The sequence below is a fragment of the Panthera leo genome, chromosome C1 (genome assembly GCF_018350215.1).
Source record: "Panthera leo isolate Ple1 chromosome C1, P.leo_Ple1_pat1.1, whole genome shotgun sequence".
NCBI lineage: Eukaryota > Metazoa > Chordata > Mammalia > Carnivora > Felidae > Panthera > Panthera leo.
In genome coordinates this window covers 30,978,901-31,255,170 of record NC_056686.1, presented here as the reverse complement: position 1 = coordinate 31,255,170, position 276,270 = coordinate 30,978,901, and the positions used below count along the sequence as shown (strand labels likewise).

General features: G+C 42.6%; 8 protein-coding genes and 2 pseudogenes across 20 annotated transcripts; 1 reads left to right on the top strand and 9 right to left on the bottom strand.

Annotated features, from left to right (window-relative positions):
• Window positions 1-7,348: 7,348 nt before the first annotated feature.
• Window positions 7,349-18,404, bottom strand: LOC122227248 (annotated as a pseudogene).
• A 6,505-nt stretch (window positions 18,405-24,909) lies between these two features.
• On the bottom strand, window positions 24,910-54,516 carry ZNF684 (zinc finger protein 684). 4 transcript variants are annotated; one of them, XM_042951603.1, is made up of 6 exons: window positions 54,427-54,516; window positions 38,231-38,336; window positions 37,864-37,902; window positions 32,319-32,445; window positions 31,893-31,988; window positions 24,910-26,377 (listed from the first exon to the last, which is right to left on the bottom strand). In XM_042951603.1, the coding sequence occupies exons 3-6, from the start codon at window positions 37,876-37,878 to the stop codon at window positions 25,473-25,475; spliced, it is 1,143 nt and encodes a 380-aa protein (XP_042807537.1). In that variant the 5' UTR covers window positions 37,879-37,902; window positions 38,231-38,336; window positions 54,427-54,516; the 3' UTR covers window positions 24,910-25,472. The 4 variants fall into 4 exon arrangements, with proteins under 4 accessions (XP_042807537.1, XP_042807539.1, XP_042807541.1 ...); XM_042951605.1 differs by lacking the exon at window positions 54,427-54,516 and adding an exon at window positions 39,627-39,755; XM_042951607.1 differs by lacking the exons at window positions 38,231-38,336; window positions 54,427-54,516 and adding an exon at window positions 47,293-47,379.
• EXO5 (exonuclease 5) lies at window positions 49,491-54,595 on the bottom strand. Of its 3 annotated transcripts, none has more exons than XM_042951610.1 (2): window positions 54,516-54,595; window positions 49,491-50,999 (listed from the first exon to the last, which is right to left on the bottom strand). In XM_042951610.1, exon 2 carries the CDS (start codon window positions 50,986-50,988, stop codon window positions 49,867-49,869), a length of 1,122 nt encoding a protein of 373 aa, XP_042807544.1. In that variant the 5' UTR covers window positions 50,989-50,999; window positions 54,516-54,595; the 3' UTR covers window positions 49,491-49,866. The 3 variants fall into 3 exon arrangements, with proteins under 3 accessions (XP_042807544.1, XP_042807542.1, XP_042807543.1); XM_042951608.1 differs by lacking the exon at window positions 54,516-54,595 and adding an exon at window positions 54,427-54,508; XM_042951609.1 differs by lacking the exon at window positions 54,516-54,595 and adding an exon at window positions 54,292-54,428.
• Window positions 54,596-62,626: 8,031 nt separating this feature from the next.
• ZFP69 (ZFP69 zinc finger protein) lies at window positions 62,627-79,791 on the bottom strand. 4 transcript variants are annotated; one of them, XM_042952182.1, is made up of 6 exons: window positions 79,236-79,791; window positions 77,756-78,238; window positions 76,360-76,445; window positions 70,671-70,797; window positions 70,249-70,347; window positions 62,627-65,267 (listed from the first exon to the last, which is right to left on the bottom strand). In XM_042952182.1, exons 2-6 carry the CDS (start codon window positions 77,880-77,882, stop codon window positions 64,135-64,137), a joined length of 1,572 nt encoding a protein of 523 aa, XP_042808116.1. In that variant the 5' UTR covers window positions 77,883-78,238; window positions 79,236-79,791; the 3' UTR covers window positions 62,627-64,134. The 4 variants fall into 4 exon arrangements, with proteins under 4 accessions (XP_042808116.1, XP_042808115.1, XP_042808117.1 ...); XM_042952181.1 differs by having other exon boundaries at window positions 79,344-79,791; XM_042952183.1 differs by having other exon boundaries at window positions 70,249-70,344; window positions 79,344-79,791.
• Window positions 79,792-86,394: 6,603 nt separating this feature from the next.
• ZFP69B (ZFP69 zinc finger protein B) lies at window positions 86,395-99,149 on the bottom strand. Its single transcript, XM_042952400.1, has 6 exons — window positions 99,047-99,149; window positions 98,106-98,532; window positions 95,070-95,155; window positions 93,224-93,350; window positions 92,874-92,969; window positions 86,395-88,555 (listed from the first exon to the last, which is right to left on the bottom strand). Exons 2-6 carry the CDS (start codon window positions 98,230-98,232, stop codon window positions 87,390-87,392), a joined length of 1,602 nt encoding a protein of 533 aa, XP_042808334.1. The 5' UTR covers window positions 98,233-98,532; window positions 99,047-99,149; the 3' UTR covers window positions 86,395-87,389.
• A 20,778-nt stretch (window positions 99,150-119,927) lies between these two features.
• SMAP2 (small ArfGAP2) lies at window positions 119,928-174,551 on the bottom strand. Of its 2 annotated transcripts, none has more exons than XM_042949468.1 (10): window positions 174,475-174,551; window positions 136,424-136,557; window positions 135,073-135,158; window positions 134,021-134,099; window positions 130,514-130,600; window positions 129,396-129,477; window positions 128,041-128,150; window positions 127,072-127,237; window positions 126,297-126,613; window positions 119,928-121,305 (listed from the first exon to the last, which is right to left on the bottom strand). In XM_042949468.1, the coding sequence occupies exons 1-10, from the start codon at window positions 174,479-174,481 to the stop codon at window positions 121,180-121,182; spliced, it is 1,194 nt and encodes a 397-aa protein (XP_042805402.1). In that variant the 5' UTR covers window positions 174,482-174,551; the 3' UTR covers window positions 119,928-121,179. The 2 variants fall into 2 exon arrangements, with proteins under 2 accessions (XP_042805402.1, XP_042805401.1); XM_042949467.1 differs by lacking the exon at window positions 174,475-174,551 and adding an exon at window positions 167,532-168,043.
• Window positions 174,552-198,940: 24,389 nt separating this feature from the next.
• On the top strand, window positions 198,941-214,310 carry COL9A2 (collagen type IX alpha 2 chain). Its single transcript, XM_042951376.1, has 32 exons — window positions 198,941-199,012; window positions 200,211-200,285; window positions 201,512-201,547; window positions 201,634-201,696; window positions 202,724-202,777; window positions 202,890-202,925; window positions 203,028-203,051; window positions 203,374-203,427; window positions 203,779-203,832; window positions 203,939-203,986; window positions 204,172-204,228; window positions 204,311-204,364; window positions 204,668-204,721; window positions 205,060-205,113; window positions 205,211-205,264; window positions 205,386-205,439; window positions 207,026-207,079; window positions 207,496-207,549; window positions 207,783-207,836; window positions 208,813-208,857; window positions 209,218-209,271; window positions 209,877-209,930; window positions 210,244-210,297; window positions 210,387-210,458; window positions 210,711-210,746; window positions 210,852-210,896; window positions 211,006-211,038; window positions 211,254-211,400; window positions 211,639-211,693; window positions 212,016-212,204; window positions 213,007-213,084; window positions 213,537-214,310. The coding sequence occupies exons 1-32, from the start codon at window positions 198,941-198,943 to the stop codon at window positions 213,734-213,736; spliced, it is 2,067 nt and encodes a 688-aa protein (XP_042807310.1). The 3' UTR covers window positions 213,737-214,310.
• A 5,118-nt stretch (window positions 214,311-219,428) lies between these two features.
• ZMPSTE24 (zinc metallopeptidase STE24) lies at window positions 219,429-259,657 on the bottom strand. Of its 4 annotated transcripts, none has more exons than XM_042951682.1 (10): window positions 259,290-259,538; window positions 256,751-256,897; window positions 249,853-249,939; window positions 248,093-248,209; window positions 247,127-247,279; window positions 245,472-245,613; window positions 239,256-239,440; window positions 227,859-227,963; window positions 224,829-224,972; window positions 219,429-220,259 (listed from the first exon to the last, which is right to left on the bottom strand). In XM_042951682.1, exons 1-10 carry the CDS (start codon window positions 259,410-259,412, stop codon window positions 220,086-220,088), a joined length of 1,377 nt encoding a protein of 458 aa, XP_042807616.1. In that variant the 5' UTR covers window positions 259,413-259,538; the 3' UTR covers window positions 219,429-220,085. The 4 variants fall into 4 exon arrangements, with proteins under 4 accessions (XP_042807616.1, XP_042807618.1, XP_042807615.1 ...); XM_042951684.1 differs by lacking the exons at window positions 219,429-220,259; window positions 259,290-259,538 and adding exons at window positions 220,841-221,171; window positions 259,550-259,657; XM_042951681.1 differs by lacking the exon at window positions 219,429-220,259 and adding an exon at window positions 220,841-221,171.
• Window positions 243,640-243,944, bottom strand: LOC122227712 (annotated as a pseudogene).
• A 6,648-nt stretch (window positions 259,658-266,305) lies between the features above and the next one.
• Window positions 266,306-270,102, bottom strand: TMCO2 (transmembrane and coiled-coil domains 2). The gene is made up of 2 exons (XM_042951692.1): window positions 269,758-270,102; window positions 266,306-266,709 (listed from the first exon to the last, which is right to left on the bottom strand). Exons 1-2 carry the CDS (start codon window positions 269,998-270,000, stop codon window positions 266,395-266,397), a joined length of 558 nt encoding a protein of 185 aa, XP_042807626.1. The 5' UTR covers window positions 270,001-270,102; the 3' UTR covers window positions 266,306-266,394.
• Between the last annotated feature and the right edge of the window lie 6,168 nt (window positions 270,103-276,270).

The window sequence follows — 276,270 nt, the reverse complement described above, 5'->3', positions numbered from 1 at the left end:
TGAACTCTGTGGGGCCTCTTTTCTAAGGGCACTAATCCCAACCATGAAGTCGCTGCCCTAATGACCTAATCATCTTCCCAAGGCCTCACCTCCTAATACCATCACCGTGGGCATGAGGTTTTCAACAGAGGAATTTTGAGAGGACACAAAAACCCAGACCATAGCAATGATCCAGACTGACAATGGCTCTACCCTCTTCAACACGTTGCTTCCAAGGTTGCTCTGGCTGACACGGTCCAGCCCCCCCAGAGGAGCATCTCCACTCCCAACACCCTAGTCCAAAACACCATCATCTACTGTCTGGGCAATTGCCTCTTACCTGGTCTCCCTATTTGCCCTCTTGCCATCCCTACTGTCTATTCCCCACACACAGCCAGGGAAAAGTTTTCAAAAGTAAATCAGACTATACCACTCTTCTCGAAATCTTCAAAACCTTCCCATCACATTTAGAGTGAAATCTCACATAGTCTGGCACCTATCTAATGCACAGAACTCATCTCCACATCTTTCCTCCAGCCACACTGAACTTGCTGATTTGCAACAGGCTAGACTCAATCTTGCCTCAGGAGCCTTGCAGGATCTTTCCAAGGCTCTTCCTTCATTGCATTCAGGTCTCTGTTTAAAGGTTCCTTCTTCTCAGAGGACTTCCTTAGTCACTCCAAATTAGTTTCCTATCATCTTCAATCTCCTTACAGGTTTTAAAAAGTGTTTTGCTTATCGTTACCTAAGATGATCATTTATTTGTTCACTGTTGGGTCGCATGCTGGTATCTTGCCTTTTTTGCTCACTGCTGTATTATCAGTATACAAGAGAACAGGGGTCAGCAATCTACATCAGATCTGGTTTTATGCCTGTTTTTGGAAATAGTTTTATTAGAATACAGTCACACTCATTTGTGTACACGTCTTCAGCTGCTTTCATGCTACAGCAACAGAGTAGTTGTACCAGACTGAATTGCCCACAAAGCCCAAGATAATTAATATCTAGCCCTTTACAGGAAAAGTTTAGCAACCCCTGATCTATAGCAATTATTGATATATCAGCTTTCTATTATTTGCTGAGTGGATCTTGTACCATTCCTTTATTTTCTAACCTTTCTGAATGATTTGGTTTCAATCTTGTATGCAGCTTATATTTGGATTTTAAAACACAATCTGATAGTCTCTGCTTTGGAAAAATATGGATTTTCAGGCCTTTCTTTTGCTAAGACAAAAGATGGAGGAATAAAAAGTATCTCCTTCTCCCTCTTGATTAAAATGGAACAAACTGGGGCGCCTGGGCGACTCAGTCGGTTAAACAACCGACTTCGGCTCAGGTCATGATCTCACAGTGTGTGAATTCAAGCCCTGCATTGGGCTCTGTGCTGACAGCTCAGAGCCTGGAGCCTGCTTCAGATTCTGTGTCTCCCTCTCTCTCTACCCCTCCCACTCCCCTGCTCATGCTCTGTCTGTCTCTCTCTCAAAAATAAATAAACATTAAAAAAATTTTTTTTTTAATGCAGCAAAGATGGAGAACCTGATGTAAAGAAAACAGTAATTCCTACCTTAAAGACATTTGTACTGCTGCTGTGTGAAGGGCCTAGCTCAAAAATCAGACTACATTAATCCTTTCTCTGCCCAACATAAAGATAACTCTTAAACTAATTAAACGTGCTTACTGCTTTATTAGCTATAACTAATTTCTAGAATTGAAAAAAATTATTTGAATAAAACATTTCGTGTTACAAGAGATAGTATTAGTTCATGAAATAAATCAATCACATCACCAATTTACCTTCTTTCTTCCTTTTCTCCAAAAAGGTATCAGCTTGATTGATTGATTGGGGTTTTTTGTTGCTTTTTTTTAGTTAATTTTTTTTTTTTTTTTGCTTTTTTAATATGAAATTTATTGTCAAATTTGTTTCCATACAACACCCAGTGCGCATCCCAGCAGGTGCCCTCCTCAATGCCCATCACCCACCTTCCCCTCCCTCCCACCCCCCATCAACCCTCAGTTTATTCTCAGTTTTTAAGAGTCTCTTATGGTTTGGCTCCCTCCCTCTCTTTTTTTTTTTCTTCCCCTCCCCCATGGTCTTCTGTTAAGTTTCTCAGGATCCACATAAGAGTGAAAACATATGGTATCTGTCTTTCTCCGTATGACTTATTTCACTTAGCATCACACTCTCCAGTTCCATCCACGTTGCTACAAAAGGCCATATTTAATTCTTTCTCATTGCCACATAGTATTCCATTGTGTATATAAACCACAATTTCTTTATCCATTCATCAGTTGATGGACATTTAGTCTCTTTCCATAATTTGGCTATTTTTGAAAGTGCTGCTATAAACATTGGGGTACAAGTGCCCTTGTGCATCAGCACTCCAGTATCCCTTGGGTAAATTCCTAGCGGTGCTATTGCTGGGTCATAGGGTAGATTTATTTATTTAGTTAGTTAGTTGTTATTTTTTGGAGAGCACCTAATTATCTCCCTTTTGCAACATAAGTTTTAAGGTGTTTCTGACGTGTTAAAAAACTAACCCTAAAATATAACAGACTTTATTATTCCTCAGGATAAGTGATTCAATCCATTTGCCTTTCTTGTGATTAGTGATATACTTGGACACATCCCTGAGTTCTGCCTTCTATTCACTGTGCCTTTCCTTTGTTGCTTTAGTTTTCCTTTCCTGTGTTCTACTGCATTTATAGTTCTCTTTATTCCCTTTCCTCTCCCTAGTGACTTGTGACATAGTCTGTTTCTTTTAGTGGGTAGCCTTCAGTTTTTGTCATGCATCTTCAGTAAGGTATGAATTTAATATCTATCCCAGAACACGGACTTTAAAAGACTTTAACCCTGATTCCTCCCACTTTTCTAATGTTATTATGTATAATATTCATTTCACCTTATTTCTAGCCCTCTCCCAAATTAATACTTATTTAAATTACTCAGACCCGACATAAATTCAGATTTAGCAACATGTTTACAATTTGTTTGTTCACCAGTGCCCCTTGCATTCTATTCCCCCCAGTGGCCTGGTGTTAATGAAGGTTTTCTCAGAAAAATGAGATTCCAGGTGGTATTTTATTAAATAATTTTTTTGTATTTTATATATATATTTTTTAAACGTCTATTTTTGAGAGAGAGAGAGAGAGAGAGAGAGAGAGAGAGAGAGAGAGAGGCACAGAGTGTGAACAGGGGAGGGGCAAAGAGAGAGGGAGCCAGAATCCAAAGCAGGCTCCAGGCTCTGAGCTGTCAGCACAGAGCCCAATGCAGGGCTCGAACTCACGAGCTGTGAGATCATGACCTGAGCCAAAGTCAGACACCCAACCAACTGAGCCACCCAGGCACCCCTGTATTTTATATATATATATATATATATATATATATATATATATATATATTTTTTTTTTTTTTTTTTTTTTTTTTTTTTTTTTTTTCTAATGAGGTACATCTGGGTGGCTCAGTTAAGCATCCGACTTCAGCTCAGGTCATGATCTCACAGTTCATGAATTCAAGCCCCGTATCAGGCTCTGTGCTGACAGCTCAGGGCCTGGAGCCTGCTTTGGATTCTGTGTGTCCCTCTCTCTCTGCCCCTCCTCCACTTGCTCTCTGTCTCCCTTTCTCTCAAAAATAAAAGTAAACATTAAAAAAATATTTTTTAATAAGCAGGTACTATATAAGTATAAAAAAATAAATCTATCTTCATACTGGAAAAAAAAAAATAAGCCTAACATCTGCGTGTAAATGCTAAGCAAGGAAAAAAGTAGCATATCTAAGTGTTCTTGTCAAAGGGGGAAAAAAGTAAAAGTAAACATATCTCCACGTGTAACATTCTGGAGGGAAGGTGAGTGTGAAAAAGGATATTCTGCTAACATTATACATGACCATTTCAGAAATAGTTGACAACCAGGTAAAGGTGCAGACTTCAAATAAAGAAAAAATGGGCTTCTGGGGCATCTAAGATCATGTTTGAGTGGAGTGTAAATAGCATTTTGGTTTTCTTCTTGCCAAAATCATGTTCTGGGATTGAGGTTATAAAGGAAAAGAATGAGGGGCACCTGGTGGCTTGGTTGGTTGAGTGTGTCTGACTCTTGGTTATGGCTCAGGTCACGATCTCGTGGTTTATGAGTTCGAGCTTTGCGTCAGTTCTGTGCTGACGGCGTGGAGCCTGCTTGGGATTCTCTCCCCGCCCCCCCCTCTACCCCTCCCCCACTGGGACGCTGTCCCTATCTCTCTAAAAATAAATAAAAAAACTTAAAAAAAAATTTTTTAAAAGGAAAACAATGAGGTCAATGGTACAAAGCTCCCCATATAGCAACATGTATGTGTCTAGTACTCGAATACGAGGTATCAAAGAAGTCTGGAAATGTGGGGAAGTGATTTTTTTTTCAGGTTAATGGTCTACTTATAACTTTAAATATAGAAGTACTTTGCCCACAAATGTGTCTGAGATTGAAAGAAAACACATTAAACATATCACTTGAAAATACAACTAGTTACCATGTGAAACTTTTCTTGCAGCATGATTTATAATAACCATGACACAGAAGCAGCCCAAGTGTTCATTGGTGGATAAGTGCACAAAGAAGATGCCATGCACACACACATACAGTGGAACTGTTATTCAGCAAGAAAGAAATCTTGCCATTTGCAACAACATGGATGGAACTTGAGGGCATTATGCTAAATAAAATAAGTCGGACAGAGAAAGACAAACACCATACGAAGCTAGTTCTTTGCAGAATCTAAAAAAGACCCTGAACTCATAAAGAGGACAGACTGGTGTCTTCCAGAGGCACGGGTCAGGAGGTGGGGAAAACGGGTGAAGGGGGTCAAAAGGTACAAAGTTCCAGCTATAAAATAAGTAAGTCCTAGAGATGTAACGTAGAGCATGGTGACTATAGTTAACAATACTGTGTTGTATATTTGAAAGTTGCTGAGAGACCAATCTTAAAAGTTCCCATCACAAGAAAAAAATGTTTACCTATGTGTGGTGATGGATATTCACTAGGCTTATTGTGGTGAACAGTTCACAGCATATATGAGTATCAAATCATGTTGTACATCTGGAACGTAATGTTGTATGTCAGTTCTTTTTTTTTTTTAACATTTATTTTTTATATTATTGAGAGAGAAAGAGACAGAACATGAGTGCGGGAGGGGCAGAGAAAGACGGAGACACAGAATCCAAAGCAGGCTCCAGGCTTCGAGCTGTCAGCACAGAGCCCGACGCGGGGCTCGAACTCACAAACTGGGAGATCGTGACCTGAGCTGAAGTCAGATGCTTAACCGACTGAGCCACCCAGGCGCCCGTGTTATATGTCAGTTCTATATCTCAATTTTTTTAAAAAGATAAATTTAGCAACATATATTTTTAAAAACATATTCAAGAAAGTAAACACTACAATAACACGTGATCACACAAATCATTAACAACAGTCTTGTCTTAGATGAGAGTCTTCCAATTCAGTATAAATACCTAGTGCTCCTTGTAACCCTAAACATGATGCTTTAAAAAAGAACCTTAAGTTCGCTCCATTTTACTTAAACATAGTTTGCATACTTGATTAATGGACATGACGTTCTGCAGGCCTCACAATTAATCTCAAAATGTTGCTAATTTATGCACTTACCTATTTGTACCACAGTGGGACCCAGTTTCCCCTTCTCAACATGAGCTCTGGCCCCATGAAATGCGTCAGAAATAGCGGGATTCATGACTTTTAGTGCCTGACAATGACTTGGTTTAAATAGGAAAAAAAAAATTTTTTTTTCTTTGTTTCAACTTTTCAAACACCTCTTTGATTTTGGTTCATACCTAGCTAATTCTTTCACTCTATTAATTCCAGCATTTAAGGAAGGGAGCAAACAGTTTAGTTCATGGAGCTCAGGCGGTAACGTCAAATAACACTCCCAGGCTCCTTGTCCTCAGTTGGCCACGCTGATGCGCAAGACGGACTCTTAGGGGTCTCACATCCTTCTAGAGGCAATGACACACTCCACACCCCTAAGGGAGTCTTCTTGCTGTCTTAAAGTTTGGGTTTGTTCAGATGCTATTACTGCTAAGGACAGGAGCTGAAAAAGAACTAGGAGGGGAAGAGTAATGTTAAATAAAGCGAAGTGACAGCTTTAAAGAGGAAATGAGAGACAAGGCAGGGGAACTTGAGAAAAACTCCCTGAGTTTATAACTAGTTTACATATACACCTTTGTGGTTTGCCAAGAGGTCTGGAGTGGCTGCCTGTTTAACTAGCATGGAGTCTTAGTATTGGAAACTTTGCGAGACACGGCTTAACTTTAGATCTGATGGATATTCAGAAAATCACTCAGGTATAGTAAGTCTTCACCCATCGTCACCCTGCAAAAATGCTCGTGACATGAAAACAATTCCAAGTTCACACATTTAATCCAACAACTTTGCTTGCAAGAGAAAACCTGATTTGGTGAATTTAGGTTCAAGTTCAATGCTGTCTGTACCTAAGCCTCACAACCACTGAAAGGCTTGAAGACTTTTTTACATTATCAAGTAACACTTAAACTGAAATAAAAAATTTCCACTTAAATCACTGTTGGTTCACGTGTTTCTAAAAGGAAAACACAAAATTTACATAATGTCAAATTATACAAGAGCTGGTAAGCAGCTCAAGAAAGCAGAAAAGCTTTTCAAAGAGCTGGATTTGACACCTGTGCTAGTCACCTGGAAACTTCCAAACAGGCCTGAGAGACCTCTGAATCAATTTCCACAACAAAAAAGTACTAATTTTCTTCCAGAAGTTTCTGCAAAGTATCACGATGCCTAATTTTTCCAAACAAAGTACCCCAGTTACATGCTGCTTGAGCTAGGTTCTGTCCTACTAAGGTAGCCGTGCCAGTTAAATAGGATGGCTTTTATTTACATGACTATTTACCTGAAGAAATGCCTCTCTTCCCGTACTAAGTGCTCAGAGTATTACAAAACACAGCTGATTTCTTTCTTCAGTATCCAGTTAATCAGGATTAAATACACACATACACACACGCTTTGGTGTTCTGCACAGACAAGAAAACATATTACCCAATGTCTTCAGCTCAGCAGAGGCAGTGCAAGATTTCATCACTGTCCCTGACTTCTATTATTTAAAAGGAGGCTCCAGAAGGCTCAGTAAAAACCTCCACTACTATTCACAGGTGCCAAGAAATGGTCAGAGATAAAATTCATAGTACTGAACTTCATTCTACATAATAAGGCACTGATTTCACTTATAATTAGCAATTCTGCATATGGTGATTTTAGATTTGAAGAGACAATGACGGTGTTTACCAGACATTTTACCAGACATAATTTTGGTTTTAAGTTTTATTTATATGTTTTTTCTTGCAATAAAATATACGCACCATAAAATGTACTATTTTAACCATTTTAAGTAATTCATGGCATTAAGTACAATCACAATGCTGTGCAACCATCGTCATAACAGATATAATTTCGTGTAATGTGCGTAGCACATATTTCAAACCTATGGTTATACAAATTTCTTAAGCAATGCACTTGTATAACTTGTATAAAAATCATAAATTGGGGCAATACATATATGTAATTATAGTCAGCTTGATGCCTTGATTTTGAAATTGTTTACAACTTCTTCAGTTTTATGCTATGCAGTAAAATTCTCAACTTGTAAACTCAAAATCTTCTGTTATCTTCTCAATAAAATTAGCAGTACCACTTACAGAATATGAATTTCAGAACATGCTTTTCCACATTCATCCAATTGGTGGGTTTTTTTTTCTCATTATTAATTCTTTGCTGCTTTATTAAAAGGCTAACTGCACGTTCTCCCACATTCACAAAGCTCCCATGTGTTTATGAGTTCTTTGATGGACAGTGAGATGTGTCTTCCGGTTAAAACATCTCCCACACGCGCCACATTTGTTTTGTTGCCCTGCTGTAGGAGTTAAGTAATGTTTAAGGAGATGTGACTTCTTGATGAGGGCTTTTCCACAGTTCGTACACCCGTGGGGTCTCTCGCCTGTATGAATCCTCTGATGCGTGACAAGCACTGAGGCTTTGCCACATTCTCTACATCTGTAGGACTTCTCTCCTATATGAAATCTAGAACGTTTATAAAGGGATAAACTGTACTCAAAGGTTTTCTCGCATTCCTTACATTCAAACGAGTTCTCGAGTGCATGAGATTTCACATGTTGGGTAAAGGAGGAGTTGTGAGTGAACAACTTCCCGCACGGATGGCATTCATAAGGCTTCTCTCTAGTGTGAAGTCTCTGGGGGACCGACCACCAGTTGTGCTTCGTGCACAAATGCTTTCCCACAATCACTGCACGCAAAGGATCTCTCTCCACTATGAATTTTTTGATGGGCTATAAGGTGCCCCTTACTGTTAAAGGCTTTCCCACAGTCACTGAATTCAAAGGGTTTTTTTCTCTTGTATGCTTTTTTTCATGTCTAACAAGATGAGACCTCTTTTGGAAGGCTTTCCCACATTCAGTGCAGCCAAAGCTTTTTTTCCTTCTGTGCTTTTTTCTCATGTCTAATAAGACAAAACTTGTTTTTGAAGGCTTTTCCACAGTCCTTGTATTCATAAGAATTTTCTCCGGTATAACTTTTATTATAACTAAGCCAGTGTGAATTAGGTTGCAGACTCTTTCCATTTGACTCACATTTATGTTGTGTTTGTCTTGAATAAATACATTTTATACTCAGGTTACAATTTTGGACTCTCTTCATGGTCAGTGTTTCCTTGAAGGTGAACATATCTTGATTCAAAAAATTGTCTTTGCTTCCCTCCTGTCTCTCTAGTGCATCATCAAGTAAGCAGATAACTTCTAAAAAGGTATAAAATTAAACATTCCCAGTTACTCTTTCCAATCTCATGTTAGGAAAAGAAAAATTTTAAAGTCTATAATATCAACAAGGATGCCTATTCTGACCACTTCTATTCAACATAGTCCTAAAGCCCTAGCTAGACCAATTAGGTAAGAAAAAGAAATAAAGGCACCCAAACTGGAAAGGGAGGCATAAAGTATCTCTGTTCACAGATGACATGATCTTATATGTAGAAAACCCTAAAGAACACACACACACACACACACACACACACACACCTATTTAGAACTAATACACAAATTTGGCAAAGTTGCAGGATGCAAAGTCAATATACAAAAATCAGTTGTGTTTCCATACACTAAAACAAATAATCCAAAAAGGAAATTGAGAAAACGATCCTATAACAGCATCAGAAAGAATTAATTAGGAATAAACTTAACCAAGGAAGTGAAAGACTTGTATATGGACAACTACAAAATACTGCTGAAACTAAAGACAAGTAAACTGACTTCACAGACTAGAAGACTTAATATTGTTAAAAATGTCCATACTTCCCGAAGCAATCTACAGATTCAATACAATTCCAGGGGTATTTTTTTGCAGAAATACAAAAAAACAATTCTAGAATTCATATGGAACCACAAAGGACTCAAATCGTTAAAACATTCTTAAGAAAGGGAACAAAGCAGGAGACTTCATACTTCCTGACTTGAAACCATTACTTCAAAATTACATTAATCAAAATAGTATAGTACTGGCATAAAGACAGGCAGGCACCTAGACCAATGGAACAGAAGAGAGAGCCCAGAAACAAACGCACGCATATATGGTCTTCAACAAGGGAGCCAAGACTACACAATGGGGAAAGGATGGTCTCTTCAACAAAGAGTGCTAGGAAAACCAGATATCCACATGTAAAAGAGTGAAATTGGACCCTAATCTTACACCACACGCAAAAATCAACTCAAAATGTATTAGAGACTTAAATGTGAGACCTGAAACTGTAAAACTCCTAGAAGAAAACACAGGGGGAAAGCTTTGTAAGGTTGGTCTTGGCAAGAGTTGTTGAATGACTCCAAAAGCGTTGGCAACAAAAGCAAACAGACAACTGGAACCACATCAAATCCAAAGGCTTCTGTGCAGCAAAGGAGACAACCAACAAAGTGAAAAGGCAACCTACAGAATGGGAGAAAAAAATGTTTAAAAAACACTTGCCAGGTAAGAGGTTAGTATCTCAAATCTGTAAGGAACCCCCACAACTCAATAGCAAAAAATGGGCAAAGGACGTTAATAGACCTGTCTCCAAAGAAGACATACAAATAAATGGTCAACAAGTACATGAAAAGATGCTCAACATCATTAATCATCAGGGAAATGCAAGTCAAAACCACAATAAGAGAACACCTCACATCTGTTAGGATGTCTATTATAAACAACAACAACAACAACAGAAAATAACCAGTATTGGCACAAACACATGGAGATAATGGGACCTTGTGCACTGTTTGTGGGAATGTAAAATGGTACAACCACTGTGGGAAACACTATGGAGTTTCCTCAAAATACCAAAAAGGGAACCAACATATGATCCAGAAATCCCACTTCTGGACATTTATCAAAACAAGTGAAAACAGGATTTCTAGAGATGTTTACACTCCCGTGTTCACTGCAGCATTGTTCACAATAGCCAAGAGTTAGAAACAATCTAATGTCAATTAAAAGGTAAAGGGATATGGGGCACCTGGGTGGCTCAGTAGGTTAAGCGGCTGACTTCGGCTCAGGTGATCTATCTCATAGTTTGTGGGTTTGAGCCCCGCGTCGGACTCTGTGCTGACAGCTCAGAGCCTAGAGCCTGCTTCACATTCTGTGTCTCCCTCACTCTCTGTCCTTCCCTGTCTCGCGCTCTGTCTCTCTCTCAAAAATGAATAAACATTAAAAAAAAATTTTTTTAAGGTAAAGGGATAAAGAAAATGTAGTATCTACATACATACTATTTAAAAAAAGAAGGAAATTGTATCATAAGCTACAACATGGATGAACCCTGAGGGCATTAGGCCAAGTGAAATAAACCAGTCACAGAAGGATAAATACCGCAAGATTCCACTCATATGAGGAATTTAAAATAGTCAAACACGTAGATATGGAAGGTAGAACGGTGGTTGCCAGGGGCTGGGAGGGGTGGGGAGATGGGGAGTTGTCATTCAGGAGGTACAAAGTTTCAGTCACGAAAGATGAAAAGGCTCTAGAGATCTGCTGTTCAACGATGTGCGAACAGTTAACAAAATTGTACTGTACACATAAAAATCTGTCCAGAGGGTAGATCTCATATTCTGTGTTTTTTTACCACACACACACACACAAATCTCTCTTGGAGTCTACTTCCCCATTCTGGACAGCAAAACAAAAGAAATTTGTATTTGCCCTGCCCCTGGGCTTTAAGAACAAATTGCTGAAATGGGGTCTTGTGGAAAACAATAATGACAAATAGCTTTTTCTTTTTTTTTTTTATTTTTTTAATTTTTTTTTTTTAACGTTTATTTATTTTTGAGACAGAGAGAGACAGAGCATGAATGGGGGAGGGGCAGACAGAGGGAGACACAGAATCGGAAGCAGGCTCCAGGCTCTGAGCCATCAGCCCAGAGCCCGATGCGGGGCTCGAACTCGCGGACCGCGAGATCGTGACCTGAGCTGAAGTCGGACGCCCAACCGACTGAGCCACCCAGGCGCCCCGACAAATAGCTTTTTCTATTTATAAACAAGACTTTCCAACCTGTGGAAGACGGTGAAACGGGAACAAGGTAAAGTTATAATGACAAAGGATGATGTTAGAAAGCACTCTTAACAAGGACACAAAGTTTTAAGCTCTGAGAACAGAAGAGCCATGTCAGAGAAATTAAAGGGTAATCAGAGGAGCAAGGCATAAAAGTAGCATGGGGAAATGAGAAGATGTGGATTGGTTTGGAGAAGCTTAATAAGAGTCAAGGCCAACGACATCTAAAAACTAGATTATCCTGGGGGCCCCTGGGTGACTCAGTCGGTTAAGCGACTGACTTCAGCTCAGGTCATGATCTCGCAGTTCGTGAGTTTGAACCCTGTGTCTGGCTCTTATGCTGACAGCTCAGAGCCTGGAGCCTGCTTTGGATTCTGTGTCTCCCTCTTTGCCCCTCCCCCATGCTCTCTCTCTCTTTCTCTCTGTCAATAATAAATAAACATTAAATTAAAAGAAACAAGATTATTGTAGGATCTTCTTAATTTCCTTCATATAACTCTCTTTCTCCTTCCCCTGCACACAACCACCAAATGACTATGAAACCATTAACTCCCTTTTATCCGTAAGCACACTCCTATATCCTCTCAAATCATCCAAATCATGGCTGAGGCCTCTGTGTATAAAACTGTCCAACTCCCACTTCCAGCTAGGATCAACCCCCAAAGCCTGCATATACCCAGGAACACAAGGAGGGGCCCAGAGGAACATTTGAGAGACCAGCCATAAATTTTTGTTTGTGTCTATCATCAGCTATTTCTACCACTTTTCATGACTTTGTCCTGAAAATTAACTGCTTTTTACAACCTCTTTCAATTTCCTAGATACCACACTCTCCAGAACCCTGCTTTGCCCATGACACCACACCCTTCAACTCAAAGTTTCCATTTTGGTTTCCACACTTATGATTTCTATTAACTTTGGGGACCTGAAACACAAGGCTTCTAGTTTATAGCAACACTTGCCTTTATATATTTTGAGGTCAAGGTCAATTCTGATGGTTACCATGAAGTCAATGTAACCTTGTCCGATGTAACAAAATCAATGCCAAGCTCAAATCCCTACAAGGCTAAGTCAGCTGATAATAATACTGTTAGGGAAATGGGGAGAAGATGGTTCTTCACTATTTCTGAGATTTGATTCCCTTCCATCAAGATTAGTGCAACACTCTACACTCTCACCTCATTCCTTGTTTCTGAAAACCACACAATCTGACTACACTGTAAGAGCCAGATACACAGAAAATATCTGCGATCACATTTAGGAAGGAAGAAGAATGAGGATTTGGGGAATTAAGAGAACAAAGCAAGGACCTACATAAAACAGGCAGCGTAGGAGCCCGGGCAGAGAGGAGAGGAGGGAGGTGGAAGCATAAACACACATTCTCTGTTTATGCTTCATCTCAAAGGGGATCAAGAGTCTGTGACCACTGACATTCAGGGCCAAACTCCGTAATGCTTTAGAATGTCCACACGTCCCACAGGAAGGGCACTATGAGTACATGCTCAGTTACAGTGAAGAGTTAGTTACCACCCACTGTCCTTACCCACTGCGGTGAGGTTTCTAAAGTTCTCCAGCATCACATCCCAATACAAGGTTCTCTGATCACAGTCCAGCAGCTGCCACTCTTCTGGGGTGAAGTCCACAGCCACATCCTGGAATGTCACCGATCCCTGTAACGGCACATTTGTCTTTTACCTGTAGTGGGTACCGCTGGGGGAAGTGGAGGGGATTCAGAGCAGTTGCTCTGATTCTGTTCATTGTTCTCAGTCTGCAATAAGTTATACAGGGTAACTAAAAACTACTATGTACTAGACTCAGAATTAAAATTTGTGAGACAACAAAATCATATTCGAATTGCCCCACTACATACACATATACACACATGTATATACACACACACATATATATACATTCATATATAATGGGGAGGTACAGAGGAAGAGAAGGAAAAAGAGAAAATATTAAGTTCACTGAGCATGGCCTTGGCCTCATGTATGTTTAGATAAAAAGGACACCAAAAATGGTCATATGAAAACCTCTACCGCATTTATAACAAATCTCCTACATAATAAACACTTATCAAATTTTTTCTTTCATAGTACATGCGAGGCAAACCTTATCTATGGAATTGTTATGCCTTATTCTCTAGGACAAGGCCAATAATTCATTGATTGGCTATGTTTTTTCTGACTGATTAATCACACATTTGCATTCAACATTAGTGTGCAGACCCTATGACCTTCATATCAGCTTTCTAAGTGTGTGTTCAATTTAAATTTCTATCTATATTTTTCCTGTTTCTTATATATTTATACTTTCCCATTGCAGTATATGGATTCTTGTAAGTCACTGCAAATTCACTAGGAAACAAAGTGAAATTTGAATGAATAAATGGATGAACAGGTGGACGGATGGATAAGTGTCTTGCCTAGAAATTGGTCATTTTCTGATGCTCATGGGAAAGGACGCAGATCTATGAAAACAAGACTAGGGGGATTTCTCTGCTTTTCCAGCCTAGAAATAAGTACAGTACTCATATGCCTGCTAGAATAGGCTACTGAAGAATGAAATGAATGATTATTCAAACAAGTAACACAAGTCCACATTCTGGAAGCACCAACTTGTCCACTTTTTTTTTTTTTTAATTTTTTAATGTTTATTTATTTTTGAGACAATGCGAGAGACAGAGTGCAAGCAGTGGAGGGGCAGACAGAGGGAGACACAGAATCCGAAGCAGGCTCCAGGCTCTGAGTTGTCAGCCCAGAGCCCGACGCGGGGCTCAAACTCACGAGCCGTGAGACCATGACCTGAGCCGAAGTCGGACGCTTAACTGACTGAGCCACTCAGGCGCCCCACCAACTTGTCCACTTTTAATTCTGCTATGATCATAGGAAAGTTGGACAAGGATGTGCTCTCTTGGGTAGATGTATACATTTCTTCCCATTGATATATTACAACTTATTGTTAATTTCTTATCTAAGGATTTCTTTTCACCCAGAAATTTATCCTAAAGAAATAAAAACGGACGGATACCAAGATTAAAGTTTGGGCTCTGGAGCCAGGCAGCCTGGGTTCAAATTCAGCTACTCCTCTTACTAGCAGTGTGACCCTGATAGAGTTACCTTAACCACTCTGTATCTCACTTCTCTTATCTGCAAAATGCTGGTAACAATAATACACGTCACAGGATTTTTATGACGATTAACTAAGTCAATACATGTAAAGCATTAAGAACAATATATGGCACATGGTAAGCACTCAATAAAATTGTAATTATTTTTAAAAATAAAAAAGGCAAGGAGAGATAAAAAGTAATGTTTTCACATCATTGCTTACAATATGAAAACACTGACAACAGCTTAAATGTCCGTTAATATGGTGTTGATTTTTCTAAAAATGCTATAGAAAGATATTGTTATGGAAAGAGTTTCCATTTATATTTGTAGGTGAAAAAAGTACATTAAAGGACATAATATGATCCTTCCCTGTGTTTTTTTTTTTTTTAAATATGCACCCAGAGACACACAATCTTGGCGGTCCTATATCAAAATGTAAATAATTATTATTTATGGTTGTAAAGACAGCAGGATCATAACTTTTATACTTGTACTTTCTAAATTTTTTATGAAGCATTACTTTTTCAGATACACGTACATATATACACATACACATAAGAAATAGATATGCATATACAATTTACAAATATACATATAAACTTTAAGCCAAGGTCTATAAGTCCCTACACCATTTTGGTTCCACCTCTTCTAATCTCATCTACTTTAAAAAAATTAATTAGGGGCACCTGGGTGGCTCAGTCGGTTGGGCGTCCGACTTCGGCTCAGGTCACGATCTCGCGGTCCATGAGTTCGAGCCCCACGTCGGGCTCTGGGCTGATGGCTCAGAGCCTGGAGCCTGCTTCCGATTCTGTGTCTCCCTCTCTCTCTGCCCCTCCCCCATTCATGCTCTGTCTCTCTCTGTCTCAAAAATAAATTAAAAAAAATTTTTTTTTAAAAATTAATTAATTAATTTTTTATTTTAGAGAGAGAGTGAGTGAGCAAGCCTGGGAGAGGGGCAGAGAGAGAATCTTAAGCAGGCTCCACACTCAGCGTGGAGCCCGACGCAGGGCTCGATCCACAACCCTGGGATCATGACCTGAGCAGAAATCAAGAGTCAGATGCTCAACCAACTAAGCCATCCAGGTGCCCCTAATCTCTTTTACTTTAATCTTTCAATCACTCTCTGACAGGTCATCCTATCAGACTTTACGTTTTCTTGCTGTTCCTCCAAAATACCAAGGTTGATTACTCACGATCTCTGTACATTTCTTCTACTTGGACTGTTCTTTCCCTGGAAAAACTTGGATACTGCACAGCTCACTCTCTAAATTCTTAAATTATTATTTTTTTAAATGTTTTTTTTTAATTTTTTTTTTAACGTTTATTTATTTTTGAGACAGAGAGAGACAGAGCACGAACGGGGGAGGGTCAGAGAGAGGGAGACACAGAATCTGAAACAGGCTCCAGGCTCCGAGCTGTCAGCACAGAGCCCGATGTGGGGCTCAAACTCACGGACCACGAGATCATGATCTGAGCCAAAGTCGGCCGCTTAACCGACTGAGCCACCCAGGCGCCCCAAATTATTTATTTTTTAATGTTTACTGTAGTGTGTTGTTTTGAGAGACAGAGTATGAGTGGGGGAGGAGCAGAGAGACACAGAATCCGAAGCAGGCTCCAGGCTCTGAGCTGTCAGCACAGAGCTCGACGCTGGGCTCGAACTTGTGAACTGCGAGATCATGACCTGAGCCAAAGTCAGATGCTTGAACTGCGAGATCATGACCTGGGCCGAAGTCAGATGCTTAACCGACTGAGCCACTTAGGCATCCCTCACTCTCTAAATTCTTTTAGGTCCCTGCCTACATGTCACTTAGCAGTGAAGCTTTTCTTGACCCCCTCATATAACACAGCTTCTCTCACTGTCACCATCAGGCCATACACCCTTACTCCTTTTCCTCATACCACTTGCCACCAGGTGACAGGTTATTTGGTTTTTGCTTATTTCCTTCCACGAAAAGAGACTCTGTTTTGCTCACCAAGCAACAGAACGGTGTCCGGCTCACATCAGATACTTAGCAAATGTTTGCCGAATGCATTAATGGATGAACCGCTTTTAGTGCTGGTTCTCTCCTTGCTACGCATTTTCAAAAGAAACTTATTAAGCAACTTTGGCCCAAATGAACTGTGGGGCAGGAAAAAGTCAATGATCTGGGAATCAGAGACTGGACTGGCACCTGACTTAGCCACTAACAAGCCGTTTAGTTCCAGGCACTCAATTGCGATCTCCGGGCTAGTTTCATTCCTCCTTAAAATGAGGAAGCAGAACTAGAAGTTGCCTAAAAAATCTTCTGGCGCTACCAGTCTGTGATTACTCCGTAAACTCTTTCTGCATTTAGGCAAGGGGACAGAGGGAATCAGTACACCAAAAGGCAAATGTAACAACTCCAACAGTATGGAACCAGCCTTGAAAGAACCAGTGGACCAATAGGAAATGAAAGGGATGCACTGGTGCTAATGTGTGTTTGTGAGAGCCCAGAGAGGGGGAAAGAAGGAGAGAAAGGACAGGCTGGGGCAGGCAGATGGGGAGGGGAGGAGAGGAGGTGTTTAGGAAAGAAACAATTTCTTCTGTAGCAGTTCTTGATTCTTCCTTCCCTTGATCATACCCTCAATTTCCTCCTGTGAGTTTCCTTCTCCTGTGGAGCCTGACCACATACACCCAACTCTCCATTTTTCTGTAATTCTCAGCTCTCTCCTCAAACACTTAGGACAACACCTCTGAAGGCACTCACTTATAATGCGATGAGTCAAGCTCTACTCTCACCAGGTAGGTGGAATGAAAGATGATTCCTGTCTCTCCTGAAATGGGATAAAAAGTCACAGGTCAGGAGAGTCTTCCCAGAATTAATCTTTCTTCTTTCCTTCTAGAAAAGATAGACTGGAGGACAGAGAAGCAACTGGAACCTTCACCCTGGGCCCCAAGACTGTAAACTCACAATCATCTGTGGCCCTAGGTTGGCCTTGTGTAGATTTTAACCAGGGCTGCTGGAAACTGAAACAGGCAGGTACATGCAAGAAGGACCCACAGGTTCAATTACAGTCTTCCTGCAGAGACACTAAGGGTTCTCTCAAAAACAAACAAACAAACAAACAAACAAAAAACAATGATCACAGGTTGAAATTCACTTAACATTCACTCCTCTGAAAGAATACAAACTAACTTTATTGTTTCAGAGTATTATGTTGCAAAAAGGAATGAAATTTCAGGTAAAACTGCTCTGGGTTTGAACACCATCTCCTCCACTTACTACTAGCTGTGTGCTTTGAAGCAGGTAACTCCACATCTCTCTGTGAAATGATGAGGACACTTAACGCTGAGTAACCACGATAAATAAATGCACTTTGAAAAGTGTTTAACAGTGTTTGGCTCTCGATGTGTTGGCTCTCGTCTCCGCCACCTTGAGGGGGTTCACTGCAGTTTGAGAGTCAAAAGGCTCCTAGAATGAGGTGAGGGGCAGTTCAACGCCCAGGCGTGGGCTCCCTACGCAGTGCACAGCACCTACAACACGGCGACCGACGCAAACAGATCCGCCGCACCCCAGCCAGACCTGGACTCCACCCCAGGGCAGCGGGAGCCTCGTCCTTCCTCGGCTTTCTGAGTCACATGCTACCGTGCAGCGGGGTTACCTACAGTTTTTATTTCCTTTGCATGAACCAACACGCCGGTCTTTGCCCTTCAACTGTCCCTGCAGCCCTTCACGATCACTAGCAGCTCAGCACCCAAGCACGCCGAGGAACATAGACCAATTCCGGAGGGCCCTCCTGCGCGTGCGCGGGAATAACAACCCGCCGAGATTTCGCAGGGTCTTCCCGGCAAAGCCACCTGAGACTACATTTCCCACAAGGCTCGTGGAATTTATGTCGGCAAAGCCTTAGGGATTTCCCCTTCACCTGGTGGAAATCTCTAGTTTGGTGGCACTTGAGCTTCATGGAGCGCTCTGGTTATATTGAAGAGAAACGTGTATGTAATTTTGAGTTATTTATATAGAGATGACATATGGAAAATATATAGCATATCGACATGGCAAAGAGGAAACAGTAATTTATTGAAAGGAAAATGTATCATGGCCAAATGTGATTTCTTCTTTCATTTTCTTTTTAAAAACAAACTTATTTTAGCAACACAGGAATAACATAAATATGTTTTTATTTTAAATAATTTTTAAATATTAACTGTTTAATGTATTAGAGCCCTGCTAAAAAGGTTCTTTACTTTAGACAGCCTAATTATGAGTAAGTTTCAGTCTTTTTTATTACGGTCTTGCTGTAAAGTAACATTGGCAGGAGTCCAATTTCAAGTTTCACTCAGGGAAAAGACTTTATAAAAGGAAAAGAGAAGGATTACCTAATCATTTTTGGCTAGCTACAAAGAGGAGAGTGTATCTCTCAGGAATCAAGGTGGGGAAATAACTAGTTTCTAGACCAAGTCTTTTTAATTTTTAATTTTTAATTTTTTAACATTTATTTATTTTTGAGACAGAGAGAAACACAGCATGAACAGGGGAGGGTCAGAGAGAGGGAGACACAGAATCGGAAACAGGCTCCAGGCTCTGAGCTGTCAGCACGGAGCCCGACGCAGGACGCGGGGCTCGAACTCACAGACCACGAGATCATGACCGGAGCCAAAGTCGGCCGCTTAACTGACTGAGCCACCCAGGCGCCCCTCTAGACCAAGTTTTAATCAATGAAAGCCATTTTAAAATTTCTTATTAGGAATGATAGTTTCTCCCAGAATTGTACCAGAATGATAATTTTCCCCATGAATTATAGTGTGCAAAACAAAAACAAAACCCTTTTGCCCAGAGTGGGTTTGAGACACTTTCTCTTTTACATGGTTTTTTATTTGTTTGTTTTTTGTTTTTTGCAGATCTTTTTACCTCAAGCCTCTGCCCCCACCCTTTAAAATAAAATGTGTGGAGGCACCTGGGTGGCTCAGTGCATTAAGCCTCCAACTTTGGCTCAGGTCATGATCTCACTGTTCATGAGGTTGAGCCCTGAGTGAGACTGCACACTGACATCACGGAGCCTGCTTGGGATTCTCCCTCTCTCTCTCTCTCTCTCTCTGCCCCTCCCCCATTCATACTCTCTCAAAAATAAATAAACATAAAATAAAATGTGTGTATACTATCAGGCCTTATTGTAAGCATATATCTAATATTCATTCAACAAAAACATGTTGATCAAGCTCATGTTATGTACCAGGCATTGATTTAGGTGTGTACTAATGAACAAAACAGATGAAAATACCAGCCCTCATGGAGCACTTGTTGTATTTTATTTGATACTAATAAATTTTTGATGAAAAACAGGATATTTCTCCTACAAATTACTTAATTACAAAGGAAAAAAAATGGTAATTTTGCAATTGAGAAACCTGGTAGATGCCACCTTAACCAAGTGATCAAAGTTAAAATTACCAGTAATGAAACAAGTCAACATTGTGCCTCCTGTCCTGAAATGTTGAGAATATCACTTATGTGATATACTTGCCAAAAATGCATTCCTTGAATCTAATTATGAGAAAACATCAGACCAACTGAACACGAGGGACATTCAACAAAATAACTGGCTTGTACTTTCCAAAAATAACAAAGTCATGAAAGATGTTGAAAGGATGAGGAATTATTTCAGATTAAGGGAATCTAAAGAAATGCAGTGGGAAAAGACCCTGAATAGCCAAAGTAATGTTGAAAAAGAAAATCAAAGTTGGAGGCATCACAATCCTGGACTTTAGCCTGTACTACAAAGCCGTAATCATCAAGACAGTATGGTATTGGCACAGAAACAGACACATAGACCAATCGAACAGAATAGAGAACCCAGAATGGGACCAAAAAATGTATGGCCAACTAATCTTTCATAGCAGGAAAGAGTATCCAATGGAAAAAAGACAGTCTCTTTAGCAAATGGTGCTGGGAAAACTGGACAGCAACATGCAAAGGAATGAAACTGGACCACTTTCTTATACCAGACACAAAAATAAACTCAAAATAGATGAAAGACCTAAATATGAGACAGGAAACCATCAAAATGCTATAGGGGAAAACAGTCAACAACCTCTGACCTCAGCTGCAGCAACTTCTTACTCAACGCGTCTCCAGAGGCAAGAGAAATAAAAGCAAAAATGAACTATTGGGAATTCATCAAGATAAAAAGCTTCTGCACAGCAAGGGAAACAATGAAACTAAAAGGCAACCAACGGAATGGGAGACGATATTTGCAAATGACGTATTGGATAAAGGGTTATAATCCAAAATCTATAAAGAATTTATCAAACTCAACACCTGAAAAACAAATAATCCAATGAAGAAATAGGCAGGAGACATGAATAGACGCTTTTCAAAAGAAGAACATCCAGATGGCTAACAGACACATGAAAAGACGTTCAACATCGCTCATCATCAAGGAAATACAAATCAAAACCACATTGAGATACCACTGCACCCGTCAGAGTGGCTAAAATGAACAACTCAGGCAATAATAGATGTTGGCAAGGATGTGGAGAAAGGGGAACCCTCTTGCACTGTTGGTGGGAATGCAAACTGGTGCAGCCACTCTGAAAAACTGTGGAGGCTCCTCAAAAAATTGAAAATAGAACCGCCCTATGACCCAGCAGTAACACTACTAGGAATACACTACTAGGAATGTATCCAAAGGATACAGGAGTGCTGATTCATAGCCCCAATGTTTATAGCAGGGCTATCAACAATAGCCAAAGTATGGAAAGAGCCCAGATGTCCATCAACTGATGAATGGATCAAGATGATGTGGTATATATATATACAATGGAATACTACTTGGCAATGAAAAAAAAATAAAATCTTCACATTTGCAACAATGTGGATGGAACTGAAGGGTATTATGCTAAGTGAAATAAGTCAATCAGAGAAAGATCTATGTTCTCACTAATACGTGGAATTTGAGAAACTTAATAGAAGACCATGGCGGAAGGGAAAGAAAAAAAATAGTCTGAGAGGAAAAAAAACTGAGAGGGAGTCAAATCACAAGACTCTTAAATACAGAGAACAAATTGAGGGTTGACGGCGGGGCCGGGAGGGAAAATGGTAATGAGCATTGAGGAGGGCACTTGTTGGGATAAGGACTGAGTGTTATATATATAAGTGATGAATCATGGGAATCTACTCCCGAAGCTAAGAGCACACTGTATACTCTGTGTGTTAGCTAACTTGACAATAAATTATATTTAAAAAAAATTTAAAAAAAGTTATGCTACTAAAGAAATAAATTAAATAAATCCATAAATCCATATGGTCTTTGTGAGAGAAAGAAAGAAGAAAGAAAGAAAGAAAGAAAGAAAGAAAGAAAGAAAGAAAGAAAGAAAAAGAAAAGAAAGAAAAGGAAAAAAGACATGCAATGGTAATCCTGGTTTGGATCCTGGACTGGAAAAAAAAAATTTGTTAAAAAGAACATTGTTGGTTTAAATACAATGTGGTATCTTGGATTGGATCGTAGAACAGAAAAAGGACATTTGTGGGGAAAGTAGTGAAATATGAATAAAGTGTAGAGTTTTTCTGCACTTTTCACTTTCCCTGATCTCTGTTGGATATATTAAGTTCTCATTATTCCTCTCTTCAGATTTGTAAGTTACATATTCTATTTCTATGCTTTTCTACTCTTAATTTTTTACATCTTAGAAGGCCTAAATGTTCTCCTTTTTTCTAGAACATGAGGACTCCTAAACTCAGATTTCCCTTTCCATTTTTTGTTTTTGTTTTTGTTTCCATTTGTTGTTTTTGTTTTTGTTTTCATTACATTTTTCATATTTGATTCTTAAAAATTACCATATATAATCAGAAAAATGAACAGTTTCATTGGGGGGGAAATGCCAATACACCACCTATGTATAAATAAAAGAGAGAAAAGGCATTTTGAATTATCTTTTTATAGAGTAAAACAAACAAACAACAAACCCCCGGAAAATCTCAAGGTATGACAAACTGTAAAGAGGTGGTAAAAATCAAGGGATTTCTCACCTAAATTGTGCGTGGCTGTCTCAGCCACAGAGCACAAATAGACTAGGGAGTTCTGGGAATCCAAGATGTTTAGATGAGTCCAAGCATATTTCTGTTTTTCTTCTTGCCAAAATTTTGTACAGCCTGACAATGAGGTCAGTGGCAAAAGCTGTCTAGGAGGCAGTTTATATCTGTCCAGTACTGGAAATATTTTTTTCTACTAGTGCATTCCTACTTCCACTTACAGAAGGGAGCAAAATAATTTATGAACCCCAGATTACATGCTTCCTGATATATTACAATTAAAACTCCCTTGTTTTATTCCCTTATCCCCAGAGCAGATCACCGCACACTTCTTGCCACGTTGACCCACACAGCTGCTCTTTCAAGGGGCCTCACATCATGCTGGCAACAGTAGAGCCCCCTACCGCCTCTCTCCCTAACTACTACCTTTAAGTAGTTTGGAGTTTCTCAGATGAGAGATAAGGGCTTGGGAAAGGGAGACAGGATGGGAATGGTAAAACTAAGTAGGACAAAATGAGGATCTCATGTAGGAAGTGAGAAAAACGTTGAGCTGAAAAAAAGGCAAGTCCTGTGACTATAAATACCTAAAGAATTTCCGGCATGGCTACCAAACTGATTCTGAAAGACAATTCCAAAAGAAAGGGGTTCCAGACATTTTTGGAACTACGAGAGTAAAACCAGCCTGTAGCCTCCTGAAACACTTGGGGTGTATGAAAGAAAGAAGATATTCGGGGCATCTGGGTGGCTCAGTCGGTTGAGGGTCCGACTTCAGCTCAGGTCATGATCTCGCGGTTCGTGAGTTTGAGCCCCGCATCGGGCTCTGTGCTGACAGTTCGGAGCCTGGAGCCTGCTTTGAATTGTGTCTCCGTCTCTCTGCCCCTCCCCCACTTGCGCTTTCTCGAAAATAAAAATTAAAAAAAGAAAGAAGATATTCAAAGTCACTTGTTAAAGATGGCAAGACAGGACCATTGCAATAGGTATAAGGACCACTGTATTGAGATTTCAATTGGGTAGAGAGATTGGTCTTAACTCTGAATACAGCATGGGCAAGTGGGAATTTATAGCAAAGGAGCAAGGTGGGAATCAATGGGTGGAAAATCAGAGGTAAGGAGGATTCTGGCTAAATCGACCTAACAAACGCGACTGTTGCTGAAGACAGGCCAGGGTGATGGATGGTAGAGGATGAGGAATCTGATCAAATACCAAGGGTAGGGAGTTCTGGTTAAACTGACTCCATGAGATTCTTGCTAAAACCATTTTACAAGGAAGTGCACAGAAGAGAAGGCCTAGAAGGTGCAGGCGACTGATAAAAGTTTGGTCAAGCGAAGAATTCTTGTCAGGAGACAAGATTTAACTTAGTTCCATAAGTTCTTGTGTGCTTGTTCAAAAAAGTACTATCTCTCACAATCATTACTCAATGTTACTCTTCAAAAAATGGCTAATGAAAGAAAAACAATGCAACAGTTATAACTCAGCTTAAGCTTGAAAAGGCTTGATTTCCAAATTTAGGTTCAGGTTGTTTTGTCACTACTCAGGAAAAGGCATAAAGTTTTTTTGACATTATCAAGGAACACTGTGGACAGCAATTAAAAACTCCAGCTTAAATAATGGGTGGTTCATCCTTTTAAGGGACTATGCATAACTTACATAATATCACATTCCAAAGTGCAGTTGCTAAGGAGGGACATGCTCTCTGCAACTTAACGCCGCCTATGCTGTCACAAGGACAACTCCAGGCACCCATAAGAGCTAAGCCTGTCTCAATTTCTTACAAGAAAACAAAAACAGACACAAAAACTCACTCCCCCAAAGTTGCAAAGTATCAGGACACCCTAGTCTATTAAAATCAAATACAGATGGTACCTCAGTTAAACATTACTTGAGCTGTGCTTACACCTTATGTAGATACACCAGTGAAAAAGAACAGGAATGTGTGAAGGGCAAATGTTTTATTTACAAACTTATTTTCAACTGAATGCTTACCGTAATACAGAATACAAATGCTTTTCCCTCTCAATTGGTATATTGTTTTGCTGCTTACATACACAGGAAAACATCTTTTTAACAAGTTTTATAATTAAAATTTTTTTTTAACGTTTATTTATTTTTGAGACAGAGAGAGACAGAGCATGAACAGGAGAGGAGCAGAGAGAGAGGGAGACACAGAATCCGAAACAGGCTCCAGGCTCTGAGCTGTCAGCACAGAGCCCGACGCGGGGCTCGAACTCACAGACCGTGAGATCATGACCTGAGCCGAAGTCGGACGCCCAACCGACGAGCCACCCAGGCGCCCCAACAAGTTTTATAATTAAAGAGGAGACTGAGACTCAGTAACACTGCCTTGCCCATTAAAAGTGCCAAATGGATGAAAATTTACTGAAATTCATACTTCGTATTAAACCACATTTTTTCACTTGCAGGTTTTTAGGATTGGAAGAAAAAATGATATGTGCTTCACTCTTAACATATAATTTAATACGTAAACATTTTATACTCACACTTGCATATTTGATAATTTGTTATAAAAATAAAAATCAGAGACGGTAAATGTAGTTTTCACTAATTCCTTCATTAATTTATGCTACTTTTTAAGCTCCATGCTCTATTATTTATAAATCAATGTTTTCTGTGATCTTTTTAACACTTTATTATCACTTTCAGAACATGACTGGCATTATTTTTTTATGGGAATCTACTTTGCCAAATCCAAATTGGTGGATTTCTCTTCACCATGAATTTTCGATTTAATAAGATTTATCTAATATTTAAGGCTTTGTCATATTCACAGCATGAATATTATGTATGAGTTTTCTGGTGTACAATAAGATTTGACTTCTGGGAAAAAGCTTTCCCACATTTGTTACATTGATAGGGCTTTTCTCCTGTGTGAGTTATCTGATGTCTAAGGAGATGTGACTTCTTGATGAAGGCTTTGCCACATTCAATACACCCATATGGTTTCTCTCCTGTATGAATTCTTTGATGCGTAACAAGCACAGATGTGTTACCAAAGGCTTTGCCACATATGATACATCGGTAGGGTTTCTCTCCTGTATGAAATCTAGAATGTTTATAAAGGGATGAGCTATACCTGAAGGTTTTCCCACATTCTTTACATTCAAACGAGTTTTCGAGTGTATGAGATTTCACATGTTGGGTAAAGGAAGAGTTCCAAGTGAATGACTTCCCACACTGATGGCATTCATAAGGCTTCTCTCCAGTGTGAAGTCTCTGGTGGACCACCAGTTGTGCTCTGTACATAAATGCTTTCCCACAATCACTGCACACAAAGGCTCCCTCTCCATTATGGATTTTCTGATGAGATGTAAGGTGAGACTTCCTGCTATAGGCTTTCCCACAGTCGTTGCATTCAAAGGGCTTTTTCCTCGTATGATTTTTTTCATGTCTAATGAAATGAAACTTCTTTTTGAAGGTTTTCCCACATTGAGTGCATTCATAAGAGTTTTCTCCAGTATAGTATGTATTATAATTAAGTAAATCTAAAGTAGACTGCAAACTCTTCCCATATGATTTACATTCATATGGTTTTTTTCTTGTAGGATTAAGGCTTGTGCTCATGTTATAACCATGGTGTCTCTCCGTAGTCAGAATTTTATTGAAGGTGAACAAAACTGAATTCAAAAAATTGTCTTTGCTTTCTTGGTTCTTCTCTGATTCATCAACAAGCAGCCAATCAGCTTCTAAAAAGGAGTACAGTAAGACATGCCTCGTTAATTTTTTCCATCAACAGTTATTGAAAGAAACATGATTTCAAATCTAGTATCTAATTCTGAAATAAATCCTGTATTTGCCTTGCTCTTGAGCTTTAAGAATAAAACTGAAGAGGAAATGGGAGATGAATGACAATGAGAACAGATGGCTTATCTTGTGACCTATGGAAGACAGTTAAATAGGCACAAGTTACAGTGAGTAGGGCACAAAGGAAGTCAAAAGGTTGCTCAACATTGATGCATGGTTATCTCACAGAATGGAGACCTATTGCAGGGATCTACCCATGGATGAGTGACCAGAGGAACAAGAGACTCTGGAGTTAAGGGAAAATATCAGAGGAAAAACCAGATCTGGAGGCAGCAGATCAGAATCAGAGTCCCCACCACCCCGGTCCTAGATTACCCTGGTAGGACAGCCCCCCGTTTCCCTCATTCACATCTCTTTCTCCTCTTAATCACCTGGCACAATGGCAGTTACCTTCAAGAACATTCTTACATCTCCAGTCCTCTGACTCCATCCAAATCACAGGTGAGACACGTCTGCAGAGGGCACCAATCTACAACAGCTGGGATTCATTCTCCTGTGTCCTTGGAAGCCCAGGCACAGATTCTGTCTGCTTGCTATTGCTTTTATTCTGGTTGGGTTTCTATATACGACAACTATTTGTTGTATTTGTATTTGACAAGTACAGTTTTTACATTTTCTTTCAATCTACCCAACAACCTAGTCCTTAGAAAGCTGAAGTCACATTTTTTCATTCCTATCCTCAAGACACTACAAATCTCCAGTCGATCTCTCCACTAAAAGGGGGGGGAGGGTGCCTGACTGGCTCAGTCGGAGGAGCACATGGCTCTTGATCTCGGGGTCATGAGTTTGAGCCTCATATTGTGTGTAGAAACTGCTTAAAAAAATAAACTAAAAAAAAGAGGGAGAAGGGGTTAAAACCCCCTCCTGAATTTCTCTCCTTGTGGAGTGTTAGTACAACACCCCAGCTTCTAACCTCATGCCTTCTTCTCTGTGGAGCTGCTCCAAGCAGTGGGCTATAGCCACCGGTACACATTTTTTTTTTAAATTTTCTTAACATTTATTCATTTTTGAGAGACAGAGAGAGACAGAGTGTGAGCGGGGGAGGGGCAGAGAGAGAGGGAGACAGAATCCGAAGCAGGCTCCGGGCTCCGAGCTGTCAGCACAGAGCCCGATGTGAGGCTCGAACTCACCAGCAGAGAGATCATGACCTGAGCTGAAGTCGGACACTCAACCGACTAAGCCACCCAGGCACCCCTTCGGTACAGATTTCTTTATGCAGAGTGAAGTTCCTGTCTTCTTTCCTCGCTGCTTCAACTAATGGGAAGCAGCAGCGTCCTGGGTTCCCTCAACTAATAGTAACCAACTGAAATATCCAGGGCAATCAGCCTGGTGAACAAAACTATACATTATAATGAATTCATTCATGGTATCTAAGCACGCATTTTTCTAGTCCTGAACAAATACCTTCTGTTCCAAGAATTCTAGACTCTAAATAATTACAATATTTTGCTCATGTTCCTTTCCCATCTTAACTTGCTCTACCTCATCACCTCTCACCCTATTTAGTACTTACATATTCTTTAGGGAGGAACCATTGTTCCATAATCTCAAAAAATGACTCCTCTCATCTTTGCATACTTTAACTTTAAGCTCCATTTTCTCTGAACTTCCAGGACAGTCCCACTGCTGCCCGAAACCACTCATTCTGACAATTAGCTAGAAAAAAACTGCAATGTTATTGTACATCCAACAAATCTTCCACACTCATAAAATTTTTAAATATCTGATATGGCTGTTTTGCCTCTCAACCACAATTTTCACACCTTGGAAAATGGTAATGGGTTTTTTTGCTTTCTTTGAATCCTCCTCAGGAAACGTAACAAAAGCTTCACTGAAAGAATAAGAAGCATCCCACAGTGCCTGACTTTACAACAGTAAATTAATGAAATGTTCGTTAAATATCCAGTGTGTGCTCAGCAATGGTATAAAAACAAAAAATGATATAGGACTTTCTCTTCAGGGCATTATCATGAGAAAAGATGCCTTAAAAGCACACAGGGTTTTAAAAAAAAAATGTTTTTTAACATTTATTTATTGTTGAGAGACAGAGAGAGAGCACGAGCAGGAAAAGGGCAAAAGAGAGAGGGAGACACAGAATCCAAAGCAGGCTCCAGGCTCTGAGCTGTCAGCACAGAGCCCAACGCAGGGCTTGAACCCACGAACCATGAGATCATGACCTGAGCCGAAGTTGGACACATAACCAATTGAGCCACCCAGGTGCCCCATGAGCATACAGGGTTTTAAACTGGTGCAGACACCCTGGAAAATAGTATGGAGGTTCTTTAAAAAATTAAAAATAGAACTACCCTACGACCCAGCAGTTACACTACTAAGTACTTAGCCAAAGGATACAGGTGTACTGTTTCAAAGGGGGCACATACACCCCAATGTTTACAGCAGTGCTATTGACAATAGCCAAAGTATGGAAAAGGCCCAAATGTCCATGGACAGATGAATGGATAAAGATGTGGTATATATATATACAATGAAGTATTACTCAGCAATCAAAAAGAATGAAATCTTGCCATTTGCAACTATGTGGATGGAACTAGAGGGTATTATGCTAAGCGAAATTAGTCAGAGAAAGACAAGTATCATATGACTTCACTCATATGAGGACTTTAAGACACAGAACAGATGAACATAAGGGAAGGGAAGCAAAAATAATATAAAAACAGGGAGGGGTCAAAACATAAGAGACTCTTAAATACAGAGAACAAACTGAGGGCTGCTGGAGGGGTTGTAGGTGGGGGAATGGGCTAAATGGGCAAAGGGCATTAAGGCACACACTTGTTGGGATGAGCACTGGGTGTTATACACAGGGGATGAATCACTGGAATCTACTCCTGAAATCATTATTGCACTATATGCTAACTTGGATGTAAATTTTAAAAAATAATAATAAATAAATAAATAAAGTTTTAAAAAAATCTAAAAGAATATATGTCAAGTTTTCATGAAAGAGCCATAGTAGAGCTGGGACGGAGCTTCAAATAGGTAGAGATTAACATAGGCTGGAGTTATCATGAAAGAGGAGAACACTGAATTCAGACTTAGTAGCATGCTGGTTTTAGAGCACACCAGTATCAAAAGAACTGACACACAGAAGAAAATCGTGTACAAAGTTCACTAAAGAGCCCAACTGCCATGGAATAGGGAAAAGATGGACCGTTCCAGATAAACAGAATGGGATCACATTAAAGAGACCTTAAAAGCCATTTAAGTATCACTTAATAAATGTTATAAAGGAATAACTCCTGCTAATTTGTCAGAAGAGTGACTCAGAAAATGAAATGATTTGGATAAATCTTGCACGAACATCTAATATAAAACAGAAAATAGAACAGAATTGGCAACATAGAATCATGAATGGCCTAGACACCATAGCAGGAGTTAAAATTCACTTGGTTTGTATTAGAAGTTGGGGTCCCAGGAATGTAAAATACACTTAATTGGTGTCTTAATCATTTGAAACATACTTCTTTTACGGGCTCTGTGGAAAAAGAAAATTTTATTTTAAATCAGTCTTGGATAACCTAATAATTGAAATCACCAGTAATAAGTCTAACAGTATTTAAGGAAACACTCGTGACACAGAAAAGCTAAGTTGCTTACCACAGTGATTCAGAGACTGCAAAGCAGCAGGCCAGTCATTATCCTTGATTATAATTTAAAGAGAAAGGTGAAGGTTGAAGCATATTAAATATTGGTTACTATGAATAAACGGAGATTAAAGCCAGGTGGGGAAAATTACAGGAATGGGAAGTTGGAGAGGCACAGAGAGCACAAAGAAAATCATGCAAGTTCTTCAGAGGGATGCAGTTTCTGAAGGAGTTACTGTGGGAGAAGTTCTGGAGAGAGACACGAAGGCAAGAAACAAAGGTGGATAAGCAGGAAGTGAGGGTGAGGGCAGATTAGCGAGGAACCAACTCAAATGAAGCTGGAGAATTTCCAAATGACATCAGTATCACCAAGTGAAGCGGACAGATGCACTATAAGGTAGATACCCCAAGTCAGCAGTGAGATGAAAGATGAGCAAGGTGGGGTACAGAGATGGGGTATATGCTATAAGAAAAGGTTTTTTGGGTTTTTTTTTTTTGAAAAGAGGAATAATTAGAGCATAAAGTTCCTGTAAGTTTTAAAATAAAAATCTCTTTAAAAAGTTAAACAAAAAAAATAAAAATAAAAATAGCCAACATATACTGAACTCTTACTATCTGCCAACTACTTGAACGGGTTTGCATGTAGTAACTCACATAATCTTTAAAAGAAACCTGAAGTGAGGATTAATATTATCCCTGTTTTATAAATAAAGTTGTGCTACAAAATAATTAGGTTAGACAGTGACTGGTGGAGTAAGACTTCAAATCTACATGATCTGACTACAGTGTAAGAATTAGACGTATAGGGGCGCCTGGTTGGCTCAGTCAGCTGAGCTTCTGACCTCAGCTCAGGTCATGATCTCACAGCTCATGAGTTCGAGCTCCGTGTTGGGCTCTATGCTGACAGCTCAGAGCCTGGAGCCTGCTTCAGATTCTGTGTCTCCCTCTCTCTCTGCCCCTTCCCCGCTCATGCTCTGCCTCTCTCTGTCTCTCAAAAATGAATAAACGTGGGGCACCTGGGTGGCTCAGTCGGTTAAGCGTCCGACTTCGGCTCAGGTCATGATCTCGCGGTCCGTGAGGTCGAGCCCCATGTCAGGCTCTGTGCTGACAACTCAGAGCCTGGAGCCTGTTTTGGATTCTGTGTCTCCCTCTCTCTGACCCTCCCCCATTCATGCTCTGTTTCTCTCTGTCTCAAAAATAAATAAACGTTAAAAAAAAATTTAAAAAAAAATGAATAAACGTTAAAAAAACAAAAAACTAAAAAAAAAAAAAAAAAAAAAAAAAAGAATTAGATGTATAAAAAAAGATCTGGGATCATTTTTTAGTTTTGTTTTGTTTTACAAAGTAGGCTCCATGCCCAGTGTGGAGCCCAATGCGAGGCTTGAACTCACGACCCTGAGATCAAGACCTGACCTGAGATCAAGAATCGGTTGGTTAACTAAGCCACCCAGGCACCCCTATCTATGATCATGATGAGGAAAAAAGAAGAATGAGGACTTGGGGAATTAAGAGAACAAAGCAAGGACCTACATAAAACAGGAAGCATAGGGAGCCTGGGCAGAGAGGAAAGGGACATTCCTCCATATAAGAGCTGAGCAAAGACAAAAAACAGCTACGTGGGCCGAGTGAGTGAAGGTGTCATCTGCGGATCTGACAATGAATTGGTAGGTCAAGCATACCCAGTCACTTCCAAAGGTGTGGTTTTTAAGAGGTGCTTCAAAGGTACCTGTCCCTCACTGACCAACTGGAATCTCAATTCCAAAGACTCCCATCTGCCTAGCTTTCTCTCACTCACCTGGATAGCGCCAACATGGGTTCTCCCCCTCCACCATCCATGACTCCTGTCCTTGCTCCTCCTTGAAGATCACTTTTGTTTTGGTAACTGGACCCCCTGTTCGTGGGAAACAACACAGAACTGGAGACAAAGTGCGAGACACAAACAACTACCTCACAATTCAGGTCTGCCTCCTTGAATCTCAGAGCCTGGAAAGGATGACAGACTTTAGAACAAAAAAGACCTTTCTCCGCCATTTGGAAGGTGGAAGCATAAACACACATTCTCTGTTTATGCTTCATCTCAAAGGGGATCAAGAGTCTGTGACCACTGACATTCAGGGCCAAACTCCGTAATGCTTTAGAATGTCCACACGTCCCACAGGAAGGGCACTATGAGTACATGCTCAGTTACAGTGAAGAGTTAGTTACCACCCACTGTCCTTACCCACTGCGGTGAGGTTTCTAAAGTTCTCCAGCATCACATCCCAATACAAGGTTCTCTGATCACAGTCCAGCAGCTGCCACTCTTCTGGGGTGAAGTCCACAGCCACATCCTGGAATGTCACCGATCCCTGTAACGGAACATTCATCTTCAAACTAAAGTGTGCATTATCTGTTGGTGGGAATGCAAACTAGTGCAGCTGCTCTGGAAAACAGTGTGGAGGTTCCTCAAAAAATTAAAAATAGAACTACCTTATGACCCAGCAATAGCGCCATTAGGAATTTACCCAAGGGATACAGGAGTGCTGATACATAGGGGCACATGTAACCCAATGTTTATAGCAGCGCTTTCAACAGTAGCCAAATTATGGAAAGAGCCTAAGTGTCCATCAACTGATGAATGGATAAAGAAGCTATGGTTTATATATACAATGGAATACTACTCGGCAATGAGAAAGAATGAAATCATGCCATTTGCAGCAATGTGGACGGAACTGGAAGGTATTAAGCTAAGTAAAATAAGTCAGTCAGAAAAGGAAGATATCATGTTTTCACTCATATGTAGATCTTGAGAAACTTAACAGAAGACCATGAGGGAAGGGAAGGGGAAAAAATAGTTACAAACAGAGAGGGAGGAAGGCAAACCACAAGAGACTCTTATACACAGAGAACAAACTGAGGGTGGATGGGGGCATTGGGGAGAGGGGAAAATGGGTGATGGGCATTGAGGAGGGCACTTGTTGGGATGAGAACTGGGTATTGTATGTAAGCCAATTTGACAATAAGTTATGTTAAAAAAAAATAAAACAAAGTGTACATTATTTGGGAACTTGCAGGAGAATCATGGGAGCCTCTTATGATCATATATTCATTGTTAAGTTTTCATAAAGTTATATATGATAACTACCGTATGCTTGACTCAGAAATATACTTTGTGTGAGAAACAAAAATCACATTAAAAATATTCACTAGTGTCGGGACAATTAAATCGAGTAAAGATCAGTCTCTTTAATAAGTGGTGTTGGGACTAGATATCCACATGCAAAAGAATGAAGCTGGACCGCCTTAAACGCACATAAACACCTCACATCATATATAAAAATGAACTAAAAATGGGGGCGCCTGGGTGGCTCAGTCGTTGAGTGTCTGACTTCGGCTCAGGTCATGATCTCACAGTCTGTGAGTTCGAGCCCCGCGTCAGGCTCTGTGCTGACAGCTCAGAGCCTGGAGCCTGCTTCGGATTCTGTGTCTCCCTCTTTCTCTGCCCCTCCCCAGCTCACGCTCCGTCCCTCTGTCAAAAATAAATAAACATTTAAAAAAAAAATTTAAAAATGAACTAAAAATGGATCAAAGACGTAAATGTAAGAACTAAAATTATAAAATTCTTAGAAGAAAACATTGGAGTAAATCTTCATGAGCTTGGATTAGGCCATGGTTTCTTAGATATGAAAGGAAAAGTGTAAGTGACAAAAGATAAAAATAGATAAAATGGAAATCACTAAAATTTAAAATATGTGCTTCAAAGGACACCATCAAGAAAGTGAAAAGACAACCCACAGAATGGGATGAAATACATGTAAATCATATATTTTGGTAAGAAATTTGTGCCTAGGATATAAAAAGAACTCTTACAATACAACAGTGAAAAGACAACCCAATTTAAAAATGGACAAAGGATTTGAACAGATTTTCTCCAAAGACACAGACACTCATATGAGCATGAAGCACATGAAAAGATGCTCAACATCATTAGTAAATAGAAATCAAAGCCACAATGAGATATTGCCTCACACCCACAAGGGTTGTTAAAATCAAAGACAAACAATGACAAGTTGTGACAAGGATGTAGAGAAACTGGAACTGTCATACACTGCTGGTGGGGTTGTAAAATGGTGCAACAACTATGGAAAATAGTTTTATAGTTCCTCAAAATGTTAAACATTGAATTAACCATATTACCCAGCAATCCCTCCTAAATATATACCTAAGAGAACTAAAAATATAAAACCTGTAGACAAATGTTCATAGAGAAGTATTCATTAATAGCCAAAAGTGAAAACAATATGGGTATCCGTCATCTGATGAATAGATGGAATAACAAAATGAGGTATATCCATATAATGCAATATTATTTGACATACGTGTAACATTGATGACCCTTGAAAATAGTGTTACTAGGTGAAAGAAGCTAGTCAAAAAAGATCACATATTATATTGTCTTAGTTACATAAAGTGTTCAGAAAAGGCAAATCCATAGAAACAGAAAATAAATTAGAGCTGGGGATAGGACAAATAGGGAATGACTGCCAATATGGGGTTTCTTTTGAGGGTAATGAAAATATTCTAAAATTAGATTGTAGAGATGGTTTTACAATTCATGGACAGACTAAAAACCACGGAGTTGTATATATCTTAAATGGGTCAATCTGTAATATGTGATTATGTCTCAATAAAATTATTTAAAATACTGCTTATATGTTCTTCATTCATTCATTCAGACAATGTCTAATGAGGACCTACCAGACACTGTATTAGTGATACAAAAAAGAATAAAAATGTTACTGGTCTCAGAGATCTTACAATCTATTACATACTACAAAGTAAATATATATAAGTTAGAAGGGCTATAAGGTTAACACGTCAGATTCACCTGACCATAATAAAATAGAATATAAGACCTTTTTTTACATAATAAAATATATCCTCTCAACCGTAATGTTAAAATCATGTTTAACTAACTTAAGCTGAAATTAAAAAGGCATGTGGCTACATGTCTACCACAAAGACATAGTTAAAACCATATAGAACAGGGGTCAGCAAACTACAACCCATACCCCGGCCTGATGTTTCTGTAAATAAAGTGTTACTGGAATATTTATACCCACTCATTTGCTTCAGATGCAAAGTTAAAATTGAGTAGCTGCCACAGAGGCTGTATGGCCTTCAAGCCTAAAATATTTACCATCTGGCCCTTTAAAAAGTTAGAAGACTAGGTAGGATTTATCCCATGAATGCACAGATAGTTCAATATTGAGAAATATATTAGAAATTCTCTCAATTCCTATATTAAAGATAAAACATTATTTTACCAACAGGTATTTTATTTACTTATCTATTTTTTTTATTTTTTAAATGTTTTATTTATTTTTGAGAGAGTGCAAGCAGGGGCGGGGCAGAGGATCTGACAGCAGTGAGCCTGATGTGGGGCTTGAACTCAGGAACCATGAGATCATGACCTGAGCCGAAGTTGGACACTCAACTGAATGAGCTATCCAGGTGCCCCAACCAACACATATTTTTAAAAAAACATATAAGAAAAAAGGTTTCCACTTGATGAAAACAATGTTCACAAGCTAAAAATCTTTAACTTGATTAAAAACAAGAAAACAAAAAACAAAACAAAACTATTTACCAAAATACAAGAGGAAACAATGAAACACTGGAAACATTCCCATTAAAATTGGAACAGAAAGATACTCGCTAGCAATTTATAGTTCCTGGGGCACCTGGGTGGCTCAGTCAGTTGAGCATCCAACTCGATTTCAGTTCAGGTCATGATCTCACAGTTTGTGAGATTGAGTCCCAGGTTGGGCTCTGTGATGGAGGCACTGAGCCCGCCTGGAATTCTCTCTCTTCCTCTCTCTCTCTCTGGCCCTCCCCTGCTCACACATGTACACTCTCTCAAAACAAATAAACATTTTTAAAAAATTATAGTTCCCAAAAAACCCTGTCCATTGCAATAAGACAAGAAAAAACATGAAGACATACATATTGAGCAGTAAGGAACAAACTCCATTTGAAGAGTGTATGATTGTCTACCTAGAAAACCTAATAATCAACTAAAAAAATCTTGAACTCAATAAGAGTTCTGCAACATTAAAAAAAATTTTTTTTTTAATTTTTAAAGAAGAAACAGGGGGAACCCGGGTGGCTCAGTTGGTTGAGTGTCTGACTTTCGGCTCAGGTCATGATCTCACAGTTTGTGAGTTCGAGCCCCGCATCAAGCTCTATGTGGACAGCTCAGAGCCTGGACCCTGCTTCGGATTCTGTGTCTCCCTCTCTCTCTGCCCCTCCCTTGCTTGCACTCTGTCTCTCAAAAGTAAATCAACATTTAAAAAAATTTTTTTTTAATTAAAAAAAATTAGTTCTGTAAGTTGACATAAAGTCAAATAGATAAATGCATACTTTCCTATACACCAAAATAACCAATTAGAAAATACAATGAAAAAAGATCCATCCCATTCTCAACAGCAACTTAAACCATATGTAAGAATAAATATTACAAGAAATTCTTATACGAGAAATGTATAAGAATTATAATAACAAACCTATAAAAATGTAAAGAAGGACCTATATGAAACATTAGAGAATACATTATTGAAAACTAATGAATTTTCTACAAATTAATGGAAACATATATTGCAATCACAATAAAAATACCTAAAATACTCCTTTATAGACCCTGACAAGCTAATTCTAAAGTCCACATGGAACAGGGCCCATGGGTGGCTCAGTTGGTTGGGCATCTGACTTTGGCTCAAGTCATGATCTTCCGGTTCTTGAATTCAAGCCCTGAATCGGGCGCGCTGCTGTCAGCACAGAGCCTGCTTTGGATCTTCTGCCCTCCTCTCTCTCTGCCCCTCCCCTGCTCACTCTCTCTTTCAAAAATAAATAACATTTTAAAAAATACTAAAATAAAATAAAATTCACATAGAAGAGAAAATGCTCAAGAATACTAGCAGACGCTGGAAAAGATATAAGATTTACTTATGGTTCCAGAAGAATATTAAAAAAGATATGTACCTGAACTTACAAACTGAGTTCGCATAGTGCTGCTTATTGGCACTAAGCTCTTTGCTTACTCTAGGAAACATTTTAAGAAATACAGCATGCTATATAAAATGTGATGTTATATTTATCACAGGGTTGTTGCTATGAATGTTATTTCTCTTTTTTTTAAACTTTTTTCCCCAAGTTTATTTATGAGAGAGAGAGAGAGAGAGAGAACAAACACGAACAGGAGAGGGGCAGATTAAGGGAGAGACAGAATCCCAAGCAGGCTCCACAGTGGAGTGTCAGCAGTGCAGAGCCCAACACAAGGCTCAAACCCACAAACCACAACATCACGACCTGAGCTGAAATCAAGAGTCAGAGCTTAACCAACTGAGCCACCTAGGCACCCCTGTGAATATTATTTCTACCATTATCTCCATGAAAACCCATTATAAGATATTTTCTTCAGAGAACTGCATCAGGAAAATCTTTACTTCTCTAAGGGATTGTTTCCTTTATCTTTGTGGACAATACCAATACGTTAACTGGTTGACTATCCATTTTCTGTGATTGCTATAAAGACTGGGTACACATATGCAGCTCAAATTTATTCCAACTATGTACAGACCCTGTGACGTGGATATCAACTGATCAATTTTCTAAATTTTCTTTTGCACCTGATCTATTCAATCTATATTTTCCCTATACATGTCTATACATGTCCTTTTTATATAGATTTTTGAGAGTTTTAAATGACTCAATAAATGGATACCTACCTGGAAGTTGATCATTTTCTGGAGCTCTTACACACAGATCTATGAAAGTAAAAATAGGAAAAAGAATAGAAAGACATGAAAAACCAAAACGCAATGTAGAAAAGAAAAGAGGCACTATTAGAAAAGAACTCTTGGGGTGCTTGGGTGGCTCAGTTAGCCAAGCGTCTGAATCTTAATTTCGGCTCAGGTCATGATCGCAGGGTTGTGAGATTGAGCCCTACATCAGGCTCTGTGCTGAGCATGGAACCTGCTTAAGATATTCTCTCTCTCTCTCTCTCTCTCTCTCCCCCTATCCCTCTCCCTGCACCTCCCCCCATGTTCTCTCTCTCATGCAAAAAAAAAAAAAAGTTAGAAAAGAAAGACTCACATTGCAGCTTCAGTAAATGTCACCTAGTGAGAGAATGACGATTCTAGATGTCAGGAAAGTCCATATTTTATAAGTGCCGAACTCTACTGGTGGATCTGTTATGAATCTATGAAATTTAGGTAAGTATGTTGTACATTTTTGTCCTACTGATCTAATGGCAAGTTGTTAATCTTAGAACTAGTGACATTTTTTTCTTCCCCAAATTTTATCCTAAGAAAAAAAATAATAAATAAGTCTAAAAACTAACTAAAACCCTGGTTTCTGAAACTCTGAAACTCAGTATATCTCTGGAGTCAGTCCTTCCTGTGACTCTCTGGTCTCTGCTCTGAAGCTGGGAGAAGAGAGCTCAAATTAGGTTGGGTTTTCTTGAGAAGGCTGGATTGAGGGATCCAGGAATTTTTTTTTTTTTTTTTTTTTTTTTTAAAGACAGAGCCTTCAGTTTAAATTCTAAATCTGTCTCTCTCTCTTTCTTTGGAAATTCACCATCTTCTATGAGCCAGTATAGTTTTTTAAGAATTTAAACCAGCAAAGTTGGGGCCATAGAAAGGCTAAAATATGCAAGAGGGACAGCTTTATTTACACAGTCTTCACTGGAAGATCTGCAAATTCACCAAAGACTATTAACAACACCAACAAAAGACTACAAATCAAAATTTATTCTGCATTCATTGCTCAAATATTTCAAAAGGAGAATAAATACAACTCTTTTTTTTGCAGGGTCCTAACTACACTTGTGGCGATCATAGCACAAGGTAAAACTTGTCAAATCACTAAGTTGTACAGCAGAAACTAATGTAAGATTGCGTGTCAACTATACTCAAAAACAAACAAACAAAACGCCAGAATAAAATTCGGTAAAACTCGTCTGGTTCGACTCTCAGCTCTTCCACTTATTGTCAGTATAAGCAAGTAACTTAACCTCTCTCTCAGCTTCAGTTAATTCATATGCAAAATGGAGAGAACACTTACTTCAGACAATTGTGAGAATATACTGAGAACATGGCAAGTTTCTCTAGAAATACTTCCTAGATCCCTTGGAATGGTTTAATATTGCCTTTTGCGGGCTCTGGTAGGGCCAGCGATGTTCTTGTAACCAGGAAAGGTAAAGCCTGAAGCACATATTCCTGCACTGTGATCTCTACCTACAAGGGCAGGAATACAAACTGAGCCTGCCCCATCCCTACTCGGGATCCGGGAACCCACTTGAGTGGCAGTTAGCCCCTTCTCTTGCTTTCTCTGAACTCCAGAATTGGACAGGACCCACACATCCAAACACTAAATCGCTGCACGTGGGGGTTGTGAAGTTTTACCTTCCTTTGGGTACGCCAATAAACTGGTGCCTATCTTTCTCCCCGCCCTTCCCTTACGTCCCCAAGCTCCGCAGAGTCATACCTACCAGTCTTTCACCACCACACTCCCATCTTTGGTTCTAAAAGATCAGATTACAGAGATCTCCCACAGGCTCTCGGGGAGAAAACCCCGTTCCCCCTTCACGCGGCGCAGGTTGGAAGATTACTGAACACCGGCTACCGCCCCACTGCGCGTGTGCGGAAGTAACTGCCGCCCAGGTTCCCAGGTCCCCCCGCGGTGCAGGCTATTCTTAGGGGACTACATTTCCCATAGGCCTGTGGAGCTCGTTTCCGGAAGGCTTCAGAGGCCTCTGCCTCTTTGTAGGGAGAGTCCTGGGTTGGTATCTCTGGGACTTCCATGAGAGCCAAGCTCATTTATAAGAGGGAAGTGTATATATCATTTTCGTTTAAAAATACAAGACACCAGAATTTTTAAATACTAGAAAATCTAAATCAGCACTATAAGATAATAATCTACCCTTAGTTCAGTTTCTTTTAGCAATGCACTAGCTTAGGTCCCAAAAAGGTGAAGCGGAGGACCCAACAAAGAAGACTGAGAAGGGATAAGGTGTGAGACAGATGTAAAAGTAGAAGAGTTTGGTTCTGCAAAATCAAGGGAAGAAAATGTTTCAAGAAGTGGGGAATAATCCAGCAGTATTAAATGCTGCTAATTAGTCAAGTAGGATGATCACTAAGAATTGACCATTGGATTTAACATTGTGGAGGCTGTAGAAATATCCCATTTTGGCGTAGTGGTAGAATTTCAATAAAATCTGATAAGAATTTGATAAGAGTGGAATGAGTGGAATTTGATAAGAGTGGGAAGAGAGGAAGTGTGAAAAGCAAGTACAGGCAGTACCTTTAAGAAGTTTGGCTTTTTTAAGATGAGTAGAAAAAGAAAGCTGTCGTTGCATATAGATTTGGGGTCCAGAATTTTTTTTAAGATGGAAGAAATTATAGTATGCATGCTAATTAAAATTATACAGTAGAGGGAGAATACAGGAGAAATGGGATAGTTGCAGGAAGAAAAGTCCTTCTGGAGAAAAGGGATGGGATTCAGTACACTGTGGAAGGATCAGTTGTGAATGTGGACCATTCATCCATTAAAATAAAAAGGGAGACAGAATTTACAGGTACAGGTGAGATACAGATTTAGTGGTGGGAGAATGAGCCTATCTTCTTCTGAATGCTTGTATTTTCTTAGTTAAATAGGAAGCTGAAAGTGAAGGAAGGGAGAAGGTATTGGAGATTTGAGGAGAGAAAAGTAATACTGTATGACATTGATTCTAATATACACTTTTTTCATATTTGAACATCTGCAAAACTGGTATTTTACAAATGATGGCATGCTATAGTTTAACTGGCAGCATGTTTTTTCTCTTTGAAAGTATGTGAAATAATTATGCATCTTATAATCAATGGCATCTGAGATTCTAATGTTATTTAGGAATGTGTAAGAGTGGGGGCACCTGGGTGGCTCATCGGTTGGTGTCTGACTTTGGCTCAGGTCATGATCTCATGGTTCATGGGTTTGAGTCCCCTGTTGAGCTCTGTGCTGACAGCTCGGAGCTTGGAGCCTGCTTCTGTGTCTCCCTCTCTCTGCACCTCCTGTTCCACACTTGTGAGCCCTCTCTCTCTCAAAAATAAACGTTAAGGGGGGGGGGGGGGGGGAAGAATGTGGAAGAGTGAATGGATTAAGGAAATACAGTACTATTGCTTGGTAGCATTAACAGCCCACTTGATATTAGTAGCAACTGTATTCATTGGCATTTTCAATGTCATAAAAATGTTTTTTTATATCTTAAAAAAAAAAAAAATCCTTTCTTGGAGCGCCTGGCTGGCTCAGTCGGTTAAGCGTCCAACTTCGGCTCAGGTCATGATCTCGCGGTCCGTGAGTTCAAGCCCCGTGTGGGGCTCTGTGCTGACTGCTCAGAGCCTGGAGCCTGTTTCAGATTCTGTGTGTGTCTCTCTCTCTGCCCCTCCCCCGTTCATGCTCTGTCTCTCTCTGTCTCAAAAATAAATAAACGTTAAAAAAAAAATTAAAAAAAAAATCCTTTCTTAACCTGTAGCCCATTTGAACAACTGCACCATTTCCTAACTTTCCTTCATAGAAAAATCTTTCTAAAGAGCTGCCTCTTGTTGCTGTCTACATCTTCACACCTCCAATTCTCTCTGCAGTCCACTCTAATAGCTTCTTTACTCTACTCTCCTAAAACTGATCTTGTCAAGTTACCAATTAAATTCCAATTCTGTCCTCATTACATCTGACCTCAACAGCATTCAACACAATTAAAATACTTCCTTATCGGGGCGCCTGGGTGGCGCAGTCGGTTAAGCGTCCGACTTCAGCCAGGTCACGATCTCGCGGTCCGTGAGTTCGAGCCCCGCGTCAGGCTCTGGGCTGATGGCTCGGAGCCTGGAGCCTGTTTCCGATTCTGTGTCTCCCTCTCTCTCTGCCCCTCCCCCGTTCATGCTCTGTCTCTCTCTGTCCCAAAAATAAATAAAAAACGTTGAAAAAATAAATAAATAAAAATAAAATAAAATACTTCCTTACCTTGGTTTCTAGGACATCTCATAAAAGCTAGTTTCTCCCACTTCACTCAGACTACTTCTGTATTTCCTTTACTAAAACTCTGTTCCTCTGTTCCTCCTCCAAATGTTGGAACACTCAAGGGTTTGACCTTCGGCCTTTGCTTTCTGAAATTGTCCTCTAAATGATCTCATTCAGTCCCATGGCTTGAAATACCATTTATGTGATGATGAGTGAGTGATGACTGAAAAATCTGTATTTCCATCTTTCATTTCTCCCCTGAACAGCAGACCCCTAATTCCTTATGCCTACCTGAAATCTCCCCTTAAAAATCTAAACGTCGCCTCCAACTTCACACTTCCAAGCCAATTAATCCCTGCCTTCTCCCACCCCCAATCTAGCACTTCTAGTTCAATAAATGCACCATCACCACCTCATTACTCAAGCAAAAATTTAGGAGCCATCCTTGATTTCTCTTATTCCTTTTCTTTTTCTCATAGTATATATGTTTATGAAAGCACATATTTTTGTTTGGCAATACTGTGATTTATAATAAGAAATATGTATTTGATCTTCATCCCTGTTTTTGGTTCAGAGCTCCTAAAAGTCTTGGAATTTCCTAAGTGATGAGAGCAATAGCGGTGTCTTTTGTTATATTACTGAAGTGATTTTGTACTGTACCTAAGCATGGGGGCTGGCTGCCAGGAGAACCAATCATATGATTGGAGATTAGAGAGTTGAAACTTTCAGTCCCAACTCCCTGGCTTCTGGGGAGGGGAAGAGAGGCTGGAGGTTGAATCAATGGCCAGTCGCCAATAACTTAATCAATTGTGCCTATGTAATGAAGCCTCCATAAAAACTCAAAGGACGGGGCTCACAGACTTTGTAGGTTGGTGAACACACGTAGGTACAGAGAGAGTGTTGGCCCAGAAAGGGCATGGAAACTCTTTTCCCTTTCCCCATACCTTGCCCTATGCATCTCTTCCATATGGCTGTCCCTGAGTTATATATCCTTTTATAATAAACTGGTAATCTAGAAAATAAAAATGTTTCTCCAAGCTTTGTGAGCTGCCTAGCAAATTAGTCAAACCTAAGGAAGGGGTTGTTGGAACCTCCATTCTATAGCTAGCAAGTCAAAAGCACAGATGACAATCTGGACTCGTGATGGGCATCTGAAGTGGGGGGAAAAGGGTAAGCTTGCAGGACTGAACCCTCAACCTGTGGGATCTAACACTATCATCAAGTAGTATCAGAGGATTGTTTGGTGGTGGGGGAAAGCCCACACATTGGAATTTGTGTGAGTAGAACCCGGCACATAATAGGTGCTAAATAAATATTTGCAATACTGAATATACAATTGTCCATAGTGTTATCTCCATTAAATGTGTCATAGAACTTGTTTCCCATATCTATGAGTCTATTTCTGTTGTTCTATTTGTTCATTTGTTTTGTTTTCCAGATTCCACATATAGGTGAAGTTATATGATATTTGTCTTTATCTGATTGATTTCACGTAGCACAATATTGTCTAGGTCCATTCATGTTGTCACAAATGGTAAGATTTCATTCTTTTACGGCTGAATAATATTCCCTATTCCTGTGTGTGTGTGTGTGTGTGTGTATGTGTGTGTACACATATCACATTTTCTTTACCCATTCATCTATTGATGGGCACTAAGGTTACTTCCATATCTTGACTATTGTAAATAATGCTGCAGTGAATATGGTGGTGCATATATCTCTTCAAATTGGTGTTTGTGTTTTGGCTTTTTTGTTTTGGATAAATACCTGGATGTGGTATTGCTAGATCACCTGGCAGTTCTATTCTTAATTTTTTGAGGAATTTCCATATGTTTTTCCATTGTGGTTGCACCACTTTACATTCCCACCAATGGTGTATAAGGAAGGGTTCCCTTTTCTCCACATCCTTGCCAACACCAACACTTGTTCTTTCTTTCTTTTCTTTTTCTTTTTTTTTTTTTTTTGGTAATAGCCAATCTGACAGGTGTAAGGCGATCTCATTGTGGTTTTGATTTGCATTTTCCCTGTTGATAGCTGACGTTGAGCATCTATTCGTGCATCTGTTTGCCTCATGAGTGTATAAGCGTTCCTTCCTCTTCAATGGTTTGGAATAACTTGAAAAGAAGAAGTACTAACTCATCATTAAATGTTTGGCAGATTTCACCTATGAAGCTGTCTGGTCCTAGGCTTTTTGTTTTTGGAGTTTTTAAAAATATTAATTCAATTTCATCGCTTGTATTGGTCTATTCAGATTTTTTTAATGTTTTTTATTTTGAGAGACAGAGAGAGCGAGAGAGAGAGAGAGAGAGAGAGCAAGCAAGCAAGGGAGGGGAGAGAGGGGGGGAGAGAGAATCCCAACCAGGCTCCGTGCCATCAGTACAGATTGAGCAGGGGCTCAACTCATGAAGTGTGAGATCATGACCTGAGCCAAAATCAAGAGTCAGACAGGTAACCAACTGAGCCAACCAGGCACCCTGGTCTATCGAATTTTCTATTTCTTTATAAATCAGTTTCGGAAAGTTATATGTTCCTAGGAATCTATCCATTTCTTCTAGGTTTTCCAATTTGTTGGCATATAATTGTTCTTTGTGGTTTCTTATGATCCTTTGTATTTCTGTAGTGTCAGTTATAACTTCTCCTTTTTCATTCCTGGTTTTATTTAGGCCCCCTCTCTTTTTGTCTTGATGAGTGGGCCTAGAGTTTATCAATTATGTTTATCTTTTCAAAGAACTGATTTTTCATTTCATTGATCTTTGCTATGGTTATTTATTATTTTAAAAGTTTATTTGAGAGGGAGGGAGAGAGAGAGTTCAAGTGGGGAAGGAGCAGAGAGAGAGAGAGAGAGAGAGAGAGAGAGAGAATTGCAAGCAGGCTCTGCGCTGTCAGTGCAGAGCCTAAAGCAGGGCTCAATCTCACAAACCGTGAGATCATGACCTGACCTGAGATCAAGAGTCAGATGCTTAACCAACTGAGTCAACCAGGCACCCCTTTGCTATTGTTTTTAAAATCTCTATTTCACCTATTTCTGCTCTTATCTCCTTTGTTCTACTAACTTTGGGCTTTGCTTACTCTTCTGTTTCTAGTTCCTTTAGGTATAAACGTATTTATTTTGGATTTTTCTTGTTTCTTGAGGTAGGTAGGCCTATATCAATATAAACTTCCCTCTTAGAACTGCTTTTGCTACATCCCATAGATTTTGGAATGTTGTATGCCCATTTTCGTTTGCCTCAACGTGATTTTAACTTCATCTTTGATTTATTCATTGCCCCATTAGCTGTTTAGCAGCAGGTGTTTAGTCTCCATGTGTTTGTGTTTTTTTTCCAGTTTTATTCTTGTAATTGATTTCTAATTTCATACCACAGTAGTTGCAAAAGATGCTTGATAGGATTTCAATCTTGAATTTAGAGACTCATCTTGTGGCCTAACCTGTGATGTATCCTACGGGATGTCCCATGTGCTCTTAAATGAAAGTAATATAATAGTATGGGGCTTTAATACCCCACTTACCTCAATGGATAGATCATCTAGACAGAAAGTCAATAAGGATACATTGGCCTTATGACACCTATCAGATGGATTTAATAGGTGTCATAAGGCCAATGTATCCTTATTGACTTTCTGTCTAGATGATCTATCCATTGAGGTAAATGGGGTATTAAAGCCCCATACTATTTTATATTACTTTCATTTTTATGGACTCTCTCTCCTATATGTCCTGTGCAATGAATGTGAATACCTGTGCTGTGACTGAAAACGTTGGTACATTCTTGACTTTCATGGGTCCCTATGTGTGAAAAGATTATTTTGATCATCTAAGCTTTGACCAAAGCTCCTTAAACTCCTCTGCGATGTACTTTCTGATGAATATGAAGACTTGAGCTCTGAAGGCCTCAGCACAATTACCACAAAGTTTTTCTCCGGTGTGGACTGTGATGTACATGAAGAAATATTTGCATTTTGGCTGAAGCTCTTACCACGCACAACACACTTCTTTGGTTCCTCTCCTACTATACTCTAATAGATGTTATGTTTTGAGCTATCACTAAAACCTTTATCTCTCTTCACACCTTTATGGGGCCTTTCCCTCATATAATCTCTCTGAAGAACTTGAAGGCCTATATTCTACCTGTGGCTCTTGTCACACTCACCACACCAGCAGGGTTTCTAAACATATGGATTCTCTGATGAATATCAGAGAATCAAAACAAAACAAAACAGAGAAGCAATAACCAAAGCAATAGTTGAAAAATTTTAAAGGAAGTAACTTATTCCTTACATTTTAATGTACTTTTATAATAAGCATGTATTATTTAATCAGAAAATTCCACCATGGGGGAGCCTGGGTGGCTCAGTTGGTTAAACGTCTGACTTCGGCTCAGGTCATGATCTCATGGTCCGTGAGTTCGAGCCCTGCATCGGGCCCTGTGCTGACAGCTCAGACCCTGGAACCGGCTTCATATTCTGTGTCTCCCTCTCTCTCTGCCCACCCCCCTCCCTTGTGCTCTGTTTCTCTCTCAAAAACTAAACAGTGAAAAATTTTTTAAAAATTAAAAAAAAAAAAAAAAAGAATGTGGTGCTTGGGTGGCTCAGTTGGTTACGCGTCCAACTTCAGCTCAGGTCATGATCTCGCAGTTTGAGGGTTCGAGCCCTGTGTTGGGCTCTGTGCTGACAGCTCAGAGCCCCTCCCCTGCTTCGGATTCTGTCTGTCTGTCTCTCTCTGCCCCTCCCCTGCTCATGCTCTGTCTCTCTCTGCCTCTCAAAAATAAATAAATGTTAAAAAAAAAAAAAAGAAAAAAGAAAATCCACCATGGAGAAAATTAAAAGACATGCAACAAACTGGCCTTTAAGAATAATTTTAAAAGATTAAACTCCTCATTAAAAATAAGCAGAGGGATGCAAATTTAATAAGATTAAATTATTTACTAAAGGAAGCAAATTTTAAAAAACCAAGAAATAGCTTTGTTATGATATCTCTTTTCATTTAACTGCTCACTGAATATTCAAGAGGTCCATAATTTTGAGTTCAGATACCTTTAGGCAGAATTTGCAAGGAAAAGATGACATTATTAGCTATGTGGAGGCTGCAAACCCGGGAAGCATTTGTTGTAGAGAACAGCGTCAATGATCCTGGGGTGACCCCAACTACAGATGTCTCAACTTACCTTGTGAGAAACCATAAAGTGATGACTAGGAGATGTTAACTTAAAATAAAGATCTGTGGGGCTCCTGGGTGGCTCAGTCGAATGGGCATCTGACTTCAACTCGGTCACGATCTTGCGGTCTGTGAGTTCAAGTCCCGCATGGGGCCCTGTGCTGACAGCTCAGAACCCGGAGCCTGCTTCAGATTCTGTCTCCCACTCTCTGCTCCTCCCCTGCTCATGCTCTGTCTCTCTCTCAAAAATAAATAAACATTAAAAAATAATAAGGATTTGAGAGCTCAGGGTATTACTGAATTACAGAACTACTGAATTCTGACAATGTCACTGTCTGAAACCAACTTATTTTTCTTTTCCCTCTTTTTAAACCTTCTAGCATATCCAACATGATGCCATCAGAACCCTGACAAGCTGTTTTCTTGAAGACTGTTAGCTTAATACTCTTGATCCTATAAAGTCCAGTTTATTTACTATGCCCCCAATTTGATTCCAAACTTCCTAGGGCCTAGAATAAGATACCATGTAGGGGGCTTAACAACAGCAAGAAATACTTTACAGCATAATGGTTAAGAACATAAGCACTGCAGTCAGACATATCTAGGCTGGAGTCTACCACTTTCAAACTGTGTTTTATAACCCTTCTAAGCCTCAATTCCCTCATCAGGGATAATTAATGGATATATAGATTTAATCATCAAAGTGCTAAGCATGATGCCTGGCACATAATATTTATTCAGTAAATGAGAGTTATTACCCCAAGATTCCCATTGTCCATAAGAAACGTTGTGTGTAGCTCAAAACACCTCCACAGGTAATCTACTGTAACTCCAAAAATGTCCAGGTTTTACCAGTTCACAAAGAACATGGAGTCACATTGGGGCACCTGGGTGGCTCAGTTGGTTAAGCGTCCAACTTTGGCTCAGGTCATGATCTCGCAGTTCATGAGTTCAAGCCCTGCATTGGGCTCTGTGCTGACACTTCAGAGCCTGCAGCCTGCTTCAGATTCTGTGTCTTCCTCACTCTCTGCCCCTCCCTCGTTCATGCTCTGTCTCTCACTCTCTCTCAAAAATAAAGATTTAAAAAATTAAATTAAAAAAAAAAAAAGAACATGGGAGTCACATTAACAATATTCACCATGTTCTGCTGCCTCTTGACCTTCTAGTTCATATAGAAACTCCACTCCCGGGGGCGCCTGGGTGGCACAGTCGGTTAAGCGTCCGACTTCAGCCAGGTCACGATCTCGTGGTCCGTGAGTTCGAGCCCCGCGACGATCTCGCGGTCCGTGAGTTCGAGCCCCGCGTCAGGCTCTGGGCTGATGGCTCGGAGCCTGGAGCCTGTTTCCGATTCTGTGTCTCCCTCTCTCTCTGACCCTCCCCCGTTCATGCTCTGTCTCTCTCTGTCCCAAAAATAAAAAAAAAAAAAAAAAAAAAAAAAGAAACTCCACTCCCGGGGCACCTAGATGGCTCAGTCGGTTATGCGTCCAACTCTTGATTTCAGCTCAGGTCATGATCTCGGAGTTGTGAGATCAAGCCCCACGTTACGCTCCACACTGAGCATGGAGTCTGCTTAAGATCCTCTCTCTCTGCCCCTCCCTGCTCACACACTCTTTCTAAAATTAAAAAAAAAAAAAAAAATGTAAATAATAAGAATAAAATAAAGAATAAACAAATAAAAAATAAACTCAACCCCTGCCAACTCTTCTCCCCCTTCCACCTATATATGCAAATTCTCCAGTAGTGACTGCATAAACAAGCCTTTTCCTTCCAGGTGATGTCCATATCGTTCTTTCCTCTGGCCTCTTTGGTGATGTTCACAATCAAGAGCTCCACTATCTTCTAAAATGCACTGAGATTCCTCTTCACTATCTTCACAATTTCCTTAAAATGTGTTTAATTTTTTGGTTCTCCCTTTATAAAAAGGGCACCATACTGTATGTAACCTTTGGGGACTTTTCACTTAACTGTGCTAACCACACTGTTGTGTGTCATTGTGGCTCGTTTCTTTTGGTTGCTGTACACCGTCCACACTCTTCTGATGATGGGGACCTGGACAGTTTCTAGGGTTAGGTTTTGCTATTGTGAAAGTACTATGAAGCATATGCTTGTTCATATTTTCTGTTTTACACATGTAAGACACAACTATTTATTGTGGTCATTTTTGAAGGATTGAGATTATGAAAAAAAATCAGTTCGACTGACTTGGACAGCATTTCATTCTATTTTATTATATAAAATGTAGAAAGTGTTAACTAAGAAAAAACAGGGAAGGGACTTAACAGAAAGTTTAGGATCTTCTTAGGAAAGCAATGATTGCTGAAGGATGCCCTTTGCTCCAGCCATGATGAGCAACTGTCTTCTTGGCAATTCACAGCAAAGTTCCAGGGACCTATAACCTCAGATTCCTCCCACTCACCCCTGAAACTTGGTCTTGACTTGAGTGGTTAGAGTTCGAGAAAATATGAAAAGAACCAAAATAAGAATATTCTCCATGAAAGCTAAGTTCAAAAATTGGTCCTCTTTTCCTCTGCTGAGTACATTAGAAGCAGGGAGGCTGAAAGTTCCTGAAGGCATGCCCTTCTGTTCATTTCACTTTTTTGGCTAGGGGCTCTAGAATGGAGCTGGGCACCCCACCACCCTTCCTCCATTCACAGATATCTGCATAGTTGCATGTCCGGCACTTCCAAGCCTCCTCCACATCAACCCCTTGAGGCTCTCGGTGGCCCATCCAGTAGGCCATATAGTGCTGCACCTTGCCTCTCACCTCCTTCTCTTCAAAGGCCACAATCTCTGTACCCAGCACTGTGGCAGTCTCTTGGTGGATGTACTCAATCTTTAGGATATCAATAACTGGGAGGTCAGACAGTGTTAGAGACAAGAAGACTAGCTCCATGAGGTCACCCAAGGACTTTACAGAGAAGCCTCCCTGCCGGGCATGCCTCAGCACTGAAGGTCCCAGTGGCTTGTCTGGACACAATTTTGTGTGGTGGATTAGGCTAGCACTGGTCACTTTCCCTTGAACCATGGCATCAAAGATATATTTGTATAGGCTGATTTGAAAACAGTCTTTTTTCTTCTGAGCTTCCAAAGGGAGCATAGGGCGCCTGCGTGTCTTAAGTTCAGCCAGTTCCAGTTCCCCCTTGGCGGTATAGTGCAGCTCATCAATTACTCCAACAAGCAGCACACCCTCCACTTCTCCAAACACTGGAAACTCTCTGATGCGTCCTTCTGACTGCAGGACAGGAATCATTGATAATATATTCAAAAACTTAACTGCCCAAGCATCTTCTTTAGTGGTGGTGGGGATAGTCACAAGATCATGAACTTCTAGTTCTCTAGCTAGGTGGATGCTGGCACCGGTGTCCAAAACAGCTGCCTTCTCAGGAGCCAAGAAACCAGGAAGCTCCTTCCCATATACCATTTGCTGTTCACACCAGTCTTGAGTAGACAAGTCAGTGACATACAAATGTTTAAGGTGGAATCGCTCCATAGGTGATGAGACATCCAATCCTCTTTTCCATTTTGGTAAGCTTGTGAGCTTGTCATCCTTCCCAGGGAGTTCAGAAGAAGGACCAGGCTTGCTAAGTGATGCACTTGACTCCTGAGTATCTTCCAGGTCCAGATACTCTAGCAACTCTGAGTCACTCAAGTCTGAGAACCCTGAGGCCTCTACTGACCCCGTCTCCTCTTCCCCATTCTCTGCCATGGCACAAGGCCCTGCAATATCATGTTAAAGAAATGTATTACCCAAATAACAAATTTATCCAAAGCACTTTCAAATTCTAATAAGGTAAAAGGAATCACGACTATTTATTTACATTCTTTAAGAAGCCTAGCTATTTACGACCAACTAGTAACGCAACAGAATTGCATTGGCCTCGATTTCTTCATTTAAAAGGAGATTTGAGGTTTGCTTTTTCTGCTTCAAAGTTCTACTGACTTGGAATATTATTTCATTATTTAGAAATGTATAGGTCTTTGTAAATGTTGGAGCAATGTTGGTAAAAACATGGCCACTTTTATGATTCTTCTAATACAAAATCCTTGACTAAGAAAATGAAACTCAATTACAAACTATTCCTTGAGAAAAATCAGCTCTACGATGACTGTTTTACAATGTAGTTTTCAGGAACATAGTATAGCAAAATTCAAAGACTAACTATAGACAAATACCAATAGATCTGCTCATACACAAAGTAATAGCATACAGCGTGCCCAGGTAGCTTGGTCAGTTGGGCACCTGGCTCTTGGTTTCAGCTCAGGTCATGATCTTACGGTTTGTGGGTTCGGGCCCCATGTCAGGCTCCGCACGGAGCCTACTTGGAATTCTCTCTCTCCCTTTCTCTCTCTGCCCCTCCCCTGCTATCACTTTCCCAAAATAAATAAACTTATAAAAAAAAGGTAATAGCATGAAGTCATGAGAGTGGACGTTCACAGCAACATGTGGAAATCAGTTGCTTTCAAGATTTGAAATATACTAAGGAAATGGCAAGGAGGAAAAGCTCTTGGTGGGTTTTACTTTATCCTTACTGACTTTATAAATTATCCTAACAGAAATTGGTGTTTCCCACTAAGTTTATTTTTTCTCTCCACAAGAAATTAGCTTATGATGGAAAATATCTGTCAATAAGCACTAATAAAATACTACAGTATTTGCTATAATATTGAATATTGTGCAGTTATTGAGTGCTAGACATTGAGCCAAGTGCTTCACATCCAATATCTCACTACTCTACTGTGGGACAGGTACTCTTTTTTTTTTTTAATTTTTACTACAAAAAAAATTCACACAAAGAAATAGAACAATGAACATCTATATATATACACAACACCTAGATAAACAACTGTTGACATGCTGCTGTATTTGCATTTTTCATGTGTGCATTTTTGGCTATTTTAAAGTAAACTATAGATCTAACACTTCAGATATAAATGCTTCAGCATTCATTTCCAGATAAAGACATTCTCCTACATTAACTACATTACTGTTATCACAACTAACAAAATCAATAATTCCCTAATACTCCCCTCCTTATTCAAATTTCCCCAGCGGCCCTAAAATGTCTTAAATAGCTTTTCTTTAAATCAGGAAACAAAGACCACACGTTATGTTTGATTTGTTTTGTCTCTCAAACATTTTTAATCCTAAGAAACTAGGCAAACTATTTTGTAAAGATACTCTTTTTAAGCCTTCTTCCTAATCTCACATATCTAACCTAGCATAGGTTAGAAACAAAACAAAACAAGGTATGACCAGTCCACCAGTATTGGACTTTGGGTGCCAGGAAAATAATCTGACACAGAATTTAAACTGATTGAGATAACTATGAACTAAATTTCCTCTTTGCTATTAAGCAATGAAGAAACTGAATGCACCAAATTCCATATTAAAAACTTAAGAACTGATATATTGAAAATGGTATTAATATTTGCTATGGTTGTACTTAACTCATTTTTAAATAGTCTAAATGTCCCTAATGAAAGAAAACACATACAGCTGGCAGAGAAGTTATTTGCAATGAACAAAAGTAATGCAATGCTAAGATTTCTGCTTATATCCTATAAAGTTATTGTTTTAGAGGATACTTCAATAGTAATAAAACACAGAAGACGCACATTTACCTAAGTGTCTCAAATTATAAATGTGCCTTGGATGATGACAGTTTCAAAATGAGTAATGTTATTTGGACCATGAAGTCCCTGAAAGTTGGAAAGAATCTTCATCTTCTGTCAAGAAAATGAAGTTAAATGGCAATTAACATGTACACTTTGGGTGTTTTTCCCCGCTGGGGGAGGGCACTAAATCTAAATCTAAATCAACTGACCTTGAAAACATTTTATTTCAAATATATAGATCTGGGCTGGCCAATATGTAGCCACCAGCCACATACAGTTACTTAAATTTAAATTAACTAAAATAAAATAAAATTTAAAACTCAATTTCTCTGCTGCATTAGGCACATTTCCAGTAATTAGTAGCTATATGTGGCTAGGGGGTATCACATTATAAGGCAAAGACATAGAACATTCCTCTGACTATAGAAATGTTCTTTTTGGACAGTAGTGATTTAGATTATTCTATGTGTCTGTACTAACTCCCTGGGGTGGGGGTGGGGGGGGGAGAGAAGGAGAGGCAGAGAGAGAGTAAGCTCCTGAAAGTTATGAACTTTGTTACTCGTTTTACATACTGAGAATAGGGTAGCCCTGAACAGGTTAAGCAAAATGTTCTGTAGAGAAGAAACAAAAAGGAGGCATTCTCTGTGAAACTGTTCATCTAAAGGAAGAAAACAATACACTGGGGATGAGCAATTTAGACTCAGATGTGTTGCCTGGACTTTCCTGCACAGAAAAATTCCAGCCAAGGGCATAATACAGCACATTGTCTCCGAATGCAGTTTGTATTTTTCTGACATGAGATGATTTCACATGGTTCACATGAGATGATTTCAAATGATTTCAACATTTTTAGACACATCTTAGCATATAAAGCTATATTCAAATGCATAAATCCAATGCATCATTTCATGGAGAGTGTTTCTTAGGACAAGTGTGGTCTTTAAATAAATGAAATTAAAAAATTTTAAACATGCAAATAACAATACAGGTAGTACACAGGAATGGCAACAATTCTCAGGTGGTAAATGAATGTAATGTTTGGGAAATACCAGCATAGTGTCAAGAGTCTGGGGGTCGTGGGGATCTAGATTCTAAACCTAATCCTGACTAGGTCAGTAGTATTCAGTAATATGCCACTTGCCTTATGAGTGCTCTTGAGCAAGTTCTTTGTTTTCCTGACGCTACTGACACAGTATCCCCTCCAACTGTCCTCAGCTACTCAAAACAGTGATAAAACAAAACAAACATACTAGCATTCAACAAATGTGGATCTCCTTCCCCTACCCAAGGAAGAGACGGGATAGCATTTCTATTCCTTTTGACAAATTGAGTTTAAACTTTAGGAGAGAAGAAACTTCTATTCCCCTGGGACTTGGCTGATCTTTCCCCTTACCAGGAAGTGCAGAATGCTGAAATGACAGGGGTCGGGGAGGAGAAAGGAGCTCTGAAAAACCAGGTCTGCACTGAAGAATCCAGATTAGCAACTCTGTGCCTTGCTGTGGTAGAATGGGGACTTTTCCTTTCTCACCTGTCCAGTCCCTCACATTGTGGCATTTCCTCCTCTCTGATCCACACTGCACAGGCTGTTGCCCATCCCAGAAGCTAGGTAACGCTTGCCTCTCTCCTGGATCAAATCCTCCAAGACTTCTTCGTTTTCTCCACACCCCGGATGTAGTTACTTAATTCAATCCTCGCTCCCTGCAAACAAGAGAATCAAAAATAGCCAAAGTCCCCCAGGAGCTCCAAGGCCAGTTCCCTCTTCCAGCCCCAAACCTCGGCCCAGGTGCTGAGCAAAGACCCCAGGTGAGAGGTTTTTCTTCTCTGATGGGTTCCTGCTGCCTGTGGCACTGCCACTACCTTCACCCTCTACGTTCTGACTTGTTCGGCGCAGCCCGGACTTGTGGGCTCCGACAGCGCTTGCCTTCAGCCAGGACCTTTCCACCGGCCCCAGACCACTGTCGCCCCAGCAATTCCAAGCCCGTCCTCAAGTTTACTGAGCACTCCCTACAATGTCTTGGAGGAGCCGGAAATGACAGCAAGGGGTCGCCGGCCTCGGGAAGAGGTCCCAGCGGACCTCCACGAAAGGGCCAGAACCCACAGGAGTCCGGCCTGCGAAGGCAGACACGACAAGCCGCTGCCCGGGGGCCGCTCCCGCCCGGGGATCGCGGCAACCGCGGGAACAGACCCCAGGGCTCCACACCGCAGCCGCTCAGCCACCCATTCGCCGGCCTGATCCTAACCTTGGCTACTCCTCCGAAACCCGGGCTCTCCCCGGCTCCGCCGCGGCCTCGTTACTGCTCCCGGGCTCCACCGCGGACCTGCAGGGGGAGCTTGAGCACAAAGCTCTCCGCTACGGGGTGGTGCGCACTGACGCGGCTGGAGCGCTGGCCCAGAATGCCCAGCGGCCGTCCGAGGCCCGCCCCCTCCCAGAGGCCGCGGCGGCGCAGCACGCTTCTCGAGTCCACTGCGGGGCGGACTCCCTCTAGCGGCGGGGCGAGCAGGGCGCTAAAGGCGAGCGGCAGCCTTTGGGCGGGCTGTCCCCGCGGACGGCTGGCTGTGCGTGTGGCTTATCTCCGGACGGAACTGCGCTGTCACCTGTCCCAGAAGCTCTCACTGCGGCCCCTCCAAGCGGGGGTCCGGGAGCGTCGTGGGCGCGTCCCTGTCCCCGGTGCACCCGCTGCGTCTTGGCTTTGCCTCTTTTGGACTCCGCACCCGCTCTGCCCCTCGCGCCAGCTTTCCCAGCTGAGAACAACCACAAACTCCCTTTGCAAAGATGCTGGCGCCCGTCTTAGCCTTTTTATTGGGAAGTATAACAGCTCTATTCTGAAATAGGAAACAAAGGCAAATAAAAGTATTGAAAAGATAGGTCACCGTTAGATCAAAAGCAGAAAAGTGACAAGCCCTTTTCAAATACACTCCCATGCCTCCTTCCCGAGGAAACTACTAGCCTGATTTTTATGACAGTCACTTCCTTGCTTTTCTTTACGTTTTTATCACATACGAGACACTTGATTTACGATTAAGGTAGCATCGCATAGCAACGGAGAAAAGATGGTCTTTCAATGAAGGTTCTGTGACCGCAGGGTATCCTTATGAAAAAAATCTATAAAATGATACCTCTTATCTCACTTCCTCACAAAAATCAATTCCAGGAGTATTAAAGTCCTAAATGTGAAAAGCTAAACTATAAAGCTTTTAGAATATAATACAGTATTGTTTGGACTTCAAAATAGGGAAAAGATTTCTTTTTTTTAATTTTTTGAATGTTTTATTTTTATTTTGAGACAGAGCGCAAGTTGGGGAGGAGCAGAGAGAGAGAGAGAGAGGGAGACACAGAATCCAAAGCATGTTCCAGGCTCTGAGCTGTCAACACAAAGCTGGACTTGGGACTGGAACCCACTAACCACAAGATCATGACCTGAGCCAAAGTCCCACACAACCAACTGAGCCACCCAGGCTCCCCAGGATCTCTTAAAAGTAAAATAGAAAATACTAGAAAGGATAATTAGGGAAATTAAATGTGACTTGTATATTAGATAATAGTATCTATCAATTATAAGTATCTTGGTATGATAGTGATTTTGTGGTTGGGTAGGAAAACATCCTTGATCTAAGAAATATGAAAGTTGAGAGAAATCTTTTTAATTAAGTGAAATGAGTAGGTGTTGCTGGACTGAGGCTGGAGGTTTCTGCCTCCTCCCCACTATAACCTTCTGTAGCCAAAATGTAACTTCCAATGCCAGGCAAGCCTTTTTGCAACCCTTTCCCACATGCACCTATCTTCAAATGAAGTTTGGGGGAGGGGTGATGCAGAGGGGAGTGAAACGGAAGAGATTCCCAAGACAGTAGGACCATGTTACCCAAAGCTTTCGTTCTCAACACTGAGGGACTCAAATTTAACAATGCCATGCCCTTTCCCCAAAAGGCTACCCTAAGAAGTGCGGGCATGTCATTACATATACATTGTATACACTGTATACAATGTATACGCTGTGTATACATTGTGTTCCTCACTGGTGCTAGAAGAGGCAAAATTTGTACCTCCCAACATAGCCCTGATTACAGTCTACCATGTAAGAGTCTATAGGATAAAAGTGTTTATCTGTATGATTACTCTCTAGAGCTGCACTGGCCAATGAAGTAACCACCAATCACATGCGGCTCTTGAGAGCTGGTAATGTGGCTAGTCCAAAATGAGATGACTTAATACCAGATTTTGAAAACTTAGTACCCCCCCCAAATGAAAATAACACATTAATTTTTTATATTGGTTACATGTTGAACTTGTAATATTCTGGAAATATTGGGTTAAATGAATATGTTATAAAATTAATTTTCCTTATTGCCTTTTATTGTATTACTGTGGCTGCCCAGAAAATTTTAAATTGCATATATGGATCACATTTGTGTTGTGGCTCACATTATATTTCTCTTGGACAGCACTCCTCTAGGGCATCAGAGTCTAAAGGCAGGGAATTTATTTTGCTCAAGTTTGTGTTCCTCACAGGTGCTAGAACAATAATTGACAGAATTTTTATATGTTCAAGAGAAGCCCACTGGAAATATTCTGTATTTGAGAATCTTTTCTTCCACATATTAAGATCAGCCTCTCAAAAAACAAAACAAAACAAAAAAGATCAGCCTCTCTTCAGCCAAACACCTATTTCTGATCATTGAAAAGGGCATTGCTTACTTGGAGAAAGCCAGAGGAGATAGCCCTAAGGAAGTTGAGGGAGTTGGAAATGAGCCAAGGATATAAGACTGAGGCCTTTTTCTAAACACAGGCAGCTTCAGATGTAGGACATTTGAAGCCTTCAATCAATTAGAGTTTATTCATTTTTAAGAGATTCAAAAACCAGGGGCTCTACCTTCAGGTGAGGCTTGATCCAGGGTCAAATAGTGTGATGGGATTTAAATTTTCTGTTCATTTCTTGGATCAGTTTCCTCTGTGTTTGCTCATTTCTAAGCAACCTCCCTCCTTTTATACTGCCGGTAGCTTCCAGGGATATAGCCTTCCAGATTTGTATCTAGTGGGGAAAAAGGAAGTCTATTTCCCTAATACCTCAAAAACAAATCCAAAAATTCTCCCTTCTTCCTGATTAATCAAACTGGGGTTATAAGCTTGTCTTAGCCAGAGTCTTCCAAAAAACAGAGCCTAAAGCAAAGATTAGATGTTTTTTTTTTTTCTTTTTCTTTTTGAAAGTGCAAACCCATGGTAGCAAGGATAAGAAAAGAAAGTTAAGCAAGCAACAACTTGAAGCAAATTGAAGTGGTGCAGTATTGTATGGATATTGTTTCATGTTGACCCCATAGTCTTACACACTGATTCCAGAATAATATTATAAACTTAAAACCCCATGGTGTCATTCTCTGATTAAAAAAAAAAAAATCCTTGAATATAAAGCCTATCACTTTATTTAGTAAATTCAGCCAAGAATTCCAAGTGCTCCTCCAAGAAGACATAATTTTGTATAGTAGTCCCTGATGACGTGACACAAGTTACATCTGGGAGGATGGGGAGCTAACTGAACAAAGAAATTAGGCAGAAAGAAGAAAAATAGCACAGCTGAGGACCAGAAACCATGCAATAGTATGGAACATTTGCAGGACCATGAGATCCTTATGGCTAGAGCAAAGTATGCTTGAGGGGAAATTTGGAAGACGCTGCCAGAAAAATAGGCACTGCTCTATACCAAGTGTTCTGTATTAAGAAGAATACAGAAGATGAAGTTTATCTTCAAGTCATGAGAACCCATTGGGGGATTTTAAGCCATGTAATTAGATTAATTTCGACTGAATACGTTTTAGAATGATCATGTTAGCAGCAGTGGGGAATATAGAAAGATGAGTCCAAGTCTGGAGGGGAGGCAGAACTCCGGGAAGGTTATCACTTCTTGGATCTGCTCTGAGATGGTTGCCAACAAATCAGAAAGCTTACTGCCTGCTGGCTGCCGGCATGGAGAGGCTGTAACCAAGAGTTTGTTCCAACTTCAGAACTGTGTGGACCATCTCCTCATGTTTTTGCACATCTCTCTCAATCTCTTTACTGATCTTCAGGCACTCTGCCACAGGACCGGTAAGCAGTGAGTCAAATGTTTGCACATATGGAGCACGGTCTCCATAGCCACAGTGCATGTCAGAGGCATGAGATACTGCCTCCAGGCGGCCCACTGCCCTCTCCAATCTTTCTACCAGATTTTGCATGTCAGCCGTAACGGACGACCTGCTGAGAGAAACCAAATGTCACTTAAAAAAAGTTTTTTTAATTTGTTTTGAGAGTGTGTGCAGCACGAGTGGGGGAGGGGCAGAGAGAGAGGGAGAAACAAAATCCCAAGCAGGCTCCGTACTGTCAGCACATGAAGCCGAGGCAGGGCTCAATCTCATGTACTGTGAGATCATGACCTGAACTGAAATTAAGAGTTGGATGCTTAACCAACTGAGCCACCCAGGGGCCCCCAAATGTCACTTGTTTTAATAGCACATAGCTCTAATAGTTTAGTGGAAGCAAGCATTGAGAGAAAAGTGTAAGATTTAATCCCAGCTTCTTTTGGAGCTTGGATTAATACCATTTTTTTTTTTTTCCCCAGAATGAATTCCCAGTCCCTGAGCAGTTCAAGACCCTATGGAACGGGCAGAAGTTGGTCACCACAGTGACAGAAATTGCTGGATAAGCGAAGTGCCACTGGGTTCTTTGCCCTCTCCCTTACACCGTGGGATAAATCTGTATCAAGACGGTTCTTTTCTAGATTTCCTCACCTTTCTGCTCTTAAACCGCTTCTCTGCTCTGAGAAGCACAGCTACCTGCCTTCACTGAAATATACCTCAGGCTGAGATTTGGGTGGGAGAGCAGGTCAGTTGATCTTCTGCGGGAAGGTGCAGCTTTTCCCTGTCAGCTCAACCACACCACCAGTCCATTCTTAAGGAACTGCACACCAGGACTGCTGTGTTTTAGCTTTCAGCCTTTGGGGGTTATTTGACCAACAAACAGTCATTGGGGAAGAATAAAGCGGTCCCCAGGAAGCAACAGATCAGAATGTTCACACAAGTTCATCTTTTTCTAACAATGCCCACGAAGGTAGCAGAGGCTGGTGTGATTCTAGCTGGTTCTTCTAACCAAACTAACTTTTCACTGTTGACAGGCGAGGCAGGGGTCGCGCTGGACCAAAGGCTGAAGCCTGGCCATCTAGCATTCCGAGCAAAATTGATTCCTGTAGGCATTCCTTTTATTCTGCATTCCATCCTGGGTCTGCCTGAACCTGAGAGAGTAGGTTGTCCTGTATCGGCCGCTGGGCAGAGCCCTGCACCCAGGCCAGTTAAAGGAGTCTTGGACCCTTTCTCTCACTGGGATCCCTGCCCAGCACCTTCCTACAGAGACGACTTAAACAAAAACAAAACAAGACAAAACAAACAAACAAGGAAACTACACCATTCCAAGGAATCTGGAATTCCTTCCTTCTTCCAAGCTAGGTGCCTGCCCTCCGTCTTCACTGCCGCCTTTGCCCTGTCATGCCCAACTGCTTTTGGTTTCTGTCCAGGCACCTGAACAAAGGACTAAAATCTCCACTGCAGCCTGGTTTTAGGTCTTGTGTAAGAATCTTGCACAGCATTGCTAATGTAAATTACAGTTTTTCTCTCTAGGACACTTACCAAAATATGCAACTTTTTTTGGTGGGAAGAGAGATTGTCCTGTGACTTCTACCCATTTCCTGAGGCCCGTGGAAATAAACCTTTATGCACTTAAAGTTATGCAGAAAATAGAATAAAATTAATACCAAACTTGAAAAAAAAAAAAAAAAAAGAGTCCAGATTAGATATAGAAATACCAGTTGGAACCCTATTTAGGACGTGCTAACAGTCTAATTAGAGAGCTGACGAAGGAAATACAGAGGAAGATACAGAGTGAACAGATCCCAAATAGGATATATAGGACTTGGTGACTGGGGGAAGGTGATGGATGAGAAGAGGAAGTCTAAACTGGAGAATTGGGTGGAGGGTGGTACTATTTACTGTATTAAGGACACAGATTTTATTGAAAAGATTGAGTTGGGTTTTGGACATACTTTGAGAGGACTGTAGTATATGCAAATAGAGATATTAAGCACAATGTTGAATATAATGTTCTAGAGCTCAAGAGAGACTCCTAAGATATAGATGCAGATTTAAAAAGTGTTGAGAGGTTAACAAGATCAGTTAAACAAACTGTGTAGCTTGAGAAAACAACATGGCTAAGGACACAGTCCTGAGGCACAGCATTTACGTGATTAGCAGAGGAAGTGCCAGTAAGATAACCAGAATGAAGGAACAGGCAATGATAATAGGCAAAACCAATGGGTAAGCTCGAAAATCACAAAGGCCTTCTGAAGCAGTAGCAGATCTAAGAAGAAAAACTTGAAAAGAACAGCTTTGTGTAGCCATTAACGGCAGGTGCTTGGAAAACTAGGCTAAACCTGGAGAAAAAATGCTCAGAAACAACTCAAGTGAAGGACAGGAATAATCATAGAAGGGGACTCTCCATTTCTTCATCTACAAAGTGGAGAGTTCTAAATAGATGGATTCCTAGACCCTTTCCAGTTCTAAAATTCTGATCCTATGAGCTGGTGTTGAAGATTGAGCAGGATCTGGGGTGCCTGGGTGGCTCAGTCAGTCAAGCATCTGACTTCAGCTCAGGTCATAATCTCACAGCTCGTGAGTTTGAGCCCCACGTGGGGCTCTGTGCCGACAACCCAAAGCCTGGAGCCTGCTTCAGATTCTGTCTCTCCCTCTCTCTCTGCCCCTCCTCCCTTTGATCTCTCTCAAAAATAAACATTAAAAAATGTTTTTAAAAAAGAGTGGGTAGGATCTGGAGTTTCAAGAATAGTAACCCTTTCTGCTCTCTTGCCCCTCCAGCCACACAGCACCCCGCCCCCCCCGCATTCACACCAACCACATGGTTCCCACAGTTCTCTTTCTACAATTGACTTTAGAGGTGCGCACCTCACTGGACTGGGCCAATGAGACCTTTCCCAGGATTTAAAGATTGGAAGTGAGAAAGACATTTGTCTTTTTATGTTTTTATTAGAGAGAGAGAGAGAGAGAGAGAGAGGAGGGGAGGGGCAGAGAGAGGGGGAGACAGAATCTGAAGCAGGCTCCAGGCTCCGAGATGTCAGCACAGAGCCTGATGTGGGGCTTGAACCCACGAACCGTGAGATCATGACCTGAGCTGAAGTCGGACGCCCAACCGACTGAGCCACCCAGCCAGGCGCCCCAGGAAAGTCATTTTTTTTCCTTTTTTCTGGGTGACGGAAAGAATATATGTGAAATCTGGAGCTGATGGTAACTGATTTGTAATGAGGTGCTAAAAAACAAACAAACAAACAAACAAAAAACAACAACGAAGACACAAGCAAAGGTGAGAGATGGAGAGAAAGCTGCCTGGGTTTTCTAAAGTGCTTCAGGTCCTAAGCCGAGTCTGCTGTTTGAATGTATTGCAACCCATGAATTACAGGATACCCCAATATCCCTCTAATAACACCCCCACATTGAGGCTTAAAAAGCCCCAACTGATTTGTTATTTGACCAAAGAGTCTCAACTAATCTACTGTGTTTAGACAGAGCCCATATAGGAAGGAGGAAAATGGGACATGGAACTATAAAGTAGCAATAGCTATAATGGAAAATCTAAGTGCCAGGCTTTGGTTTATAACCTTAGTGGATGGAGGTGAGGGTAAATCGATTAACATTTCACAGAATTACTCACTAAAACTTTAATAAACATTTACCAGATTGAAAAATGAGCATGTACAAAACCATGTGGCCCCGATCGTGGTGCTCAGCTTTCACAACATAAGCAATGCTAATTTTTTCATTGATCAATGCTTATTAGACAGTCATGCCCTACCTCTTTTCTCTCTTCCTCCATGTATTAACTATAACTTGCTAACTTAACCATCCGGTAAAATGCTGTGGTTGATCATCCATAGTACACCCTGCCATCTTAAGTCTCCTGACTCAATTATCAGTGTTCCTCCATTCCATCAGAGGGGTTGCGGCCAAGATTTGACTTACTAAGATAGGTGGGTTGGTCTCTTTAAAGGGACTCTCATTGATCAGGCAGCTCCAGCCTAGAGGTCAAGGACTGGAGCAGCTGGTGGAAAGAGGGCTTCTCCTTTTCCAGCTGAGATTTTGGTAGGCTTGGCTATTGTTCAGTAAGATGCAGACTCCTCTCTGGCTCCAGGAATGGCAAGCAGCGCTCCTTCTGGGGATGCAGCTCAGCTGGTACTTCCACACTAGTTATTGAGACAAATGGATACTTCTTTGATGACTAACAGGGCTGTGGGTCCAGGACATGCTTCAGCGTCAGGTGGCTCCTAGTCCTCTTGCTGGTGGGAAAGTAAATTGGCCCAACCTCTATGAAGGCCAGTTTGGCACTATCCATCATACAAGTGCACATACCCTCTAGTATAGAGACTCCAGTTCTTGGAATTTACCCTACACAAACACATGTGTAAGAAAGAAAAATGCGTAAGACTATTCATTGCAACAAAAGATTAGAAATCCAAAAGTCCATCATAGTGAACTGGCTAAATAAATTAAAGTACATTCAAACCACAGGATACCATGCAGTTATAAAAAAGAATGAGTAGGCACTTTATCTACTAATATGGAATGACCTCCATGATATATGGTTAAGTAATAAAAGTAATGTGCAGATGTGTTTACATAGGAAGCTGCCATTTATGCTTAAAAAGAACTCTGCATATTCTCTTGGATACAAATAAAAAAGATCTCTTGAAGGGTGCATAGAAAGTTATAAAAATGGTTGCCTCTAAGGTAGAATTTGGTGGTGGATGTAGGAAAAGGATTTTCACTTATACAACTGTCTATGCCATTTGAATTTTATCAGATTTGTAAGTTTCCTCATTTAAAAAAAGTAAGTTACTTAAAAAACAGGGGTGATTTTTTTCAACAGTACTTCCCAAATGTTAGTCTATAAATCAGAGAATGCCCATGGAGAATAATTCACCCTCCATGAAATCAGGTAACAATTATGTGTGCATCACAATCCTGAATTTAATTTAATCCTTATTCTTAAGTACTTTGTATGGAGGTGTTAGTAGATAATAGTTATCAATGTACTATTTACACAACAGGCAATATTAAAGGCTGGTATCATTATATCAATTCCTCAAATTTGGAATCCTGGAATTTAAAAGCACTGATTTAGTTAGCTTTTGTTCTCATGTTGAATAATCTATTTTTACACATTATTTCGAAAGGCATTCCTCCTGTGTATTTCATGATGTCGACTAAGTGATGAATTATAGCTGAAGGCTTTTCCACATTCATTACATTCATAAGGCTTTTCTCCAGTATGGTGTCTCTGATGTTTCTTAAAGGATGAATCATGCCTGTAGGCTTTTCCACAGCGGTTGCATTCATATGCTTTCACTCCTGTATGAACAGTTTTATGGTTGCTAAGGTGTATCCTCTGTCTAAAGGCTTTCCCACATTCCTTACATTTGTAGGGTCTCTCCCCAGTATGGATTCTCTGGTGATGCGTTAGATACGCTCTATGACTAAAGGTTTTACAACACGCAGTGCACGCATAGGGCTTCTCCCCAGTGTGAATTCTTATATGTTCACTAAGGTGTCTAATCTGTCGGAAGGTTTTCCCACATTCATTGCACGTAAAGGGTTTCTCTCCAGAATGAGTTCTCAAATGCTGGATCAAGCTAATGTTCTGGCTGAAAGCTTTCTGACATTTATCACATACATAGGGTTTCTCTCCAGTGTGAGTTCTATGATGCTGATTAAGAGATGAGCGATGCCTAAAGGCTTTGCCACATTCTTCACATTCAAAGGGTTTCTCGCCAGTATGGATCCTCTGGTGTGTAGTAAGGGATGCACTTTGGCTAAACGCTCTTCCACATTCCTTACATCTGAAAGGTTTTTCACCAGTATGAATTCTCATGTGTTCAGTAAGATGAATGGGTTGTTTGAAGTTTTTTTCACATATATTACATTCATAGGTTTTTGTTCTTATGTAACTCGGATGATTTATCAAGTCTAATTTGTATTTATTCCTCTTTCTAGGTGTATCACATTTACGGTGCCTCTGTTCTATCGTAACATTTGAACTGACAATATTTTCCCCGAATTTGTTAGTTTCCTGGTCACTCTTCTTGTGGGTCAGGATGGCGTGTCTTATATCTCTTCCATGGGATTCCTGGTGCTCTTCTAACTCGCCATCATATTTAGAGACTTTTCTCAATGTGGAATAAATGACATCATCTCTCAGGAACCCTTCCATCATAATGCCATGATATAAGTGTTCCTGTAAAATCTCATTCTTTGAAGCTGATGTACTGGTTTCTGTTTTATTTTTCAAGTCTGAAAGAAATGGAAAAAATGCACATAACTCACATTCATTATGCTTCAAAAAATCAATTACTATAGTGGATATGGAATAGAGATTTAGACAACTACACATATAAAACACATGAGACTTTGATTACATTTGACCCTTGCACAACATGGGGGTTGGGATATCAACCTCAACACAGTAAAAAAAATCCATGTATAACTTCTGATTCCCACCGAAACTTAACTACTAATAGCTTACTGTTGACTAGAAGCCTCACCAGTAAATCAATTAACACTTACTTTTTATGTTATGTGTATCATATACTAGATTCTTACAATAAAGAGAAAAGAAAATGCACTGTAAAAAATCCACATATGGGGTGCCTGCGTAGCTCAGTTGGTTAAATGTTTGACTCTCGATTTTGGCTCATATCATGATCTCACAGTTCAAGAGATCGAGTCCTGTGTCGGGCTCTGCACTGACAGCATGGAGCTTGCTTGGAAGTCTCTCTCTCCCTCTGTCCCCACACACCCCCCCACCCCCACTTGTGTTCTCTCTCTCTCAAAATAAATAAACATTTAAAAAAGTTGACAAATCATTTCATTAAAAAGAAAAACTCCAGGGGTGCCTAAGTGGCTCAGTCTGTTGAGCGTCCAACTTTGGCTCAGGTCATGATCTCATGATTGATGGGTTTGAGCCCCACATCAGGCTCTGCACTGACAGCATGGAGCCTGCTTCGGATTTTCTGTCTCCCTTGCTCTCTGCCCCTCCCCCACTCACCCCCTCCCTTTCTAAAATAAACATTAAAAAAAATCCACGTATAATAGGTGGACGCATGCAGTTCAAACCAGTGTTGTTCAAGGTCAATTGCACATGTAAAAATGGTTATGCAACATGGGGAGGTAATGGGAAGTTAAGAAACAGTAAATAAGGTAAATGTGTGATTTTATACAGAGAGTAAAATTTGAGCACTTCAGACATGCTCTAATACTAAATAATGAAATTTCAGAGCTATGTCTTAAGAATATCTTTTCTTGACAACTACTTTTAGAAAACAATCTCAGAAAGATAAAAAGATGTCCCTCTCCCCACACCAGCAGGAGATGCTCATTCAAAAACTAAGGTCTGAACTAAGAACTTTCATGAAAACATTAAGCTGTCTTTTATCGAAACTTGTATTAACATTTGCTTTGTTCTATTTCCTGTGGTTATTAATCTGTCCCTAGAAATGTTATTTATACAAAGGAGACTTGTAAGAAACCCAAACTGCTGTATTACTATTATTGCTATGTTCTCTGAAAATATCTTTTAATCTCTACAGTTTTGACTGGGTTTTTTGATAATCTGTTATACCCATTACTAATATTTCAACTGATACATCTTCTTTCTTGAAAAGTATAACTTTTTGTAAGATTTTTCGGTCAACACAAAAGGATCAATAATACTTCCAAATTCTTAATGAGTTAAAGGCAATAATAGAGTCTATGTTGTGTAGGCTTCTGATTCTGGTCCTGAAAATGGGAGGTGGAAGAAAAGAAGACAGAGCAAGAGAGAAGAAGCCTTCTATGTCATGTCCCCTTTCCCAATTCAATATCCAGGCCTGAAGGACCAAACTACAGAAGAAGAGATTTTTAACATTTTTTTAAAAACGTTTATTTCTTTAAAAAAATTTTTTTAACTTTTATTTATTCTTGAGAGGAGACAGAGTACAAGCCAGGGAGGGGGAGAGAGAGAGAGGGAGACACAGAATCTGAAGCAGGCTCCAGGCTCTGAGCTGACAGCACAGAGTCTGATGCGGGGCTCAAACTCATGAATTGTGAGATCATGACCTGAGCCGAAGTTAGACGCTTAACTGAGTGAGCCACCCAGGTGCCCCAAAATGTTGATTTACTTTGAGAGAGAAAACACACGCATGATGGGGGAGTGTCAGAGAGAGAGACGGAGAGAGAATCTCAAACGGCCTCTGCGTGGACAGGGCTCAATCTCACAAACTATGAGATCATGAACTGAGCGGAAATCAAAAAGTCCAATGGATAACCAACTGAACCAGCCAGGCGTTCCAAGAATTTAACTTTGAATGAAGTTGTGAGTTTTTGTTATTGCAGTAAACTAAAATGTTTTAGTAAAATCAAACTGTTCTTATTATTTAAAGCGACTGGAAAATCTAAATGAAATTCATGGTAGCTCTTATTTTCATTATTATAAGCTGAAAAAGAGAAAACCCAAGAGAATATATAAACAAATTATTGGAATTAACAATGGAATGAAACAAGATGGCTAGCTATAGGATCAATATACAAATCCAACTGTTCTATTATTATACACCAGCAACAAACAGAAAACATAATTTAAAAATATATACCATCAAAATAGCAAAATAAAAGGTCTTCAAGATGAATCTAACAAAAGAGATGCAATAGGGACAAGACCTTTATACGGAAAATTCTGAAACTTTATTAAAAAAAAAAAGTTAGGAAATACTAATGAATGCAGCAATATACCCTGTTTCTAGATAGTAACACTCAATATCATAACATTAATTCTCCCTAAAGTTGATCTATAAATTCAATTCTCTTCCAATCAAAACACCACCAGAGTATTTGCATGTGTGTGGGTGTGTGTGAAATTTCATGCATTCATTATATAATTTGCATGGAAGAGCAAGGGGCTAATAATGAGGACAATTTTGAAGAACAAAGTGGGAGAACTACCTTGACCACATATGAGTTTCACTATGAAATACAGTGATTACAACAGCTTGGCATTACAGTAGGGCTAGAAGAGAAAAATGGAACAGAATACAGTGCCCAGAACAGACACAAGTATATAAGGAAACTTGATAGGTAACAGAGTGGTATTAATTATTAAATAAATGGTTCCTGGACTGATTATCCATGTGGAAAAGGCACCTCACACTACACATAAAATAATTCTAGGTGAATTAACTCTAAATATGAAAAGCCAAACTTAAGAATATAAGATGATATATACATCCTTTCTATAGATCAAGAAAAAAAAACAGAACTGGCAAAGTAATTTACGTAAGAGAAATCTAGATGGTCAATAGCCATGAAAAGTATGCTCCTCTTGCTGATAATGAGGAAAATGAAAGAAACGGTAAGATACCATATTCACCCACAAATTTACAATAATTTTAAAGTTTGACAAAGCCAAGTGTTGACAAAGATGCTGCACTCTGGAAAGTCTTAAGGCTTGCCGAGGGGAGGTACATATTGGTGCAACTGCTTTGAAGAGCAAGTTGGTAATATCAAGCAAAAGGAAGGTGCATACACTCCATGACCCAACAGTTTTGCTTCCACATCGCAGAGAAATACTTGCATGTGTACACAAGAAGACACGTACAGGAAGACTTACTGCATCTTGGTAACCCCCAAATTTAGAAACAATATGTCTATTAACAGGAAAATAGATAAATAAATTTATTTATTTATTAGTTCAACAGAAATAACTAGAAGAAGATGGATAAATATCAATTGTGTTGACTGAGAAAAGCAAGTAGAAGTATATACACCATTTATTTAAAGAATAAAAACATGAAGGGGCACCTGGGTGGCTCAGTCGGTTGGGCGTCTGACTTCAGCTCAGGTCACGATCTCATAGTTCATGGATTCGAGCCCCACACTAGACTCTGTGCTGACAGCTCAGAGCCTGGAGCCTGCTTCAGATTCTGTGCCTCCTTCTCTGTCTTTGCCCCTCTCCTGCTTGTGCTCTCTCTCTCTCTCAAAAATAAATAAATAAACTTAAAAAAAAAAACCCATGCAAAATAATACCAAATATTGTTCCAGGATATACACACGCAGTGAAAGTATGAAGACATATAGGAGAATGACAATATTTAAACTCTGAAAAGTTGGTTATTTAAAAAAAAATTTTTTAATCTTTGTTTATTAAAAAAAAATTTTTTTTTAACGTTTTATTTATTTTTGAGACAGAGAGAGACAGAGCATGAACGGGGGACGGGCAGAGAGAGACGGAGACACAGAATCGGAAGCAGGCTCCAGGCTCTGAGCCATCAGCCCAGAGCCTGACGCGGGGCTCGAACTCACAGACCGCGAGATCGTGACCTGAGCTGAAGTCAGACGCTTAACCGACTGAGCCACCCAGGCGCTCCAATCTTTATTTATTTTTGAGAGAGAGAGAGACAGAGCACGAGCAGGGAAGAAATAGAGACAGGGATAAACAGAATCCGAAGTAGGTTCCAGCTTCTGAGCTGTCAGCACAGAGCCCAACATGGAGCTCAAACTCATGAACTGTGAGATCATGACCTGAGCCAAAGTTGGATGCTCAACTGACTGAGTCACCTAGTTGTCCCCGAAAAATTGGTTATTTTAAAAGGTAAAGGGGGAATAGCAGGACTTCAACTCTTTTTTCTTAACCTAGGTGGAAGCTACATAGAAATTTGTTATAATGTTCTCTATGCCTTTCTGAACACCTAAAATATTTCATAATAAAGCAAAGTTTAAGGAGATGGTTAAAGACCACTTAATTGTCCTGTGGCAATTTCTCTTGCAAGAATTTTCATACAGTTGTTACAAAAAATACAAAAGGTAGATAAGTAAGTTAAAAAGAGAGTGAGAATCAAAGCTGAAATTGTAAAATGAAAATTGGTGGAAAGTGGAAACAGAATGTAAGAGAGAAAATTAAAGATCTGTCGAATGCAGTGAGCCCTGAAAAAGAGATGTGTTTTCCGTGAAGAGAGACCATGTACATCCGACTGCTCAGAGAAAGGCGCTTTCGATTTGCAGAGTTCAGGATACTGAAGAAAAGAGGAAAAGTCGAGTTCAACCTAAATTAAGACAAGACTCCCTGCCCTCCAACTCCAGAGAGACTTTTGCAAGGTGAGGTGAAGGAAAGGGATGATGGAGGGAGGGGTGACGTCAGGTTTAGTGCATGCCCTGTCCACTGACTTCAGCCTTCCCCACAGCCTGGGGAGACTTCGGGGACTCTGGCCTACATATTAAAAGGTACTATCTGACTTGGTCTCACCTGATCTGGGATCTCCTGGGCCTTCTTTCTCTGTCATCCATGGCTCCTGTCCTTTCTCCAACTGGGATATCACACTAGGTTTAGAAAGTTGATATCCTGCTTATAAAGTAAAAAAAACAAAAACAAAAACCAAACAAACAAAAAAAAAACCAGAGTATGAATGTTTACACTGAGTTCTAAGAACATCCCCAGAATTCTTTCTAGTCCTCTGGCAGTCAGGGTCTCTGAAGATGGAAAGGGACACCACAGAATGTCTTTCTATTCTCGCTCTAACAAGTAAAGCGGTTCCCCCAAGGAATGAGACATCTCTAATACAGAACTCAAGGCCAAGCTCGAAGGCATCCACAACATTTGATAATTTGGAATTAATGACTTTCCTGTAACAGACAGGTTTTCTGGGTGAATGTTCCGCCCATCCTTACCCACTGACAGCAGGTTCCCATAGTTCTCCAGCATCACCTCCCGGTATAGATTCCGGTGAGCAAGGGGCAGTTGTCCCCACTCCTCCTGGGTAAAGTCCACAGATATGTCCTTGAAAGTCAGCAGTTCCTAGAATATCAAATATATTCCTTTTCAGACAAAGACCACCTCCATCAAGGTCCAAGGAGTTCTGACAGTATTCTAAGTTCTGAGAGATTTTAAACTAGTTTTACTGGCTGCCTCCTCTGGATGTGTCTGAAGACCCTCCGGAGATTACCATAAATACATAGAAAAACAGAAGGTCATATGGGCCTTAGAAAAAATGAAGCAGGATAAGGAGGAAACAGGGAGAACCACATGAAGGTAGCGGAGGATCTTTTATGCAAGGTGGTTGGGGAAGGTCTCTCTAAAAGGGTGAGATTTGACCACAGACATGAATTCAGTGAGGGAGACCTATGTGGAAATCTGAGGGAAGAGCATTCCAGGCAGGTACAAAGGACCTAAAGTGAGAGCATCCTTGGCTTATCTGAGGAACAGGAGAGTGAACAGCATCACTGGTGGCAGGTTGGTGAAGGGAACAGGAGGAGAGGAGGACAGAGGGGCCAGAGGGAGAGACAGAGAGGCTTTCAGCAATTATTGTCACAAAGCCAATGTATTGCTACTGAGCTTAAATCCTGGGGCTCATTGAACTGGAGTTCAATGCAAAGATGAACAAAACTGGAACTGTAGTCTAACCCCATCCTAGCTCAAATACTTGAAGAGATAATAAAGATCAGCCCCCCAGCAGTGGTGGCATGGGTGTTTGTAGTTGGGTTAGTCAGAAGTGAACTCAATCAAATAAAAGCTGTGTCTCAGCCAGAGCTCAGCCACAGCTCTAGGGAGAATATGAATAATCAGTCCCTCACTTTAACCACCAGACAGAGGAAAGGACTTAGTCTTTTGTAAATAAACAAACAACACACATATGTGTATACACACACACACACACACACGTGTATGTATACATATATATGTGTGTACATATGGATGTGCGCACATATATAGTTCCTCCCCCACTATTTTTTTTTTTTAAGTTTATTTTGAGAGAGAGTGCGTGTGTGTATGAACAGGGGCGGGGAAGAGAGAGGAGAGAGAGAATCCAAAGCAGGTTTTGTGTGCACTGTCAGCACAGAGCCTGATGTGGGACTCAACCTCATGAACTGTGAGATCATGACCTGAGCTGAAATCAAGTGTCCCTCCCACACCTGACTGACTGAGCCACCCAGGTACCCCTCCCCACTGTTCTTCAATACCCAATATCTCAACTACTAGAAAAAACTGTTACACATGTGAAGAAGGAGGAAAATGTGACCTATAATTAAGAAAATAAAAAGGCACCTGGGTGGCTCAGTCGGTTAAGCGTCCGACTTCAGCTCAGGTCATGATCTCACGGTTTGTGAGTTCGAGCCCCGCGTCAGGCTCTGTGCTGACAGCTCAGAGCCTGGAGCCTCCTTCGGATTCTGTGTCTCCTTCTCTCTCTGCCCCTCCCCCCTCACACTCTGTCTCTCTCTCAAGAATAAATAAACATTAAAAAAATTAAAAAAAAAAAAAAGAAAAGAAAAATCAATAGAAGCAAGCCCACAGGTGACTAAGTCTTTGGAATTAGCAGACAAGAAGTTTAAAGAAATTATTAAAATGTTAAAAAATTTACAATAAAATATGAATACAGTAAGTGAAAACATGAGGGTAACTAAGAGGAGAGAGTGAGAGAAATACTAAAGAACTATATGAAAATTCTACAAATGAAAAATACAGTATCAGAAAAATCCACTAAATGGACTTAATGGCAGCAGAATGGCCTGAATGGCCCGATGAAGACAAGATCCGTGAAACTTAAGATAGGTCAATAGATATTATTCAAATTGAAGCACCAAGAGGGAAAAAAACCAAACCTGGGATAATACCAAGTGGTTTAATAATATATATAATTAGAATCTCAGAAGAAGATAAAAGAATGGGCAGAAAAAATATTTGGAGAAATAAAGGCTGAAAATTTTCCAAATTTGATGGAAAAAAATCAAGCCACAGACCTAAGCTCAGCAAACCCCCAAAATACTAAATTCAAAAAAAAACCAGCCCTACACACATCACAGTAAAACTGCTGAAGAGCAACGACAAAAGATCATGAAGGTAGCCAAAAGAAGGTAGGAAAGGAGGAACAAAAAAACCCACAAGTTGGTATAAAACAAACAGAAAGGCAGGTCGCCTATAGGGAAATAATAGTAACAGCTGACTTCTCATTCCAAACGATACAAGCTAAAAGATCATGGAACACTTGTAAAGTGCTTCAAAGAAAAAAGTCACCCTAGAGCTCTCTATCCAGTAAAAGATCCTCAAATAGAAGACAACAGAAAGACATCTTTAGATCAGCAAAAGCTGTGAGAATTCGTCAGAACACCCACACTACAAGAAACGTTGAACGACTTTCTTCTGGTTGAAGGGAAATGATGCCAGGCAGAAACTTGGAATTAAAAGAAGGAATGAAGACTGCAAATTGGTAATTATGTGATGGTTATGAAAAGAACTTTTTTTTTTCGTTTTCTTAATTGCTTAAAAACTATTTACTGCTAAAAACAAAAATAAGAACAGGGGCACCTAGGTGGCTCAGTTGGTTAAGCATCTGACTCTTGATTTCAGCTCAGGTCAGGATCTCTCGGTTTATGAGTTCGAGCCCCAAGTCAGGCTCCTCACTGAGTGTGGAGCCTGCCTGGGATATTCTCTCTCTCTCTCTCTCTCTCTCTCTCTCTCTCTCTCTCTCTTTCTTCTTTTCTCTCTCTCTCTCTCTCTCCCTCCCTCCCTCTCTCCCTCTCTCTGCCCCTCCCCTGCTCATGCTTGCTTTCTCTCACAAAATAAGTGAACTTTTAAAAAACAAAAATAGGAACAATGTACTGTGGGGTTTTAATGTGTAAAGTGAAATATATGATGACAATATACAAACAATGGGGAAGAGTAAATGGAAATACGGGGCTTCCATGCCACATGGGAAACAGTATAATATTAATTCAACTGTGATATGTTAAAAACACATATTATAACGGTCAGAGCAACCACCACAAGCAAATAAAACAAGTATAGCTAAAAAGTCATTAGAGGGCATAAAGTAGAATACTAAAACACCATGCAATCCAAGAGGAAGCAGAAGAGGAACAAAGAAACAAAAATGTGTGAACAGCAAAGAGTAAGAATATACATTTAAATCCCACTGTATCGATGATTATGGTAACTGTAAATGCACTAAACAAGCAAGACACAGCTATATCTAAGGCCATACTTTAAATATAAAGATACAGATAGGTCAAAAGTAAAAGAACTGAAAAAGCTATACCATACAAATAATAACTTAAACAATAGTGGAGGAACTATAATAAATCAGACAAAAGTGGGCTTAGGAGAAGGAATATTACTTGCCATAAAGAAGAGACATCTCATGATGATAAAGTGTCAGTTCATCAAGAAGACAACAATACTACTTGTTAATGTATCTCATAACAGAACTCGAAATAGAGCAGAACTGACAGAACTGAAGGAAGATACAGACAAAACCACAACAGATTTCAACATTCCTTTCTCAGTAACTGATACAAGCGGACAATAATGCATCAAGGATACAGATTTGAACCATCTATCTGTCAACTTAATGGACATTTATAGAACACTATACCTATCAACTGCAGAATATACATTCTGTTTTAAACTTTTTATTTTGAGGTCATTATAGATTCCCGTGCACTTATAAGAAATAACAAAGAGAGGCGCCTGGGTGGTTCAGTCGGATAAGCATCTGACTTCAGCCCAGGTCATGATTTCACGGTTCCTGGGTTCGGATTCTGTGTCTCCCTCTCTCTCTGCCCCTCCCCGGCTTGCTCGTGTGTGCTCTCTCTCGCTCTCTCTCTCTCTCTCTCAAAAGTAAATAAACATTAAAAGAAAGAAAGAAAAAAAGAACGGCTTGCTCGTGTGTGCTCTCTCTCGCTCTCTCTCTCTCTCAAAAGTAAATAAACATTAAAAGAAAGAAAGAAAAAAAGAAAGAAAGAAAGAAAAGAAAAGAAAAGAAAAGAAAAGAAAAGAAAAGAAAAGAAAAGAAAAATAACAAAGAGAAGCCATGTACCCTCTACTGGGAGCAAAGCAAAGTTCTGATTGGAAAGGAGCCGGAGGGAACTTTCTGAGATGGTGGAAATGGTGTATATTTTGGTTACATGGTATATACACATGTCAAAATAGAACTACACATTTTCGGGGTGCCCAGGTGGCTCAGTTGGTTGAGTGTCTGACTCTTGATCTGAGCTCATGTCATTATCTCACGGTTCTTGGATTGAATCCCACATCGGGTTCTATGCTGACAGCACAGAACTGGTCCCTGCTTGGGATTCTCTCTCTGCCCCTCCCCCACTCATGCTCGCTTGCTTGCTCTCTCTCTCAAGATAAATAAAAAAACTTAAAAAAAAAAAAAAAACTATACAGGGGTGCCTGGGTGGCTCAGTTGGTTAAGCATCCGTCTTCGGTTCAGGACATGACCTCACAGTTCATTGGTTTGAGCCTCATGTCGGGCTCTGTGCTGACAGCTCTGAGCCTGGAGCCTGCTTTCGATTCTGTGTCTCCCTCTCTCTCTGCCCCTCTCCCGCTCACACACTCTCTCTCTCAAAAATAAACATTAAAAATTAAAAAAAAAATTTAATTTCTTTTCCCAGCAGTAAGAATACCATCAGTTTTTGATACATGTCAAGAAATGAGGAATTCCAGATAAGTGGAATATAGAGAGAACTCTTTAAATAGACTATTACTCCTTATTCTTATTGCTTCTTCCTTATTACTGTAAATAACTTTGAAAAGCATTCAATCCTAGAAAAATATTAGCATCTGAATCAGCGGAGGAAACTGGGATTGTAAACAGCTGAAAAAAATTGCCCCATTACCAAGCAAGTAAATACTTAGAGATAATTTCAGATCCTGTACCATCTAATTACAGAACCCAAGTCCTTTTCACTTAAAACTCTCCTGCCGTCGGATAATATTTCATTTTGAATAGTCTTCCTTTCTCACTCATTCTACAATTTTTCTCCTGTCTTCCCTATGCTTCCAGTCGACAGTGAGGACACCCTGTAATAACTGTCCATTTGTCTAACGTGTGTGTGCTATGTGGCCACACCATTTCTTCCCCACTCACTTCTCCTTTGGTTTGATCTCTACTCCTAATACTATACGAAGGGTTACCACATGAAGTCCACCAGCGAAATGGGTACATCGCCTAAGAATGTCAGAAGGTTCTTGTCACTTTACGAAGTTTGTTTTTGAGTAAAAATACTCAAAAAAGAAAGTTGACGTGTATCTGAGACCCCAAGTGGCATCTATTTGTTTTTAGGGGCTGGAATTCTAGCATTCATTTCTCTTTCTCTACAGAAATTAGCATAATGTTAAATCAAGATGTTGGCCACAAACAAGAGTTACAAGGAGGGAAGCCACCATGAGTAGGGGAATCGCCACCACTACAGCCCAGTTTTCTGTACAAGAGCAACTTGCACAGTTCCCTATGTTGAATCTGTTAGCCCCACACTAACAAACACCTCCAAACTCCTCACACTCAAAAAAAAAAAGGCGAGTTATAGCCTTGAAAACCAAGCAGCAGGTCCAAGAAAATGAAAGGAAAACCCAACCCACCTGGGATTCTGCTGCTGGAGGTCCAGAGGTGACTTCAGCCTTCAAACTTTCTCCCTGGGTCTCCTCAGCATCCTGAGAGAGCAGAGCTAAAGAAGGAAAAGAGCCATGAGGTTTATATCTCCCCAAATCCCCCAAATAGAAAAACTGCCTGCAGACCTGCTGAACAGGCTCCTCTCTCAAAACATTCACAGAGAGGGACATTTCGAGCAACTCAGAGCAGAGTGGGGGGCCTCCTTAATAAGCAGGGTCTGCAGTGCACTGCTTTGAGCACTAATACTTCCCAAAGGGCAACACTGGTCCAAAAGCTCAGACCAGGCCACTCCTCTGTTCAAATGTTTCTGGTTAAGAAAGAAAATCCAAACCTTTCCCATGGACATCAGGCCCTCTACAACTCGCCTAAAACACATTTCCCCAAGTGTTCGTTTTCGCTAGCCACCATCCTTTATCCATTGTACACATACACTGACCACATTCTTAGCCCTCAGACTCGACTGGTTCCCATTCTCTGAACCACTCTTCGAGGCACTCATTTCTGTATCCTTTTCCCAAATCTTCTACAAAAAAATGGAAGACCTCTTTCAAGGCCCAATTCAGTGCTATCTGCTTTGTGAAAATTTCTCCAATAAATGTAATCAGAAGAATGTTTCCAGTCTTTTGGCTTCCCAAAGAAATTTACCATAGCACTTTCTTAGGCTACCTTCTATTATTTTGCTCGGGGTATGCGTCTGTCTCCATCAATTAATAATAAGCACTGGAGACCATTATTCATTTTTCCATCGGTCAAGACGCTTTAGCAAAATCCCTGCCTCACGCCGCTAGCTTACATACCGGCTGAACTTGAAATGTTAAAGGGGTGACCTACGAGATCATGTGAGACACGCGAATTCCTCTGTCCATCTATCTATCTGTCCCAACCAGACCACTAGATAGTGTATAATCTTGGACGTTTCCCCCTGACCTCCTGGAAATCGAGAGTCATCAAGTAGGTCATTCCTTCCCCTCAGAACTACTTGTGGAAAACACTGGCTTTGGGCCAAAACGCCCAAAACTTATGAAGGAAAACCTTGGGGGGGCTTTAAGGAGTAGAAGCCTTTGACCCCACTGTCTGTGACAATCACAATACCTGGGAGCCGCTGGTGGGGAACACTGTATTGTCCTCCTGTTTCGTGCTTTATCCGGGAACTGGAGATGGGGGCAGCACGGAGCACATGGCACAAGGAGCTGAGAACCCAACATCTGCCCTCATAGCTATCCTCGTCCCAAAAGCCACAAGCACGAACCCCAGAGACCTGCTTTCCTCCAATTTTCTCCCCAAGAGACACCTCAATGAAATGGGTACCTATCCTTTCACACACGAATTGAGAATTCTGCTTTCCCTGCATCAGTCTACTCTCACCTCCTCCTTCAAACATCTTCGTTACATCCTCCCACAGGGGTGCCCCCTCCTTGGCCTTCTTTGGATGGCGCAACTTCACCCAGGTGCTGGCCTCCGTGGGCAGGGTGATCAGGAGCTGCTGTAGCATGACGATGCCCACCCAACCGGGCGTGTCCACTTCTGGTGACGAAAGTGCCAGAATCTCTGCTGAGAGGCTTCACAGGTACACGGTCTCCTCTGACCACAATCTCCCGCCCCCAGATCTTTGGTGTGTCCCTGCAGCACCAGAACCCGGGGGTTCCTAGAGGCTGATGTGACCTTAACAACTCTGAAAAACTGACTTCTCTCTTAAATTAAGGAGTGCCTTCTTGGGAGGCAGCCAGTTGAGCAGTTTGGAGTGCATGCCTCTATAGTCTTCTAGAGGAGCAAAAGACAGAAGAGGAGGGATCCAGAAGCACCGACCACACATCCAGAACTCCACAACTTGAGGAAATATATTTTAAACTGCAAAAGATCCGAAAATAAAGATTTGGCATCAACGTGGGAATAAGTATAATCAGTCTTCTTGGATGTGGCTGTCTCCCAGTTCCATACACACATCCATAAACAGCCAAAAAGGTATAAAAACAAGCATAGACCCTCTCTTGACTTCCCTCCCAGTAAGCTGCACCCATCTTCTGCCTGGATACAGACTTAGTGGAGTTAAGAGGGCAAGCTTTGAATTCAGTTTAGGTGAGAATCCTGACACTTGTACTTAAAAGCTCTAAGACACTTCAACTCTCTGGAGCTTCAGTTTCTTCATCTATAAAATGGGAATAACAATTGTACTTTATAGGGCTGTAACATTAATTGAAACAATGTCAAGCATACAGAAAACCCTTAGTAATAAATATTGCTATACAATTTTTACTTTACCACAGCATTACCTTTTCCAGCTACTTTTAAAAACAATTAGAGATCTACATTTAAAGTTCATCTCAAGTGTCAGAAGTGATGGAATAATCACACAGCTGCATTTTCACCTGACCAAACAGCAGCAGGTACATTCCCCAACCACGCAGATGCCCAGCAGCGGGCAAGTCCTTTTGGCCTGTGAAGATGCCTCCTGGTTTCAGAAATGTTAAAACTGGGGGAGGGGGAGGGGTTCAGATGGAGGAAATACAGCACTTCGAGTATCATGAGGACTACTGCACAAGTGTTTGCAACAGGGAAATCCGGAAACAACTCAAATCTATCATCTCATCCAAAGCCCCCCGCATCTGAGCAGGTGCCTCCACAGCCACCTGGTCCAGCGTAACTGGGGCCCCGCGCACAGACCGAGCTCCGTATAAAGGGAGCTGGCCCAACTTTTTGAAGTTTGCAAGGGAGGGTATGTAGCTTACGGGCTCCCCCCACCGGGCCCCAAGCTGTGCCCGCTGCAGAGAAAGGAGCTGCATCCTGCAGGATGGAGCATGTGGAAATATCCTGCCCCCGGAATACATAAAAGTAAACGTCTAGTTACCAAAGTGGGGAAACTTTCGAAGCAGCATTTGGAAGCTGCCGCTCCTCACCGCTCCCGGCCGTGCCTTCCCGGGACGGAGGCTGCACACCCGCGCATCCTCCCACTCACCAGCTCGGCCCCGGACGCTGCTGGGACCAAGGACGCGGCCGCGAGAGCGCTCGCTCCCGAGGCTTTCGGCGCCACAGGGTGTCTCTTCAGAGGACCGGGCGGTAGCGGATTTTGTTCTTCCCCCGCCTTCGTAGACCGCATGCCCCGCTCACCGACGATTCTCCAAAGCACGCCCAGCGTTCCCGCAGGCTTCCTTCGGGAGCCCGCGGACCTCGGCCTCCGCCCCGGATGCGGGGCTTTTCCCGGTCCCCCCGGGGAGCCTGTCTAGGGCCGGCCGCCGCACCGCATCTCACCGCCGCCCTCCCAGGCGGCCTTCCTCGGCCGCGCTCCGGGGCGCGGGGCTCCGCGGGCCGCAGTGGGAGGGCTGTCCTGACCCCGCTTCCCGCAGACGCGCGCGAGGATACACCTCGCGGGCACTCGCTCTGACGCCGGCCCGGCGGCGGCGGCAGCCGGCTCCACCCGCCGCCCCGCCTCGTGGGCCGCAGCCCGGCGTAGCCCGGGGCCTCCGTCCTCCCGCCGCGCCCCGCCGTCGCCCACGCCTCAGGTCGCCCCCCGCGCCGCCGGGCCCGCCCCGGGTCCGGCCACCCCACGCGGCCGCGCAGCCCCCCGCCCAGCGCGCGCGCCTTCCGGCGGCCCGCACGCCCAGCTGCCGACTCCGCCCACGAGGGGCCGCCCCGTGCCCGCCCCCTCCCGGGAAGCCGGCGCACCCGAAAACCCGGCGCTGGAGCGGCGGAGCGCGCGCGGGCGCCCAGACCCCGGGGGCAGCCGCCAACCGGCCCACCGCGTGCGGGGCCAGGCGGCCTCTGGAGAGACCACTTGGCCCTCCAACTCTTCCGTGGGGAAACCCCTTGTCATTCAGTCATTCATTCCTTCAGCAAGTATCTTGAGTGCGTGTCGTCCGTCCTACATTGTTACAGGCTCTAAGCATATGGCAGTTATCAGAATGGTCCCTGCTTTTTTGGATCTTAATGCATGGGGAATTAAATAGATAATGTTACACAACAAAAATTCAACCCAGTACAGTTGAAGATCTAATTCGCTTTATTGATTCACGGAATGGGGTAGCATCCCCATCTGGCAAGTGGAAGGGAGCACTAGGTAGTTGTATAAAATAGGTTTTTATAGGAGGGAGGGTGGGACAAGGAAGTTATTAGCAAAAGAAAAGAAAGGATTGGTCCCGGTAAGGTCACCTTACCTTAGGGACTAGGGCCCAGGGTCTAACTGGGGGGATTAACTCATTTTCCTTTGGGGGTTGGGGAGGGCCCATGTGACATACTAGCTCATTTGTGCTAGATCAGGAATCTCCTGATTGACTTGTTAAGACTACATTTCTGGGGGTGGTTGGAACTACAATTAGCTTAGGTATTAAGCCCCGGTATAACGGGTCCATTTGGAGCCTGTGGTTTTTCTTTTTAACAGTAATAAATTTACAAAACAGGTAGCACCCCAGATGATGATGAGGGCTATGAGGAAAGGGAAAGCAGTGTGTGAAAATGGGATAATGACTGGAGTTTCTCTTCTTGGAATAGTGGAGCTAAGATATTTATATCAAGCCACCTCAGAAAACAAGAAACACTAAAGCCTGGAATATTTATTTTTAATGTTCTTAGAGGAGTGCATTAGTTTGCTAGGGCTGCCGCAATAAAATACCACAGACTGGGTGGCTTAAACAACAGTAATTTATTTTCTCACGGGTCTGGAGGCTAGAAGTCCAGGATCCAGGTCTCAGCAGAGTTAGGGAAACTGAATGGACTCTATTTTAGACAGGCTTCATCTCTGCTATTTCTCTGCCAGGCCCCATTTACTTCTGTTCTGTATTTCACCTTGCATCTGAGTAAACCAAGGAAGGTATGTTCCCACTCCAAGGGGGGAAGCAAGAAAGTTATTCATTCTCTGAGTTTCATCCTAGGCCCCCATGTACCTGATAACATCTAAGAAGAACCAGATCCCGAGCTCCAGGACATTAGGTTTGAACAAACTTCCATTGACACTGGCACCCATAATCCCTATCTTCAGTGACTTATAGAATAACAGCTATTGTCCACCTGACAGTCCTTTGATCAGACCTAGATTCCTAAAAGAACACATACCCTGGACCACTTACCCCCAGCAACAGGCAGACTCACTTCTCCCTTTACGAGTCTCTCAGATACTCTGCCTACTATGCTCTATCACTTACGCTACTCAGTAAACTCTGCTCTCACTTCCTCCTGGCTTGAGTTTCATTTCTATCCTGTGCAAAGCCAAGGACCCTCTTGGCTGGTCCTGCAGTAACCCCTCCATCCCCTGCCCTCTGCCCTGATCCTCAGACCAGGCCTGCCTATGTCAGCAGAGTTGGTTTCTCCCGAAGCTCTACTTACTCCTTGGCTTACTAATGGCTGCCTTCACTCTATGTCCTCATATGGTCTTTCCTCTGTGTGCTTGCAGGCCCCTGGTATCTCTCTGTGTGCAAATTTCCTCTTCTTATAAGGACACTGGTCAGGTTGGGTTAGAGCATACCCCAATGACTCATTTATCTTAATCGCTTCTTTAAAGTAATTAATAAATGTGATCACTTAAATATGGGATTAAATACAGCCACATTCTCAGGTACTAGAGGTGAAGGTTAGGGTTTCAACATATGAATTTGGCAGGGGGCAGGGCAGTGGGGAGGACGCAATTCTGCCCATAACACAATTCTGCCCATGTTATGGTGCCCATAACATAATGTCATAGACAAGGCATCTAAGAGATGGCAAGACAGTAGGAAATTACCAGACCAAAAGACAGAAAGTCAGGATCCAGGAAGTAATCCAACTTGTAAAATGCTCTTGCCCCGAGTAAAGGCGTTAACAATAAACCTATATGGAGTGGAGGGTGTTTGCTCCTGCATCACTAAAAGCTGCATAGGGAGAGAAGGGAGGACATGACCAGTAAAGGGAGTGAAGACGTGATATGGCATTGGTACAAGTGGGTTGGAAGAATTTTTCAAACTGGGTACTAGAATGTGTTTGCTGTAGAGACATACATACAAAAATTGTGTGTGTGTGTGTGTGTGTGTGGTAAAAAAAAAACACAAAACACAAAACAAAAACAAACGTAACATAAAATTTACCATCTAACCTCCTTTAAGTGTACAGTTCAATAGTTTTAACTGTATTCATATTGTGAAACAGACTTCCAGAACTTTTTCATCTTGCAAATCTGAAACTCTATGCCCATTAAACAAGAACTCCCCTTTTCCCTCTCCACCTAGTACCTGGGAACCACTAGTCTACTTTCTGTTTCACTGAGTTTCATACTTTTGATACTTTATATAAATGGAACCAGACAATGTTGTCTTTTTCCATCAACATTTTAACATTGGTAATATCTAGGTTCTGTCGTGTTTTCTTTACACATCTCTGTGTTTTCATAAATGAGCATTTACTTTATAACAAGGAGAAAACACACAAAATGCAATATTAATGGTTTGTTTCTGAATGATTATGTGTACCTAGCATAATAAATGTGTTGTGTAGTGCCTATTAAAAATGCCTCTTGACAGGGGCGCCTGGGTGGCTCAGTTGGTTGAGCGTCCGACTTCAGCTCAGGTCATGATCTCATAGCTCATGAGTTCGAGCCCCGTGTTGGGCTCTGTGCTGACAGCTTGGAACCTGCTTCGGGTTCTGTGCCTCCCTCTCTCTCTGCCCCAACCCACTCGCATTCTGTCTCTGTCTCTCTCAAAAGTAAATAAACATTAAAAAAATTTTTTTAAAATGCCTCTTGACAGATGAAAAAATAAGTTTGACTAAGATCACAAAGTTAGGGGGTGGTAGAGTTGGAATTTGAATACATATTTTTAGGATTTCTGAATGCAAACTCTTCACCACTCTGCTATGAAGGCTTAGGATCTGAGCACAACCTAATGTTCAGTGAAAAACAATTGCAGTTCAAAAGACAGCTAACCCATGATTCTAATTAGGTAAAAGCACACACAAAGAGGACTCAAAATAACAAAAATAATCCTCTATGTTATCCCTGTAATGAAGGACAGGGAAACGTTATTTTAGCTCTATAGTATTAGGTACTGAATTGCCCAGGCTGGTGCTCTCCTCCCACCTCCAAACACCACCCATGAGTAAGTATTACATCTTCAATATTCTGAGAAAATTAGTGAAAACAGTGACCAAAGAGTTAAGGGGACTAATTGCAGCTGCAGAGTAATAAACTCAACTGCAACTTTTTACCCTTTTTGTTTGCCTTTAAACCTCCCTGTCTCTCCTTGGAGAGGATGATTTAAGATTTGCCCTCCCATTTCCTTATTTTGCTGCCTCTCGAATAAACCCTTTCCTTGCTGCATGCTCCATTATCTGATCATCTTTGTCGCCCATCCCATGGATAAACTTGCTTTCGGTTACAAACTTGGGGAGCCATCCAGGAGCTCTTTGCCCATGGTTCATCGGCCCTCAGCCTGTAACAGGAATCCAGCGATGAGCCCAAGCAGTACCTAGGCTCTTTGTCCCGGGGGACTGTCCCCAGGCTCCAGTCCACCCTGGTTAGGCTTGAGCTGCCAGCTTTCAGTGCTCAATTTAACTCTTGTGGCAAGGAAACAGGTCTGGGTTTGGTTTGGACAGATGTCTCTTGGTGAATATTTCATATGGAGGGCTTGTGAGCTTTCGTTTTCCTGTTTAGTTTGGCTCTTAGATTTATTCCTCCCATTTGGATGCCTCCAAATAGGGGATTTGGGTTCTCTTAGCCTCCCTTTCCTGGTTGATTAAGAAAAGGCTGATGAGGAAGCTGTTTGATTGAGTCGGTGAAGCTCTGACTTTTGGGGAGGAACCAATGCTCACAATTTGTTTATTGTTGCATCTTTTGGTATCTTTGGATAAAGTTGGCTGTGTGCTAAGTGGAAACTGGGAAATGACGATTTGATCCCCACATGCAGCTGTGTTCTCCAAAATCAAGCCATCGGTTTTTGCAATGCTGCTTGGCCACAAATACAGAGAAAAATGACCAATTAATGGATCCATAAATTATAATACCATCTTGCCGTTAGATTTGTCTTGTAAAAAGGAGACAATTGGAAATTGGGCCTTTCAGCTTTTGTTTGCATCTTGTTCATGTACTTGTTTCTGTGTCCATGAATGTTATGTGAGATGTTTTCTGTACCTCCCAATGGTATTGCTAAAATTAATTTGTAAAAGAGCTCTATTTAGTTGGTTTAAAGATAAGTGCTTGTAAGAATTGGGCATTAAGCAAGGAAAGCACACACAGGTGGGGGAGAGGAGCAGAGGGTGAAGGAGAGAAAGAGGGGGAGAGAGAGAGAAAGAGAGAGAGAGAGGGAGAATTCCAAGCAGGCTCCACGCCCAGTGCACAGCCCAACTTAGGGCTCAATCCCACAACATTGGGACCATGACCTGAGCCAAAATCAAGAGTCAGATGTTCAACTGACTGAGCCATCCAGGCGCCCCAAGAATTGAGCATTCTAGAACTCAAAGATAGAAACTAACCCAATGTTTTACAAGTTCACATGATCTTGTATTAGGTATTTAATTAGGTCTTAATTAGATCTTTAATTAGGTATTAAAGCTAATTAATTTAAGGTTGTTGGTTTAATCAAATGGATATATCTTTAGAATTTCAGCATTAAATGTAAAACTTTTATTCTATGTTTACTGAAATTCAAATAAGTTCATGTTATCTCCATTGCAAAATTTGTCAGGAAAGGGGGGGAAAAACCCTTAGAACTCTAATGCCTCATGAATTTTATGGGTAATCTAAGAACAAACAGATGTAATTCAAGGAAAGCAAGACTGTTTATTTAAAAAGGAAAAACTTAGATCAAAATCTGAATGTAAAAAGGAAAGCCTGTATGTTTGTGAGAAGGGAATCTTCGTTAAGAAATTTTGTGTGTGGTTAGGACTACGGTTGTGGAGATTAATGTGTAAAAAAGTTTATTAGGGAGTGACCAACGCATGGAGAAGGGAGAGTAAGAGAGCAAGATTAGGCAGAAGTTGAATGATCATACAATATCAACACAAGACTCCATTGATTCTCTGAGGAGTTCCAAAAGTTGGATTACCCTTCAGAATCACTCTAAATTAGGGCAAAAGGGCTGGACTTTTATAAGTCATTGTTTGCGACAACCTGGGAAGAGGGTATGCCTTGGCAAGGCAGCTGTCTTCAGTTAAGGTGACCCCTCATGGCATGTGAGAGTTGAGGACTGTTGGCCACGATCTCTACAGCTGAGAGTCCTTTATTCCTGATGGGGATTCTGGTCAGCACACCACAGCGCCCACCACAAAAACTCAGATCCATGCAGCACCCTGGATGTCCTTGTCTCAAAATGTATGTATCAACATGGGAGATGCTAGGGAGGAAAAAGGAAGGACTGATTTACTTATTCTTAAAAATTCACCTTGTTGAAATAAATGAGTCTTAATATGGAAGTACACCAGTATAAGATTGGAATTTGGTTTTTCTTTGTTAAAATGTCAGTTTTCTTAGGTCTATGTTGTAAACAAAGATTATTCTATATCTTTAACCGGCCTGGAAAAAATTTGTTTGTTTTTAAAGTTGAATTTTTTCAACATTAAGCTAAATTTTAACAACTATGTAATCCTCTGCATTTTCCTTTCTTATTGCCACCTTATGGCATAATAAGATTTCCAATCTTATTGCCACCTTGGCTAAATAGATAATTATTATAATTATTAAGTTTTAAAATGATCTATAATCTTATTTAGACACGTGCTTTAAAACCTGATATTTCAAACTTCCCCAAATTCAACTTCTAAATGAAGTCTTTTTGACAAGTTAGGCTTATTTGATAGGTCACATCATAGGGGAAGCATTGTCAAATAAGTGATGATAAACTTCCTTAGGTCCTATTATATGTTTGAGTGCTAGAGCTGTTTGAGAGATTATATAAAATTTCTAACCTTTTGATATGACATTATAGAAGGACATATCAAAAGTTCCAGAATCAGATAAAAAAAAAATAACACTACTCAACCCATATTCTTGCTGTGCTTATTCAGGGGCAAGAGGGGGATAGTCATTTATGTACTCTATAGCAGGAACAGTAAACTACAGCTCTCGGGCTAAATGCAACCCAACACCAGTTTTTTAAATGAAGTTTATTGGAACAGAGCTACACCTATTCATTTATGCCCATGGTTCTCAAGTACTTCACAAGTACAATATTGACCCCCAGGGCACCTCTAGCAATATTGGGAGATGTTTTTGGTTGTGACAATGGGTGGGGGGACTATTGGCATCTAGTTACTGGCACTTTGTAGCCAGAGATACTGCTAAACCCACTACAGTGCATAGGACAGCTTCCCAAAACAAAGTATCTGGCCCCAAATATCAGAAGAGCCAAGGTTGAGATATTCTGATTTATGTATTTCTTTAGATGTTTTTACACTAAAATGGTAGAGTTGAGTGGTTCTGGCAGAGCTCATATGGCCCACAATGTCTAACATATTTAATATCTGGCTCTTTATGAAAGCTTGCCAATTCTCTACAAGAAACCATAAAATATACTTAAGTATCCCTTGTAATAGTAGGTTATCTATCAATTCTGGAAAGCTTCCTTTAATATTATTTCTTGTAGAAATGAGCCAGGCAGTTATTTTTATCTATGCCTCTTCTAGCCATATAAAGGGCTATAGTAAAAAGTTATACTATATTTTAGTCTGATTATTTAAGAGATATTTAAAACAGTGATTCTCAAAAGCCAATCCAAGTATCAGTAACTTGCCATGATGAACCTTCCATTGGCCCATAATGAAATGAGAAAAATAAGGACAAATTTGGGGGATTTTCATAAGGCTAACTTAATTCAATGTTAAGGGCTATTCCTACTGATTATCCCTCCTACATTTTAAAATATTAAAATGCCCTTTCTTTTCTGAAACGATGTTGATGACAGGTAGTTTCTTTAATATGGCAAAACTGATAGTGGTAACACCGCATCAAGTCATTAAAAAAAATCATTGCTTCTTGAAACCAAAAAGTCAAAAAGCCTCTGATTTAGAGGCTTTTGCTCCATTAGGAGGAGTCTTTGATGTTGCACATATGTCACATATCACTGCTGAAGGTATTTCTTAAATGTGTTTTGCAATGTCTAATAAGTGATGAACTACAGCTGAAGGCTTTTCCACATTCATTACAATCATAAGGTTTTTCTCCAGTATGAATTCTCTGATGTTTAGCAAAGGATGAATCATGCCTAAAGGCTTTCCCACAATGACTGCATTCATAAGGCTTCACTCCCGTGTGGACTCTCTGATGAATAGAAAGATGAATTCTCTGGCTAAAGGCTTTCCCACATTCCTTACATTTATATGGTCTTTCCCCAGTATGAGTTCTCTGGTGTTGAGTTAGGTATGTGCTATGGCTGAAGGTTTTATTGCATACATTACAAATGTAGGGTTTCACACCAGTATGAATAATCTCATGTTGCCTAAGGTGTCTAATCTGGAAAAATGCTTTTCCACAGTCTTTGCATGTAAAAGGTTTCTCTCTAACATGAGTTCTCAGATGCTGGATCAGCCCAATGCTCTGGCTGAATGCTTTCTCACATACCCCACATTCGTAGGGCTTCTCCCCAGTATGAATTCTAACATGTTGAGTAAGAGATGATGGGTGTCTGAAGGTTTTTCCACATTCCTTACATTCATAGGGTTTCTCACCAGTATGGATTCTCTGATGTGGAATAAGGGATGAACTTTGGCTAAAAGCTTTTCCACATTCTTTACATCGGAAAGGTTTCTCTCCAGTATGAATTCTCATGTGTTCTGTAAGGTGAATGAGCTGTTTGAAGATTTTTTCGCAAATATTACATTCAAAGGTTTTCAATCTGGTATAATTCCTTGAATGATTAATCAAATCTAAATTGTATCTACTTCGCTTTCTAGATACACCATATTTATGGTCTTTTTTTCTCGGAGAAATTTCTGGTCCTGGAATAACTTTTGAGCTCACATTAATACTTTTCTCAAATCTATTAGATTCTCGGCCTCTTTCCTGAGTGAGTACTTTGTGGATCAAGGGGATTTGCCCCTCACCCATTCCTTGGTTTTCCTGGTGGTTTTCTAACTGATCACATTTGGAGATTCTTCCCAATGTGGAATATAAGGTGCTTCCTCTTGTGGACTGTTCCTTCATTAGGCCATGGTGTAATTCTTCCCAAGAAGTATCATTCTTTACGGCTGACTCCTTGGTTTCTGCTTTACTCTCCAAGTCTGAAAGAAATCCCAAAATACAAATGACCCATATTCAGTGTACTTTAAAAAATAAATGGCCATAGTGAGAATAGGAGGGGGGGAAAATGAACATGTACTAGGCATAGAGACCTTGGACTATCTTCAAATGTAATTCTGCCCCCTAGAGAGCTAATATAAAAGGAAATGAAGAAATCAAAGGAAAGAAGCTGTTAGGGTATGTGAGGGGACTTTAAGGAACTGGGAGGAGTTCATCCATGTGAACTCGAGGAAGTGCACTAAGAAGAAAGCATTGTTGTAAGGGCAAATATCAAGAGATAAGATTAAGGAACACAGTATTCTACCACCATATCATCTCAAGCCCGTATTTCTATGACAAAATTGTTCCTATTAAAAAAAGTTTTTTTCAAGTATTAATCCATACTTTCTACATATTAAAACGTTAAATAATCTAGGAACTCATTCACTAAAGAGGGATAGCCTCTCTCAATTTCATCCCCATTCCCTCTACTCTCTTAGGATTTTGGAAAGCATCCATTCAGACATTCCCAACAATATGTATATGTGAATGTGTGTATTTATGTATGGTCATAAATATACATTTGCACAAAAAAGGGATCATAGTATACATATAGCTCTGCATCTGTTTTTTTTTTCTGCATCTGTTTTTTTTTAAGTATTTTTTAAGTTTATTTATTTTAAGAGAGAGAGAGCCGAGGAGGGGCAGAGAGAAAGAGAGAAGAGAATCGCAAGCAGGCTCTGTGCTGTCAGTGCAGAGCCCAACATGTGTCCCAAAACCATGAACCATCAGATAATGACCTGAGCCAAAACCAAGGGTCAGACGCTTAACCAACTGAGCTACCTAGGTGCATCTGTTTTGTATTTTAACTCAACTTTATCTTGTAGGCTCCCTCCCATGTCTGTACATTTAGATTAATCTCATTATTTAAAAAAAAAAAAAGTTTATTTATGTTGAGAGAAAGAGTGAGTGTGAGCAGGGAGAGGGGTAGAGAGAGAGGGAGAGAGAGAATCCCAAGCAGGCTCCGTGCTGTCAGCACACAGCCTGACATGGGGCTCAATGTCATGAACCATGAGATCATGACCTGAGCCGAAATCAAGAGTCAGACACTTAACCAACTGAGCCACCCACGAACCCCTATCTTATTCTTTTTAACAAGTGCAATACATACCACTGCATTGATATTGATATTCCATTGATGGACATATCATAACTTGACTCTTCTCTACTGAAAAATATTTAGGTTGTCTCCAGTTTCTCATGTTATCATCATGCATACATTTGCGTACACTCCTGTCAATATTTCATAGGCTTTACTAAAGAGGAATTATTGGGTTCTGGGTATGTGTGCTCTCGGTAAACATGGGTGCCCTTCCCTACAAGTTCACTGGATTTTTATCAATCTTCATAATTTTTGCCTGTATCTGTATATAAGAGGTGAAAAATGGGCTTCTTATTTGTAACACATTATTAGCTATACTGTAAAATCTTAAAGGACAGAGACTATATGGACTATGCATGGTATACATGGGACAGTTTGGGGTGAAAGAAATTCTCTTTCTATTCGCTTCCATCCATTTGGGCCCTGCCATCCTAAAGCACCAATATTTCCTGTCTACAACAAACTCTTATTCCCCAGGATTTCTAATCTCACCTTAGTAACAGCACATACAAAGTGCTCAGGAATAGCTGGGTAAATTTTGGAGTGGACTTAGAAAGCCAGCAGAGATGTTGACATCACTTATTACAGGGGATAAAGAGTTACTTAACTTTTCAGGGTAAGAACAAAATAAATGTCATATTTCAAGAGGTCAACTCTGATAGTAACATTCAAAATGATTCAGAAAAATAATAAAATATCAACAAATACAACTAAAAATCAGAGTAACAGGCATGAGATGATGGGAACTTGGCTTAGCACTGCATCAGCACATATGAAGAGGAGAAGTGGATCTAGCAGGTACTATCAGAGAAGAAACCATGAGGAATGAGGGAAGAACTGAGAGTAGAAAAACATAACGCATTCTTGCTGATATCATGATTTCTGGTCTTTGAGAATGAAAGAATAGGAGGAGTCAGGGTGAGAAATTTGGGAGAGAGAATGGTTTCTGTTTTTGAATGTATTGGGCTTGAAGTGACGACAGTGCATCTAGACAGAGATGTCCTAAATACCGGGGATATGTGGGAATCGATAAAAATAGGGAGAATACAGGTCTCAAGGGACAACTGAAACCATCACAACGCATTTGTGGACATTTGTGCAGCTACAGAATAGCAGCGTGCAAGACAGAGACCCCTCAGGGATTGCAGCAGGAATTGCCGGATATGCACCAAATCTGTTCTTCCCATTTTTGGACACACACCTACATCTTCCTTGATTTGGATTTCAGCGAAGTGACAAAGGTTTCTCCTGTAAGTGAACCAGAGTGAAAGTCATGTGAACCACTCCAGGAGGCTGCCCCGTAAAAACCTCCTAGATGTGGGATGCCTGAGTGTTTCAGTCTGTTAAGCCTCTGACTTCGGCTCAGATCATGATCTCACAGCTCGTGAGTTCGAGCCCCAGGTCAGGCTCTGTGCTGACAGCTCAGAGCCTGGAGCCTGCTTCGGATTCTGTCTCCCCCTCGCTCTGCTTGTGCCCCGCTCACGCTCTGTCTCTCACTCCTTCAAAAATAAATAAACATTGGGGCGCCTGGGTGGCTCAGTTGGTTAAGCGTCCGACTTCAGCTCAGGTCACAATCTCGCGGTCCGCGAGTTCGAGCCCCGCATCGGGCTCTGGGCTGATGGCTCAGAGCCTGGAGCTTGCTTCCAATTCTGTGTCTCCCTCTCTCTCTGCCCCTCCCCCGTTCATGCTGTGTCTCTCTCTGTCTCAAAAAAAAATAAACGTTAAAAAAAAAATTTAAATAAATAAACAAATAAATAAACATTAAATTAAAAAAAAAAAAAAAAAAATCCCAGATGAGCTCCTTGTGTGCCCTCGTTCTGCTGCTGGCTATACTTAGATGATGAGGAGGCCCTAGCGAATGACAGAGCCACCATGTAGAAGAAATCTCAATCCCAGATGCGTGAGGTGGAAAAGAACTGTCCATTGAACTAAACAGTTCCCCCAGACCAGCGTACAAGCAAGATTTCTGGCTATTCTGTGTGAGCCACATTTTAGAGTCTATTTGCTATAGTAGTGTAGCCTGTCCTAACAGAAGTGGAAACGATGTATCTGCATTAGAAAAGATATTGATGAGGGCAGCTGGGTGGCTCAGTCGGTTAAACATCCGACTTCGGCTCAGGTCATGATCTCATGGTTTGTGGGTTCAAACCCCACATCAGGCTCTGTGCTGACAGCTCGGAGCCTAGATCCTGCTTCGGATTCTGTGTCTCCCTCTCTCTCTGCCCCTCCCCTGCTTGTACTCTGTCTCTCTTTCTCTCTCTCAAAAATAAACATCAAAAAAAAAAAAAAAAGGATATTGATGAGAAGCATTGAAAAAGCAGTAAGAGATATGTAGGAGATAAAAACTGTGGAGGAAAGGCAGCAAGGTCTAGAAACCTAATGCTGCCATGTAGAATCGTGCCATAAGAACACAAAATGTGGAGTCAGAAGGATTGGAATTCAAATACTGACTCCACCAACCAGTAGCTAAGTGATGCTGGACAAATTTCTTAACCTATGAGCCTTCTTTTCCTCCTCTGTAAGATGGGGCTAATGTATGCACAGGACTCACAGAGGCCAGCCTGATGAAAAGCTGTCATTATTACTGTTCTTAGATGAAGAAGGTTGTTAAAAGCTATCTGATTTGGTCAGAAGGAATTCTGTGGTGATTTTTCACAGAGGCATAAGTTATCTGAAATAAAAATCTAAATTACACAAGTTAAAAAGAGAATCAGAATTGAAGCTATGATCACAGAATAAGATTTAGGAAAAAGTTTTAACCAGAACCATGAAAGAGTAAAATCCATAATAAAATTACATAGGAATCCGGTGAAGAGTGCTGTACTTAATGAGGGGAGATCCACGAATACCTGAATGTACAGGAGAAAGAAGCTATCATCAGGGCAAGGTTTGAAATGCTGGAGAAAACAAGAAAATCATGCAACTGGGTCAGGAGAATTAGTTAAGGAAACTAACCCTGATAAGAAAGGCATCTCTTTTCCTCTGACTCCAGAGAAACTAACAAGAAAAGGCAAGTTCAGGAAAGGGGTAACAGGGTGGTAATCAGGTTTCAGGTCAGGTCCCATCCAGATGGCATGGGCTTCCCCACAATCTGGAGAAGGCTTCAAGTGGAGCTTTCTAGCAAACATGACAAAAGACCCCAACTGCCTTGCTCTTACCTGAACGTGGACCTCCTGAAACCTCTCTCTCGATCAGCCATGGCTCTTCTCCTTTCTCCAACTGGGAAATCACACCAGGTTTGGAGAGCTGATATCCTGCTCACGAAGAAGAAAAGACTGCATGTGCTGAGGTCATCCCAAGAATTTAAAGATAGTTTTTTGGTATTCAGGCCTGCTGAGGGGTAGAGTAGAAAGACCAGGGCAGAAAAGACCACAGCAATCCTGACTTGCTATTGAGAAGGAACTAGAAAACTCCAACACAACCCAGAGCCCAAGCTAACACTTTGGTTAGAAATAAAAGATTTTGTTCCAACAGGCAGGTTCTAGTTATAAGGGGAACTCATCCTTACCCACTGAGACCAGGTTCCCATAGTTCTCCAGCATCACCTCCCGGTATAGACTCCGGTGAGCAGGGGCCAGTTGTCCCCACTCCTCCTGGGTGAAGTCCACAGATATGTCCTTGAAGGTCAACAGTTCCTAGAACATCAAGTATGTTCCTTTTCAGCCAGAGTTTGGGAGGTTGTTCTAACACTGTCTACATGCTAAGAGATTCTATCCGAATTTTCCTGGATGCTCTTGAAAACTGGTCGGCTGATTCTCTGCTACACGTTACAACACAATGCACAAAGCGTGTAAGCTGTCTTTTATAACTTACAATTTGGCTAAAGGAGAAATACTCATGAAATATTAAAGAAGGTCTCAGAACAGTGTATACTAATTTAGATTAAGGACAATAAAGATCAGGAATATTTGAAGAAGGTGAGAGTTCAAAAGAGGCCAAGGCCACAAGAGAAGCCAGGGACCTTTGTTGGGCTGAAAGAATTTGTTAAAACGAGAACATTTCAGCATAGGTAATATACGCTTAACTGAGTACTTCGGTTAGTAAGAAAAGTATGTGAGAATAGGTTTCTGTAGAGAGCATGAATTCTGCCTACTAAAGGAAGATCCCTTGACCAAAGCAGACACTGTGTGGTGAAGTACAAGAGCCTGTCATGTATGATCTACAAAATTAAATAACCATTTTGTAATTATTTTAAAAAATATTACCAAATGCAAAGAGCACCCAGAAGCCAGAAGGCTGAGATCAAAACACATTCCTTATGTATGGAGACAATTCTAATGCTTTTTTTTTTTAATTTTTTAATGTTTATTCATTTTTGAGAGACAGAGACAGAGCATGAACAGGGGAGGGGCAGAGAGAGGGAGACACAGAATCTGAAGCAGGCTCCAGGCTCCGAGCTGTCAGCACAGAGCCAGACGCGGGGCTCGAACCCGTGAACGGTGAGATCATGACCTGAGCCGAAGTCAGATGCTTAACCGACTGAGCCACCCAGGCACCCCTCTAATGCTTTTTATATATTGTAAATAATTCTGGAAGGCACTTGAGGCCTATTGGGCTGACAACAGCATCCACATGAGAAAACTGAATTTGAGGAATGTTAAGGATATGGGATTAAACCCTGTGCCATGTTATCTTGGAAGCTAAGAGCATGCCACTACAAAACTCTTCTGGTTTCTAGGAAGATCTCCTTCTATATTGATTTTCTCTGATTACTGTAGAATTTTCTTGAGTTTCCCTATGCTTCTGGGGTTTGGTGGCACAGAGCTCTGCCCATTGCCAGTGCGGCTGGTTTTCTGATTAGCTCGTTTACGATACACAGAAACTATTAAACTGCTCTTGGAAGTTTCCCTTCCTTTTCCAGTCAGCCTATTTAGTTTGTGCCCTTTGTGACCTGCCAGCAACTTCTCATTTCCCTTTTCATCTACAATTCTGCTCCAAAACATGACCAGAAATCATCTTTTAAAGCTCATTAGTGAAGTGTATACATCTCCAAGAATATCAGAACTGCATTCTATTAATTTTCAAATGTTGCTTAAAATGTTTTACAATGTTTGTCTTTCCCCCAGATGACATCTGTGAGGTTTCAGGGCAAGAACTATATTACATACTTTCACACACACACAAACACACGCCAGCACAAGTTTTAAATGTGTTGGATAAATGGCCAGAGGTTTGCTTGAAATAAGAAGGTTCCTGAGGAAGGTTGCTACCGGTGGGACAATCACCTGTGAAATCAATCAGTGTGGCCTGATTTAGAACAGGCTAAGAAAACCCAATCCAGCAAGCTGAGTCAAAGAAAATCAAAGTCCAGGGCTCAAACAATTTTAAGAAAGTAACAGGAAACTCCAACCCACCTGGGATTCTACTGTCAGTGGCCTAGAGGTCACTTCATCCTCGAAACTTTCTCCCTGGGTCTCATCCGCATCCTTAGAGAGCAAAACTGAGGAAGGAAAAGAGGCATGAGGTTTGCATCCCCCAGACCTAGAAAAATGGCTTGCAGACCAGACCTCCTGAATATGGCTCCTCTCTTAAAACATTCACAGAGAGGGACATTAGAGCATTTCAGAGCAGACCGGAGACTCCTTAATGAAAAGGATCTAAGGTGCACTGCTTTGGGCATTAATACTTCCCAATGGGCAATGTTGGTCCGTTAGCACAGATCTACCGGCCACTCCTCTGTTCAAAAATCCTCAAAGCTTCCCCACTGACAAGAAAGAAAAATCCGAACACTTTACCGTGGATTTCAAAACCCTCCACAACCAGTCCGTCACTGCTTCTCTCCTTCTTTATCCATGATCTCCTTCTAAACATCCTCCTTCAACCACTGGACACACCCACCCACATAATCCCAGTCACCATTCTTTGAACATACCTGCATAGTACCCACCTCAGTATTTTCCCAAGTCCTACTCAGTGAAAACCTGAGATATCCTTCTGGATCAGTTCAAGTGAAGTTTTCTCAAACACTCTTAATGAGAAGAAGGCTTCCTCTTCTCTGTATTCTTCCAAAGCTTGTTTTTATCTCTATTCTGTTATCTATCTCAGACTGCCTATCATATTTATTTGTATAATTATCTCCCTCAATTGAATATTAGCATGAGTATATGGGTAGAAAGTTTTTTTATTTCCGTCTGGCTCATTTTTTCCCATCTCCTAAAGCGTTAAGCGTAACACCCTGCCAGGTTGCTAGAATTCCAACCTGAATTTGAAGTATTAAAACCTGGCTGAATTTTTTTTTTTTTTTTAATTTTTTTTTTTCAACGTTTTTAATTTATTTTTGGGACAGAGAGAGACAGAGCATGAACGGGGGAGGGGCAGAGAGAGAGGGAGACACAGAATTGGAAGCAGGCTCCAGGCTCCGAGCCATCAGCCCAGAGCCTGACGCGGGGCTCGAACTCACGGACCGCAAGATCGTGACCTGGCTGAAGTCGGACACTTAACCGACTGCGCCACCCAGGCGCCCCAAAACCTGGCTGAATTTGAGGTATTAAAAATATGAACTAGGAACTGAGGTACATGAATTGTTGTCCTTGTATTTTTCCCCAACTTTTCATCATGAATATTGAACATGCATATATCCACCACCTGTATTCAGTGATTGTTAACATTTGCCATATTTGCTTCATCTATATTTTTTTCTGAACCACTTCAAAGTTGCAGACATCATGATACTTTGTCCCTAAATACCTCAAATAAGGATCTTCTCCTGCATAACCACAATACCATTTATCACACCTAAGCAAGTTAACAATAATTCTGTATTCATGGGAACCTGGGTGGCTCAGTTGGTTAAATGTCAGACTCGTGATTTTGGCTCGGGTCATGATATCCCAGTTCGTGAGTCTGAGCCCTACATCACGCTCTGTGCTGACAGTGCACAGCCTGCTTGAGATTCTCTCTCTCTCTGTCTGCCCCTCCCCTGCACATGCACGCAATCTCTCAAAAATAAATAAACACTTGAAAACAATAATTCCATATTCAGATTTCCTCAGATCTTCTCAAACTGTCTTTTATTCTGGATTTCTTCTCAACCCAGGAGCCAACCAAGGTTCACACATTCAAAGCGGTTATCTTTAGTCTCTCTAGAATAGTACTCCCCTGCCTTTTTAAATTTTTATTTATTTTTGAGAGACAGAAAGAACATGAGCAGGAGAGGGGCAGAGAGAAGGAGACACAGAATCTGAAGCAGGCTCCAGGCTTCGAGTTGTCAGCACAAGCCAGACGTGGGGCTCAAACCCGTGAACCGTGAGATCATTACCTGAGCCGAAGTCAGATGATCTACCAACTGAACCACCCAGGTGCCACACTTCCCCTTTTTTCATGGCACTGGCTTCTTATGAGACCAACACAGTCTGACTGTGCTAGGGTTTACCTTATTTCTCTGTTCCCTGTATTTTCTTTAAACCAGAAGTTCAGCCTTTAAGCTCAATTTAGGATCAGATGAAACATTTTGGCAGGAATTCCTCATGGGTGATACCATGTGCTTTATAATACATTACCCAGAAGGTACAAAATGTGAGGTTATCCCATCATTGTCACACTTGATTAAGACAGTGGCCACCACATATCGCCATCGGAAAAACGTGCTCTTTCCTTGGCTTTTAGCAATTTGTGGGGGCAATACTTTGGCACCCTGTGAATACCCTGTTCCCCATCAACTTTTCAATTACTTCATTTATAGTAATATAGTCTATCGTTCCTTCCACTTCTTTATCGGCAGATATTTTCTGTAAAAAGCTTTCCCTCAACAAACGGAAATGATCTTTTAAAAAGCAAGATGAATGTATTCTTCACTCTGATAATAATTTATTTTCAAGGTAAGGAATCAGTGTAGGAATCACCACCAGTGTTGGCAAGTTAAGTTTTTCCCCTTTCTCTATTTTAAGTGCCATCATGAACTTACGGAATTTTATTTATTCAAAGTGTTACAATCAATCTGGATATTTAAACAGTCCTAAGTTTGTCCAAACTTGCCATCCTGCTGACACGCATCTTTGCACTCGTCCTTGCTTTCTAGCGCGAGACACTCCAGGCTCACCTGGTACTTTCCCTGCTGCCTTTTACTTCTGGCCTAGCCACCAAGTGCCTAGACTGGTCTCTCAGTTGACTCAAATTTCCTCACTGTAAAATACAGAAAATCAGGCAAGTCTTCCCTGCCCCACACGCCCATGGGGGAAATGAAAAGAGGTAACATACACAGTCATGACACTTAGATACTGGTTTCAGGTTGAAATGACCATTACTGAAAACGCAGGCCAGGAGCCATAATCAAGAACCCCAGAAATCTTTTCCCCAATTGCCTACCCAAGGGGTGCTTTAGCTCAGGTGTCTACCTTCCTTCTCAAACTAGATGCTGCTGCTTTTCCTCCTTCCCGCCAGCCTATTCTCACCTTCTCCTTCAAACATCTTAGTCACGTCCTCCCACAGGGATGCCCCCTCGGTGGCCTTCTTTGGATGGCGCAACTTCACCCAGGTGCTGGCCTCCATGGGCAGGGTGATCAGGCTCTGCTGTAGCATGATGACTTCAGCACTCCTTTCTAGGGCTCTCTGCCTCAGCCCACGAGGCAGAAGATCCTATCTGGACCTGTCCACTTTTGATAAAGACACTGCTGGCAACTCGGGCTTCACAGTTGTGCTGGAGTCCTCTACTCTCAGGAACCAGGGGGAACATACAGTACCAAAATCCAGAATCTGGACCTTTTCATGTCCAAGTTCACAAGGAACATCCCATCTGGAGCTCCGTCTGTCTCCTCAGCAGGCAGCTGTTTGGCTCCAGGTGTTTTTCTACGCAACCACCGCTACGGTCCCCTGATGATGCTGGATAGAAAACATTAGAGTCAAAAAAAAAAAAAAAAAGAAAAAAGAAAACATTAGAGTCAGCAAAAGGATCTACAGTGCTCAGTCGCACGGTCAGAATTCTAGAACTTAACGCCAATCATCAAAAAATTTTTACAAAAGGTATATGGAGACGGTGGATATACACAGCCCACGCGGTCCAAGCCACTGTGCTGGTGTCACGAAGCACAAAGAGACGAATAAAACCCAATTTACTATGGTTAAATTAGCCTTGAGATTTGGAATCACAAAGGAGCTGGGTTTGAATCCCACCGGCTCCTTCTCTTGGCTGTGGCAAATCACGGATGCCTTCCAACCCCGTCCCTTCCTCCCAGAACCGAGAAGCTAAACCTTTCTCCAGGCCCGGACCTCGCTGCCTTTGTCCGAGCGCCACCCCGGGCTCCTGGGCACATCACGCACCACGGGGAACCTTGGGCGGTGTCTCGCCGGCGCCTGCCGAGGTCCCCGCCCCAGACCCCGCACCACTCCCGCTCACCCCGCTCGCTGGCTCGCCCGGCTCGCCCCTGCCCTCTCGCCCGGCCGGCGGCTCCCTACGTAGCGCCGAGATGCCTCCGCGTAGCGCAGCCCTGGCCGGTGCGCCTGCGCGGCAGCGGCCTCCGCGCGTGGTTCCCAGCGTCCTCCGCGGCAGCCTCCCGCTCGCGGCGCCTCCCGAGATGCTCGCCCGGCGGCCCCGTCACTGTGGGTTCCCTGCGGCCCGGGGTCCCAACCCCGGGGAAAGCAGCCCCGCTTCTGCGGCGGGAGCCGGAGCCGGTGCTCTTGTCCCCAACCCCCACCCCAAACTACCCGTCTCCCCTCTGCCGGGAAGAGGCACGTGAATGTTTCCATTGGGAGGTTTGGAAACCCTTGGCAAAAGGGAAGCATCTGTGTCACTTTTTTGTCCCGACAACATTGGTATAAACGAATCCATACCGCTTTCCTTTCACATGTACATGGAAAAGGCTGAAAGTGGAATGGAATCTTGTTTTATTAAAAGAATACCACGATCCATAAATCCAATACATTCTTACGGTGGTTGCTTTCCTTGCATTTCTGAAATGCCAGAAAATAACTACACAAAAGCAAAATAATTACCTCTTAGAATCCCATCAAGCAGAGATAACCATTGTTAACATTTGGTACACAGACTTATCTACACACACCCCCACACACATCCCATCTGGGTTTTTTTTAAATGCATTTTTATGCATTTTCTGCAAAAAAATGATTAACTGTCATGCTCTTTTATTCGTGGGTTTGCTCTCCTCAAAAACATAGGAGTACATCATTCCAAATACGCTTCTATATCAATAGCTTACAAAAACAACAATTTAGAAAATAAAATGAAACTATGTACTTGCTGTTGTGGACTGAATAGTTGTGTCTCCCCACAACTCTCGGCAATTTCCTACGAAGCCCTAACCCCCTACGGTAGAGCTTTATGTGGAGTAAGGAAGTAATTATGATTAAATGAAGCCATAAGGGTGGGGCCCCAGTCCCATAGGATTAGTGTCCTTATAAGAAGAGACACCGGAGGGCTCACTCACTCTCTGAAGTTCAGGCCGTGAAGAAAGGTCATGTGCGGATTTAGCAAGAAGGTGTCATCTACCTGCCAGAAAGAGTTCTCACCGTAAACTGACCCTGCCAGACCTTGATCTGGAACTGGTAGCCTCACATAGGCTAGAAGAAAATAAATGAGAAATAAGTGAGAAAATAAATTTCTGTTGGTTAAGCCACGCAGTCTATGATGTTTAGTTATAGTAGCCCCCATAGATTAGTGTACTTGACATACAGTATTTACAGAGCATGAGTCTTTGTTCTCAGTGCATTACATATTTTAACTGATTTAGGCCTCATACCAACCCCTTGTGGCAGTTCCCGGTTTGCAGATAAGAAAGCACATTTGGAGAAGTTAATCAACTTGCCTTGCATTATTCACTTTGCAGGTGGTGAACCCAGGCAGTCTATGCTCTCATTTGCTACCCCCCCCCCCCCCCAAAAAAAAACCCACAGTAAAATAGAGTAAAATGTTAATGGTAGAGTCTAGGTGGTGATGCATGGATGTACACTGTAAAATTATTCGACTTTTCTGTATGTTTGAATATTTTCATAATAAAATGGGAAAATATAGCTAAACAAAAATTACGTGGGACATTATAAATAAAACTACAGGGGTGCCTGGGTGGCTTAGTCTGTTGAGTGTCTGACTCTTTATTTCTGTTCAGGTCATGATCACACGGTTGTGGGATCAAGCCTCACATCAGGCTCCATGCTCTGCTTAAGATTCTCTCTGCCTCTCTCCTTTCCTCCCTCTCTCCCACTGTCCCTCTCCCCCACTTCCACTCTCTTTCAAATAAAACAGCAACAACAACAACAAACTACAAAAGTTACTGACTCAAATAGAGAGAATAGTAACAAGCACCATATTCAGGGTTTGAAACAGAGCATTTTAGATATGTCACCTTCCCTCCACTTGAATGTTCCCACACTAAAGCTCAACTTTTCTTTTTCCTAAATTATTTAAAAAAAAATTTTTTTTTTCAACGTTTTTTATTTATTTTTGGGACAGAGAGAGACAGAGCATGAACGGGGAGGGGCAGAGAGAGAGGGAGACACAGAATCGGAAACAGGCTCCAGGCTCCGAGCCATCAGCCCAGAGCCTGACGCGGGGCTCGAACTCAAGGACCGCGAGATCGTGACCTGGCTGAAGTCGGACGCTTAACCAACCGCGCCACCCAGGCGCCCCTCTTTTTCCTAAATTAAATGATTCTAAAGCTTACTTGGAATGGTAGGTATTCTCGAATGGCCGGTAAAATTGTGCAACAATAATAAAGTCAGACTTGCCCTACCAATATAATTGGTATAAATTGCCCTACCAATATGATACAAGAAAGGGACAATTATCAAAGTAAGATAAAACCAGTGCCAAAAATATACTCACAGATTAGTGAACTGAATTGGGAAGCCCAGAAACAGACCTGACAACTTATTTAAATTTAATATATTATAAAAGTGACATTTCAGAATAGTGGGGTAATGATGGATTATTCAAAAAGTGGCATTAGGTCCCTAGTTTGCTATCTGCGGGAACTGCATTAGTCTGCTTGAGCTGCTTTAACAAAATACTATAGACTGGATGGCTTAAACAGCAGAAATTTATTCTTTTGCAGTTTTGGAGGCTGGGAAGTCCAAGGTCAAGGTACTGGCAAGGTAGGTTGCAATCTGAGGCCTCTTCTCTTGGTTTGAAGATGGGTGCCATCTCAGTGTGTGCTCGCGTGACCTCTTCTCTTGTGTGTATGGGAAGAGAAAAGGAGCTCGTTGGCATTTTTTTCTAATAAAGGCACTGACCCTATCCTTATGACCTCACTCAACCATAAATACTTCCATAAAGGCCCTATCTCTAGTTATAGTCACTTTGGACTTCAACATAAATTTGAATTTGGCTGGGACGCCAAACACTCTTCCATAACAGGAACAAATCAAGTGAGGTTTCTATTGCACGTGTTACACAGTATGTAATTTTGGAAAAGTTAAGCTTTGGCTTAAAGCAAAAGCAAAACTATTGAAATATTCAAAGAAAGGCGACTCTATACACAGTTTTGTGATTAAGTCTCTTTTATTTGCAAGCAACAAGTTCACCAGAATTGCTTTCTAAGTTAAAGAGATGGTGGCGGTGGTGATGGTGGTGGTGATGGTGATAACTATTGGAAGGATTCTGGAGTGTCTTTGGGAGTCCAAGGAAGAAGTGATTGGCCCAGTCTGTGGAAGTTTAGGAACCAGTGTATCTCTGACCATCGCAAAGTAAAGTGCCCAGAGGGATGCCTCTGAGCCACCCCGCTTAATATGGTTCAGTTGTAGCAACTCCCAGTGTCTGTTGCCCAATTCAAAATTCTAGATCTTGGCAAGATCATTTAATCAGGGAGCTGTGACCAGGTTGGCAGGCAGTGTCCTAGTAGACCTAGTTTCTGGGCTCTCACGTGAGTAAGGGGCAGTTCTCAACAAAGGAGTGTTCTAGACTAAGAAAAAAGATGTATGTTCCTTGATTCACTTAATGACACAAAAAACTTCAATGCTAAAACATGGTTTTTTAAGTACAAAAGAACAAATAGATAAATTTATGAGTTCATTGCAAATTTTCTAAATAAAATGTTAACAGGTAGAACCAGAAATGCACTAAAGACATAATATATATGACCAAGCAAAGTTTTCCCATGGTGTTTCAATACCAGGAAATATATTCACACAATCCATAAGGTCAAGAGGAGAACTGTATGATCATGTCAATAGTCACTGAAAAGGGCATTAAAAACCTTCAGCATTAATATACCTTTATTTGTTTAACAAGTAGTCATCGAGCACTTGCTCTTTGTCAAGTACTGTTTTAATTAATATACTGAAAACTCAAAGTAAAATGGGAATAGAAGGACACTACTTGAATCTAACAAAGACTATTTATAAAAGACCATAGCAAATAGTATTCTAAATGGTTGCAATACTAAAACCATTTTGATTAAAATCAGAAACTTGCCAGCACGTTACTTCTTAACATTGTCTTGAAGGATTTATCAAATACAATAATATAAGGAAACTAGCAAAAATTTTGGAAAAGAACAGTTAGAGCTATATATATCCTTATGCTGATAATATGATGGACCATCTAGAAAAACCTAAGTCTCATATAAAAACTTCTAAAATTAATAGGGGACATTCATGTGAGGAACTTACCTCATCAGAAATACATATAAAATAAGTATCTTTCTTGCTCTAGAAACGAGCATCTAGAATGGAATATATATGAAAAAAGTGAAAACAAAAATTGTTAAAAGCCATAAAACAAGATTTGAATGGCTGTAAAAGCCTATTATACTTGAGGAAGGTTTAATATCATACCTGTCAAATAATATAAAACTTCATTGCAGTTCCTATTAGAATTCCAACAGGATTTCACTTTGATTTCTGAACTAGATAAAAAGATCTTAAGATTCATATGCAACAATAAGGTCCAAGAAGACACGAACAAAAAAAAAAAAAAAAAAAAGTGAGGAAAAGAACGGTGATGAAGGGCTTGCCTTCCAGATACTACAAGGCACTGAGAAGTCGTTATAGCTATGTAATTATGATACTGGTGAGAAATGACAAAGAAAACAATGTAACAGACTAGGGAATCCAAAAATAGATTCTGGATTCTGTGAGATTTTCTTAAATGACAAATATGGTAGTTTAATGAATGAAACCTATCAAATTTAAATATTTAGCAACCTGAAAGAAAATAAAAATGGATCTCTGTCTTAAACCATATTAAGAAATAATTCCAGCTGCATTAAATCCTTACATGTAAAAACAGAACAAAAATCTTGCAAGAAAATCCAAGATAGTGAGGGAAATGCTTTTAACCAAGTCTGGGAACCTAATCAACATGCTTGACTATATAAAAATTAAAACGTTTGTAAGTAAAAATGCCTGAAACAAAGTCAATTTGACACAGAATATATTTGTTTTAAATTTTTTTTAACGTTTTATTTATTTTTGAGACAGGGAGAGACAGAGCATGAACAGGGGAGGGTCAGAGAGAGGGAGACACAGAATCTGAAACAGGCTCCAGGCTCTGAGCTGTCAGCAGAGCCTGAGTGGGGCTCGAACTCACGGACTGCGAGATCACGACCTGAGCCAAAGTCGGCCGCTTAACCGACTGAGCCACCCAGGCGCCCCGACACAGAATATATTTGTAAGGCCGATGGCAGACAAAACATGTATTTGATTGACTCCAAAATACCATTTATGTTAAAATACACCATTATGTATGTACCACTAATACAGAAAAATTCTGCAATTAAAGTAATGCACAATGCTTTTTTATAGCTCAGAATTTTATGTTATACTTAATGAAAGAGCTCTTTAGACTATTTTTAGACACTGATTTTTATCACATCTGATGCTGCTGTGTTTCTGTGCCTTTATGAACATGATAGTTGTTTTTTTTTTTAATTTATTTTTAAGACAGAGAGAGACAGAGCATGAGTAGGGATGGGGCAGAGAGAGAGGGAGACACAGAATCCGAAGCAGGCTCCCGGCTCTGAGCTGTCAGCACAGAGCCCGACGAGGGGCTCGAACTCACAAACTGTGAGATCATGACCTGGGCCGAAGTCGGACGCTCAACCAACTGAGCCATCCGGGCGCCCCAAACATGATAGCTTTTTTCATTGTAATGCCAAATCACTTTGTAACTTAAGACATTTAGAATAGTACTCAAATTCAACACATCTAATACCAATAATGCACATAACTGATGCCTGGGCAATCACAGTCGATGACAATATCTTAACTACTGATTTCAGTTTAGCTTCAGGCTGCTAAAAGAGGTGGAAGCAGGAGGAGAAAAAATAACCTGATAGGACAATGGGCAAAGGATATAATTAGATAATCCACAGAAGAGAAATCCAAATAGCAAGCATATGGAAAATAGCCAAACATGCAAGTTAAAAGTAATAACGAGATACCACTTTATACCCAAGTTGGTCAAAAATAAGAACGCTTAACCTACTGAGCCACCCAGGTGCCCCAAGCTGGCAGTATCTCTTAAAATAAAAAAATATAGACTCCTTTTTTTTTTTAACGTTTATTTATTTTTGAGAGAGAGAGAGCATGAGAAGGGGGAGGGGCAGAAAGAGAGGGGAACAGAGGATATGAAGCAGGTTCTTTGCTAACAGCAGAGAGCTCCACGCAGGGATTGAACTCGTGAACCGTGAGATCATGACCTGAGCTGAAGTCAAGCCACCCAGGTGCCTCTAGACTTCTTTTGACAAAGCATTCCCACTCCTGAGGATCTATCCCTTGAAAGCAAAAGCGCTGTTACAAAGGACAACTGCAGAACTGTTTCCATACGCAGAAAATAGGAAAGTAAATGCCGACGACTACAGAAACGGCTGAATGATAATACACCCACACATCAAGGCCTTCGACAAGAATTAATTAGAGCTATACATCACTTGGCAGGATTTCCATGAAGTAGTTTTAAGTGAGACAGTATTAGATTAAACCATATGAACTTCCTGATATTTAATCATTTTTAACATACAGAAAGGCAATTTCATATGTTTTAGCCTAATAATTATCCCATAAATATGTATATTCGTGTGTGTGTGTATATATGCACATACATGTTAGTGAGGATTATCTGAATATAGAGAAAAATACATACTAAGTTGTTAACATGTACAAATGAAACAAAAGGCATATAACATGATCTAAAAAAAGCAGGCTAGTATCTCATAACACTGAGCTTGAACTGGGGACTTATGCCAAACGATGTTGGCTGTATCATATTGAAGGTCTCAAATCCCTTTAAAAAAAAAAATTTTTTTTTAAGTAGGCTCCATGCCCAACATGGGGCTTGAACTCGTGATCCAGGATCAAGAATCAGATGCTCTCTACCCACAGAGTCTGCCAGGTGCCCCTCAAATCCCTTTTTTATTTCAACAAATGTATTAAAAAAAGAGAACAAACTTGTCTACTGTAAATAGGAAAGCAGCAGTGTCACAAAATATGATAAAAATATTAAATCCAATACATTAAATTTTTAAATAAAACAATGAAAATAAGTGATGATAAATCCAATTTCTAAAGTACATATCTGAAAATAAGTCTCAATGCAAAGAATAGAATCGTTTTTCAACTTAAAAGGGGAGATATATTTAGGTTGCTGCCACTTACTTAAAAAAAAAGTTTGGGCTTTTGTATTAATAAGAGGTTTCCATTTTTCAGTATGGATATGAGCCAGCACTGGAAATCCATGCATAGTTTATAAGGGCAAGATACTCAACTGTATTCTCTGATGGAGCTCGACACTCAGCAAAATTATTAGAAATTTTTGTTTAATAAACTATTATTTCCATAAGACATCTAATACAATATCTAGAATTGGTTCTTCAAACTATGCCAGGCTATTTGCTTATGTATACAAAGGTGCTAGGGAAAGGACTCATCTATTCCTGCCATTAGATTCAGAAAACCCTTATGACGACACCTTATTAAGTCTTTCCAAAGTCTCTTCGAATCTTCAAAATACAGACTCAAGGAGTAGTTCAGAGGAGTTGGTAACCTTATCATCCAAAGAAAAGGCCCCAGCTCACCCTTTTAAAGAGGTATGTCCCACAACTCCGGTTACACAACCTTAATACCCTTGATCTCTCAAGTGGAAAACAGGTTTAAATCTTCCCTTGCAGCACTGGATTTCGATTGTTTGCACTGGCAACATTCTGAAAGGAAAAAATAAGCAGTTCAGCCAGCGAAATCGAGTTGACTTGGGAATAGCAGAAAAACTGTAATTCAGGACAAGCAAACTGTGGTGAACCACAGGCGAGTCCAAAGTACAAAGGAGGAGAGAGCGTCCTTTTACGCAGGAAAGAAGGAAGCCGGGAGGGGTTGTTTTGAACAAAAGTTCACTGGAGGAAAATGAGAGTTCTAGCGGTGGTACCTTCTCACTGACTTGCAGGAGGCGGAAGTGGTTACGACCTCTCACTGACTGCTTGCTGTTGCCAGGCCACAAGGAGATCTTCCTTCTTCCTGCTGGACGATGCAAGCTGTGACTAGTGGTGCTCAAGTAAGAGCCCTCCCCTCCTGGCCTCTCAACTCCACTTTTTGAGTTAGGTTTCCTTAACGCATTTCCACAAAGTGATACGTGGATCTTGAGCCAGTGCTGTTATGCACGTGCTCTCACAGAAGTGCATGTGTTCCAGAAAGATGAAGCCATTTCATCATCCCGATGAGACAAACGGGGATTCTTCAGCAGAAAAACCAATGAGCTTCTGAATGAAACAGAAACTGTTTGAAATCATTGCCCATCTCTTAACGGAACTGAGAAAAAGGGAGAATTCAGTGACCCACTCTCATATAAACTGACCACCTGAACAGCCTCATCAGGTATTTGTCACAAATGTTCGTCCTCAGGTTCTCCTCATGCATAGTCAGTATATTTTCTTCAAGCCACCATAACTGTTCATGTTTTCATTCCAATTTTCAGTCTTTTAGAAATACCTTTTTTTTTTTTTAACCCCAGATTTATGATAGGGTCACGAGGAAATTAACATTATCAATACAGAGTCAGGCTCAATTCCAATCGACAATTATAGAGTCTTCTACGCATTATTGGTAGCAAATGATTGTCAATTTCCAGCAGGAGAACGTTGAAGAGAATGCAGAAAAAATCCATGTTGGCACTCAGCATCATCTGTGCTCTCCATGCTTCCAAGCATTTAGGATGGAAAACGTAGTTACGGTAGCTAATGCTGTTGGTGTCCTGTGCATGTCCTTCAGACCTTCCAGTGTGCTCCAGTGGACGTCAGCTGCCAATGTCTGCACCTCTGCGCCTGAAGCTGGGCTGCCTCAAATGTCCGGGACTGACACTGACTACCCCCCCCCCCCCCCCCCCCCCCCCCCCCCCCCCCCCCCCCCCCCCCCCCCCCCCCCCCCCCCCCCCCCCCCCCCCGCCTCAAACCATGACTCTTGGTAGTTGGTAAGAGAATGCCCAGTCTGCTCACCACTAGGTGGCATCATTCTGAGCTTTGTATTTTGCAGTCCCAGAGTTTCAGTGAGACTGAGCTCCAGTCTCCTACAGTGGTAACCGGCTTAATAGTACGCACTTGACTGGCTCTCTTCCTTTGCCTGTATTGTTTCTTCTACTTGCCTACAGGTATTTCCTGTATCCCCTAAATAAACTGCTTGCACATCAATCCTCGCTTCAGAGTCTGCTTTGGAGCGGCCCCAGATGGAAGCATGAACAACGATCCTGGAAGTTATACAGTCCTTGTAAGGTGAATTATCGTGCCCTACCAGACTATGTTAGCCTCATCCCAAGCAATATTAATCTTAAAATTCCGTATTTGATGTCCCAGTTATGGTTCTTCAAATACAAAGTAAAAGTAGATACCTAGCCACTTCATCAAGCTGTCTACATTTATCATTTGTGTACTTTCCTCTAGGTAGGATACACTTCAATCAAACAGTTAAAAAGATGAATACATAACTACTAGAATTGCCTTTCCAAGCCGCAGTCACCCCTGGCTCTGAGCTTCTACTTCCAGTGAATTCATTCAGTTTATAAATTATCTCACCACTCCACTTAAATAATCCAGAATTTTGCTGGAGTCCTTCTTTCTGCTCGGGGAACAACCTTCACTAACACATGAGAGTGCAGAGCAGTTATTCTCTCTTCTCTGGAAGAAGCTCCAGAGTTTTGTGTTTCTTTACAACTACTGGTTTCACTAGGGGTGGGTTCTCAATACTATTTAATGCCCCTTCTCCATTCTGGGAAACCATAGTATAGAGCAAAGCCATCTTCATTTTGCTTTTCTTAAGCCTCCACAAAATGAGTAAGTCAGACACTATAGTTTTGTGACACTTTTTATGGGAGAGTCAGAAAACTTCAGAACTCAGTTTGTAATTAACTTGAACTCTCTTAAAGAGAACGTACTTGACAACATGGGACTTTTCAAAGACTGTGGTCACAACCCACATCCTACAGGTGCCTCTAAGTTTGCAATTCCCTCCCCTGAAAAAACGACACACCTTCACAAAAAAGGGTCTCACCCCTGGCCTTTCTGCTTTCCCAGCCTTTGTCTTCTGGTCTTACAGGCTAGTTAAAGGGAACAGATGAAATGCCCCACTCCCTCCTCACAAGACCCCATCATAACACAGAGAAAGGGATTTGAAACCAAAGCCATAAACTCACAGGGACAAACTGAATAGAGGGAAAAAAAAAACCAATAAAATTTTGGAAACTAGAAAATGGATGAATGATGACAGACTTGTGAGTTTTGCAAAGGCTGGATCCTGCACGAGCAGTGGAGAAAGCCAAGAAGCAATCCAGTATATATCACAGAATCCCAAAAAGAAAAAAAAAATTGGTTGCCTGGGGAACCTCTGAAAATGGGGAGTGAAAGTGAGGCTAAAAAAAAGAATATTGATTGCAAATCTGCTGCAGGAGCAGTTAGATTTCCAGCACCCCCCACAGTATCTAGTCAAGTGACTGTCCTTCTTTTAGCTTTTTGCGGGAGAGTGGAAGACTAGTCTCAGGAGAGGGTAAAACAGAGAAGACTCTGAACTGAAGGACACCAGGCACAGTGGAAGCAGTGGAAGAGGAAAGGGTAAGGACACATGAAAATGTACACATTGAACTTAAGACTCCCAACCTTCTTTCCAGAATGCTTCCAACCAGGTCCATACTCCCTGGGCAACACATGTGAAAAAAGACTTCTCCAGTGACTCCAATTGGCTTATGAGAAAAAGATCTAAGTAGATTGACACTGATGGTTTCCCAAGGATATGGCCCAGGCAGACCACCACTCAGTTCATGATGGGTAGCTGCGGTCCCATGGCACCTAGGGTCTCATGATCTGGGATTCAATGCCAACCAGAGCCAGGTAGGAACATAATTACTTGCCCAAGAGGGCGTAGCTTTGAAAACCATAGTTGCCTCCTTGGTGGTTCTTTCATTGGAACTGGAAGAGTCCCCACGCAGAATCCTGATCTGCTACTGATGTACAGAATCTTAAGGGCCAAGGGCAGAGCTGCCTAGAGCCTGAACTAGGAGAAACCTCTTTTATTCTGGGCTCTTTTCGGGAGGCCACTTTTCAGGTCAGTCCAATAATTGGCTGGGCCAATACACCCAACCACAATATATGTGCTAACAAATCCAAAGAGACTCACCAAGTACTGTACTTCTCTTTTGATACAGAGGATAGAGAGTTCAGGACTTTAAAAGGGTTATCCCTTGGAAACCAAGTTGACAATACATTTCACATTAAAAAAAAAAAATCAAAGGGTTATCCCTGAGGCGCCTGGGTGGCTCAGTCAGTTAAGCATCCGACTTCTGCTCAGGTCATGATCTCGTAATTCATGAGTTCGAGCCCTGTGTCAGGCTCTGTGCTGACAGCTCAGAGCCTGGAGCCTGCTTCGGATTCTGTGTTTCCCTATCTCTGTGCCCCTCCCCCACTCATGCTCTGTCTCTTTCTCTCTCAAAAATAAATTAAAAAATAATAAAAGGGTTATCCCAACATGCCTCAAATGATTTATTGATGTAGCTGGATTCCCTATATATTAGATTATATTACAGATTGCCTATTACTTCCTGCTTAAAACAACAAGAATCATGTACTATCTCTCATAGTTCCCATGAATCAGGAATTTAGACAGGGTGCACAGTGAAGGCAGTTTGTCTTTGCTTTGTGACATTGGGGTCCTAACAGAGAAACTCGAAGGCAAAGAGCTGGAATCATCTAAAGGTGTATTCATTACCAAATATGGTGTCTGGGTTTGAAGGAAAAGAGTCCTGAGTGGGGTGAGGAGTGGTAAGCCATGGTGCCCTTTTATAACCTAGCATCAGAAGTCATACTGGGTCATATCTGCTGCCTTCTATTGGTCAAGGCAGTTATAAAGGTCTACTCATTCAAGGGGAGAAGAAATAACCCCACCTTTCAATAGAAGAATTCCAATGTCACCTTATAAGATAAACATGTGGAATGGGATACGCATTGGTGCGACCATCTCTGGAAAATACAATCTACCATAGTGATGGAGTCCAAGCCTCTATAGACTAGATTATGGCAGAGATCCGCCATATTCCCCATCTGCTGGACCAGCTAGACTGACAAGTTAAAAATGAACATGTAATAGGAATCATCACTGCTGCATCTGTTATGCCTCTCTGGTCACACTCATCTCTACAGTTCCCCTGGGCATGTAGTACTGCCACTGACTCATTATTTTGGTAGGGAGAAGCTCTGGGAAAAGCGTCCTCTTCTCCATTCATTTCTTAACAGTTCTTACTTCACAGGCCAGCAGAACAGTGTGTGAATTCCATCAATTGCTAAAGACAGCTTTTCCCACTAGAGACTCAGGAACTTAGGGGAACTACTATAGGAGGCGGTTAAGGTTCCACTAGGCCTATGATGAGGTTGACTTGGGTCCAAACTCCATTACCTGATCCCCACGGGCTCCCACCCTAACATGCGGACAGTGACATTCTGGGCAGTTAGGAATTAGTGATAGCTAACAGCCAGTACCCAGATATTGTCCAAGTTTTTGTATAGTTTCCCCAGTGTAGTTACCCAGATCAAATGGTAATGGGTCCCTTTGGGGAAAGCCAGGAGTAAGATACACATTATGGACTTACAGAGCTCTTACTAAGCTTCCTCCTCAAGCAAACCTGGCCTCCACATTATTCAGTAGGCTCTATGGCAGGTCTAACAATAGAATGCAGGGCTCCATTTCTACCGTGATGACCTCTGTCACCAAACGTGGAGAAATTTCAGCCATATAGTCATATAGGACTATAGTGTACTGCCATTTATCTGGGACTCTATCCTCAATTAATCACCTCCAAAGATCTTGGTATCCATTCTGCAACCATAAATTGCAGGCCAGTCACTGTTGAAGACTTCTATTTTGGAATATCCCAACTCCACCAAAAATAGGAACTACACATTGCTAGCATTCTTGACCTACAGGGAACATCTACTAAGTCATGTTTTAATGATTCTAGTACTTCTATAACAAAATATGCCTCATGCCTTTGGTAAAGGGAAGGTCTTCAGGGTTCTTCCAGGGACAGTTTGGGGGAAAGGGGTGACATATTTGGTAATTCACTTCAGAATCCTTGAGTCTTGGATTCTTTTCTCCATATTATACAAAGAAATTCCATCCTCTCAGCTTTTTGGGATTGGTCAATATTATGTTTAGTTTTGTCTACTAAAAACATGCCCAGATGCTAGATGAAGGGCATTATTTTGTTTGTTTGTTTTTTTGTTTTTAATATATGAAATTTATTGTCAAATTGGTTTCCATACAACACCCAGTGCTCATCCCAACAGGTGTCCTCCTCAATACCCATCACCCACCCTCCCCTCCCTCCCACCCCCCATCAACCCTCAGTTTGTTCTCAGTTTTTAAGAGTCTCTTATGCTTTGGCTCTCTCCCACTCTAACCTCCTTTTTTTTTTTTCCTTCCCCTCCCCCATGGGTTCCTGTTAAGTTTCTCAGGATCCACATAAGAGTGAACACATATGGTATCTGTCTTTCTCTGTATGGCTTATTTCACTTAGCATAACACTCTCCAGTTCCATCCACGTTGCTATAAAGGGCCATATTTCATTCTTTCTCATTGCCACGTAGTACTCCATTGTGTATATAAACCACAATTTCTTTATCCAAGAAGGGCATTAAATCTAAAATCTATGGTGCATCCATATCAGTACATACCACTATACTATAAATTATATCTTTCTCTTCTTGATTGAACACCCTTAATATTTTCATATTAATGCATCTTATTTTTGCCAATTACTGTATAAGCCCCTTCTGGGTATCTTTTGCTCCCTGGAGTGATAAGATGTACCCCAAATAAACTATGAGATATTCCTGCCAACATATTTAACCTGAATCTAATTGGTCCTCTAGACCTAGTTTCCAGTTTCCAGGTAGATAAATAATGTAGAAATTTTTGGGTGCCTGGGTGGCTCATTTGGTTAAACATCCAACTCTTGATTTCAGTTCAGGTTATGATTTCATGGTTTGTGAGATGGAGCCCAGCGTCAGGCTCTGTGCTGACATCCCAGAGCCTGCTTCGGATTCTCTCTCCCCTTCTCTATCTGCCCCTCCCCTGTGCTCTCTCCCTCAAAATAAATAAACAAGCTTTCTTTAAAAAAAAATGTAGAACTTTTCAACAATTGGATTGAGTCCTTCAAAAAGGCAATGGCATGGGGGGGGGGGGAGAAGTTGACACGGCTTCAAACTAAAAGAAATCAAGTAGACATAGTAATCAAATGCAATGGTTAAAAAAAAAGCAACAAAGGACATTCTTGGGATAAGTGGCAAAAGTTGAAAATGGACTGAATTTTAGGTGATACAGAATTATTAATTTACAATGGTATGAAAATGGCATTGTGGTTAGATAGGTAGGAGACTATATCATTCTTAGGAAGTGCATGCTCAGATATTTAGGGGGGAAGCATCACTACGTCTGCACCATACTTGCAAATAAAATAGTGAAAAATGTGTTCAGTGTTAAGTTTGTGAGATTCCTCTATGTGGTTATATAGAACTGTAGTTCGATAATATCCACTGCTGTTTAGTATTCTATTGTATGAGTATACCCCAGTGTATTCATTTTTCTGCGGATGGACGTTTGGGTAGTTGTATCCATTTATACTCCCACCAACTGTGCAGGAGAGTTCCCCTTGCCCACGTTCTTGTCAACACTTGGATTACCTTTTTCCATTTTAGCCATTCTGGTAGGTGTTCAGTAATGTCTCATTATGGTCTTATTTGTATTTTCCTAATTACTCGTGAGATTGGGCATCTCTTCATATATTTGTTAGTTATTTGGATATCCCCTTGAAGTGGCCAATCAGGTCTCCATTCCCTAGTTTTTGCTAGGTTGTCTGTCTCTTTCTAATTTTGTAGGAGTTCTTCATATACTCTGGATACAAGTCCTTAATCATGCGTTTCAAATATATTCTTATTCTGTGGCAAGCCTTTCCACTGGCTTAATGGAATCTTTTGACAAACAGTTCTTAGTTTTAATCTAGTCAACTGTATAACCTCGTTATGATTAGTGCTATTCAGTTTTTTCCTTCTACCACAAATAGATATTCTCTCATATGACCTTTTCGGAGCTTTATCATTTTGCACTTCACATTTAGATGTGCAATCCACCTAGAGTTCATTTTTGTTATGGTGTGAGGTAGAGGGTCAACTTTCACTTTTTTCTAAATGTATATCTAATGTCCCAGCATCCTTTATTTGAACAACTTTCCTTTCACTACTCTGCATTGCTGCTTTCGTAAATCAACGTGCCTGGGGCTGTTACTGGGCTCTATATTCAACTGTGTTGATCTATCTATTCCGCACCAATTCCACACTTACTCTAGTTTCAGAATAAATCTTAAAATCTGGTAGTGTAATCTCTCCAAATGTTTGTTCTTTTTCCAAAATTATCATGCTATTCTAGGTCATTTGCAATTCCAGATAAATTTTAGAATCAGACTGTCAGTTTCTACAAAAAAGCCTGATGGAGATTGTTTTATGCGCTGATGGTAGATCATCTCTTTCCCCTTGAAGTTCTATAAATGTCTGCTTTATTTTGAGGCTGTTAAAAATGCATACTGGTTTAGAATTATATTTTCCTTGTGAATTGAACTGTTAGTTATTACAGAAATCCTCCGTTTCTAATACTGCTTTCTGCCTTAAAGTCTATTTTGTCAATATATTGACCTCTGCTCACTTTTGATTATTTGCTTGATCTTTCTTTTTCCATTCTTTCATTTTAAACATTTTCCTGTCCTTATGCTTCTGGCAAGACTCAAAAAGACCTTCACTAAAGGAACTTCCAAAGGATACACTTCAGTTTAAGGCAGGTGGTCTTAGAAGAAAAAAGGTCTAAAAAGCAAGAGAATGGATTTTAATTATCCAATCTGACAATCTCAATATTTTGAATATTCCATTTATTGTATTATTAATTCTATTCTACCTTTCTATTTTTACTTTTTATTCTTAGTTCGCCTTAAGCTTACAGACTCGATATTTTTATTTATTTGCATTTTCTTATTCCAAAGTTTCCCTCTTTATTGGTTTGTGATTTACATACCCTATTTCTATTCTTTTAAATTATTATTTTTTATTTTTATAATGTTTATTTTTGAGAGAGAGAGAGAGAGAGAGAGTGTGTGGGAGAGGGTCAGAGAGAGAGGGAGACACAGAATCCGAAGCAGGCTCCAGGCTCTGAGTTGTCAGCACAGAGCTCGATGCAGGGCTCGAACCCACGAACTGTGAGATCATGACCTGAACCGAAGTCGGACGCTCAACCGACTGAGCCAGCCAGGTGCCCCCCCTATTTATATTCTTAAGAGTAATCATTAGGGACACCTGGGTGGCTCAGTCGGTTAAACGTCCAAATTTGGCTCAGGTCATGATCTCGCTGTTTGTGGGTTCAAGCCCTGTACGGGGCTCAGTGCTGACAACTCAGAGCCTGGAGCCTGCTTCGGATTCTGTGTCTCCCTCGCTCTCTGCCCCTCCTCCGCTTGTGCTCTGTGTCTCTCTCAAAAATAAACATTAAAAAAAACTAAAAACAAAAAAGAGAAACCCTTAAAGCTTACCACGTACTGAACAGAGCTTGTTTCTCTACTTTTTCAGCTCCTTCAATTCATTCCCCAGCCCACCATACTCTGGCTTCTGGCCCCACCATTCCACAAAACTGCTTCTGCATTAAGTTTCCAAATGCTGAATTAAATAGTCCTTTTATCAATCCATTATCTCACTGAATTTTCCTGCTAATTTGATATTTGTGATCATCTCTCCTTCTTGATATTCTTGTCCCTAAGGCTTCTTGACATTGCACTTTCTTGGACTCGTTTTGTTTTGCCAGGGGCGCCTGAATGGCTCACTCAATTAGGCACTGGACTGTGGACTGCAGCTCGGGTCCTCATGAGCTCGAGCCCTGCATCCAGTGAACTCTGCTTCTCTCTCCCTCCCTGCCCCTCATGGGATTCTCTTTCTGCCCCTTGCTCACTTGTGCCCCTTCGCTCTGAAAGAAAGAAAGAAAGAAAGAAAGAAAGAAAGAAAGAAAGAAAGAAAGAAAAGAAAAGAAAAAGAAAGAAAGAAAAAGAAGAAAGAAAGAAAGAAAGAAAGAAAGAAAGAAAGAAAGAAAGAAAGAAATGGAGAGAGAGAGAGAGGGAGGGAGGAAGAAAGAAAAAGTCATGAATAATTCCCCCAAGATTCTGTGCCCAGCCCACTGCTCTTATTTTTTTTTTAAGTTTATTTATTTATTTCGAGAGAGACAGAGAGAGAGAGAGAGACAAGAGAGAGAGAGAGAGAGAGAGAGAGAGAGCGAGCGCGCATGAGCAGGGGAGGGGCAGAGAGAGAGAGAGAGAGAGAGAGAGAATCCCAAGCAGGTTTCACACTGTCAGTGTGGAACCCGCCAATTGCGAGATCATGACCTGAGCCAAAACCAAGAGTTGGATGCTTAACTGACTAAGCCACCCAGATGCTCCTGCTCTTATTTAAAAAAAAATCCATCCTGTATGATCCCCTCCAATCCCATGTCATCGATTACCACCTCCATGGGGCTCTCAAGTTCATTTCTCCATCTTAGCTTCTTCCTTGAACAAACCTCAGACTCAAATCCATTTCCAGCTGGTCAACCAGACCTGAATATACCACAGGCATTGCAAATTCACCATGCCTAAAACCAAACTTCTAATTTTCTGTAGCTGCCCTCTGAGAGGGAAAAGCCAGCTTTTCCTCCTATTAATTCTCTCGAACAAGCTAGAAACGTGGGAGATTTGATTCCTTCTCTCCCTCCATCCCACATCTCATCCATTACTGAGACCTCCAATTCTCATTCCTAAGATATTTTTTTCTGGTTGTTTTCCCCAAGTAATATTCTATGGTTATTAGATATTCCAGATAAAAAATGGATTTCACGAAAAAATAAGTCTTGGTAAATGCTAGAAAAACACGAAAAAAAGGTCTTACTCAAGAAAATGAAAAGACAAGCCACAGACTGGGAAAAACTACTTGCAAAAGAACACCTCTGAAAAAGGACTGTTATCCAAAGTACACAAAGAACTCTTAAGACACAACACTAAGAAAACAACCTGATTTTTAAAATCGGCAAAGACCTGAACAGACGCCTCACCAAGGAAGGCATATGGATACCAAGTAAGCATCTGAAAATGTTTTCGACACCACGTCAGTAGGGGATTACAAATTAAAACAATGAGATACCACCATACCCCTAGTAGAATGGCCATGATAGAAAACACCGACAACACCAAACGCTGATGAGCATGTGGCACAACAGGGACACTCATTCATTGTTGATGGGAATGCAGCATGGTTCAGCCACTGTGGAAGAGTTTTGGCAGTTTCTTACAAAAGTAATCATACTCTTATCATATGACCCAGCAATTATACTCCACGCTATTTACTCAAATGAATTAGAAACTTATGTCCACACAAAAACCTGCACATGGGTATTTACAGCAATTTTATTTATCCTTGTCAAAACTTGGAAGCAACCAAGATGTCCCTCAGCAAGTGAACTGATAAGTAAACTGTGGGACATCCAGACAATGAAATATTATTTAGTGCTAAAAAGAAATGAGCTCTCAAGCCATGAGAGACATGGAAGAATCTTTTTTTAAAAATGTTTATTTATTTTTGGGCGCCTGGGTGGCTCAGTTGTTTGAGCGTCTGACTTCAGCTCAGGTCATGATCTCACAGCTTGTGAGTTCGAACCCCACGTCGGACTCTGTGCTGACAGCTTGGAACCTGGAGCCTGCTTCAGATTCTGTGTCTTCCTCTCTCTCTATCCTTAACCCACTCACATTCTATCGCTGTCTCTCTCAAAAATAAATAAACATTAAAAATTAAAAAAAAATGTTTATTTTTGAGAGAGACAGAGACAGAGCGTGAGTGGGGGAGGGGCAGAGAGCGAGGGAAACAGAATCTGAAACAGGATCCAGGCTCTGAGCTGTCAGCACAGAGCCCAGTGTGGGGCTTGAACTCACAAACGGTGAGATCATCACCTGGGCCGAAGTCAGAGGCTTGACCAACTGAGCCACCCAGGCGCCCTGGCCTATTGATTTTTTTTTTTTTTTTTTAAGTCTTTACCACAGGACTTTTCAGAGCCATTACTATGTGGATATTATATTCTAGATGCACAAGAGGCGATATAACATGAGGTCTTTCCCAAACTTATTTCGGTGTTGTGGGACACCTTTTAGCATCTCACATGCCTCATACGCAGTTCATGAAATGCTGCTCTCACTCCATTCTCCCCTACCCCCACCTACCATGGCCTGGGTTCAGCTTTCGCCATCTCTCTGGTCCACTAGATCTGGTCTCGTTCCCTCGAACACATTGTTCTCAGCAGTGCAAGAGTGAGCAGCCTCAAACGCAACTCTGTGTCACTCCACCCTTTACAACATTAAGGCTAACTCCTTCCTAGGGCATAGGAAGCCCCCATGATCTGGCTTGGCCATACCTCAGTCTCACTCCTCCCCGTACCGACTCACATCAGACCATACAATGAACTGCTTGTGCTTCCCCAAATGTTCTTGCTCTTTATCTTTGTTCACAGGGTGCTGTCTTTTATACTCTTCTCCCCGCTCACATCCAACCTGCTGGTTAACTCCTACCTCCCCTGTAAGACTAGTTCTGACACCCTGATCCTTAGAGAGGTATCCCTGACTGGGCTAGGAGCCCCTGAGCTCCCGTAATATACCGTATAAGCAATTCTAAATCTGTTGTGCCATGAGACTGTGAACTTAAGAGCAGAAACTATGTCAGATTCATTTTTGCTCATCTGTTCTTCCCAAATTCTACAAGCTGATGGGTCCCAAGGCTCAGTCCTCTTCTCTCCATGCTTTCTCCTTAGGTACTTCATCTGGTCTCACGGCTTCACACACCATCCATACCCTGATGACTCCCAAACCAATACCTCCAGCCAAACAATTTCCAAGGCAGACATTTACGCTTGCTCTATTGTCTTTCCAAATCTCCACAGAAGTGGCTGCTTATTCAGGTCTCAGTTCAAATGTAACTTCCTGACTACTCACTCCATCTTGGTGATCACGCACCCACTCTCTCCTCTTGACTTGTCCTACCTTGTACTGTTACTATCTGAAATTAAACAGTCTATTTACTTGTTTTCTGTCTCTCCTGCCACACTTATCCCATGAAATTGAGGAGTATTGATTCATTGCTTAGTGTTTGGCATATTGCGAAAACACTTATGAAATATTTGCTGAATGAGTTAATGCCCAGCATAGGCCTGGCACACGATCCTTGCTAACATTTGAATGCTCAGGGTCCAATACCGCGCAGAATGTACCACAGGAATTGCTTCATTTGACCATTGGGTCCACTTTACACTGAGACGCAGGGGTTCGGTAGCTTGCCCAGGAGGGGATATGAATATTGGCAGCCTGATCCAGAGCTTACTTTCTTCGCCACTGTGCTATCCTCTCATTACCTCTGAAGGTATTTAGAAGGTGTCCTCAAAGGAAAGAAGGGAGGGCGGCAGGAAGGGAGGTGGCTCTCGGCTTCTCTATCTGTTGGGGAGTAAAGGACTTCTGGGTTCCGTGTTCTGTGGCTCTAGCGGGAGCGGATAAGCACGGTTCCCTCAGCTCACGCCTCCAGACACCACTGGACAAAGGACAAAGCTCCCCTCTCTGACCACCGGAGCCTGGGCCCTGTCCTTGGGGCATGCCCAGTATAGAATTTTTTTAGAATCCAGGAAGTGGGGGAACTGCGCTTGGAAAGCAGAAAACCTAGGTGCGGCTCCCCCTCCTCCGTGAGTGATACACAGCAAGAGCCAAGCAAATGGTCCTTCCCTGCAATATTTATTAAGGAATTTACACATACACAGGAGAAAGGCAACCAGGAATTGTGGTTCCCACAGGTGAAATCTTTTAAGCAAAGTTTTCTCGTTTTAATTTTCACGTAGGGTGAATAATGACCGAGAGGAAAGCTCCAGGCTCTCTGCCTCACACACCTGGAGAAGGTGGGGAAACAGCAGCCTGGGATACCATAGGCATGAGAGAGTGACTGGCGGATTGGGAGAGAAGGGGGAGGAGGAAGAGAGCGATCTGTGAGACTGCAATTTTTTTAAACTATAAGAAAAAGTGGCAACAGTTTTAGGCTGTTGATAAATTAACTCCTCTCTGTGTAAACCTAAAACAAAACAAAACACCCAGAGCAGATGGGGAGAGGATCCACGCGCACACACGCGCGCACACACGCGCGCACACACGCACACACACACACACACACACGCAGTACACACATTAAGCTCTGCATTCCGGCAGGAGGGACTGGTCCTCCAGCCATACAGCCAGATCCCACTGCAGGTAGCATGGAGGCGGGGCAGGGTGTGTGTTCTCGTGTGGGACCTTCGTAAAGTCTTTGGTGCTAATAAATGCTGACTGAAGCGGCGAGTCCTGAAGCCTCGATTCAGGGCAAAGTAGAGTAGTATTTTTGCTCATCCCTACAGCAGGGTGTTTGCCTCAGCTCAGGGCTAGGGCCAACCTGACCTAAGACGCAAGGGGTATTTAATTTGATTTCAGTACTTCTTCTTTCCCATAAATTATGGGAGCATGATGCCTCCCTCTTCAACCAAAAATTTAAACATGCAGAAATAGCTTAGCAACACATACGGAAGTACCTCTACACCTTCCCCTCTTTGCCTAAAAGACAACACCTACAGACCTTCCTGAGAGTCTGATAGGAGGTTTAACCTCACGGGAAAGGTACTCAAAGGTGTGCACTTTTCTCCCACAGTTTAAGTGCCTTCTGCCAACAATTCCTAAGGTGCTGGTGCCAGGAGAGGACTGGGGCTGAGGCTGCAGAGGAAGGCGGGATGGCGAGGGGACATGTTCGTCATAAAGCAACAGAGAGGCCTGCGTGTCCGGGAAGTGGCTGGGCTGGGCAGAATGCCAACCCCCAAACGACAGATTGAGTAATTTCTAAACCAAACAGAGAGGTAGGAAAGGGGGATGGGGTGGGAGGAGTTGGGGAAAGAGGAAAAGTGGGGGAGAGAGGGCTGAGGAGAATGGTAGCCATACAGGTGTTTTGTTTTTTATTTCCACATCTGAGGGCTGAGAGTCTGATTTGCTGCCTGTCCATTTCCGCCGCTCATCGACTGTCCATAGCTCAGCATGCCATGGGCTCCACAGAAGTTCATCCCAGCCATCTGCTGGGTCATCTGAAAGGGAGAGAGGAGACTTTCAGACCAGGCTGTGGGCATGCAGCCAATTACTGCAAAAAGACAGGGTAGGAGTCCTTCTGTCTGCGGGGAGGGGGCAATGAGACAAGGGAAACTGTTATGGGACAGATCTGCCCTCAACCTTAACAGATCATTTTGAGGGCTCCAGATCACGTAAATGAAGGACTTTTCAGAAAAGAGATGTTGACAGAGACGAGTGCTCAGGGAAGGAAAGGAATCCTAGGGCTAGTCAACATAAAAGCATCGTGAGAAGCTGTTCTCTTTATTCCTTTCTAATCTTTCATCCTAAAAAGAAGGGGCCTATTGTTAACTTGCCGGCCCCGAGAGTTACAGAGGAGCCCCGGACCAGCACTCCTGTCCTATCTCCAGCAGAGTTATTACTGTCAGTGTCAGAGAAAAAGAAAGAGAAACTGGACTGTTCAGAATGAACAAAGGAAGGCAAAAAAAAAAAAAAAAAAAAAAAAAAAAAGAAAGAAAGAAAGAAAAAAAGACCAACGTGTCTTCAGTGTGTGAGAAGGGAAGTTGCTGGGTGAAAAGAACCAGTGGAATAAGGTCTGGGTGGGGCTGAGGCCTCTTTATGAATGAGACTGAAAGACTGGCCTCTGGAAGTGAACAGAAGAAACTACTTATCAAGAAAAATGCCTTAAATTTCCCAAGCCTGGTACATTTCTGTACAAGTGTTTTTCTTGAGAAGTTCTATTTTTCTCCCACCAATATTTTTTAAAGAAAACCTCAAGCTTATAGAAAAGCTGAAAGAATATAACAAAACCCATATATCCTTCCTTAAATTCACAATTGTTAACACCTTGCCATATTTTCTCTCTGAGATAGATATATCTTGTGTGGGATCTTCATATATATATATATATATATATATATATATATATACACACACACACACACACACACACATATATATGTATATATATATGAATTTTTGATGAGCATTGAAAATTACAGAACATAACATTTCATCTCTTAGTAAGTTAGGAGGCATCTCATAAGAAAGAACACTTTCCTAGAACCACAATACAAGAAATTTGATATGAATACAATAATATATGTTACAGTTCATTTTCATGTCTCTTGTCTCCTTTAATATAGAATAATTCCCCCACCACTTTTTCTTTCTTGACACCGTTTTAGGAATCCAGGCCGTTATTTTGCAGTAAATCCTCTGATTTGGATTCACCTTACATTTTCTCATGATTGGATCCAAGTTAAATACTTTTGGCAAGATTTCTATAGAAGTGATATTGTGTCCTTCTTAGTACAAGATACCAGGAGGCACATGATGTTAATTTGTCCCATTGTTGCTAATCTGATGTTTGAGCACTTGGCTAGGGTAGTATCCACTGTGTTTTTTTTCACTGTAATGTGTATGTAATCTAAAGGGTATTTCTTGGAGAATATGTGAATACCCTATTCTTTCTACAATTACTAGATGCCATAAGGCATCTAGGCACTGTAAATCTAAGGCACTGTAAATAAGGCTTTCCCTCCCTCTCTCTTCCACACCCAGACTGCGCCTGGGTGGCTCAGTCGGTTGAGCGGCCGACTTCAGCTCAGGTCACGATCTCACGGTCCGTGAGTTCGAGCCCCGCGTCGGGCTCTGGGCTGATGGCTCAGAGCCTGGAGCCTGCTTCCGATTCTGTGTCTCCCTCTCTCTCTGCCCCTCCCCAGTTCATGCTCTGTCTCTCTCTGTCCCAAAAATAAATAAACGTTAAAAAAAAAGTATGAATCACTATGGACTCATGGATTTTTGTTTTCCCTTCAGTGTTATAATCCATCAGTATGACTCTTTTGGATGTTCACACTATCCCACGTTTGGACAGTGGGAGCCTCTGGAAGTTGGCTCATATGTCCTCTTGACATGTCCTAATCAGTTTCACAGCACTTCATTACTTATACAAATAAACATGAAGGACTGAAAATAGGCAAATTAAAATCCCACCTATGAAAGCTAGAAAAAGAAAAGCAAAAGTGAATCAAAAGACAGCATAAGAAGGAAACAATAGAGATAAACCAGAAATTGAAGTCAAAAACAAACAAACAAAAACTTGTGGAATAAATAAAACAAAATCCTGTGGGTTTTAAAAAATATATATATAATTAACAAAATAGACCACCAGTTAACCTAATTGAAAGCAAGGGCAAAGGGAAAGGAGAACACAAACATACAAAATAGGAAATGACAAGGGAGAAATAACTACTGAAACAGGAAACTAAAAAGTCATGAGACAGACTGCTTGGTATAATCTTTGATAAATGAATTTGAAACCCTAGGTTCACTGGCTAATCTAGGCACCTAGAGTTTTCCACAGCTGACTTTCATAGAACAGAGAAAGCTATCAAAGAATTAGTACACACAAAAAAAGCAAAAGGCCCATACAGTGGCACACGGGAATTCCGAATTCCACCCTATCTCCAAAGACCAATACTATATAGATGATTCCAGACTCCAGAAAAAGGAAAGCACGAAGACAGTTTTTATAAAGCAGTTAAACATCGCCTCCTAAACTTGAGAAAGATAGCAAGGGCATGCGTACGTGTGGACACGCACGCACGCTGCTCCACCGATACTCCTTCGCCCATCTCTTTGCTTTCAGACTTGGAATCACTCTTGTTTCAGTTGGGTTTCTTTGTATCTAGTGTAAAATCAGCCATTGCTCTGTGAGCCAATTTAAACATCTTTTTCTTTTCATAGAAGAGCTACCTATTGATATGACTGATGTGTTTGGTCTTAATTTTATCACATTACATTTTTGCTGTGTTTATTATATTTGCTGTACTTCATAGTCTATGCATTCCATTTTCTTCTAAAATATTTGCTTGGCATTTATAAAGTTTCATTTTTGTTCTAGTGGTTACCTTTATGCTAATACTTTCTTTTGCTTGCTTTAGTCTGTACTCAAGTTTCTACCATTTGGTTTGTCAGCTTATTTCACCCTTGGACTTCCACCTATTTCCTAACAATCAGTTTATTCTACTTCCCCCTTCTCACTTTCTCCTCCCATTATGTTCAGTTGCATTGTTTGTTCAGAATACAATATATATTCTTCTACCCTTATCATTACCTTAATTTTAGATTCTCAATTAAATATTTAATCACCATCGGTCCTTCTGCCAAAATGTCCTCAGTCATCTCTTAAATGGATGAAGCTTGTCTTCTGGTATACTCCTCAGGAAAGACTTATAAGTCTTGACTTCTTACATATTTAAGATTTTTTTAAAGATTTTTTTTAATAGCTTCAATCCTTGAAGGATGATAGCTTGTCTAGCTATGAAATACCTGTCTCATGTGTACGTGAGTACCTTGAAAACCCTACTCCCATTGTTGTTGTTTTGTCTGTTGCTGTTATAAGTCTGTTCCTTTTGCTTTATAGATGGCAGATCTTGGGGGTTGGGTGGTGGTAAGGAGAGGGTTGGACCCCTGAGAATTTTTCTTGTTCCATAAAGTCTCAAAGTTTACTGAGATGTATGTTAGAGTTGACCATTCTGGATCAACTTTTCCATACACAGTAGGCTCTTTCAATATTGTATTCAAGTCTTTTATTTATAGGAATTTTTCTTGTATTACAGATTTAAATATATTAATTCTGCTCCACTATATTGTTTTTCTTCTTTGGCAGTCTCCAAATATATTTATGTTAGGCCTTCTTTGCTTAATTTCTGTATCACTTTCTCTTGGATTTATTTTCCTGCTTTCTATATTTAGTTTCCATTCTCTTACCTGTTTCATGACTTTCTTCAATGCCAAATGTATTTTCAGTTGAATCTATTCTCCTCTGGGTAACCTGTAATTCAGTCTTTATTTCTATGATAATTGTCTTTTTTCAATTTACTTCCTGAATTTAGTAGTTTCATTTCACAACTTCCAGTTTTTTGTCGATTTTGGTTCTAAGCTTTTAAATTTCTGATTCAAGCTGTTTTGTCTTCCAGTATTAAAGGGCATTTCCTTCAGGTTGGTGGTTTGTGTAACAGTTTTCTTCTGTTCATGGCGGTTTTGGGGAGGAGAATTTTCATTTATTGAAATGTTTTGATTTTCATTTTCTAGTTTCTTCCCATAGGAGTTCTGTATAAATGTCACCTGCCACCTTCTGTTTATCTTGTAGTGCCTTGTTCTTCTGAATCAGCAATACTACAGCCAGGTGTGAGGGTTTGGGGAGGCTTGCTAGAGTTCTTAGTTCAAGAGTGCCCTCTTCTGTCACTATAGTGAAATGATTATTTGGATGGGGGGGGAGAGGATGGTTTATCTTCTCATCTTGTAATTCCTTCTTTCCACTTCTCATTTGTTACTTTCCCTTCACGACCAGGTCCCCAAAGAGCACCTCTTCCTTCTAAGTCACCTCCATTACCCTAGAAGCAATACTTTTCCAGAGCTACCATGTATTACCCTGTATATTTCAAGCCCCTCATTTTCGATTCTCCACGTAACCAGAGTTCTAGTTGCTAAGTCTCAGACCTCTTCTCAATGTGCCCCTGATTGAGATACGTCTTTCTCTTTCTAGGGGATGATTTTATCTATGTTCTGTCACCTCTAGCCCCTGCACCTTCTAGTCTTTCCACACAAGTCTCTCTGATGACGGCTCTGCTGGATTTGGTTGATCACCACCATGTAACTTGAAGTTTGGAGTATTCTGTCTACTGGATGTGGTAGTCATGGGTTATGAGTGGTTTTATTTGCACTCCTTGTTTATCTGTATAGGTTGTTTCTGCTATTGTTTTAATATAAGTGTGGAGAAATTTAGACTTAGGCAGTTGCCCTCATTTTACAGTAACCCGGAACTCCTCAGAAAATCTGCCATTGGGCAGATCTGGAAAAGAAAAGGGCGTGGCAAACCTAAGAAGGTCTCCGCATTATCTATCTCATCTACACTGTAAGGGTTCAAAGAATAAGGAAGAGACAAAATGAGATGGCCTTGAGGAAGGCTCAAAAACCCTCGTCCCAAGTAAATGGGGTAGCTTACCTGAGTAAGGTTCCACTGCAGCTGCTGAGCTGGCTGAACCCCATACATTGTCTGGGGCACAGCTGCCATGCCTGCCATGTAGCCAGCTTGCTGGGTGGTCATCATTCCATTTGGCACACCCATCATTGAAGCCTGCATGCCACCCATATAGCCTGCAGGCATGGCCATGGGGGCAACCATCCCAGAAGCTCCTGGCTGAGCTACCATGCCTACTGGAGGGGGCATCATGCTCCCCATTATGCTGTTAGGAGGTGTGACCCCAGGGAAGCTGGGGTAGGCTGTGGGATACGCCATCTGAGCTGGAGCCATGAACATTGCTGCCAAGAAAACACACACACAGATCGGTTTAAGAGGAAAGTGCACAAAGTCAATCTAAATTCTCACTGGCTACTCCTTTCCAGCTAGAATTTCTCAGTAGCATTTCTACTCAACTCAGAATGCTCGTTTACATAGCAAAGTAGATTCCCTACAAGGCTTGCGACAGCTTACCAGTGGGCTGCCGACTTAGCCACTTTCTTTTTAGGGTCCAGGTCCAGACCTTGAGTCAGACTTCACACAAGTGTGACACCAGACCCCACAGGAGTATGGCTCTGAGTTACATTACTACCCATCTGCTGACACTTCGTAGCTTCACAAAAAAATGTCAGGTTCAGGTTTGTTTGCAGTATAACGTCCTGGCCCCCAAAGCAATTGCTCTCTGTTACAACAAATAATTCTTGCATAGAAGTCCTCTTGTCTCTATCTGGCATTTTGCCACCACCCCCATGAAATCTACCTTGGGCAGGCATTTGAGGTGTCTGGGATCCATACAGTGAAAGGATGGAGTCTTTTGAGAGCTGTTTCTTGCCTGTTTCTTCTGATTTGCTCCCTGGCTCTGGAAACAGGTTCAGGTTTTCAGGAACAGAGCCAGCACTCCCTGAAGTTGGCATGGAACCTACAACCTTAGGGCAAAGAGGGGAGGGGGAGAATTGGAATGGTCCTCACAGGGGTCTCGGTAAGGACCTCCCTCATCTCTCTGCCGCTTCTAACATCTGCAATAAGAATTCACGGCTCAAGTGAATAGCTTCCTAACATTCCTACCATACAAATATGTGAAAACACCGGATAGTTAAGTTCTGGTACAATTCTTTGATCTACAGAACAAATCTACAGATTTGGTGAAAAACAAACAAATAAAAACAACCTACAAATGATGCAGCCACAGAGAACGGAGTTTAGGTCCCAGCACAGCCATTTACTAGTCGCATAATGAGAGGCTAGTCACATAACCTTTCTGAATTCATGTTTCCTCATCAATAAACTACCTGTTTTGTAGGGTTGTGGTAAATATTTTAAATTATAAAAGAAATATGCAAGCTGATATACAAAATCACCTAGCACTGTGCCTGGTCCTAAGCAGGCATTCCACAGATGGTGGTCATTAACAGTTTCAAGTCTTTCAAACCTGCAAATTCTCTGGCAGTAACTCACGCTGAGGAGCTGACCTAAAGTAGCAGCCTTTATAAGGTGACACACCTTCAACAGAAGCCCACTCAAAGGACTCACTCTTTTGGGGCAGGAGACAAAATGGAATGAATAGTAATCTTGGGCTGTAACAGAGATGACAATATTAAGGGAAGAATCAAGAAATCAAGAAAACCGAAGTCCAATTCCACCAAGGAAGTATGACTTGGCTCCATTACCAAGTTATCAAAATTACCCTTTTCAAAATGCTCTTTAATTCGGAGGAGCCCACGTGACTCACCTTTCTGGAAACTGAAGAAGAGGGGGATGGAACAGAAGCCAAAAGATCTAAATCCTTCTCTAGAGTATTGCTGGTCTTACTATTTGCAATGGAGCAGGACACAGGAGCATCTGGAAAGAGAGATGAAAGCTAACCTGTAGCACTGCTCATTAAGTCCATGTCTTTCTTCTATTCTAGACGCGAAGCAGACAGAGTAGGCCTATGCTCCATCAGGGCCCTGGAAATCTAGGCTTCTGAAACCACCCAGCTTGGATGGGACCTCTCAAAAAAGACCTCACCCTATGTTCCCAGGAGCATGCCGGAGAAGCCTGCAGCCCAGCTATCAGGCACAGGGCAGCAGAAACCCAGGCCTGAAGGCTATATTAGCACCACAGCAAACGGGCTGGCTGGCTCCCTTCCAGCTATGTGAGGGGTAAAGCTGTGTAGCTTTTATCTCTTTTTCAGAGATAAATGAAAATGAAAGGTACAGAAATTATAAACCTAAATAGCCAATAACCTAAATCAGCAGAAATGTACTAAAGTATAGTCATCAGATCTGTGAAAGGTAAAGAGTACTCTATTTCTGAAAGGGGCAGAACTGCTAGTTCAGGGTTTCAAAGGTTTGGAGAAAAATAAACACAGGTAATAATAGGCCATCTCAGAAACAGGCTGCACCTGAAAAATGAGAGGGCTGGGGCATGGCTCACAGGGGCTGCTTTAGTGAAGCCTGCTGACCTTTACTGAATGATTAGTATGTGCCAGGTAAGAGGCTAAGAGCTTGAGAGGCACTATCTCATTTAATCCTTCCAGCACTTTTGAAGTAGAGACTCTTATCATCTTTGCAGACACAGATTAGGAAAGTACTGTTCAGAGGTTAAGCAAACTACCCAGGGTCACATAGATAGCAAGTGGAGAGATGGACCTCTGACTCCAAAGGCCATGCTCTTAAACCACGACACTATACTGTCATTCTGAAAAGTGTAAACACTTCTTAGAACAACTGCTCAGACGTAAAACAACAGGAAAAACACGAGAGAACAATCTAAATGATGAAGACACAAACTGAAGAATCCCATCTCCACCTATCTTCCCAGGGTGACTGAGAACTCATCATAATTTGTTAAGATTATGGGAGTGGAAAAGTCTGACTTTTTTTTAAAGTTTATTTATTTTGAGAGAGAAAGAAAGTGTGAGTAGTATAGTAATCTTGGGCTGGAGGGGGGGGTGGAGGGGTGGAGAGAGGGAGAGCTCTGTACTGCCAGCACAGAGCCCCATGTGGGGCTTGAACCCACAAACCACGAGATCATGGCCTGAGCCGAAGTCAGATGCTTAAACAGACTGAGCCACTCAGGCGCCCCGAAAAGTCCGACTCTTACCAAGCCCCAACAAATCCATGACAGGTGCTGAGGATTTCGGGGAGCTTTTCCGAGGTAGCTGTGGATCTTCTTTTTTCTGTGGCTAAGGTGAAAATATGTTAAAGAAAGAAATAAGTAGGTGTTTTTGAAATGCTTTTTTTCCCCCTCTTCATTGTAAAGCCACAGGTATTCTTGTGGTATGGCTGCTGTTATTCAAAGGGTTACCAAAGAAACAAAACTCAGGAAGTGTCAGGTGAAAGAATCAAGTCAGGAAGTACGAGTGCATGAACCAAGCCTAAAGTGAAAAAAAATATCGTCTGTGCTTGTTTGGCTTTCTGAAACCAAGACAACCACAGACCAGGAGGTCCAACCAAAACAGCAGGTTTGGGTCCCAGGAAAAGCCAAGAACAAAGGTGTCTGATGGTGTAAGAGCCAAGAGCCAACAAATCTCCCAGTGATTAGAAAACCTTTGATACCAAAAGGGAGATCAGTTTAAAGATTACCTAATTCACTCTGCCAATATCATTAATGACTGTGTTCTGCAGGCAGTGCGACTCAGAGTGATGATAAAAGACTCTTCCTTAAGCAAATAGTAAAAAGTCCTCTCTCCCAAGATTCCAAGCTCTTACATTAGGGTATCTACTACTACAGCCACAACGTCCTGTGAAAAAAGAAAGGTGTCTACTTCAATATGACAGAGCAAGAATACAAGAAGGAGTGCAATGGATTAGTACGGCCAGGCTTCTGGACTGTTCTTAACTGCAACAGGAAAATGAGGCAGAGAGGGTCTAAAGAGAGAAGGATTAATGTAGCATCTGCTCAGAAGGTATCACATAGCCTAGGCATTCCGGCATGGAACGTGCCTCCTGCTCAGAAGGGCAGATGCAGTTCCCAAACTCCCAACCAGCCCCAAGGAGAAGAGTCACGGAGCAGCTGAGGCAGCAAGAAGGCAATGGGAAAGCAGCAGAAATGGCAGCAGGCAACTAATGTAAATGTGGAGCCCTTGGGCCCCAGGAAGAGTGGTGCAGTATGCTATCAACCGCACCCCACCCACCAGAAGGCCACCCTCCAGAGGCCCTCCCCTCCACATGTAAACACACCTGAGGTCATCCACCCAGTGCAAAGACTTTCCCACTTACCATTTTAACTTTCTCAAAAACAACAGGTTCCATTTTTTTCTCTGGAGCTGGTTCACTCCCTCTTTTCCACTTGTCATCTTTTTCTTTCTATAATGATTTAACAAGACAAGACAAAGAACACACGTGACTAATAGTTTGAAAATTATAATTCCAAATGTGCAAAAAGGACACAAAATATTCCTGTTGAACGGATGCAGAGTCTGACAAACTTGGGGGTTTCTTCATATGGGGCATGAGAGCTGGCCTCTTCCACATTAGCCTTAGTGCTGTAAGAGACATCTTTCACATGCCATTAAGTACCTCCTCATTCTGCCTAACTCATTTGTGACTCCTGAACTGTGAGTCTAGGCTATCTATAGAAGTTAAAAACGTTTTACCAGTTTGCTGCCCCTTTGTGACTCAAGTTTAACTTGCTCATGCTTGGAGGGGAGCCGCCTCACCTTGGTACAACAGTGAATAAGTTCATGTTCATCTTACTTGACATATATCCTTTGTGATTTTATTTTTTTTTAATGTTCATTTATTTTTTAGAGAGAAACAGAACACAAGTGGAGAAGGGACAGAGAGAGAGGGGGACACAGAATCCGAAGCAGGCTCCAAGCTCCAAGCTGTCAGCATAGAGCCTGACGCAGGGCTCAAACCCACGAACTGTGAGATCATGAACTGAGCCAAAGTCGGATGCTTAAACAATTGAGCTACCCAGGCACTCTCTCCCTTGTGTTTTTAAATTCAATCATAAGTCTTCCCAGTCTTTATCTCCTTTTTTAAAAGTCAGGAAATAAACTGTAATTTCAAGCTTAAGGATTTTTAAATTCAATCATAAGTCTTCTCAGTCTTTATCTCCTTTTTTAAAAGTCAGGAAATAAACTGTAATTTCAAGCTTAAGGATTAGGGACACAAAAATCAAGGAAATAAGGCAAAAAAAAAAAAAAAGAGCAAAAGGATTAAAGTATCCCTTTTAGGGTGTCCTGAATAAAACCAAAAGCACTTCAAAAATAAAAGATCAGAATGTCTCAGTTTCTGTTACTTCCAGAGGCAGTTTCATAATGCTTTCATAGACTATAATGTTATTAGTCACATTTTTAACAGCAAATAAATGTTGTCACATTTTTAACATTTAAATGCAAAAAAACAAAAACAAAAACAAAAAAAACAAACCACAGAGTAAACTTAAGACAGGCGTATAAAAGGAAGTACATTTAAAAAAATGTTCAGCCTTGCCTGTGATCAAAAAATGAAGTTTAAAATACTTTTTTGAGAGGAGAAAGATCTCAGTAATACCTAATGTTGATATGGATGAACTAGCCCTCTTACATGACGCTGAGAACAGAGTATAAAACAGTACAACTTCTGGAAAGTATACTAGCAAAAGGAGGAAGAGACAAATACTGAAGCCCTTCAACCTAGATAATACCATATCTTGTAACGTATCTTAAGAAAATAATCTAAAATATGGAAATATAACTCTATGCAGCAAGAAGTTCACCCCAGAATTATCTATGCCGAAGGAAAATTTAAACAATCTCTCTTGTCTCCTATATTGTCTCTTCCACAGAAGGAAAATGGTAAAATATACTGTGAGCTCGTTACTCACTGAAGGATGTAACAATTAAAAGCTATGAACACTATATAAGTACATAAAAACATATGATATGCTAAATTGAATGAAAATAGTAGACAATCTATATAACTATTATAATTAGGCCTCCAGAAAGTAACTACATAGGAAAAAGGAGGGAACACACCAAGGTGACAATCATTGGTAAAGATAAGAGTAGGCATAGATGTTCCACTTCAATTTTCATATTATCTGTAATATGATATTTTAATCACAAAAGAACACGTGTGGCTATGTCTGTTCCATACATGGTGCAATGTTTTAATACAGAACACTTAATTTCTCAAAGTTAAAAATTCTTTCTCTGTCCATTTAAAAATAATACTCTTTAATTAACAGAACCACTTTCTTTTCAACTTGATACTGTCTTCACTTAGCAAATATTAATTCTTGGCATATAAATCTTCACAAGGATATTTTTAAAACTAAGTACATCAAATAAAAAATTTTTGGAAGAGATTTTTGGTAAACAGGAGGTATTTCCTTCCTAAGTGAAAACATTCCGTGATTAAAACGGGCTGTTTACATGGGTACAGTACAGCAGCAACATAATTATGAATGAACACTATCTTCATACGGCCACTCTTCCCTCCTCCCCCATCTTCTGGATTGTCTCAGATACTCTTTTCTGACCTTGTATGATTTCTTATCTTTTGGTACAATTAACAGAGTTAAGCAGACCATAGTTTTCTACAAATAAAAGGAGATGTGTGTGTTTTGGTTCCAAACTCTTTTTGATGATGCCATCCAAGCTGTGGCTATACACTGGGTTAATTCTTTCTTGAAACAGTTAGGATAAATTCCAGGTTCCTTTTCTGGATGACCACAAGTAAGAGTCCCTCACACTGAGTTCAGAAGGAATCATCTTTACCCAACTAAATGTATTACCTTGCACTTCCCTGCCTACATTGAAACTCACCTACAAGTTGATGGCCCTTTTCACACAAACCCAAAACATCAATCTGGAGTATGTTCCAATTAGTTTGACTTTAAATTGCCTGGAAGGACTTAGAGCCCTGTGAAAATTTAAGTGATTTCACAGGCTAGTACATCCCCCATTAAAATGCAAAACTAGATAGATGATAGATAGATAGATAGATAGATAGATAGATAGATAGACAGACAGACAGACAGGCAGACAGACACAGACAGGGCTCGTGCGTGCGAGAGCTGGAGAATCCCATACTCTCTTCTCTATACTTCTGCAAAGAAATAGTCAATTATTCCTAAGCAAATTTACTGTAGAATCTTGTCAAAAGTTTTTTTAGGTCTAAATAATTATATTGGTTCTCCTTTAGCTGTCATTAGTCAGACCTATCTTCTTCTTCCAGAAACCATGCTGTATTTCCTCTTGTATATTATACTTGCCCTAGCTGTCAGACATCGTATTTGATTCTAACCACATGCCTAGGATGGAAAGCGAGCTTGGCAACCAGAAGTTTCCTCCTAAAACCCTTCTCAGGAACAGGGTCCCACTGGCAATTAGCCCATCAACACACTGGAAATACATGCTGGCCAAACTGAAGAAAAACTCGTGATTTCATTAATTTTGTTGACGTCATTTACAGAAAAAAATGCATATATACACACACATGTTTACACATATTATTGTTTGATCTAGTATGCCTAATATGTCCATTTGAAGAAACAATTTGGAAGTAGGAATCACTAACACCTAAATACAGATCAAGGCAAAGAACTCACTAATGATTTGCCCTATCTGTCCCTGATGCAGAAGTCTGCTCCATATTTCATCGTCTTGACCCAATAATTGGTTTTTTTCTACTTTTTAAAAATGGCTTTGGAGTATTTCAGTGGCTCTTCTCAAATTCTTCCCTGGCCTGATTAATAAGCACACTACTCATTATGAACAAAGCTTGATAACCAACCCTAAAGGCATTGATGTCCAAACTTCGGTCCATGTATTTCTTCTTCTCATATTTATCTCGAATAAATCCCTCGACAGCTCTGCAGAAAGCTTATTAAGGATAAGTCAAACAAATCCTTCCTACAGTATGACTACAATAGGTCAATCTGTATTCAGTGTAATGTTGTTCTCCCCTCTCCCTCCTGCCTGGTTTCTCCATATGGTTCCTGTTTCTTCACATGCAGTTTCCCTGACCAAAACCTTACAATGCCTCCTTCACCGTTACTGCCATTTCCTATGACTTTCCTTCAGGGTAATGATAGCAGCAAATGGGATTATTCTTCACATGGACATCAGAGGAACCTGTGGCTCTTCTAGAATACTGGTACAGCAGTCAATTATCTATTTTAAAACGCTTAGGTCAATAGGCCTTAAATAAAGGCAACTGAGTGCCCTTAAAGCTATTAACTCTTGTGCCCCACTACCAGATTCTGCTGCATATCTTTTGCAGGGCCCCAAATCTACATTTTAACAGGTTCCTACTGCACCCAACAAAAGGAAAAATTCTAGCGAGACAGTCTACAAACCACATTTGAGAAGTACTGCCTTTAGGGGGTTTGGTGTTGTGAGTAGGGTGCTATCCCCTGTTGACAGGGGAAGAAGGTTATTGATTAGCTAGTCAGTAACAGTTAATTCTTTCACATAGGACACAGAAAAGGCATTTACAAATGAATGGTAGTTTTACTGATTCAATACAGCACAGTAATCTACTCTTTTCAGCACACAATAGTTTCAGAGATGCCAAGACTATCAGAGATGTCACTTTCTGGGAGAATTCAGTGAACTACTGCAGTCTTAATTCTTGAATGAATCTTCCCCATGTGACAGCACCATTCCGACATCAGAAAGTACACATATGCTTTTTGTATGTGTTGGTGGCAGGAGAGAAGAAAGAAAGACTTTGACTAAACCACATGGAGACGGCCCAGTCAGATCACGGGGCTTGAGTCTTGTGTGACTTTCCCCAAACACCAAAATACCACTCAGCCTTCTAAGTTGCTCCAAAAAAGATACGGGTCTATTTGAGGTCGCCGAAAAGTCTCAGGAAGATAGGCTTCATAGAGTCGGTTTGCCTTTCCATTCCCCATCTCTTGCATGCACTGCAATCAAAGAGATGGGGACACATGGAATGTCAGATGAGAAAAGAACTGGAAAACTCACCCAACTGCAGCATTTTACAACTGAAGGACCAACCAAACAATGGCAGAACCAAGATCTACGTGCACACCTGATTTCCAGAACACCATTCTCTCCACTGCCAACCATTTGCCCCCATGGTTGTCGTTCCCACCTCCCTCCCCGAGTTCTTTTTCTTGAAAGATTCATCTGACAAGATGCATTTAATTCAGTAATAATTCAAGATCCCATTTGAGGGCCCAAGACACATTAACTACCAATCAAAATGTCTACTTGATAGGCAATAATCAGTACCAAATCAGGCAGGCAATAATTGGGCAATAACTACAATTCTGAGTTTATACTATTAATTAATCTATTCAGCTTTATTACCAATAAATGTGTTTCCCATGAGGCCTTTGAAATAGATTCCTTAGCACTTGTGAGGGACAAATCCCAAGAGTTTTTAAATCTTCAAATTCCCAAATACCTCTATGGCATGTAATTTCCTCCATAAGATAAAATAAAGTGTAACTGAAAAATACAACTAATCTTTTAGACTTTTACTGAATCAATAAAAGCAGTCTAATTTCTAAAGCCATTTTCTGGTTAAGAATAACCTCTTATTTCTATTGCCAACTTTAGCAACTGTTTTCTTTAGATCCTTTCTCCACCCCCCAAAAAAGAAAAAACAATTTAATTACGTTTAAAAGTTTCAAAGCAGGAAGAAAATAGACAACAATGAAGCCATATCACGGTGCAGATCTTAAGCCATCTAGTCTCACTAACTTAAGTATCTCATCCCCAGCCCAACAACCTAACAGCAAGCAAGATTTGCATAGACATTTTAGCAATAAAATATTGCAAGTCTAGAAGTTGGAGGGTGTGTGTGTGTGTGTGTGTGTGTGTGTGTGTGTGTGACTATCTAAAACTACAAATGTTAGATCTGCAAATGCTAGGGGTCTCATAAAATAATCCAAAGATCCCCTTTATACCTTGGGGGTATACCCATGGGATCCTAGACCATAGACTATGTTTTGAAGAAAGTAAAATATAAGTAGAATAACTTGTATCTTAACTATAAAGATTACAAATTTCTCTATTAAGGTATAAGAATTTGACATATGTGTTTGACAACTAAATTTTCCTTTATTTTCACCTTTGTGCCCAGTCTGACTGAAATTCATCTGGAACTGCTCTTACATGGAAATATGAGAGCAGCTGACATACTGTTGGGCTATTTAAGTACCTGAATCTGCTCTTGAGTCCACTGGTCGAGGTTAACTGATTTTACCCTGGATATGTGCACCCCCAGATTCCTGTGGATTCCAGCACATCGAATGCAGATGAATACACCAATGTTCCAGGAGGCCCATCGTGGCCCTGTGAAGGTCGAGAACAGGGCATTAAAATACAAATTAAAACAACATTCAAGGCCCAAGCTGGAATATTTAGATTATCAGACATTTCTGCTAGAACATAAATGAGAGAATTGTTACCACATTCACCTTTTTTTATTGATTTTGTTCACTTCTCCATGGATCGACACTTTTTTTTTAAGTTTAGTTTAAATTTAAGGGTACAGTACAGTGTTTTTTTAGTACATTCACACAGTTGTGCAACCATCACCACTATTTAATTCCAGAGCATTTCAATCACCCAAAAAGAAATAAACTCCTTAACAGGCACTCCCCATTTCCTCTCAACTCCTCCCGCCCCCCCCCCCCCCCCCCCCCCAGACCCCTGGCAACCACAAATCTCTCTCTGTCTCTATAGATCTGCCAATTCTGGATATATTATGTAAGTGGAATTATACAATATGTGGGCATTTGTGTATGGAGTGGCTTTGTACAGTGTCTGAGAACATGACTGTTAGAATGCAGAGTTACTATACTGTTACTTATATAAAAAAATATCCCAGGGGAAAAGTGCAAATTCATGTCACATTCTATTTAGTAGCTTACATGAATAACCTTCTCTCAAGAAACATTTCAATGGTGGTGGGGCCTGGATTCAATTTTCCTACTAGGAAAAAAGATACAGACATGCCATGCCAGCCCAAGTCTCAACCTGAAATTTAAAACTTTATTATCTTCCCTTCCCCACCAGGCCTATAAAATATGCATCCTGATTAACTTAATAGCATCCTTTCCCTTTGAGCTGATGTCCCTACTTTACCCAACTACACAATTATCTCAATTCAAGACTGTCAAATAATAAAGATGCTTATTGCAATAAAAAAGAAATCTCAGATATAAATTTTAATAAAAAGAACTTGCCAACTTTGCTCATCCTAATAATCACTCTGGAAAATCATCAAACTCCTCTTTATAATTTTTATACAGGAAAGAAACAACTTGCTTTTATATGATACCCGCCAAAAAAATTACTGAAAGTCACTAATATTTCTTTCTCCGTCATTCCACTAGAAGAAATTTGCCACATAAAATAAGCACGCTATCCCAGTTAGAGGTTGCATTGAAGAGTGAAAAGACACTCACTGATTTTTTACAGAGATAAATGGGGCCTGTGTTTGGAAGAACCAAGGGCACCAGACTTCAATTCTGCCAGACACAATCACTTGGTTGGTCTGCAGGTTTTGACAGCAGGGTTAAAAAAAGAATTTTTTTTAATATTTATTTATTTTTGAGAGAGAGAGACAGAGTGCAAGCGGGGAAGGGTCAGAGAGAGAGGAGACACAGAATCTGAAGCAGGCTCCAGGCTCTGAGCTGTCAGCACAGAGCCCATCATGGCTGGAACTCAAAAATCATGAGATCATGACCTAAGCCGAAGACGGATGCTTAACTGACTGAGCCACCCAGGCGCCCCTGACAGCAGTTTTAATGAAGCAATGCTAGAATCGTATGGCAGAAAATTATTCTTAGAAATCTGAATTCACCATTATTATAAATAAGAATGTAATTTCTTTATAGCATTCAGACATTCTGAAAAATACTACAAATGCAGAAAGCTCAAATCCACCCTATAACCACCAGGTGGTGTTCTCTGCCTGAGATTTTATCCCAATAACGTCTTACTGCTATTATCTTGATAGGCTCAGATTGATCTTCAGCCCCTTGAAACCCCTAGATTGATTTGCATAGTAGGCCTGCCATATAGTTAACACACACAAATCATTAACACACATCTTTCAGTGGCAGGGAGCTATATAAAAACAAAATGAAAAGCCTAAACAGATGTGAATGTGGTTTCTTAAGGGTGTGGTGTGTCTACTTTGGGCTATAGTTTTCATAAAGGAATTCAGATAAAATTTAAGTTATATAGGATTAAAAATGGGACCAAGGGTGCTTGGGTGACTCAGTCAGTTGAGCATCTGGCTCTTGATTTTGGCTCAGGTAATGATCTAAGGGCGGTGAGATCAAGCCCTGCGTCGACTTTGCACATGCACCCACTTTCTCTCTCTCAAAAAAAAAAAAAAACAACAAAAAAAAAAAAAGAAAAAAAAAGAAAAAAAAAAACAAAGAAAAAAAAACAAAGAAAAAGAAAAGAAAAAGGGGGACCAAAAGCTAACATTTCATGTTTCTTTACCATTTTCTCTTTGCTCTAGATTCTAGAACTAATGACGAGATAGTTAAAATATATTTGTTTCCTAACACAATCAAAAGCCACAACACTAATTAAAAGTTAGCTGTGGAATGTTCTGCCGTTTGCTTCCTGGCTCTAAGTCCAGAGGGTGATTCCCAATCATCTAAGTCACTGCCACTGCTGTGGACTTTCTCCAGCTCTCATTCCAGAATACTCTGGAGCCACTGACGAGGCCTCAGTACAGAGACAATAATAATTAATGCAGGCAATAATATTTTCATGAAAGTCAGAGGACAGCCTCCTCTTCTCCCCTCCCACATCTCTCCATAACCTTTTCCCAATGAAATAGTAACAGTTCTAACTTGGCCACTCAGCATCCTTTAGTGTTCAGCCACTAGATTTACTAATCAATAACTGCATGCTCCATAAAAGATTATGAAATTGCAGAAGAGGAAAAGACAAAAGACAAAAGTTACTTTATATGGCTGAAAATGTAGGGGAAAGGTGTCGTTATTAAAAGTACAATCTATACAGCCAGAAAAAACTTTGGTTTGAATGTCAGCTCCATCAATTATTAGCTGTGCAGCCTTCAGAGATAATTAAATTTTCTAAGCCTCAGTTTCTTCATCTGTAAAATGTGTATCTCACAGAATACAGACGGACAATATGAGAGAGCCCCACGTAATAACATGGTACAGAATGAGATTTCCAGAACCCATCTCCCACTCATCTTCACTGTAAAGGCTGGTTAACTCATTCGTATACATATACGAACACTATGCCCCATCACAGAATGCTTCTTTTTAGACAGGAATATGAGTTCCAGTCCTAAAATGTCAGAACCAAAATTGACTGACTAAATACCCCAAAGAAGAAATCTACCCTGGATCCCATTTCAAATCTTCTAAAACACATGAAATTTTAACCAGCTTCATCTCCCTGAAAATATTCTTTGAAAATACGCTATCTAAACCCCCACCTATTCCCCTTCTCTGCTTGACTCCCCCACCCTGCCTTTGTGCCCACACATGTCTTCATGATACATGCAAAGGCCCAAAACTGTCAACCCGACACGCTTGGATTGCACAGTACCTGGTACTGGTGCTACCAAGGCCTGCCTACTTAAATCTGGTAAACTTCATTGTTCGATACACACTGGTCATGGCAATGAAGGAGAAAATACAAAAGATACCACTCCGAAGCTGAAAATGGAGAGAGACTCTGAGAGGCAATATTCGGAACTATTTTGAAAACAAACAAAATAGAAAAGCAATATAAATTGATAGTAATTAGCACAACACAAGAACAAGGTCATGGATAAGTGAACATATTCCACAGGTGCTTCACAGCAGACTCTGGAAGCATTAAACAGTGTTAAAATTAAATGCAATCACTCTGCAATAAGCAATCATGAAAATTTAAAAAGTATATGAATTTGGTTGATCTACCAAGAATTTGACTGTAGTTGGTACTAGGCCAGTATCGGGGAAATCTAGGTTTACACTGACTAGTTGCATGTGTTTTGACAAGTCTCTCTAGGGCTTATGTTTCCATTTGTAAAATGTAAAGCATGTAATTAAATACTATTTACGTTCAACTACTGGACAGGTTCTACATACCAACTACTGCTGCCCTGCTGTAAATTTCTTTTGCTACTCCAACTTCCCCCACCACCAAAGCTGCTAGCCTTAGTGGGTTCTGGGCTTGAGAAGTCAGCAGAGAGAAGAAAACTAGAATTACAGATAGCTTGAAGCTACTATTATGATAATTACAGCTTGTTGATCTCTAACCTATAGAGTTCCAAACAAATAAATATTGAGCAAAAGAAAAACACACTGAGTGCTTGGGTGGCTCAGTTGTTAAGCATCTGACTTGGGCTTAGGTCATGATCTCACGGTTCATGAGTTCAAGTCCCACATCAGGTGAGCACAAGCCCCACTTCGGGTGACCCACACTTCTCTCTCTCTGCCCCTCATGCGATTCTCTCTCTCTCTGCCTCCCCCCCCCAAAAAAGAAAAACACACTAATAAATTGATGGCTACCCATAGGGAGACTTGTTAGCATCATGGAACTGTTGAAAAGCTCTTCAACAGGAAGGGTCAAGGAAAAGAAAATCTCTTTCATCTTACTCCATCCAAGCCCTGTTGAATCTACCCTGGAAACTCCCTGAATCTATCAATCTCTACCTAAACCTATAAGCATTCATTCTTGGAGCATTATTTGCTGAGTACCTACTATGTGCCAAACACTCTGCCTACCTAAGTACTAGGGATACAAAGGCAGAGACAGTACAGATGAGATCCCCAGATTCAAAGAGCTCACAGACTAATTGGTTTCCAGCCTCCCGCCAGAATAAACTTTCTTTAAAAAAAAAAAAAAATGTTTATTTATTTATTTTGAGAGAGTCCTTATTTTGAACATTCCTCCCCACCTCCTTGCAAACGAGCAGGGGAGGGGCAGAAGAGAGAGGAAGACGGAATGTGCTGTCAGCGCAGAGCTGGACTGGGCTCTAAATCATGAACTGTGAGATCATGACCTGAGCCAAAATCAAGAGTTGGATGCTTAACGGACTGAGCCACCAGGCACCCCAGAATCTTTCTAAAACTTAAACCTGTACAGATCAGAAGCCCGAATATTAACTTTACACGTGTCTCATATATAGGTGTGAAAATGTTAACTGGTGCAAATTTTCTGAATGGCATATTCCAAACTGAGCTCTCAGTCTTGACACAAAACCTGCTCTTCCTCCATCCTTCTTAGGGTCTTAGTCAGTTACACCTCCACCCATTCAATTGCATCAGTCAGAAATGTACACTTTTCTCCTTCTATCCCCATATCTACATCATCACCAAGATCAAAATATCTTTCAGTTCAGTATCCCTTCTCTTCATCGGCAACCCTATTTCTCTAATACAAAGTCTCCAGACTGCCTGGACTGGTGCAATAACCTCCTGATGCCTCCCCACTTTTATGTTCTCTTCTCCTCCAGCCCCAAACCAAAACCATTCTCCACAAAACAGCCAGCTTGAACTCTTAGAGAAGCAAAAGGGACCTTTTGTAAAGGGCCACGTAAAACCCTTCTGTGAAAGGCTTCCCTCTCTCACTGTGGGATTAAACAACAAAATCCTTAACATGGTCTCCAAAGTCCACGTGATCTGGCCCACGCCTACTTCCCCAGTCTGTCAACTCCAATACCAGTCTTCTTTCATTTCCTCAAAGCACTAATACATTCCTTACGTGGCTTTTGGCCTTTACACACTGACCCCACTGCCTAAAAAGCTCTCTCCCCAACCACCATCTGCCACTTATAGCCCGGTCAACTCCTGTATCTATCAAAGATCTCAGCTGAAAAGTTTCTTCCTCAAAGGAACTCCTCGGCCTCCCAATCAAAACCAGAGAATAATCTCTCTTCCATCTTTTCTTCTGGTTTTTGCATTTTATTACAGACAGTGTCAAACACACAAAAGCAGAGTATAATTAACCACCACCTTCTGCAATTATCAACCTCTGGCCAATGTCTTTTCAGTTATACTCCCACACACTTTCCCTTTCTCCCAACCGTGGAACATTTTGAAGCAAATCTCAAATATTATACCATTTGATCTGTACATGATTTGGTGTAAGTCAGTAAAAGATAAGGACTTTTTAAAGATTATAAACCTTCATTTACCCTTTAGTTTCTTAAGCTGTACAACATTTTGTCATGTTTTTATTTGTGCAGCTGTGTACCACCTCTTTTCCACTAGACTGTAAGTGCCACAAGAGCAGACAGCAGATAATATTTTAATTTTAATATTTTAATATGTAAAATACCAAAAGATATTTTTTTCTGGGGAGTAGCGTTGTGAAATATCTATTTCCTTCTCTATATTTTTATGTACTTGCTGAATGGTTTGCAATGAACCTGTGTTACTTCTGTGATGAGAAAGAACAGTACAGGTATTTTAAAAACAGCACAGCCATCCATGCCTCCTTATTGGCTGCAAGAGAGTTTGAAACTCCTTAACATGACAGATAAAGCCCTCTAAAAGCCTGTGCTTTATACATGCTGAGGAAATCATCATTCTGAAATTTGCCACGCGCTCACACCTGTTTGCCTACACCATTCTTCCTACCTGGAATGGCTTTCTTCTCATTCCCTGCTTCACAAACTTCAAATCCAGTCCAATGCCACCTCCTCTGTGAAGCTCTCTAATGGAATAAATCTCGACCTTATTTATGGCTAATAGTGTCTATGTACTTTGCTCTTCTAATACTCAATATCTTATTATAGCTAGTTGCTTACGGTCTCTCTTGCCCTAAATAGAATGTGAGCTCTAAAAGGCAAGGACCACACGCCTTCATCATTTACCCCAAATACTTAGCACAATGCAAGCAACCAGTGTATCCAAAACTAATATTTTTTTTTTTTTAATTTTTTTTTTTCAACGTTTTTTATTTATTTTTGGGACAGAGAGAGACAGAGCATGAACGGGGGAGGGGCAGAGAGAGAGGGAGACACAGAATCGGAAACAGGCTCCAGGCTCCGAGCCATCAGCCCAGAGCCTGACGCGGGGCTCGAACTCACGGACCGCGAGATCGTGACCTGGCTGAAGTCGGACGCTTAACCGACTGCGCCACCCAGGCGCCCCAACTAATATTTTTTTAAATGAAGTCATCAATAAGATAAAAGTAATATAATTTTTTTTCCTGTTTTGCAAAATGAAGGGAGCTGTTTTCAAACACCTTAAAGGTGAAGCTACCACACAGAAAAGGGATTAAGTTACTTTGGTGAGGCTCCAAAGGCAGAGCTAGCACCAGTGAGTAGAAGTGGATTTTAGCACACTCTGGGGAAGAGTTCTGAAACAATTAAGGCTGTGTGAAAACAAATGCAGCCTATCCTGAAATGGCAGAATCCAGTTAAGTGCAGGTGTTCAAGCAGAGGCTGGATGATCCTTTCTCCGGGACGGCAGAGACATGATCCCTGCATGATCTCTTCTACTATCATAGTTCTATTAGCTGATTTGTAGGTAACGGTGGGGTTCCTTCCTGCTTGGCATTCAATGGTTCTGAAGATGCAACATGAGACAATCAATTTATGAAGATGTTAAGGCTCGATGAACTTAAAGAACTGAGTCAAATTCAGTTCACGGAGCTTGTGACCGGCACTGAAAACTGGTTTGAATGTGATACACACATGAGGAAGAAGCCAAATCAACAAACTCTGGATTGAAAACAGGTTATTTCTCTTTGACTTGGCCTGTCATTAACTCCAACATGAAATTTGGGAGGCAAAGTGATGAAGATGCAGTGATTGTTTTAAGAACAATTCTAATGATAGTTACCTCATTTCCACTCACCATATCCCTTCACCCCCTGTTTCACTACGAAGAAGAATACACAGAAAGGCCAGTGCTTCTTGGAGAAATTAAGTAAGTCTGCTGAGAGGTATGTCTACCAGCCTATTTTCACCTATACAAGAGAGAATTCACTTAGTTCCTTGTTCCAAAATAACAATAAACAGTAACTTTGAACTTCTGTAAGCACGAACATTTTAAGGAACCAGCACATCAGAACAAGGGCTTACTCAATCAACCTCTGCTCTCAGAATGTTCTGCAAGAGAAGTTCCTTTCCATCTGGTCTCTCTTGCAAGAATGTTATTTCCTTTTTTCAAAATGAGACACCATTCACATTCATATATTTGAAAGAAAAACGGAAGTTAAGCTTTTTAAATGTTTGAGACAAAGCAAATTTAAACATTTCTGAGCAATTAGAGAATAAAGGTAAATAGTCCCCAAGAAATGTTAATTTGGGAAATCCGAGGTAGAAAGAACCTCAGAAGTCACTAAGTCTAAGCCCTCACTGAATGTGGGCAATCCTTCTTCAGGTGACCACCTGGGTCATCCTTGAACAACTCCAGTGCTAAGTCAGTTATATACCATTTCAAAAGACAGTCACTTTTACTGTTAGATGGCACTCATTATTAGAGATGCCTTATACTGAGTCCCATTATTCTGCATTTTTATCTCCTGGTGCTACATCTACATTCCTCTCATATTTACATAAAATAACACGGTATGCAAGATAAAGACGTGCAAGATATGGGGCGCCCGGGTGGCTCAGTCAGTTAAGCATCTGACTTCCGCTCAGGTCATGATCTCACAACTCGTGAGTTCGAGCCCCATGTCAGGCTCTGTGCCGACAGCTCAGAGCCTGGAGCCTGCTTTGGATTCTGTGTCTCCCTCTCTTCTGCCCCTCCCCTACTCCCACTCTGTCTCTCTCCATCAAAAATAAATAAACATTGAAAAAAAAGACACGCAAGATAAAGACGGAAGTTTGGAGATTCTAGTAGAAGATAGCAGCTGTCATACACTCAACCAAAATATGAGATAAGTGAACCAACTCAACTCAGGACATCAGTGATAAAACAGAGACAGCAATCAGCTTGCTATGACATCAGTGGAGATGAAGCAGAGCAACATTATCCTCCTACCAGGTAACCAGAAAAAGGTTAGTGAAGTACAACACTGCTAAGTACTCATTGATGAAATGATTGGTCAACTTAAAATGGCTTTTCTCTAAAGACATTAAAGCTAAGAAATCAGTAGGGAAGCAGACACTCTTCATCTTTCTGTACGTGTCAGCAGTGCTTACAGACCTGGATTTGCCTGGACTTTGCTCAGCCCTGGGCAAGGGAGGACCAAAAAATTAAATACAACTGAAAAAGAGCCTATAGGAATTACATAGCCAAAGGGCCCAAAACAGGGCACATGTCTATAGCTGAGTGCAGCAACTTTCCTCAGCAACTCTATACAGTGGCTATTCATTTCCTTTAAATCCTAGCAAAAACAGTAATTGCTCTGAACTAGTCCAAAACATGCTTGTACATATCTCATGTTATTTACTTAGCCCCTGCTATCCACAGAGCTAAAAATATCGGTTATCTAAGCTGTACCACAAAATCAGCTGTTTGACTTCAGGCAAGTCAATTCACTTCTCCAAGAGTCAATTTCCTTACCTAGATTAGAGTATCTCTGAAATCTACCTCTTCTAAAATGTAGTAACAGTATCTCTAAAATTCACTGAACTACTCTGAAAAGACTATACTCTGAAAAGTATACTCAGATTATACTCTGAAAAGACTATAGGAAGGGCAGTTAACTTTTAGTAAATGTAGGTTCAAGGTCCACCCCAGTCTTATTTTCCTGGTCCATAGTAGGTAGGGATTCACTGTAGGTTAGGCTATATAACTCATCCTATCTGCCAGTAGATAACTAGTGCATACTTAGGTGATCTTACTGGTAATAAAGAACTACCAAATCAACCAACCTGTACCATTATTATTCAAGTCTTCAGAACAATTCAGAAGGGAAAGGGCAGGGTCCTAGTTTGGCCTTTTTCCTGCCCCCCCTCCGAAAAGGACATTCTGGCAAGGTATGTTCTGATGATGTCATTACCCCGTTCAAAGACATGTAACTGGACCTTCGTGGTCAAGTGAACTCCAAAATCCTAAGTGTGGCTTAAATTCTTGCCTGATCGGGGCCCTTCTAGAATCAATTCTTATTACCCCTCTCTTCACCTATATATGCCAATGAAGACATCACTCCCCCCTTAAAACCATATACACAGGTGCCAGCTGCTATGTTCCAGCCTCACAGAGAAATGTTGGAGGGTCAATCCTACCCATAGACACCCAGAGGCCTTTTTCACACTCAGGGACAGGACACAGACAGAGGGACTCCTGGGCGTGGTAAGTCCCTGATTCCAAACAGAGGGCCTCCTGACTGCCACAAAGTGTCTTTCCAGCCAGTCCTGGACCAGCTGTTCTTGGTGGTGCTGTCTGAAAGCTTGAGACAAGGCCCAAGTCTCTTGGGGTTTCCCTGGGAGGTTCTGGTATGTGCTGCTATGACTGTTTTTATAGTAAAGAACAAACATATTTTAAGGAGAGGAAAAGAGTTAGTCAAAAGATTTTCTGCCCGGGGTTGAAGAATCTCATAAAGTCAAGGAGAAGATTAGGCTGATTGCACAAGCTGATGGCTCCAGTGGAGGCTAGTCTTCTGATATTATAAACACAGAGTATGACAAAAAATACAAATCTAAATATATCCACCTCTTCACTTTAACACACAATAGGCTTTCTCAAAAAAAGAATAGAAAAGTGAGCCCCCTAAACTTTCATTTCATGCAGTGATGACAGCTTGCCTTCGAGGACACACACGGTCACTCAAAGATACATTGAAATCTCTCCAATTCCTAGAGACTGGTGCCAAAACACTAAGAGCATCTCAGAAGAATGTAGAACAACTTCAGAGGGAAAGAACGGATGGTGTGGTTGAAAACACGCATCTTCAGGAAAGCCTAGAGTTGCTTTTCCAAGAAACCGCAGGACGGAAGCAGAGTACGGGAACGGGAGGAAAAAAAAATGCTTGAAAACTCAAAGACGCAAATGAAATAAGTTGTAAATGATACAGAGAGCCAGCTAAAAATCTATGACTGAAGTGTGCTGGAAATGATAAACCTGCCTGCTCTCTAGAGAATATTATGCGAATGACAGCAATTTGGGATTAGACAAAGAGAGTGGATCAGAAAATGGAGACCACCTAGACTATGAGTCCAAAGGCAATTTGAAGAAACTCATCCATGCCGTTACCTTAAATGTCCCTTTCAAAAGGCTTGAAGGAGAAAAGCCAGGAACATTTAAACAATTATGTGAAGAAAGTCAAACGAAAACAAGAGCCTGCAGGTCCAGTGAAATTTCCAAACGGACAGGCAACTACAGCAAGAACATATAATGAAACATGCAGAAGGTTCATTAACAAGGTAACTTACTGCTTAGAAATAAAGAAACTTCCCAAAGTGTACAAAACATCAGCAGTGTATAACAGAAGTGCAACTCCTACAGAAAGAGGGCCAAAGACCTTGAGAGAGAACTGGAAAGAAATATTTTTCCTCTGCCAAAGATGGATTATGTTCCATGAGAAAAAAGCTCAACAAAGTTGGTTGGCATCCCTGTCGACTGGGAGGAAAGCTCAATGAGCTAAGAAAAGAAAATGGTCCCAGCAGACAAATACTGGCTCACAGAAAGTTTAAATTCCAACTTCTCCCAAGTGGCTAATTCATCAAGCAGAAGCCTGAGAGGGTCAGGGCACGCTTTCCCTTCATCAGGTTTCCCAGGAATGAAGAGGGTTAAACTGTGAGGCCTGAGGGTCACATGCAAATTTGATTTAGCTTCAGCAGCAGTTGCCTCCTGAGCATCCACAACCACAGCAGGACATTTGCCTATTTCTCTCTTTAAAAGTAATTTCGATTTACCTCTTTTTTAGGAAATGGCTGTTATTTAATTGATACTACATTTGCTCTCATTATAATTCCTGAGCCAGTGCTTAATAGAATTCTTAGGAACACGTTATTACCAATTAATTGGACTCTCTAGAATTGGGCAGTATAACTGTTGCACTTTGACAGTAATAAAATATCCACTATTACTTAAGCCATTAATTGAAGTTTGACACAACCAGGTAGAGACACTTGAAACAATACAGAAAATGCAATGAGCTAGTATTTAAAAATCTACAAAAGTAACTTAATATTTATCCAAACAAATTTTGATTTGTTTTTTAAGTTTTACTTATTTTTTTTTTTTTTTAGTAATCTGTACACCCGATGTGGGGCTCGAACTCATGACCCTGAGACCAGGTGTCGCACGCTCCACTGACTGAGCCAGCCAGGTGCCCCGTAAATTTTGATTGATTGGTCTTAAAAACCATGCAATACAAACAAAAAGTAAACAGCAACACCCCCAGCTAAATTTAGTAATATTTATATCCATTTACTTCTAACTTCATAGATTAGGGGAACTGACATTTTACAATTATTTGTTTCTTAATTGTTAAATTTCTTTATAACCTTTGTTATTTTGTTTAGAATGTGCTTTGTGGGGCACCTGGGTGGCTCAGTTGATTAAGTGTCTGACTCCTGATTTTAGCTTAGGTCATGATCTCATGTTTTGTGAGATCGAGCTATGCTGACAGTGTGGAGCCTGCTTGGGATTCTCTCTCTCCCTCTCTCTCTGTCCCTCTCCTGCTCGAGCAGATGTGCACTCTCTCTCTCTCAAAAATAAATAAACTTTAGAATGTGCTTTGTTGTAGGGGCGCCTGGGTGGCTCAGTTGGTCGGGCGTCTGACTTCAGCTCAGGTCATGGTCTCACAGCTCGTTAGTTCGAGCCCCGCATCGGGCTCTGTGCTGATGGCTCAGAGCCTGGAGCCTGTTTCAGATTCTGTGTCTCCCTCTCTCTCTGCCCCTCCCCAACTCATGCTCTGTCTCTCTCTGTCTCAAAAATGAATAATAAAAACATTAAAAAAAAAAAAGAATGTGTTTTGCTGTTAAAAAGAAGAAGAGGGGCACCACCCAGGTGGTTTATCAGTCGGATAAACATTTGACTTCAGCTCAGGTCATGATCTCATGGTTCGTTGCTTCAAGCCCCGAGTCAGGCTCTGTGCTAACAGCTCAGAGCCTGGAGCCTGCTTGGGATTCTATGCCTCCCGTGCTCTCTGTCCCTCTCCCGCTCGCACTTGATCTGTCTCTCTCCTTCAAAAATAAATACAAATTTTTTTAAAAAGAAGAAAAAGATGAAGAAGAAAGAAAGGAAGAAAAGAATGTGCTTTTGTATTTAACTGTTTTTAAATTTCATGCAGCCAAATAAAAGTTTCCCTTCTAAAAAAAAAAAAAAAACCCAGTGTGTACACAGTTCTTGTTAAATAAATGCTCCCTGAGAAAGCAGTACAAGTTGTGGCATATGCTGCTGGGCCTCCAAGTGGAAAGCCCCACTCTTTCTGGAGAGTGTTGAATTTAACCCGGAGGATGAGGTCTCCTATGTCAACAACCTCAGGAAGAGGCCTGGATGCCTATCTACTAAGAAATGAGTAAAAGAGCCCTAAGTGAGCAGCAGCACAAGGCTACTTTGGCTTTTACCTCTAGGTCAAGTTCTCTAGAGCATAAACTCCTGCGTGGTGGGTCCTTAGACAGCACCTTTCACAAGGAGGAGAGCCTGGTGCTGAGCAAAAAAAGAAATCAAGCAAGGTAATCAAGAAGCTGGTCCCATAAAGCTAAGGCACAGAGACCTCAGAATTGGGAAGCAGAACAGGGACTAGAAACAAGCCAAGGTAGGATCAGCAATTAAACTTTGAAAGGGCGACTATTTTTTAGTTTCGTATATATTTTGTAAGAAAGTCCCTTTTTTATTCTCCCTTTGTACTCAAAGTTCTAAACAGTCTTTTTTTTTTTCTTTTCTTTTTTGAGATGGAGAGGGAGAGGGAGAGGGAGAGGGAGGGAGAGGGAGGGAGAGGGAGGGAGAGGGAGGGAGAGGGAGGGAGAGGGAGGGAGAGGGAGGGGGAGGGAGAGGGAGGGAGAGGGAGGGAGAGGGAGGGAGGGAGAGGGAGGGAGGGAGAGAGGGAGGGAGGGAGGGAGAGAGAGAGAGAGAGAGAGGGAGAAAATAAATCTTAAGCAGGCTGGAGCAGGGCTCAATCTCACCGCTATGAATGAGATAATGAGCTGAGCCAAATCAAGAGTCAGATGCTTCACTGACCGAGCCACCCAGGCACCCCAAAGTTCCAAACAGTGTTAACAGGGCTAAGGGGAAAGAATGAGAGGAAGTGACTGTGTCTCTATGTGAGCCAGAGCTTTAGAGTAGACGTGGCAACATGTGAAAGCACTGATAATCCAGAAGAAGCTACCCAAAGTGGGAAAGAGAAGCAGGACACACTGGAGTTCCCTGGGATTCTCTCCCTGAATTCATATTCTGGAGATTCTAAAGTTTGGGCATAAGGAAAACTGGATTACTCATACTTTCTGATCAACTTAAGATCTCTCACAAATAGCTGTATCTGGGCTATTACTTGTATTTACAAAACATCATTTTATGAAAATCTTGCTCCATCCACTTTCCCAATCGAGCCTCTTCTCCTTCCTGCCCTGATTCCCACAGCATCTTATTGTTGTCCTGTGGCACTCATCTACGGTTGTTTTGTGGTTCAGTTTTATTTTTAGTTTTGGTTATTTCTGTGAGCTCCTTTAGGTAACAACGGCCCAATTTAGTATACTGTTAAAAAACCTAGTATTTTTCTTATGTGGACTTGAGGTTTAAATCACTTATTACTCAGAAAAATCACACAAAGGTAATTTAAATATTCCTACACAGAAAGTTGGGGAAAGGGTGTCCTTACTGCTCTTTGTCTCCTAGTTAGCCCATGATATTTTGGCTCTAGCCAATTTCCTCTGCACAAAGACCCTGCTTAAAGCATTTATGAATACGATAGAAGAGTGGGGGCTGAGATACAGCGTCTCCAAAAAGGGAGGGAAGAAATAAAAAATAGCTGCTTTCATTGGGGGCAGGAAGGAGATTGTTTCATTAGGAGCTAAACAGTGAGACTATCTCAGTACAAACAATTGTTTGGCTTGAAGGCTCTATGTGGGCAATTACTCCAGCAAAAGCTCAGCTGGGATGGAACATAGAGCCTGCCAGGACCGAGGGATAGGGACCAACACAGGCTTAAGCATTTAAATCATGGCTTTGGGATCCCACAGCATCCCAGCAAGGATGGTCACGAAACACACTCTACCCCAGTCAGCCAACAGCATCATTCTGTACCCAACCTAGTCAAGACTGTAGATTTATAAGAAATGAGGAAAAGATGGCACTGGGGGCAAATGCAAAATCATTCAACCAAAACCCAACATATTATAGCAAAAATAACAAGTATTAAAATTAGGTCTCATAAGGGAACTAGTACATTTCAATCACTACCTCAATGGTGTGAGGGAGGAGGTGGGGAGGAGGTATGTAGGGGAGGGATGGCTGAGCTAACAGCTAGGCAATCATTTCAAAGTCTGCAAGGTGGGGGCACCTGGCTGGCTCAGTCAGCAGAGCACTGGACTTTCAATCTCAGGGTTGTAAGTTCAAGCCCCACGGTGGGTATAGAGACGACTTAAAAATAAAATCTTAAACAAACAAACAAACCCCCAAATCTCCCAGGTGGACCTGATATTTCAACATTTGATATTATGATTAAACTATCACTCATGACCTCACTTTAGGCAGCAACAGCTAACTTGATCCACTAGAAGTCACAGTCTTCACTCCCTGGGGACACTTACTTCTTTACATTTTTTAGGTTGTTTCAGGTTAAAGCCTTAACTTCCTCTTTGCAACAACCAGTATCTACTCATATCCTAAAAATAATTCTGAAGATCCAAACCGAGCCCACTGGCTGGGAAATGCATATTTCTTCTTCTTTGGAAGAATTTCTTTAGTAGCTAAAGAAGAGTGATATAGCTCTTGACCAAAGAGGTTGCTCTTCATTCACCACCCCCAGGATAGGTAATAAGCAGAAGAGGAACAAAATGAAAATAGATATTAAGAATAGCCCACATTCAATGAACTACTGGGACCTCCTCAAAATAAAAAGCTTCTGCACAGTGAAGGAAACAATCAGCAAAACTAAAAGGCAACCGACAGAATGGGAGAAGATATTTGCAAATGACATATCAGATAAAGGGTTAGTATCCAAAATCTATAAAGAACTTCCTAAACTCAACACCCAAAAAACAAATAATCTAGTGAAAAAATGGGCAAAAGACATGAATAGACGCTTCTCCAAAGAAGACATCCAGATGGCCAACCGACACATGAAAAAATACTCAACATCACTCATCATCAGGGAAATACAAATCAAAACCACAATGAGATACCACCTCACACCTGTCAGAATGGCTAACATTAACAACTCAGGCAACTACAGATGTTGGCGAGGATGCGAAGAAAGAGGATCTCTTTTGCATTGTTGGTGGGAATGCAAGCTGGTGCAGCCACTCTGGAAAACAATACGGAGGTTCCTCAAAAAAACTAAAAATAGAACTACCCTATGACCCAGCAATTGCACTACTAGGCATTTATCCACGGGATATAGGTGTGCTGTTTCAAAGGGACACATGCACCCCCATGTTTATAGCAGCACTATCAACAATAGCCAAAGTATGGAAAGAGCCCAAATGTCCATGGATGGATAAATGGATAAAGAAAATGTGTTATATATACATATACACACACACACACACACACACACACACACACACACACAATGGAGTATTACTCGGCAATCAAAAAGAATGAAATCTTGCCATTTGCAACTACGTGGATGGAACTGGAGGGTATTATGCTAAGTGAAATTAGTCAGAGAAAGACAAAACTCATATGCCTTCACTCATATGAGGACTTTAAAAGACAAAACAGATGAACATAAGGGAAGGGAAACAAAAATAATATAAAAACAGGGAGGGGGACAAAACAGAAGAGACTCATAAATATGGAGAACTGAGGGTGACTGGAGGGGTTGGGGGAGGGGGGATGGGCTAAATGGGTAAGGGGCACTAAGGAATCTACTCCTGAAATCATTGTTGCACTGTATGCTAACTAATTTAGATGTAAATTTTAAAAAATAAAAAATAAAATTAAAAAAAAAGAAAGAAGAGCCCACATTCAAACAGTACCACTCTTTGCCCTCAGAGCAGTGCTTCTCAACTGTAGCAACTTCCCCCCAAGAGGCAATGTCAATGTCTGGAGACATTTTTAGTTGTCACGATTGGCAGGGGGTGGGGACTGTCATGACTGGCATCTAGTGGGCAAGGCCAGGGAAGCTGGTAAACATCCTACAAGGCACAGGACAATCTCTCAACAAAGAAGTAGCCAAAATATCAATAGGGCTGATATTGAGAAGTTCTTCTCTACAGGAATTATTTCTAGGCCATTTAGTCTGAAGCACGTGAGATTTAAGAATATATCAATTCTGTGAAAAAGCCTTCTCTCTTGTTCTGTAACAAACAGATAAACATTAAGTACAGAAAGAACCATAAGGATTGTCTAGTCCAAGCACAGATGGAGAAACCAAGACCCAGAGAGGTCAAGTCATTTACCCAACTTCATAGAAGAAATCACCAGCTGGGCTGGAGCCAGAATCATCTTTCTATACCCCCAAAAGTGTGTTACACATAGATGCTCAATAATGGTTGCTAAATTGATACCCTGTTCTTTAGATGTTCTTTTCTATTACAACATACAATTCACTCTCTGCTACTGGGATGCCCAACAACTGAGATTGTGTGTGAAGGCTTATTCACACCTCTTCCTACCCACATTCCTCTTCCTCAAAAGAAGCCCAAAAGTGGAGAAGAGTGGAACATACCAGGGCTCCAGAACAAGTGGCCAGGCAGAATATGCCTTTCCATTATTTGAAGGGAAGCTTGTGCCTTTCACCCAGAAGGAGGCTTTACACAAAATCTGAGTCAACAAACAAACCCTTGTGTAAGACCATGACACATGGCCTTCTCTCTGCAACGGTGTGCAGCAGCTTTCCTAACACATCACTGGATCCCCAACCAATGGCAAACAGACGGAAAATCAGGTCCAGTTTAACTGAATCACAGTTGTATCCAAACAAGCTAGAGAACTTTCATTTTCAAACAAACAGCATACTAGAAATGAATTCTGGGATCAAAGTACAGACAGTCCAGTGGCAAGGTGAATGTTAGTCATCTAAACAGTCCTGGCTTAAGGGAGGAGAGCAAAAGGTAGAGATTTGCCCTTTCAAAAAGAAAACACTCACTACCATGTTTCAAAACTCGATGTTTCAGAATTGGGCATAATGAGATACGGGTCAGAAAGTGTGGGGCAATGGGGTGAGGCAAATGTCAACGGTGTGGACAGAAAGATCCTGCAAAAGGAACAGTGTGTAGAGGAACCCAGGGCAGGCCTCTAGGAAAAAAAATCGCAGCTTCAAAACAGCTAAAGCAGGGTTCTCCAAATTAAGTAAACCTGTTCCAGTGGGTATAAGAAGAGCTTCTAAAACTGCTGCAAGGTTATTATTAATTTCTGTAGCACCTGAGAGCAGTGTCTAAACATTTACTCCCATTCCACAAAAAGGCTAAAGGAGTGCTTTTTCAGCCTCCTGTTTCACACCCCATGCTACATTTCTCCCAAGATGATGTGTCACACGAAAACCTCCCACTGAGAGGGCAGAGTACTGGCTTCGTGACTGGCTCCCTCTTTCAAGGCGGCACAGATGCCAGAAGCACAAAAAAGAAAGAGATGGCGCAAAGAAGTAACCACAATAAAGCAACCACGAAATTCACCTGCTCGGCTTCCTGGACTGTCACAGGTCTTCAAACATCAGAGTTAACTGCATGAGGATGACTTTCAAAAGCCAAAACAAAAAAAGCATATGATCCGAACACACATTAACAGAATAATAGTGTTCGTGATGGAGACATGGCCAATGTGCGCCAGATGCTGTGCATTAGGTATACAGACATACATGGAACACACAGTCCCTGTCCTTGTGGAATTTACAGTCCAAGGAAAGCTCTTAAAACAGAACCAAAAAAATCTACCGCAAAACAAACAAAAAATGCAGCAGTATCACCCCCTTTCTACCAATGGAGGACTTCTAATCTACCTTCCCAGTGGACTGGTTAAGTGAAGGAGGGCTGTATGAACAACAAAAGATGCTCATCAATGAACAGCAACATGTCCATATATCAAGCATATAATGTGGAAGACTATGCATAAAATAAGAATATATCTTGGGGGGCACCTTGGTGGCTCAGTTAAGTGTCCAACTCTTGGTTTTGGATCAGGTCATAATCTCATGGTTTGTGGTGAGTTCGACCTCTGAGTCAAGCTCCACACTGACAGTGAGGAGCCTGCTTGGGATTCTCTCTTTTCCTCTCTCTCTCTCTCTCTCTCTCTCTCTGCCCTCTCCTGCTTGTGTGTGTGCTCTCTCTCTCTCTCAAAATAAATAAATAAAACTTAAAAAAAAAAAAAAAAGAATGTATCTTGGCCCATCTTGCTGTGATCATGTCCCATAAATTTGTTCTTTATGGTTACGCCAGGATTCTCTGCAGCTCTCCACTCCTCACTTCAACAGATGTCTACTGCAGTGAAGCAGTTCACAATGACAACCCCACAGCAAGGCCATCTCTGCATGGGCTCAGCCAAGAGGACTCCCTGACAACATTTTAAAATTAGAGGGCCCACGTGACCACTCAACTCTGAACACACAAATAACCCATGAGTCTAACAACAACACAAAAATTTACATTATACCATTATTTATAATACTGAATAACTAAAAACCCAAATGTTCAACAATTGGGCAAGAATTAAATAACCAATGACATATTCAAATGATGGAATACAGTAAAGATACGTAAATGTTTTTAATGTCATGAAATACGCTTATGATAAGTGTTAAGCAAAACAATGATATAAAATTATTATGGAATAATTTCAAGTAAAACAATGGGTGATAGGGATTATGTGAAATATCTTCTGCATCATTACCCTTTTTCATACTTCCCAATCATTTTTTTCACAAATATGAGTAATTTTCAAAAGCAGGAAAAAAAATAAAGTTTGTTTTTTAAAGAAAATAACATTTAAAGATGTTTAACTAATAGGCATAAGGACCTTCCTGCTTCCCCACTCCCCAATATCCCACAATACAAAAAATAATTGGTCTATGGTGATGAATTTTTTCTTTTCCTTAAATGCATTAAGAAGTCTAATGAGGGGCGTCTGGATGGTTCGGTTGGTTAAGCGTCCGACTTCAGCTCAGGTCATGATCTCACAGTTTGTGGGTTTGAGCCGTGCATTGGGCTCTGTGCTGATGGCTCAGAGCCTGGAACCTGATTCAGATTCTGTGTCTCCTTCTCTCTCTGCCCCTCCCCTACTCACGCTCTCTGTCTCTCAAAAAAGTGAATAAACATTAAAAAAATTAAAAAAGAAAAAAAGAAGTCTAATGAAACTGAGCCCTATTTTTACTCTGCCCACAATATGGGCCTTTGATTTGAGTCACTCGTATCAGACAAACCAGCTTCAGAACCTAGTCAGAAGGCTCAGAGGAACTGCTCTGGAATCTTCCTTCCAATGCTGCATTGAATGATTTTTCCTTCTCTCACATACAAGCTGGGATGTTCACACAGCACTCACACTACAGGAAAGTTTTTCTCACAATTCTCCTCTAGTCTAAGACAGTTCCTCTAACCAAACTCCTCAGGCCTACCTTCAGAGGGACAGGGCCCCCAGTTTCAAACAGCTGTTCTTTCAATACAAATGCTTTCAACATAGCAGAAGAGCCTAAATCTTTTTCACTCTTTCTTTCTCAAATCAGCTGCCACACATAAATTGGTTTCCACTAACCGCTGCTTATCGCTACTTTGAACAAAAGCATCCTGGTAAGAGCACGGAATGTCCTTCCTATTATTCATCGAAGAGCTTGTGTCAATTATAAGGCAAGTGGGAAAGTATCAGCAAGAAGACACTGACACCCTCTCCTTCACGATCTTTAGATTGCAGCATAAGATGTTACCAGTTCACACAGAAAATTCTGTAACAAATTATTTTTTGAAGGCAGAAGAAGAAAAGCAACCATCTAAACAATATTAAGACAAAATGTTTAACTCAAGGCTTGAAATTCTAGAGAATTCATTTCTAAATCTATACATTGGGGGACTTCCAGTAAGGCAAGGAAAGAGGAAGAAGCTTAATAAAATTAACTTTGAGTGTACTTCAGTAAGTTACGTTGCAGGATTAATGTGCAGGCCTTAAAGATGTAAGCCAGGCGGCCCCAGTAAAGGCTTGGGGATTTTACGGTCTTTCCATCACTAGCTGTGAAAGACAGCATGCTAATTTAAAAAAAAAAAAAAAAAAAAAAAAAAAAGGAAAAGAGAAGGTGCTCTATTTTCTCAAATCATTACGGTAGGCCAGGCTTATGAGCTAGAGCTGAGAGTAGGCCTCCTTTACTCCTGTATTCGCTTTATTATTTTCAACGCATCATAAAATGAGAACATTACACATTTGTTTTTTGGGTGAGGAGAAATGAAATGGTGCCTGAGGGATCCAGTTCTCAGTCTTTCAGATTAAGAAATTTATTTTTGAAAGTTCTGACTTGAAATTAAGAAAAAAAAAATCAACAAAGTATTCTCCAGTTGGGCTTATGAAATCCAATACTTTCTAAATAAACCATATCCTATATGCATTCAAAAGCAAACCGGAATACCCATAAGAAATATACAAACTGGGTGGGGAAAAGAGGGCTATGGTCAACAAAAACAGTCAGAGAACTATTTAACATTACTTGAAAACGAAAAGCAGCAGCGGTATTAAAATCTTATTACTACCCAGTGACATGTTACAAAGGCGGGATTCCAGGGCAAGTTTCAGCCACACACGAGGGAGGATGGGGGGAGGGGGAGCAAGGGAGAGGAGTGCTGGACAAACTGAAGACAACCGCCAGGCAACCTTACACTGATGGATGGCCACAGCTGAAGGTAGATTTGGCTCATCTCTGGGGTTTTCCACTGGGAAGGGACCTGCAGTTCAGCCATCAATGGACCAGCATCCACAAAGCCTGTGGGGAAATACAGGAGCCAGAAGAGTGGGGTAGGGAAGGAGAAAGTTTGGAAAATGGAAGAGTCAAATACAGTAGCAAAGTGTTGTAATTATTAAACATGAGGCTTCAAAAAATGCATAGATGTACCTCATAAATCGAAATGGACTGGCTGAAAAGAACTGGTACTTTGGGAAGCAGTCTGATACGCTTTTTAGAATACCAAATTACACTTTAATTACATCTGTGAATTGTACCTGCCAAGAGGAAATTAATTTTGGGAGGAAAGAGAAGAACAATGAAATCTGCAATTTTTATAGACGGTAACTTTACTCAGAGTCCCTTACCCCGTCACCTCTGTGGAAAATAACAGCCTGAAGAGAAATATACTCACACTCTACTGAAAACCTTTGCTGGCCTAGTTCCACCAATTCCATTAATGTAGCAGGGGCCCAAAGGCAGGTGACCTGATTGACAAAAAAAGCCCTTCTAGAAAGTGCCAAACTTCTATCTTGTAACTCATTAAACATTTTATAATCAAGAAGAAAACTACTAGCAGTACCTTGGAAAGCTCTGCCTTTAAATGGAACAGCAGCAACCTTCCTTAGAAGACAAAAAATACTTTTCAGGTCCAGTATAGAAGAAAGTGGATCAGGTGATCTCACCTCCCTCCCCCAGTGCTAACCTATCTGAAGCTGTGGGGGGAAAACCCCAGACGAACCAATAACACTAGTTAAAATGGTGTGTAGCACAAGGAAAATTAGCTCCACTGCAATTACTTTAACTGTCAAGGAAAGTCTCATCTGCACCATGTTAGAAGGCTGAAATCCTTAAAACTTTCTTTGTACATCTTACGTGTTATTGACTCAAGTCTTTCAGTTGTAGATGAGACAAGCTTAGTGTATGTGTATACACACACACACACACACACACACATACACACACACACAATCATGCCCAACACTTCCCAGGATCGACGGGGTGGGAACTTATTTTCTGAGTACCCAAACTGATAAACTGCTCCTAGAGCAAAAAATAGTGAAATACAGATTCAACAGAAGCCAATTTTCCTGGTCACACATCCTAATTATATAGGATGCCAGCTCAATAACTGAGTTGTTACGTTACTTCCTGGGACTAATTATTTTTTCAGCAACCCTTAAGATTCTTTAGAAGCACACAAGGTCGTATCTGCCTGAAAACACTTATCTCTTGTCCAAAATAACTCAACTCTTTACCTATAAAGAGAAAGAATAACATCATGGAGATTTTTTTTAAGTGTCCCTGTGCCTTGCCTGTTTCCACTTGGATCCTACCCCTGCTCCACTCTGTCAGTGGGACCTACATCTCCCAGGCTCCCTTGCCAACCGATTTCTGGGTAAGTTCCATCAATGGGAGGCACCGATGAGGATAAGAGGAAGGAGGAAGAGGGAAGCCAGGGTAATGCTCTCTTACAGGGTCACAGTTCCAGCTGTACCACACAGCTTTGCTTTCTGTGCGTCTAGCTTACACCAGATAGCTCAGACTTCTGGCCTTTGGTGACACGAGCACCTTCTCATTTCCTTAGGGTCACAGTAGCTCCCAGGTGTTGCTCATATCTGGGTTGCCTCACCAGCCCATTTGCCTGCTAAGCTTTTACATCATCCATTACGTATGTTCTTATTACGTATGTTAGATCCCCTCTGCTTGTACTACCTACAATGGTTTCTGTTTCCCTGACAGGTCCCGGACTTTAAAATATATTTTAAAACTTAACTTTCTTAAGAATTAAACAACTATTCAGATAATCTGTAAAAGATTTCTTCTAGTAAGAAACAAAGGATTTATAATGACAAGATCAATTCATTCCTTCAAACAAATATTTACTAAGAGCTACATCTATGCCTGCCCCTGTAGAGCTTACATTCTAGTGGACATGTTAATTGTGGCACATTATAATTTTTTTAAGTGTATCAATATAGGAATATTTCTTTAACAGCAGAGGAATTTGGTAAAAGTGAATTAACTTTAAAGTGTTCTACTCTACATAGATTGGTTCCTACCTTTTCAGTGTGGTAAGCTGAACTGTCACATTCCAGGGCCAATACAGAACTTCTTCAAAATTAGTATCTACATAAACTGGCCACTTGCTCAAACAGAAGTACAACTGTGATAAGGATTTAAGCAGACACAATAACAGAAGTTAGGCACTGTATGCTCAGAATGTAACACATGTGTGTGTGTTATGCAGATTCTTTCTTGGCATCTTTATTACGAGGGGATATCATTTGAAGGAATTGAGTCTGAGTCCATTTAACAAGTCACTTTATCCCTTGTCTATGGCATAGGTAGGTTCCATCAACATAACATACAGAGCAAACTGCAATGTGCATAATGAGTAAAGTGTTGCAGTCACCAACTGCATGACATCATTTCCAAGAGGGAATTTTCAGGCAGAAGAATAGGAACAGACAATGACTCATGTGGTGAACAGTTATATAGACAACTGTGCCCAAGAAAGCTGCCACCTACATATCATAATGACATCACATGAAAAATGCAGAAAGAAAGTAATTTTCTGGTTTATTGGAAAGCAATATGTTTGCTGAAAAGTGCACTGAGAGATCAGGCTGCAAGCTACCTGCTTACACCTCCTAAGCACTCAGCAACCAAGAGCACACATCAAATATTCAGCACTCTTAAACCGCTTGAGTATCTAAGCATGCTCAGCCTCAAAATCAACGTCGTCAACTCCAGAAATGACATAATATCTACTGCTGGCATTTCACTAGACTTTTCTAAGATCATTTAATGTACTCGTGACAGCACACTTCCATACTGATCTTGTGGGCACAATATTGAGACCTTTCTTACTACTCATCAATTAGAAAACATTTCATGTCTGCAATACTTATTATTCCATTTGAGTAGCAGGTAGACTTCCAATAGTATGGGCTTCTTACACAGCAGAGGGTCTAAAGCATATCCATAATCTCAATACTATACACCAAATCAACTACAGGGCTAGGATTTTAACCTTATTGGCCCCTGACTACCTGTCAAAAACTTTATCCCTTGCCACTCTCCAACATGTAGTCAAAATATACTAGAGAATCAATCTCTCTCTCTCTCTCTCTCTCACACACACACACACACACACTACTTTGGAAACTTTGGACATTCCATTTTCCTCTGCTTAGAATGCAAAGTCCCCTAAATTCACCTAGCAAAGTCATGCTTATCATTCAAGACACAGCCTACACAGCCTTTGAAGTCATGACTTCCTGAGGCGGACTTGTTTGCTTTCTCCAGTCTTTCCTTTCTCCCTGCACACAGTGCCATCATGATAATACTACATTGCATCATTATCAGTTTACACATCTGCTTCCCCATTCAACTGTGTAATCCTTCAGACCAAAGGCCCTAGCTCTGAATCTACCACATATCCTGATACAGTGTCTGACGCAAAGTAAGTGCTGAGAAATATTTTCAGAAAGAATATATATGGTGTGGATTTGAGGCTTGCAGAGTTCCGCTTAAATGATAAGGTATTTTGTACCCTATCCCACTGCCACAGAATGTTATTTAAAGGACAAGGAGAACAAATAGGAAAGCATCTCCCAGGGAACAGGCTTAACAAGTTGATATTAAAAGACAGTCTAATGAGGATTTTGATAAATTACTTTCAGTGTAACTGTGTCAACCCAGCCATGACTGTTAGAGTTAAGGTGCATTTGCTGTAAAAACCCAGAAACTTATTTGATCTTGGCCGGAGAAGAGTGTTTAACAACTAGAGATGGACACAAAACTTCTTCTGTTGTCTAGATTTGATGGAATTTTTTTAACCTCTCAAAAGGTGTCACAAATATAGGTAAAATAATTAAAAACTGATAGGAAAGTTCATGTTCTAAAAAATGTTACTTAACACGCAATGACTTAACTACCAACACAAAACAAATATAAAGCAAAGCCAGAGATTAATTTACTGGAGTTAAAATTTAGGACTACTTTAGAAAATCTCTACATAAAGTTCCCTGGTCTAATCTTTCATACAATTTTGAAGAGTGAGGAAAAAATCAGAGACCATCCTCAAGGGTACCATAAAGTACATTTGCAAAAATGCCAGAACCCCCATATATAGGAAATGGTTTTGGCTTAAAGACTAGGGAATTATTGAGTGAGTCATTCTAACCATGGCTTCCAGTTACCAGAGTATTTAAGGGCATAAAATCAGAAAGTGAAACAACTAAAACCAAGGCCGCATCAATCAGACCAGCGATGGTGATAAGCAAGTGATGCTTACATTTGTGGAACATTTATTTTACAAGGCACTTTCATTTTTCAAATGAGGAAAATTCAGGGCAGTGCTGAAGGCCACAAAGCTAAAATAAGAGTGAAGGAGTTTCATTGGATGTTTCAACATCAAGTCTGCAGCCCCTTCCATTCCTATACTTCTTTACCACCTGAAATGTGGTAAATATGTGCTATGGACAGACCTAGGACATTTTCTAAAATGACTTCAACAAGAGCAGATGTTTCCAAATCACTTAGGCATATCTTTGAACTTAATCAAAATATCCTAGGTATCACCTTAGAAAACACCTGGAGAGAATGAAGAAGCTCCTGAATGAATGTGCATGGACAGAGCACCTGCATGCTGTCCATATTATACTACTGATTGAAAATGCAAGGTGCTATGAACTGTAATATTACTCCCTGCATGAAAGCACTGAAAAAGCATATAATTAAATGTAGTTGCTTGTAGGGTGCTTGGCTGGCTCAGTCAGAAGAGCTTGTGACTCTTGATCTTGGGGTTGTAGGTTCAAGCCCCACACTAGGTACAGAGATTACTAAAAGAAGTACACTTTCAAAAAAGTAGTTGTTTGTGTATATATCATCTCTCAAAAATCACATAAGGTATTACCAAAAGTGGTTACTTCGAGGAAGGGAAAATGGTGGCTAAGGGATCAGGGATTATCTATTTTTCATTTTTTTAACATTTATTTATTTTTGAGAGATGGAGAGAGATAGAACAGGAGCAGGGGAGGGGCACAGATAGAGGGAGACACAGAATCTGAAGCAGGCTCCAGGTTCTGAGCTGTCAGCACAGAGCCCGACGTGGGGCTAGAACTCATGAACTTCGGCTCATGATTAGAGCCGAAGTCAGTGCTTAACTGGCTGAACTGCCCCCCCACCCCAGGTGCCCCAAGGGATCAGGAATTCGAATACAACTTTTCCTGTCTATGGCCACACCACCCTGAATGCACCTGGATCTAGTCTGATCTCAGAAGCTAACCAGGGTTGGGCCTAGTTAGTAGTTGGATCGAAGAATACAACTTTTTCTTGTACATATTTGCCTTTGAAGCTTTTACATTTTGAACCACATGACAGTGATATCTCTTACATTTAAAAGTATAGGGGCTTCTGGGTGGCTCGGTCGGTTGAGCTTCCAACTCTCAATTTCAGCTCAGGTCATGATCCCAGGGTTGTGGGATCGAGCCCTGAGTTGGGCTCCACGTTGAGCGTGGAGCCTGCTTAAGATTCTCTTTCTCCCTCTGCCCCTCTTCCCCGCTTACACTCTCTTTCTCTCACAAAAACACAAAATTTTAAAAATAAAATAAATTTAAGAACATATAATGGAAACTGGAACAGAAGCAATGGTTAGGTAATTCAAGGTAAAACATTTCAGAGACAGGATGCAGCAGAAGGGGAAAGTACCAAATATTACAAAGTTTCCGTCAAACTCCAGAATTCCATGTGGTATTTCACAGTCTGTAGTAAATATTCCACAAGACCATCAAATCTCTTCCATTTTAATTCTCTGCTCATTAAAAAGCTCTGAATTTTTTTTTAAAATTTGATACTGAGAGAGTAACGTCCCATTAGTGGAAACAGGTATTCAGGTCATGACGAAGATCCTTACATGGTAAGTAAGATAGTGTCTAGTTTAAACCAGTCTCTGAAGAGGTTGATTAGTAGGAGTCATTCCAGGGCCACTGACTATGGAACTGCAGAGTTAAGATTAAGCCTTGGACTAGTACAACCCCACAAGGTTCTATCCAAAAATGGGACCCAGCCTCAACTGAGTAGAGCTACCTTTGGCATATCTGGAATTTTTAGTAAGCTTGTCCTTTGTTCTATCACTACTTAAATCAGTCCAAAAATTTACCCAAAAGGTCACAATATCCTTGGGTGATGAGGAAACCATATCTTTGGACCTAAAAGTAAGTCAAAGCACTTTTTAAAAGGTAGTAACAAAGCAGCTTCCTTTGCCACACAGGAATCACTTCAGTGCCTTAGAAGTCCCAGAAACTGGTGAGTCTTGTGTTCAAGAGAGTTAAAAATCCCAGGACCAACAAAGCTCATACTACGTAAAGAACACACATGCTTGTTTTCTACTCTGGTGTTCACATTACATATCTAAAGATAGTAACACCCTTAAGCAAGTATAAGATTTTAAACAGAAGAGCCATTACCAAAGGGTTGTTTTAGAACATCACAAAAATACCTGCTCATAGGTCTGCAGCCCAGGGCTATATTATGTGATTTAATATTAATGGATTAGTAATCACTCACCAAGTTCTGTATAGTTAGATCTCAATTTCTAAGTAAGAAACAACATGAGACATAGGGATAAATAAACTCAGATCTGAATCTCATTTTCCAAACCCAATAGTTTTTAAATACCTCCTCCCACTACATGTATTTTTTACCAGAGCTAACAGGTAACTTAATCTCCTGATATAAGTGTCTCTTCCATGGACACTTCCATGTCAGCTTCCATGGCCCGGTAGTTGTCTACATGATCATTATGGAAACCAAAATTAGGAAAGAGGAGGAAAATGAGTGACAAAGATTGAAAGAGTGGAAGGAGCTAGATTATTCACAAAATGGATAAGCTGAGGCTTCATCAATGTGTAATTAAACTGAATTGAGAGATGACTTGGGGCACCTGGGTGGCTCAGTCAGTTAAATATCCGACTTTGGCTCAGGTCACGATCTCAGAGTCTGAGTTCAAGCCCTGCATCGGGCTCTGTGCTGACAGCTCAGAGCCTGGAGCCTGCTTCAGATTCTGTGTCTCCCTCTCTCTCTGCCCCTCACCTGCTTGCACTCTGTCTCTCACTTTCAAAAATAAATAAATATTTTAAAAAATTAGAAAGATGACTGACACCTTGTCATTACATGTCTACTACAATGGCCAAGTCACTGAAGCCACTAAGCCAAAATGTGAAGCTAATTTGTGGTAAGAAATCATTTCAGGAGGCAGAATTCTACCATTAATAGCAGTTAAGAAAGTTCACAAGCCAGTAGTTACTAGTTCTCATTAAGAATTAACTAATATTTCATTACCTGATTCCCAGTAATGCTATTAAGAAAGAGCAGTGGAAAGTTTGGGGGAAAGAAGTGATGAATCGCGCTCTCTCTTCCATATGCTATATTTCATTGGAATATGAGTAAGTATGAGTAGTAGGAGAAATGGGGGGTTGAAAGCAGTACTAATCATCAAAATGGCATCTGACTCCCCAAATGTAGCAATGCTCACTCTCGTGGGTTGCTTCACTGTGACTCCAGATCTGTCAACTAAGGACATAAGGGAATGTGAGTAAAGCCAGGAGATACACTCCTAAATTTTAAACTGAATCTTCCAGTAGATCTAAGACAAGATTTAACAAGAGTCAACTATAAGAAATTAACCTACTCAATATAAATTGACTCTAAAATACTTTTTTTTAAAGTTTATTTATGTTTTGAGAGAGAAAGCACCAGCAGAGGAAGGCAGTGAGAGAGGGGGAAGAGAGGATTCAAAGCTGGCTCTGCATTGATAGCAGAGAGCCTAATGTGGGTCTTAAACCCATGAACTGGGAGATCATGACCTGAGCCGAAGTCCACCGCTCAACCAACTGAGCCACCCAGGCTCCCTGATTCTAAAATACTTTTTAAAGCAAATTCTTGCTACAGCAAAAATTCAGGAAAGAAGTCTGGGGACCTTTTTCCTAAGAGCACATGCCATTTATCTATTAGCAGAGGGCATTAAAATATTCTACTAGGTATTTAAATCTACGTGTCCCTGTTCTCCTTTCATAACCTCATTTTCTAAAATAAAAGGTAATTACCTAAAGGTATGAATTAGGCATGTCCTTCCTTTCTCGATATTGATAAATACAAATACATTTGAATCTTTCTTGTATACTGTGTGCCCAATATGCTATATGGCAAAGGACTGTGGTAAATCCACTGCATTATGAACAGAAGCAAATTAACAATAGCTCCCCAAATAGAACTATCCCCTTCTCCCCAAAGGGAAAAGTATTTTCCCAACTTCTCCAATTGTATTCCAAAGAATTCAGAAGGAAAATAAGGAAACAAAATATTTACAGAATCTTGCATCTATACATTTTGGGTGCATATAACCAAGCTTTCACTTATAACCAAGCTTTCCTATCATACTGATTTTTAATGGGATCAAATCATGAATCTTTGAGGACACAGAAAACAAAGACTAAATGGCTTTGCCCATTTACAATGATCGCATTTCACCTTTGGAAGGGTAAGCATCATGGAACAACATATTTGATGCATCCACTGCTTCCTTCTCTCCACTGACTAAACAGGATCCTGCACTTCAACCACAATGTGCCAGTTTCTGCCACCACACACACACACACACACACACACACACACATACATTAGTCCTCCAACGCACTCCACGGCCAGGGCCAGGCTGTCTAGAAATCCGCACTGTGTCACTGCATAAGGCAGGTACCCACTTCACATATCCAGAAAGAAAGCTACCCATGCACTCTGACAGAGTTCAGCAAGGCTGTAAAATGACAGAAGGAGCTGCTACGCAAGTAGCGGGCAGCAACAATCACCACCTTAAAAAATTATTTAAGCAGTTTTTCTACCGTCATGTCACTTCCCTCCTCCCCCTCCCTCCCTCGCTCTCTGCCTCTCCGCCCCCCCACCGTCTCCACACACACACACACACACACACACACACACACACACACACACACACACACACTGCAGTTCCTCCTCCTCCCCCCCCCCCCGCTCCCGCCCCCAGCTTTGCAAGTGGAAGGCGGTGAGCTCTGGGCTGCCTCTAAATGACAGTCGGCCCAGAACTCCTTCGGAGCCCTGACATACAGATATTCTCACCTGCACACACCACGCCACTTCCACCCCCATCATCACCGGCCCTCCCAGGCACTCACACTCGCCCTCGCAGCCTTTCCCCACACCATCCCGGCGCCGCAGAACACGCGGCAGCCTCATCAGTAAGAGTAGCACGCCTTACCATTTAACGTGATTCGGGCGGCCTAAGCTCCAGAAACCCCCTCCCCACACAGGCCACCTCCCAGGCGCGGCCGGAGGCTAGCTGCACCCCGTGCCCGCCAGGAGGGATGCGCTACCTTTGGACTGGCAGTCGGCACAGAACTTGTTATCCTCCTCCAGCAGCAGGTTGGCCAGGACCGCCTGGTACCGATCCACGTCCTTCACCGACTTGCCCGTCATGGCCAGGGTGCCGGCGGGGGCAGAGGGCGAAGCGCCCTCCTCGCCCCCAGGAACCCCTGCCTCAGTTCGGAGGTGAGGACTCCGGGTCCCCCGCCCAGGGGCACCTCCTGAGCGGGGGGAAAAGCCCTCCCCCTCGGGCCGGACCGGGCGCCCCCTTCTCTTGTCAGCCGCGCCCGCCCCCCACTCTGCAGCCCCCTCAGTGCGGCGCCCCCTGGCGGGCTCAGGGAAAGGCCCGAGTCCAGAGGAGGCTGCCGGACTAGAGACCCTCAGCCCAGGCAAACGGGGCACTCCTGGGCGCGCAGAGACGCCGCCTGGCCTGCCTGTCTGCGGGCCGTGCGTCCCGCGCCTCGGTTTCCCTGGCAGCTGCCGCCTGCTCTGCCACCACCTCGGCCGCCTACTTCCGGCAGCTCTTCCTCTCCACCTCCACCCAGCCCAGCCCGCGCATGCGCCCCGCCCTTACCGCGTCGCCCTGGGCTCTTCCCTCGGCTCCGCCTCTCAAGAACCAAGCCAGGCAGAAGTGAGGGGCGGAGCTTGTGGTGGGCGGAGAGAGGACAGGGCACGCCCCCTAAGTGTCCTTGGAAAAGAATGAATGGAGCCTGGCAGAAAGCTAGTGGAGGGAGTGGAAGAAAGTGAAGAGAAACAATTAACATTTGCTGAGTTCTTACTATGTGCCAGGCTCTGTGCTAAGTGCTTTATATGAATTATCCCAATATAATCCTCAAAACAAACGTCTCTATGAGTTAAATATTTATCATTCTTATGTAACCTGAGGGTTGTGGCTACTCCAAAGTCGTCCAGCTTATTCTTTTCTTCAACAGCCAAATGGAGGGCCAAGCCCCTAATCCACCATAAGGGGGACAGCACATCTTCCCCCACATTTTCAGAGGATTCTGGTCACCTCTCACTGGTCCCACTGAATTCTGGGTTCCCCTGTTCATTAGATTTCCTGCCATCTTTGGACATTGTTTGCCTAGATACTTTTTTTCATTTCTTAAATCCTCCCCAAACAGTGCTGTTTTGTGCAGCAGACTTTCACTGAAGGTTATTTGGGGGGATGCGGTGGAGAAGAAGGGTGATTACAGCAAAACAAATGGGGAACTACTTAAAATGACTATTAAACATCAGTGTCCAAAACCGCCCTCACTACACAGAACTTCTCCACAAAAGTCTCTTTCTTTAGGGATCCACCTGCTACCTGGCAAGTGTTTTCATTCATTCATTCACTCAGCAAATTGTTACTGAGAAACTTCTAAGTATCAGGCACTGGACTAAGGGAAAGGGAACAACATGATCCAATTAGTAGTTTTAAAAGATCACTCTGGCTGCCGTGGGAAGAATGGACTGGGGAAGCTGGTAAGACCAGATTCTCATAGTTCTTTCTAGTGAAACCCTCTCCTCCATCTCTTTACTTTCTCCCAAGCCCAGGCTTCCCTCAAAACTTTCATCTCATCAGTAGAAAACCAACACTTTCTATTTATTGATCAAAACTATTTACTTGTCAGGTGCCTGGATGGCTCAGTTGGTTAAGCATCCAACTTGAGCTCAGGTCATGATCTCACAGTTCATGAGTTCAAGCCCCACATGGGACTCTGCACTGACTGCTCAGGGCCTGGAGCCTGCTTCAGATTCTGGGTCTCCCTCTCTCTCTGCCCCTCCCCTGTTTGTGCTCTTTTTCTCAAAACTAAATGAACATTAAAAAAAAAAAACCCACAAAAACATTTACTTCTCTGTCTAATCCTCTTCTCTTCTATTTGTGCTTAGGAGACTTGACTTTCATAAACACATAAGTTTTTCCTAAACAAAATCTCAGTTCTTTCTCTGGAAGGAATTCTGCCTTTCTCCTAAGCTAATTAAGCTAATTTTCTCAACCTGAATGAGCTTGTAATAATTTTTCAACTTATTTAACTTTTCTGACATTAACGTGTGGTTTTTTAATGTTATTTATTTTTGAGAGTGAGAGAGAGACAGAGGGCAAGTAGGAGAGGGGCAAAAGAGAGGCGGAGACACAGAATCCAAAATGGGCTCCAGGCTCTGAGCCGTCAGAACAGAGCCTAATGCGGGGCTTGCACTTACCAGAGGTGAGGTCACATCTGAGCAAAGTCAGATGCTTAACTGACTGAGCCACCCAGGCACCCCAATACGTGTTTGTTTTTTTATCTGTGTTTATTGGGGCCCCTAGGTGGCTCAGTCGGTTCAGCATTGGATTTCAGCTCAGATCATGATCTCCTGGTTCATGGGTTAGAGCCCTGCATCAGGCTCTGTGCTGACGTCTCAGAGCCTGAAGCCTACTTTGGATTCTGTGTCTCCTTTGCTCTATCTCCCACCCCGCTCACACTCTGTCTGCCTCTCCAAAGTAAACAAACATTTAAAGAAAAAAATTTTTAAGTCGTATTTATCATGAGTAGGACAGAGAGAGAAAGCATGCGCAGGGGAGGGGTGGAGAGAGGATCCCAAGCAGGCTCCACAGTGTCAGCACAGAGCCCAACACAGGGCTCAGACTCACAAACCACGAGATCAGGACTCCAACCGAAATCAAGAGTGAGATGCTTAGCCAACTGAGCCACCCAGGCGCCCCTAACATGTGTTTTATAAACGAGCAAACTGAGACTTAGAATAATGAACTCTGTCATCCAGTGAGTAGTAGAGCTGGGATTTTTAAGGTAGATCTCTGTAATTCCAGATAGTAGTGCCAGGTTTTGCTTATGTTATTTTTTATAATGCTCAGAAAAACCCATTAAGGTAGGTATTACCGTAATCATGTTCAAGAAATGATGAAACAGAGGCTCAAGTTGATGAAACAGAAGCTCAAGATTATCCCGTTAATTGTAGTAAATGTATCTTAGCTCAATCCCTCCTCATCTCCATCCCTTCGCTATGCAAATAGCCGTCCTGCCTTAGTCTAACCCTACAGTTTTCAATTTCAATGAGACCTTTCTCAATAGCAAATCTGATTGAGTCACACCCTCTTGCTTAAAAATCCTTTAGTGGCTCTCCATCATCTATGACAGCGCTTCTCAAAATTTCCCATCTAGTGAGAGACTACATAGTCTGGTGGTTAAGCTCACAGGCCACAGGACCAGAATGGGTAGGTTTAAATCTTCAGCTTCACCGTTTACTGTCTGTGTGACTTTGATCAGGTTACTTAGCCTGTCTGTACCTCAGTTATTTCATCTATTAAATGGGGATGATAATAATATTAATAGGACCTATTTCGCAGAATTGTTATGAGGCTTAACTAACGCCTGCAATATATATTTTTTAATGTTTTATTTATTTATTTTCGAGAGAGAGAGCACAAGTGGGGGAGGGACAGAGAGAGAGAGAGAGAGAGAGAGGGACACAGAATCTGAAGCAGGCTCCAGGCCCTGAGCTGTCAGCTCAGAGCCTGATGCAGGGATCAAATCCTGAGATCATGACCTGAGCCATAAGTCCAACGCCTAACTGACTGAGCCACCCAGGCACCCCGTGCCTGCAATATATTTGGAACGGCTCTTGCCACAAAGTGAGTGATAGACAATTAATTCTCTTCACTAAATATTTCTGGCTTTCTGCCTTCCGGGCTCATGGTAGGATTTTCTTTCTTGGCTCTCTTATGGTTGGTTGTGGCCAACGAGTTTGAGCAAAAAGGATGTGTCACTTCATGTCCAAATCATTTATTTGCTGCTTTGAGACTCCTCTGATTCTCTTTCCCCCTGGCATGGCAACCATCAGCCTTCATGATGGTGGTTGTCTCAGTTCAGAATGCCATAATGGAATATCATAGATCGGGTGGCTTATAAACAACATAAATATATTTCTCACAGTTCTGGAGACTGGGAAGTCCAAGATCAACATACCAACAGATTTCATGTCTGCTGAAAGCCCACTTCCTGGTTCATAGACAGTGACTTCTTGTTGTATCCTCATGTGGCAAAAGCTGCGAGTGCTCTCTGGGATCTCTTTTATTTATTTAACAAAATTTTTTAAAGATTTTTATTTATTTTCAAGAGACAGAGAGAGCCAGAGCAAGTGTGGGGGATGGACAGAGAGAGAGGGAGACACAGAATCCGAAGCAGGCTCTAGGCTCTGAGCTGTCAGCACAGAGCCTGACGCAGGGCTCAAACTCGTGGACCGCGAGATCATGACCTGCCAGAGTCGGTCGCTTAATCAACTGAGCCACCCAGGCACCCCTCTGGGATCTCTTTTGTAAGGGCACTGATCCCATTTATGAGGGCTCCATCCTCGTGACCTAATCACCTCCCAAAAGCCTCACTTCCTAATACCATCACATTGGGATCTCAACGTATGAATCTGAGGAGGTAAACATTCAGTCCTGAATTCCAGAGGGGCTAATAAGCAAGAGCCCTCTGTCAACACACAAAGGAAGGTAGGTAGCATGAGCAAGAAATGAGTCTTCTTTCTGTCAAACCACTGAATTTTGTTTGTTTACCATGGCATAACCTACCTATCTTTTTTTTTTTTTTAATCCTTATTTATTTTTGAGAGAGAGACAGAGCATGAGCAGGGGAGGAACAGAGAGAGAAGGAGACAGAATCTGAGGCAGGCTCCAGGCTGTGAGCTGTCAGCACAGAGCCCGACGCGGGGCTCAAACCCACAAACTGTGAGATCGTGACCTGAGCTGAAGTCGGACGCTTAACCGACTGAGCCACCCAGGCACCCCATAATCTATCTATCTTAACAGATACATCAAGTATTTGCTATTATTATTATTATTATTATTATTATTATTATTATTATTAGAGGAAAGTGAATGCATATCCCAGGGTCTGAGGATATGGCTAAAGCAAATTTCTTCTCTTCCCAAGTACAGATTTTGTTTTTGAAGTCTTGAATTTTACCTTGACAATTCTTACAAAACAGTTCCCTTTATTCCATAATATGATTGTGTTATTTTATCATAAAAGTGATTCACATTAGTTACCTCCAGAGAGAAGAGCCTCCTATCTGTCTCAGTGGCTACTGAACCAAGTTTGGTCACCTTGTATCTGTGGATTTCAAAAAACTGGGATGAATTGGAGAAACCTAACACCACATATCATGCTTGACTTCCAGATGGTTTCTCTCCTTGGTCTTTATATCTGAGTATTTTGAAGACCCAACTCTTAGAAATAAGAGGACTAAACAGAAACTTTTTAAAACTGTTATATTATAGTAACCACTGTGACAAAATGCCCAGAATACTACCAAAAAGGTGGTTTCGTGAATATTTTGGGACTACTGCTATTGGAAATTTTCATTAGTGTATCATCATCTTGTTAAGAGGTCAACTCTTGAGTCATATGTTGAACTAAACCAGCTTCTTTATTTATTTTTTAACGTTTATTTATTTTTGAGACAGAGAGAGACAGAGCATGAATGGGGGTGGGTCAGAGAGAGAGGGAGACACAGAATCCAAAACAGGCTCCAGGCTCTGAGCTGTCAGCACAGAGCCCAACGCAGGGCTCGAACTCACGGACCGTGGGATCATGACCCGAGCCGAAGTCGGACGCTTAACCGACTGAGCCACCCAGGTGCCTCAGAACTAAACCAGCTTCTAATCGACTGGTCAGTCACTTTACCTGAATAGGGTACTATTCATAAAATGACTTTCATTAAGAAAGTTGGATAATGGGGCGCCTGGGTGGCTCAGTCGGTTAAGTGTCCGACTTCAGCTCAGGTCATGATCTCGCGATTTGTGAGTTTGAGCCCCGCGTCAGGCTCTGTGCTGACAGCTCAGAGCCTGGAGCCTGCTTCGAATTCTGTGTCTCCCTCTCTCCCTGCCCCTCCCCTGCTCATGCTCTGTCTCTCTCTGTCTGTCTCAAAAATAAATAAAACATTAAAAAATTTTTTTAAAAAGTTGGATAATTATGTTCCCCCACTTTACTGCTAGCTCTGTTCTATTTGTCACGTGTAAATAAATGAACTAAGGGTCTCAAATAAACTCATAGTCCTTCCAATCAACTCTCTTCAACCAACCCTCAAACTTTTTTCTTAGTGTAGAGAATTTGTGACATTTGAAAGCCTCCCCTGCCTTGCAGTGGATTGAGTGTTCAGCCTTGAATACATATGTCTGCTGCACAAGCCAACTCTTTGAGCCCTGGGGTTGAGCTACATGACCCTCCTCTCCTCTTCCAGTTCCTATGTGTCAATTTTCACAGCCTGACACTCTTGGAAGAGCGTCAGTTTTCCACAGCTAATGGAGCCCACTGTGAGAAGGCTGGTGTCCTTGTCAACTTCTTGATACTCACAGCACCAAGACTTCTCCGGATCCCAGGCAATCCCTTGCAAAGACAGAGTGGCTTCTCCCTACCTATGGGTCACACATTGTCACTTAGGCCCCAGATTACTTGTGTGCAGTCTCATAGTCTTTGTTAAAGACAGCTTGGCTGGCTTTTGAACCTCTCCCTCTAACCTGGGGGCTCAGGCCCATCACCAGAGACCCGAGGACCCTGGTGGGCCCATTGTTCATGCCATACTAACCTACCACTTTCTTCAAAACAATTTGTGCCCCTTCCTTCTACTGAACGTCTCCCTCTTCCCTCCTCGCCCCTAGTTTCACAATATAACTGCCCATTACTATCAACCAGCACAGATTCCAGGAGAGGAGACAGAGCTGTCTGTATTAGCAGTGTCTGAATCCCAGCCTAACTCACCACCATTGCAATCTTGCTGCATTGTCCACAGATGCATAATAATGGCCAAACATCACACATGAGCCGTTGCGCTGCACCTCTGTAATGATGTAGGAGAGTGGGCACCTGTATCCATATTTCTTACATTTTCAGGGCCGAGGAAGGACAGAACAAGTATACCTGGCCTGGGCCTACTTTGGGGCCCTGTTGTATAATGATAGGAACTCACCCCTCATCACATAGCAGAACACTGGGGAAAAAGACAGGATCTTAAGCTTCCAGGAAGGAAAAACACAAGTCACATAAAAAGCATCAGGAATCAGAATGGCACAGAGTTCTCGACAGCAATTCTGGAAGCCAGGAGACAATGGAACATTGGCTCCAAAATTCTGAGACAAAAGAGTTGCCAACCCAGAGTTCCATACCAGCCAAAGTGTTACTCTAGAGGCAGTTTTGAACAGAGCGACTCTCAGATACACTAGATTTCAAACTTTTACCTCCAGTGCTGACTGTGCTCTGTTGGCCTTTCCACGTCCACTTTACTCTTAGCCCTGCTGTGTGCCCCCCAGGTGCAGCGTAAGGCATCAGTGCAACTCGAGGGCAGGCTGGCTTCAGCCAATGGGAGGCATTCTGAGGGAAATCGGAGGGCAGCGGTGGAGGGAGGTTGAATAATTTTCTCTACTCCCTCCCTGCTGGCTGAGCCAACACACCCTAAATGACAGCGAGAGTCTTGTGAGGGTGACCCTCTCCTACAGCTGTGGCCTTTCTGAGAATACCCTCTCCTCTTGCCCTTTTAGGCTTTCTGCTGTTGCTCGCCCCAAGGTACATCATGCCCCTTATTGGTGTTTTTTAACCCTGCCCATGCTTCTTTAAACTGTCTTCAATTGCCTCTTTTGCATCAGCCATATGCTTCCTCTTGGAACCCAAACCAGTTCTCCTCCCGTGCATACTTTGTCAAAAATGACAGGGGAGCCTGGGTTGCTTGGTCGGTTAAGCGTCCGACTTCGGCTCAGGTCATGATCTCACGGTCTGTGAGTTCGAGCCCCGCGTCAGGCTCTGTGCTGACCACTCAGAGCCTGGAGCCTGTTTCAGATTCTGTGTCTCCCTCTCTCTCTGCCCCTCCCCTGTTCATGCTCTGTCTCTCTCTGTCTCAAAAGTAAATAAACGTTAAAAAAAAAATGACAAAGTAAACCTAGGAAAATGGAAAACACCAAATCCCGAAAGCAAAGCATTTAGTACAGGAAAAAGATAAAGGTCATTCCCAGTGTGCTGATGAAGGGAAATTCCAGGATGATGGTTATGCAGAATGCCTACTCTTGATTAGAGGCGTAAGACAAACTTTAGAACAGAAAGTGCCAAGAAAAATGAAATTTATAGATGAGCTGATGTGTTGGAACTAAGAGGAAGTTCTCTTCTGTCAGAGGATGAGCGGACGAATTAATCATAGATTCACAGGAAATTTTTAAAAAATTTAAATGGGGCAATTATGGACTCCAAGGGAAAAAAAGTTTAACCAGAAAAGAAGTGTAAGCAAGGTTCATCTATCAATACTATTTAGCCATGCTATCACAGACATCGAGCATTAATTTAACAAAACTTTGTTATTTAACTATATGGGGAAAAGGTGGGAGAGGAAGTTTATGGCACGGAAAGGGGGGGCAGAAATACAAAAAGAAATCTAAATTCTTATCTTCCATAGCAGGAAGTGAATAAACAAAGACTAAAAGGTATATAATACTAGCATAAGCATGTCATTTAGGTAAATTTGTAAATTCCGGAGGAAACATTACAAGAGTTGAGAATGTGGAGCACCTGGGTGACTCAGTCGGTTGAGCGTCTGACTCTTGTTTTCGGCTCAGGTCAGGGTCTCACAGTTTCCTAGGTTCAAGCCCCATGTCAGACTCTACGCTGACCATTCACGGAGCCTGCTCGGCATACTCCCTCTCTCTCTGTGTCTGTCTCTCTCCTGCTCGTGCTCTCTCTGTCTCTAAATCAATCAATCAATCAATGGGTTGAGAATGCTTACTTGGGAGGAGTGGGCATCAGGGTGGGTAAGGGCGGGGCAGGGCACTATCATGTGTCATTAAGTTTTACTTTGATTTTAAAATTTTTAATTAACTTAATATTTTAAAACTCCCACAATCTTACTATTATCAACAGTCATTGGCACTAAGAGATGTTTCAAAATATTTCCTGTTTGGGTGCCTGGGTGGCTCAGTCAGTTAAGCGGCCAACTTTTGATTTCGGCTCAGGTCCTGATCTCACAGTTCATGAGATCCAGCCCTGCATCGCAGGCTCGGCACCCATAGTGTGGAGCCTGCTTGAGGTTCTCCCTGCCTCTCCCCTGCTCGTGTTCTCTCTCTCTCAAAATAAATAAATAAACTTAAAAAAAAAATTTGCTGTTGTGGCCATTTTTACTTCATGCTAAGTTAGCCTTGGATGAGCATCCCTCTGGATTTTTCTCTCTGGACCGCGCCACAGTGTCCAGCTCTCTGTAAGTTCAGAATGCTTTTGAATGTAGATCATGAGAAACCCAACTAACCAAAGCTTCAGCAAATAGTGGTTTTCCGACAGAACGAGAATTCCAGACACAGGGGTTATTTACATGTATTCAGTTACCTGACAAGACCATCAGCATCCAGACTCTACCATTCTGTTTTGCTATCAGCAGCCTATGGAATTTTTATCCTCATGTTCAGTGGGTCTCAGAGTGTGTTCCCAGCCCAGCAGCATCAGCATCACTTGGAAATTTGTTAGAAATGCAAATTCCCAGGCCTACTCCAGACCTGGGAATCAGAAACTCTGGGGGTAAATAACAGCAGTCTATATATTAAGAAGCCTTCTGGACGATTCTGATGCACATTCAGATTTGAGAACCATGGTGCCTGCGAATCATCTCGTGGTCACAAAATAGTTGTCAAAGCTCCAAACATCACAACATCGTTGAAGGCAGGAAGAGGAGAAAAGGAGTGTCTCCAATCTGACTGTTCCTTTTTTTTTTTTCTTTTTTTAATCAGGAAAGAAAACATTTTCTTGGAAACTCCCAATAGACTTTCCCTCACGACTCCTGGGCCAGAACTAGACTTCATAGCTCAACACCTAACTACAAAGGCAGTCAAAAAAGCGTGTATCTGGCTCTCCAGCCCCTATAGGGGGAGGCAGCAAGAGAGAAAGGGCTGGGAATGGCTGTAGTCAGCTAGAAGACAATGTCTCCCACAGGGTCTATGGTGGTCAGGGCCACAGATAACATCATTCCTGAATCCAATCTGGAAAAGAAGCAGAAGATCTTAAAACTCATCTGCGAAAGTAGGCTTCTTACTTCCAAATTCCTCAGATGGAAGAATCAGGGACATAGAAATCTTATTCTTATTGATGTTATCTGCCTCTCACGGAACAGTCGTTCTGATCATAATTCATTATGTTAAAATAATCCTTTTCCATCAGAAATGGCTAGGGGAGGGGCGCCTGGGTGGCTCAGTCGGTTAAGCATCCGACTTCAGCTCAGGTCACGATCTCACGATCCGTGAGTTCGAGCCCCGCGTCGGGCTCTGTGCTGACAGCTCAGAGCCTGGAGCCTGCTTCCGATTCTGTGTCTCCCTCTCTCTCTGCCCCTCCCCCGTTCATGCTCTGTCTCTGTCTCAAAAATAAATAAACGTTAAAAAAAAATTTTTTTTAAAAAGAAATGGCTAGGGGAAAGAAGAAGGGGGAAGAGAGAATAGAAACCCTGTCCTGCCACACTGGCTTAAAGAAAACTTTTTACATTTTAACATAGAGATTTGACATTGTGGCTACTTTGCCACCATCAACCAAACAGCCCATCAAAATGCCCTATTTAGGTTCACATCACACACAAAAAAGAAGTGCTTAACTCTGCCTTAATAGAATTAATCACAGTTTCCAGGTAATCAAGGAGAACATTCCAGGCAGAAAGATAAGCACGCATTAGTGACAAAGGACAACTGCAAGTTGTTGGACAGGATGCATGTGACCAGCATCAGGAGAAGCCAGAGAAGGAGCAGAGGTCAGATCACAAAGGGTATTGTGGGTTGTGCTGACGAGGTTGGACTTCACACTTTTACTAATATCATTAAAGCATGGAAAGGATCTTTCCTAATATCACTAAAGCATGGAAACATGGTATACAAATGGACTTTGGCTCTTTGTCAATGCCCTGCAATTATATGACAATTTCATGGCTGTGTGGGTATGTATACTTTTCTGAGGAGTGGGTGCTAGATTTGCAAAGACGTGTATAACCTAGATTAATTTAGGAATTACTTCTTTGAGGATTCAAGGGATTAGTCATTAAATCTTTTTATCACTGGAATTAATTCAGACTCTAGATTCTAGATCCAGGTTAACTAGAAAGGGACAGAGCCCAGACTAGAACCAGGATTCCATTTTTCCATCCAGCACCCTTTCCTGGGCAATTTCCACAGCAGACAATCTCCAACAAGTGCCAAGAGAGGGACAGGTTCTCCTCCAGTATTTGTCAGGTCACAAAGTTCCTCCTCGCTCCAAAACCTCTCAGTCTTGTCTCTGACACCATTCTCAAACAATGAGAAAGGAAGGGATGAGACATCTGCAAAGAGAGATCCACCAGCTTTCCATCAAAGCTGGGGCACTCCAGAATGGCACCCCAGGAAGACACCGGAAAGTGGAACAGGAGGGGATTTATCCAAGGGAGTGGGATGAGTGCATGGGCATTTGTCTGTGATTTGCCCCTGTGACTCCTGGTAAAGAATAGGGTCATTTGGCTCTGCTCCCAACCTTGAGTCTTCAGAAGCCTCAACTCTGGAAGCTTGCAATCATTAATTGCAACAAGTGGGCAAGCACGGTGGGGCAGAAGATTATCACCTATTTTTCTTAACTCAAAAAGAAATTGCTTTACAAATATCACAAGGAACAACAGAACTTTAAAAACATTTGTTTAAAAATTTTGTAACGTTTATTTTTGAGAGAGACAGACAGACAGACAGAGCACAAGCAGGGGAGGGACAGAGAGAGAGGGGGAGACAGAATCCGAAGCAGGTTCCAGGCTGCGAGCTGTCAGCACAGAGACCAACATAGGGCTCGAACTCATGAACCATGAGATCATGACCTGAGCCAAAATCAGGAGTTGGATGCTTAATCAACTGAGCCACCCAGGCCCCCTTAAAAACATTTGTTTTAGAAGAAGACACAGAAATGTCCTTCACATGACTAAACCTGCTCACCAATGGTGTTATTTTGGTTCTTTTTGATTAATTCCTGAGTAGAAGGATCCTTTTAGGTTCTTAGCCCTTTATGTACCACACACCAGAAATATTCATCCAAGCAGACTCAACAGGCCTCCAAGTAACTTCCTTAGTGCCCTTGATTAGGGGGGGATGTCCCTTGACCCAGCTAGTTGGGGCCCTGCTTATGCAAACATAGGATACAACTAGTGCCTGAACAGGAAGTGGCCCAGATTTGCAAACCACCACACAAATTCAGCTTTGCACCAATAATACAGTCTTCCTTTTGGTTTTGTCTCTTACCAGGAAACAAACATGTCACCCATTCTTGCTTGCCCACTTTCCTCTACTCCTGAAGGCCTCATTGATTCCTGGACCTCTTCTGGCCAAGTTCTTACAGTGTCATGGGGTAGGGACCTCAAGTTTGTACACTGCCCTTCGTATCCTTTGCTGATCTCCAACACAGTGTGATGAGTCTGATCTGAGTCTTATGTATTTGGTGCTAATGCACCCCAAGATACAGCTGGTTCTGTTCAGGTACACTGCTGATCCCTGCTGAAGGTCATGACTGGGGAAACCAGTGATTTCTCTGCTGGCTTGCCTGTTCTGGCCTCTGGTACTGATGATGTATACTATTGGCTTCATCATGTGGCTCATTCAGTGAATTCAGAGCACCTAACCAGGCTACCATTCCATGACTTTTTGAGACAGGGATCCCCTGGCCATATACCCACTGATCCTCACTAGAGGGAAATTCACCCCTTAGCTTCTTATAGGGCTGGAGAGTCCACCCCACCAACCTTGTCTCGGTGGAAAGGTTTGAGACAATGCTTCTCTTCTGACTCAACAGCCCTCTGCCTTTCCAACAACTGCCTACAAGCTACCATGTTGGGAAAGGTACTCCTGTAAGTAACCTTAGAAAGGAGGGGGAAAGGGTACTTGGACTGCAGAGAAAATAACATGAGGATTAGAAATAATAAAAGAACTGTTCATTTATTTTCTGTGTGACCCCAGGCAAGATACTTAACCTCTATGTGCCTCAGTGTCCTCATCTTTAACATGGGATTAAAAGAATAGCTATGGGGCACCTGAGTGGCTCAGTTGGTTGAGCGTCCAACTCTTGATTTCAGCCTAGGGCATGATCCCAGGGTTGTGGGATCAAGCATCACATTGGGTTCTGTGCTGAGCATGAGACCTCCTTAGGATTCTCTCTCTCCCTCTGCCCCTCTCTTCTGTTCAGTCTCTCTCTCTCTCTCTCACGTAAAAATTTTTAAAATTTTATTAAAAAAAGAAGGGCTATGAAAGTTAGAAACAATGTATGAGAAGATTCTGGGATATTGTAGGTGTTTAACAAGTGGGGCTTATCCTTATTATTATTTTTTTTTAATTTTTTTTAATGTTTATTTATTTTTGAGACAGAGAGAGACAGAGCATGAATGGGGGAGGGTCAGAGAGAGGGAGACACAGAATCTGAAACAGGCTCCGGGCTCTGAGCTGTCAGCACAGGGGCCCGATGCGGGGCTCGAACTCACAGACCGCGAGATCGTGACCCGAGCCGACGTCGGCGCTCAACCGACTGAGCCACCCAGGCGCCCCTTATCCTTATTATTAACTATGAACAGTAGATCTATTTTTGACCTCTACTTTATCACTGAAGTATGTGCATTAAATAACATAGCAACAGCATCAACAACAAAAAGCAAAAATAGCAATCTCAAAAAAATTCACAGTAATGCAATTGTGAGAGAACTTAATAAATTAAAAGTCCCAGTAGGAAATACAGTAGGTGATAGGAGCAGGAACTTTGATTAAAGACAAACAAAATGATCAATAAACATGAAAAGATTTCACTCTCACTAGAAACTACAAATTAATGGAATAATAAAATTGGTTTCATCTGTCATGTTGGCAAAGGTTTTAAAATTATAATACCCTTATTTGGGCTGGGAGACAGAAAACCAGTAATCAGACCATCTTTTTCCCATTTCATAATCTTTCCTCCTTTGTCAAAGATTAATCAACCATATAATCGTGGGTTTATTTCTGGGCCTTTTATTCTGTTCTATTGATCTATTCATCTATTTTTTGTGCCAGCACCATTCTGTTTTGATTACTACAGCTTTGTAGTGTGTCTTGAAATCCAGGACAGTGATATCTCCAGTTTTGTTATTTTTCAAGATCGCTTTGGCTACTTGGAGTCTTCTGTCATTCCATACAAATGTTACAACTATTTGTTCTAGCTCTGTGAAAAATGTTGTTGGTATTCTGATAGGGATTGTGCTACATGTGTAGTTTGCTTTGGGTAGTGTGGACATTTTAACAATACTCGTTCTCCCGATCCATGAGCATGGGATACCTCTCCATTTGTTTGTGTCATGTTCAATTTCTTTCATCCGTGTTTTATCATTTTCAGAGTCCAGGTCTTTCACCTCTTTGATTAAATTTATCCAGAAAGCTGATTTCTAAACCTCCCTCTGCTGCTTGTGGTGCAGCTCTAGGCAACTCACTGAACACTAGATGTGTTGAAGTCATGAGGTCTATAAAGCCCTTAGTGTGATTCTGATTAAAACATTTATATTCATAAACACAGGGTGAAAATATCAGCGAGATCAAAACGGTGCGATCAAAATGCCTTGCACAACCTCCCTGATAACGAAAGGAAAAGAAATTCCTTGGCTCTTGCATGTTTTTCCTATCATAGTAGCAAACTCATCAACGATTCATAAAGACTAGTGTTAGTGAGGGTGTAGAGAAATGGCCAGGTTCACAAACTGTAGCAGGAGTAGAAACTGGTTCCAAGCTTTTTGGCAAGTAGTTTGAAACACTTTTGGAGTGGTATTTCAACGCACACACTGCGGGACAAGTGACTCCTCTTGTGGGGATTGATCCTCCAGAAACAATAACAGGGGCGCCAGAATATGCATCTCCAATGGCATTCACTGTAGCATTGTTTGTGTAATCCTAACACATCCTGGGACTCCAGGTAGCCCACTCTCTACATGGAGTCACATTTGAAGATGTTCAGTCATCAAAAGTAAGCGCCAGTAGAGAGGAATTGCAGTCTTGTGTCTCTCAGAGTGATAAGCTTTTTCATAAGCTGCGGCCACACTTCTCCCTAACTTCCAGGGAGACCAGTCCTCTCCCTGGCCACACCACCAAACGCAAAGCTCTAACTTTCTGTTCCCCTCCTCCTTTCCTCCTGCCTCTCCTGCCCCATCTCTCTACCTGTTCCTGATCCTGAAGCACAAAGCCCGGAAAAGACAGAACTTTGAGTAGGAGGCAAGATAGTGGCAGGGTGAGGGGAGAAGCTAAGCAAAAATGAACCTGAATTTGGTTGCGGAGGGAGTGTTGCTAAGGTTTAGATCAGAGACAGCGCGTTAGTAACTGCAAAAAAAAAAAAAAAAAAAAAAAAAAAAAAATGGAAGCAGTATCAGTGTCCTTCATTAGTGGGAGGTGGCTTTACTATGATGTTGTTATACACAATAGATGCAGGTATTTTAAAAGGAGGGAAATTTTTATGTGCTGATTAGGAAAGAAATCCACGATACGTTGATACGTTGAAGAAAAGTAAATTATATGTGTGTGCATGTATGCGTGTGTGTGCGTGCTTGTCTGTTTATAGAAAGCACTTGAGAGGAGGGGGGGGCATTTTTAAGAGGTGGGAGTCTGAATGCTATTTACTATTTTGTTTTTCACAGAGACAATAAAAATTAAAGCGAATAAATGTCAACCTTTCAAGCTGCGGAGTCTCTTTTCCATCAATGGAAAGGAAACTCCTTGACTAGTCCGGAGAGTGACAGTAGTAGCTGGTTGTGTTGCCGCCTGAGCTGGGAAACAGCTGAAACCAGCAGTCATTAGTGGTCTGGCCCCGCGCTCAGCCCTGTCGCTTCTGCTGCTCCCATTCACAGCTCAGATGGCTCCCACTAGCATGATGATGGCCTTGGACACCTCTGCCAAAATCCTCAAGCAAGTCTTGCAACGACAGCTCACAGAACAGAAGGCGTGAGCTGGAAGGAACTGTGACCATTACCTCTCAGAGCAAACAGTCATGACGGGCCCATTGCATAGTGGACCCTGGCCGGGCAATGAGGACACAACAAAGAGGCAGACACAGTCCCTGCCCTCGGGCATTTAGAGTCTACCAGAGGAGGCTGAGAAGTCCACGGTCATGCCAGGGCCATACGATACACCCTGATGGGGGAAGCACTGGAGCATGTTGTGGGGAGGAGGGGGAGACACATAACCCAGGGAAGGCTTCTGGAAGGGGATGATGCCTAACCTAGACCCAAGGTACGGTAAGAGTGAGCTAGCTGAACAGTGACCTTGATGTGATCATGGAAGCTGTGAGGCTGCCAGCAGGCAGTGTGGCTGTAATGCAGGGTGCTTGAGGCAGGAGGGAGGGGAAGGTGAGAGGTGGTGTTTAACAGCAAGAACAACCACATCACAAAGCTGTTCTCCACCAGCCGAGGTAGGAATTTGGTCTGTATCCTGAAGTCTGCCAGGAGCCATTTAAGAGTTTTAAGCAGGAGAGGAACATGACTGAGTTTGTTTAGAGAGACCACCCTGGCTAACTTCTGGAGGGTGTGGAGACAGAATAATCAATCCCCCCTTCAGATGTCCACATCCTGATCCCTGGAACCTGTGATTATGTTACATTACATGACAAAAGGGGTTCTGAAGGTGTGATTAAATTAAGGCTCTTTAGAAGAGGAGACTCTCCTATAACCACGAGCATCTGTGCAAGTGGAAGAGGGAGGAAGAAGAGAGAAGCAGAGGAGATTTTGTGATGGAAGAATCTCCAGAAAGATACATCATTGCTGGCTGTGGAGACAGAAGAAGGGGGCCACAAGCCAAGGGATGTGGGAAGCCTTTAGAAGGGAGAAGAAGAGGGGCTCCTGGGTAGCTCCGTCAGTTAAGCTTCTGATTTCAGCTCGGGTAATGACACCATTCACGGGTTCGAGCCCCACATTGGGCTCTGTGCTGACAGCCAAGAGCCTGGAGCCTGCTTTGGATTCTGTCTCTCTCTCTCTCTCTCTCTTTCTCTGCTCCTCCTCCACTTGTGCTCTGTCTCTCAAAAATAAATAAAGGTTAAAAAAAGAAAAGAAGGTAGAAAAAGAAAGCAAATAGACTCCTGCAGTCTCCAGAAAGGAAGGCAGAGCTGCCCACATTTTGATTTCATCCCAGTGTCCAACTACTGACTTGCGGAACTCTTAGACACCACATCTGTATTGCGTTAAGCCTCTCAGTCCGTGGTTATTTGTTACAGCAGCCGTAGAAAAACAAATACAGATTTTAGTGGTGCTGGACCAAGCATCTCAACACGTGGAAGAGGCAGTGGAACTGGACAGTAGGGAGAGGACAGTAGGGAGTAGGGACAGTAGGGAGCATCATAGAAAAAGCTTAGATGACCTTGAACAGACTCGGTGGCAACAAGGGAGCTAACGACGACTCTGCCGCTGAGGACTCAGAAGTGAGGGGCGCGGAGGAGAAAACATAAACCAACTTTGATAATAATCCAAGCAAAAGAGGATGGTGTCCAGGGTGAGGCAGTTGCATTAGGAATAGAGAGAGGTGGAAGGACTAGATAAACATATATGAGGTATAGCAGCTGGAACGTGGTGATAAAACTGGGGGAGGGGTGAGGGGAGAGTCAAGGCTGACACTCATATCTTTGGCTTAAGCAATAGGGCAGAGGGTGAAACTATTGGCTGACTGCATAAGCCACACAGGAAGAGAGCAGGTTTGGGGGGGTCTGCAGATACTTTCATTTTGGACTTATCAACTGCCTGTGGAACATCCAAGAGGCAGTTGGATAAGCAGGTCTGAGGCTCTGTGGAAAACATTCAGGTGATAGTTAAAGTCAGAGGAGGGGGTGAGATGGTCCAGGAAGAACACGGGGAGTAAGAAGAGAAGGACAGGACAGAACCCTGTGGAGTGGTAAGTAAAGGCGTGCAGAGAAAAGAAACCCACGAGAAGCCTCAGAAGGAACTGCTAGAGAGGTAGGAGGGAAACCAGGAGAAAACAGCTCAATGAAAGCCAGCACCATAGTTGCAATGTTATCAGTGTTGCACCAGCACTGGGAAAGAATCAGCTGGAAGAAATAGGGGGTCAGATGAAGGCAGGAGCAGGACTGGGCAGCTCAGAGGAGAAGGAAGTGCAGTGGTTGGCATTTTCTGCCCAGGCATTTGAGGGCAGCCAGAGTCCAGGTAAGCAAACCTGCTTGGGACTGGAGCTCAGCCTGGAACAGGCAGCTGGTTCTCTTCCAGGAAGGGGTTCTAGCAGAGAAGGGGATCATGTCACCTCTTCTGTGTTCCGAGAAACTAGCCCTGTGCCCTGCCTTTGCTGACAAAGTTCCTTCTGCCTAAAATAAATATCCAAAGCTTGCTTAGCACTGTGATAAGCACTTCCTGGACACCAAGAGGCACTGGTGTTTTCCCCATGTTACAAATGAAGGAACCAAAGCTCTAAGAGGTGAAGTGACTTGCCCGTCGTCACACAACTAATATGCAGTAGAATCTGGACCCAAGTCTAGCTGAATACAGGCTCTAACCTCAAACTCCCCCCAAAGCCATGATCTCTCTCTCATTGGGTTCCCACCATCTTTTATCTTCTTCTCTCTGCATTTCATCTCCAGAAGGATTTTCCTCCCCGAGAAAAGGGCTTTTATTCAACTTGTCAAGTTGTAGGCATTCTGCGCTGCGGCAGAGAACCACTAGGTGGCGCCAAAGCCCCAGACAGCCTGATACCCTGCTGACCAGGAGTTGGACTCCCTGAAGAACAGAACAGATGGGTGAGGGCGGGGGAGGGAGGGAGGGGGGGACGAGGGAGGCTGGACTTTTCTTCCTACCTTCCACGCCCACCCCTCCTCCCCATCAGAGCTGAGGAGAAAAGAGCAGGAGATTGGAAGGTTAGAGATTAGAGGTCTGAGGATTGTAAACTGCAGTGCCCCAGACCTCCGGTCAAACGGAAGATTCTAAGTCTCTAAGAAGGGCAAAGACCAGCAAAATAAAAGCTTGTGACAAGCTGGTGGCTGAGAGGCTGGATTTCAGCCCCACTCTCCTCGCTATCATCCTTGTTTGTGCAGAATCCCAGCTGCACAACCATATGCTGTGATCTTTGTGGAAAAGGGAGGAAATGCACGTTATTGGTACTTACCATGAGCCGGAAACGGTGGGAATACGGCTGCGTGCCCTTGGGAAAACCACTTACTCCTCTAAGCCTCAGTCTTTACCGAGGCTTACATAAAATGGGGATAATCACAGGACCTACTTCACTGAGAGGTTGTGAGGACTTAACCACAAAATGCACAGAACAGACCAGTTCAGTGTCTGTCATATAGCCGGTGCTCAAGAAGTATGATTATAAGTAAATGATAATTATAATAATATAAATATGTAAATGATAAATTTTAATATTAATATTTCGTAGTCCCTAGGGGCACCTGGCTGGCTCAGTGGAGCGTGTGACTCTTAATCTCTGTTCAGGCCACGAACTCACGCTCAGGTCATGATCTCACAGTTCCATGGGATTGAGCCCCGCGGGCTGTGCACTAATAGCATGGAGGCCGATTGGGATTCTCTCTCTCTGCCCCTCCCCTACACGCTCCCTCTCACTCTCAAAATGAGCAAATAAATATTTTTCTAAATAAAATAAAATCTTTACAATAATTAGCAATTCCTAGCTACCCTTTCTCTGATGATGTCAATTATTTAATTCTTTCCTCACACTACAGGCCTGATACATAGCAGGTCCTGGGGAAATATTAGTGGGATAAAACATTGAAAAAATGAATTTCAGCCATGTTCTGTGGGTTGATCCAGCTTATAGAGTCTGGAAAGACCTTCTGGAAGTGAAGTCTTTAAGGACCAAATAAGGATAACCACACCCTCTTGGGTTACAGTGCCTGGGGACAGAGAAAATGCTCACTAAATACTTGAGAAAGAAGAGAGGGAATGAGGAAGGAAGGAAGGAAGGAAAGGAGGAAATGGGGGAGGAAGAGAGAAAGGAAGGAAAGGAAGGAAAGAAAAGTTGAAGGAGGTGTTTTAGCTGAGCTAAGGATCTCTGAGAAGGGACTGCAAACAGGATCCCCAGCAAAACGCTTAGTAGAGAGTTGATAGCAATATATGCTGGGTCCCCACAGTCCCCCAAATTTCCACTAATACAGCCCTCAGCACACGTCTTTCCTATTTGAGCCCCTATCCCCCCAGTGTGAGCTCTGTGAAGACAGGAACTGTGTCTGTATTATTCAAAGGTACACAGCAGATGTTCACCAAACAGTTGTTTCATTGCTACATTGGGCTGAGTTCCAGTTCTGGGAATGGTGCAGCAAATTGCCAAAATAAGTCACAAAATTGAATTAGGGCACGGTAAAGTAACCAAAAGCAGGCACAAACTGGAGGAGGATTCAGCATTTAAATGAAGAGAACCACACGAGACATGGTCCACATTTATATGGATTTTCTGCCAAGGGGACCCCTTAGTCTCCATAGCAAAGACAAGCTAAAATTCAAGTAAAAATCCAGAATCCTCTGGGTTTGGTGAATCAGAAGACGGAGTTCAGGGCTGCCGCTGGCTAAAAATTTGAGAGAAAACCACAAAAACAAAAGAGCCGCGAGGAGGGATGGCCAAAAATCTGTATGTCAACTCCCTTCAAATTCGTGGCTAACCTCCTAACCGCACGTGCACAAACGAGACTCCAAATAACCCATGTGAAGATTAGTGGCTGGAAGGATGAAGTTGAGCAAAGACTTCAGCTGCTGCCCACTGCAAGAAGACAGTTTGGAGCTGAAATTATGCCAAGTTAGAAGTGCTTGGTTAACACCCGGGACATTCTATTAAAGTCCCAGAAGGGTCTCACCTGAGGAGAAATTCTTATATCATGTAACTAAGAGGTATCCCCTAGGATTAGGAGCAAAGCCAGAAGTAGAATTACCCTAACAATGAATAAAACTAAGCATACACAAGTTCAAGATCATCCACCAGAAGATCCAAATGGCTGAAAAAACAGTTGACACTCTCCAAAGGAATATAACCCAATTCAGAGTCTTCGTAACACATCATTCATGCCCCGTATACAATAAAAACTAATAGACATGCAAAACAACAACAACAAAAATAACAAACAACAAACAAAAAAAACCCCAGGAAAATATGATCCATATTCAAATAGAAAAGTAAGTCAATAGAAACAGAGCCATAGACAACCCAGATATTGGAATTCACAGCCAGGGACTTAAAAATAACTGTGAAAAATATGTTTCAGACTCTCTCAGAGAGCTCCCACCATAGAATGTAGAAACAGAGCAAAATCCAAAGCAAGAAGAATGAAGTAATTAACAAAGATAACAAGAGAAATAAAATTGAAACAGAAAACAATAGAGAAAATCAATAAAATAAAGAACTCGTTCTTCGAAAAGACCAATAATATTGACAAACGAGGTTTGTGAGTTCAAGGCCTGCGACGGACTCTGTGCTGACAGCTCGGAGCCTGGAGCCTGCTTCGGATTCTGTGTCTCCCTCTCTCTCTCTTCCCCTTGCCTGTTCACACTCTGTCTCTCTCTCTCTCTCTAAAATAAATAAACATTAAAAATTTTTTTTTTTTAAAGATTTTATTTCTAAGTAATCTCTACACCCAATGTGGGGCTCCCGCTTATAACCTTGAGATGAAGAGTTGCATGCTCTCACCAACTGAGCTAGCCAGGCACCCCTCCAGGCTCAGATGGTTTCACTGGAGAATTCTATCAAATCTTTAAATAGGAGTTAACACCAATTTTATATGATCTGTTCCAGAAAATAGAAGAGGAGAGAATACGTTTCAATTCATTTTATGAGGCTAGAATTATTCTGATATCAAAACTAAAGACGACACAAAAATTAAAAAACTATAGACCAATTCCCTCATGACTACAGACGCAAAATCTTTAACAAAATGTTCGCAAATAAAATACACCAATATATTTACAAATTCTATGTCATGACCAAGTGGGATTTATTCCAAGGATGCAAGGGTGGTTCAATATTCAAAAATCAGTCAATGTAGGGGTGCTTGGGTGGCTCAGTTGGTTAGGCATCCAACTTCAGCTCAGGCCATGATCTTATGGTTTGTGGGTTTGAGCCCCACGTTGGGCTCTCTGCTGTCAGAGCAGAGCCTGCTTCGGATCCTTTGTCCCGCTTTCTCTCTGCCCCTCCCCTGCTCTCTCTCTCTCTCTCTCTCTCTGCAAGAGAGGCCAAATTTCTTCCTCTTCAGGGAGCCCTCAGTTCTGCCTTTCAAATGATTGAAGCAGGCCCATCCAGATTACCTAGGATAATCTCCTTTACTTAAAACCAACTAATAATGGACTTGAATCATATCTACAAATTATTCTCACAGGGGCACCTGGCTGGCTCAGTCGGTAGAGCATGTGACTCTTGATCTTAGGGCTGGAAGTTCGAGCCCCACATTAGATGTAGAGATTACTTAGAAATAAAATCTAAAAAAAAATTTTTTTTTTCCACAGCAACAGCTAGATTATTGTTTCAGTAACAGAGGACTGTAGCCTGGCCAAGTTGACACAAAACTGTCTATCACACCTCTTAAGACCAGGAACAAGGCAAATATGTCTACCTCCACGACTCTTTTTTTTTTTTTTTAATTTTTATTTATTTATGAGAGACAGAGCACAAGCAGGGGAGGGACAGAGAGAAAGGGAGACACAGAATCCAAAGCAGGCTCCAGGCTCTGAGCTGTTAGCACAGAGCGCTATGAGGGGCTCAAACTCACAAACTGTGAGATCATGACCCGAGCCGAAGTTGGATGCCTAACCAACTGAGCCACCCAGGCGCCCCAATCACCTCTATCACTCTTGTTCAACATAGTATTGCAAGTTCTGGCCAGTGCAATAAGGTGAGAAATGAGAATGAAAGACATATGGATAGGAAAGAAAATATAAAACTGTCTCTATTTGCAGATGGCTGTTCACATGGAAAAATGTTTAAATCTACCCCCAAACAAAACCTGCTAGAATTGAGTTCAACAAAGTATTGGGATATAAATATATAAAGATCAATTGTATTTACATATGATAGCAGTGAACACGTGGAGGAGAAGTTTAAAATACAATAAGAGGGTGCCTGGGTGGCTCAGTTGGTTAGGCATCAGACTTGATCTCAGGTCATGGTCCCGCAGTTTGTGGGTTCAAGCCCTGCATCAGGCTCCCCACTGATGGTGGGGAGCCTCCTTGGGATTCTCTCTCTCTCTCTGCTCCACCCCCACTTGCATGTGTGCTCTCTCTCTCACTCAAAATGAATAATAAACTTTAAAAATAAAATAAAATACCATTCACAATCACTTAGAAATTATATATTTATAACATATAACTAACAAAACTACTACCAAAACCCATCCAGTACAGGTTTGCTGAAAATTACAATGTGCTTGAATTATACTGCAAATTTCCTGGTTTTGTTATTGTTCTATAGCTATGCAAGACACTATGATTGAAATACATTGGATACAGGGAACATGGGACTTTTCTATACTATTTTTGAAGCTCCTTGTGAATTTATGATTATTTCAAAATTAAAAAAAGATTTTAAAATCTTTTTTAAAAAACTCACAACTGTAATTGAGGCTTAGCTGGGCAATTCTTCTGTTCCATGTGGAGTTTCCTCAGGCCCTCAGTGGCGTTTAGCAGATGATCAGGCAGGTCTGGAAGGTTCAAAATGCCTGGGGCTTTGGTGTGGACAGCTGGAAGGCTGGGCTCGGCTGGGCATCTCTCTCCGTGTAGTCTCCCCAGCAGGATGGTCAGACTTCCTGCACGGTGGCTCAGGGATCCCAGGGTTGATTGGTTTAAATATTTCAGAGCTGAGGCACTCTGAATGAAGCCAACGCCCCAGGTATGGCCTTGAGAATATGGCTGAAGTGGAGTTGAGGAGATGATCACTAGAAATGAGGTGGTTAAGGCAATGGGATCTGGGATGTTGAAAGGGTCATCCAAGAAGATGGTGAGGCGCCCCAGATGGCAGGACCCTGAGAGGAGGGGAAGATGTGACCCAGGTGCCCAAATCATTAGTGAGTGAGGGAAAGGACCCAGAGAAAAGAGGAGGGGTGATGGAACCAGTTGGCGCCTGAGGGAGTAGAGTCTCCTACAAGCACATTTCTGGAGAAGCACTCAAAGAAATAATGTGGATCCTGATCCCACATTCTGACCCTGAGGGATGTGACGTCTCCATCTGTGACAGCTGCAGGACAGCAGGTTGTCAGGGAGCATCATGTGGAGGTCCAGGCTTGGAGGTGGACAATGTGCCCTGAGAAATTGAGAACAGTCAGATAATTTGCTAATCATTGAACCAATGTTCCAGAAGACGCAGTGGAAAGGTTGGGATGGGAGATTGGCTGAGAACTTGATGTGGGGTTGGGGGAGGGGAAACGGAGAAGCAAGGAGGTAAGTATTTCGGAAAATGACTGAGGAAACAAAGTGGGTTTGGTCAGGTATAAGAGAATTTAGTCATTTACTCCAAACTGAGTCCTGAGAACCTGCCCCTGAGAGAGAAGGGCATGGTTAGGGAAGGTCCTGAGGAAAACTTCAGTCCATGGATCCAACTTGGGGGTGATTCAGTGATCAGTCACTTTCTCCAAAAATCTGTGGACACCTGCAGCTTGATAACAGAGGATGAATCAGACTCAGTCTCTGATCAAATATAAAATATCTCTAGGATTAAAACAAAATTTTATTGAAAAAAGGAAAAGAAATCTTGAGCTCCTTCAGATGAAAAGGCACTCTTTGGGAGAGATGAGGTTGATGTGGGGGCTGGGGTGTCAATGCTCCCTCTGGTCCAGGACCTGGGATTCTTGGGCTCCTATTTTCAGGTTTGTTCGTGCAGAGTAAATTACTATGGTAGGTGGGAAGACAAAAACAGAGTTTCTTTTTTTTCCCCCTCATCTTTGAGATGATCTTAAACTTTTCTTCTTTAATCTAATAATGTGGTAAATTAGATTAGTAGAGTTTCTATTTTTTTTATTTTTTTTAACGTTTATTTATTTTTGAGACAGAGAGAGACAGAGCGTGAACAGGGGAGGGGCAGAGAGAGAGGGAGACACAGAATCTGAAACAGGCTCCAAGCTCTGAGCTATCAGCACAGAGCCTGACGCGGGGCTCGAACTCACAGACCGTGAGATCATGACCTGAGCCGAAGTCGGACGCTTAACCGACTGAGCCACCCAGATGCCCCAGTAGAGTTTCTATTTAAAAAAAATTTTTGAGAGCAAGAAAGAGCATGAGCGGGGGAGGGGCAGAAACAGAGGGAGACACAGAATCGGAAACAGGTTCGTGGCTCCAAGTTGTCAGCACACAGCCCAATGCCGGGCTCGAACCCACAGACCAGGAGATCACGACCTGAGCCGAAGTCGGATACCCAAACGACTGAGCCACCCAGGTGCCCTGAGATTTTCTTTTCTTTTCTTTTTTTTAATTACACTTATTTATTTTTGAGAGACAGAGTGAGACAGAGCACGACCGGGAGGGGCAGAGAGAGAGGGAGACACAGAATCTGAAGCAGGCTCCAGGTTCCGAGCTGTCAGCACAGAGCCCGACACGGGGCTTGAACCCACGAACTGTGAGATCATGACCTGAGCCGAAGTTGGACGCTTAACCGACTGAGCCACCCAGGCGCCCCATAAATTTTCTATTTTTTAAAAAAAAGTTTGTATATTTTGAGAGAGAGAGTGTGTGAGTGAGCAAGGGGGGGAGGGGCAGAGAGAGAGGGAGAGAGAGACCCCCGAGTGGGCTCCATGCTGACTTCGTGGACAGCATCTACTACATTAGTCACCCTGTTTCCACTTTTTTTTTTAATTTTCTTTTTTTTATATATTTATTTTTAGAGAGAGACAGAGCACAAGCAGGGGAGAGGCAGAGAGAGAGGGAGACACAGAATCCAAAGCAGGCTCCAGGCTCCAAGCTGTCAGCACACATCCCAATGCAGGACTCAAACTCACAAACTGTGAGATCATGACCCGAGCTGAAATCAAGAGTTGGATGCTTAGCTGACTGAGCCACCCAGGCACCTCAAGATTTTCTAACTTTAAATAATCCTTATTTTCCTGCTATGAAACCAACTTGGTCATGATGTATCATTCAATAGTTCACTATATTCAATCTGCTAATACTTTAAACAGGATTTTTCCATCTGTGTTCATAAGACAGATCGGCTGCTAATATTCCTTTCTCGTACTGCCCATCACTGGTTTGAAACTCAAAGTTATTATTAACCCCATAAAATGAGTTTCAGTGTTCTTTGTTTTTCTATCCTCTAAAAGCTTGTAGGAGATTCAAATGAGATATTCCATTAAATGTTTGACAGAGCTTGCCTTATTGATCTGTAAGACCTCTTTGTGTGTTATCCATATTAGTTCTTTGTCTGTTAATATATATTATAAATATTTTTCTGTCTTTCAACTTTCTCCATACATTTTTATTGTAAAGACATGTTAAAGTGTTATGAAGTCAAACTTAGGCATCTTTCCATGGTTTTGTGTATTGCTCAGGAAAGTTTTCCCCACCACAAAATTATTTTTATTTAAAAAAAATTTTTTACCACAAAATTATTTTTAAAAGAAACACTTTCCAGGGGCACCTGGGTGACTCAGTCTGTTAAGCATCTGGCTCTTGGTTTCAGCTCAGGTCATGATCTCATAGTTTGTGGGTTCAAGCCCCGCATCGGGCTCCGTGCTGACAGTGAGGAGCCTGCTTGGGATTCTCTCTCTCTCTCTCTCTCTCTCTCTCTCTCTCTCTCTCTCCTTCCCTCTCTCTCTGCCCCTTCCTTGCTTGCTTGCTCTCTCTCTCTCAAAATAAATAAACTAAAAAAAATTTTTGTAGGGACGCCTGGGTGGCTCTGTCCGTTAAGCGCCTGATTCTTGATTTTGGCTCAGGACATGGTCTCACGGTCGTGAGTTCGAGCCGGAATCAGGCTTTGCGCTCACAGCATGGACCCTGCTTCTGATCCTCTGTCTCTCTCTTTCTGCCCCTACCCCACTCACGCTCTCTCTTTCCCTCTCTCTCAAAAATAAATGTTAAAAAAGGGTTTTTTAAATTTTTTTAAAGAAACATTTTCCATTTTCCTTTAGGTATAGTTTGTTGTTATTATTATATTTAGGTCCTCAATTAATTAGTCCAGGAATATATTTTTGCATACTAATATAGAAATCTAACTTGAATTTTTCTCTAAATATGTATCCAGTTGCCTCAATATGTATTGACTAGGCTACTCTTTCCTCAATGACTTTAAATTTAACCTTTATCATAAACTAAATATAAAGACCTTTCCCATAAATTAAACAGATGTGATAAATGTGTGTGTGTGTATGTGTGTGTGTGTGTGTGTGTGTGTCTTTTGTCTTTCTCTTTTCAAAAAAATCTATTCTTGGGCTAATAGAACACTATTTGAACAACTCCCTTACAGTATGTTTTGATCTGTGGTGGGGAAAGACCTTTCTCATTTTCTTTTTCAAATTTTCTTGGCTATTTTCATGTAATTTCTCTAGTAGAATATCTTTAGAATCAGTTTGTCAACTTTCATGAAACCTACATTCCGATTTTGCCTGATATTGCATGGAATTCATAGGTCAATTTTTAAGATTTATTTTATTTTATTTTTAGAAGTTAGTACTTTTTTTAAAAGTTTATTTATTGGGGCGCCTGGGTGGCTCAGTCGGTTAAGCGGCCGACTTTGGCTCAGGTCATGATCTCGCGGTCCGTGAGTTCGAGCCCCGTGTCGGGCTCTGTGCTGACAGTTCAGAGCCTGGAGCCTGTTTCAGATTCTGTGTCTCCCTCTCTCTGACCCTCCCCTGTTCATGCTCTATCTCTCTCTGTCTCAAAAATAAATAAACTTAAAAAAAATTTTTTTTTTAAGTTTATTTATTTATTTATCTTGAGAAAGAGAGAGAGAGAGAACCAGTAGGGGAGGGGCAGAGAGAGAGGTAGTCAGAGGATCTGAAGCGGGCTCTGTGCTGACAGCAGAAAGCCCAAAGTGGGGCTCGAATTCACAAACTGTGAGATCATGACCTGAGCCAAAGTCAGACACTTAACTGACTGAGCCACCCAGGTGCCCCTAAGATTTTATTTTTAAAATAAAAATTTAAAAATCTCTACACCCAACATGGGGCTTGAACTCACAACCCCAAGATCAAGAGTCATGTGCTCCACTGACTGAGCCAGCCAGGTACCCCTAAATTAATTTGACATCTTTGCAACAATGAGTCTTTCTATCCAGGAATGTGGATATACAACTCTCCACTTATTCAGAGTTTCCCTGCTCCTTAAGATTTGTATGTGACTGGCCTGAACCTCTAGTCCATGTCTTGTGGGACAATTTCTCTTGCTCAGGGCCTGCTTTGAGCTTCAGTTTCCACTGAATTGGTTCAGGTTATAAGCCCAAGTATGGTAGGTTGCATTTTCTAAAGATGGCCGCACCCATATAGGTTCCACACCCCCCACACACATACACTCCATGCTCTTCTTAAAATGTTACATTGACATTCGTTCATCAGGAGGTGGAGTCTCTGTTCCCTCCCCTGAAACTGGGAAAACCTTTGAAATTGCCTGGACCAAGAGCCTGCAGTGACATTGATGCTGTATGACTTCTGAGGCTAGATCCTGAGAGGCAATTCTGCTTCGGTCTGGTGTTGTCCCTCTCTCTTTGAGCTGCTATGTTTGAAGTTCGGCTACCTTGAAGCTGCTGTGCTGGAGAGACCCTGTGGAAATCCCACAAATAGATAAAGGAGAGAGCTTCCCGAGAAATTCCAGCTGTTCCCGCCCCAGCTCTCGGAGGCTTCCTAGTACAGAAACCAGATGCATTGAGTAAAGAAGCGTTCTAGACAGGCCGAGCCCAGGCACATCTGACTGTAACCTCATGACAGACCCGGAGTCAGAGCCAACCAACAGAGCCACTCCTGAATTCCTGATCCAAGAAATTGTTGCTTTAAACCATCACATTTTTAGGTGACTTGCTATACAGCAAAAGACAACTAATACACTAATATGTGCTATCCAGATGTGAAGCGCATCCCCTTTCTGTAATTTCCACCCACAAAAGAAAACTTACACGAGGCCCATGTGTATTTAGCTCACAAAGAGATGAAGAAATGAGCAACGTAAAAACCAACAGCTTTGGGGGCGCCTGGCTGGCTCAGTCAGAAGAACATGTGACTCTCGATCTCAGGGTCATGAGTTCGAGCCTCACGTTGGGCATAGAGATTACTTAAATAGCAAAAAACCATGGTGGCTCATCGGTTGAGCATCTGACTCTTGATTTCATCTCAAGTTATGATCTCACAGTTCGTGGGATCTACGATGACAGTGTGGAGCCTTCCTGGGACTCTCTCTCTCCCTCTCTCTCTCTTTCTCTGCCCCTCCCCTTCTTCCTTTCTTTCAAAAATAAATAAACAAATATTAAGAATATCAACAACAGGGGCACCTGGGTGGCTTAGTCGGTTAAGCGTCCGACTTCGGCTCAGGTCATGATCTCGCGGTCTGTGGGTTCGAGCCCCGCATCCGGCTCTGTACTGACGGCTCAGAGCCTGGAGCCTGTTTCAGATTCTGTGTCTCCCTCTCTCTCTGCCCCTCCCCTGTTCACACTCTGTCTCTGTCTCAAAAATAAATAAACATTTAAAAAATTTTTTAAAAATATATCCACAACAGGGGCAACTGGGTGGCTCAGTCGCTTGAGGGTCCTACTTCAGCTCAGGTCATGATCTTGAGGTTTGTGAGTTCCAAAGAGCCTTGCATGAGGCTTGCATCCTGTGTCCTGCTCCCCCCCCCGCCCCCACCTCACCCCTCCCTCACTCGTCTTCTCTTCAAAAAAAAAAAAATTTTTTTTTTTTAATTAAACAACAACAACTTTGGCCATCCCATTTCTGAGATGTCTGTTACAAATATTACCCTCCTACCCTGGGCAATGCCATCATCCTTCCCTCACTTCCTCCTCCTCTCTTCTTACCTCCTCTAAACTCCAAATTCCTTCCCACTCTGTTAGGCAGATCAATTAAATTCTCTCAAGCCTTCTCTCCCAAACTAAGCTCCAGGAACACGTCTCAAAGCTCAGGGCCCTTTGCCCACGTGCCCCATGGGGTTGGACTTTCCTAAGTTCCAGAGAGTTGACTATTTTAGCTGATCTTGCGGTCCTCTCCCTCATACTGGGTACAGGATGGAAAAGAAAGTGTCCTCCATAAATCACAATAAAAGCGAAAACGTATCAAGCACCTAGTATGTGTGTCTGCTAGGTTAAGTACCTCATATACATCATCTCATCCAATCTTCACAAAAACCCTGTAAGACAGGGACTATCATCATCCCCTTTTACAGATGAGGCAACTGAGACATCATATAGTGTCAGGTGCCTGTGGTCATGGTTAGTGACAGTCTGATTCCAAATCACCCTACCAATATTACTTAAGTGAATGGAAAGGAAGCTAAGACTGGGAGAGAGGTGATGCTGGGTAGGTAGGCTTTGGAAACTGGTAAATAAGGTGGTGGCTGTTTCCATGAAGGTGGAGGAGATCACCCCGAATGAGAAAGAAGGCCCAGAGCTAGAGACTGCGGTGCTTAAAGATAAAGCTGCAGTGAAGAAAAGGCAATAGAAGAAGGCAATAGAAGGAGGAGGGCTGGATGGTGAAAGCTTCAAGGAGAGAATGGCCAAGGGCAGCTCCAGGAGCCAACAGCCTCCTGGGCGGTGGGGGGTGGGGGGAGCGGAGAGAGGGTTACTAAAGAGGGGCTGGGCCCCACTGGTGACCTCCAAGAGACGTATCTCCCTGCTGGGGCGGAAGCAGGGAGATGAGAGGGAAATGAAGGAGTTTGGAGGTGATGCACAGTTAACTCCACTATAGAGTTGGGGGAGGGGGGAGGGAAGCAAGAAGGAAAAGGTGGACAGGGGGTATTCACGGGATGGCTGATCCAGGAAGGGTTTGGTAGGTTCTCATAGAGAAGAGGCCTGACTGTGTGTGAAGTTGAACAAAGTGGTGCCTATGTTACAGACAGGATCTGCAGAACCTAAAACTCACTCTGGGTCCGGTTCCTGGAGGAGAGAGGAAGGACCCAGGCCAGGGCTCGCAGGCAGAAGTGGCTGACCACCCGGCCAGCGATGGGGCGCGGGCTGCGGGTCCGGGGGAAGTTGCTGGGCCTTGAAGGTCAGGCTGGAGGGGGACCTCGGACGGCCTCCCGGAGAAATGGGACGACGGTCTCGGTCCTGCACCCCGGCCGCTCCTCGGAGGGCAGAGGGTGGGCACTGGCTGCCGGACGGAGCGGGGCGGAGCTGGGCGCAGGGCGCCGGCCTCCCTCCCCCGGCCCTCTCAGGTGACAGACCCCGCGGGTCCCCGCCCCGCCCCGCCGCATATCCAGGCGGCCCGGCCCGGCCCGTCCGAGAGCAGCCAGCGCCGCCGCGCCCGGAGCCTCTGCGGGCCGGTGCGAGCGTGGACCCGGGCACCCGTCCTCCGCGACCCCGCCGCCCGCCATGGCCGCCGCGGCCGCCCCCCGCAGCCTCCTGGTGCTCCTCCAGGTGCTCGTGCTCGCCCTGGCGCAGATCGTAAGTCCCGCGGCCGCCGCCACGCCGGGGCCAGGGTGCGGGGTGGGGGGGTCCGGGGTGCGGGACCCAGGAGGCTGGTGAAGGGCTCGGCCTGTCTGCCCGCTACCCTGGCGCCCCCCTGCCGCCCCCCTCGGGTTCGTACGGCCCCGTGGCGCGCGTCCCCTCGGTGGGTGCGCACGGGGGCGCGTCCAGGCGCCGTGAAGGGAGGCGGACGAGCCGGGGAGCCAGAGGGACCCTGTCCGGGGACGCTCGGCCCGGCCTGGGACCGGCAGCGTGGCCAGGAGCTGGCGCCCGGTCCTGGCAGCCCCGAGAGCCCAGGTGGCGGGGGAGACAATGGTGCCCATTCACAGGGCTCCGGAGCCTCCGCCCCGCCTCCTCCCCGGGGGCCCCGGCTCCAGCCAGACGCCGCTCGGGCCCGGCCGCTGCCCCTCGGCCCGGCTCCCACTCCCGCGCCCCCGTCGCGCTGCTGAGGGCCGCCGGGGGTGGGGGTGCTGGGGGCCTAACGGGACAGGGGCGCGATGGGGCCGGGCCCGGGCACCAGCCTGGCACTTCTCGGCCAGGGAGGGCGCGGGCACCAGGCAGGCGCGCGACCCCTGCCTGGGTCGGGGCTGGCCCCCAAACGAGGGCAACCCGAGGGAGGAACGGCGCTGGGAGAGGGTTGCTCTGAGGGGAAGGGAGAACGGGCCTCCCTCCCCTACGCCCCCTCTCCTTGCGCCTCCCCCACTTTCCTTTCGAGCGAGAGGGAGGGGTACCTACTCACCATGTATACCTGTTGTTCATCTAAAAAGAATAATACGAGCAACCGTTCACTGGAGCCAGCAGACTGCTGGGCACCGCCTCGCCTACCATCTGTGATTCACTTGCGCCGTCGGCATCTCCATCTCTTCCCCACCGCGACAGCCCAAGGGCAGCGCGGTCCGGTGGAAGGAGACCGGCGGCCCCAGCTCCACCACTTACTCTCTGTGATCATTCATAATCCTTCTGAGCCTGCATCCTCAACTGCAAACTGGGGCTCGTAATAGTATCCGCCTGACAGTTCTGAGCGTTCCAAAAGACGATACATGTAGTGGTACACAGTGCGGTGCACACTAGGTTCTCAATAAACGCAAGGGCGCTTGCGTTTCCCGGGGAGGCTCGCCGCTGGGACGCCCGGCTCCCTGCACAGTCTGAGGGCTGCGCCCCTCTGTTGTGTTTTCAGAGAGGCCCGCCCGGAGAACCTGGGCCCCCGGGCCCCCCAGGGCCGCCGGGAGTGCCTGGATCCGACGGCATCGACGTAAGTCTCCAACCTGGGCGGGTGGGGGGGCGGAGTTGGGGGGGAGGCCGCGGACAAAGGCGAACTTTGTGAGCGGCGGCGGCGGTGGGGTGGGTGCCTGGAGATGCAGCGCCCCCTGTTGTCAGTAAGCGGCGCCGGCCTGCGCCACAAGGAGCCCGTTTGTTCTGGGAAACCTCAAAACTAGCGCTGAGATGCAAAGCCCGTTATAGCCGCCGGCGGACAAGGAGCTGCTGTTCCGTCTGCCGGCCGCAGCTCAAAGCGATTCCTTATCCCCCACCCCTACTCTCCCTTTTTTTGGGGGGGTGGGAGACGCCTTGCCCTGCCCCCTGGCACGTCTGCATTCTTCTTCAGGGTGGCTTGGGAGCCTTGGTCAGACCGCTGACCAGCTGAGCCAGACTCCTGTCTCTTCCTTTGCATTTTCCTCCCCGATTTAGAATCAGCAGGGTTTGTTCCCTGCTCTCCCTAGCATGGTGAGGGTTAAATGCCTCATTCAGGAGGCTCCCCCAGGAGGTCAGCTCCATGTTTACCCATCTGGACAGACTTCTATTCAACCTGGCGCCCCCACCCTCCAAACACTGGGCGCTGGGTCCCTGCCAGACTCTCTGGCGGCTGCAGGCCCTGAACTGCCTGAAGTCCTCTCGGCCTGCATATAACTCCACAGGCCCTGGCTGTCCTCCACCATGGGTCCTTTGTCACCGGGGAAGGAGATCCTTTCTGCCTTAGGAACAGATTGAATCGACCCTCTTCATAGGCCGTCTTGGTCCTTGCTCTTGCCCCAGTCTCTTCTTTTCCTGACCCCAGTCCAGAAAAGAGCTGCTCCCCACCCAGTTCACCTCCCTTTCATGTTTTTCTGAAAGTCCCAGTTTCTCCCACACTTGCCCAAATCCAAGAGACACCCGCTCTCTGAGGTAACTTGGAGCCCACAACCTTATCTGCGGGTCTTCTAACTGGCACCTTACCAACATCTGTGTGTCTGTAACCCGCTTGCACGTTAACAGCAGCTCTCCAACCTGGCTGGGGTTGGTCTCAATCCATCTATGATTTTTTTTTTTTTTTTTTGAGGGAAAGGGAGCTATTTTCAAAAAAAAAAAAAAAAAAAAAAGCAAGGCTGAGGGGATGTAGGACAGAAGAGAAGGAAGTGAGGAGAGGGGATGTGGGGCCAGCCAGCTGCCCATTTGGGGTAGCATGAGCCACAGGGTGCTGTCTAACCGACTTCTATCTTACAGGGTGACAAGGGGCCCCCTGGGAAAGCTGGGCCTCCGGTGAGTGCTTTTTTTCTTCTTTGACCTTTGACCTTTCTAGTTCTTGCCCTCCTCTGGCTAATATTTGCCCCACCTCTGTTGTTAAGGGACCTAAGGGAGAACCTGGCAAAGCGGGGCCAGATGGGCCGGACGGGAAGCCTGGGATTGATGTGAGTACCTGAGTGTCTGGTAAAGTCAGTTAGGGCTCCACTCACTGACTTCCAGAGTCCAATTCTGACATCTTCTCTCTCTTCTGTTCAGAGCAGGGCAGCAAGGTGGAGACTATAGCTATGAGTTCCCTTCACTTCCATATGACTCGTCACCTCACAGCCACCCCAGGAGCATGAATCACAGGCACATGGGGGTCCAAACAGGGGTTCTGTTCATCTGTAGCAGCCAGGATTTAGTCTCACATTTCCAGCCTCCAAGTAGCAGATTGAACACTGTGCATGGAGCTGTCCTTTCCTTCCCCATTCCCTTCCCTACTACCCCCTCGCGGCCCCAGGAGCAATGCAGGAGAGGAACATTATTCGTCAATACCACAGAATTCCCAGGAGCCCCAAGGTCACAGGCTCCTGGACACAGCCAGAACCATTGAGACAGTCATCTGATTGAGGAATACACCTGGGTCAGTCACTAAAAGATGGGAGGAGAAAGAGGTCCCATGAGTTGCCTTTGCCCTGTTGGCTCAAGAGGGTCATCATGGCTATGAACAGCCACCAGGACCCCTCCAAATTTTCCACAACCTGCAAAGATTAAGAAGCACATTGCCTTCCACTGGCATATTGGTTCTCACATCCATCCAGAGAGGTAAACATGATTAACCCATTTTGGAGATGTGAACACTAAGGCTTGGAAAAAGTTGCCAAGGGCAGACAGACGTCAAGAAAATGGCCAATCCAGACCTACATTTAGGTCTTCTAGGCTCCTCAGCTGGGAGGTGTGAGGCCTGTGCAGACAAATCTTGGGGCCTTGGTTTCTCATCTTTCATAAAAGAGTATTCCTTCTGCCTTCCTGTCTCCCAGGGTTGCTGTGAGCACTGGGGGAGGGGAAAGCAGTGTTGCAGTCACTTGACCTTCATGGAGTGAGGTGGGAAGCAGCTGGGGCCTGCCCAGGAGAGACTTCAGGCCCTGCCCTCTCCCGTGGTTCAGGGAACAAGTTTGCCCTTCACTAATCTACCTTCTGTTTCTTCCCCAGGGTCTAACTGGAGCCAAGGGGGAGCCTGGCCCCATGGGGATCCCTGGAGTCAAGGTAAGTGGCCTGCTGGGGACTCAGCTTGGGCCATCCAAGGAAGGGGCTGTGGTAGAGAGGAGCAGAGACCTAGGAGACCCCAGCCTCTGAACCTCTCCCATTGCTCTTGCAGGGCCAGCCCGGCCTCCCAGGTCCCCCTGGCCTGCCAGTGAGTATAATAACCTGCGAGGGCTTCAAGGGACCCTTTGTGGGTAGAGGGGGGGACTTGCAGAAGGAGCCATGAACCCAATTTCCTTTCCTTCTGTTCCAGGGCCCTGGCTTTGCTGGACCTCCTGTAAGTCCTTCTGGATGGGACAGGGTCCCTGGGACTCTTGGGGAAGGAGGTTACAGAAGGACGGGCCATCAAGGGGAGGGGCCAGCATCCTGTGATGGTGTCCAGAACAGGCAGACTTCCCAGAGAACTCTGGGCCAGCTCACTCTGGGCCTACCTGCTGTCTCTGGGATTCTATGGCCCTTAAAGCCCTAAGTTGTCAGTCTCTCTGGGCTTGGTTCCAAAGTAAAAGTGGAGAAGGGGCTTCTAGGTGCCTATCCCTACCTTGGTATCAGGGTGGGCTAAACCTCCAAGGCATCCTAGCCAGTGACAGCTTTCCTCCTAGGGACCACCTGGACCTGTTGGCCTCCCTGGTGAGATTGGAATCACAGGCCCCAAGGTGAGCCCCAGCCACCCCTCTGCTCACTCTGCCTCCTGCCCTCTAACCTCCAAGCTGGCAAGCTGGAGTGTCTCTGCAGCAGCTCCTGGGCCTGCTTCTGGCCAGCAGGAGCTCCTTCAGGTCTGGGGCAGAAGCCTCTCCCGCTGAGCCCACCTTGCTGTAGGTGGTTCAGGAAAGCCAAGGGCTGGGGCCACTCCCTGCAATTAGGCCTCTTATCTCCCCAAGATCTCAGATCTCAGAAGGTGACCTGGAGGACAGGGTGGACAGGACAGTATCGGGGACTGGAGGAGGGGGCAGAGTGACCCTGGAAGAGCTGGACAGGAGTATGATCTTGGCCCATCTTGTTTCCAGGGGGATCCTGGACCAGAGGGGCCACCAGGGCCCCCGGGGCCACCTGGCAAACCGGTAAGTGTCCCCAGACTTCCCGCATGGGGAAGGATGAGGGTCTTTGGCACAAGCCTGAGGTGGGAAAGGCTCAGGTCAGGCTTCATCTCCATATATCTCCTCTCAGGGCCGCCCAGGAACCATCCAGGGTCTGGAAGGCAGTGCGGATTTCTTGGTGAGAGGAGGCCCTGGGGCGGGTCTAATGTGGGGAAGGGGTGGGTTGGCTTTGGAGGTAGAGTCAGTGGGATGGCGAGGGGTTGCCCCACGGAGGTTCAGCCAAGTGGGGTGAGAGGAGGTTCTGGGAGTTGGCAAGACAGGGCAGGCCAGTGACCACAGAACCTAGCGGGATTTTCTTTCCAGTGTCCAACCAACTGTCCGGCGGGTGTGAAAGGCCCCCCAGGGCTGCAGGGAGTGAAGGTGAGCTACTGGCCCAAGTCCTTGGAGGGCAGAGCAGGTGGTTGGGAGGTGACCTCACACTGAGTTCCCTCCTTCCCTTCAGGGGCATCCTGGCAAACGCGGGGTTCTGGGAGATTCTGGCCGCCAGGGGAGGCCCGTGAGTATGAGGAACAGAGGGCTACAGAGGTGTGTGTGAAGAGGGTCTTACAGGGACCGCCCCTTCTTCATCCCTTCTCCTTTCCCTGTGGGTCTCTGGGCACTGAGCTGAGAAGCAAGAGGCCTATATTCCAGGTCAGCGTGTCTCTGGACAAGTACCTTCTCTTTGCTGGGCCTCCATTTTCCCACGGGTTCTAGGGTCCTTCCTGTCTGCTTTTTCTGGGAAAGGGATGGTATCTTTGGATGTCTGTATGTTTTTCTCTTGATCTGCCTGCCTGTCTGATCACTCATTCCTGCCCCACAGGGTCCCAAGGGAGACGTGGGTGCCTCTGGAGAGCAAGGCATCCCTGGACCACCGGTAAGGAATGCTCCTCCCGGGACCCCCCTCTCCTCATCCTAAGGGATCTTAGTGGCGCCATTCCCTTGCTCTGGCCTTTAACCTGTAAAAGAAACACCTGTGTCCAGTCTCTGGGTGGAGAGAGGGAGGCTGACTGTCAGAAATTGAGGGACAGACACCAAAGCTGTCAGCCAGAAGACTCAGCTAAGGCCCAAGTTTTGCCTCTGTCCCCTTGAGTGACCCTGGTGAGTCCCTCCCCATCTCTGAGCCTCAGTGTCCCCTCTCTGAGATAGGGACTATGCTGCCCGCCTCAGAGGAGCCTTGAAATCGCCATTGCTGTCATTCTTGTGTCTTGACAGGGTCCCCAGGGCATCAGGGGCTACCCAGGCATGGAGGGACCCAAAGGAGAGACGGTAAGTAAGTCGGAGGTGTCCTGCAAGAGCTGTCGTGAACAGCCCCCTGGCCTCTGGGGTCCAGCCAGAACTGACTGTAACTCTTTTCTCTCCCCAGGGTCCTCGTGGGTACAAAGGCATGGTGGGCTCCGTTGGTGCTGCTGGGTCACCAGTAAGTGTCCTCTTGCTCCTGCACACATACCTCCTCCAGGCTGGAGCTCCTGGGGCTGCAAAGGGAGTGGGGCCCCCGCTGAGCCCATGTAATCTGGATGCCTGTTTGTCCTTCTTGCCAGGGTGAGGAAGGTCCACGGGGGCCGCCAGGCCGAGCCGGGGAGAAGGGCGATGTGGTGAGTCCTCAGCCACCCTTTGTCCAGCCAGGGTCCCTGGAGAGTACTGGGGGGGCCACCCACGGCTCGTGTGCAAGTGTGTGTGTGTGCGTGTGCATTACTCTGTGTGTCTATACGAGTGTGTGTGTGTGTGTTGTGTGTGTGTTACTCTTTCCATGCGGATGCATGGTTGTGTGTGCGTGCGACACTCTGTGTTTGTATGGGTGCGCACGGACGTGTTGCTTTGTGTGTGTCTTTGCAGGTGCGCGTGTGTGTGTTACTCTGAGTGTCTGTGCGAATGCATGGGGGTGTGTGCGTGAGTTACTCTGCGTCTGTACTTTGTGTGTCTGCAAGTGCGTGCATGTGTGTGTGCGTTACCCTGTGTGTCTGCGCAGGCGAGTGATCCGTGCGGGGCAGGAGCCTCTGTGCTGGGAGCCCAGGCACCCCACCAGCCCCCACTCCTGCAAGCCCAGCCTGTGCTGATCACATTCAATTTGGGAGAAGGCATAGGATCCAGTCCCACGCTCGCTGTGGCCAGACAATGAAATTCCAGCAAATCAGCCATGGGGCTAATGGGATTTGGTCTATATCCCAGTTCTCCTAACTTTTTAAAAAAATTAATAGACTATTTCTTTTGAGCAGTTCTGAGTTTATAGAAAAACCGAGCAGTAACTAAACTTTCTTAAAAGTTTTTTATGTTAAGTTTTTAAACACATATAAAAGTAGAGAGAATTATACGCTGAATTTCTATATACCTGTCTCCCCAAATTGACACTTTGCCCTATTCAATCCACCACTTTGTTGCTGATATTTTATATCCTTCCTTTTTTAAAAAAATATTATTTACTTTGAGAGAGAGAGAGAGGGAGAGAGAGATAGCTCTAGTGGGGGAGGGGCAGAGAGAGACGGAGAGAGAGAATCCCAAGCAGGCTTCATGCTCAGAGCAGAGCCTGACACGGGGCTCGATCCCACGAACTGTGAGATCATGACCTGAGCCAAAACCAAGAACCGGGCACCAACTGACTGAGCCACCCAGGTCCCCTGTTGTTGATATTTTCAAGCAAATCTTTGCCTCAACAGCATGTCATTTCACTCCTAAATACTTCTGTCTGTATATCTTAAAAATAAGGGCTTTTTCTCACATAATTATATCATTCACTTTCATACCAACAAGATTATCAATTATTCCTTAATATCAGCAAATATCAGTTATTCCTTAATATCAGTCTATGTTCAGTGTTTCCCAATTGTCTCAAAAATGTCTCTTCAGGGTTCTTGTTCAAATCAAGACCCAAAGTCCACACATTGCATTTGGTTGTGTTCCTTCATATAAGTGGAGCTCAGAGCCCAGGTGAGGTCTCAGTGAGTGCCAGTTCCTATCCCTGCACTTGCCCAGCCCAGCCCAGCCCAGTCCCATCAGCTTGGCGCTGACCTCTACTCCCTCCCCTCTGGGCCTCAGGCCGCTCTTCTCCAGCCCCTGCGCAATGTGGCCTGTACCAAGAGGGACCCTGAGAGCTGGAGGTCCCTGTTCTCAGCGCTCCCCTCTCTGATCAGCCCGGCAGGGGTTCAGCATCTCGAAGGTGACCTCATTGCTATCTACTTTGCAGGGCAGCCAAGGTGTTCGAGGACCCCAGGGAATAACAGGCCCGAAGGGAGCAACCGTAAGTGGCCCAGGCTTACCCAGACAGAGAGCGGGGTCAACTCTGTCCAAGCTTCAGAGGACGAGGAGCCTGAGATTCTGGATTGAGCTCTGTTGCTGGCGGGTTGGCTCTGTGACCTTGGGAGAGGCCCTCTTTCTGTGCCTTAGTTCTTTCACCTGTAAATGGGGTGGTGATGTAGCAGAGGTTTGGGGAAGCTTGCAGCAATCTGGGACACTTGTCATCCACTGAGGAAGGACTGTGGCCCATCACCCCAAATCCTCTTCCCATTTCTGCCCCCCCCCCCCAACTCAGTTGGCTGGTGGGGGTTCCTGAGATAACCAGACCCACTTCCTACCTACACACTGACTGCAGCTGTCACAGAGGGACATGGGTGGGTAGCCTGACCCCAGGCATCTCCCCACTTTCCTTCTGAGCAGGGCCCCCCAGGCATCGACGGCAAGGATGGGACCCCAGGCACACCTGGCATGAAGGTATGAGTGGGGATTGCCGGTAGAGTTGGGGAGTGGTCAGGGTCCCTCCCAGCTCAGGCCCTGAGTCTCATCACACTGATCCTGGAGGCGTAGGAGCCTGGGATCCTCAAGTGTGCCACTGACGCATCCCTGCTTGCCTCTGGGCCTCAGTTTCCTTACTTGCACGGGGGCAGAAGCCATGGAACCTCTAGCTGGAGCTTTCACTTGTGCCCCTGGTTCTCTGTCTCTCCCAGGGCAGTGCAGGACAGGCAGGGCGGCCAGGAAACCAAGGGCACCAGGGCCTGGCGGTGAGTACGGGTGGAGTCCCAGGGGCGGCCCCAGGGGCAAATTGCTTCTCCTGCTCAGTGTTGCCCACTTCCACATGGTGGCATGAGTGGTTGATGAGGTGGAAATCCACACACCCGGGGATCTTGCTCTAGTCCTTGTCCCCACCCAGCCCAGACCTCATCACCACCTCTGTGGCCCCGGCCTGGCTTAGGCCTCATCATTTGGACAGTTGCTCTAGCCTTCTCTTTGATCATTCCAATTCTCCATGTTGGTTATTTCCCACTAAGGCACTTTTCATGGCCCTCACTGCCTCCAGGAAAGTCATTCCATCCAGTCATTCAGGACATGGTTACTGAGTCCCCAGGGTGCACTGAGAGGCAGAGAAAGTTGTGAACAGGACAGCTACAAGGCTTGTCCTCACAGCTCATTTTAGCATTCAAGGCCACCATAATCTGACCCCACCATACCCTTCCATCCTTACCAGCCACGGCCTCTCCGTGTCCTCTCCTTTCTCAGGGAACCCTGCCTTGCCTCTTCTACCCCTACACCTTCAGGCCTTTGCAGGCGCTTCTGCTTGGAATGCCCTTCCCTACCTCTCTGTGCCTTCTCACCATTCAGGGCCACCTCCATCGCACACCTTCTGGAAGCCCAGTCCATGGGACGCCCCCTGCCTCCCTGCTGGAGGTGCTGAGGCCAAAGCCTGATAACATGCCTGTGTGCAGATTGTGTTCCTGTAGTCATTTACATGTGCCTGTGAACACAGGGTGCTTCTCTTCTCCCCATAGACTATAGGCCCCTCTGTACCCCCGTCCTCTCCCACCAGGGCTCAGGGTACAGTCAACTTTGTGATGCCATGGCCGGGCCTTCTGTTGTTCAGCTCCCACAAGCCAGGGCTGAGGAAGGGAGGGGATCTGGAATGGGGATGGGAGGTAAAGCAGGAGGTGCCTGGGGCTCCCCAGTGCCAGGATAGAAACTGATGTCATCTTCTTTCTCCAGGGTGTGCCGGGCCAGCCTGGGACAAAAGGAGGCCCTGGAGACAAGGTAAGGTGACCTCAAGCTGGGGACAGGATTGGCTTCATCTGAGCAAGGGAGCCTGGGGGCCAGGGTCCAGGGGCATGGCTAAAAGATCCTAAGGCCCAGGCCTCACCCCCGGCTCAACAACAGTGCCCAAGCACCTCCTTCCTGCCGCTCCCCCCTCAGCCCTCTGTGGAAACAGGATGGCATGGCTCCCAACCAGAGGAGAAACAAACAGGAAAATAAATGGACTCCAAAAGACCTGACCAAGAACACCTTTTCCCCAACTCATTTGGTTCTAGATTCTGTTTAGGGTTCATCAGGTTTCTGCAAGATCAAGAGCTTGACTAGACCCCCCAGACTGACCTGAAAACTGTTTTCCTGCAGGGGGAGCCAGGCCAGCAGGGCCTCCCTGGATTCTCTGGTCCTCCTGGGAAGGAGGTAAGTGTCCCTTCCCTGACACAGGGCTCTTGCATTAGTCCCCCTCCCAGGTCTGAAGACCCTGCACTCAGCATATGCAGCCTGGGTGAGAGTGTGGGGTGAAGCCCTAGTTTAGGGGGGCCTGAATGCCAGTCTGGGCTATGCCACTGACCCACTGACCCAGGGAGACACCCCTTTTCCACTCTGGGTCCTTGTTTCTCTATGTACAGTGTGGTGATGGCGGGATTGGTTCTGTTCTATATGGGTATGACATCCTCAGATGGCCAAATTGACTGGGGCTAAGAATCCAGCAGAGTCATTCATTCATTCATTCATTCATTCCATAAACATTCACCATTACCTGCAACTGTGTTAGATGCTGAGATAGTCTCGTACTCAGATGGAGTTTACAGTTTAGTGGAAAAGGCAGATATTAAATAAATGACTACATGATGACTGACTACAACCATGTGGGGTCCTATTGAAAGAAAAGGACAGGGACCCAAAGAACAGGGGATAAATGATGAAGTGAATTAGCTGAGACCCAGGGAGGGTAGGGGTTAGCCAGCCGTGGAAGGGAGGGATGCACCAGGCCCATTGCCTCACTCCCAGTTTCTGTCCCCCAGGGAGAGCCAGGACCTCAAGGAGAAATCGGACCCCGAGGCATCATGGGACAGAAGGTAAGTGCCTGGCACAGTGGTCCCTCCCTGGGGGCCTTTGCAGCAGCTGGCACCACTGGACCCAGGATCTGGGTCCTATCTACGGCTCCAGCACCTGCCTAGTCCTGCCCAGGCTTGTGAGGCCTTCCCGGCAAGGACCCCAGTTTGCTGGTCTGTAAAGTGGAGCAAAGGACCTCAGTGCTGGTGTGGAGGAATGGAGGGCATCCTGACCAGCAGGGTCTGGGGTCTGGAGGGGGCGACCGAGGAGGGGGTGTGTGTCATCCTCTGGCCTGTGTGTCATTGGCCTGTGTGTCATCCTCTCTTTCCATTTCAGGGTGACCAGGGTGAGAGGGGGCCGGTGGGGCAGCCAGGCCCTCAAGGACGGCAGGTTAGTGGAGGCGGCCAGCTGTGATGGGCAGTGGGGAGCATGTCTGGACACCTCATTTGATACACTACTCTGGGTTCTTTTCTCCTCAGGGACCCAAGGGGGAGCAGGGGCCTCCCGGAATTCCAGGGCCCCAAGGCTTGCCAGGCATCAAGGGAGACAAGGTACCAAATGGGGCTGGAAAATACCTGGGCAAGAGGCTTCAGGACCTGGGGGGGCTGGAGCTCAGTTAGGTCTTTCCTCAGCCCTCCAGATCTTCGCGGAAAAATATGTCCGGCGGGTCCCAGGCGGCCCTGGGGGACAGGGAGGAGCTGCAGAGGGGTGTGGCCAGGACCGGGGATTGCGGGGGAGGGGGGGGTACCCAGACGTCCCGGGAGAGGGGAACTCACCAAGTCCTGACTGCCCGCTTGCTGCAGGGCTCCCCAGGGAAGACCGGACCCCGCGGCGGCGTGGTGAGTACCAGCGTCTCCCCTCCCCCCGCGTTCCGGGCGGCGGCGGCGGCGGCGGCGGCGGGTGGGGGTCCGTCGCCGCTCTGACTCGCTGTGCTCAATTTGCAGGGCGACCGGGGGGTGGCCGGTCTCCCGGGAGAGAAAGGCGAGAAGGTGAGCTGGCCGCGCGGGGGCGGCCGGGGCGGGGGTCGGGGGGGGGGGGGGAGAGGGGGGCGGGCTCTGGGGCTTCGGCGCCCGTGACCTGGCTTCCTTGTGCCTGCAGGGCCAGTCTGGGGAGCCGGGGCCCAAGGGACAGGTGAGTCCAGCCCCCGCGATGCCGCGCCCCGCTGCCCGGCGACGGCTGCTGTCCCGGCCTCCTCCCTCTCCTCCCGCACCTTCCCCTCCCCTTCTCCTCCCTGTCCACCCCCTCCTCCTCCCACCCCCCACTCTCCCCTCCCTTCCCCCTCTCCCTCCCCGGCGCGTGCGAACTCTCACCGCCGCTCCGCACCACCCCCACCCCCACCCCGGCAGCAAGGAGTCCGCGGAGAACCCGGCTACCCGGGCCCCAGCGGGGATGCGGGCACCCCGGGGGTGCAGGGCTACCCCGGGCCCCCCGGCCCTCGAGGACTAGCTGGAGACCGAGGCGTGCCGGGACTGCCGGGGAGACAGGGCGTGGCGGTGAGTCGGCCCCCAGGAGCGGGGAGTCTCCCGGTAGGAAATCCCTTTGCGGGCGCGGCTGACCCCTCAAAGGCTGGGAGTCCCCGGAGCCAGCTGGCTTCCCTGAGGCCCCACCTCGGACGGCTTGGGGGTGGGTGCGGCGGGGGGGGGGGTATTTCTGTCCGATGCCGCACAGACTTCCGTGGGAGAATGGGAGCCGGCCAGGGGCTTCTTCCTGGAAGGCCTTCTCTGCTCGCAGGGCCGAGATGCCAGTGACCAGCACATCGTGGCGGTGATGATGAAGATGATGCAAGGTGAGGGCAGGGGCAGCACCCCCTCCTCCTCCCAGTCCAAGCCGGCGTGGCGCCACCCCTCAGGAGCTGCTCCACTTGGCCCTGCCGGAGGGTCTGCAGGCCTGGGTGCTCATTCCAGCTCTGCTTCCAAGAGGCCGGGGACCTATGTACATCTGTCCACGCTGGATCTCTGACTTCTGCAAACCGGGGGGAATGGACATTAAACACCGGGCTTTCTCCTCTGCACACCTAGGGGCCCGGCTCGTGGGGGACGCTCTGCCTTCCCATTTCACTGAGCCCACCCCCATCTCACAGACCTCTCCTCTCCCTCCCTCCCTTCCAGAGCAACTGGCAGAGGTCGCTGTGAGTGCCAAGAGGGAGGCCCTGGGTGCGGTCGGGATGATGGGTCCCCCAGGACCCCCTGGACCTCCTGGGTACCCAGGCAAGCAGGGACCCCACGGGCATCCTGGCCCTCGGGGTGTTCCTGGCATCGTGGGAGCCGTGGGTCAGATTGGCAATACAGGGCCCAAGGGTGAGTGCTGTTCTATGGTGGGGGTGGGGACTGGGCAGGTATGGACTTGGCCAAGGCCAGACCCCAATTGGGTTATGGGTTGTGTGGTCTGATGGCTCAGCCTCCTGTTTTCTCTTTCATCATTCCCCCTCTCCGGATGAGGTACACTTTCCCCCACTCCCTCAGCAAAGTTTTCCAGAAGTCTCATGTGACTCCTGGGCTTGCTTTCTCAGTAGAAAATTGATGGAGATGAATGTACTATTTTATAACTTGGGTATTTGGGGGGGGGGGTGTTGTTATAAATTTGCTTAGTGGTACTCCATAAACATCCTTCCATGTCTCTAGAAGCGGGGAGGTAAGTTAGCAAAGTAGTAAAGCATGCAAACTTGAGAGTCACAAGACAGGTGTCTGTCCAGACTCTGCCACTTTCTCCTTATAGACCTTGGACAAGTTACCTGATAATCTCCCTGGGCCTTAGATTTATCATCTGTAAAATGGGGGATGTTAATAACAACCACCTCATAGCATTGTCCTGAGGATTACATGTGGAGGTAATTTACGTAGAGTTGGCACATAGTAAATATTAGCTATTATTATTATTATTAGATGCTTTCCTGTAATGAACTTGATTGGCTGTAGCCTTTCATCCTGTCTGGACCTTCCCTTATTTAACCAGTTCTGCAGACATTTCCAACTTTCCCCTATTATAAACTAGCATAAAACAGGAATAATTGCTGTGTGTGAAATAGAAATGAAATAGCAACCAAAGTAGAAAAAACATCCTCCAATTGTGAAAAGTGAAGGCTTCTTTCTTTCTCCGCAGGAAAACGCGGCGAGAAGGGTGACCGGGGAGAGATGGGACGTGGGCATCCCGGGATGCCCGGGCCCCCGGGGATCCCAGGTAAGACCTTGGCCCTGCCGAGCGGCAGTTCTGTCCCTCAGCTCTGGGATTCAGGACCCGCAGACACTTGGGTCTCTGCCCTGGCGGCCTCTTGCTCAGCCAGCTCATTCTCGTACATCCAGCTTTTGCATCCCTTTGGAGCACCCGGGAGCTGCTGGGTGGGGTCTGGCTGGGAACCAGACAGCTGAGATTCTGAGGACATCCTGGCTTGTACCAAAATCTGCTTCATGTAGGAAAATGAAAAGGCATTTGCTCCCAAGATTCACTAATTGGGAGGTGGGAGTAATGGATAATGCGACTCTCTCAGAACCCGTCTGGGGCAGTCCCTTTTTCCTGGCCTCATCCTTGACCTCATCCCACCCCCACCACTTCCCTGAAAAACGGGACTGAGAATCCTACAGCCAGCAGAGACAGGAGGCAGCCCTGATGTCCCGGTCTTCTCCCTTTCACAGGACTCCCTGGCCGGCCCGGCCAAGCAATCAACGGCAAAGATGGAGCTCGAGGATCCCCAGGGGCCCCGGGAGAAGCAGGCCGACCAGGCCTGCCAGGCCCCATGGGGCTGCCAGGCTTCTGTGAGCCTGTGGCCTGCCTTGGAGCCTCGGCCTATGCCTCTGCACGCCTCACAGAACCTGGATCCATCAAAGGGCCATGAGCATGAGGCTGGGACAGAGCCCGGTGGGCACCCTGGGGGGAAAGGACTGGGTTCCCTCTGGATGGACACATACCCCATCCCTCAGCCCAGGAAGCCAGTTTTCCCAGGACCTTCCATCTGGGACCCAGGAGTCCTGAGAAAAAGGAAATTCTAAAATATGGGGGAAGGAAAGGGAGGGCATTGGAATGAAAAGGTGAGACCGACAGGGCGAGTGTCACCCGAAAGTCCCAGCTCCAAAGCAGATGGGTGGCTTTCCTTCCTGGAGCACGACTCGGAAGTTACCAAAACAAATGTCTCCTTAATCTGTGCCATCTTCCAGGGGCCATCTTCTTTGGGGCAGGTGGACTGAGGTCTCTGCCCGTCCCTGATCCCATCTTCCTCCCCTGGACTTGCTGGGTGATGGCTGGTGGGTGACTCCCCAGAGGTGGCCATCCATAAGCCAGCCCACTACTTCCTCCCTGCCTCCCTCCCATCTGAGTATTTAAACACCCATCTCCCCTCTCTTCCTGGCATTATCCCCTCCCATCCTCACCCCTTCCCCGAGATCCATCCAGGCCTTTCTGTAAATAAAAGCCCCCGACTTGGATACGAACTAGGATGGGAGTTTCCCTGCTGCCACTGTCGGGGCAGGGTGGGCAGGGGCTCCTGAAGGGGAGGCACGTTTGAGGAACATCTGTGGGAAGACCGGATGGTGACCTGCTGTGTAACTTTGGGCAGATCTCTTCAGCCATGTCCCAGCTGGGGACACCCAGCGTCTTGCCAAAGCCCAGAGCACAGAAGGTCCTCTGTGAGACCTGCTACCCACGGTGGGCTAGCCTGGGGCAGGAACTGGTAATGAAAGATTGAAAGACTTGGTTCTTGCCTTCAGGGGTTCCCAGGTCTGTGGGACCTGGATCACTAGAGCAGAAGTGACATTCACTCATGCCACTTTCACTCGGGACGTCTAGGGGAGACTGGCTCAGATCTGATCTGATCTGAGTACCCCTGGGCACTCCCAGCCTCACAGCTTTGTAGGCCAGCAAGGCCACCCCAAGCAGCAGGAAAGGGCATGGTGGGTACCTCGGACCCGTGCAAGGATGGGAGCCTTTGATTTTCAGGGAGTGACCGATCCCAGTGCTCCATTATTGATTTGGGTATTTGTTCCCCCAAATGAAGCATTCTACTGGCCTCAGCCCCTCCTGAAGGTACAGGACTCCAGCCTGAGGTCCAAGCATTTGCTGAAGCCTGGACCCTCCTACACCTCACCCTAAACTTGGCACTAGGTCCCCACACAAGCTGGGGCACCCTTTTCCTCTGAAGAGCAGGGCAGAGAACTCCTCTCACTAGTCCACCCCTGGTCCTCCCTCCCCTGCCTCAACACACGTGTGCGCGCGCGCGCGCGCGCACACACACACACACACACACACACACACACACACAACCAGTGACATCTCAGCCCCCTTATCCCAAATGACAAACAGGACAGACAAGGAGACAAGGTGAGGTAGCCCCAAGGACCACAGGGGTGACCTCGCCCTCAATACTTTAGCAAATCCTGTATCCCAGCTTCCCAGCTCCCCTGTCCCTCCCCCAGGAGCCCCCACTGCTGCTGTGGCTGCTGGAACAGGCTCAGTGGGTGAGGGGAAGAGAGTGGGAGTAGGAGGGGGTGCCCCCTTCCCTAAGCCAAGTCACTGTACTTGTCCTAGTGCCTGAAGCCTTGGGCTTAGCCAGTGTATGCCTCCTGGATGTTTCCTCATGCGCCGGCTGGGGCTCTTTCCATGTCCCTCTCTGCAACTTTCCAGAGACCGGGTCCACTGGAAGATTTCAAATCTTATGCAAGTGTTCCACCTCCTTCCTTAGGACTCAGGCATCTGAAGGGGCTGAAAGGGGGGCTGATTCCTAGGCACCAGCCTGGAGGGTGAATTTCACTAAGGAAAAACCCATGTTCTTATGATCCATATGACTCTCCTAAGCCTCTCTGACCTCATGTTGACGCTGGGACCCCAGTATATTCCACTCCAGTCATGCCAGCCCCCACGCTGCTCCTTGAACATGCTGTGTCACACAAGTGTTGTGCCCCCTGCTCTTCCCCAAAAGATTGCTTTTTCCCAACATACCATCACAACCAGTGCCCTTGTTTCTAGTCTTTACTCAAAGTGACCTTCTCACCGCCCCCACCAATATTCCAGACACCCCTTTATTATCTCTCCTTTGCATTTATTGCTATTCAACAACATCATATAAGCTCCATAGGGCAGCAACTTTGGTCTCTCATTTGCTGCTCCATTCCCCAGCGCATAAAACAGTGCCGGGTGTGAGCATCTAGTAACATGGTGACTACAGCTGATAACACTGCCCTGTATAATTAAAACTAAGAATAGAACTTAAATGTTCACACACACACACACACACACACACACACACACACACACACACACATTTGAAAAGAGAAAAGTTTGAAAAACAAAACCAAAAACCAAACAAGAGACATTCCTGGCACATGGTAAGTACTCGATAAATAGTTGTTAAATAAATGACTAGTATGTTCAGGATGCTGAAAGGAAGGCACCACCAATCATCAAGCCAGGAAGGACTTGGTCTCAGCTTGTGTGTGATTGAGGCACGTTCCCAGATGGCCCAGAGCATCCAGGCTCTTCCCTTCCCATCAAGAATGAACCTCCAGGTACGCCTGGGTGGCTCAGTCCGTTGAACGTCTGACTCTTGTTTTCAGCTCAGGTCCTGATCTCGATCTCACCATTTCCTGAGTTTGAGCCTCACATCGGGCTCCGTGCTGATGGCAGGGAGCCTGCTTGGGATTCCCTGTCTCCTTTCTCTCTGCCCCTCCTCCACTCGTGCTGTCTCTCGCAAAACAAATAAACTTTAAAAAACAAAAAAAAGAATGAATAGCCACCACTGGACCTTGAGAGACAAAAGTCTAGTGCAACAAAAAGGCAGTAGGAACTCAACCCCCACCCCTCCCGGTTTGCAGTCAGGAAAAGGGGGATTCAGGAAGCCCGAACTGCAGCAAGCCAGTATTGCATCGAGACAGCCCAGCTCCTTCTCAGAGGCCGAGCAGTCTCTCCTCCATGCGGCCTGCGGAGACTCAGGTCTCAAACCTGCCCCTGGCAGAACTCCAGGAGTCCGGATGATGGGATTTTTGTTTCAAGTAATTTAGTAAGTCACTAATCTTTCAACCCAGATGGCCAGTGTCCAACCCACGCTGCTAAAATCAACAGTGACAAGGGCTTTCAGCCAGAGCTCTGGTGTTTTACCGACAAACAGGGTCTCCAGTTGTCTGCTGGGTACTCTGGCGCTTTCCAAAGGGGGTGTTGAGACCGGGGCACTGGGCGGGCTTAGAAGCTGAGGAGGCCCTCTGCCAGGTAAGCGTGCACAGGAACGGTGTAGCAGCAGCCCAGAGGCTGCTCTAAAAGATCGGGTGGGAGCAGAAATATTCCCAGGATAAATGGTGGGCTTGTTTCTTAGCCACAGAACAAGGCTTCTGTTGGTGATAGGACCCACAGCCAGTTGCCTTAGTTACTGGGCCTGTGTCATGCTGCTCACGAGGTCACCTTGAACCAAAGCTAGTGGATCTAGCTCCAGGTGGATGAGGAGAAATGTGTCCTCTGCCCCTTCGCCTACCCTATGTGATAAGCACCTCAAACTCAACCTGTCCAAAACTGAAGTCATTCCCCTCCCCCAAACTGCTTCTTCAGCGCACCCTACCTCAGTGACTAGTTCTACCATCTACCAGGTGCCCAGGCCTGAAACCCACATCATCTTTAACTCTTGCCTTCACCTCCAACGCTAATTCATTTCCAACCCTGTCGATCTCTCCTTTTCACTCATTCAGCAAATATTCATTCATTCCACAAATACCGTTGTCTCCCCAGTTAGAATGTAAGCTCTACGAAGGCAGTTTTTTTTGTTGTTGCTGTTCTCTTCACTGCTGTATTCTCAGCCTCCAACAATATACAGTCTTTAACAGGAACTTTATATTAGCTAAATGAGTATTATTTGGGATAATATCCATAAGCCTCATTATGGCACACAAGCCCCTTGGGCCTGGCCCATCTTCCTCTTCAGGCTCATTTCTCACTCCTAACTTCTTGCAGTTCCTAAAATGCCCCAGTTCTCTTGTTTTTATACCTGCTGTTCCCTGGAATACCACCCCCACCCTTCTTCAGCTGATTCCTACTCCTATTTCAAAACTTGCTCAGGTCCTCTAGCAATCCTCTCCTCTCCAACTGCCAACTGCAAGCTTCATCCTGCTTACTGGGTGTGGGCAGTCCTGGTTTCACAGATTTTTAGAAAATATGTATCTTCCTATCTGTCTCGGGTCAAACTGGGAAATCCTCCTCCCTGGAACCCATCCTGGATAAGAAGACCCAGAAGCTTTCCTATCTGTGTTGTCTGAACAGGATGGTACCGTTCCACTACGGGCCGTACCTGCCTTCCCACCAAACTATATATAGCCTGCTACACAAGTTACTTGCTCACATCATTGTGGTCTTGAAATGTACGCTTTGAGATAGAAGTTCCTTGTAATTTTCTTTGTATAGCACCTAGGACAGAACTTAAAAACCCTCAGGTAGTACTCATTAAGCTTTCTGCTAATAATGATAAAACACTCAAAACAGTCAAAGCTACATAAAACATATGTGCAGAAGAATCCAAAGGATTGATGAAGACCAAATGGAAGAAGGCTTCCTCAGGGAGGGGAATGCTACCTACAGGATTAAGGATGATGGGGAGAACATAAAGGCCACAGGCAAGCTGGCACCATCACTGGAACTAACATTATTGAATTAATCCTAGGAATTCTGCTCCCATCCTCAACAGAGGGAAAATTTACTAGTAGCTCTCAGACTTCTGCAAAGCGCCAAGTTTGATACAAAGACAATATATACTTGGGGAGCCTGAGTGGCTCAGTTGGTTAAGCATCTGACTTCAGCTCAGGTCGTGATCTCGTGTCGCGGCTCGTGGGTTTGAGCCCCACATCGGGCTCTGCGCTGAAGCTCGAGCCTGGAGCTTGCTTCAGATTCTGTATATCCCTCACTCTCTCTGCCCCTCTCCCGCTCACACACTCTCTCAGAAATAAACATTAAAAAATAAAAAAACTAAAAAGACAGTATATACTCTACCTCAGCAGACTCGACCTTATTCAGAGAGCAACACTGCCGAGGCCCTGCCATTTTACCCGAGGCCTTAATCTGCTTTATCCTGTCCCCTGTATATTAGGGGGAGAATTAGGGTACAGAGTGCCACCTCCTTCCTTAGCTGGCCTCTCTACTCTTGCCCCTGACAGGTCAGAATCCAGGGAACCCATCAGTACTAGCCAGCCATCCCTATGCCTCTGCCATCCATAAACTGGAGGTGACTAGGTCAAACAATCACGTATCAAAAAGCTAGCTATTGCTGTCACAGGTAAGGGAGCCCAAAGAGGCAGCTGGAGCAGACCAGACAGACCCAAGACAACCTGAGCTGATGGAAGTGGAGGAGTGGTTCCGAAGGAAGCTTCTGAGGAAACCTCAAGAAGCGGTGGCCCTCCGGAGGGGAGCAGGAGGAAGGCACAGGGCGGCAGTGGCGTCGCTCAGCAGTAGGGCCGCTTCTTCCCACTCGTCACGACCAGCCCTCGGTCCCTCTGGGATAACAAACATACGTCTAGGTAACAAATGACACACGATTTTGTCAAATTAAGCACAGAGTCCATCAATCCGCATTGGCAATTTTTAATGTTTCACTTGTGCAGAACTGAAATTTGTATTCAAAGGCACAGAAGGAAGGAAAGGCAGTTATCACAGCGTGAATTCACAGATAAAGGGTGCTGGATAAAATCATCAGACTGCTCCTCTTTAGCCTTAGGAAAATAAATAATGCAGTACTAAACTAGCTTTATTTTTATTATATTTCCATGTAAAGGCAGTACCCAAATATCAGCTGAGTAAAAGACTTTCTGGCCAGATACCAAAGGTGCACAGCTGATTCGCTTTGGGATGAATGCCCAGAAAGGAAACATTACCAGAGGGTGCGAGCTCCAGGCACAAAGTAAGCTCTCATTCAGAAAATGGACAGAGATTCGAAGCAGTCAAACACACAGCTTTGAAAACTGGAAAAGTAATCTTTCGTGACATTTGTTTTGAAAATAAAAATTAGCTGCACATCAAGAACTGTAATTTTCAAAAATGGAATCAGGCCTGATTAGTACTTACGACTTCCCGATAAAAATTACAAAAATAAAAACTGAAACTCTTCTGTTCTTGAAAGAGATATAAAACTATATTTTTTCCTGAAATACCATAAAAGAACCATCAGTATTTCACCCTATGTCTCTTAAAATGTCCTTTTGTTCTTCTTTCCACATTCTGCCACTTTAAAAATAGCAAAACCTTTTCAATATGGCGATTGCTGCTAAGTGAAAGGATGTACTGTTTATTGAGTCAGAGTATAAATGAGGAAAAAGCTGAAATGTTCTGAAAGATACTAGTTTATGCCGTAATGAGATCATATCCACCAGGTAGAAAGAAAGATAAAGACGGAGATTTTCCTAAAAACAAAAACAAAACCCAGTGATTTAAAGCCTTCTAAACATAATTTCTAATTTCAAAGCACTATTTAGAAGCTCCTGATCGGTGTGATGCAAGAGAGGGAACAGAGACATTTGGTAGAACAGAACATATTTCTAATTGGTTTCATTTAAATCACATCAGCCGTACCAATTATTACCTTTCTTCCTTACGTAAAACACTGATTCACCAGGTTAGATCACAAGAACATGGAAGTAAAAACAAATCTCAACTCAGGTCGGAGCACAGTGATTTGGGACCACTGTCTCACTCCCTCACAGACAAAACTCTGGGTGGTGTTCCTCTTTTAAACACAGGCCCCCAAACACCTTATATGCAGGTTCCATATAAGTGTGTAAATAAAACAAGTTCTGTATTTTCTCAAATAATTTTAAAAGTTGATGGTAAAATTAGATGCTAGAGATAAAACCATGCTTTTAAAAACATTAAGCCTCAAAATTTCATCCAGTGTTTTAAGAAATGGATTATTAAAATCATTTTTGAAATGAGATATTAAATGTATTTAAATCTGGGTTTTTCTGTACTTAATAATTTTTCTTAAAAAAAAAAAAAAAAAAAAAAAAAAAGGTTTAAAAACATCAAGAGCTGGAACATGCTGCCAGGACAGAAATAATCGGAAATGTCTTCAGTCGCAGACCCTGGGCACCTCAGTCTTGTTTTGAACTTTCCAAAGCTTGAAGCCTCTCCAGTAGTGGAGGGTGAGAATAATGCCACATTGAAAACAGCCAGTCCGAAACAGGGAATCCCAAGTTATCTTTGTTTAGTTTGATTAAAGCAGAATATAAGTCTTTAGCTTTTCCAAGTTTCTTGGCAAACGCATCGGCTTGAAACTCAAATCTGCGGCTTAGGACTGTTAGGCAGAAAGAAAGAACCTGAAAAAGTAAACAGAAGGGGTTTGACCACTGCCTGCCTCTGCGGCCACTGGCGGGCGCATGAGCAAGGCGTGCGGGCATAGTCCAGCTCAGGATAAGAGAAACAACAGGTCCAAAGGAAGATCACTAGTATTTAGGGAACGAAGGTGGGGAATTGTTATAAATTGAGACTTTTCCCCCAAGCAAACAGACCAGAAACAGATATATACCCAAATCAATGTTCTTCTTACCAAAAAAATACTAATTTTTAAGCATCTGCCAGGTGCCAGCCACTGCTGTAGGCACTTTATGTATTCCCCAACAATCCTACATGGTCATTAGTCTTACTGTTGTTTCACAGATGAGGAAGGTCATGTTCAGAGAGGTGAACTAACTTGGTGGAAGTCACACAGCTAGGAGGTTGTGGCGCTGAGATTCTTGGTACCTCCATAGCCCACACACACCACCTTCCTCGGGGTCAGAGTTAAGTCGCAGTGATTTCTATACAGACCCTTTCTTTCTCTATTAAAATATATTCTTGGAGCGCCAGGGTGGCTCAATCAGTTGAGCGTCCAACTTTGGCTCAGGTCATGATCTCATGGCTCGTGAGTTCGAGCCCCACGTCAGGCTCTGTGCTGACAGCTTGGAGCCTGGAGGCTGCTTCGGATTCTGTGCCTCCCTCTCTCTCTGCCCCAACCCACTTGCATTCTGTCTCTGTCTCTCACAAAAATAAATAAACATTAAAATAAATAAATAAATAAATGTGTGTGTGTGTGTGTGTGTGTGTGTGTGTGTGTGTGTGTGTGTTCATTCTTGGGAGGCACCTGGGTGGCTCAGTTGGTTAAAGTGTCCAACTTCAGCTCACATCATGATCTCACAGTTTGTGAGTTCGAGCCCCACATCCAGCTCTGTGCTGACAGCTCAGAGCATGGCGCCTGCTTCAGATTCTGTGTCTCCTTCTCTCTCTGCCCCTCCTCCTCTCTCTCTCTGTCTCTCTCAAAAATTAAAAAATGTATATATATATTCTTGGGGCACCTGGGTGGCTCAGTCGGCTAAGTGTCCAACTTCAGCTCAGGTCATGATCTCACAGTTTGCGAGTTTGAGCCCCACCATCGGGCTGCCCGCTGTCAGCACAGAGCCCGCTTCAGATCCTCTCTCTCTCTGTCTCTCTCAAAAGTAAATAAACATTTTAAAAAACTTAAAAAAAAAATTCTTGCTCACTAATTCCATATAAGAGGCTATAGTCTACAACCTCAAAACAGAATTTTCTAAAATGTTCTGAGCTATGACAACATTGCCAGAATAAATATCCAGTCTCTGAACGGACCATTACAAAGGGGACAAACTTCATTTGAAAATACACATTTCTGAGGGAAAAATAATTTATTTGTATACTGGAGTACTTCAGGTTGAATGACATGAGTTCTAGTTCTTACCTTAAAATACTTCAGCATTAAGACAAAACATAAGTTTAAAAAAAGTCTCTCATTTGTACCTCTCACTGCTACTAGCAAATAGAGAGTTTCAAAATGAAGTCTGGGAGTTCCTAATCCCTTCTTAGACATATTCAAAGCTAATATCTGAATTCTGCCTGAAATTTCTCTCCAAATCTTGAATAGACTTTTTGGGACAGAATCATTAAGTGGTCCTCGTCAAGCTATCGATGGATCAATTTTTCTCCTGATTATAAGTGTCCCAGCAAAGCATTCTTTACTAACCTGCACTTGCTGGCTCTGCTGTACACTGCCAAACTTTTCTTAATATTAAGGGCAATTTCCCCATCTTTCCCAGGAAAATAGCTCTTTCTTATCATGCCCTCTTTTTAAATTTTATTAAAAATTTTTTTTTAATGTTTATTTATCTTTGAGAGAAAGAGACAGAGCACAAGTGGGGGAGGGGGAGGGGCAGAGAGAGAGAGGGAGACACAGAATCTAAAGCAGGCTCCAGGCTGTGAGCTGTCAGCACAGAGTCCGATGTGGGGCTTGAACCCACGAACTGTGAGATCATGACCTGAGCCAAAGTGGGACGCTTAACGACTAAGCCACCCAGGCAGGCGCCCCATCCTATCAGGCCCTCTTAAACGCTGACAATTAAACATAAGTCTTTTTGTTTAAATACCTAGTTCTTTTGAAACAAATCTCGTGGGCTCTTCAAGATTTTTTAAACAGTTGCTAATATCTCTGTGGATTAATCACGTTTCAAATTACTCTAATACCCCACATTTATTTGGGTGGTTTTTGAAATGAACTCAACCACTCAATATAAGAGAGCAAACAAGCAAAACAAAAATCTCTGAGCAGTCAAATTAGCTGCGGCAAAGAATAACCACTAACACCGTGCATGCCTGTACTTAGAATAGGACCCTTCAAATCAGTCAATCTAGTAACCGCGACCCAATGAGTTTGATGATCTGATTTTCTCGTCTAGGGTAGGTTAAGGATACCAACTAGAAAGGGATAATGACATACAAGAAAGTCACACTGACAGGATCATCAGCCTGACAGTGAGGGAAGAAACAAAAAAATTTGTTAAATAAATAGCACAACTGCTTCAAAAGCAGAGCAGCGGGAGTCACTCAGTATACATAGCTCAGTGTCCTTAAGGCACTCTTGAACTGTGAAGTTCTCTAGAGGTGCCTGGCTGGCTCAGTCAGTGGAGCATGGGACTCTTGATCTCGGAGTTGTTAGTTCAAGCCCCACACTGGGTGTGGAGATTACTTAAAATCTTAAAAAAAAAAAAAGTCTTCTTTAACCTCTTTAAGCAGTAACAAACTACATAAGGCATTTTATAAATATTCTCAGTTAAAATAAAAAAGAATTTAAAGGTAATAAATCTCAGTGTTCTGGAAAACTTTGTTAGTTTATGCGGACAATGCTATGCAAATATGATCTATTCCTATTTCTCTTCCAAACCTCCTCCCCCTTTTTAATGGAGAAATAGGATTCATTTAGTTTATCTAAAAATCTTAACTCTACAACCTGTCTCAAAGAGAATTTTTGTCAATGGAGATCACTCAAGATCCCCAATATTATTTCCTGGCTTAATTTATCAAATATCATGACATGCTGCCATCATATTTGTTAATATACAGTCTCATTAATCCATGCCATATCACCTGTATGCAGTCTCCCTACTGGGCAATCCGAGCAGTGATTCTTAAGCCTCACTTACCATAACACCCCGCCCAGTTCTGACTTAGAGGGCCTGTGGTGGGACCCTAAGGCCATTCTGAAGGGGATGGGCGGAGGACATGATCAGGGGAACACTGTCACACTGCCTCCCTTATCCAGCCATACAGGCACTCAACTATCATTGTTTCGTCCCCTCACACACAGAAGATTTTCAGCCAAACACTGGTGAATATGTCATCTAGGACTTAGCATTCTCCTAGTTAATCTCCACCTACCATGCCTCTGAGGTACGTTAGGATCTAAGTTTTCACCACCAAAGTCTAGTCCTCAACTATTCCCCCATTAACAGCATGCAAGCATTTGTTCATTTGGGCTCGGGTTTTTCTGCTACTTTCTTCTACTGGCCAGTAAATCAAGGGACTAAAAGGTTTTGTTTCATCTACTTGTTAAAACTACAGTTTTGTTTATTTCTTTTTTCACTATCCTAAAGGTTCTAGATTTGAAATACAAGGGCATATGTAAGATAATTATAAAGATTATACATTACCTCATTGTAAGGTGAAAAAATAAATTGGAAGATGATCAATAATCCAATTAGAGTGGGTTGGCTATTATAGAAACCAAATGCAGAAAAAAGCTCCTTTCGACCAATTAATACAGCAAACAAGAAGAAACACAGGAAGGAATTCATCTGGAAAGAAAGATACAAAACCTAAGTTATTACTAAGGTGATTTATCTCACTGTGGAATCAGAAATACCAAAAAAAACTAGAATCAGACATCACGGTGCGATTTTAACAATAGTGTTAGTGTAATCAGAGAAACAAGTTATTTAGGTAATTTTATAGTTTTATTCTAGAAAGAAAAATAAAATTTCCCCAAATGTATAAGCTGTACAGTTTTTTAGAAGGACAGGTTTAAATGGAGGCTCTAATAACTGAGGGTTTGAAGTGGCCAACAGCAGGGGCACCTGGGTGGCTCAGTCGGTTGGGCTTCTGACTTCAGCTCAGGTCATGATCTTGTGGTTCATGGTTTGAGCCCCATGTCAGGCTCTGTGCTGACAGCTTGGAGCCCGGAGCCTGCTTAGGATTCAGTGTCTCCCTCTCTCCCTGCCCCTCCCCTGCTCGCGCTCAGTCTCACTCTCTCACTCTCTCTCGCTCTCTCTCTCAAAAAAATAAAAACATTTAAAAAAATAATGATAATAAAGTGGCCAACAGCAATGAGATATTTTCTTTCTGTAAAAAGTTAAATGGCTAGAATGGATTCTGGCTTTGTTTGCATTAAATCATAATCAGATACAAGGCCTTCCACCTGACTTTGATGTGGAAGCTCCAAGAAACAAGCTTCCCTTGAATACTTTTTAGGACCACTGGAGCTGTACTGAGCAGTTAGGTCCAAGAGAAAAATGGTGTATCTTTAACAATAAATGAGAGAAAAAGAGTCAAAAGTCTGTACCAAAATATGAGTAAAGGGGTACTGGAGTAAGGTAGAGAACAAATACCATTCTTTCCCTTGGCAGGTCAGGATCTTGGGAGACCATAGGTACCATATTTGAGGGTGTTGCTCCAAATCATTTGCCAGAGAACTCAAACACTACCAGCCTAGAGTGGGGCTCAGCATAAGGTTCGCCAGCCCCAGGATGAAGTGCAAGCAGCTTGCCATTCAGCCCTTGTAACCCCGTGGATCCACATAACAAGCTCCTAGAATTATGAAGATCCTAGAATTATGAGCTATGCATATCATTTTTGTCAAGTAACTACTGTCCTTCTGAAAAACAACTCTGGGTTTGCTACTGTACCCTACTAGAGACTGATTCCTGACTGGGACGGCAGGACCCTGCAAACCGAGCTGCCTCTCCTACACTGGATGCTATGCTGGCTCACCTAGCCAGGAAACTGGAATGTCCTGAAGCGCCCCAATATCACGCCTAAGTGGCATATATGTGAGCGGGAATGAAGGATGTCATGAAGGCAGAAGTTAAAAGAGCAGGTAGGCCAAACACCTAGTATGCCAACTCCTGACCCTCTGCCATCCCTCAACCAACCCTATTCATGGGGAGCTCCCTATAATCATTTGATTGAGGAGGAAAAATCCGAGCCCATTTTACAAATAACTTAATACAATTTGCTGGCACCAGCTGAAATGAACTGCTATGGCATTACAGAACCACTCAGGGCTGTTCCTGGAAAACAGTGGTGAAGGAAATACTCTCAGTGAAGGAAACTTCAGTAGTATACCTCATTGCCCACTCAGTCTGGAAGAAGAGAAGGCCTGAGCTGAGGATAAAATCATTGGCAGTGGGTAAATATTGGTTTGGCTGGATGATCAGGGCCTCGGAACAAACTCAAGGATGGCTAACAAGAAGATCTGGAAAAGAGGTATGTGGAAAAACTTCCAAAATTAGCCCAGAGTACGATGATATATTGGCCCAACGTGAATGTTCACCAAAGGAGTCCATGGTAAAGGAGGCTGTCGATAAGGTGGAGAAGATACCTGCTCTGTGGATGTCAGTCAGCCTCTTTCCCTAGACACTCTAGGACTTGGTCAAGGGACTCTTGAACAAAGTGGCCAAGGTGCCAGAAATGGAGTCAGTGCATTGGTCAACAACCCAGACATTCCCCCCACTGGCTTTTGATGAGTGCCCAATCTATTAGAAGGGGCAGTCAACCCCACCCACATCAGGTACCACACCTCAGGGACCAGCCGACCACCTCAGGGTAGCCTAATTCCATTGGACCCCTTTCTCCATGAAGGCGGCTGAGACTTTCCTCTTCAGACTGAATACTCTGAACTTGGATTTGGACTTATCTTCTTATCTACTGCCATGTATCCATACAACTAGCCTCAAGCCAAGGAACTCATTTTCTGCTGAAAGATGCAAGGCAACAGGAAGGGCCCATGGGGGCTTACAAATCCTCACACACACCGTCCTCCAGAACCAGCGGCCCTTTAGAAAGGTACAAAGACCTACTTTAGACTCAGTGAAGGCCACACCTGCTCCAAACCAGTCAACAAGATATAGTGCTATTTCACCTGGAGCCTGACAACTATGGTAACAGTTGGTTTAGAGAGTTGATTTAGGTCCCAGAGGAGGAATGTTATAGGAATAGTTATTTTCTTCTTTATCTTTACTACATTTTTCCAACTTCTTTTCAATAGATGTATAATGACTTTTAAAGGAGAAAAAAGTTTACAAAAAAATCCAGCTTATCAAGCCTCACGCTTCTTGATCTTCACAGCTGAGTGACTCTGCAGGCAGTGATGCTGGTGGTAACGATCAACACTGACACAGTCCTAACCACATTCCGCGTACTACTCCACAGTCTTTACATGTATTAACTCGGTGAATTCTTACATCAATCCTAGGAAGTATTATCATTCAATAAGGGATGGAGGCAGAGAGAGGTTAAGGAACTTGCCTGAGGGCACAGGGATGAAGTCAAGGAGCCGTGATATGAAGCCAGGTATCCTGGCTACAGAGTCCGTCTTAACCTCTCTACTAGACCACCTCTCCTGCCTGCCATACTTCTCCTCTGACTACCTTGCCATAAAAAGGGAACTGTCACTCCCAACTTACCTGGCTGATAATGATATTTTTGACTGTGTGTCCCAACTTCCAGTGTCCCAGTTCATGGCCCAGTACAGCAAGCACTTCCTCATTTTTACATCCTTGTTTCTTATTCTAAATCAAAGAACACGTTGCAAATAAATTATTAACAACCTTCACAAAGTTTATCCCTTTTAACCCAGTAAGAGCCCTTCTTAGATTCTAACTTAAAAAAAAAACAATCAGACTTTTGTGCAAAACTGTTCATTCATTTAACAAAACATTCTCTGAATCACTCCATGGTAGACATTGGGTTAACCACCGGAGAGAGAATCATGAACAAGATAGACATTCCCTGACTTCATGAAACTTATAGTCTAACTTGGATTTGAAAAAATACAAAAACAAAAACAAAAACAAATGTTAAAAATATAAATCTTTATCAGTAGGACAACATTTAAATAAATCATGACAAATTTATATGACAGCTATATTATAAACCCATTAGAAATGTTTCAAAAATTATGTTCTGACATGGGAAAACAGTTTACTAGGTGAAGAAAGCATGATACAAAGCTAAAAATAGTGATCCCAATGATGAAAAAATGTGAATGTGCATATAAAAATGAACAACACAGAAACAAATGATGTACATCAAATGTCAACAGTAGTTTTTTCTATGTGATAGAAATTATAGTGATATGTAACTAGCTTATATCTTTCCTATTTTCCAAATTATCTACAAATAAGCACATATCATTTATGATCACAAATACACCATGAATTGCCATTTAAAAAATCAAGACTTCCAAGTTAAGGTAGCAGAAAGAACAAAATCCCCCATAAAACTACGATCAAGAGATTTTTAAGACATTAAACCCACAAGGAAGGGGAAAACAGGAGAGGTGACAACAGCAACATTTTGGAAGCAGGAAAGCAGATGGACAAGTGATACGGACTTAGCAGACTAAAGAAAGCTGACTCACAAGCCAGCAGTGCAGCAAGCAGAAGCAGCCTGATTTATCCCACACAGTCTTCACAGGGCTTGGGAACTAACAGCACTAGGTACTTCTGGAACTGGGGGAAGGGGGAAGGCAGCTAAAATAAGAATTGAGTGAGAGTGGTTTCAGCAGTGGTTAAAGCTATAGATTCCTTCTCCAACTCTACACAAAAAAGCAACTGCCCCTGTCCCTGGAAGGAGCCTAAACATTCATTCTCTCTGGGTAAAAGAGGACCTTTCAACTAGCAAGTGGGCCTAGTGGAGGGCCAGGGCACACGAGCATGGTCTGCGTACACAGACTATGTGTCTGTGTTAGGTTAGCTATTGTAAGGGTATGCTGAACACTGAGGACTCTCCCCCACCAAGCCCTCTCCCCACACTGGGCTCCCAGAACACTACCCCCCAGGCAGAGGATCAGATGAGTACTCCCTGGGAACTCTGACCACTCTACCAGGAAACACCTGAGGATACTAACACCCAGGTGTTCTCCAGCAAGAAGCCCACCCAGGTCACCCTACAGTGAAGCTCAAAGTGGACAAGACTTAGCTACAGGCTCAGAGATTCCAATCAAGTTTTTAGCCCCCATTCTCTTACTAAGGAGTAGACAACCAAGAATTACCAGATATATGAAGGAAGCTGTTAAGATAGAACACTAGAACCTGAAAAAAAGCAGTATGGATGACATAGAAATTATATAAGGAAAATATTTGAATTTTTTTCCCTTCAACACATATGAAGACCGGGCCGGGAAAGATTAAAAAAAAATAACTACAAAAATTGCTAACATTTATTAAACAGTGACTACATACATAGGCCCTCTGTGCTAAATACTTAATTATCTCATTTATACATCAAAATCACCATGACAAAAGTATTCTTACCATACCACTTTATAGATGAGAAAATTTAGGCACAGAGAAGTTAACTAATTTTCCTCTAACCACAAAGCCAAACTCTAGAATTTGAAGCCAAGTGGTCTGATGCCAGAGACCTGTACTTTCAACTTTTACAAACTATGAATGTAAAAGTATTCAATATTCATCAATCAAATAAGATAAATAACTTTAGTTGACACATATGTAATCATTTGCGTATTATTACAATATTACAAAATTAAACATAAATGGCAGGTGGTCATATGGATAATGATATAAATGTTTACTAAGCCAAATAAAATTCTGTCCATAAATTTCCCAGATTCAATGTAAATAGTGCCAAGACACAATGAACAATTTAATCTTACACACACTCACACATGTACACACACATATTCACTCACGAACACACACACACACACACACCCCTAGACACCTGAGTCTGGCAATGTTACTAACTAGATAGTCTGAAAAACCCTCAGACATCTAAAAATACTAAGTTATAAATATCCTTTTAAATATATAGTTTATTTAGTACGTCAGAAAAAAAAGGAAAAGCCAAAGGTGAGGAGGTGAAATTGAGATCCCTCGCACAAATCCACAAAGGGCTACACTCTGAGTCAAAGAGTGAGCTAGGAAAAACTACAGTGGCAAAATAACCCAAATTTGTCAACTCTCACCTAAAGTGGAAAAAAAATATTTCTTACTAAAATTCAAAATCATTATCTGTATAATATGGTCCAGAAAAATCCCAAGCTGACCGATTAAAATACTTCTGGTTTGTTGGCACTGGGGACAGATGACCCAAGCAAATGTAAATCTTCTATTGAGGATTGTACCCTAAACCCAGACCCCTCAGGATTCCTAAAGATTAAAATCAGTGATGCATTATGAGGTCACAATAAAAATTACCAAAGACTTCAGAAGACAATGGAACAATGAGTAAGTTAGCAGAAACAATAAAGAGCACCATTAGCTCCATGAGACTTCAGATAATGGAACTATTAGCTACAAAAAAAACAAAAAACAAAAAAAACAGCATGCTTTACACAAAGAAGAGATCTAAAAACACTGAGGAAGGAACTAGAGAATTCCAGAAACAACCAAGCTGGTTTGAAAAAGAAACAAACAGAGCTTTAAAACTGAAACACAACAGGCTGGCTAAAGAATAAATGGATTAAATATACCTAGAGAAAAGAATAAAGAGAGGGAAAATACGAAATAGTGTTTACCACTTGTGGAAGACAGAATGAGATAGTGTGACATTCATCTAACTGGAATTCCAGAAAGACAGACTGGAGAGAATGGGAGAGAAGCAACACTCACAGATACAACTGGCCAAGAATTTTCAAAACTTCAGGAAAGATCTAAGTTGTTAGATTTAGGAATCACAATATATCCCAAGTAGGACTGAGATAAAGAAGTCCATACCTGCAGAACATGAAAATCAAAGAGAAATCTTAAGAACCACCAAAGAGAACTATAAAGAAATGACACAAGCTCAGAGTAGACTTTTTCAACAGGAACAAAAGCCACAACACAATGGAATGGCATCTTTAAAGTGCTAATATAAATAGCTCAATGAGACAGTCAGTCCTGGGTCGCCTGGCTGGCTCAGTGGGTTGAGCATCCAACTCTTGATTTTGGCTGCGGTCATGATCTCATGGGTTGCTTAGGATTCTCTCTCTCTCTCCCTCTCTCTCTGCCCCTCCCCTGCTTATGTTTTCTCTGTTTCTCTCAAAATAAACTAAAAAAAAAAAAAAAAAAAGATAGTCTTAAATTGACATCTAAGCATGAGAATGAAATAAAAACAAAATACAAAAATTTCTTAAGAAGTTGCTAAGACATATACTTCTGGAAAAAGGAAAGTTATTTCTGAAAGGAAGGTATAAGATGAATAGGGAATGGTAAGCAAAGAAACAGGTAAGCATATGAGTAAATCTAAAAAATGACTGTATGAAATAATAATTATAATACTAATTTGGGGGATAAAAATAAAATAAAATAAAAATAAAACACAAGATGAAAGGAGGAATTGGATCAAAGTGTATATGGTCCCTGGATTGTTCAGGAAGCAATGAACATACTATATATTTTAAGATTTTAAGTTATATGGGCAATCCTAATTTTTTTTTTAATGTTTATTTATTTGTGAGAGACAGAGAGACAGAGTGTGAGCGGGGCAGGGGCAGAAAGAGAGGGAGACACAGAATCTGAAGCAGGATCCAGGCTCTGAGTTGTCAGCACAGAGCCCGACGCGGGGCTCGAACTCACAGACTGTGAGATCATGACCGGAGCTGAAGTCAGACGCTTAACCGACTGAGCCACCCAGGCACCCCCGGGCAATCCTAATTTTTAACAGCAGTCACTGAAAGCACAATCATACAAGAACCTTCCAACCTGAATTAAAACTCAAATAGAATTTTTTTTTTTAATTTTTTTTTTTAACGTTTTATTTATTTTTGAGACAGAGAGAGACACAGCATGAACGGGGGAGGGGCAGAGAGAGAGGGAGACACAGAATCGGAAGCAGGCTCCAGGCTCTGAGCCATCAGCCCAGAGCCCGACGCGGGGCTCGAACTCACGGACCGCGAGATCGTGACCTGAGCTGAAGTCGGACGCTTAACCGACTGAGCCACCCAGGCGCCCCTCAAATAGAATTTTTTAAAACCCTCAGTCAGTTGTTTAAAAAAAAGGCATGAAGATGTACATGTGTATGTTCAGGGGTGGGGTGGGGATACAGGAAGGACAGAAGAAAAAGGCATAAAGTAATATGGCAGAAACAATTCCAAGTATCAGTAATCACAACATATATAAATAAACTAAGCTGGTCAAAAAAAAATAGTGACTCTCAATCATAAATCTACCTACATGCTATGTATAAGGCATCTAAGACAGGATGGTAAGTTGAGAAGTAAAAGGATGATTGAGTTAGTGGTGGCTCACTGCACAACGTGATAAAAATAAATAAAAACCACTGAATTATACATTCAAAAATGGTAGAAATGGTAAATTTTAGCTCAAGAAATTTTTTAAAAAATGGATGACATCTAGCAAACATTAACCAAAAGAACACTGGTGTAGCTGTATTAACATCAGACAAAATCAACTTAAACGGCAACTTAAGGGGCGCCCGGATGGCTCAATAGGTGGAATATAGGACTCTTGACCTCAGAACGGTGAGTTCGAGACCCAACCCATGTTGGGTGTAGAGATTACTTAAAAATTAAAAAAAAAAAAAAGAAAAGAAAAGAAACTTAAAGGCATTACTAAAGAAGGTCACTACAGAATTCGCCAAAGGTTCAATCTACCTTTGGATGCATTAATTCTAAATTTACATGTATCTAATATTATTTCCTCAGAATACATTTATTCTGACAAATCTATCATAATAGAGGATGTTAACATACTTCTCTCAATAACTGAAACACCAAGCAAATAAAATATCAAAAAGATATAAAGATGTGAGCCAAATAAGCTAAAGAAGCTTGACCTACTGACACACACAATATCCTGCAACAATTAGAGAACTTATATCCTAGAAAGTAAAGGCCAAGGGTTTTGAAATATACTCCAGATACTTAAAAGGGTGAGGTACAAAAAAACCCAGATGAATTGTGGAATTGATTTTGTTTTATGCAGTTTAGAAAAATGCAACCTAATGCATTAGGTTATCTAGATATTCTAGATCTAGATATTCTACCACCTTTCCCCTCCTTCCCCAATTCCTCCTTTTTAAGGAGATGTCCATTTAAAGTGAGGCTGGGTAGATACATGAGAAAGAGGATAAAGAGATTTGCAAGATAGTATTGACATTTATTATCTCTTTTCCTTTCAAGTATTAGAATTTAGGCCAGAGCAAGAACCGATAAGAAAACTGGCCTAGTTCTTTAAAAGACAGAGAGACATTCGTGCACCTGCACCTTCAGGGCCATTAAGAAAGAATCACAATTTAAAGCACCAATTAGTAGACATCTATTCTAAGGGGGAAATTAAGACTGAAGATCCACATATGAAGATATTTGCTGCAAGAATATTTTTAACAACAAAACACTGGCAATAATCCATATATCCAATAGGAGGAGAAAGATGGAAAAAATGAGTTTATAAAGACTAGAAATACATATAGTAAGATGTTTATGGTCAGGCAGATTAGTCATGTTTTCTAAGTTTTCTATTGCTTTCATAAGCAAAAATATGGCTGTTTTGTTTAATAATAAAAATAATAGCTCCCACCCATTAATGGCCTATGTGTGGATCAGACATTTTACATGCAGCTCATTAATCTCCACTGCTAGAAGGCAGCTATCATTTGCCTCATTTTATATAAAGTAACTTGGTCCTCAGGCTTCTGTTTTCACTAGTTCCCAGCTTCCCAGTATGAACTATGAATTCTTTCATTAAACAACCAGCTCTCTACTAGATGGTGCAGGTTCCTGTATCTAGGTTTAGGAAGCTATATATATATATATATGTATATATATACATATATATATATATATATACATATATATATATATATATATTTTTTTTTTTTTTTTTAAGTTCATTCATTTGAGAGAGACAGAGACAGCGCAGTGCCAGAGGGACAGCAAGGGAGGGAGACAGGGAATCCCAAGCAGGCCCCTCCACTGCCAGCATGGAGCCCAACAGAGGGCTCGAACTCACGTAAGGTGAGATCATGACCTGAGCCGAAATCAAGAGTAGGACGCTTAACCAGCCGAGTCACTCACGTACTACTAGGAAGCTACTTAGAAGTGCACAGAGTCACATTCAAAGATACGGAATGAAAAGAGCTTAAACAGGGTCCACTAACGGACTCTTGTTTTTTTGTGACAGATTCTTAGACAAAACTGAATTTTCTTTTCTTCCCACACTAATTTCACAGAACAGAACAGAAAGAAGCACCACTTTCTATAGCACTTGCTTTTTCACAGGATTCATACACTGACTCGTTTGATCCCAACACCACCAAACTGGGCAGGAGAGGAATATTATCTTCATTTTAGAGATAAAGAAGAGGAAGCTGAGAAATTAAAAATGTCTTAAGATCAGGGTGCCTGGGTGGCTCAGTCGGTTGAGCGTCTGACTTCAGCTCAGAGCCTGGAGCCTGCTGTGGATTCTGTGTCTCCCTCTCTTTTGGCCCCTCCCCTGCTCATGCTCTATCTCTCTCTGCGTCCAAAGTAAACATTAAAAAAAAATTTTTTTTTTTAAATGTCTTAAGATCATCTCGATAGTATGTCGTGGGTAAAACCTGAACCCACATCTCTGTAGCCTGTGCACTTTCCATTTACTTTTACTAACTGGGAAGACTTAACATAACCCTAGCCCTTGCTGGGAAATACTTTCTTCTACAAAGGGGCAGCTTTTCTATAGTTTTACTTTTCCTTTTAAACTACTTTTGAGACAGGTTGTTCCAAATATTCTCTTTGTGTGCTGAAGGGTAAAATCCTAGAGTCAAGTTTCCTAGACATCTTTTTAAATGTTAATAACCAGTATGGAAACATTCATCAAAATGTACTAGCTCTCCCTGAGAGAAGGGATTTCAGATAACTTAGTTTTCTCCTTTAAACTTCTGTTGAAAATGAAATGCTTCATTTTCTCCACCTCATCCAGATTGAACGCGCCCCACCCCCCGATGTGTTGTACATAGTAGGTGTTCAGTAGCAGGTCCTGACTAACCCACTGTTTCCTAAACTTCTGCTACATCTGTGTACTCTCTATGTGACTATTTACTCAATAGCTTTCTCTAAACCAATTCACTTTTTAAAACTTAGCCTTGTCCTAAATGACAATATTTATGAAATCACTATATGCTAGTTTTATCATTGTCCTAATATACATTAATAAAGATATAGCTATTCAAATTTAAAATACTAATATACTCCCTAAAATAGTATGGCACATACACTGGAAAGCACTGCAGTTAATGAGTGTTGAGTCAATCTTTGTTCTTTTCTTTACTGAGTTTTTTATTTTAATTCCAGTATAGTTAACAGAGTGTTATATTAGTTGCACGTGCACAATATGGCGATTCAACAATTCTATACACTACTCAGTGCTCATCATGATGAGTGTGCTCTTAATCCCCTTAACCTATTTCTCTCATCCCCACGCCACCTCCCCTCTGGGAACCATCAGTTTGTTCTCTATACTTAAGAGTCTGTTTGTCGGTCTCTCTTTTTTCCCCTTTGCCTATTTGCTTTGTTTGTTAAATTCCACATATGAGTGAAATCATAAGGTATTTGTCTTTCTCTGTGTTGAGTCAATCTTTGACTTCCTTCACTCCCCACAAGCACAATCACCAGGTACTTTAAATCCATCTTTTATTGTGACTCTTGAACTTATTCTGACCTCACTCTATGCAGACTCTCTTTATTTCATGCTTACCTTGATGCACTAGGCCCCAGAAGTCTCTCTGCCTCCAATCTGTTCTATCCTATATGCTGCCACCAAATTGTAATCTTCCTAAAGCAAGCTTTGGCTTCTACCCAAATCAATAACCTTCCTGGCCATTGGAGACAACCACTCAACATCTTCAGGAAGAATTTTAGAAACTGGTCCCAGTGTACCTTTCCATCCCCATCTATAAGAATACATTTAATCATTAGTCTTAGAAGAGCCAGTGTGTAGTTTTTATGTCTGTATCATTTTATTCATGTCATAACTTTGACCTGAAAAGCCCCATTCCCAAGTCAAAATTCTGCTTAGTTCAAATATCTTCTCGTTTAAGAAAACAGTCTACTAGGGGGCGCCTGGGTGGCTCAGTTGGTTGAGCATCTGACTTTGGCTCAGGTCATGATCTCACGGTTCCTGAGTTCAAGCCTCACGTCAGGCTCTGTGCTGACAGCTCAAAGCCTGAGCCAGCTTCAGATTCTGTGTCTCCCTCTCTCTCTGCCCATCCCCACTAATGTTCTGTCTTTCTTTCTCAAAAATAAATAAACGTTAAAAATTTTTTTAAAAAGAAGAAAAGAAAACTATCTATTAGAATCTTCATTAACCTCTTAATTTCTAAAAGCCACACTATTCCAGCCATTCATGATGTTTACCACACTCTGCTTTAATTTATGGGCTATTTGTGTACAGGGCTCGTCTCTTCCACTAAAGGTTCTTCAGGACTATGTCTAAAGTATTTTAATCATGTAACTTATACACAGATGCTAAAATATTTGTAGTTATCAACGAAATACAGCAAAAAAGCCAGCAAAATAACTCAGAGACTCCACTCAACACATTTCAAAAGACTATCTAATCTTTTTTAAGATTTACTGAAAGAATCTGTTCTCCTAGAAACAGGAGAAATACTAGAAACAGGAGAAAGAAAGAATACTGTTCTCCTAGATACCCAAGATCAGTAATTTCAACACACTGTTTGAAATCAGTGGGCCACTATCTAACATCATGGTTTGGCTATAATGTTACCCCTGTTCTTCATCCCTGGATGTGGGTACCTCTTAAGCAGAGTGACCTGCTGACCTTGCATGATTCCCTCGTGCTGTCCCCGAGTTACCCCTTCTGGACTTCAGTGTTCCTACTGATGACATGACCTTAAGATCTCTTCTTAGCTTAAAATCCTGACTCTTGGTCAAACCAAAGTGACTTTTATTCCAATGTCCTAACTGGCAGGATAACCCTACTTCAAAAATAAGCTAAATTACAGGAGTTAGCCCTCTCCCAATGCTATTTAATCCCTTCACAGAATCTTGCCCCGTGTACATATTTATAACAGGCAAGGCCACTTTATTGGACTATCTTTTCAGGATCAAAATGTATGTTCAAATGATAATATTTCCTAGTAGTTAGAATGTATAAAATGGAGTACAAAGTATCTCACCTATATTATTTCTTTTAATCCTCAGAGCCCTAAAGTCAGGCAGCTTCAGCCCAGTGTTTCTCAACTAGTTTCCTAGTTCTCCTAGGAACTAGTTTCCCAACTAGTTTCCTAGTTCTTGCCCCCCAAGCCCTGCCCCCAAGGGCTATCTGGCAATGTGTGGAGAGATTTTCAGTTGTAACAGGTGTTGGTGGTAGGGAAGGTTGATACTGGCATGTAGTGGGGAAAGGCCAGGGATGCTGCTAAATATCCTATGATGCACAAGATACCCTCCCACAATAAAAATCACCTGGCCCAAAATGTCAATAGTGCCAAGGTGAGAAACCCTGCAGCAGCATCTTTTAATTAGGAAATCAATGATTCAGGGGTGCCTGGGTGGCTCAGTCGGTTAAGCATCTGACTCTTGATCTCAGCTCAGGTTAAGAATTCACAGTTCATGAGTTCAAACCCTGCACCAGGCTCTGTACTGATGGCTCAGAGCCTGCTTGGGATTCTGTTTCTCCTTCTCTCTGCCCCTCATCGTCGTGTGCACATGACACACGTGCATGCTCACTCTCTCAAAATATATCAACTTAAAAAAAAAGAAATTAATGATCTAGGGTCGCCTGCGTGGCTCAGTTGGTTAAGGGTCCAACTCTTGATTTTGGTTCAGGTCATGATCTCATGGTTTGTGAGTTTGAACCCCATGTTAGAGCCTGCTGGAGATTCTCTCCCTCTCTATCTGCCCCTCCTCCCAACTCTTTCTCTCAAAATAAATAAATAAACTTAATAAAAAAAAAAAAAAAAGAGAGACAGATCAATGATCAATGATTTAGAGAACTTAACATATTGCCTAGAGTTATACAGAACCGAAATCATCTCTGAATGACACCAAGGCCAATAGCATATTCCAATACATATAGAAATACTGCTGGCTGTTCCTGATTAAAACTGTGCTGTTTCTTATCATTGTCCCTTCTTCCCCCAGTTAGTCTTGGTACTTTAGATCAAGAGTCATATGCTCTACTGACTGAGCCAGTCAGGAGCCCCCCGAAAAAGCTTTCTGAGACTCAAGTCAGATTTAAGACATGTCTTCTCCTGTGCTCCCCCTGCATTCAGTATACATAGCTTCACTGTTACAATTATATTTCTCCCCTTCAGATCACAAGCTTCTTGAGATCTTCCCTCTTTATTTTTGCATTTCTAGTGCCAGGCAAAGTGTCTAAGCACAGAATATAGGTTTCATAAATATTTGTCAAACAAACAAAAGAAAGCCAACCACATTATATAGTGTACCCAAGGACACACAGCTACTAAATGACAGAACCAGGATTCAAATCCAAGTCTCTCCATTGCCAAGCCTATCATTTCTGCATCTCAATGAGGTAAAAATCAAATGTTTATCTCCTCTTTGGCCTACCTGTGGGAAGTCTTTGATCATAAACATATCAAGAATATATATGAAGTCCTGTTTTAAAGACAGCTTATAATCGTAAGAATTTTCCTGTCTTACACTTCCGATTTCCATGTGTACATTCTATAAAAGCTTGAGAGGTAGTTAGCATGTAATAATAGTGACAGTCTCTCCCAAATACCAGAATTATAAAGGTGCCACGGTGTTCTTATTTGGTAGTCTCTTTTAATTCACCACTCACTGCACAGAAACTGATATTATTCTGACCTGTCATAGTAACTGCTTATAAAAACTGAGCCCAGGGCCTCTTAGGAAAAGAAAAACTCACTTTAACGTTAGCTTTTATTTCTTCACTGTCCCCTTCTCCATCTTTGCGGGCTTCCATGCCAGACTCCTCCAGGATGGCTTTGTTTAGTACAGAATACTCTTCTAGTAGAGTGTCAAACAAAACTATGCGCTTGTTCTTGAAGAAGCCATAAAAATAAGCATTGCTGTGGGAAGAGCGTTTAGATCCTAAGGAAAAGACAGTTCAAAGCATGGAAAAGAATTAAAAAGTCTGGGGTCCTCTGGTGAGACTCCTAGAAATTGCATTACTGCAAAGGACATTAACATTTTCAAACTGTTTAATACCTGAAGAAAAATGTATCAACATAAATCACCACCAGCAGTGGAGACTGTCTGTTTTCCTGCCATACTGCCAACAAATATTTGTGCTCAGCTCAGCTTTACAGCAATAAGGAAAGTCTAAATATCCAACAGTAGTGGAATGACTGAATTACGGTAAAGCTGCGAAATGGAATTTAAACAGCCAGAAAAAAGCAATACTTTTGAAAGAATCTTAACAAGATAGAAAAAAAGTTCACCAATATACTGTGAAGGATACAAAACTTCATGTATATAAGGTTCCATTGTTGTCATGAAAAAAAAAATACATGTAAATAGAAAAGCATAAACACAAGCCTATAAAGACATATATCAAAATATTGAAGTGTTTACCATTGGCTGCTAGAACTATAGACTTTTGTTCCATCCTTTATACTTTTCAAGGCTTTTTAAAATAAGTATACTTACTTCTAGAATCAGAAGAAAATTAAAGCTATTTTTAAAAAGACTGGAAAAAAAAAAGAACATACTTAACAGTATGTGGCTAACAGGAGCTGAACTATGGTTGATTTTTTTATTTGATTCTTTATATTTTTCTTTATTTTCTAAATGTTCTACACTGTATAGAGACATTAGTGGTTAAAAGCAGACTTTGGGTTCAAATCTTGGCTCTGCCATGTACTAGTTGTGTAAATGTAAGAAACTTCCTTAATCTCTTTAAGCTTCATTTACCTGTTCATGGTAAAAGCTAATCTCTAGCTCATTGAACTGGATTAAAGATTACATGAGAAATTCTAAGTAAATCAATTGTATACCACCTGATCCATAAACTACTACTATTACTTATATACATTTCTTAAAAAGAAATGATAAAACATTTGTTTCTCCTGAGAATTTGAGATGTCTCACAGAAAATGTGTATTTTGTATCTATTCACACTTCTAGTATAAAATATGCTTAATATATATATATATTTATTTATTTATATTTTTATTTTTTTGAATGTTTGTTTATTTTTGAGAGAGACAGAGACAGACTGTGAGTGGGGCAGGGGCAGAGAGAAAGGGAGACAGAATCTGGAGCAGGCTCCAGGCTCTGAGCAAGCTGTCAGCACAGAGCCTGACATGGGCTCAAACTCACAAACGGTGAGATCATGACCTGAGCCGAAGTTGGATGTTTAACCAACTGAGCCACCCAGGCGCCCCAACAATATATTTAGAATACAGTATATTTACATATATAGAAGTATACATGTTTAGAATATAGTAAGACTTTGATAAATATTAGCCTATTTATGTGTTTATTTTTTCATCTTTTGGTTTTGTTGCCTAGAAATTAAGGTCAAACACGTGGTCCAATTTTGTCAGTAGTTCAGGACCTCAGCATCTGGAAAGTTATGTGTAATTCAGAGGTCTTACACTTCTATCTCATTTATGTCTCCTTCGATTCTAATTTTTAAATTAAAAATACTTCTTAGAAGCTGCCTTATTTATGGAAGTAGGCAAATTGTACGCTTATAAATAAAATAAAATGAAATTAATATCTTAAAGTGTAGCTCAAGGAATACCTATACCAAAATCACCAAGAGGAGCTTGTTAAAAGTAGATAATAAAACACCTGGGAATGGAGCCCAAGAATCTGTCTTTTAGCAAAACTTCCAGAATATTCTTATAGTCACTAAAGTTTAAGAGTCCCTGCTCTAGACCATAAGCTCTTTGTATCACTGTACTGGCATGTAGTATATTCAATAATGCTTGTTTACTGAATGGGTTAATGATACCACTTGAGATACGAAGTAATATACTTGAGAATTCTGAAAAACCAATGTAAGGCACCGCCATTTGTGTCTTCATGTCTTATGATGTCTTACCTTCACCTACCAGCAGCATTTTTTGTTTATCTATTTATGTAATCTCCACACCCCATGGGAGCTCAAATTCACAGCCCTGAGATCAATGGTCACTTGCTCTTCCAACTCAGCCGGCCAGGCACCCCCTCGGCAGCATTTGACACAGCTGACCACTCCTTCCCTGAAAGACTTTCTTTTCCTGTCTTAAAAGAAACACCACTTTCTCCTGGCTTTATTGCTACCTCAATGGTCTCTCCTCCTCAGCCTCCATTGCTGGCTCTTCCTCTCCTACTGACTTCAACCTGAGCCCCTTTCTCTTCTCTAAGTGCCCTCTTCATGGCATTAAACACCATCTATGTGCCAGATACTTCCCTATCAATATTCTGGCCCTGACCTCTCCCTAGAACTCCAGACTCATATATCCAGCTGCCTATCTGACATCTGCATATCTCCACAAGGAGGTCTTTAATGCAGATTTGTTATTTATATTCGTGTGTGTGTGTGTGTGTGTGTGTGTGTGTGTGTGTGTGTGTTTTCCTGCTCCATGCTGAATTCTCCTTTCAGAGTTTAGGAAATTTCTCACCATGTAAGTCTTGTGGGAGACTGCTTCTCATTTGAGAAATCTAAAAGGCCAGATATTCGCATCCCCAGCACTTCTGGCAGTTAGCCCGTGCCCTGGTTCAATCAGATGCACCTACTGGGGACTCTCAAGATTTAGCTAATTATGCAAAGAACCAGGGCAGTGAGGAATTAATGCTATGGATACCAGTGGTAGGGATGATATAAGGGAGCAAACTACTGAATTCAACAGCAGGAGGCAAGAGCAGGGTCCACACCAGACTGGTTCTACAATGTGATTCTAACCTCCTCATCTCCCTGGGAACAGTCCATTTTCCAAGCTTGTAAACTTAACTTTCCCGGTGACTTTGTGAGTTATCAAACATTGATTCAATAAGGAATTTTCCTGCTTCACTTAGCCACAGTTGGTTCTACTGCTCACTCAGAGCTAATCATTGCTTGAGGAACTCTAATACAGTGTTCAACAGATACCTCAAAATGTAGAACTTAATCCAGTAGAACTTAATCCCCCACAAACCTGCTCTTTGCTCAGTTTTCCCATCTCAGTAAACTATCATTTTTCAGCTGCTCAGGCCAAAAATCTAGGTCATTACCCTAAGTGTCTCCCTTTCCCCAATTCCTTCACAGGTAATCTCTGAATAAATTCCATCAACTCTACCTCTGAAACATATCTCCAATGCATCCACTTCACTCTGGAAATTACTGTCCTAGTCTAAGCTGCCCTACCTCCTCGCTGACCCCTACCACAGTCTCCTAACTGCTCGTCCTGCTGCTACTCTTGCCCTCCCACTACAACCTTTTCTCCACACAGCAACCCACAATATTTAAAAACTACAAACCAGACCATGTCACTAAAATCTTTAATGGATTTTCCCCCCTTGAACTTAACATAAAACCCAAGGTCCTACTGTGATTTACAAAGGCCTGTGTGGACTGACTCCTGTGTATATCTCACACTGTTCATGTCACAACACCCTTCTGCGGTGCTGAGTCACACTGGACTTTCTTCTGTTTCTTGAAGACACAAAGCTCTAGAAGGTCTTCCTACTAATCTCAGCATGGATGGCTCCTTCCTTCAGGTGTCAGCTAACACTCATCTGCTCAGAGAGGTCCTGCCTGATGCCCCAATAAAGTATCTACGCAGTCATCCTGCATCACATCACACTAGATTCTCTGCCCAGCACCTGCTATCTGGTACCTTCTGAGAACAGAATGTTGTTGACTTTTCACTACAATATCCCTGTCAATTTACAAATCCATGATGTGTATTGTTATTAGTAGTAACAACACTTAGTCATTCAAAGTATTTCTGAGGACTGTGATCATTATTAAGAACAAAAACATACATTACAGATCAGTAAACTTCCATTTAGCAAAGGTAAGTTGTCAAAGTCACACAGGTAATTTGTGATAAAAACAGGATTCCGGGGGGATGGGCTAAATGGGGAAGGGGCATTAAGGAATCTACTCCTGAAATCATTGTTGCACTATATGCTAACTGACCTGGATGTAAATTAAAAAATAAACTATAAAAAACAGAACAAAACAGCATTCAAACCCAAGCCTATTGATGTCACAACCTGACCTCTCATATGCTACCCTCCACCTACTCAAATCTTTTTTTTTTTTTTTTTAAACACGCTCTGGCCAGTTATATTAAAAAAAAAAAAAGTTGCATGATTTACTTTTCACTGGTCTGTTCTGGAATGCTTTGATTGTATCAGGATCACCTGGATCAATGATAGCCAGTGTGCATACGCCACAGTATTTTCCACGTTCTATGCCCGGTTCAATACTATTGCCACCGTAGGGACAGACACAAGTTTTAGCCAGGATGGCATAATACTCTAGTTCAGATTTCCTCAAGGCTAGGCAGTTGTTGGCCAGGATGACCATTTTCAGAGTCTGCCTGTATCCCAGCACATACTTTCCACTTTACATATTGATTTGCAGCCCAGAGTTAATCAACTCCAGTGGCTTTTTCATCTTTGCGGCCACCGTCTTCCTGCCTTAGGTGTGGGCTGGCCCCACAAGATGGCCAGGGAGTGAGAAAAAAGAAAAAAAAAAAAAAAATCCTTATTTTCCATAAAGTCCCAGCTCATGTTGTAATTCTCCATAAAGCCGTCCTTATTTCATCTAAAACCATATGGCACTGACAGTATATATTTACACATCGATTACCTCTATTCTGGTATCATTAGCTGTCATTTCATATTCTCTGATTATAACTTAAGTGATAAGCAACTCAGGCCGCCCCCTTCAATAAAAACCCCTCAGAGACCATGCTTCTGCACTGATTACTGCACGTCCAGTTTACTATTCACTAAAATAGTGATCCCAGAGGCTAAAAAAGTAGTGTGAATTGTCATTCTTCTACCATTTCCCCCATGGAAATGTCCCAATTGTGCAGTCAGCCAGGCTGTATAACCTCAGAAGCCACTACAAGTCTGAGATTTCTATGCTCTTCTAGTTGCTGTTAATTCATTCTTTCCCATCGCAGTCATCTCTTCTCCCTGGCCCTGCAGTTACTTCTCAGGTTCTAGTCCTTCATTCAGTACAGCTGTTTCTCACTGATTTTTTTTTTTCTTTTTTTATTTAAAGGAGTGATGGGCAAAGTATGGTTTGCAGGACAAATTTAATTTCCCACCTGGTTTTATAAATAAAATTTTATTAGAACATAGCCATGCTCATTTGCTTATGCATTATCTGTGACTGCTTCTGTACTAATTAATGGCAGGGTTCAACAGCTGCAACAGAGACCACGTGGCCCACAAAGCCTCAAATATCTATTGACTAGCCCTTTTCAGAAAACGTTTGCCAAACTATGGTTTAGGAGAAGCAAAAGCGAAACCGAGAGGCGTGAAGGGATTCGTCCAAGATCCCACTGGCAGAGGCAGAACTAGTGCCTCACACATTTACATGGCCTTTAATTATAGATTCTGAAAGTCATGGTATCATACAACAGTTTTACTCTATGTCTTTTTGGGCTTGAGACTTTAGTAGTCTTATGTAAGCTAATACAGAGCTTAACTCTCAAAAGCAATCATCAAAAAAGCAGAGAACTACTAATCTGAAGTATCCAATGGTACTACAGTTTCTGGTGTACGTGCAAGTGAAATCGGACTCCTCCAGAACACTGGAAGTTTTGTTGGATGAGACAAAGCCAGCATCACTGGTTTTATTTTATAAGCCCCCAACTAGAGCTAAGTGGAACTGGACTATGCGAAAGTCCAACTCCATTCCCTGAGGGAGCCAGGAAGGTAACAGAAGTATATAAACCAGTGTCATATACACGATACAACTAGCAGTGAAAAAGGCCTTGGCCAAAACTTAAAACCAACACGGTAAAGCCAACCCAACACAGCTGCAGGTAAGAGCAGGCTTGGTATCAGGCTACCAGTTTCTATCCCTGGACTCTGCCACCAAGTCCTAGAAATCTTCAGAAGCCAAAATGTAAAATCCTAACAAATCAAAACACTTGAGTAAAACCTCCTTACCCCCGGATAGCCTTACCTTCAACAACATACACCTTAGTCAAAGGAAAGTCAATACTCTTTGCCATTACTTCAATTTCTTGTTTAAGCTTTCCCTCAGGCAGAGGTGTGAACTTGTCAAATAAAGGGGCAATATAATCAGCATAGATTGTGACAAGCACCTGAAAAATAAATGTCAGAACAACCTATGAGTATGCTTTTTTTTTTTTAGAAATCTGATTTTCCATCATTTTTTTAAATGTTTATTTCTGAGAGAGAGAGAGAGAGAGAGAGAGAGAGAGAGAGAAAGAGAATGCACAGGGGAGGATGGAGAGACAGACAAAGAGAGAAGGGGAGACAGAGAATCCTAAGCAGGCTCCGAACTGTCAGTAGAGCCCCACCGGGGTAAGCCACCTAGGCGGCCCTATGAATATGTTCTTGAAGAAACACTGCTATTTATACAGATCCAATCATTGAAACAACTACACGATTTAGCCTTGAGAACATGGATCTTTTCATTTGTTCTAGTATTCCCAACCCCAAATACTACCAGATAATAAGTGCTCAGTATCTGTTAAATTAAATCAAAGTGAGTAGTGTCTATGTGGTAATAATTGAAAAGTCAAATGGTCCATTCAAAAACTATCTTGGGACTTTCTGCTACTTCATAAGCCCATCATAACTTGGAATTCTGCCTTTCAGAGTAATCATGAGAGACCTGCATTCTTTGCTAAAAATTAATTACTAGACCTTGATTGTGTGCTGTTATTTGGGTGGTCACTAAAATTAATTACCTGTAGTGTACAAAATTAATTACCCACAGTGTACACTGAGGTTGAAATGGCACTTCCTTAAGCATTTCTGGAACATTCCGTCTGCTCTTTCCTCTCACTTCATTGGCCATATACAGATATGTGCAAATCCAACTAGCACCTGTTCTTGGAGCTTGATCCCACCAGTGGGAAGTGAAGCAGTGATACACCTCATCATCAGAGGAGTTGAAGAGCTGATAGACGCTATTTTCTGGGAGCTGTGAACAGACTGCTTTCATTGTGTTGTAGTGTGTGCGTTGTGAAGTGGTTTAGAATATGGTAGAGAGAAGAAGCAAAGATGTGAGGAAGGGAAGATGCGGGGTGAGAGGGGAAGGGAGGGAGAAGGAAGAGAGGGGAGGGGAGAAAAGGGAGAAGAGAAGCGAGGAGCAAAGGGGAAAGGAACAGAGAAGAAGGGATAAAAAAGCAAGAATGGAGGAGGGAAAAAGCAGGGGAAAGAGGGCAGAAAAAAATCAGGCAGGTTTAGGGTTTCTTTTTCTTATCGCTCTTAAATCTAGTCTCCCTTCAAAACATCCATGATGTTTAGGCACTGGAGCTCAGTAAAGAATGACTGAATGATCAAACCTAGTCACCCATTCTGGTGACAACTCACAAATGCACAGCCCAAAACTGCCTGACAACTATTAACGGTAACTAATAACCAGCTTCTAGGATCCGAGTCAGCATAAGGAGAAAAAAATCTACGGTCAGGGTCAGTTCTCCTATTTCTATACCCAAAAGCAGAAACCAAGGGGGAAATTTAGATGACCACTTATTTATATTTCATTTGCTTCTCAAGAACTGTTTACATGCTAATGAAGATTAAATCATAGTTATCTTGCCAAGAAAATTTTGTAAAAGAAAATGAAACAAAGATTTTACTCACCAGAGAAACAACTAATGTGAACAGCCAGGCATATATAAAAAAATAGTCTCCCCCAATTTTAATAATATAAAGTAGAAGTGAAGACACAGGCAATAAAATGCACTGAGTCACGATAAATTTCTTGACTGCATCTTTCATGAAGAAGCCCAAAGTCTGAAAAAAGAAAAGATCATCACAAGAAAATGAGAAACTGCTTTTAAAGTAAATAAGTGAATATAAAGGATACATAATTTTATTTTTAATTTTTTTTAATGTTTATTTATTTTTGAGAGAGAGAGAGTGAGACAGAGCACAAGTCGGGGAGGGGCAGAGAGACAGAGACACAGAACCTGAAGCAGGCTCCAGGCTCTGAGCTGTCAGCACAGAGCCCAACACGGGGCTCGAACTCACGAGCCATGAGATCATGACCTGAGCCGAAGTCGGATGCTTCACCAACTGAGCCACCCAGGCGCCCCTATTAAAGCAATTTTAACAGTTAAAAGGCAGTGAGTCTATATTATATGACACTAGGTAGTCTAAGACGACAAGTAAATGTCTGACATTTTACAGTTCAAAATCAACCCATTTAAATGTTAGCAAAAGGATACTAGACTTTAGTACTAGAAAAGTTTATGGCAAGACTTTAACCTATGATCTGCAGTTCCTTTTCCTTCACTGAATTCATGCTCTAAAATAGCAAATTATGCTTCAATTATTACCAGCAGAGGGGAAAAAAAGCACAAAGAAGTCTTTATATTTACAGGAGAATATCTGAGGGGCGCCCGCCTGGGTGGCTCAGTCAGTTGGTCGTCCGACTTTGGCTCAGGTCATGTGTCTCCTTTCTCTCTCCCTTCCCTTTCTCTCCCTTTCTCTCCTCCCCTTCCCTGCTCGCACTCTCTCTCCCTCTCTCTCAAAAATAAATAAACATTAAAAACAATTTTTAATAAAAAAATAAATAAAAGAGAATATTTGTATTCTCTAGTTTACCTGTTGATTGAAACCATGTTTTTCTTCTATCACAAAAGTGTTATAAAGACTCCATGGCAAACCAGTCAATGCACTGAAAAGCGTAGCCAACAGGAGAAACACCAAGGACTGAGTGATCTAAACACAAGAAGAAAACAGCGGCGGTTTTTATACTGTAATATTAATTCCTTCTTCAAATGAATGATCAGTGAACAAATCAATAGGTAGTTGCTGAGTACTTACAGGATTTCAAGCAATGTGCTTGATTCTATGGGTTACAAAGTCTGAAACAACATCTGTACCTCAGAGTTTACTTGCCAGAGGAGGCAATAAAACAATGTTTCTTTTATTACATAGGCACTATGTGAAAGTCACCTGAAGCCATATAGACAAAATGGTTAAAAGAACGAAAAAATGAGAGACAGCTACATATGCTGGTGAATTCAAGCAAGGCTTGCAAGGCTTACAAAGCTGAGGAGACTCAGGATGCCACTCTGAAGAGGTAAACTAAAGGGACAGGAGAGACAAGGAAAGGAAGAATTCCTTGGAATTTACAAAAGCATGGAGAGAGAAATGAGCACCCTGTAAGTGGAAGAGGACAAGATGGCAAGCCTGGTTGGGACAAGGCAGAGAAACTTATACTAGATCACGTCTTTACAGAGTTTCGCTGAGGGGCGCCTGGGTGGCTCAGTCGGTTGAGCGTCTGACTTCAGCTCAGGTCATGATCTCGCGGTGTGTGACTTTGAGTCTGCGTCGGGCTCTGTGTTGACAGCTCAGAGCCTGGAGCCTGCTTCAGATTCTGTGTCTCCCTCTCTCTCTTCCCCTTCCCCGCTCATGCTCTGTCTCTCTCTTTCATCTCAAAGATGAATAAATGTTAAAAAAAAAAAAAAAAATTAAAGAGTTTGGCTGATTTAGAAAAAGGTATACAGAAAAGGGACACAGGATGAGCTGAATTAAAACCCAAGGTACCTATACATGTAGAAGAGAGCCATCATTTCAAATAAACAATCAGGAAAGAGGGAAGAGAGTTGGCAATTTCCAACAAGAAGTCAGGAGGCAGTGTCCTAGCATCCACCACAGGTCAGGGAGTCTCAGGCTTAGGGCTTTGCCCAGGGAATGGAACTTCTGTAAGAATGGGTAGTCGACTCAAAGAGCTCCAAGGAGACTCTCAAAGATACATTCTCTGTCCTTGTTTGAAGTATCTGCTAACTGCGTATGGTACAGAGCGTCTGTTGAGTGGGTTCAACGAAATTCTTGTTTCCCCTTTCACTGGAAGGGGTTGTCCCTGAGAAATAGCTTGCCTAACTGAAGCACACATTCCCCAGTTCCCTTACATCTGAGACTAAATGACTGGTTCACCAGCAGGATGTGAATGCAAAGGATACTACAGAGCCAAGGGAATTAAGAAGAGGGTGTACTTTCTCCACCCCCTCATTCCACCTGCCTGTTGGACGCAGAGAACTCTGGGGCACTCAGGAGACAGCACAGCCATAAGATGAAAAGAGACTGGGTCCCTGGCTCCCCATGTGGAAGAATGTCACCTGTTGGCCAAAAATACTCATGCGAGGCTATTCTGTGATTGAGAAATAAAGTATTGTGATAAGCTATTGAAATTCTGGAGTGTGCTACAATAAATAGCATTATCCTAACATAGCATGTGTGGACAAGGATTGTACAAACGGAGAAGCAAGCCTAAGACAGAGCCAAAAAATTAACTTCCATATATAGCTGGCCAAGCAAAAAGTAAGACTCTAAAAAATATATGCTAATGAATCACATACCTCATATTCTGGTCCAAAGCCAGCATAGCCACAGAACCGTCCAGAAAGTCTCCAGAGATAAGGAATTCCTCCAAAAAGAAGAATAAGCTATAAAACAAGACATACTTTGGTTAAATTTGAAGACTAGAAATTATCAGATGAGAACATTTCATAAAGAAAAAGGGACAGGGGGCGCCTGGGTAGCTCAGTTGGTTGATCATCCTGCTTCGGCTCAGGTCATGATCTTGTGGTCCGTGACTTCAAGCCCTGCATTGGGTTCTCTGTTGTCAGCCTATCAGTGCAGAACCTGCTTCAGATCCTCTGTCCCCCTCTCTTTCTGCCCCTCCCCCACTCGTACTCTCTCAAAATATAGATAAAACATAAAAAAGAAAAGAAAAAACGACAAAATAATTATCTCTGAAGAAAAAAGAGACCTATCTTATTTAGGCTAAAATATGCATTTACGTGGATACAAACCAATTGAGATACTAAGTTTAGCCTGGTAAAGTATTTATGCCTGTACATTTTATACGGATAAATTAGCATGGTATGTGAATTATGTCTCTATAAAGTGAAGCTGTAAAATAAATAAATGAATGAATGAATGAATGAATAAATAAATAAATCAATAAATTTGACAAAAGACCACAACAAAAGTTTTATGGATCAGGGACTAAACTTAGAAAAGGTAAGCAATTTATCCAGAATCTCACGGCTAATGAGTCACATAAATGGGATCTGACCAAGGCTATGTGGCTCCCTAAGTGGCTTTCGCCTAAAAGGAAACAGCCCCCATCCGTCAGGACAAAGTATTAGTATCAGTGTAAGTGGAGAGTCAGGTCCACTTACCAAACTGAGGGACAGAATGGGATATCTGTGCTTTCCCCAGGTAAGGAAAAGGTGAATCTTGAGGTAGGAGTCAGGGTTTCATAGGAGGAGGCCCCCTTCTCAGCACCACCCTTTGTCTTGGGCAGATAAAGTGAACAAAGATATTCACCAAATCACCATGACATTCGAATGAGCAAGCTGCTCTTAAAATCTGAAAAGAACGCATGCTTACAAAACACAACCTGCCACAACAGATACTAAGTTTATGGAACTAAAGAGGAATCGGTTTAGTTTTCCTTTCCCTGGAGTCTCAGGAACACAACGATCAATCACACTCCTTGGTTAGAAGCACAATATTCTCATTGGTTCACACACGGTTCATTGTGGTTTTGACAGGTTTTGGCACTATCGTATATTTCACGGGAAGCCTTCCAATCTACTTTCCATTTTTATATATGTATCCATAAATAATATAGTGATTTATATATGCTTTTTGAGACTATATATAAATAACATCATATTGTACTTATTCTACAACTTGCTTTTTGCACTCTACATATTTTTAGATCGATCCACGATGATTGGTAAATGTATTTGTTATTATTATCAGCTTGTTCTCTGCAGTGTTTACGCCAGATTACACCCTCATCGGCAGTACTTGAGGGCTCCTGTTCCCTACAATCTCACCCACACTTGTTGCCATCCATCTTTTAGATGTTTCCCTGTATGCTGGGTTGGTTTAATACCATGGACCTCAAATATAGTTTCTGTACAGCAGCAGCAGCAGCAGCATCACCTGGGAATGTGTTAGAAATGCAAATACTCAGGCTCCACCCCAGAACCACTGAATCAGGAACTGGAAGTGGAGCCCAGCAGTCTCCAGGCCCAGTCACCAAAGTCTGAAAGTCTTGGGTTTAATAAATTGCTGTCTTAAAGGCTCCCTTAACTCTTTGTCCAGCTATTTCACCTAACCCAATCTTGAATGTAAACCCCGTCTTCCCAAAAGATATGCTTTGGCACCACTGTCTGGTATATGCACCACCTGTTGAACTAATCGACTTGAGACGGCACTTCTTTCATCCTGTTCTTAATCCTAATAAATAATGCAAAATTAAGGATTTATAAGCCTTCTGGTGAAACGTTAAAACACCTATTATTAAAAGTCCAGCTTTTAAGTACGTATCAAGGGTAGTTTTAAATTTTTTTTTTTTTAACGTTTTATTATTTATTTTTGAGACAGAGAGAGACAGAGCATGAACGGGGGGAGGGGCAGAGAGAGAGGGAGACACAGAATCGGAAGGAGGCTCCAGGCTCCGAGCCATCAGCCCAGAGCCCGACGCGGGGCTCGAACTCACAGACTGTGAGATCGTGACCTGAGCCGAAGTCGGACGCTTAACCGACTGAGCCACCCAGGCGCCCCTCAAGGGTAGTTTTAATATGAACTTCAAATGCATCTCGGAATGCTTTTAGAAACTGCTGTCGCGGGGCGCCTGGGTGGCGCAGTCGGTTAAGCGTCCGACTTCAGCCAGGTCACGATCTCACGGTCCGTGAGTTCGAGCCCCGCGTCAGGCTCTGGGCTGATGGCTCGGAGCCTGGAGCCTGTTTCCGATTCTGTGTCTCCCTCTCTCTCTGTCCCTCCCCCATTCATGCTCTGTCTCTCTCTGTCCCAAAAATAAATAAACGTTGAAAAAAAAAAAAAAAAAAAAAAAAAAAAGAAACTGCTGTCGCAAACCTTGTTTAGTATACTTTGGGAAATGAAATATAAAACCCAGTACAGTAAAGTTTCCCTCTATTGATAATCTCACTGAACAGGCTGCTGGGATGTCTTATAACAAGAACTAATGAGCCCAACAAAAACAACTCCAGCACTTTTTTTTATAATATTTTTTTAACGTTTATTTATTTTTGAAACAGAGAGCATGAACGGGGGAGGGTCAGAGACAGAGGGAGACACAGAATCTGAAACAGGCTCCAGGCTCTGAGCTGTCAGCACAGAGTCTGATGCGGGGCTTGAACTCACGGACCGTGAGATCATGACCTGAGCCGAAGTCGGACGCTTAACCGACTGAGCCACCCAGGCGCCCCACAACTCCATCACTCTTAAACATAAGATCCCACTAGACTCTTGCAAAGCAGGCAAGACATATAGTCATTACCACATTATAGATGAGACACCTGAAAATGAGAGGTTAAAGTTACTTGCCCAAAGAAACCCAGTGACGAAGTGACTGCTATGTATTGAGCAGTGTACTAATGGCTTCATCGACATCATCTCACTCATTCAGTCCTTGCCACAAACCATGTGAGATATGGTATAATATGTATCGGCTTCTCATCACAAAGAGGGGAAAAAACGAGGCTCAAGAAGGCCAAGGTGCTCACTCAGAAACCCACAGAAATTGGAAAAGCAACAATTTCAATGTTTCTACACTGCCCTCCTCGACTGTCCAGCCCTTCCACTTCCTGATCAGGCTCTTCACTGACATTTGTGAGACACCAGGAAAGCCTGTCTCAGAAAGGCTGGACACCTTCTCTCTGGGTACTCTGTCACATTTGCGTGAACAGTGGCACCTGTAATTGGTCACACAAGGCCTCTGCTTATGTTCCTTCGGATAGAAAAAAAGAGGCAACAAAAAGTTTAAATCAATCTTTGCACTTGTTCTTTGTGACCAAAATATAAAAACTTATTAATTTTAATCAACACAAAATAGGAATTAATGAACCTGTCTTCAAACAGAACAGGATTTCAAAGTAACACAAAATGCTTCCCATCGAACAGTAAATAGAGCTACTAATTCCTCAAGGATAAATTCAGTACATTTATGATGTGGTCCCTAGAGTTTTAAGAATGGTTTCTTCAATGCAATTTTAAAGACTCAGAAGAGCAGAGTTTGAAACCCACTTCTCCCACTTATTATCGTCACTTGGCCGTTAAATGGACAAGCCATTTAATTTCTCTGAGCCTCCACCTTCTCATCCACAAAAAGGGAATAACAATGCCTACCCTTTCTACCTCAAAGCACTGTTGTAACATCAAACAGGCACATTACAAAGCTCTCTTTCTATATGTGTTTTCCCTGTCTCTGTCATCTCCTGGAACAAACTAGACCACCCCCATGCTCACCAACTGTAACAACCAAGCTACTGCCCATCTTTCCTGGAACTGTTTACTAGTGACAACGAAAGAGACTGAAAATGTTTTGCCTGTCTTTTTATAATGGCCCTGTGAGGGGTAAGCCAAAGAACTTCACAGAATCAAACATCAGTGAGGAAAGAGAACGGTGTCTAAATTCACCACCTCTGCTTCCATCTCTCCCTCTGAAGGATGATTTCACAGTTGGACCTTAACAAAAGAAATGCTTCAGATAAACTAATCAAAGCCAAATATAAACCACAATAAAGCCTGGCTTGGTTGGAAAGCATCAAGTTTCGATACTAATCTTCAATATCTCTGTAACTAAACCAGGCTTGGACTTGTAAAAAATATAATTTAAAAAATCAACATTGAGAAGACTAATTACTAGTAATTGCAACATATCCTAAAAGCCAAATGAATTTTGTTTTTCAGATAAGATTTAACTCTTCTCCTTAACTTTTCGCTACTTTGCATCATCCTGAGGAAATAGGAAAGACTTGTAATAATTTGGTTCTAATCACACTAGTCCGTAACTGTCAAGGAAAATTTTGTGACTAGCTGGAAATGTTTTCATCATTTAACAAAGCTCTGAACAGCTGGTTTCTTCTCTATAACTGAGGAAACAATTATGGTAGCTGACCTCATTGATTTTCAATTTAGGAATCTTTCTCTTAGTGGTACTGGAGATTTAAAAGAGGTCTAGAGGAATAGTGATGATAATCACGATCATGATGATAAAAATAATAATGGCCAACACTTACAGAGCATTGATAATGGATCAGGCACTGTTTGAATCTTCTCACACATATTAACTCATTTAATCCTCTCAACAACACTACAAATGAGGAAATATCACTACACAATTTCAACAGACGAGAAAACTGAGGCTCAGAAGTGGTGGCTTGCTTGAGGCCCCAGAGCTGGTATGGCAGAACTGAGATTCAGACTCAAGCCACCTGGGTTCTTAACCTCCACACCATGTACCTTCAATTGTTCTTGGAGGTGGAAAACCAACAACTGGTGTTTGGGAATGAAAAGAAACCTTACTCATTTTATTTATAAAGCACAGATATACATACACACAGTACAGAAACAGATATACAGTATATCTGTGGTATTAAAATTTCATGGAGGGGTGATTAAGAAAAAAAATGTCTAGGGGCACCTGGGTGGCTCAGACGGTTAAGCATCCAACTTCGGCTCAGGTCATGATCTCACAGTCCATGAGTTCGAGCTCCACGTTGGGCTCTGTGCTGACAGCCAAGAGCCTGGAGCCTGCTTCGGATTCTGTGTTTCCCTCTCTCTCTGCCCCTCCCCCACTCACGCTCTGTCTCTCTCTCAAAAATACTTTTTAAAAATTTTTTTTAATAAAAGAAAAAAATGTCTAAAAAGATACAGGGCCAGGGGTGATCATGAGAAAAAGACCGAGAAACACTGCTCTACACTATACAGCCTCTCTTCTTTTAGCATGGGGGGAAGACTGGGTCTGTTTTACTAAGTAAAAAATGACCCATCACTTGTTTCATTGAAGAAATATGGATTACATGCTTATTTTATGCCAGTCACTAGATGCCAAATGATTACAAGACCTTAAAGTATCCTTTCTTTAAGGAATTATCAGTCTGGAGTGCCTGGGTGGCTCAGTTGGTTGAGCATCTGACTCTTAGTTTCAGCTCAGGTCATGATCTCACAGTTTGTGAGTTTAAGCCCCCATGTCAGGCTCCATGCTCCTGATGCGGAGCCTGCTTGGGATCCTCTCCCTTCCTCGCTCTCTCTCAAGATAAAGAAATAAACTTTAAAAAAAATAAAAATAAAGAACTATCAGTCTCACCATGTGATAAGTACTGACAGGAATAATGAAAGAATGCTGCCTTAACCAGTCTCGAGGGACAGGGGAAGATTCAAATGGTTTCTTTTATTTTTTTTAATAATTTTTCTAAATGTTTATTTTTGAGAGAGAGAGCACGTTGCACACACGTGAGCTGGGGAGGGGCAGAGAGAGGATCCAAAGTGGGCTCCGTGCTGATAGCAGAGAGCCTGATGTGAAATCAGAGGCTTAACTGACTAAGCCACCCAGGTGCCCCTCAAACTGTTTCTTAGAAGAGATGATGTCTCAGCTGGAACCTAATGGAAGAGTGGGGATTAATCAGCCTCCAGCAAGAGAGTGGACTTGTAGAGGTGAGCACCCCTGATAGATACTAGCATGTGAAAAAACTCAAAGTTACAAGAAACCAAGCTGGACAAAAAAGGAGAAAGAATTTGGGGGAACGAATAAAAAGATGAAGCTGAAGTAAGCAACGGCCAGGTCAAAAGTACCCCCAAAACTCATGCCAAAAAATCTGGACTGCACCCAGAAGGAAACAGTGAGCCAGTGATGGGTTTTATGTAGGAGAACAGCATGATCAGAATTATCCTTCAGGGTTCCTTTGGCTGCAGTGTGAAGGGCAGTAGAAAAGTTAAGACGGAGGCAGGAAGGCCTGTAAAGACTGTTGAATATCTCAGAGGGGCGCCTGGGTGCTTCAGTTGGTTTAACATCCAACTCTTGAATTTTGGCTCAGGTCACGATCTCACGGTTTCGTGGGTTCGAGCCCTGTGCACTGACCTCATGTGCAGAGCCTGCTTGGGATACTCTCTCTCTCAAAAATAAATAAATAAACTAAAAAAAAAAAAAAAAAAAAAAAGAAGAAGAAGATCTTAACATCTTATAATAGAAGGTTCTTTTTCACACCTGACCTACGATAGTTATCATACGCCACAGTTTTCAACTCACTAACAATTATGTATGTGCCTCTTTTGCTCCACACCCATTATTACTGGTAACAAAGGTTAAAAAAGCATTCTAGGATGTGTAGATATGGTACCCTCTTTTGTGTCACAAGAATACAAAATGAAAACCAACATTACAGAGTACTAAACATTTCGATAAGTTGTCTCTCCAGAAAGTAATTTACTCACAGTGCCTTCAATCTCTGAATAGAGTCCTGACCAGAAGCTGAAAGTACTTTTATCCAGCTGATACAGTCGGGATTTCTCAAAGGTTTCTGAATCCATGATCTGTCCTAACTCCAGTGGTACATGAGTTGTTGTTTTATATATCCGTCTCTGAAATATTTTGAAGAAAACACTTTGAGACAGTCAAGCCAACGCTTTATTACAACAGTCATTTATGATCAAACACTGAGTAGTTACAGCCTTAACCTGTCACTTAAGCCTACTGAATTTGCTTTACAGGTACACAAATATTACGTTTGATCAAGTGCATTGACCGCGAAGACAACTGACACAGCAAAGTAAAAGCAGAACAAGAGACTCGGAGGCTAGCTGACAAGGGAAAATTAAAATCAGGGCTGTCATCACACTTCAGTCTGCACATGTAAACCAAAACTGTACATCACAAAGGGTACCACTCACTCCAAGAAAAACATACATCCTATATAATATAGAAAACAAATTCATGGAAAGGAGAAGGAAGCCATGCTAGCCATAAGTATTAACAGATATTGTAGCTAATTACTAAACTTGGTCCTGGAAGCTAAATTCAGAGAAATCTGAGGAATGACAAATGGAAACAGATCAGGTCTTCAAGAGAGACAGACTTGGGGCACCTGGGTGGCTCAGTCAGTTGAACACCCAACTCTAGATTTTGGCTCAGATCATGATTCCAGGGTAGTGGGATCGAGCCCAGGGTGGAGCTTGGCACTGAGCATGGAGCCTGCTTAAGGTTCTCTATCTCTCCCCTTTACCCCTCCCCCCTGCTCACACACTCTTATCTCTAAAATTAAAAAAATAAAAGACAAACTTTATCATTATGCCAAATTCGAAATGGTAAATTTCAGACCACGGGACATAATACAGGGCACAGAAACTAAGCAATATAATGGACAGTATCTCCTACAATGGTTTTATGACACATGGCTTCCCTATACGTTGTTGGGCACCTTACCAAACCCTCAATAAAAGGCATTACATTAAAGCATAACTGAGGAGGCGCCTGGATGGCTCAGTCGGTTAAGTATCTGACTTCGGCTCAAGTCATGATCTCACAGTTTGGGATCAAGCCCCACGTCAGGCTCTGTGCTGACAGTTAAGAGCCTGGAGCCTCTCTCTGCCCCATCCCCAGTCATTCTCTGTCGCTCTCTCAAAAATAAATAAAAAACATTTAAAAAATTAAAGCATAATTGAGTAAAGGAGACATTCTCAAAAAGCAGTTACTGTAACTGGGCTTATCGTTAAAGTAAGACAGATGGATGTTCAATAAGCCCCTCAATTTAGACACTATATACTGTGTTTACCTTATCCAAAGGATCTTCTTTAGGACCTCAAGATTCTGTACTAATAAACTTATCCAAAGATATCTATGTCAGAGAACTTAGTGCTATACAGCTTAATACCTCTTTAAAGATCCTGAACTAGGGGGCACCCAGCTGGCTCAGTTGGTAGAGCATGTGACTCTTGATCCTGGGGTCATGAGTTTGAGCCCCACATTGGGCATAGAGATTACTTTTTAAAAAGACAAAAAAAAAAAAAAAAAAAAAAAGACTCAAAAGACTAAAAAATAAGTAAACAAAAAAAGATCCTGGGCTAACAGAAGAGATCAAGACACAACTCAGCCACTGATGAAAAACTAAAAATTCCAATTTAAAGATTCATGCAGAAAGTAACCCGAGAGAAGAAATGTGTACTGTAGAGGAAGGTAATGCTCAAGAAAGAGTTCTGGCAGTTAAAAAAAAGGTTCTCATAGCCATCAGGTTGACACAATGACAACATAGAAGAATGTAGATAAAACAAATCAGCAATCAGAGACAATAAAGCAGACAAACTTAAGATCTATCTCATTTAAAAGTTTGCATCTCCAACAGCAGGCCGTTCATTATGATTACCTCCAGGAAACTGTTATTAAGTAACTTCCAGTTTCTATTTTACAGCTCTAATTGTTTAAACAAAAGAACATATTGTTCTTTGGGCAAACCAACATACTGTATACATGTTTGTTTGTTTGTTTGTTTGTTTGTTTTTTAAGGGAAAAAAGTTCAGGTCCTTAGAAGGATTTGTTAAGTCTTTATTTTCAGAAAATGGTGTCCTAATCCCATGGTTGAGCATCACCGGGAAGCTGTGACTGGTAAAAATGTTGCATCTTCCTTTTAAAGGCTCATGGGTCTCTGCCAAAGGTAAAGGAGATAAGTCTGGGCCTGAGGATCCTAAGAAAGCTGTGCGCCAGGCACGACTCAAGTCAACTCAAGTCGGCCCTGACTTCCCTTTCACCAGGCCCTAACCGGCCTGGGTCCCAGGATCACGTCGCGGAAAACCTCCCAGAGGCACCAGATACCCTCAAGGCCAAGCCCGCCATCGGGCCAAGTTAGGAGGCCTAGTAGGGACCCATAGGGTCGAGGCTGATGCTGGAGCCGCAGCAATCATCCAGGGATTTGCGGGTCGAGACCGACGCTGGCCCGGGCAGGTCAGGTGTCGGGGTCAGGTGGGCCCCGTCTAGGCTCACCTGTCGCTGCGCTAGGAAGGTCTCCCAAAGATACACTGTCCAGGAGAAGAGCAGCACGGCCCCGAAAATACGCTTCTCGGCCGGCATCTCCCACATCGCGTCCAGCGACGCCCACATCCCCATGGCCACCCGGTTCCGCCAGCTCCTTCAGCGTGCACCGGTGCCACACCGACACCAGTCCCCTCAGAGCGTCCCCGCAGTGCCACAGCGATATCCGTCCCTTCCGAGCGCCCCTACACCGACACCCGCCTCCATCCTACCCCTCGGCGCAGCCGGCAGTGTTACACCAACACTCTTCCCCACGGCGACGCCCCCGGTTCCTCCTACTTTCTGCAGGAAAAGGACAATCCCGCCTTCCCCACTTCCGGCCCAAGGCGGGCCGAAGTCCACACGCCGAGTTCCGGCCTGCGGCCGCTGCGGCTCGGCCGCCAGGTCAGATCACTCGGAGCTGCGTTGCACCAACATTCTTCCCCCTCCCTCCCTCCCACGCCGCCCTCTCGCCGAGGGTTCCGGCCTCCCTCCTGGGCCCGGCAACGCAGCAGAGCTGTCGCTTTCCCCCGAGGGGGAGGTGGCGTCGTTCGGTCCCTGGCTTGCCCTGGCAGGGCTGCAGCCTGCGCGGGACCTTCCCGGCCAGCGCAAGCCCACTGGTGGTCGGGACTGAGCTGGGGCTGACTCAGAGGGGGCCGCCACTCCCGCCGTGAGGAAGCGGGGAAGAGCCGCAGAGGGGCCGACTTCGCCGGCTCTGGAAACCGTGCTTCTGACCTGGCGCAGATCAAACTGTGGCTTGGCGTGCCCAGGACACCTTAGGGCTGAAAGGGAGAGCGGAGAGCGAGACTAGGCATTCTTAGTGCGGGATTTGGGCCCATATTGGGGTGTTCCGAGTGCAGACCTGTTAGACAGTGGGCGGTAGTGATGAGATTTGCGTTTAAAGATGTCGCCTCTGCCACCCCACGTGAAGGCGGGGTGGCATCTTGCCTAAGAGAGTGTGTCCTGGAACAAAGCAAGGAAGGCGTGGGTTAAAAACACCTGAACTGAAAGAGCCTTACTTTCCTTAGGGACCAACCCCTGTCAAAGCTCAGTGCCATGTTTATTTTGGGATTGAGAAGTGACATGTGGTCACGGGGGCGCCTGTTAACACATTTATTTGACTTGAAAAGGGAAATTTTTTTCTCCCCAAAGAGAAGCCTAATTTGGTTAGTTGGTTTGTCAAAGAGGCTGGCGTTGCTAATTTGCATAATTATTATTTACAATAAGTTGAGCTAAATCTGCAGCTGCAACTAAAATATATTTAAATTACAGTAATATTGTAATGCTAAAGATGTGTTGAAATTAACAATATCTCGAATTTCCCAACTCTTCCTAAATGCCTCGAAGAGAAAAGTAATCAGTATAATTAAAAATCACTTGAGAAAGTGAAGGACTCTAATGACTGGATAACAAGTTCTTTTGTTAGATTGTTTCTGGGTTTTTGCTTGGTTTGCTTTGCTTTTAACAGAATTGGTAGTAGGTCTATTTGAACTGCCCACTGAGGAAGGAGCACTCTGACTTTTGGCTATCACTCAGAAGAAAACCAAAGAATTGATCGACAATTCTGTAACAGAATTACCAGCATTCCCTCGTGAGTCATATTTCTTGGCACTGTATCTATGAAAACAAAAAAGAAAATTGAAGCAAAAACCCTGTTAATCTAGCAGTAAGAAACAGTCATTTAGATACATGAATTAATTTCTGGGGAACCCTCATCTATCTCACTGAGAGATGTGTTTCCAGTAGAATTTTACCTTTTATATTTATGTACTATCAAAATTTATAATCATGTCATTTTGAGCAGCTGTATATTAAAGATAATTGTAATATTACTCAGCTCAGAATAACTCAAATACATAAAGCCATACAATTACAGGGAAAAAATGTTTTTAATTTCCCTTGATACATATTTTTATCACGAATAAGTGATCAGTAAAAGGTTTTTGAAATGTAAAAATTATTGTCTTTGGATAACATTTTATGGAGTAAATATAATTTAGAGATGAAAGAACAATATAGAATTACCAAATGTTAAAGAGCTTGTGTGTAATTTTAAATGGATGATGGTGGTCACTGAATTGTAACATAGAGTCTGTTGGATACATTATAAAAAGTGATTTGACAGTGTTATCTTAAATTGTCATTATTTACAGTTTGCCAGAGTTTACATTCATTGCAACTATTGAAATTTGTGATCGGGGGTCCCTGGGTGGCTCAGTCGGTTGGGCATCCCTTTGGCTCAGGTCATGATCTCGTGGTCTGTGAGTTCAAGCCCCACGTCAAGGCTCTGCGCTGACAGCTCAGAGCCTGGAGCCTACTTCAGGTTCTGTCTCCCTCTCTCTCTACCCCTCCCCCACTCACACTCTGTCTCTCTCTCAAAAATAAAATAAAAACATTAAAAAAATTAATACATTTGTGATGAAAACTTTAGCTATCAACTTAAAAATATGAGGGGATAAACACTTTTTCAAAATTCCCTGTCCCTTGGGCTATCATTGCCACGCCCTCTTTGTTTTTCTTGCCTTCACCTGTCTGGGTTCATCTAGCTCCATCCTGCTGCAGTTTGTCCAAAAGCCTCACAGAAACTCCCGCCAACCAAATGCTGTGACTAAAGCGAGCACAGGTTTAGAATCAGGCTGCTTGATTGCCAGCCACAGTTGCACCACATATTAGCAAGTTACTTAACCTCTCTGTGCATTGGTTGCTCATCAGTGAAATGATAATAATAGTACTTACCGCCTCCTATTGTGAAGATCAAATGAGAAAAATCATGTAAAGCTTTCAGCAATGTATATGGCTCTGAACAAGTGCCTTATAAAGACTAGCTACTCGGGCACCTGGGTCCCTGGGTCGTTCCATCAGTTACGTGTCTGATTCTTGATCCCAGCTCGGGTCTTGATCTCAGGATCATGAGTTCAAGCCCCACGTTGGGCTCTGCACTGGCGTGAAACCTACTTTAAAAAAAAAAAAAAAAACAAAAAAAAACAACAAAGCAGGGGCACCTGGATGGCTCAGTCAGTTAAGCGTCCAACTCTTGATTTTGGCCCAGGTCATGATCTCACGGTTTGTGGGATCAAGTCCTGCGTCTGGCTCCGTGCTGACAGTATGGAGCCTGCTTTGGATTCTTTCTCTCTCCCTCTCTCTCTCTGCCCCTCCCCAGCTTGTTCCCTCTCTCTCAAAACAAAACAAACAAAAAGGACTAGCTACAGGCTCCCCCAGCTCGAGAGAACTGCATCACAGTGTTATCTGTCACCATGTATCTGAAGAAATGGAGGAACAGGGGCTCCTGGGTGGCTCAGTCGGTTGAGCGTCCGACTTTGGCTCAGGTCATGACCTCACAGTTTGTGAGTTCGAGCCCCGCATCAGGCTCTGTGCTAACTGCTTGCTCAGAGCCTGGAGCCTGCTTAGATTCTGTGTCTCCTTCTCTCTCTGCCCCTCCCCTGCTCACGCTTTGTCTCACTCTGTTTCTCAAAAATAAATCAATGTAAAAATTTTTTTAAAAAATCTTTAAAAAAAAAAAAAGAAAAAGAAATAGAGGAACAGGAAGCTGGTAAGAGGTTGCTAAAAGTCAAGACTGGAATTCGCTCATTCATTCAATGAATATTGAATATCTGCTAAGTATTAGGCACTGTTTTGAGTGCCTGGGATATAACAGTGAACTAGACAAAACCCCTTTCTCTACTGAAGCTTACGTTCTTAGTAGGCTGGGGTAGATAGAGGGGAAGACAGATTATAAGCAAATGCATGACAGAAGTGGAGGAGGTGATAGGTACTGTGAAGAAAAAGCAGGAAAAGGGGGCTATACTATGTTGGCATGAGGGGCACCTTCTTTATATAAAATAAGCAAGGAAGACCTCTCAGATTGACAGTTGAGCATACACCCAAAAGAAAGTAAGAGAAGAAGCCACATAGGTATCTGGGGAAAGTGCAGAGACCCTAAGGTCAGATAATGCTTAGTATGTAAGGAATAAGAGGGTGTGGAAAGAGGAGAGAGTAAGAAGGAGGGTGAGGCAGATCATGTCATCAAGCACAGTCCTTTAGACAAGAACTTGACTTCTTCTACTCAGGGTGAACTAAGAAGCCATTGGAAGGTTTTAAGCAGAGGAGTAATGTATCTTTGCCCTCTGTGTGGAGAATAAATTGAATGGGGACACAGATGGAAGCAGGGAGTCCAGTTAGAAGGCCATTTTGAGAATCCAGGTGAGAAATGATGGGGGCTTTGACTAGGGTGGTAGCAGTAAAGGGAGAAGTGAATTATGGAAAGTGAATCCTTTCCTACCCTGTGCAGAGAGATAGTGTTTGTAAATAGAAGGGTTGGTGTGTGTGAAGACTGAAACGGGAGCCTCCCAACAGGCTGTCATCAGGGTTTTCCCAAAGGAGGCAGACTGAATGTGGAGGGGAAGGATTCTCCTCCCTATGGAGTGGTGGAGGATAGTTGGTCTAGCCCAACTGACCTGAACGACAGAGTAGCTCTCAAGCCCTTTCCCCATTTTGCCTTGATTTTCTGCTCGCCACACATCCAAGTTTCCTTAATTGATGCCCTGGACATAAGTACTCTGGTCTCAAGAATGACCCACTCCCCACACTGGGAACGAACACTTGGTATCAGTCTCTTGTGACTGTGGTGTGACCCACACACCCTTTCTGGATAGCTGAGAGCCAGAAACAAGGTGACTCCATCAGTTTCTACCACACCGTGCATCCTCATACAAGCAGCCAGCCTGTTTTATCTTTTACATCTAGATCATTCTATTCTGTCTCCCATACGGACTACCAAATCTATGTCACTCTCCTGTCTAAAAACCTACAATGACCCATTTCCAACAATATGGTATGACCTTTAAGGCCCTTCATTACATGACATCAGTCTACTCTTCTGGGCCCTTCTTCTGACACTTTCTTTGAAATACCCCAGAAAAGTAACTGAAACAAGATGACTAGAACTATGTAGGAAGACACTTAAATGTGGACTGTGCAAAAATGGAGATAATGACTTCAATTAAAAAAAATTTTTTTTTAAAGCAGTCTCCTATCCAACATGGGGCTCAAACTCAGGACCCCGATATCAAGAGTCACATTCTCCACTGACAGAGTCAGCCAGGTGCCTTGAGACTTTGACTTTATTTAAAAGATTGCATGGCACTCTTTAAGCAGCATAGTGAACAAACTCCTCACCTGCACTAACAGATAATGCATACTTGGTAACTTCCGTCTGTTCACCACATCATGAATTTTTTTTAAATGTTTATTTATTTTTGAGACAGAGCATAAACGGGGAGGGTCAGAGAGAGAGGGAGACACAGAATCTGAAACAGGCTCCAGGCTCTGAGCTGTCAGCACAGAGCCTGACGCGGGGCTCGAACTCACAGACCGCGAGATCATGACCTGAGCCGAAGTTGGACGCCCAACTGACTGAGCCACCCAGGCGCCCTCACCACATCATGAATTAAAAAAAAAAAAAATGTAATGTTTACTTATTTTGAGAGAGAGAGAGAGGGAGACAGAGAGAGACAGTGTATGAGCAGGGGAGGGGCAGGGAGAGAGGGAGACACAGGATCTGAAGCAAGCTCTAGGCTCTGAGCTGTCAGCATGCACTGACATGAACTCACGAACCATGAGATCATGACCTGAGCCGAAGTTGGATGATTCACCCATTGAGCCACCCAGGCGCCCCACCACATCATCAATTAAAGCTGATCTGAGGATGAAGTTAGTGTGTCTTACCCTGAAGCCCAAATCCTTCATTGTAGCTTAGAAAATAGCCAGTGCTTTAGCCACCCTGAAACTCTCCTTCTCCAGCCAAGCCACCCTCTTTTTTATATGGCTCTGTGGTGATTCATCAGCAGAAATACCTTCCATTTCATTGTCTGCCTATGTAACCCTTTATGGGACTACTCAGGTGTCACTTCTGCAAAGCCTTTCCTGGCCCTACCTTGTATTTACTAACCTGTTTTTACACTGAGTACACTATACCGTGAGGTCTCATCTTACAGAGGTTGCATTTTAATGCCAGTGCACTGGAAAAAACTTATGATCAAAATTACCCTTGGAAATCCCTTAGGAAGATGCCAGCTTGGGAGATTGTTATATCGTATCCTGTTGAACAGCACAGCCAGTTTTTCTCCAGGATGGCCATAAATCACTGCTGCTTTCTTTGCCCAAGTATTTCATTTGGGTGGCAGAGAGTTGCAAAGTATTTCAATGACTATAATCACATTTATTGTGGCAAAAATGCACACACTATAAGGCTTGGGGAATCTGAGACCCACCCACTGAGGGATGATTTACTATCATCCCTCCCTCCGTGGGCCCTCCTTCCTATGGGGGGGGGGCACACCCATCAAGTGAAATGGCAGGTAGGTGCCTCCTTCCCTCCCTGCCTAGCTGGGATTCACATAGGAGAAGTCAGCTAAGTTCAAGTTGGTATAACCCCACTGTATCACATATAACTCCTTGTTCTGAAATTAACTGCCCAACCAGCCAAACTGGGTGCTCCTGAAGCACTCAGGACAGATTCCCAAGGGTTATAATGCTTAGCCCAGATTAAGTATCAATAAAAGTTGGATAAAATTATAGTGTCCTTTATGTCCACCCCACCCTTGTCCACCTCAGTAATTAATGAACACAGATTCCCAGGCCACATTATTTACCTTCAGACCAAAGACCAGCACAAGAGCCAGCCTACCTCTACAGGACAGTCCACACCATTGCCCTTCAACAGCACTTTCTTGCTGTTTTTATTGTATCCAATCCAACCTCTTCAGCGTGGAGCCCAAGGTTGCATCCCTGACCCACTTTCCCTTCTTTTCCCATCCCACATATTCCGGTTTGGTCATCCTTGTTACAATATGCCTGTTTATGGTCTCCAGCCTACCAAGTGACATCAGTATCTCAGAGACATTTTTAACGACGACTATACCCCACATTACCCCACCGCACACGTCAGTAGAAGCTGGGCCCTAGTGAATAGAGAGCCCGTCCTTGCAGGGTAATTTCAATATAGTTCTCTATCTTTATTGATACACCACCACACACATGAGGGAAAAAACAGTGCTTTTCTGGAAGAGATTGGAGTCCGTCACATTTCAGATGTGGAAGTAAATCCTGATGCGGGCAAGGGACTCTGGCAGTCAGAGCAGCTGCAGTAGGGCTCAGAGGAGCAATCCCTCTTCGTGGCAGGTTTGTGGGAAATGATCATCCCCTCCAGGTCCTTCACTTTGTTTTCCACCATCTGAAGTTTTTTCAAAATTCTCTCTTGCAGACCCAAGGACAGGAAGAAGTTATTGTCTTGACCCGGGAGAGTGTTCCCTTCTGGGTTGACCAGCAAAGCCTGAAAAAAATCTGCGCTCTTCTTGTAAAGTTTGTAGAGTGTGATGACAAACAACAATATTTTCTAAAATAAAACAACAGACGTTGAACGTTACTTGTTTATTCGCACGAATGCCTCAGTTTACTAACAGAATCAAAACAAAAACCTAACAGTAACAATAATCCCTCATCCCTACACCACGGCTTCTGTTTAACAAAACACCTTCACATCCTTTTCGTCTTTTGATCTTCACCACAAAACACAGTGATACGCAGGTCAGGGATTATTATTTGCATTTAATTAGTGAAGATGATAATAATAGATACCATTTACTAAAAATTTGTCACAGGCAGGGATCTGTGCTAGGAGGGCGTTTTGCCTATGCATGACCTGTTTATGTAGAAAAAAACCAGAACTGGGTAGCCATTTAAATACCTTCCAGTTTGGACCCTGCCATTGTCCAAGGTCGTATACTTGGGAATGGTAGAGCCAGGACTGAAACCCAGGAATTCTGACTTCCGTGTAGGTTCCCTCAGGACACAGTGGTCTGAAAAACTAGGTTTCCTGGTCCTGGGGGAATTTTTTTTTTTTTTTTTTTTTTTCAGTTTAGCCTACCTTACCTTTTTTTTTTTTTTAATTTTTTTTTTTTAACGTTTATTTATTTTTGAGACAGAGAGAGACAGAGCATGAACGGGGGAGGGTCAGAGAGAGGGAGACACAGAATCTGAAACAGGCTCCAGGCTCTGAGCTGTCAGCACAGAGCCCGACGCGGGGCTCGAACCCACGGACCACGAGATCATGACCTGAGCCGATGTTGGCCGCTTAACTGGCTGAGCCACCCAGGTGCCCCTGGGGGAAAATTTTTAATGATCTAGGATAGATTCCTGTCAGGATAAAAAAAAAAAAAAAAACAACAACCAATCATCTTTCTTCCTTGTTATGATAACTGGCCCTGTTTATTGAGTACTTAGTGCGTGCTGAGCTTTACATACACAATATCTCCTTTAACCCTCACTACAACTCTAAGAGAGGCACTGTTAGCAAACCCATCCTACAGATAAAGGAAAGTGGGGTTTTGGAGGCTGGTTGCTGTCAGTCAACACAGCAAGCTACAGAACCAAGGTTTGAGCCCCCGCAGTCCGACTCCAAAGCCCTTGCTGTTAACCACTTGTTATACCAACTCTTTTTCTTGGCTGAGGTGTCCAGAGGGCTGCGGGTTCATCTAATTGAGCTGAACATTAACCAGACAAGAGCAGAACCCAGAATTATAGAAAACAGTTTGGGTTTTTGGCCTTATATTCTTCTATTAGCTAACTGAAGTGCATGTATACACGCATATCTCTGTTGGGGATTTACATTAGTTAGATTACATTAAATGAGATTTTGGAGATTTGAATTTGGCATCCTAAAAGTTGGGTTCAAATCTCAGATTTGCCAGTTTTTACAGTCTATGTCAACTTGGTTCAGTGATAACCAAGTTCGCTTGCCTACAAAATGGAGATGATAATGAAAATGAAACCTCTATATGAAAACAACCTCTATCCGCTTCATGTTATTGTTGGGATTCTAAAAACATTTTGACTAGGGGCTTCTGGGTGGCTCAGTCAGTTAAGTGTCTGACTCTTGGCTGTGGCTCAAGTCATGATCTCACAGTTCGTGGGTTCTGCTTGGGATCCTCTCTCCTTCTCTCTCTGCCCCTCCCCCGAGCATACTTTCGCACATACATTCTCTCTCTCATATAAACTTAAAAAAAATTGGGGGGATCCTGGCTGGCTCAGTTGGTTAAGTGTCAGACTCCTGATTTCAGTTCAGGTCATGATCTCATGGTTTATGGGTTAGAGTCCCCCATTGGGCTCTGCTGACAGGCAGAGTCTGCTTAGGATTCTCTCTCTCCCTCTCTCTCTCAGAAACAAATAAACATTAAAAAAAAAAAAAGAAAGCATTTGACTACATTGTAAATATAGCTATTATTGCTGGTGATAAAACTATGAAGTTATTATTGGTGATTAGAAGTATGTAAAATCCTCGTTTCTTACAATCCCAGCCAATTATGCTCCTATTCCCTAGAAGAATCCCTATTTATTGAGTCTGATATTGTTGGGTTTTTTTTCTTTTTTTTATTAAAAAAAATTTTTTTTAACATTTATTTTATTTTTGAGACAGAGAGAGACAGAGCATGAACGGGGGAGGGTCAGAGAGAGGGAGACACAGAATCCGAAACAGGCTCCAGGCTCCGAGCTGTCAGCACAGAGCCCGATGCGGGGCTCGAACTCACGGAGTACGAGATCATGACCTGAGGTGAAGTCGGCCGCTTAACCGACTGAGCCACCCAGGCGCCCCTGTTGGTTTTTTTTTCAATGTTTTATTTATTTATTTATTTATTTATTTATTTATTTATTTATTTATTTATGTGTGTGCGTGTGTGTGTGTGTGTGTGTGTGAGAGAGAGAGAGAGAGAGAGAGAGAGAGAGAGAGAGCGTGAGCAGGCGGGGGTGGAGGGCATAGAGAGAGGGAGACAGGATCTGAAGCAGGCTCTGTGCTCTCAGCGGAGAGCCTGACGTGAGGCTCAGACTCATGAACAGCAAGATCATGACCCGAGCCGATGTCAGATGCTTAACTGACTGAGCCAGTCAGGTGCCCAAGCCTGATATTGTGAAAACAAAGAAATAATGAAAATATCGGTGCCTAATGAATATACATGCCTTGACATCAGGTACAGAGCAATGTCACAGTAAGAACGCAAAGCCAAACCCAAGATCCCAATTATCCTTGCAATGCCTATTCTATGAAAAGGTGCCCCTAATGGTGTCAGGCACATAGTAAAAACTCAAAGATGAATATGTGATCAAATAAGTTTGAGGTTAAGCTGCCTTCTCAGTTTATAAGCTTGTTTCATCTGTTTTATTCTAAAACAGGCCAAAAACCACTGTGAGAGAGAGAGCGTTTTATGCTCGAAACCTAACTGGCAAAAGTTTTTAAGGATAAACTAGTTTCAACCAATTTCAGAGATTAGGGTTCATCCTTTCCTCATCTGCATGGTCTTAAAATACGGGTATGGCAGCAATGCGGGAGAGAACTAACCAAGTTTCAATTTCTAACTATTTAAATTCCTCTGAAACAAAAGAGTATGACCTGAATTGACCGAACACTTCGTTTCCATAAGATATATACTCCTACTCCCAACAAAAGCAAAAAAGAAATCCCCAGGATAACTTGCACAATTGGAGCAAGGGTATCTAGTACTCCAAAATTTGTTTGCTGAGGTGGACTAGTCTCTCCCAGAAGAGTTGCTTGTAGCCACTTCCATATTGAGCTCAGAGAGAGATATTCTACGAGGTTGTCCCAGACAGAAGATGAGGACAAAGATGTTGACATTTTAGTAAGACAGCAGCTCCTGGAATTACATGTGCAGAGGCTTCAGGAACCTAGATATGGGCTAGGGAGCGTGGCCTTGGAGCCGAGGTGTTCTGGAGCCATTGTGAACTGTACATTGTGATGTCACTGTTTCAAAGGTCAGCTTGCTTCCCACTCACCCAGTGAACTTTCTCACTCAGAACCAACCAGCTACTGGCCTAGATTTTTGGTTCAGTCATACTGCCTTCTCTGATCTTTGGCAAGTTCTAGCTCTAGCCCAGCACTGTCCAATCGAACTTTCTGCAATGATGGGAATATTCTATATCTGCTCTGTCCGATGTGAACAGTGTGGCCAAAGAATTGGATTTTACATTTTATTTAATTATAATTAGATAAATTTAATTATTTAGCCAATGTGGCTAGCGGTCACTTTCTTGGGGAGTGTAGATATAAAACACTTCCAACAATACACTGAGAGACAGCAATTATTAACTGAGGTTAAGTGGAGATTTGAGGATTTAAAGAAAGTTTTCCTGAAGACTGAATAGTTTGCTCTTTAGGGATTAGGCAAATGTGGAGGGGGGATATTATTGGATCATTTTGTCGCATTCCCTTTTTTCACATGTCACTGTTGTTTAGAAATTGTGATCTTTGGGAAGACTTTAAACATATTTGAGCCTCATTTTGCTCATCTCTTTACAGATGGGAATGCCACATCTTTTGCAAGGTTTATGTTGGAAACAAATGATATCATTTTCTAAACACTTGGTAAACAGTAGCGTGCTGTACAATAACTTAAATCACATGTTATCAAAACAACTATTTACTGGCTACTACCTATGTACTTTCAACAAGGAGGTATGAAAATACAAAATGTATAGTCTGTACCTAAAAAACTTACATGAAAAGAGTTCACACACAAGCGTATGAACTGTGAGATCAATTGTGAAGACAGCCAAGAATCCAAAAGTGGGTTTGCACCAAGAAGAGGGAGAGGCAGAAAAAGGAAGAAAAGGGGTCAGTTATGACAATTTTTGGAAAAATATTGTCTGATGCTATTCCAATCTGCTCATTCTGGTTGAAAGGACAGCAAGAGGGAGGCCTGGTAGAGGCAAGAACTGTTTTGTTCTTGCAAGAAGGGGAGGTAAGGCAAGTTGCTTGAGGTGCCAGAGACACATCCAGAATATGGAGTCCAGAGTGCCGTTGGAAATGTACTTGCATCAGGGTGAAATGACCTACTGGTTCAGGAGTGACTGCTATTGATGTTAAACCCACAGTCTCCTAGTGACTGAACGCAAAATCTTTTCTAGCAAGGCATAAAAGGGACTCAGATAAGACTTTGGATTTGGCTATTAAAGGTTAAAATAGGTCAGAAACTATTAAAGAATGCCAACCAGAAACTTTTTGGAGAAAGATAGGGCTGTGACAACTAAATCATTGCTTGAGAATCTCTATACTAGATTAGACCCCCTGTTACATGGCACCTCTCACTTTACTTTCAAAGCACTTAACACAATTATAGTTATTTGTGAAATTTTTGGTTTAACATCTGTCTTTCCTATTATCAACTTGAAGACAGGGACCATGTCCCTTTTATTGACTACTGTATCTCTAGGGCTTGGCACATAGGAGAAGTCTAAATATTAAGTGAGGGGTGCCTGGGTGGCTCAGTCTGTTAAGTGTCCAACTTCAGCTCAGGTCATGATCGCACGGTTCATGAGTTCAAGCCCCGCATTGGGCTCTGTGCTGACAGCTCAGAGCCTGGAGCCTGCTTCAGATTCTTTGTCTCCTTCTCTCTCTGCCCTTCCCTTGCTCACACTCTTTCTTTCTCAAAAATAAACATTAAAAACTTTTTAAAATAAAATATTAGATGAATGCAAAGTCCCCTGGAAGAATTAAAAATATCTTTATGGCCTACACTGTTCATTCATCAAGTGCCTATTACCATATCTGTGCACTTGTTTGGGTAGAATCCTTTTATTTATTTATTTTTTAAAGTTTATTTGAGAGAGAGAGAGGGAAGGAGAGAGAGAAAGTGGGGGAGGGGCAGAGGGAGAGGAAGAGAGAGAGAATCCCAAGCAGGCTCCACACTGTTAGCTTACAGCCGCTGCAGGGCTGGAACTCACAAACCATAGATGATGACCTGAGTTGAACTTGAGTTGGATGCTTAACTGACTGAGCCACCCAGGTGCCCCTGGATAGAATCTTTATAGAGTAACTGTTAAGAGGATAGGCCTTTGGGAATACAATGGATCTGGGTTAAAACTTTTGGCTCTCCTATTCACTAACCTTGTTACCTTGAGCAAATTACTTAACTCAAGCCTTAATACCTTGTGACGTGGGGTAACTTCTACCTTGTAGGCCTGTAGTGAGAAGTTGAAAATTTGTGTAAAAGAATAAGCTACCCATAGAGGCAAGTGCAACTATTATTTGTAGTGACATTTACAAACAAATGCAAGGTATTGTAAATCTCCATACTATAACATACCTTAAAAGAACCTAGTCCAGGGGCACCTGGGTGGTTGAGCGTCCGACTCCGGTTCAGGTCATGATCTTGCAGTTCGTGAGTTCAAGCCCCGCGTCGGGCTCTGTGCTGACAGCTCGGAGCCTGGAGCCTGCTTCGGATTCTGTGTCTCCTTCTCTCTCTGCCCCTTCCCCGCTCATGCTCTGTCTCTGTCTCTCAAAAATGAATAATAAATGTTAAAAAAAAATTAAAAAGAACCTAGTCCAAAAACCCATTTATAGTTTGACTTCCTTCTTAGACACCTGAACATATCCAAAGATGAATTATCACTATGCAAGACATCTCAGCCCACATTTTTTATTTTTTTTATTTTTTTTTAAATTTTTTAAATGTTTATTTATTTTTGAGACAGAGAGAGACAGAGCATGAACGGGGGAGGGTCAGAGAGAGGGAGACACAGAATCTGAAACAGGCTCCAGGCTCTGAGCTGTCAGCACAGAGCCTGACACGGGGCTCGAACTCACGGACCGAGAGTTCATGACCTGAGCTGAAGTCGGCTGCTTAACCGACTGAGCCACCCAGGCGCCCCCCACATTTAATTTTTTAATTTTAAATGTTTATTTACTTTTGAGAGACAGAGGGACAGAGCATGCCAGCTGAGCTGTCAGCACAGAGTCCGACGCGGGGCTTGAAGTCACCAGCTGTGAGATCATGACCTGAGCTGAAGTCAGACACTCAACCGACTGATCCACCAGTCACCCCTCAGCCCACCTTTAGATAGTGTCATCCATCCATCTATCTACTGGGCCAGCCATCAGTCACTTCCACATCAGACTGTATTAAGACTTTTTGACTTACATGCTGCAATTTATGAATCACGCAGTGCCTACTTTTAAACCTTCAAAAGGTTCTTCATTGACTTTCAAACAAAATCTGAAATCTAGAAGCTAGTTGCTTGGCACTAAAATATGGTTGCTACTTACCTATCTATCCAACCTTCTCTCCTTTCCCTTTCCCATTTTTTCTCTCAGCATGAGCTATACCAGACTTGTCAAGGTCATGAACACACCACAAAGTCTTTCCACACAACAGGATTATCCTCTCTGGATAATTCCTATTGATTCTTCAGGTTTCAGTTCAAACATGGCTTCCTCAAGGAAGCTCTTCCTGGCCTTTTTGGTTTTTGGGGGGGGGTGGGGGGGGGTGGGGGTGGGGAGGAGGTTATCGCAGCCACAGATTCTTTTGTAGCACCTTATGTAGTGTTTTGTTTATTGTCTCTCTTCTTTACTAGACTCTAATCACCATGATGCAGGAAACTCACTGCCTCATGTTCATCGCTCAGGAGCTAGCAGATAGTATGTGCTTAGTGAATACTTGGCTATAGCTTTCCTGTACCTCCAGTCTTCTCTTTTCCAGGCTAAACCTGTCGAATACAGGTGAACAGGTTTTTAAATCTCCTGACTATCCTGCTTCCCTTCCTCAAAGTGGTTCAGACCTCCAAAAGCAGTCTGTCACAGAATCTATTCCTGCAGGTATAGACCAAGCAAGTCAGACTAAGGCAGGCCCCTCTTTCCAGACTCAGCTCTACATAATAGGAGGCTTTGCCTCTGAGTCAGCATATAAAACCAGGGGTATCACCGTCTATTGTGGGGTGGCAGGTGGGGAGAAGGGATTGGGCAACCTTTCAGACTTTTAGAAGTTTCTCTCTGAGAGAAACATGGACTTTTTAACAGTTTATAAATTACTCACAGAAACCATATGAACTAGTTTTCCTTTTTCCTCAAATGAGAAAATGTCAACAATAGATGTATGATTGGCATTGGATTCGCGTGACCTGGCTTTTACTTACATTTCAAATTTTATTCTCCATTATTCACTTTTACAAACCATATACTTAGTTTAATTACAGAGCTAGGGTGTTTTTGGGACTTTAAATACCACCTGCAATCTTCTAATATTCTTCCTTCACATTAACTTCCCCTCCCTGATACCTTCCGTCAGACGAGATTGGAAACTAGGCTCCACCTATTCCTAGCTTTTATCAGCTAGGCAAAACACTTTTTATTTCTATCTTTTTAGCTGCCAGATAAGGGTAACTGTACCTACTTCATGAACTTATGAAAATTCAACAAGATAATTTTATGTAAAGTGCTTTAAAAACGTGCAATTACCCTGAATTCTCACAGTGCTTTCCACTTTGTATTCTAGGCCATTGCTTCTCAAATTTTTCTGTGCCTATGAATCATCTGGAGATCGATCTTACTAAAATGCGATTTGGGTCCAGAAGCTCTGGAGTGGGACCTGACAGTCTCCATTTCTAACAAGCTCCAGGTGATGCCCACGCTGCTGGTCCACTTACCACACTTTACAACGTTTAAAGCTACCCCAGCCCTCACACGAAAGCTCCACACCGCCAGATACCTTGATAAATTTACTTTACGTTTTTATCTTTTAAAGCATCTGAAACCATCGCTAAATATGTGTGCACTTAAATATTTGGTTAATAACTATGACTATGTCCTTGGCAGTGCAGGGCAGAAATAGGCAACCTGGGACTAAGAGACGATAGGTTTGGGTTGGAACACTGTGAATACTAATCAAAAACTTTCTTTTCCTTCATTTCCCACCCCACTCTCTCGCACGTGTTCATCAACATGGGGAAACACTGAAGTAAGAGAATTCTGGGTAAAAGGACAGAATGAAAGTGTCTGGTACTCTGAACTTCTACCCATTATTTAGGGGGCATTCTTGACTTTAAAAGGGCTTTGAAAACAAAGTCAATGCTTCCAGGTTTGTGCTAGCATTGGGACAAATCCCAAAAACACATCAAGTAAAAATGACAGTATGGAAAGCTAGAAAAATAACTGTCCGACCTTCTGTATTATCATAGAACTACACATGCTGGGTTTGACATAAAACGTGGTCTTATTAAAAAGTCAAATAAAGGGGCGCCTGGGTGGCGCAGTCGGTTAAGCGTCCGACTTCAGCCAGGTCACGATCTCGCGGTCGGGTCCGTGAGTTCCAGCCCCGCGTCAGGCTCTGGGCTGATGGCTCGGAGCCTGGAGCCTGTTTCCGATTCTGTGTCTCCCTCTCTCTCTCTGCCCCTCCCCCGTTCATGCTCTGTCTCTCTCTGTCCCAAAAATAAATAAAAAAAAAAAAACGTTGAAAAAAAAAAATTAAAAAAAAAAAAAATAAAAAGTCAAATAAAGATGCTCCAACTGGAATAGAAAATAATCTTAGGATGAACCATTTAGGCTTGTACTTGAAGCAAACTTTCAATAGCGTTCAACTAGGGTTTGGTTCCACTACAAACGGACCTACTTGGCCCTTTCTGGGGGTAGAAGTTAGGAGTGGTCGAATGGATGTAGTTCAGTCTTAAGCAAATTAGCAATCTTCTCTTGTTCTGGGCTAAAAATGAAGCTGCCAGCTATTTCTCATGCTCAGATCACAGAAAGTGACCTGTCAAAATATCCCATACCTCTTCACTTTATAGGTGAGGAAACTGAAGCCCACAGAAATTAGCTAAAGGTCCCAAGGAGTCAGTAGTAGCCTCAGCCTCTGAGATGTTCCACTGTCCACTGTTTCTGCCATTTTTTCTTTCAACAGATGCTTATTTGAGAACCCTATGGTTACCTACTAGGATCTGAACCAAGAAAGCACTTAGGCATTGTGTGTCCATGTTTGTGTGCGTGGGTTTTAGGGGTCAGAGAAAAGGTCTTAAAATCCTAACGACAGATGTAAGAAAGGGATATTAGGAGTGTCTGAGTCACTTGATTGCTAGCTGCTGAAACTCACTGAGAACTTCACAAGAACAGAGAATAAAGCTG

What these genes read in the sequence shown, in the direction of transcription:
- ZNF684 (XM_042951603.1), bottom strand. An exon ending in TAGAAACCTCACCGCAGTGG is followed by an intron (nt 31,989 to 32,318) that starts GTAAGGACAGTG and finishes TCCCACGAACAG; the next exon opens with GGGGTCCAGTTACCAAAACA. An exon ending in CCCATGTTGGCGCTATCCAG is followed by an intron (nt 26,378 to 31,892) that starts GTGAGTGAGAGA and finishes ACTCCTTTTTAG; the next exon opens with AAGCTGATTGGCTGCTTGTT.
- EXO5 (XM_042951610.1), bottom strand. Translation starts at nt 50,988, where the DNA reads ATGGCAGAGAATGGGGAAGAGGAGACGGGGTCAGTAGAGGCCTCAGGG.
- ZFP69B (XM_042952400.1), bottom strand. Translation starts at nt 98,232, where the DNA reads ATGCTACAGCAGAGCCTGATCACCCTGCCCATGGAGGCCAGCACCTGG. An exon ending in TAAGATGTTTGAAGGAGAAG is followed by an intron (nt 95,156 to 98,105) that starts GTGAGAATAGGC and finishes TTCCTTCCTCAG; the next exon opens with TTTTGCTCTCTAAGGATGCG. An exon ending in TTCAGGAGGTCCACGTTCAG is followed by an intron (nt 88,556 to 92,873) that starts GTAAGAGCAAGG and finishes GATTTCTTTCAG; the next exon opens with ACTTGGAGAGTAAAGCAGAA.
- ZFP69 (XM_042952182.1), bottom strand. Translation starts at nt 77,882, where the DNA reads ATGCTACAGCAGCTCCTGATCACCCTGCCCACGGAGGCCAGCACCTGG. An exon ending in TGGGAACCTGCTGTCAGTGG is followed by an intron (nt 70,348 to 70,670) that starts GTAAGGATGGGC and finishes TTACTTTATAAG; the next exon opens with CAGGATATCAACTTTCTAAA. An exon ending in CCCAGGAGATCCCAGATCAG is followed by an intron (nt 65,268 to 70,248) that starts GTGAGACCAAGT and finishes CATTTCTTTCAG; the next exon opens with ACTTGAAAAATAAAACAGAA.
- TMCO2 (XM_042951692.1), bottom strand. Translation starts at nt 270,000, where the DNA reads ATGTCAACATCTTTGTCCTCATCTTCTGTCTGGGACAACCTCGTAGAA. An exon ending in GAAGTGTTCGGTCAATTCAG is followed by an intron (nt 266,710 to 269,757) that starts GTCATACTCTTT and finishes GTTTTATTTTAG; the next exon opens with AAAATATTGTTGTTTGTCAT.
- COL9A2 (XM_042951376.1), top strand. Translation starts at nt 198,941, where the DNA reads ATGGCCGCCGCGGCCGCCCCCCGCAGCCTCCTGGTGCTCCTCCAGGTG. An exon ending in TGCTCGCCCTGGCGCAGATC is followed by an intron (nt 199,013 to 200,210) that starts GTAAGTCCCGCG and finishes TTGTGTTTTCAG; the next exon opens with AGAGGCCCGCCCGGAGAACC. An exon ending in CAGGTCCCCCTGGCCTGCCA is followed by an intron (nt 202,926 to 203,027) that starts GTGAGTATAATA and finishes CTTCTGTTCCAG; the next exon opens with GGCCCTGGCTTTGCTGGACC.
- ZMPSTE24 (XM_042951681.1), bottom strand. Translation starts at nt 259,412, where the DNA reads ATGGGGATGTGGGCGTCGCTGGACGCGATGTGGGAGATGCCGGCCGAG. An exon ending in AACATGGTTTCAATCAACAG is followed by an intron (nt 247,280 to 248,092) that starts GTAAACTAGAGA and finishes TTCTTTTTTCAG; the next exon opens with ACTTTGGGCTTCTTCATGAA. An exon ending in TAAGGTGTATGTTGTTGAAG is followed by an intron (nt 239,441 to 245,471) that starts GTAAGGCTATCC and finishes TCTTTTCCTTAG; the next exon opens with GATCTAAACGCTCTTCCCAC.
- SMAP2 (XM_042949467.1), bottom strand. Translation starts at nt 167,634, where the DNA reads ATGACGGGCAAGTCGGTGAAGGACGTGGATCGGTACCAGGCGGTCCTG. An exon ending in TTTTTGAGAAAGTTAAAATG is followed by an intron (nt 129,478 to 130,513) that starts GTAAGTGGGAAA and finishes TTTTCACCTTAG; the next exon opens with CCACAGAAAAAAGAAGATCC. An exon ending in CATGGATTTGTTGGGGCTTG is followed by an intron (nt 128,151 to 129,395) that starts GTAAGAGTCGGA and finishes CTCTCTTTCCAG; the next exon opens with ATGCTCCTGTGTCCTGCTCC.